Source organism: Etheostoma spectabile, chromosome 12 (genome assembly GCF_008692095.1).
Source record: "Etheostoma spectabile isolate EspeVRDwgs_2016 chromosome 12, UIUC_Espe_1.0, whole genome shotgun sequence".
Classification (NCBI taxonomy): Eukaryota; Metazoa; Chordata; class Actinopteri; order Perciformes; family Percidae; genus Etheostoma; species Etheostoma spectabile.
In genome coordinates this window covers 10,445,731-10,734,088 of record NC_045744.1, presented here as the reverse complement: position 1 = coordinate 10,734,088, position 288,358 = coordinate 10,445,731, and the positions used below count along the sequence as shown (strand labels likewise).

The 288,358-nt window shown below is 39.5% G+C and overlaps 12 protein-coding genes and 1 long non-coding RNA gene across 21 annotated transcripts; 6 read left to right on the top strand and 7 right to left on the bottom strand.

Moving 5' to 3' along the window:
• Window positions 1-8,776: 8,776 nt before the first annotated feature.
• On the bottom strand, window positions 8,777-10,973 carry LOC116699447 (aquaporin FA-CHIP). The gene is made up of 4 exons (XM_032532005.1): window positions 10,526-10,973; window positions 9,643-9,804; window positions 9,334-9,414; window positions 8,777-9,013 (listed from the first exon to the last, which is right to left on the bottom strand). Exons 1-4 carry the CDS (start codon window positions 10,886-10,888, stop codon window positions 8,834-8,836), a joined length of 786 nt encoding a protein of 261 aa, XP_032387896.1. The 5' UTR covers window positions 10,889-10,973; the 3' UTR covers window positions 8,777-8,833.
• A 59,205-nt stretch (window positions 10,974-70,178) lies between these two features.
• On the top strand, window positions 70,179-98,381 carry LOC116699502 (corticotropin-releasing factor receptor 2). Of its 2 annotated transcripts, XM_032532124.1 has the most exons (12): window positions 70,179-70,585; window positions 70,686-70,805; window positions 86,008-86,093; window positions 86,670-86,776; window positions 87,478-87,595; window positions 87,748-87,901; window positions 92,791-92,851; window positions 92,950-93,022; window positions 93,564-93,649; window positions 95,002-95,137; window positions 96,111-96,152; window positions 97,657-98,381. In XM_032532124.1, the coding sequence occupies exons 1-12, from the start codon at window positions 70,288-70,290 to the stop codon at window positions 97,795-97,797; spliced, it is 1,422 nt and encodes a 473-aa protein (XP_032388015.1). In that variant the 5' UTR covers window positions 70,179-70,287; the 3' UTR covers window positions 97,798-98,381. The 2 variants fall into 2 exon arrangements, with proteins under 2 accessions (XP_032388015.1, XP_032388016.1); XM_032532125.1 differs by lacking the exons at window positions 70,179-70,585; window positions 70,686-70,805 and adding an exon at window positions 85,792-85,919.
• A 7,353-nt stretch (window positions 98,382-105,734) lies between these two features.
• On the bottom strand, window positions 105,735-108,671 carry myl13 (myosin, light chain 13). 2 transcript variants are annotated; one of them, XM_032532208.1, is made up of 6 exons: window positions 108,400-108,671; window positions 106,966-106,993; window positions 106,475-106,624; window positions 106,123-106,296; window positions 105,915-106,026; window positions 105,735-105,834 (listed from the first exon to the last, which is right to left on the bottom strand). In XM_032532208.1, the coding sequence occupies exons 1-5, from the start codon at window positions 108,505-108,507 to the stop codon at window positions 105,920-105,922; spliced, it is 567 nt and encodes a 188-aa protein (XP_032388099.1). In that variant the 5' UTR covers window positions 108,508-108,671; the 3' UTR covers window positions 105,735-105,834; window positions 105,915-105,919. The 2 variants fall into 2 exon arrangements, with proteins under 2 accessions (XP_032388099.1, XP_032388098.1); XM_032532207.1 differs by having other exon boundaries at window positions 105,783-106,026.
• Window positions 108,672-121,571: 12,900 nt separating this feature from the next.
• On the top strand, window positions 121,572-170,605 carry pth1r (parathyroid hormone 1 receptor). Its single transcript, XM_032532485.1, has 13 exons — window positions 121,572-122,726; window positions 148,212-148,314; window positions 156,799-156,909; window positions 157,143-157,264; window positions 161,159-161,253; window positions 163,193-163,379; window positions 166,451-166,604; window positions 167,015-167,075; window positions 168,182-168,248; window positions 168,390-168,484; window positions 169,062-169,203; window positions 169,571-169,612; window positions 169,705-170,605. The coding sequence occupies exons 1-13, from the start codon at window positions 122,658-122,660 to the stop codon at window positions 170,065-170,067; spliced, it is 1,611 nt and encodes a 536-aa protein (XP_032388376.1). The 5' UTR covers window positions 121,572-122,657; the 3' UTR covers window positions 170,068-170,605.
• LOC116699764 (uncharacterized) lies at window positions 137,451-152,390 on the bottom strand. The gene is made up of 4 exons (XR_004334498.1): window positions 152,320-152,390; window positions 148,059-148,061; window positions 138,755-138,763; window positions 137,451-137,464 (listed from the first exon to the last, which is right to left on the bottom strand). It is a non-coding gene; the product is annotated as an uncharacterized LOC116699764 (long non-coding RNA).
• A 2,311-nt stretch (window positions 170,606-172,916) lies between the features above and the next one.
• tmie (transmembrane inner ear) lies at window positions 172,917-194,779 on the bottom strand. The gene is made up of 4 exons (XM_032532490.1): window positions 194,308-194,779; window positions 189,480-189,597; window positions 188,587-188,736; window positions 172,917-173,805 (listed from the first exon to the last, which is right to left on the bottom strand). The coding sequence occupies exons 1-4, from the start codon at window positions 194,416-194,418 to the stop codon at window positions 173,501-173,503; spliced, it is 684 nt and encodes a 227-aa protein (XP_032388381.1). The 5' UTR covers window positions 194,419-194,779; the 3' UTR covers window positions 172,917-173,500.
• Window positions 194,780-203,431: 8,652 nt separating this feature from the next.
• ccdc13 (coiled-coil domain containing 13) lies at window positions 203,432-207,645 on the bottom strand. 3 transcript variants are annotated; one of them, XM_032532489.1, is made up of 12 exons: window positions 207,453-207,645; window positions 206,737-206,921; window positions 206,286-206,440; window positions 206,063-206,205; window positions 205,772-205,858; window positions 205,572-205,685; window positions 205,338-205,442; window positions 205,020-205,187; window positions 204,763-204,939; window positions 204,137-204,346; window positions 203,830-203,930; window positions 203,432-203,616 (listed from the first exon to the last, which is right to left on the bottom strand). In XM_032532489.1, exons 2-12 carry the CDS (start codon window positions 206,916-206,918, stop codon window positions 203,550-203,552), a joined length of 1,509 nt encoding a protein of 502 aa, XP_032388380.1. In that variant the 5' UTR covers window positions 206,919-206,921; window positions 207,453-207,645; the 3' UTR covers window positions 203,432-203,549. The 3 variants fall into 3 exon arrangements, with proteins under 3 accessions (XP_032388380.1, XP_032388379.1, XP_032388378.1); XM_032532488.1 differs by having other exon boundaries at window positions 205,572-205,688; window positions 207,453-207,644; XM_032532487.1 differs by lacking the exon at window positions 203,432-203,616 and having other exon boundaries at window positions 203,623-203,930; window positions 205,572-205,688.
• Window positions 207,646-210,499: 2,854 nt separating this feature from the next.
• Window positions 210,500-213,001, bottom strand: higd1a (HIG1 hypoxia inducible domain family, member 1A). The gene is made up of 4 exons (XM_032532492.1): window positions 212,791-213,001; window positions 212,187-212,261; window positions 211,854-211,988; window positions 210,500-211,597 (listed from the first exon to the last, which is right to left on the bottom strand). Exons 2-4 carry the CDS (start codon window positions 212,254-212,256, stop codon window positions 211,524-211,526), a joined length of 279 nt encoding a protein of 92 aa, XP_032388383.1. The 5' UTR covers window positions 212,257-212,261; window positions 212,791-213,001; the 3' UTR covers window positions 210,500-211,523.
• Window positions 213,002-220,186: 7,185 nt separating this feature from the next.
• LOC116699759 (5-beta-cholestane-3-alpha,7-alpha-diol 12-alpha-hydroxylase) lies at window positions 220,187-221,790 on the top strand. Its single transcript, XM_032532486.1, has one exon. The coding sequence runs from the start codon at window positions 220,231-220,233 to the stop codon at window positions 221,752-221,754; it is 1,524 nt and encodes a 507-aa protein (XP_032388377.1). The 5' UTR covers window positions 220,187-220,230; the 3' UTR covers window positions 221,755-221,790.
• A 7,180-nt stretch (window positions 221,791-228,970) lies between these two features.
• Window positions 228,971-239,725, top strand: gjc2 (gap junction protein gamma 2). Of its 2 annotated transcripts, none has more exons than XM_032532482.1 (2): window positions 228,971-229,292; window positions 238,059-239,725. In XM_032532482.1, exon 2 carries the CDS (start codon window positions 238,088-238,090, stop codon window positions 239,339-239,341), a length of 1,254 nt encoding a protein of 417 aa, XP_032388373.1. In that variant the 5' UTR covers window positions 228,971-229,292; window positions 238,059-238,087; the 3' UTR covers window positions 239,342-239,725. The 2 variants fall into 2 exon arrangements, with proteins under 2 accessions (XP_032388373.1, XP_032388372.1); XM_032532481.1 differs by lacking the exon at window positions 228,971-229,292 and adding an exon at window positions 235,082-235,548.
• Window positions 239,726-243,101: 3,376 nt separating this feature from the next.
• iba57 (iron-sulfur cluster assembly factor IBA57) lies at window positions 243,102-245,990 on the top strand. Its single transcript, XM_032532484.1, has 3 exons — window positions 243,102-243,565; window positions 244,817-245,166; window positions 245,302-245,990. Exons 1-3 carry the CDS (start codon window positions 243,225-243,227, stop codon window positions 245,691-245,693), a joined length of 1,083 nt encoding a protein of 360 aa, XP_032388375.1. The 5' UTR covers window positions 243,102-243,224; the 3' UTR covers window positions 245,694-245,990.
• Window positions 245,991-245,992: 2 nt separating this feature from the next.
• On the bottom strand, window positions 245,993-248,117 carry jmjd4 (jumonji domain containing 4). The gene is made up of 6 exons (XM_032532476.1): window positions 247,805-248,117; window positions 247,527-247,692; window positions 247,303-247,428; window positions 246,888-247,155; window positions 246,614-246,760; window positions 245,993-246,509 (listed from the first exon to the last, which is right to left on the bottom strand). The coding sequence occupies exons 1-6, from the start codon at window positions 248,055-248,057 to the stop codon at window positions 246,180-246,182; spliced, it is 1,290 nt and encodes a 429-aa protein (XP_032388367.1). The 5' UTR covers window positions 248,058-248,117; the 3' UTR covers window positions 245,993-246,179.
• On the top strand, window positions 248,065-255,654 carry snap47 (synaptosome associated protein 47). Of its 4 annotated transcripts, none has more exons than XM_032532478.1 (5): window positions 248,065-248,147; window positions 248,874-249,395; window positions 249,592-250,100; window positions 250,400-250,524; window positions 252,811-255,654. In XM_032532478.1, the coding sequence occupies exons 2-5, from the start codon at window positions 248,899-248,901 to the stop codon at window positions 252,955-252,957; spliced, it is 1,278 nt and encodes a 425-aa protein (XP_032388369.1). In that variant the 5' UTR covers window positions 248,065-248,147; window positions 248,874-248,898; the 3' UTR covers window positions 252,958-255,654. The 4 variants fall into 4 exon arrangements, with proteins under 4 accessions (XP_032388369.1, XP_032388368.1, XP_032388371.1 ...); XM_032532477.1 differs by lacking the exon at window positions 248,065-248,147 and adding an exon at window positions 248,398-248,574; XM_032532480.1 differs by lacking the exon at window positions 248,065-248,147 and adding an exon at window positions 248,398-248,574 and having other exon boundaries at window positions 250,396-250,524.
• Window positions 255,655-288,358: the final 32,704 nt, after the last annotated feature.

Genomic DNA, 288,358 nt, shown 5'->3' with positions numbered 1-288,358 from the left:
GCCACAAAATATCATCCCGCGGGCCGCAATTGGCCCCCGGGCCGCGAGTTTGAGACCCATGCTCTAGACCATTCGCCACCTGACCAGTTTATGGTTTCCATCTATATGCCTGTTGAAAGGTAATTTGATAATTAATGTTTTACTATGTGATGAAGAGATCCTAACAGTTTGTTTAGTGTAGTATTTTTTAAATAAAGAAAAAAGTAAAAAGACAGCAATGTTTTCCTCATTACCATTTACTTCCACAAACAAAAATTGACTTTGAAAAAGAAAGTAAATAAGAAGAAACACACCTGACATTTTTTATCCAACAAGGTTGTTTTTGTCCTTAGTTTCTGCTGCTTGATTAAATGTTACTTGTTCCACTGAGTTAGTGTTAGCTGTACTTTCAAAGCAGCAAGCCCACCGGATTATGATTACTCAAAATAGTCCCTTTAGCCAATGAGGAAGGGAGAATTTAAACTGTCTTCCTGATTGATCAAACAAACTTCCTTTTCAACTATACTCTCTCATACACACTTCTATACTCTCTCAAACACAACTATACAATCACTCACACACAACTATATTTTCTCTCTCACACACACTGCTATACTTTCTCACATACAGTCCCTGACAAAAGTCTTGTCGCTTGTGTACAAATTGACCTGAAGTGCTGCTGAAATATATTTACTGATCAAGATTATTTAAAAGAAATGGCTCATTTTAATCCCAACAGCTTTGTAATAATGTTTCAGTGCAAAAAGAAACTGTCAAAAAGTATTCTAATATTCACAGCTTGGTAAGCCCATTGAGCCCAATTTTTGCAAAGACATAAGTGTTGTCGCCTTGTCATATGAGCTTCCCCGTGGACTAACAATGGATCAATTAGGTCTCAGGTGTGTATAAAAAACAACCCCAGTACACTAGACCTTCACATCAACTGCAACTAGACATCTGCAAACATGCTAAGATTCAACCCTGAGACTAAAGTTTTGATATCAAGAGGGTGAAGACCAGATCCACTGTGATGTGGAAAACACCTTCAATGTGTTCAGCGTCAAATACAGAGGATTAAAAAAACATTTGAAGACATGGAGATGTTTTTGACAAGCCAGGTCAGGCAGACCCCGCAAGACAACTGCTCGAGAGGACCCTTTGTTTTGGGTCGAAAATCCAAGGCCCGCCCATTTTCCACTGCAGCGGAGCTCCATCAGACGGGGCCCCTGAAGTCCCTGTGTCAAAACCCGAATGTTTGTTGGATTCTGTCTCAAATGGCCTCCATGGTCGAATCAGTGCCCAGAAGCCAGCACTAAACAAAAGACAATTGAAAAAACCGTTTTGGCATTTTCCAAGGCCCCCAGCCTGCCCAAAAGGATGGACGCTGGGAAGTGGAAAAAAAAGTGGATTTTTCAGATGAATTTCTGTTGAATTACACCACAGTTGCCGCAAATATTGCAGGAGACCTACTGGAGCCCGCATGGATCCAAGATTCACCCAGAAAACAGTGAAGTTTGGTGGCGGGGAAAAAACTGGTCTGGGGTTACATCAAGTATGGGGGTGTGCGAGAGATCTGCAGGGTGGAAGGCAACATCAAAAGTCTCAAATACCAGAAATCTTAGCTACCTCTTATATTCCCCAAACCATAAAAGAGGCCAAATTCTCCAGCAGGATGGTGCTCCATCGCATACTTCCATCTCCACTTCAAAGTTCCTCAAGGCGAAGAAGATCAAGATGCTCCAGGATTGGCCAGCCCAGTCACCAGACATGAACATCTTTGAGCAAAATGTGGGGTTGGATGAAAGAGGAAGCGTGGAAGACCAAACCAAAGAATATTGATGAACTCTGGAGGCATGCAAGACTGCTTTCCTAGCTATTCCTGATGACTTCATCAATACATTGTATGAACCCTTTTTCCAAACCCATGGATGAAACCCTTCAAGCTCAGGGAAAGTCATACAGATTTTAAAATTTGAATCTCACAGCACCACTATTTATTTGCTGACATATTTTAGTATTTGTAGTAAATTTGTTCAATTTAGTAAGGCGACAAACGTTTGTCTTGCCAAATTTAAACCTTTCTGTCTTGTTTAAATAATAAATCTTTTTTAGTGAAACTAATTTTTTTCAGTGCATTGAACATCATTTGGGAGGTTTTGGGCTTTTCATATGAGCTATTTCTACCCCAAATTTTATTAATTAAAAGTCAGGTTAATGGCAGGTTTTTCTACAAAATAGATAAGCGACAAGATTTTTTGTCAGGGAGGTACACTACTATACAGCTCCTGCTCCTGCCACCCCCCCATTAAAAAAATGCTGTCTCACCCCCAAACCCCCACTACTTCCCCCTCCCCCCTCACTGTCCCTTGGTCCCCCTTTCCAGGAGAGCCCTACCCCCCCCTCCTCTAGCCTCCGGTTAACACTCTCTCCGCCTGACTCCCTCCCCCTCCCCCACCTGTGACCTCTGTGTCCCTCACTGCTGACCAGGTGAGAAGCCCAGCTGACCAGACCCCCACTCTAATAAGGCTGCAGGCCTGAGTATCCATCCTGGGGTGCTCAAGCCTGTGCCTCTCGCTATGTGGAGTCTTTCACCATGTCTTCAACCTGAGCCTTAGTCTCAAAGGGTCCCCATGCTGTGGAAGACATCTGCCCGTTCCTGTGCCAAAGACCCACGTCCCAGTGGAGCCCAAAGGGCTACAGACCCGTGGCAAGACCTCCCAATTTTGAAGACCCTGGAAGACTGGTTCTGGAACAGCGGGGGCCCATGGTGAGACCTCTCCTGGACCCCCTCCAGTTCGCCTACCAGCCCCGTTGGGAGTTGAGGACGCCATAAACTTCCCGCTCAACCGCCATACGCCCACCTGGACAGGCCGGGAAACAAAGGTGAGGGTCATGTTTTTTGACTTCTCCAGTGCTTTCAAAAACCTCCGCCGGCCCTGCTGGTGAGAAGCTGACAGCGATGAAGGTGGATCCCCCCCTCGTGTCCCGGATTGTTGACTACCTGACTGGCAGACCACAGTATGTGCGCCTGCAACACCCGTGTATCAGACAGAGTGGTCAGCAACACCGGGGCCCCGCAGGGGACTGTCCTCTTCTCCCTTCCTCTTCACCATCTACACCACAGACTTCAACCCACACAGAGTCCTGCCATCTTCAGAATTTCTGATGACTCTGCTGTGTTGGATGTATCACGAGGGGGATGAGGCTGAGTACAGAGCGTGGTGGGGACTTTGTACATGGAGGTGAGCAGAACCACTCCAGCTCAATTTACAAAGACAGGAGCTGGTGGTGGATCTAGGGGAGCCAAGGCAGCAGTGAAACCCTGTTTCCCTCCAGGGGGTCAGTGTGGACATCGTGGAGGACTACAAAATACCTGGGAGTGCACTTGGGCAATAACTGGACTGGGCCAAGAAAACTCAAGCCCTCTACAGGAAGGGCCAAAGCCGTCTCTATTTTCTGAGGAGGCTGAGGTCTTCAACCCCCTTTCAGGACGTGCTGAAGTTTTATGAGTCTTGGTGGCCAGTGCTATCCTCTTTGCTGTTGCATGCTGGGGCAGCAGGCTGGGGTTAGCGGACGCCAACAGACCCCCAACAAACTGATTCGCAAGGCCAGTGACGTCGTGGGGGTGGATCTGGACTCTCTGTCGGGGGTATCAGATAGGAGGATGCTGTCCAAACTACATGCCATCTTGGACAATGTCTCGCACCACTCCACGGCTTGTTGCTCAATCACAGGAGCACTTTCAGTGACAGACTCATTCTCCCAAAATGCACTACAGAGCGCCACAGGAAGTCATTCCTGCCTGTGGCCATCAAACTTTTAACTCCTCCCTCTAAGTGTCTGACCACCACACACACACACACACACACACACACACACACACACACACACACACACACACACACACACACACACCACACACACACTTAGAGAGGTTGAAACTGGACAATATTATCTGTATTATCTGTTTTGTGCAATAACACTGGCCTGACATGTGTGCAATCTCAAATACCACAATTATTATATTATTATTATTATTATTATTATAACTTTTCACCATTCCAAATCCTTAATTATGTGAATTATGTAAATAATGTAATAATAACATTCCTTTATGTAAATACCGTACGTATCCAATTCCTTATATTTCTTTATTCTGTATTTCTACTCTATTTATAATATTGTGCAACTACACAACAGAGTTTCCCTTCGGGGATCAATAAAGTATTTCTGATTCTGATTCTGATTCTGATATACTCTCACATACACTACTATATTCTCACATACACAACTATAACTCAGTCACACTACACTACCATACTCTCTCACATAACTACTGTACTGTACTCTCACATACATGCTATACTCTCTCTCTCTCACACACACACACACAACACACCACACACACACACACACACACACACACACACCACACACACACACACAACACACACACACACACACACACACACTACTATACTCTCTCACATGCACTACTCTACCTCACATACACCACTATACCCTCTCAAACATACATGTGAAAGGATGATAATAGTGTGTGTATGACTGTAGTGGTGAATGTGCAAGATCATTATAGTGTGTGTAAGACAATATGAATTATTTCCTAGGTGGCCTCTCATAGTCCTGTTCAGTACTTAAAGTGATTAAAGACCGCACCAAAGATATGTTAACTGAATGATGATAAGCTAAATCATCGAAATGTTTTTTTTTAATAATGCATAGTAGTACAAATTTTAACACATGCTACAGTCAGCAGTTTTCAGGCATAATTCAATCCCTGCTTAAACCAATTGATAATTTTCCTTTTTACTACTATTACTGTAACATAAAATTTAAAAAAGGCTATCCTTTCATATGATCCAGGAATCCAGACATCTTATTATTTGGCTTAAATCCAGGTAAATGAGATATCAAATGTGTGAAGGATATTCATCAGATGTGTGAAGGACACTCACTGCCCTTTACTTTTTTCACGTTTTTGTAAATATTTTCCCCCTCTCTTTCAATGTACTTATTCTATTCTGGGCATGTGTCATGCAGGCCTGGCTCCATTGAAGTTAAAATCAGGCATATGCCGCTGTTAAGGAATTGGGACCTTTTCATTTCACAACAAGGAAACCACCCTCCAATTCTGCTTTTTTTGTGGAAACAGATAGACCTAAAAAGGGTCACACTGCTTCTTGTCTTCTTGTCAGTAGAATGAAAGAAAAACCTGTCAAAGCATGACCTTTGACTTGGGCAACACTGAGAAAAAGAGAGTTCATCTACATTTTTTTTTACAAAAGAAACGTAGCTTTACTTGCAATTTTCTTGATTTTCATTATTCTGTTAAATTCTTTCTATTTTCAAATTGAACCATCATTTCCATCTTCATTTTTAAACATACTACAGATATGTTACAGTTGTGATATGGGATATGCAGCCAAGATACCTGAGATGAGTGATGATAACATCATTGAGATGATGATAGATGTATTACTTCAGAAGAGCAGGATGGAAGAGGTGTTTAGTAATATACTGCAGATAATAAAGTAAATGTGGCAGGAGAGTGGGGAGATAATCGTGGCGATCTGACAGGCAGGATGAAGGTTATGCTTTTTAACCCTATGAGCAGGAGCAGCTGTATGGGCCTGCCAACTCTCCTGTCAACCAACATTTCATTTGCTGAAATATTTTTTTTCTTTTTGGTTTGTGCATATCTGTTACTTTATTACGCTACAGTTTCCTACCGGGGAGGGAAGAGGTCAGAGCCTAGACGCAAAACATCAACTCGTATTGTACATATTCCATATTCACATGACAATCTAGTCCATAAGAGTTGGCTGACTGAACTTAAGCTAACTTAAGTTCATTTGTCGCATCAGCCACCGAATCAAGTCAAAGTAGCCGTTGCCCCTTTCTCACCAGTAACTACAACAGCCTCAGCAACACATCCTTTTTTGCCATGCAATGTCAAAATAACATAATTTTAAACAATATCACTGAAGCTGACAAAATAATTTAAGTAACATTCAGGCTACCGATTCAACTAAAGTAGCAAAAGATATTAAGGCTATTGACAAAAGCCAAATGTTCACTTGTTTAGGGCTAAGATGTGATACAAATACATAATGATCTCATGCAGATAACATTTGGGCATTTGACCAGTTTGTCAATAATCCTGACCACCCACTTCAGATAGTCAGTTAAGAATGTGCTTAAAATGAAATTGCATAAAGTAGAATTATCATCACAATGGCTGAAACAGGCGGTGGTATTCATTTATTAATTAAAACCAACTTCATTCTGACCAGTTGGTTAGTCAGAGAGGACGTCTTTCAATTGACCAATGTCTTCTCTAGATGAAGACATAATTAGAGCCCCAAAACCTGTTTTGGTCTTGTGTCAGTGGGAACACCTCATCACGTGTAACTTCTACTCATCCATGACGTTCACACTCCTGGCTTTCAGATGTAAAAAAAACACAAATATCCCCCATCCCCCCAAATCTAGTCTTCCAGATGCATAAGTACAGTAATATAATCAGATGCAGGTGTTCCTGACAAACACTGAGAGGAATTATTATTGTGGTCTGTCATGAGAGTTGGACCTCACCCTAAATCAGAGATTATAGAATGGACACATAAGATTTAATCATGCAGAAATGGAAGCAAGTCAAGTATATAATCAATATGCATGCTGGTCTGTTAAGCAGAGTAAATGGTACTAACAACTTCAAAGGTTTTCCCTGCCAGTTGCTAAAGATAAGTGGAAACGCGAAAGTATAATCATAGTGAATATAAAAAATAAAAAAAAAAGTCTTCATTTTGATAGGACAACAGATGTAAGGGGAGAGAGAGGGGGAATGACACACAGCAAAGGGCCGCAGGTCAGTGTCAAACCCTGACCCACTGCGTCGAGGAGTAGATCTCTATATATGGGCGCCCACTGTAGCCTACCAACTGAGCTATCCGGGCGCCTCAATATGAATTGTTTTTCTCAAAAAACTGTGTGGTGTGTGTTGTTAACTGTTCAGTGAGTCCAGTTTCAAAACTTAAATTGAGATCCCAGTCCCAGGTGCAGTTGTACATCAAGTCTGTTGGGAAAAAGACTCCTACTGAGCCCTGGAGGTTTTGTTTAAATAAGGGTTTTATTTACATACTATTTCTTCTCTATCACACATCACCCACTCGCCGTAAAGTCATTTGGTTAATTTTGCACACCATGGTGCTCTTTTGCATCTGCATCTCAAGCCTTCTTCTTGCCCAAAAGAAGGAGGTTTTGGCTTAATATCTGTAAGCAAGGCCCATCTCTAAAAATTCTCAATGGCCTTTACGTCTTAGATGGACCTGAGACCTTATGACGTGCCCTTCCAGTAGAGAAAACGTGATAAAATGCCATCTAGGCACTCTGCCCTGCCGGTAAAGAAAACATGCTGCAGTGCCATAAAGGTGGTCCAACAATTTAATATACCTTCTGCGTGCTGGTGCCCTTTTTTATTTTTTTCCGCCGTGCCCCTAAGAGTCCGCCACTGACCACGTATTTGATGATCCACCTTGCCGGTGACGTCTTGTTGCAGTCCACCAGGTTCAACTTTTTAAGAGAAATGGAAACTCAGAGAATTCTACTGTATGTGGTGTTTCTTGGCTGCTGAGCAGAAGCTCTCACCACCCTGGCAACCTGCCATCAGATCTATTGAAAACATGAGTGAGAGAAGCTATCCAGCAATCAGCAACAACTCACTTGTCTGACTTTCCTGTGAGGAAGTCTGCTCTCTCACTTTTCTCTCTTTTGCAAAGCTTTAGGTCAACTGTCCTTGGGTTTCTATTTTTCTCCTCTATCATTTAATGCATCATGTATCCTATGATTAGCAAATATCTTTCATAGGATCCACCAAATATCAGACCCATTTATTGATTACAACTTTCATTCCATTATTTTGTTGAAGTGTCCTGGTACTGACAAATACAAAAGCTGAAATATGTCGGCCAATGAATAAGAAATTAGATGATATGGCTTAAATTCCTATAAAATAAATCAAAGACTGGATTATCAACTGGGCATACCTCAGGGGCCTCAGACCTCTAGGAGGTCCAACAACCCCAGATTCACAGGAAGAGGACCAACAGCAAATGTCTGCCCTGGGGCCCCTAAAAGGTTACTCTAATCTGGCTATGGATGAATGGTTTTCATCTGGAAATATTTTGGTAAAAAAACACTAACAAGTATCTGAATTCCAATGTATTGTACTCTGATTACATTTATGATGTAATTAGATTTTTCTCTTTTTAACAAGATAATACTTATACAATACATAAGAATGATTTTTTTGTTCACTGTGTTCAATCATTTTAAGGGTTCATATGCCTGATGGGTTAGGGCTGCAGAGAGAAAGAAAAATGTAATCTTTAACATCACATACCAATTTTATTCATAAATGGTATCTTTATAACATATATGGTATCTGTATAACATCTTTATAACAAGAATACGTGTTTTATTTAATTAAAAAAGTGAGATACATTTCAAGAGTGTACAGGCAATACATTATCCATCAGAAATAAAAAGTAATACAGGCACATAGAGTTAAAAAAATGGCTCATCGTAGAACACTGATATGGGAAAACATTTCAGCACACTGCTCTGTCAAGATTGTCACACCCTCGACTTGTATGTTTTTATGTGGGGTCAAACAAAGGAGTGAATTCGAAAGAGACTAAGTGACCCGTTACCACAACGTTCCTCATTGGTTTTGCAAAAATAGCACATAAACACTGACATCCTATACTAAATTCAATTTTTTACAGGAGCATAAACATGTACAATGAAACTAAGTGGCTGTGATTGTGTGGAACTATTTTGACGTCATCTCCACAGTTGCAGCGTCGTTGCCTCCGTTTATGTCATAGTCCCCGACGGGGCCGCTGACCAGGACCTTCATGCGGTCAGGAAAGTCATCAAATTTGGGGGACAGCAGAAAATCGTACATGAGAGCTGCTGCTACTCCACCGCACATTGGCCCCACCCAGTACACCTGCAATGGATAACTCTGATCAATCTCTGGAATCGACATTGGTTAACACCTGTCATGTGTAATGCCACTATTATCACAGAAAGATATAACACAAACATTCCAGTCAAGTTCAAAGATTTACTTCTGTCGATATCTCAGCCGGAAAATTGTAAAAACAATAGGAACGCTGTAACTGATTAACTCGTGTAACAATGTGGAGGATGTACGTAGTCATCTGTCTGTTCTGGAGTTATTGAATTATTTACGCTTGATATGTACTATGCATGCAGAAAAACTCGAGGCACTTTGGAAGAGCACGTGTGCTTCCGTCTCTGACATACCCAGTGGTTCGTGAAATCGTTTAGGATCAAAGCCGGACCAAAGGAGCGAGCAGGATTGATGCCACAGCCTGTGTAGCTGATCTGTAAACAATAACAAAGAAACAGTATAATAGGATATCTTCAGCTACACGGTCTGGTGGAATGATCGATTAAGGGGTGACTGGTATTAAATAAACAATAAGAATACATGAATTATTTCACTCCTTCAATCATATTCGTTGCTTGTTTACGTTCCTCAAATGCACTGTGCCAAATCCTAAATAAACATTTTACAGCTTTGGAGATAGTCGAAGGGTACCACCAACTTACAGCTGCCAAGTGTCCCAGGCAGACTGAGAGGCCAATGGCCAGTGGTGCAGAGCCGGTGACATCACGCCGTCTTTTATCAGTGACTGCAATGACACACAGCACCAGCTGGAAGGTTGCCAGGAGCTCTATGCCTACGCCTTGGCTGGGAGTGACACCGTTGAGCTGCGAGAGTTAGAGAGAAATCCAAAACAACAACAGTTTGTCGGTCTATGTAGTTTTTTATCAAGACCACTTCCCATTTTGCAGCCGCTGGCATCGCCCCTGCTTATCAGACAGAAATTTGGCAGCGGTTCCAAAGTGCCACATTGCACATTTATTTCTCAAAAACCTGAGCATGGTTATTCCGTGTAATTTAGCTGTGGTACATCAAGAATAAGGGCATTACAGTTTCTCCACAGTGAGCAGATATCATGCTTTGACTCCAACACACTTTTTGGTAAGAAGGCAGCTGATGTTACACTTTACAGATAGGTCAAAGAGAAGTGTAGCATTTAATTATTTTAATTATTTTGCAAAACCCCACATTTACCAAACATGCTGGGGAGAAATGTCAAAGTGTTGACATTGCATATTTTCATTTGCAGATTATTTCAGCTGTTGCAGTGGGGTGTGCTTTAATCATGTGTCATCACTCTTCAATAATAAGCAATGACAGAATGTTCAAAGAACAACACAAACAGTCCCAAATGAAGGGCCTACATCCTTACTATTGTCTCAGTTTTCATTGGGAGGTCAACTTTAGACTACAAAGGCACTTTAAATGCACACTGTTACATCAGTGCATCCCACTTGTCATTGGTGTGTGGGATGTTTTAAAGCTCCCAATCTGAAATCACATTTTATCACAAGTTCTGTCAACAGAAGTAATATGAAATTTACTTACAGAGTTAAGGCCCAGTGCATCATTGGTACTTGGCCGTGCTCCATATACAATGCCACTGGCCAGGGCTGAACCCAGCATCTGGGCCACAATGTACATGACCGCCTTGAACACGCTGATCTGGCAGCTGGCAAGCATCCCGAGAGTAACTGCAGGATTGAGGTGGGCTCCACTGATGTGGCCTAAACTCTGGGCCAGCGTGGCGATGGCCAGGCCGAAGGCTAGCGACACCTTCACCTCCTGGTCTGGGTTGCCATTGTTTTTGTTTCCAATAGCTGTGGAGATGCTGAGGAAAATAAAAAGGGTCATGCCAACCAGTTCGGCCAGAACAGCCCTCCAGAAGTCCTTGCTCTTGAACTCTCTCATGGTGGGGGCAGTGTGGCTGTCCGGCTGTGGGTTTGAGCTCTGTAAAGCGTATGTACTCACAAACAACAGCACCAGGCTGCATATATAAGGCCTGATAATGGTCAGTGGGCGGGCTTAAAAAAACTGAAAGAGAGGGCCACACTGAATTAATGAGAAATCCAAAAGACTGGTCATTCCCTTCCCTCCCTCTGCTCCCCCACCCTCCCTCCTATTCTCCCTGTCCTCCAGCCCCTGTCCCAGTTCCTCTCTGTGCACCACTTTCTGGTCTTTGGACTTCTGTGAGTAATATAACTGGGTATCCAAAAGGAAAACATTTAAGTCAAAGTTGTCCCATTTATGTTTGTGCTTCATCTGTAAAAAGTTGAAACTTTACATAATTGTGTCATAGAATACTGACAGCACATTAGGGAGAGCCAGAGAAAAGTCAGATAACTCACAAATAGTCATTTCAAGTTAAACCCTTCCCTCCACAGATCGGGTTTTCAGCCTTTTACAAGACCATCCAAAGGACATCTCACATGAAAGCTCCCAGACACACTTTGAGACAAAGAAAGAGAATCAAAAGAAAAGTTTAGAAAAAGAAACAATAAAAAAACAAATAAAATGAATGCCTCTGCTGTTGTTGTTGTTGTTGTTGTTTTTAGCTCAAATTGGAATACATTAGCATTTGTAACTCTTTAAAAGAGGTGAAGTGAAGGAGACAGATTTTTTTTAGCAACCTAAGCAAAAAAAATTAAAACATGAAGTATGTCACTAAAAGCTTGTTTACTAAATATATAATACAAATTATGAGATCCATTTAGAGGGGAGAAGTGCGAGCAGGGTAAAACAATGACTTTGAGAAAAGACCTGCCAGTAGCACCTGGCCACAAGGGAAGGGGGGGGGGGGCAGGCACTACACTGACAGGCACTACACTGTGAAATCTGTCATGGAATTCTCTTTGCTACTACTCTGGGTGTTTGCTTTCTTCTGTCAGATGAGCAGAGCAATGTTCATGACTTGTGTAACTTGTGTGTGTCAGGGGTGTAATCCTTACCCTCGTCAGCGCCGCAGATTCCTTCAACCCTTTTAATCCAAAATCATATTTTTGGAATATTATTTATCATGGATAAAACTTTAACAAGCATTTTAATGCATCTGGACAAGGTGAAGCTGATTTATCTTATTTTATACACTTTTCCTATACCTTTCATGAGCTAATGTTAAAAAAGAGATAAAGAAGCAGAAATGAATACAGTAGTTGAGTGCTGCCCTAATGTTTTAAGCAGTTTTTAAGATTTAGTTTATCAGGCTGTACTTTGGAATAGTGTCAATATTATATTAATGCAAGAAATGTTTGTGCTAACAGTAGCATGCTAATGATGGCACTGAGCCAACACAGCGACAGGGTTGACTAGACTGCTTATGCAGTTTTCTGTGGTTCCCTAGTGACCGGAGTTGTCCTACCTTTATGGTTTCATAATTGAGGTACTGTCCGGAAGATTGTGTGGTAGCCAACAGGAAGTATTTTATTACTGCAACCAAATAGAAAGAGGAAAATGGAACTTTATTTTTGGCATTCCTTCATTGCCAAACCATTATGCAAAAATGTAGTAAATATCAAACAAACTGACTGTTGTTTGACCTTACTGGAGAGTGCCCAGAATTAAAAGAACGTTAGAAATTAGATCAAGGTACACAATCATTTGAAATATTGACAAATAATCCAGATGTTTGGTTATGGTGACCCTGTTTTTGACTAACTAGACTCATTTATGAGTGAGGGCTGAGGACCAACTGCCTCTTATCTGTTATGTGCACACAAAATGAAGACACCGGCATTAATCTTAAAGTGAAATCTTGAACTAAAGAGATTGATGTGGTTGGATAGAGGGACATTTCTCAGACCACTTCTCAATCTAGATTTGTTCTGTGTGCATTTAGTTCCAGGTCTGCCTTTACATACCTGATGCAATTAAGTTCTACTCTTGCACTGGAGCAAAAAACAAAAGTGTGGCCTGAGGACTATGTTGAGAGATTATTGTTATGATGTTATGATAGGTACGGTGGTGAAAATTTTTTGTATGTTGATGAGAGGGGTGTAGTGCACAAGCAGCACAGTCAAAATGAGATGGGATTGGGAGCCCTATCACATGTTGTCAGGATGCACCAATTTAACATCTGCATTGACTGCCATTGACCTATCTTACCTACTAAGATGGCATTCCTCGATGGCAATGACCCATGTTCATGTGTTGTTTTTTGCAGTCGGACTCTTACAGCAGTCCGCTATACGGTTTGATGCTACTGCAGCTGCTGATTTGGAGAAGAAGCGAGGACGCTGGCGTGTCATGTGATGTAAGAGGTCAAATGGTGCTGTGCCCATGTATGGTTTGGTTACAGTAAAAGAAAATGTCGGCAGTGTGGGAGCATTACACTGTGTGGGAAAAAGATCAGTGACATAAATCACCAGCAAAACTTAGTCCTTGATAACCACAACATTTGAGAAAGGGAGAATGTTACCCACTGACAGCACCCTATCTGAGGGGATTACTAACAAGGAATGGAGTTCATCATATTAGTTGACCACATGTTCATGAGCTACTGGCTCGGGTGAGTATGCTTAGCCTCACAGTACAGTGGATTGACAAAGTATTTTAAATTGATTAAAGCTGTCTTTTACACTCCAAGGATAATATTTTCATATTTCATTGCTTTTGTTAGGTAAAACAGCTGGGTTATTTTTATAAAGACGATATCTTGATATCTTGTTATCTTTTTCTAGATATTCTTGGTTTCAATGTACTCTGCTTCTGTAGCAATGAGTGACAGCGGCAGGTAAATAAACTTGATTGACATGTGAACCGGCTTTCTCGGTTGCCTAGGTGATATCACTCCGCTGCTGCTGTAGCCTGTGCTACCAACTACAGGGAATAAAGTATAACTATTGCAATACAATGCAAGAGTGGTTTTATTTCTAACATTATTCTATCAACAGACATTTACACCGACAGTCTGGCATCATAATTTCTTTACCTTTGGTGTACTGCGGAGTGGGTAAGACTGTTTTTAATGGCAGGCTAGCATACTGTTGACTTGCGCTAGCCTAGCAACAGCAAACTCTGCAACTGGAAGGACTTGATGAAAAGTGTTCATACTGTCTCAACTGATAAAAAACACATTGGCTTGAACTTGAAAATAAGGTCTTGTGTACAAAATTCTGAACCACCCCTTTAAGGAAGTGCCAAACTTCCCTAAACCCCCTAGATATCTCTGTATCTTATCAGACTTTTGGAGCACTCAGCTTTGCCTGTGCTTACATCTTCTCTAAACCTCCGCTGGAGCTTGTGGAGGGAGGGGATTGTGATATGCTAACACCACGAGTATAGGAATGTGGAGAATGCTTAAAGCACACATATTGTAAACACAGTGATAAGCTCTGTGTGAGAAATTTATGTAAGAAGTGAAAGCACATGATGGATAAATTGTGGTTTGGGAAATGCTATTCCAAATATTAGATTTGCTTTACGCCATTTTTCAAGGGTTGCAATTGTCAGGCCACAATGAATACCAATTTAGTAAATGCTCGACAGGAAAGAGTCATCATGGTTTGGCTCACTTTATCACTTTCAGACGTCAATCTCCCTTTCCTGCCTCACTGTTTTTCCCAAAGCAGTACAAAGTGTTTCAATGCACTTAAAGGGTGGAAGATGAAATCAAACCATACCCAAGCTCCGAGTGTGTCTCAGGGTTAGTAGTTTAACAAACAGACCGATAGATTAAAGGTTGAGGAGAATGGACAACACAGAAATCCACTGACCCCAAAAACTAATTTTGCTCATTTTTTTTTTTTTATTGTTTATTAGAATGATCAGAAAAGGATACGTAAACATACATTTTCTGCAGATTCTCAGGCATGTTGCATTCATGGACTAGTTTTAAGATCTTAAGCATGTTTACTTTATGACTGATCAGTTTTGCCCAATAACACCAATGCCGTGATGTAAGCTTTCGTCCAGCTATTATCAGATGATATATGACATCCCAGTAATTTCCTGCTTTTTATTTGTTTGTAAAATATCCAAGGTGTAATGTTTGGTGTGGTTGCTCAGGATAGGAAGCATTAGCAAGTCTAATGTCGCTTTAATGGTTTTTGGCTTATCTGACTTCCACAGTGGGACTGTAATTAGCAAGTTTTAAGGTGACTGTTTATTTTTGCAACAACCATCATAGGATATCCTCTTATTCTCCATGTGTCTGTGACAGAAGAACAGCAGTACATTAGCATGCCCCTCCACACCATTGATCAGCGATTTTGGAAGGACGTCAGCATGTGAATTCATCTGGGCAAACTGTGGAGATCTGCTGCTTTTTCATGATATGGGTTTTGTTGTACTAGCTGTGTAAATAAAAACACATCAACCACTTTATCTCTGTAAAAGTTGTTTTATCCTCTTCAGTGCAATGCATTCTTTTTGCAAGACTGATTTACAATAGTTGCAACAGCATCAAAGTGTCTAATCCATGGTGGGTTCATCAACTTAAAAAAAATTAACCGCTAAGTCTTAGAAGGGATTTTGTACTTGCTAGATGAAATTGAGCTTCCACGGGTCTTTACATGAGGCAACTGTGGTGAGTTGTCAAGATTTATTTCAGTTGTAATCAAACTCTTTTTGTTTGGTTACAAGTTTCTTTAAGATCTTTAAGTGCTCCAAGCAGCCTCTGAATTTTGGTCCGATGCTTGTGTCTATCTCCGAAGAGATTTATATTTCCATCCTGTTTGTTCTCTTGAGACCGGCAGACTCACAAACACATAGGGGGCCTTTTATTAGGGGGATCAGTTCTGCTCAAGTGTTGCGTGTGGCTCCTGGCTCTTTGCCTATTTATAACCATTGTAAAAGGCCCTTGCCTTTGTCTTCCCCCATCTCTACAGAACCCATACAAAAACATTTTTGTAAGGCTTAGTCAGGGGTCTGTGATGCCATGACAACAGCTCCAACATTATAGACTTCTTCCCGCTTCTGGGACCATATCATGTTTTACACATCTCTATGGCAAGATCACCAAGGAGACCTTTATGACAAATCACATTAGGGTTTCAATATTGATCGCTGTGAACAGTAAAACAGTTTTAGAGTTTTAGAGTTTTACAGATTTGTAAATTGAAAACTGTCATAATTAATAAGTTAATGGTACAAATGACACAGTATTTGCTCTCACTTATGGATATAACACAAGATTATTTTACAATTGCTTTACACATATGTCCTGTCTAGTGTAGCTGTTTCCCAATAAAACCTTAGACTTTATTAGGACTTCATGGCGAGCAGCCATCCTGGATGCTCTGGGATAACATTAACTTCTCTTTCATGTAAACTAGTTTGTAAAATAGTAAAATGTAGGCATGCCAACTGACAAGGCTGGACTTTAAACTGTTGGTGAGCTCATCTCTGCCTTTAATTTAATAGGCATAAAGGTAAAGTATTACCACTAAACTCCCTCAGGAGGTGAATTTGAATTGATGTGCTTTTAAATTCCTTGTTGAGTAAAAGCTGGAACAGTTCTCAAAGAAAGAAGAAACTGTTTTCATTTCTTTATGAGGCACGGCATATCTGTCTGCACATCTCTGCAGTCCAGAGATACACAGTACATAAGCAAATTTCATTTAAATCAGTATTGATCACATTTTTCATAAAACTCATTTCCAAATTGTGTTGATAAAATAAATAACAAAAGCAATTTCAATTATTAATCTGCCTGTTGACTGTTTTTGTGCGTGGCGCCTAATGATTTGATGATGGATTTTCCTTTTGCATGCAATGCAAAGTTTTGAATGCAATGTATATAATTGATTGGTAAATTGTGTGATTTCTTTTTTTGGACCCTCAAAGGCTAGCTGACAGCATGGCTTTAGATAAGAGGGGTCCTTGTAGACAAAACTATAATTATTTATGACAACCTGCATATACATATGTGTACTGTACATAGATAAATTGTGGAAAATCCTCCCTCTGGTAAATGTGGGATTCTCCATATACCATGTGCTGTAAGTCTTAGTGATATATCATTACATAACACATTCTTTCTTTATTTAAGTCATCTCGACAACTCTAAAGTGATTGAGATAAGACACAGGAGTAGAACCAGTGGTACCAATGTCTCGGCAGAGTTATTTAACACTATTAAGGCAGAACTAATCAAATAAAAATCATCTTTTACACATCAGCATGAATTTTACAGGCACACCCACTAAGATTAAAATGTCCTGTAACAACTGAATATCCTGGCTGTGAGCTTTCTTATAAAAACTAAATGGAAATACACACTGAAAGACCAAATCTCAGGAAAATACAACATGATTTAATCTATCTATCTATCTATCTATCTATCTATCTATCTATCTATCTATCTATCTATCTATCTATCTATCTATCTATCTATCTATCTATCTATCTATCTATCTATCCATCTATCAACAAATTGGAAACACATTTCACCAAATGTCTAAGCAAGAAGTAAAATAACACTGTTACGCTAAACAAAGCAACCAATGATGTAACAGAGGCACATCTGATACCAGAAACATTATCAGTATTATCTTATCTCTTATGCAAAGGAAAGGTGTCCAATCTTCAGTGCAATAAATTATTTTTGAGCACCCTCAACTTGTTTAACAATTGTTGCAACAGCATTGAATTGTCTTATCTGTGGTGGGTTTATATAACTTTAAACATTAACTGATCGGTCTAGCTTGCCTGGGTTGGTGCACAGACATCCCCCCCTTCAGTAGAGGAATGTGAAAACACCTCTCTAGGGACCGACTTTGCACAGACACAAGTCAGTATAGTCAAGGTCAGACATTTTAGGGGACACAAACATAAGAAAAACACAATTTTAGTGGAGAGGATCGTTAGTTACTTTGGTAACTCCAGATTCTATTAGTATAGGCGTAGCCCTCTAAGGGCTACGCTATTGGGTTTATCCCTTCGCGCATGCGCAGTCGTGAAGATTTTCTTTCCCGCCCTAGCGTCCAGCGCAGGCCTCAACTACGTCCGCATTTACTGCATATATACAGAGCGGACCCGTTGTTCGACTCCCAAAACATCAGCTTTTTCTTCAACTAATGTTCTAGGAGCAGGTGGCCCGGACCTTAGAGGGCTACGCCTATACTAATAGAATCTGGAGTTACCAAAGTAACTAACGTTCTATTTCGTATAGGCTTCGCCCTCTAAGGGCTACGCTATTGGGTTAGGGCGAAGCTGATGTAGTCAATGCCACCTGCGGCACAAGGTCCACAAGCCGAACATACACCACATTGCCCCAGCAACAATGTACCGAGGCTAGTCAGAGTCATTCTTCTGACAAAGCCTGCCCTGCCAATGGCGTGGCCGGAAAGGTTCATGTGGCCCGCAATATGATGCAGTAGTACAATGATTAATGGGGGTTAAGCGTGATTGATCCTGTCGCGCATGCAACGAAGAGACATGATTACCTCCGTGCATGCAACATGATTATGACAATGTATGAGATAAAAACTGTGTCTCAAAAGAAATACCCCAGGTACAGGAGAGGGGAGACAGCAGAGCAGGGTCATTCAGCACTAGGTGTGAAGGAAATTGGCAACAATCAAGGCATTGTTATTTTTTTTTTTTGCACTTTCAGCGGGGGCATTACGGTCACTGACTGTGGACAAAAAACCGCATGGGGACATGGAAGTTTTCAGACATATCTCGCAGATAAAAGGGATGAAGGGGCACGGGGAAGCCGGGAGGCTGCCGCGCAAATGTCGGCTATGCCATGCCTTTAAATAGAGCCGCAGACGCCGACAGAGCCCTCGTAGAGGGGACCCGAATGTCTTGGGGGGGCTCTTTCCCTTCCGAGCTATAAACCTGGGTAATAGCCTCGCACAGCCAGTGAGACAGACGCTTTTTTAGAGGGCTGATCCTTGGGAGTGTTCTCTATAATGCACAAACAGGGGCTGAGTTTTCGAATTTGCCGTGCTTTAAAATGTTTTGGGGACAGAGCGCGCACCGGACACAAACCGGTGGGAAGCCTCCTCCGCACCGTTAGCGTGAGGGGGGGGGGAAAAAACCCTCGAGGGAAAAACCCCCTTGACCGAAAAGAACTAGTTAAGTCTTGGGTGTAAAGGGAGGGTTTTGGCTGAAGGTGGCTGCGCTCCCGTCCCCTCTAATGGAGAGGCGGGAAACGGAGAAACTGACAGTGCACATAAATCACTCACTCTTTTGGCCGACGTTAGGGCAAGGAGAAGTGCTGTCTTAGCGACAGCATTCTGAGCGAAGCCGTGCCAAGGGCTCAAAGGGGGCTTCCCCAGAGCCCGGGCACCAGAGCTAGGTCCCATTGGGGGGCGAGGGGGCGAACAGCCGGTTTTTGACGCCTAACCCCCTTCAGGAAACGCTTCACCAGGGGATGCGCAAAAACTGTCCTCTCACTGAAACCTTGTGACAGGATGAGATGGCTGCTGCGTATGCTTTGGCGGTAGACGGAGCCAAATCATTATCCACCAGAGTTTGTAGGTACGTCAGCACGAGAGGTAGGGGACACGATGGGGGATCTGCGTCCCTCTCTGTGCACCACGCTGGAAGGCAGACCAGCGCCCTGCGTACCCTGCTATGGTAGAGGGGGCTTGGAGCCCTGGATAGTGCGTACCACGGCGGGGGGCAAGCTGATCTCTGTAAGCGTTCCCGTCAGCAACCAGCCCCACAGCCTTGATTTATCACTGTGGGATGACAGATCCCCACCGTTCAGCTGCGATAGGCGGCTCTCCCCCAAACGGAATCTGCCAGGGGGGAGCCACCGCAGCTGAACGAGGGTTGGGAACCAGGACGCGCTCGTGCGCTCCGGTGCCCCCAGAGCAATTAACAGATCCTCCTCCTGGATGCCTCCAGGAGGCGAGGGATCAGGGGCCCGGGGGAAAAAGCATATAGGAGGGTTTTGGGCCAGGGTTTGTGGGAGAAGGCTCTCACGCCGAGGGGAGGGTTGTCCCGCGCGTCAAGGAAAACCACAGTGTGCATTGGGGTTTTCTCTCGTGAAGCGAACAGATCCACCCCCGCTTCCCCGAAACCTGCTCCATAACGTTGAACGATAGTGGGATTCAATCTCCACTCGATGTGGGAGGGCCCCCCCTCGACATCAAGTGGGGCTGCCCGGTTCAAAATCCCGGGGATATATACTGCTTTGAGAGACAGCAGGTGGCTGTGCGCCCACGCAGGAGACGCGTCTGGCGATTTTTTAACAGCCGGGCGAGCGTATGCCGCCTGGCGGTTTAGAATGCCGCCGCCGTGATGTTGTCCGTCCTTACTACAACATGCCTCCCCGTCACCACTGGTGTAAAGTGTTTCAACACCTTCAACCCCGGGACAGCTCCAGGCAGTTTATGTGAGGGAGAGGGGGAGGGGGCCCAGGCCCCTCCCACACCTGTGACTCGCACTTTCCCCCCCCAGCAGTGAGGGACGCGTCTGTGTACACCGTCACATATGACGTCACTCTGCCCAGGGGAACCCCGGAAGACAGGGTTTGGGGCCCCCCCCCAAATTATGCCAGGTCTGATTGGAGGGAATGAGGGATGGACAGCATTCGCCTTTTTGTGGCGAAGGGGATCGAGCCGCTGGCGGTGAAACCACCTCTGGACTTTCCTCATGTGGAGGGAGACCCAGGGGGACCACCGTGTGTGCCGCGGACATCATGTCCAAGACCCGCATAATGACAGCGGGGACACTGTCGCGCGCGGCCTAAAGCGGGACAACAGAAAGTCAGGGCTTCCTGCCTCGGTGCGGGACAGCCTGGCTCTCATAATGATCGAGTTCATGTCTACGCCCAGATAAACTATTGATTGTGCGGGGACAAGGGCGCTCTTCTTCCAATTTATGGCAAAACCCAGCGTTTGGAGGTGCTGCAGAACCTCCATAGTGTGCAGCGCCGCCCGCTCCCGAGAGGGGGCTAGAATGAGCAGATCGTCCAAGTAAAAAGGACTTGATGCCCCTCTCCCGTAGAGGCTGGAGCGCCGTTTCCATGCACTGGAAAAGGTGCGGGGGGGCTAGTGAGTATCCAAACCCGGCAGCCGGTTGAACTGGACATGGCAAGCGGGGAGCGCAGGGGCCCACCCCGCCGCTGGGCGAGAACGAGTGATCGCGTCGCCCAGCCCATGGTAGGGCTTTTTCGAAAGGGCAGTGGCCGGTCGCCGCCGTGTGGGAGGGAGCCCGGGCATGGGTTAACCCGACCCCCGCCCGCCGGCTCGCCGTGGGGAGGTGGGTGGACAAGCGTCGTCGTCCACCGTGGGAGGACGTCATTTCCGCTGCCTGTGCAGCGGGGACGCAATGGCGCCCGCTCGCGGCGACGGCCTGGTGTGTGCTTGTGTGGGGAACAACTGTCATAACAGTGCCCTGTTTAGAGCAAAAAAGGGACTGTTCGGCTGAGGGGAAACAGCTCTTTAGATGTGAGGGAGTGGCCCTTAAAAAGTGCCGTTGTGTTTTCCCAAATCTCAGCTGAAGAGGGACAGTCGATCCCCACGTCCCGTCATTGCCACCGCCGCTGCTGCTTTCTGGTGGCTCGGGAGGCGGGTTGGAACCAGGTGGGGGCCGCTCTCATGGTCCCCGGCCTCGTGCAGGTTGACGGGCGTGTGGCATCGTTGTCGCTGCGGAGGGGGACCGGGTGGGGGGGGCCCCCACGTCGAAGCTTGGGAAGACGCAGCCGCAGCCGATGCTGCGGGGCGCTTCCCCTTGTGACGGTTGTCATGGCGACGGTGGTGCTGTTGAGGAGGAGCCTTCCACGAGCCGAGCCTCCGAAAACCGTCGGCATCCTCCGCCGCTTGATGGGAGATGAGACGTGGCAGTCGTAGGGGCGGCCCAAATAGTCCCTCGGGGGCTATGGGACCGTACAGAAGCTGCGTCTAATTCCCCTGGCAGCTGAGACATGTGGAGCCAGATGTTTCGCTGGGCCACAGTCTGCCAAGCCATCACCCTGGACAGCGCCACGTGGACGCCGTGGTCAGGGTAAGGATGGCGGTCATAGCCTTACCAATCTCCGTGGCAAGTCCAGGGGGGGAGGGCGCCGGGAGTAGTGCCATCGCGGGAGACGGCGGAGGCCAGTAAGGCGATGTTGTTTGTGACGCCAGCCCTGGGCGGCACATTGGGGGCCCGGTCAGTGACTTGAGCGCACACTTGATCCTGGGAGAGGGAGGCGTGGGCTTCCGGTGGCAGAAGAAAGTAGCTTCGGAAGCAAAATGGAAAGCCAGGTCCCCCCCAGGGGAGGGACTGAAGGAAAAAACCCGCATCCGTATCGCCCTGAACCCGAGTAAACGGGGCATAGCGAGAGACGGGAGCCTTCAGTTTCCCCCGGGTGGGAGGAAAGCCTCCTCCACAAATGGGCCCAAGCTCGCGAAGCGCGGCAGAGTGGGGCCCGTGAAGAGGCGGCGTCCTGGGCATAAACATCACCCCTCAAAAGCCCGCGGCGGGTGGCTGGCAGCTCCGCCGGGAGCGCTATGCCTCTCAGTCCGCCGCCTTCCTTATGATCTCCGGCAGGTCGGCGAAGAGAGCCTTAGCGGTGGAGGCTGGAGCCAGGGGGGGCAAAGGGGAAGGCCGCTCGGGCGGTGCCCCAGGCCGTTTGGGAGACGGAGGGGAGCCCCACGGGAAGCATCAATCGCCGTCTCGAGGCCCAATCCCCCCAAAGGGGAGGAGGGGGGACCCTCCCAAGAGGGGAGGAGGGGAAACCGGTGATGGGGCGCTGTCAGAGAGAGCGGAGTCGCGGACTCAGCTCGTCGAAAACGCCGTCCGCCAGCGGCCCAAGGTGCCGCCGGATTCCTGTCTGTCTGCCCAGCTGCCGTCTCCGTCCCGCTAGCCTGGCAAACCAGAAAAGCTTCCGCCACGTCGAGTTAGCTCTTTAGACGACAGGCGGGCGCAAAACTGGCAAGAGGCGTGGGGGTAAGAGCCTGGCCGGCGTGAACGGCACCCAGGCAGCGCCCCCGCAACCCGGGGGTGGAGGTCCGGCGGAAGGATGGGAGCCGGTCCGGCAGGAGGGGCAGACCCCGGGCACCGGCGGAAGGTCTTTAGCTTTACTTCATACTGCGAAGTTGAAGAAAAAGTGGGAGTCGAACAAGGGTCCGTCTGTATATGTGCAGTAAATGCGGACGTAGTTGAGGCCTGCGCTGGACCCCTAGGGCGGGAAAGAAAAACTTCACGACTGCGCATGCGCGAAGGGATAAAACCAATAGCGTAGCCTTATAGGGCGAAGCCTTACAAATAGAACGTAAGTATCCCACTGCCCGCAGTGTTACCCATTAAAACATCATCACTCATCATGAGGTCAATTTAAGGTTACTGACAACACATACAGTAATTTCCCTATTGGGGATTGATAATGTATCTTAAACAAATCTTTAACATCTGTGGTGCTGCATGGGTAATTTTTTCCATCTTTTTCTAGATGTAACCCATCTTACTGGTGTCCTTCTCAAAGGTTTCTTCTCCAGGTGTTTGCGGGTCTTCTCTCGCTTTTTCTCTTTTCTCTCTGAGCTCAATATTATGGCCCGTCTGGTGATGTCGGTGGCTGGTATTTCTTAATTCTTTGTCCTTCTCTATCTAAACTCCCATTCAGATTCCACTAAATTCCTTCAAAAGGTCAACATCTCTAATGATGTCTGGCAGATGGATATGTAAAATAATTTAAAGAAGACTTTTACAAAGTTTTAATTTTCTTAAAGGCTGGTATCTCCAAGTCTCAGCCTTGTATGCTCTGTCTGTTTGTGCATGCACACGTATGTTTTATCAGTTTGCTTCTTGTTGATTTTACTAATTTATATACATCAGTTAAACAAGGGTGGTTGGACTGTATGATCCTCATACACAGTATATGACTGCCCCAATGTAGTAAGCCAGGTATATCTTTGTTTGCAGCCTGATCTTATTGGACTTTCTAATGTTTTGATGTTTTACCTCATGTCTGAATCATCTTGATTTGTTATCACAAATTCAAATCTGATAAATGTGTATCGTCTCTAACATGACCGGTTCCATACAGGCGGTATTGACAGATTATCTGCATCTGTTGGTGTCTGTGAGAAACTACAGACAAGTCATTATCATCTACACATAAATGCAGGTCATTGAACTGCATTCACAAGGTTGTCTGAATTCCTCTTCTCTTTTCTTTTGGTTAATGTCTACGTTAGCCTAACTAGCCTGACCAAGAGTCAACAATATTAATATAGAGAAGAATTGTACTCCAGTGATTGTTAAATGATAATGTGTAGATGAAGAATATAGTCTATTCAGGAGTGTCCTTACAAAACCATGCCTGTTAGTATCTCCTCTTCTGGAATACTAATGTCTTATCCTTCCAAAAAAATCCTGTGAATGACCTTACCTCGGACCGACAGTGGTAAGTCACCTTTAACTGATACCTTGATAAGACATATTGTTATCCAATCCTCTGGAGTCTATTATTTCTCCACTACGCACACACATATAGAGGCAAGGGAAAAGTACAGCTTTGTACTGAAAGATAAATATTTCACAACACACAGAAACCTGGGTTGACTCCACAACAGTGGAACACGTGGGATGCTGGTGAGGGATCATGTACTGCCAGCATGTACAGCTCTCTGTGTTGTTCTTTCCACCATTGATAATGGGTGAATGTTTGATTAGTAAAATTTAACGGCAAGAAAGGTTACTCGTAAAAGGTACTAATGAGAAGCTTTTGAGTGGTACCTTTTTCTCTATACACTAAGAGGGAACAGGGTGTAAGTCAAAGGCCCAATGGCTGCTGCATTCTAAACTAATAAGAGGAAAATGTGGAAAATGTGGAAGCAAAATACATATTCTACTGTTCAGTCCAGGATTCTTGGACAAGCTCATGTATAGTGTATATGAGCCTTCCCCATGTGTACATACTGAAATATACAGATGGGGAACCAGAATTCAGTAATGATTCAAAAAGATCATTGGATACCATGAGCATTTAAAAAGAAGAACAAGAACAAGGCCTGAACTCGATCATTGAAATGTGCACTTTTCCAGGTTTCCCGGATCAGTTCACAAAGAACCAGATTGAGTATTTTTGAATGTCCAAGATTTAAGACTCATTAGGATGTGCAGATAAAGACAGGGATGGATGCTGAAACAGATCACAATCTACTAACTGCAAGACGATGCATTAAACAGTGAGAAAACCTCCCAATAAAGTATTACAAAAGGCAGAAGTGTAATGTATAGCTCCTGAAAGACCCAGAGATCCAAACAGATTACAGGTTGGCACTCAGCCTCATGTTCCAACTACATCAAGAGCTATATGACAAGGAGAACCACCCTGATACCCTCTGGCAGGATGTAAAGCAGGTTTCACCTATCAACAAGTGCTGGGTACAAGGAAACAACAACAGAAGGAATGGCTATCAGCAGTGACCACACAGAAGATCGAGATACGACAAAAGAAAAAGGAAACAGTGAACAAACGGCTGCGCAAGATCAGTGACAGAGTCAGCACAAGCAGTATTTGAAAGCCCACGGGGAGGCAGAATTCTGAAAACATGTCACTGAGAGTTTGGAACTAATAGCAGAGGAAGCTACAGTCTGTGGAAACATGAAAGAGAAATAAAACATGACCAGAGCGCTTGCAGGAAATAATTGTAAACCAGGGAGACTGGTCAAAGATTGATACACCTAGATCATTACACTGATAGAGCAGCAACTAGCCAGATAGTGGTATACAATAAACTACTGAATTTAATTATTAATACATCTTTATGACAATACCATCAACATGCCTCAGTAAATGACCTAGTTGAATTCCCCTCTCCAAATCGATGGCTTTCTCTATGTGATAAAAAGGTTGTAGAACTACAGTATATACATTTTTTTACATTCTTATTGGTGTAAGTGTTCTGGTGGGACACATGCATCTACTGTACCATGATCTAAAGTGATATTCCACCCAAAATCGTTTTAGAATCAAAACACGGATTCCCTGAACTTGAGACAACCTGGTTTGGATCAGGGATGTACTTCAAGTATACAATGCTTAAGTGTTGTCCCTGAGTTTGTACATATTGGGCGGAAAAAAGCACCAACTCAATGGTTTCCAACTGCTCCTGCAAGTCAATCCATTTTTCACTGGCAATCTGCACATGTTGATTCAAACTACTAATCTTTTACTGTAAGCTTCCATTCAAGCCGGTGGACCAGGGAGTGAATGTTTCATATTCAAACGTTGGAGAGCATCCTTATATAGCAGGAGTGTCCACATTTTTTTTTAAAAGTGCCAGATTTGATCATGTGAAGATGCCCAGGGGGGGGTAATGGTCCCTTCTGACATTTTTTTAACAATAAAAGTGACATACAAATGCAGTGATCCATAACCAAATTAAACACCACTCAAGCATGGACAAATTCAAACTAAAAAAAATTCTGCTTTACTTTTGCATCTGTGGTCAGATAACCAAACATACTGTATGGAATAGCTTAAAGTTAAGTAAACTTAAGGTTGATAAAAATCTTAACCTCATGTTATTTTAAACAAGACTCATTATGCGTAATGCAAAGTTTGTCAACATATAAGCTTACAACACATGACTCTTGCTCATCTTTCACAACCTTTGGTGTGTATGAAAACTGACCGCGGGCCGTGATTGGCCCCTGAGCCAGACTTTAGACATGCTTGTTATACAATATATTTGTATAAGTCTTTCAGGAAAAATGTATCTGACATAAACCACCAGGCACTGGTCTTGCAGTAACAATAGCTGCTACTCAGCGATGCTTTCTTGCTTGTTTTCATTTTGTTCATTGTTTGATGTCCTTGTTTAGATGGTGTTTATTTGTTATGTAGTAATAAAAAAAAAACTGATGCATTTGTCATTTTTCTCATAAACGCAACATGCCATATGTCTGCTTTTATGGACAAAGTACTCAGGGACACATGCGTGTCTGAATCCTAATGCTTTTTTGCGCTAGAAGAGGAATTTGAAACAGGCAGCTTTAAGTTCTCTTACCCTTATTGACTTGAGCCTTCGGACTAAAAGACAATACAAGGAATTGGGATGCAGATGTTCACAATCTGCCACAAGATCTTTGTAGCAGCGAGAGATCAGATAATACAATAGAAAGTTACGTCAGAAGTTTATCCCATGATCGGTTTCTCTTTTTCCTATGAGTGGAAATGAATCCGAATTTTCCTCTTTTGTTAAAGGAAAGAGTTGGAAGAGACTATTTGTCTTGGGTGAGGCTGAACAAGACAAAAGAATGCTATTTGGAGGAAAGAGGAATTGAAAAGTCAGCCAGGATGCAGATTAAATTTAGCTGACTGCTGATGTTTGGACAGGGCTGCGGTTTCCCTTTGGACTTACAAATGTGTCAGTCACTTCTAGAAAATGTTCAATGACTACGATGATTTATGGTAATGTCTGAGGAGTAATGACAATAAAAAACTGAGGCTGACCACAGGTTGACACTTGTGGCTGCTGGTTTCACAACATTAAGAAAAAAAAATTTATTTTGTGCATTAGGAGAGAGAATGAGTGGTTTTAGAATATACACTTTTGTATGATTTAAATAAGGTTGTACCTTTTTTACATCCACGCTAAATGACATACAATCCTTTGTCTGCATACCTCTACTCAGTTCTTCCTACACAGAGACAATTCTGCCTGCTGGGAAGTGAGAAAGCACCCCTCTTTCCCTTCCCATGTCTACCAGCTCCTCCAAGAAATCCTGTCTCTGTGAGAGTCGTTGGTGATGCACGTCAAGGTCTTTGATGTGGTAAAAACCCGTGGTCAGAACAATGTGGGGGGATGCTAGGCGACTGGTGTCTTGGACACTGTTCCATCCTGTGTGCCAGTTTTGTGGTAATGATCCACGACAGTATTGTGAGTTTAAGCTCCTGGGAGAGGAAGAGCGTCACGTTAGGGATTCAGGTTCCTCTCACTGGCCTTGAGGTCAGAGAAGCTGTCCTTGAACTACATGGGGAAAGTGGCGGGAGCATGTCTGTTAATAAGCTCAAGTGGCTTTAAACAAGGCACCACATCCCTGCCAGCTGCTGGCCTGACGTAAGTGCAAACAAAAGTTCCCTAAAGGGATTGAAAAATATAACTGGCTATTATGTACAGTGACTCTATTGTATTTTATGATTGTAAAAACACTAGCACGTGTTGAGCCGTACTCCTCCCTGCTGCGCTTATGATCCGGCGGAAGAAGCATATTTAGCCTTTTTTTGTGTGGAAGCGCATGCAACAACAGAAGTGGTTTGAGAAGATTGTATGGACCTCTGCAATGAGAAAATGTTTTAGATTTTGGGTGCAGTATCTCTTTAGATTCATACTGAGTAATTTTTGCAGTATCTTTGAGGATGGATGGATTCCCGGCTTTGAAAATCATAAAATGTATGGACCAATGTTTCTTTAAAAAAGTGTGACGAGGTAAACAAGTGTTGTTTATTTATTTTTTTATTATGAAACCTGGGTGCGCACCAAATGACGCTTCTTGTTGGGGTAAAAAAAAAAAAAAAAAAGCTATTATGTTCTATGTGCACTCATACCAAAACCAGACAGACAGTTATTTACATCGCAAGCATTTCCTAGATGCCTGAGTGTCCGCAGTAAATCTTAGATGGAAACACTGTGTGGAAGTGAGCTGATTGTGTGTTGATAATCTGTGGGAGGTCAACTGGGAATTGAAGCATGGGTGGCAACAGGACAGGTGTTGGCTCCAAAGGCACAGGATCTTCTCACACAGTGCTAGTCCCTAGGGGGCAAAATTGACTCTCCTGTCTCCTGTAGTAGCCACTGCCTTGTTAAGGGAAGGAAATAATCTGGGAGCTGCTTCCCTGCATTGTATGTCATTGTTTCCCCTAGTGAGAGAAAGCTGCATTAGTCAGCAGGAGGAAGATGATGTTTAGGGTGGCTCAAGGTAAGTTTGTTTGTGCTTTCGAGGAATATTATTGTTTTTACTGATGGGAAACAAACAGAGGAACCTAAGAGATCATAATGTAGCTTATATGGAAGTATAAACCATAGGTGAAAACAGTAATTGTGAATACACAAGACAGCATTATTAGGAAAGGCATAAGAATCTCAGTCCTGTTGTCTCCCTTTCAATTTAATTCATTTCATTTGTGTTTAAAGTAGATCGTAACAAGAGTTATCTCAAGACATTTTACAGACACACAAATCTTCTGACACATTCATCAAAACAATGTTGCCACATATATTGCTCTTAGAAATCCCTGGGTGAATGTTTATCCTCTCACCACAAGTGACGGTCCCTCCACCTGAAATCCATTTAACAGCTGAGGTGTGCAGCTGCATAGTAAGAGGCCTGTCCATTCACTTCCACTGGCAAACAACCCTGCCAAAAAGCACACGTTGCCAACTCGGCAGAAAAACAGAGGATGTCCTTTTTTCATTTCTTGGACGCATAGATGCAACCATACGCATCCACAGCATCACAACACTGACACTTTTAACCTAACACTTTTCTCTCAAGATATCCACCAAGCTCTACCTTGCTGCTCTGTCACCCAATTAATTTCTAAAAGCAAGAGTGAGAACAGATTAGTGACTCAGTTTCCAATCATGCGGAGCAATACATGGAGCTTAGCTAAGATGTTAGGAGGGCAATTGACGGGATGAACAGTAAAAGCATTATTAATGTTCTCTGCTTAAGGGCTTTAGGGACTCCTCTCTTGGGTGAACCTTCTGTTGAAAGACTCCAAACCTTCCTCATACCTCTAGGTTGTTAAATTAGTAGTGCTTGTTTAAAACCATTCCTTCATTTTCTTCAGCTAGTGGCATGTGTTCTTCAGGTGGAAGGTACCTTCTCGTCCCATCGCAATCATCCCACGCGCCTGTGACTGTCGACGTTAAAACAGCACACAACCACTACCTCTCATATTACATCAGTCTGACCCTGCCCACTACCAAGACCAATATAAATATTAATATCATAACGCAACATATTAAAACGATGTGCATGGGACAGTAGTAAGAGAAATATTTTGTACACAGCTACAGAGTTCGGTGGGTGGTTAATTAGCTCAAAATTAGAAGCCTGATTTTGTTTAGTCAAAGTGTAATTTAAGACCCATCTTTTCAAATTCCATTATTTTTGTTAGCTGCCCTACCAAATAATTGGCAAACATGTCAGCAAAACCACCTCATGCATACAGAGACACAAAATACAACCACATCTTTGTCTCTGCCCACCTGCTTAATGGGATTAGAGGTATGCAGTTTTTAAGCCATTACTTCGGGTGTCACATCATTAGATGCAGATCAATCCCCTCAGATGTAAAGCCTCTCATGTAATCACAACACTACTCATTTGGTAAATGATATTTGGTAATTTTAAGATGCAAAGAACGAGGTTACAAAACTGCAATTTGCATGGACCTGAAGAATACTTTGCTTCAGCACAACCTTTGCGCCTTACCTCTTAGGATGAGTGCAGGTCAGAATATTAATTTCTCAAGTGTAATTACAAAATCCCTGGTATTTAAAAAGGTCACCCCTATTGTTTTATTGAACTCACTGATGGGATGCTGTTTCTTTCTCTTGAGCTACACAACATTGAACGGATCTGCTTTTTTAAATGCTGTCCCCTCCACCCCCCCACCCCTCCCACCCCCATAGTGAGGAATAAAAAGCTATTGAGGCGAGTCGGGTGTTAAAAAGGGATCAAAATGTGTGAGCAGCAGGCTGTTTCAGACCTATATGTTAATGAGAGAGCACTGCCAAGAGGCTGTTCTTAAAGCCGCTCCAACTCAGGATGAGAACCCAACTGAAGACTAAACCAAGCACATAAACATTTATCTCTAAGCTCAGAGAAAAAGACAGTTGTTTGTTGGCAGTTGTTTTGTCCATTCCTGGATTGCAGCTTCACACGGCACAGGAATGGGCACAGCAGTATTGCTGAAAGAAATGATGATTAGCTGTTGAGTTGAAGTCCTATTAGTCACCAGACATGAAAAGCTCGGAAAAGACCCTGGGCAGTTTAATTATTTTGTAATTTCCTTGTCATGTTTCAATGATGAGCTTCTCTGCCAAAATGAAAAGTCACCAAGAAGAAAACGTTTAGCGTTTACCCTATGTACACAGAATAAATTAAACAGCTTTGATTAGAACAACCTCCTAGTCAATCAGTTCACTAAAGGGTGGCTGGCTTACTTCCTGTTATACAAAAGGCCAGTAGACCACAAAGTAGGTTCTTAGAATTTTGCCAAATGGCAAAACTTGACTCCACAAATCTCTTGATAAATTATACATAAGTTTTGAAGGTGTGTACTTGCATGTGCAGTGGTATTCTTAAACATGTTATTTTCCATGGAGCATTTTGGGCAATGGAATAAGGCAGCAACAGAGCAGCTGTTGTCTATAAATCCTGGCCTATCAGGCATAGGGCCAGTCATTGTGACAGACCTTTGCCAAGCTGAAAACATGCCTTCTAAGCTGGACTGGTTGGATTTTCTTTTGTAAAGTTTGATATGTTTGATGCATCCTGTCTCAGTGGGTAGCTGATGAGCTCCATCCGCCAGCACCCATGTTTGTTTGTAACTTGCATATTTTACAAAAAAAGCTTTCATTTCATTGCAGAATCCACAAATTGCATTTAGCTATTTCTGCCAGAAAAAAAATCTGCTAATGTGGTCTCACTAAATCTATCAAAAATTTGGTGAGAGTTTGAATGCTGAACACATTATGGTCTGTAATACAAATGCCATATGCTATCCAAACTTTTCTCACAAACTATAGGACTAATGGAACCGATTTCATTCTTTAGTATCCAGGCAATAGATAAAACATTATCATGTTTTCTTAGACAACATTTTTGCACCGTGCCAACCATAACAAACTCAAAACAATCCCTTCACATCAGATGATACCAGCATTTTCACAGAGACACAGAATTGCTGGCTACCCATAGTGCCTGGTCCTGAGTACTCAGGGTAGTCAGGGTCCTGAGGGTTCATTTTAGGCCGCAAAAAACATTTTTGTTGTCTTTTATCAAGTGCTTTAAATTGCTGGTCAATGAATCCACACCCTTCCTTGTCTCATATGTTGTCCTGTCCCTCTTAACTAGTTTTCCCTCCTCCTTCCCTAATTAAAATGCTTCCCTCAGAGTGGCTCTGAATGGAACAGTGTGGTTCAGATTTGGATACAAATTTCTCATGATGAAGATTATTTGGGGAAAGTAAAATGGGAGGATAGAAACATCACTATTTATAAAGCACTCGTACAAATATTAGGTTAACACTCTGTTGAACTCAAAATAAGGACGGTATGGGCTGCATGTTATTTCAACTCAGTATCCGGCCATTGTGAGACAGGAAAGGATGGTAAATAATCTTGATTCAAACACTCTCTGATTCAATAATACTTTATTACTGGATTTCTCTCTTTTAGATCAGAAAAACTGGGGTTTTGCAAACTTTGATAAACCTGTGTTCATTTGTGGGGGAAAAAAATCCTTGGGATGATTGAGAGCTTCATACAGATCTGGGCTTTAGCCCCCAGTATCAGCTGTAATGATCTCTATAGTCATTATGTGTAAATGTATACCATTACACATCAACTATGACATTCTGCAGAGCCTTTACAGGTTGCCTCAAAGGTCAGGAGAACCATATAGATATTACTTTATCTTGGCTGGTATCAGGGCATACCTTGCATTCACCTGAGGCCCATCAGGCCACCCATGAAGTTTAACATGAATGGAATTTTTTGGTTTGTCAATGCGCAAGATGTTGTATCGCATGAATGATGTTTTCTATTTACCATCTGCATAAGGTGAAATGGGAATGATCAATCATCACTTTCTTGTTATTTTCCATCCATGATAAGCTTGGATGTTGCATCTATGAGGAGAGAACAGGTTCAGTGTTTAAAAAAAACAAAAAAACAAAGAGGATGTCCTTTTAGGTATCCACTTCTGTTTGTTAAATGACAAGGCTCTTAACTTGTTTTCAGTCAGATGGAATATAACGTGTCAGCTGAAAACAGCTGAAAACTAGCAACACATTTTATCATCCCAAGTGCAGATAAAATTTAGACCTCACTGAAAAAGGTTGTGAAATAAAAAATCACAGATAATTAAATAGAAAAGGATTATGCAAGAAAATTTGAAATTGAAAGCTTGCACAACACATTCTGACTTATTGTAACACGTCATTGAATGAATGAGGTTTTAAGAATTTACAATGTTGTTAAAACTTAATAGACCTTCTAAATTCCACACATTGCTGGGCATGGTCCATCAAACACGGCTTGATAGGTCTATTGGTAGTTAGCCACTAGTCAATCACACACTAATGAAACAAGTCTATGTTGGTAATGTATGTCCCCATGTAGTCAGACATGAAATTTGTTTTCCCAACTCTGAATAGCCCATCTCTCTATGGTCGTCAGACCAACCTGACAAAATGGTCTGGTTTCTGAATACAGCTTGGGGAATGTTAAATTTATATCTGGTGGTATGAATTGCTTAAGCTGACATGTTGGTACAAAAGACCTTTCTCATGCTTTGAGTTGGCAGTGTCGTCATCATCATCTGCCAATGCAAAAGAAAAAGACGCGACAAAGACTCACTCTATGCTGTACTGTAATTTTGTGGGATCCACTGTGGGCTGTATATTCCATCCTGACTTTCATCTCCCTCTGCCCACATATCTGTCTTTGGTTTTAGTAAAAACAAAAAAGCAAACTGCGTCAAATTATTAGGGAGTGATGCTTAAAATACTTTAATTTGTTTCTTTTCTTAGCCAAAGGGAAACGTACAGTTCCTTCACATACTGAAATGCTACGTTGGGGAATAAGCGGTTACCCCCACACCAGATGGTGTAGCCATTGATGTGCATGAAAGCATTTGTAGCAACAAGGTGCGGTTCAACATGCAACCGAGGCGGTAGAGGGTTCAGATACAATACTCAAGTCACATACTTTCTCCACGTGACACAGGTCGGACTTACTCCCATCACTACTGAAATCAACAATATGCCCCAAACTATTTCCTCTGAATAGATCTCATTGTTTACTGTGGTGTAAATACTTTAAATAGCAGAGTGCTTGAACTTCCTCTGCATTATGTTTTGTGATTACAGCCGACTTCAAAACACGTCCGTGGATAATTCCCAATAGGCTTTTCTTCAATGTAGAGGACATAGCAATCCAAAGACTCCTCGATTTCCATCTGAATTCCACTCATTTCAAATACAGTCCGACATGCAAAATATGCACGCTGTTCCTGCAACATGAGATAAAGGATCAGCACTTGAACTTGACCTTCTAACCTCACCATTGTGAGGTGTGATTCCCTTTAGTGAACAAAATTGTGAGGTATTTAGTTTTCTTGTTTTGTTCTTATTTAATTTAAAATAGACTAAATCCATCAGGAAACAAGCAAAACACTTCAGCTGGTTAAATTGATAATTAATAAAAAATCTAGAACAGCCAGTGTTGCTGTGTAAATCACAATTCCAACATTTCAAATAACCGATGTATTCCCCTTTTTGGTTTCTTAGCATCAATGCTTAATTATGTGACGACCATAGTTGTGCCTTCAACTTAAAGCTGCAATCCCAGTAAAATCCTGATATAACTTTTGATAGAAAAAAGAAGACACATAGGTCTACTTCTTCTTACAAATGGAAAGCTAAATTTATAAGCAATAAAAACACACACACCACACACACACACACACACACACACACACACACACACACACACACACACACTTCTTTAATTTGGTGTTCTTAGCGGTTTTGCTGCCTTATTTTGACTGGTATGACCATTAGTTTATGGTAGCAAAAGTTAGCAAATGCTAGCCAAATTTATGAGATTCATACAAATTATAGCAGTTGGTATAATGAACAGTAGCAATTATAGCACCAATTAAGATTATAGAACTATGACAAGAAATAATAGAAGAATCAGTGCAGGGTGTAAGGGCGTCAAGTAAGACCATGGTAGCAGGTGCAAAAGAAATTTAGGTGCCACTCCAATCCAAAGAAAACTGTGAGGTGAGAAAACATAAGGACTCCGGGGAATATGCTCCTTGGAGCTAAGTTAGAAACAAGCATTACTGGAACAAGAACAGTCTAAGACTATAGCACTTACAAATAAAGTAAGAGTGCTGCTGGATGTGGCTTAATTGTCAGCTGTTGCAGTGCTGTACTGAGCTGATGTGGCAATACATCAACCACAAATATCACCCATTGAGCTTGTGTGGCTAATGTTGGCTAATAATGTACGACACAAATGGTTTGTCCAACGAATAATGACAACTCATCTGTAAACAAGCATGCTTCCAATGACTTCCCTACTAACATGCCCTGCACTTGAATCCCTTGTCTGTGCACTTCCTCTCCTATAAAGCACTTTGCACCACTTCTACTTGTGACGCTGGCGATGGTTGGACACATTAAGTTGAATGCAACTGCTGTTATGTTTTAGGCATGTACTGTACATTTAATGTATTCAACATTGTTCTCAAAAATACCATAAATAACCAGAGCAGCAGGGGAACATTGATAATCTAATTACTTATCTCTTCACAGCACTCTTTTTGAGTTTATTTCACTGCCTCAAGTTGAGCCAAATCATCAACATCATTGTTTTGTATTGGCTCATTGTGAAATTGATTTTGCTTGACTTCAGGCCATTTGCATAGATTCTTGGGACAGGGCTTTCAAGTCACTGAGAGTTGTAATGAGACAGAAGTTTGTTTAAAAATTCAAAACAGAGGAAAGAACATCCTCTGATTGTGATTACATTCTTTTTTACATGCATAGTATATCAAACTCACTAACTATTCAGTCACTTCCAACCATTTTAAAAATGTTTATGCAATATAGTAGGGCTGGGCAATATATCGATATTGTATCGATATTGTGATATGAGACTAGATATTGTCTTAGATTGTAGATATCGTAATATTGTAATATGGCATAAGTGTATTCGTTTCCTGGTTTTAAGGCTGCATTACAGTAAAGTTGTTTCATTTTCTGAACTCACTAGATTGTTGTAACTGTTCTATTACTTGTCTTCACCCACTTAGTCATTATATAACATTTTTGTCTGTTTTATTATTAATGTTGCGTCATATTTTTAATTCATAAAGTACTGCATTCTTTAGCATTTTCCATACACTATTCCACAAAATTTTCTAGGACACAATATATTTTAGGGCCAATGCATGACATGATACAGCACAAGGATACAGCATACGACAAGTCACAAAACAAGAGTTTGAGATGTTACTATTTGACTGCAATTTCTGCCTCGCAAAGACAAGCAACAAGGCTGAATTCTCACATTAAAGAGTATATTTAATCAAAGGGTTCAATGCAATATTAATAGTAGGCTACATTACAAAGTAACATTGAGTACATGGGGAATAATGAAGAATGTAAAATATATACAGTATAAATCAATATATCAAAGGAATGAAGTCATACATACAAAAAAAAGAAAACACTCAACTAGGATTCAAATATGGCAACAAGGTCAGATTGTTTGATTGAAAAAAATCGGTTCATTTTCAGGGAAAGACCAGTGGCCAGCAGAGGGCAATAAGGGATCAACATTTTCCTTTTAAGATTTTTCTCTACATTTAAAATGTTGCTTATGCCCTTTGCATGGTCTTTAAACAAATGTGTTTGAATATTTTTTAACTTTTTTGTTATTACTCTAAGTCTAAGTTTATTGCCATACTTTTGTACATATTGTCTATTTTTTTTTATTTAAAGTACTGTGGACCTTTCACTGTGTCCTGAATAAAGTCATTACTATTATTATAAGTCCTGTGATTTGTACATTGTTTGTTTCACTATGTCTCCTACTTTATTATCTGTCTTCTTTGCTGATTTTATTTTTGGTTGCCTCCTGCTAGCTCCAAACATGCTTGTCTTATCCGTATGCTTTCATAATAATTATAAATAATACATTTAACAAGTTGGTGATGCTTCAACTTTTGCTATGGGCCTAAACTATTTCAAATAAAAATAATGTTTATTCCACAAACTGTCTGACATCAGAGTTGGGTAAACTCACTTACAGCAACACAGTGTGTGCTGAAAACTAAAACCAATATAATATTAATATTGTGAAAATGAAGGACTTATCACCTGTTACCTAAAACCTTTAAGTGTCTGTGAGTGTGAATTACGATATAATAGCCAAAAGAACAAACAACCATCCATTCATCTTTTTGTTGATATCCAGCAAACTCCAGCAATCCAAGTAAAAAAGTGTCATAACTCCTGCAACGGTATACAGTATGTGTTGTTGTAATTAAGACGTTTCTAGAGTTATAATATACTTATATGTATAAAATGTCATGTCTGCATCAGGTTAATTACAAAATGTTTGGTGTGTGCAGTGTCTGAATTAGAGTATCACAGATCCAAACCCTGTTTGACACAGGCATACATCATGAAACACGTCTATTGCGATGACAAGATAATCTCCAGAATTTGGTAATCCTACCTCTTATACACTCTCAGTTTCCCTAGATCTTAGCTAAGCTTTAAAATTCAATCTCACAATGAGCATGCAGTTTATTGCAGTTCAGCTCTGGTTTGTTGCACTTCTAATCAGTTTGAAATATGTCTGACTCCATCAAAACCCCAGCTCAGACTATTTTCACGCCAATCTGCCTTTAGTGATGACTGGATAATCTGCATCATGTGCTATTCCAATTAGCTGCCATAAGAGAATTGTACAGGACAGCCAGATTCATTTCTTCCACGCTTCTACAATTAGGCACCCACATGAACAAAATACACACACAAAACTCCCAATTCCTTTGATGAGCAGAAGGGATGTACTCTATAGTGTCTGCAGGATGTGGAGGAGAAATACAGCAATTTCTTTGATGAAATTACAGGGGATCATTCACATTTATTTGGAATGATCCCACTGAGGACCCTGATTCACCATCCAGCAATTTGCTAAGAGCACAAATTAAAAACAAATCAGATACTTATACAAACCAAAACATCACAGTCTTTTTCAGCAGGTCTGGCTGGATACTTTACTTTTTGATCCAGTATATGGTGTTGGCACAGAACATGTAAAATAATGGTTTCTGCTTACACAAAAAACACAATGTAATGTAATGTGTTTACCTGGCAACATTTCTAAAATAGTGCTAAGGCAAAGGTTTCTGCCCTTGTGAAGAGGTCTTATTAACTACTAAATATATATAGATATTAGGGGTTTCACAATTCTCAAAATCCATGACTTTGAATAAATCAATGTGATTTATTTCACATTTTTTCAGCAGTTTACGGAGTACACCTGAATGCATCATGAGTTTATGAGGTGCACATACATGCATCACGAAGTTTTGTTGAGCCAAGCTGAAACATCTGGTGCTGAAAAATAAAACCAAAGTGGAAGTGCCAAAAACTGCAGTTCATCAAGTATCCACTTTAGGTTGGCTCCAAAAGAGTGTTAATCCCCGTAGAAACCCATGTTAAAATGGCCAACTTTACGTGACAGCTAGAGCTAACAGGAGCTGCCTATTTTAAGCTTTGGATGAAGTTTACATGACTCACAGGGAAGGTAAAATGTTGCCAGAGAACTGGGAGGATTTTAAAGTCTGTTGTTTCTCTGTCATCTCCAGCAGTAGCCATGATCTCCTGAAATGTAAAGCAGCAGGCTACAGGTAACATAACGTTATGTTGTGTCTTAAGCTGCATGCTACTGGACCTATTTTGGATTCACGCAAGTAGGCAGGGATGAAAAGAGAAAAAAAAAACTGGGGTAATCGTCAATCGGTTTTATGATCGATATCAAAAGCTCGATTTGATCTATTTAGAATCAAAATCATCACACCCCTAATAGATAGCCTATCTTTTATGAGGCTGAAAATCCAGAATACCGTGCTGTTAGTATGTCTTTATTAGTCTGCAGTTATACTAACACTGTGTGTCCTTACATAGGCACAGTCAGGCTTTGAATTAATTACAAACATCATCTTGCTAACCACTTGCTTCATGTGACATCATACTACAGGGTTTTATAATTGCCATCTCTTTTTGGACGTTATAATACAAGGGCTCTAAAAGGTACTTCACAGACACAGAGGACGGATCCAGCGGCGTTAAACAGATGCATGAGAGGTTCTTAACTTACAACATCAGGGAAATGGCATCAAAAAACACAAGTGGCAAGCATGAAAATGGAAATGCCACACATTTAATAATGACTCAATGTTTGTTTACAATGTGGTTGGAAAGATAATGTTATTGTTCGGTAAAAGTACAGCTGTTGAGTCACGTCAGGACCTTGGTTCGGTAATTGGGCTTGTTTATAATACTTAAAAAAGATCAAATGACATGCATGGAAATGACTTGGAGTGTTATTTGATCACATTGATTTTCTTTTATGTCTGTGCAGTTCATCTTTACAGCTGAAATTAGGTAGTATTGACATTTGGTAGTATTGACATATGTATATGTATGTATTGGATGTAACTACAATTCCACCTGAACTCAAGTGGCTCTGCTAAAGTAGTTATCTATTCCAAAGAAGGCCTAACATCAACATCAACAACTATCAGGGCTAACACACAGGAGAGCTAATACATCTCAAATACAAATACAAATCAAAATATAGAGTTTAAATGAAAGGAGGCTGATCCTGTTCATATGGTTGTTCCAGAGCCTACAAGGGGCCTTCACTTAAAGGTGCTCTAAGTGATGTTGGGTGACGTTACTTCTTGTTGACGTTCAAAGTATTTTCGAAAAAAACAAGACTAGCTCGCCCCTCCCTCCTCCTCATCCCGTCCCCTCCCCCTCTCTTACATGCTTCAGCGCACTAACCCTCACCCCCAAACCTTTCTTGTCGGTTATTGGCTTGAACGCTGGAACACTGTTTGTGTTTGCTTTGTGGTGCAGGTGGGCACAGGTTAATTCTGTTGCAGTTTGTAGGCCATGGGCTGTCTACAGAGACCGCGTTTTTTGCAATGTTTTCTAAGGACAGGAAGCTCGCAGAAAATGAAGAGCTGTTTGCTGTATGTGACAATAAATGTTCTAGCTTAACACTTTAATTTTTAACCGTCGAACAGCACACAGACCAAATATGATATAATACTGCTTTAACATAACTGGTTTCACAGTATTCACTTCTGGACTGGATTGATCTGCAGAGCACTGTCCAATGTTTTTATAAGGCAACTTGCTCATTTAAGCATTGAACTGCAGTGATATAGCAGGATACGGGTTTAAAGTGTGTAACAAAAGTCTACAGCCCTGCTAGCAGCTCTGTGAGGCTGCTTTGAGGTACACGGAGACTGTCTTTCCCCAAAAAAGCCTTTTCTTTTGTGGATACAGTCAGAATATTGACTACAGGTACTCAAGTAGAAGCTGACCTGCAGGTGGTGCATTTGCTATTAAACATTGCTATGTAATAAACAAGGCAGCAGTACATGAAAGATGAAACACATTAACAGGGACGTTTGAGAGTTAGAGGCTCGGCCGTATCAGAAGACCTCAGCCATGATGGGTAGGGTAAACAGTAAGCAGTCTTCAGCTGATTGGTTGAATAGTTTATTGCTCGAGTTCTGAATATCACAGAATGGAAACATGCAAAATGATTATATGTGGTCACAGGTGATTGCTCCCCCGGTGATCTCATTTAAAAAGGAAGATAACAAAATGGATCGTAAACCGGCCTCTAATAAAAGACGCATTCTCTCCATGGATTATGATGGCAAAGGACAATGCTTGACACCAGCCAATCTTTCATTTGTGAATCCACCAATGTCCTTTCAGCAACTGCACATTTTAAACAGAACAAAAAGGTTATCACTATCAATATATATATACGTGGATTAATTGCAAGGACAGAAACAGGTAAAAGAATGAAAATAAATTGAAAACTGCATTTATTGCAGACATGACCAATTTGGTGTATCTCTCAAACTGGGATACTCAGCTTTATTCTTTATCCGACTCCAGGGATTTTGAAGAGCAGCTACTATGAAGGATTAGAGCATTATGCATACATTTGTCACCAACCGTGATGACAAATTTGTAAACAAATTAGGTGTAGCAGTCCTAAAGTGTTTGTCCGCCCTAATCCCAAAATCAAATCTCAGGTTTATCACTACAAACCACCCCTTTCACTTTGTCACAATGTTATTATAAAATAAATACTAACTTGAGTTGTGTTTAGGTAAATTATCTTTTCCATCCATCCATCCATCCATCCATCCATCCATCCATCCATCCATCCATCCATCCATCCATCCATCCATCCATCCATCCATCTTCATCCGCTTATCCGGTATTGGATTGCAGGGGCAGCAGCTACAGCAGGGGAGCCCAAGCTTCCCTTTCCCGAGCCACATCAACCAGCTCCGACTGGGGGATCCCGAGGTGTTACCAGGCCAGGTTGGAGATGTAATCCCTCCACCTTGTCCTGGGTCTTCCCCGAGGCCTCCACCCAGCTGGACGTGCTGGAACACCTCCCTAAGCAGGTGCCCAGGAGGCATCCTGACCAGATGTCCGAACCACTTCAACTGGGTCCTTTCAACGGGAAGGAGCAGCTGCTCTACTCCAAGCTCCTCACGGATGACTGAGCTTCTCACCCTATCGCTAAGGGAGATGCCAACCAACGCTCCTGAGGAAACCCATTTCGGCCGCTTGTACTCTTCTTTTATGTACGTTAATTAAGATGACAAGATATTAAGATTATAAGGATATGCTTGTTTGTTTTGTGTATGGTAAATTTGTGTTTTTTGTTGTTGTTTTTTTTGTTGGTCATTGGTAGGGTTCTTCATTTTTGTTGTCTTGATATTTAAGGTGTATATGATGATGACAAGTACATGTTGGGAAATTAGAAATAATGTCTATCAGAAGTATTTTTAGTCATGCATAGTAAGTAGGATAGTGACAAACACATCGTCCTCCAGTGTCCTCGTACTGGCCTAATCCGGAGCTTTCCACCTTATTTGTCTTCATGAGTGGATGGATAGATTAGACGACTACATGGGTTTTGTTTTTTTATATTCCTAGTAGTTCTCTTGCACTTGGGTTACAAAGTGGATATCGGAGACTACTTATCATCCCATTATTGCTGCCCCTGTGGAGCCGTGCATTGTTAGAGCTTAAATTATCTTAAATGTCCTTATTCTGGATCATTTCCTTATCACTGCAACCCATAAAGTGATCATATAGTCTTACAACTCGTATCAAGGCTTGTTAGCATATTAATTAGAGATGAAGCTGACGGTGCGAGGGAAAGTTTTTGAAATATTTCCTCCAGGGTTTGAATGCACTTGTGTAACTTTCCCTGTAGATAACACATCTAACTATCTCTGTAGATGTCTACTATCTCTCCTCTGTTTTTTCCTCAGTCGAGTGGTAGGACCAAATACCTTCCCCAAGATGTTTGAAAATGTGAGTCTGTGAGTCTGTTAGTCCTCACACTCCTGAAGTGTTTTTGACTGGGATACAATGAGAAAGATTTGCCACTGATCTCTCAAACCTGCCAAAATGACAAGTTACCATGGTCAAGTAGATCTACCTGTAAGTCCATGTGGTTACTGCTAGGCTTGAAACTGTGAATGTGAACTTAAACCTAATGCAAATAAGAAGTAGGAACTTTAATTTACATTTTATTTTCTGTGATTCAGATCAAAGAAAAAGAGCTGCAGATGTAATCACATCCACTTTCCGACAGTATGAAGCAGATTTTAAGAAAATATATTCATATGTTCCATATGTAAAAAGAACAGTCAGCTTCTGAAAGTTTTTACTTGGCTTTAATTTTGTTTACCGTATATTACAGATTAATAAAACAAATTTTGGCAGATACTCAATGTATACTGCACAAAATGAGTGCTAAACTTATCTCTTGTGTTAGCCTCAGGTTCACACCAAACAACTAACCTCTGTATGATTTGATTCAGAAAAAGAACCTGATTGACAGGTTTTCTCTTGAAGGCATAAAAGATGATTAGCAAGTCACTAGTGACTGCTGTATGCCGCAATTATAGATTAAGCATATACAATATGCTCGTAATTGAATTGCCGATGTAAGGTGCATCTCTGCATACAAAATATGGTCTGGAGATTTCAAGGGCAATGCTCAGAAATGCACAAATTGAATACAAATTATCTATATTCTTGCACACATGACAAAATATAAATCTATTCTAAAATGTCAAATGAGGCACATGGGCCAAACAATGATACTGTTAAAGCTGCGCAGTGCAAAATGTCATAGAAGATGTCTTTACAGTAACACAGCCAATCAGTCCTTCATGCAGGCAATGGACACAATCATTACAACATCAGATGGGCTTGTTGGTTCCTGCCTCCCGCTCAACAGGGTACACATTGCAGCTGTGTCTACAGTGGAACCCTGAACAAAAGGCTGCTTTCCAAGCTGAATGATAAGTATGGCCTATGCAAATCAAGCAGCATGTCTATTATATAAAGAAGTCACACACAAAGCACTCTCCATTCACCAACAGAAAAAGCAGTCAATTTTTTCAGAATAATTCATTAAGGTGGACCCAATATGTTTTGCTTGGTACGTTAGAGTTCATGGACATACTGTACTCTCACTATGCAACTAAGAATACTTTAAGTAATGGTATGGTTTGATTAAAGGTTCCAGGACGCCGCTTTTCCCATTAAGCTGATTAATGGGATCCTGGATAATGTTCAGAAGGATGTACAGTGACCCAAAGAAAACATTATAGAATTTTAGGTCACAAAAATAATACACAACATATTGTTTTTGTGTTGGTTATCTTTTGTTTTGTTTAAAATTAAATGATTGCAGAATTATTTTTCTTTTCGGATTAGTAGGAGCAGACAGTAGGTGACCACATTGCTCCTGCAGTGTGATCTCCTGCTTGTTTTTCCCCCACTTGTCTCCTGTCAGGAAATCACTGAAAAGATAAAGTAAATGAAAGAGGGAGACAGATTTAAACAGAACTGGGACAGTTGTTCACTTACATCTTGATAAAAGTCCCCATCCATTGCAGATGAAATGTTTCTACTACAAACTTAACTCAAATAGAAAATGTTGCTCAAATTGGCTCCTTTGCTGCTAGAAATGTGCAAATTTAGACTGTAAAGTACGGTGGCCTGACCAGGGCAAGCACTCCCTACACTTCATCAGGAGAAGCATGCTGCAAATACAGAAACAACAGTGATGGTATACAGTATATATAAATAAAAATGTATGTATGGGCGGTCCTCTTCCTTCAAGCTTGGGTCCTCTACCAGAGCTCCTGGAGTTCTGCGCAGTATGTTAGCTGTTTCTAGAACTGAGGTCTTCTGGACAGAGATCTCAGATGTTGCTCCTGTAATTTGCTTAAGGCATTGTCCCAGTTTGAGGGTTAGAGCCCCTGGTGCTCTAGCCCCTAGTTGCCTTCACTTTCCACATATTCTCTAGGTCCTCAATAAGTGCTTCGTATTTTTCAAGCTTCTCCTGTTCACTTCTTCTTGATGTTGCTGTCCCTTGGCGTTCATGGAGTGCAGACAGCTTCTTTAGCCAGTAGGTGTGGATCATATCTGGCCCTGGTACCGTCCAGCTTTTCTTGTTCTTGGACGTCTGCCAATGTGATAATTACTGGGTCTTGTTGTGGGAGGTTGATGTGGTCTTCTTTTAGATCATCTGTTGCCTTCTTCTCACATATGTTGTTCCAGTATTGTTCAGTCTCAGTATTTCTCAGAATTGCTGTGGTATTGCCACCCTGCCACTGAGAGTACACTTAAGATGGTTCAGTGGAGTACATCCTGTTTATTCTACTGGCTTCTACTTCTGTAGTACACCTCTTCAGGTGTGTCGCCAGAGCTATCGGTCTTTGTTTATCAGTCTCTAGTGCCTCTGGTCTGGTTGGTGTACCTCTTAGGTATCGCTTTCCTCATCAACCTCTCTGTATCTCTGATAGTTGGCTGACTTCCCACCGTGTTGCCTTGATCTTAGCTTTTAGCCGCAATCTCAAAGGAGGGTACTGCTCCTTATGGTCTATGTTCATCTTGTAGCAAAGCATCTCTAGGATTATCATTGCTGTAGTTTGCATCAGCTTGTTGGTTTCAGTGATGGTTTCCCCAATTCTGTAGCATCTTTATTGTACATCATCAGGTTTACCTGGTTCCCTAACGACTGACGCGACCTTGTTGACCCGGGCAACATCTGAGCTGGTATAACGCTACCGTTTGGTTCCACAGTGGATTCGATGCTATGCCCTGACCACGCCCCAGCCAGGATTCAAACCGCACTTCAAGAGTTCTACTGACCCACTGGTAGCCCAACCCTGATTGGGATTCATACATAGTTATAAAGTGGCCTCTTTTCTTCCATATGTTGCTGTGGATACTGTACCATCTATTATCAGGGCGTCCATTATTCTGCCCACAGAAACAAAGGAACATAGATGTATGTGATACAAATAACAAAATGCAATATTTAAGATGCAATATGTAGGACGAGGGGAACTGATTGGACGAAAGAACAAAAGAGAATCAGAATGAACAATCTCCCCCATTGTGTGTGTGTATGTGTGTGTGTGTGTGTGTGTATATATGTGTGTTATGTGTGTTGCACGTTGTGTGTGTTTGTATAGTGAGTTGCAAGGGCTAGGATTTTTAGTGAGACAAATGGTAATATCCACATTAACGTCAGCACCTCTGAGGCATCTGTTGCCAAAGCTTCATGCCAGGGATTTATTCTGGCTATTGGCAGAGGAGGACTGGTAATGCTGAAAACAGTCTGTGAAAAATGACGAATGAATGTGGCAGTTTTACGGGACGAATAACATAAATTAGGGATTTAGAATAAAGCAGATCAGTGGGCTGCAGACAAAAAGGAATAAGAAAGCCTGCACGATAAAATTCTAATTAAAACTTTCCTAGTGGAGATTTCATTTTTCTCTGGAGGAAAGCTGCAGAAGTCATTGTAAGGAAAAGTCCTGCTAAAGCACAAAACTATTGCCGATCCCTCAAAGTGTTTTCATGAATAATCAGACTGCTGTTGGACTGTTAAATTGGTAAGTGACATTCAATTGTTTGATTGACCCTTTTGCATTTCTTCTTCAAGTTTACTCAAAGTAGCATCTGAAACAAGAGCGATGATGGGTCAGTGTTAATGGACCGGGGCTCTGTCTTATGTCAAACAAGGAAGGGGAGAAGACCAGAAAATTGACAGTTTTAGAAATGAGAGTGACTTCCATAGATGACAAAGCCATGTTGTGGTGTTGCAACAGGAGATGGGAGACATTGAGTGGTCATCCTCATTTAAGCCATGGTGTATACATCTAATATTTGCAGATAGGATAGTGGAGGTAAATAAAGAATTACTTGTTTATAGACTGCAGTAGGTGACCCCTATAAAGTGAACAACCATGAGAAAATACAGTGAAAAATAAGTTAGTTACCCTTTAAAATCATGTATAATTAATTTCAGCCTGAGAAGCCTTTAGAGTAATCTCTGTGTGACTCTAACTGAACTGGCAGGGGCCATTTAGTTTATATGGCATCTGGCATATGGCGGATTTACAGAGCACTTTGAGGTCCATGATATGATAGAGATTAATCTGTTGAAAAATGAGAATTAGAGCCCATTTGCCCAAATTAAACATGCCAATAATAATAACAACATAGTATTTATATGCACAGGCTTTCAAACTTCTTTATTGCCAAAAACCATTACACAAATTTGAATTTGCACAACAGCCATTGACAGTTTTTCGTGTTCACTGAATGTGAAGAGAGTCAGATAACAGATTAGGAGTCTAGATATTTTAATTCACAGTGGAAAAAGGTCTACAACTGCAGGTTAATGGAGGATTTGCTGCTAATAACCATTAAAATGTGACAGGTCATAGGTTTGGTGAAGGCCTGGGACATAACCCACTTACTGTATGCAGGAGGGAGAATGATTGTGAAATGATTTGTACATGCATCTTTTCAAACAGAATTATATTCTAATTAAACTAAACTGTATAGCCTTGATTATCAATGGCCCCGTCTATCTTTGATAACAATGATTTTAGGATTTTAGGATGTACTGTACACTACTACATATAAACACTAGCTTTTAGCTTTGAGTTTGATGGACTAGCTTCGTTATTTCATTACAACAGGAAATGAAAGCATACATTCATCCCGCTGATTCATATCTGAAAAACGGCTGAGATTGTAAAAACTTCTCATCTGCATTTATAAGAAATGACATCTACCATGTTACAACTCAAGAGATGCACTTATGACTGGAATCTCCTGAGTTCACTTGAAATGTGGCTGCCCAAAAATGCAACAAACCCTATTACCATTTGGCTGCACTGGCTACTTACAAGTGCAAAAACAAGTTGCTAAATTGATTAATTACAAATCAGAGCAGTGGGCCAAAGGTGTCTCTCCTGTCTTGGAGATAAATCAATAACCGCATTGCAGGGAGAGGTAGAGGGGGATGATGAATAGACGGAAGACAACGAGCATCCTGGGTTGTATCAATCATGCCAGGCAATATTGCCACTGCTCTTTAGCCGGAGAGAGCACTGCCTGTAATGTGGAAGAAAACAATCTAGCATAATCTTGATGTTGAAAAGAAATTGTGAAAAAGTGTAAGCCTCTTATCACATTTTTCTTTTAACAGATCAGCCTTTAAAACTGCTTATAAAGGTTTATTAATAGAATGTCATGTCCTGATTTAAACACGCTTTTAAGAGAGTACTGGTCTTTTGCATTTTGTCTGCATTGTCTTTGTTGTAAAGAAGTATAACTCAGATTAGTAAGCAGAGAAAAAATCACTCAAGCTAGTCTCTTTAAACTACCCTGTTCACATTTACGTAAATTCGACATAATGCTTATGTTGTTAGATATTGTCAATTTGTTTTTACATTGTAAAGTGTGCTTCCATCTGTTACAACAATCTATTTTTTTCTTTACTTTACTGATTAGGTGTTGTGGATTGGCAGGACAAATTAATAGACACAGCTTTCTGCTGTCAGTCAAATGGAAAGGTAAATTGATGGTTAGGCATTGGCAGGTAAACAACCTGGTTATGGTAAAGGTTGAAGGCAGACATACAGTATTGCGGCTAAATTTCCACCAGTGTGGCCAAGACATTACAGAACAGTCTTGAGATTTCTCTGAGGTGTTAGTGTTTGCAAAAATATATATTTTTGTCTTTACATCTTTTCTAATGTGTGTGGCAATTTAAAAATAGTCTAACGTAAAATATGTTAAAGGTTTGGCATTTGGGGAACTTGGCTCATTTACTTTTTTGTTGAGAGTTAGGTAAGAAGTTTGATAGCACTGTCAAATATGTCAGTAAAATATGAAGCCGGATCCAGAATGGTTAGTTTACCTTAGATTAGCATTACAACTGGAAACAGCCTGGCTCTGTCAGAAGCTAACAAAATCCCAGTTTCCAGTCATTTTGTTTGACTAAAGCTAAGTTCACACCAGTCAAATGACCACGGCAAACAGTTCAATGTCTATTTTACTCTCATTCTATGTCTGTAGTTTCACTAGAGTCTGGTGTACGGCCATCACCATGGACCACCTGCTTCTAGTCATCTGCGCATCGGAGTGTGAATGTGTGTGAGTGTTTATCTGATGAGCAGGTGGCACCTTGTACGGCAGCCCCGGCCACAGTGTGAATGAATGTGTATGAATGGTGAATGTTTCCTGTAGATGTGAAAGCGCTTTGAGCAATTGTTAAGACTGGAAAAGCGCTATATAAATACAGCACATTTACATTTACAAAGTGTTCATGCAGAACACTCTACTTTACCTGCAGAATAGACGCTCCCAGACGTCATTTGATCAAGCAGCAATATGCGACCTGTAATTACATTTAGAGTGGTGGTGCCCTCTAGTGGCCGTAGTAATTATGACTGGATCAAAGCAGAAAGCACGATGACGAAATATTTAAGATTACCAAATTTCCACATAAGGAGGTAGGTTAGGGTGGTGGATGGGTCAACAAACACAGGACTCTCATCTAGGGGAGTAGGGTTCAGTTCTATTTGAAACTAAAATTTAATGGAAAGTTATTTTTAAAAATTTAACGATCTTCACGTTCAGCGTCTCTGAAGGTTTAGCGTAACCTTCAGGAAGTGAAATAACGTCTGATTATAACCCAAACCACAAGCTTTTTCTAAACTTAACAAAGTTGTTTTGGTGCCTTAACACAACCAAGTACCGACATTCTCTGGTTTAGATAGGAGGTCATATTTCCGCCACTGCTAGGACATTTTATGATACATGGTTTGTATCAGAGGGATAGGAACAAACAATCCATATCGTCATATGGTTTGAAGGACTTGTTGTAGGCTATGTATTGTATTGTTGTGAAATCCCAACTGTACGGAAGTCCTGATGGCTTGTTCAAAGGCACCGTTTTTGAATATAGGCTGTCACATTTCTCTGTAGATTGAGCATTTTTATATTTTTACAGTTTTTATACAGCACCTTGACCTGTTTTATTATGTAAAAAAACATGGAAATCTCTTTTACAATTTTTAGCCCACAGAAGCTAACGTGAGCTTAATTATTTGGGATCCCGCTCTAAATTTGTACTGAACAATGAAATTAAACATTACATAAATCTTTAATCATAATTTTAGGTATGGTTTGTGAATGGATGAGTATGTGAACGTTTTTTGCAATAGATCTGGTTCCCTCCATCATCTATGCAGGGTCGCAGAAGTCTCTAATGTGCCTCTACTGGGCTTAAAGAAAATCCTGATAGAAATTCCTCATGCTTTTCTTTCCTACAGCAGAACATATTAGGGGTGTTGGTAGTTCACATGTATTACATAAAGCTATTTTTAAAACACCATCATCATCATCCTTTAACTATGGATGGACGTACAGTTCCTCTGTGACACCAATCTGACCATAGTCATGTGTTACTGTTATCTTCAAGGCACTATAATTGGATTGGAAATTGTCTTACACATTTTCTTATCAGATTTACAACTGAGACAGCTGTTTTAATAAATAGAAAATAAAGTCAAACAAATAAAAGCTACCTTTTAAATCTCTAAAGTTACTTGAGCACTATTGATTCAGACAGCTTCATTTTTTGATTTGATCATATTTATTCATTCCTTATGTAACCAAGAGATATCAAACGCACAGATGCAGAATTAACAGGAACCAGAGCCAGGTATACAAAAAATATAGGTTTTATTAACATACGTATGTGTGTGTGTGTGTGTGTGTGTGTGTAATGGTAAGGTCTGAGATTTGGATTGCATAGCTTTGTTGGGAAGGAGTGTGGGGACCGGGTTTGGGATGTGGGAATGATTTAGCCCATGATAATTTTATTATAATGCAACTTTGCACATTTATATTATTGTAAATTAGGTGCAAATGTGTATATTGGATGTTTTGTACTTTACTTGAATTGTATTGAAAATTTCTTCTACCGACCTGCGTAGGGACCACGGGCTGAGTAGCAATTGTGCAACAACCTGGTACAACGCTTCTCTCCTTCTAAATGTTAATTGTGCATTGTCCCTGTTTCAATAAAATTACATTACATTACATAAACCCTACACAGAACACAAACCAATGCAAGCAGTTTTACACGGTCAAATAGCCTTTTCACACACTAAGGTAGCCTAAGCCACACAGGAAACACAAACGCAGAATGGCTCCTCTACCAGTCGGTCCCCCCTCTAACACAGAAACTCAACATAAAAAAAAACAAAAAAAAATGGCCTGTTCAGTAGCTTAGTTAAAAGTTAAATCTTAAAAACAGGGAAAAACAATGAGTGGCTCATTCAGCAGTGTCATTGTTTAGACGTTCAGTGCTAGAATAGTCCCTTTTCTGGGGGTGCAGATGATTATAATCTACATTTATTAAACAGCAATGTCAAAATTATATAAAAGATTGCCTACTAAAAGCCCACTTAAAAAATTCAACAATCACATACATTATTTCATGTTTCCTTCCCACCCACCCTGCAGAATCACATATTTTATAAATATCTGAGGAGAAAGAAGAAGAGCCTGCTCCTTTGCTGCTGTATAAGTCACATCTTGTTATACTATTATGCATTCAAAGGACGGTGCAGTTCAGTGACACAACATGACATATGGAAGTGCATATGTAGAAGCCTTTAAATGTAAAAATCTTTGCATATCTACATCTTGGGAAATTGGAAAGACTGCTGTCTCTGGCTTGTGCCATTCACAAACTAATGATGCATACTAATACAAATTATGCTTTCACAGTTACATTTGAGTTTGATGCATTATTTCACTTGAAATGACACAAAAATATTAACTACTGCGTATGCAATTAGGAAATAATGATTATTTTTGCATTTTGTTGCTTGTCATGCATTAATTCAATTCAATTCAATTTTGTTTATAGTATCAATTCATGGGGGAGAGAAGGGGGCTGAACCTTGTGTTTGAGTTTTTTATAAGCAATTAATTAATCAGCCGTAGGTGTTACTAGTTTGCTAACAGACTGGCAACAAGCTTGTTAGCGCTGAGAGATTTGTTTTCCCTCCTCAAAGTGTTTTATTGGACAAAATGCTAGGGGACAGTAAACAGAACAGTAGAAATAGAGAAAATAAAGAGAAGCTCCATGAAGCTATTATGACTCACCCTACGTTTAGCTTGCCAGCAGCAGTAGTACATATGTTGGTCCGCTGCTGTGGTCATACAACATCTCAAAGTCAAACATCTCATCAACAATCAGATGAATTGCTATGAAATTTGGTTCACACATTGATGATGTTCAGAGAATAAATCCTACTTACTTTGGGGATTTGTCCTCGAGTGTCACCATGAGGTTGAAATTTATGGTTCACAGTGAAATATCTTGACAACCATTATATGAATTTATGTGAAGTTTGTCTCACGGGACCCTTGGTGATCCCATGACTTTTCCTATAGCGCCACCAGAAAGTCAAAATGTAGACGTATTCAACAAATTATTTTAACAACACTAGATGGATTGGTACAAAATTTTATACATACATTCACGGTGCCAAGAGGGTATATTCTAATGACATTGGTAAACTGCTGAGACATAATTGTTGTCTTCTGCATGTGACAACAGTGCACACACGAAAGGCATGTTGTTGATGCAATTGTTTTTTTCAAAATAAATCTAGCAAAAGACAGTTGAAATACTATTTAAATCTGGGGCGACAATTAAAGATCCTAACCCTACTCTCCCAAAAATAATAAACCACCCTTCCTTTAGCAAAAAGAAAAATGTATATAACCTACCCTGTTTTGTCAGACCCTGCTCCCACTAATAATTTTGTACAGTGCCTTAGTTTAGTCTCTTTTTCTTTTCCTTTGGTAACTACTTTTGAATACCTTATGATACCTTATTATGAAAAGCTGTTTTTTTTTGCATTTTGCCCTCAAACCACAAACTCACTTATTTACCATGACAGAATTCTATTAATAGTACATGTTTATGTCAAACAAATTTCAAACAAAGTTGGAAACCACATTGGAGACCCATGGTTAACTGTAGAAAATTGAGCATCCGACTGTACACTTCCTTAGGGAAGCAGTTCAGCAGGCCTACTATGTGTCCTTCGCTGCATTCTGTTCACATAGCTTTTTTTCCCAACATGAGCCTGACATCTCTGGGGAAGCGGAAGCCTGAAGGCAGTGAGTGTTTGTTCTTGTAGTAACTACAGCACATTCATAACAGCAAAGGGCACACGGCAAGGGATCACAATTTACAATACAGCATATCCGAGTTTAAATTGTATTTGGGCTTCTTTTCATGAGATGTTAAAACTGAACTGATGAGTAAAATGTTTTACAACTGTAGAATAGAGCCATACTATTTAGAACCTGAATGTATGCTTGTGGGTAAAAGTGTAAAAAACATTTTTGGGGCTTAAAATCGCAAAAAAAGTGAATCCACCCTCCAGAGTGGAAATCTTAAAAATGCTCCATTGTTGCATTCCCGTCTAAAGGGTAAAAACGCAAACGTCTGAAGACAGTGGTGAGGAGAGAGATGAGAAAAAGGTGTTTAGGTAGGCTGTTGTTACAAAGTAGCCTACAGAAATTATAGGCTCCTGTCATCTAAAAGATTTTCAATGTAATGGCTCATTATTTAAAGGAGTTCGACAATGTGGACAAGGTTGTCATAATTTGATGACCATATGCAGGCTAATCATTTGAGCCAGAGTAGGCTACAACGTTACCGATGAAGAGAAAGAGAGAGAGCGAGAGCTGCTTCTCCCTCTCTAGCAGCAGCTGAAGGGCTGCGAGGCTCAGTATATTGGTAGTGCTACTGCGGGGGCTGTGCTGTGGCTTATCACGGTCGTCATCAGCCAAACATGCAACGCCACCAAAAAAATTGTTAGCTTTTGTTATTCGCTTCGCCATGTTTTGGTTTTGCGCTACTAGGTAGAGAAGTAGAAGGAAAGTTCCACTCAGGCGCGAGAACTTGGTGGTGTTTTGTGGCATACTGCATCAAATTTCACATACCTTTGCGTCATCATATGCACACAGATTTACCCAAAACTCTTGTCTAATCACGGAATAAAAAGTGAGAATGCAACGCCACTTTTGTGTTTTCTTTTCAGATCGTTTCCATCTAAAATTACCTTAGTGACCCTCCGCCCACTTTCATGGCAGACTCAAACATTCTCACCTGACTTAATTCCTTTGCAATCATGATCCAAACTCACTTGACATCGCTCACTATTAATCATGGCCTACTCTATAAGTCCCATCCATTTCCTTTGTCCTGGGTGTCAGCCACATGAGGCAGCATGTGAGGGCCCTCTGTCCCTGTGTTTCTTCTGTCGTTGTGTGGGAAAAGTGAGTGCTTTCTGCTTTCTTCATATGTTGCGTTACTCTAATGGCTATTTGCAAGAGGATGTGATATAACGCTTGACCAGTATATGGTAAATGCTAAATTGTCGTCTTTCCTGTTTGCCTTGAGACTATAGGAGAATTTTGTGGAAGGGTGCAGTACACATGATTTATTAATTGTAGCCTTTAGGAAATGCCAGTATCCTTATAACCTGACTTAGTTACATTTCTTATGTAACTGTCAAATGAATGTTTTTCTGTCATGTAGTACCCTGCAATTTAAGCAGTGGTAGGCCTCCCCCTCACTACAGTGGGTTGGAGCACTATTTTTTGCTAGGTATCTAATTGTTAGTTTTGTTGTTATATGTTAACTGTAATATTTGTATATTTTTCTGTTAATCATTTATAGAAAAAAACATAAACGTCAAGCCTCACCATCGGCCTTTGCCCTGAATGTGTGCAGAGTAAATAAATGCCTTAAACGGAAACACCGGTTGTCCTTCATACATTCTTGCCGATAAACCATGGCGATGCTCAACTCCTAAAAACCAATCCAAGATAGAATCTAAAACAACCAAAGATGGAGAAATATCTACACATGTTCTGGGAGTGTTCTCTCTGTCAGTTTTGGAACAATACTACATCCAAAATGTCCGCCTTGATTAATGTTACTGTGCCTGTTATTCTCAAGTTGATTCTGAATGATCTTTCAGAAGGCGTGCTGTACATGCTGGACTTACAGCTGCAAAGAAAATGATTGCAATCCATTGGGAATCACCTCATGAACTTTCTAACCGGTTATCGACCCTTTCTTCCTTGGATGTAGTCGATATGGAACTCTCTACGGCACGCATCCATGGAGCACCAGGAAAGACCATGGACACTTGGCGCAATATCGTTGACTCCTTGACAAGGCTACAGCCAAGACATAAACCTGTGCATGTGATTGGTCCTTTGTCTTTTGTCTGTCTGTGTTTGTGTATGGAGCACCTTGGAGCCGCTGGCGGACGGCGTTTTCGACGAGCATGAGTCCGCTGACTCCGCTCTCTCTGACAGCGCCTCCATCACCGTTTTCCCCTCCCTCACCGTTTTCCCCTCCCTCCCCTCTGGGAGGGTCCCCCTCCTCCCCCTTGGGGGGATTGGGCCTCGAGACGGCGATTGACGCTTTCCCGCTGGAGCTCTCTCCGTCTCCCGAACGGCCTGGGGCACCGCCTGAGCGGCCTTCCCCTTTGCCCCACCCGGCTCCGGCCTCCAGCCCTAAGGCTCTCTTCGCCGACCTGCCGGAGATCATCAAGAAGGCGGCGGAGCTGGGAGGCATAGCGCTCCCGGCGGAGCTGCCAGCCCCCGCTCGCGGCCTTTTGAGCGGTGATGTTTATGCCCAGGAGCCGCCCTCTTCACAGGCCCCACTCTGGCCGCGCTTCGCGGAGCTTCGGCCATTTGTGGAGGAGGCTTTCTCCCAGCCGGGGAAACTGAAGGCTCCCGTCTCTCGCTATGCCAGTTTACTCGGGTTTAGGGCGATACGGACGCAGGTTTTACTTCAGTCCCCCCCCGGAGGGGAGCCTGGCGTCCATTTTGCTTCCGAAAGCTACTTTCTTCGGCCACCGGAAGCCCACGCCTCCCTCTCCCCAGGATCAAGTGTGCGCTCAAGTCACTGACCGGGCCCACCAGGGGCTGGCGGCACAAAACAACATCGCCTTACTGGCCTCCGCCGTCTCCGCGATGGCCACTACTCCCGGCGCCCTCCGCCCGGGATGGGCTCTGCGCTCCCTGCTTGCCATGTCGGTGAACAACACTCAAACATGTGCTCGCCCGTTGTCAGAGTGCAGCGCAGCATGGATTGGCTTGACACACATGGACTCGTGGATGTCAAAGCTGATAACATGGGCTTACACACTCCAGTTCGCCTCCCCCCCGCCCCCTTTCGCGGGTGTGTTGGAGACAACGGTGTCATCCCTGGCAGAGTCAGACGCAATGACGTCAGAGCTAGAAGGTTTGCTGAAAAGCGGAGCTATTTCCCGCGTCCCTCCAGGGGAGGAAAACAAATGTTTTTACTCTCGCTATTTTCTCACCCCGAAGAAGTCAGGAGGACTGCGCCCCCCCCTTCCCCTGTAAAAATTCCCCATATGTCATGGGGGCGCCCCTTCCACATGCTCACCCACCCAGGCCTTTTTGGGAATGTTGCGCCCCAAACAAGGGAAACATCCGGGGAAATTTTAAAGACGCTTATTTTACCCCCAAATCTTTCCCCGGGCCAAAAGGAAATTTCCCTGCGCTTTTTCCGCCCAAGGGGCCCTTTTTTCCCATTTCCCCCCGGGCGGGCCTTTCATACTCATTTTGGGCCCCCCCCCCCCACCTTTTCCAGTGCTGGAAATGGCCTCCAGCCTCTACGGGAGAGGGGCCCCCCAAAAGCCCCTCTTTTTTTCGACGATGTCCCTCAGTCTGCCCCCTCTGGGAAGCAGGCGGCGCTGCCCCCAGGGGAGGTTCTGCGGCCCTACCTCGCGGGGTTTTTTCCCAAAAAAAAGAGCGCCCTTTCCCCGCAAAAATCATATTTTATTTTGGCCGAAAAGAACTCGATCAAAATGAACCCTGCCCAGTACTGAGCGGGAACCCTGACTTTCTTTTTTCCCCTTTCCGGGGCCGGCACGCCCGGGGCCAGCGCGTCAGTTTTGGGGCCCTTTTGGGGCATGTGCCCCGCGGCACACCCTTTTGGCCCCCGGGGTCTCCTCCACAAAAAGTCCAATTTGGGTTTCCCCCAGGGGCCCCATCCCTTCGCCAAAAAGGGCAAGGGCCTGTCCCTCCCCTTTCCCTTCCAATCAGCCCCGGGCATACGGGGAACCCCCAAACCCTTTTTTCCCGGGGGTTTCCCCGGGCCCAGGGGGAGGGTCATATGTAAACGGTGTACCCAACCCGCCCTCACTGGCGGGGGGGGAAAGGGTGCAGTCACAGGTGGTGAGGGGGGCCCTTTGGCCTCCTCCCCCCTCTCCCCTCACAAAAACTGCCGGGCCCTGCCCCCGTTTTTGGGGGGGTTTGAAACACTTTAAAACCAGTGGTGAGGGGGAGGCAGGGTTTGTATTACGGAGGGAAAACCATCACGGCGGGGGCCTCTAACCGCCAGGGGGCAATCCTCAGCCCCGGTTAGAAATTCCGGGACCCTCCTGCTTGGGCGCCAGCCCCCCTTCGGCCCTCTAAAACCCGTATTTTCCCGGGGTTTTTTTAAACCCGGGGGGGGCCGACTTAGGTCAGGGGGGGCCCCCCACAACGGTGAGATTGACCCACATGTTCAAACTTTTATGGACAGGTTCGGGAAAAGGCGAGTGGATCGGGTTCCTTAAACGAGAGAACCCCCATTTCACCTGGGGTTTTTTCCTTGAGCGCACGGGAAAAAACCCTCCTCTGGGCCGTAGACCCTTTTCCCCCAAAAACCCCCGGGCCCAAAACCCTACTATATCCCCTTTTTTCCCCCGGCCCCTCTGCCCCCCTCGCCTCCTGGACGCGTCCAGGAAGGATCTTTAAATTTGTTCTTTTGGGGGAAAAAAACAAAAAAGGGTTAAAAAAAAAAAAAAGGGGGGGGTCCCTTGGTTTCCCCAAACCCCTTTCGTTAACTGTTTTGGGGGCCCCCCCCTGGCAGTTTCCCTGGCGGGAAAACCACTATCGCTCTGACTGGAAAATCTGTCACCCCCGGGATAAATTAAGGCTGTGGGGCGGGTTTTGCGAGGGGGGAAACCGCTTACAGAGATTGGGCTTGCCCCCCCCCCTTTGGTCCCCCATCCGGGCCCCGACCCCCCCCTCCCTAAGGAAACAAAGGGGCGCGGTCTGCCTTCCAGCGCGGGTGCACGAAGGACCAGATCCCAACTTTCCCCCCTCCCTCCGTTCTGCGTACCACAAACTCTGGGGGTAATTTTTTGGGCTCCACTACAGAAAAGCATACCCCACACCTCTGATTCTGTCACAAGGGTTTTTGGTTAAGGAAAATTTTTGCGCTTTCCCCTGGGGGGGAAGCCTTTCCTAAAGGGGGTTGGGCAAAAAAACCCGGGCTTTTTCGCCCCCCCCGCCTCCCAAGGGAACCTAGCCGGGTTCCCCGGGGGCCCTCGGGGAAACCCCCCCTTTGACCCTTTTGGGCCGGGTTTTTGCTCAAATTTCGGGCCCCTTTAAGACAGCACTTTCCCTTCCCCCAAAAACGTCGCCAAAGATTGAGTAAATTTATGTGCACGGGCAGTTTCCCCTTTCCTCCTCTCCTTAGAGGGAGGGGAGGCCCCCCCTTCACCCAAAAATCCCCCCTTCACACCGAAGATTTTCCCTATTTTTTTTCGGCGAGGGTTTTTCCCTCGGGGGTTTTTTTTTCCCCCCACCTCAGGGCAAACCCGGGGGGGGAGGGGGTTTTTCCCCCCGGGGGTTGTGTCCGGGGCCCCCAACATACATTTTACAGGGAAAAATATCAAAAAAACCAGCAGCTGTTTTGCATTTAGAGACCCCCCCAAGGATACCCTCTAAAAAAAAAAGCGTCTGTCTAAACTGGCGGGCGGGGCTATTACCCGGGGCTTATGGGCTCGAAGGGAAAGAGCCCCCCCAAGACATTTGGGGTCACTCTACGAGGGCTCTGTCGGCGTCTGCGGCTCTATTTAAAGGCATGGCAGTAGCCGACATTTGCGCGGCAGCCTCCTGGGCTTCTCCGTGCCCCTTCATCCGCTTTTATCTGCAGATATGTCTGAATCTTCTGAGTCTCATGCGGTTCTGTCCACAGTCAGTGACGCGTTATGCTGAATGTGCATAAAATAAAAAAAAAAGCGGATGCCTTGATTGTTGCCAATCTCCTTCACACCTAGTGCTGCAATGACCCTGCTCTGCTGTCTCACCTCTCCTGTATCTGGGGTATTTCTTGTGAGACACAGCTCTTATCTCATACATTGTCATAATCAAGTTGCATGCATGGAGGTAATCATGTCTCTCCGTTGCATCCGCAACAGGGTCAATCACGCTTAACCCCCATTAATCATTGTACTACTGCATCATATTGCGGGCCACATGAACCTTTCGGGCCACGCCATTGGCAGGGCAGGCTTTGTCAGAAGAATGACTCTGACTAGCCTCTGTACATTGTTGCTGGGGCAATGTGATCTATGTTCGGCTTGTGGACCTTGTGCCGCAGGTGGCATTGACTACATCAGCTTCGCCCTAACCCAATAGCGTAGCCCTTAGAGGGAAAAGCCTATACGAAATAGAACGTTAGTTACTTTAGTAACTCCAGATTCTATTAGTATAGGCGTAGCCCTCTAAGGTCCCGGCCACCTGCTCCTAGAACATTAGTTGAAGAAAAAGCTGATGTCTTGGGAGTCAAACAACGGGTCCGCTCTGTGTATATGCAGTAAATGCGGAAGTAGTTGAGGCCCGTGCTGGACGCTAGGGCGGGAAAGAAAATCTTCACGACTGCGCATGCGCGAAGGGATAAGGGCTACGCCTATACTAATAGAATCTGGAGTTACCAAAGTAACTAACATTTCTGCATGTGTTTTGTCTACCTCCCAGCTTTCCTCTTTTTGTTTATCATTGTCACAAAATGTGATCACAAAAAAACAGCCAACAATGGCGCCAGGTTAGATTGTGTCACTGTTTCATTGTCCTCTTGGATGCCAATTATTTTAGAACAAGGTGGAAGTGAGCAACATGAACTGCAGCACTCAAAACTTTTATGGATTAAAGACGTCAGACGTTCCATCCGCATCCTGCTAAGAACCACACCACAGATTAAAATTACATCTGTGATGTGAAACTTGCTTTGTTAACTTAAAGAAAATCTTTAAACTGGTTTCAGTCAAGACTTGAAGATTTGGGAGACTTTGAAGACTTGCGTACGTAGACTCATTTATTAACACTTAATCAAGTAGAATCAGGATTAAGCAGGACAAGTCAACCACTGTAGCGTTTTGTAATGCCACCCCAACTCCAAACTGGACTATTTAGTTAATGCGTAAGTTTAGGCATAACTAAATATGGTCCTGTATACATCCTCCATATGGATGTTACAATATTACTGGAGAAGAAACAAGTTATGGCTACCTAAATCCCACTGCAGATGTCCCAGGACACATTCAGCACATGCTAAGGTCAGAATGTCAGTCTGACCATTTGCTCAGGCAAAGTTTGCATTAGCTACTGCATGTGTGTGGATGTTTGTGTGTGGATACTGTATGATCCAGATAATTGCAATCATAGGGTGCCCTTAATTTTTTATTTATAACAGACACAAATTTTGGGATCTATTTAGAAAAATAGAACACATTTGTCAGGGACATTCTGATTAAATTTCTGGCAACAAAATAAAAACCAGCTTCATCATAGTGTTTACTAAAATATATAATAGAACATTTTGAACTGTGAACAAACAGTACAGGAAGGGATCAAGGGCAGTGCACACTGGTTATTGAGCTGACAGGTAAAGTCTCATATAGTCTCAGAATGGAAGAAATAAGTAATCAGTTCATTAAAGCTTCCTTCTGCTGTTGTACTGCACGTCAATCTAGAGAATGCTCTGTAAATTGAAGACTTAAAAAGGAAAACCCAAAGGTCTAACAGTGTCAACAGGAAGAAATTAGGAACAATTGCACAATGCGAATCACTTGCACGCAGATCAATTTGGATTTCATAGTTCAGGTGATGAAATAAATAGCTGGGGTATGTAGCATCTTAAACTCTGATCGGATAGCACTGCTTTGTATTTAACATTCCTTCCGCTTGTTCATTTTCTCATCACCCAGAAGAGCTTCTATCAGAAATCCATTTTAAGACTTCCTCTGCACTCTGGCCTGCATGTCTTCAATTCTGAGACAAGCAAAGGGAGAAATCTCCTGAATTATGACATCTGGTCAAAGGTATGCAGAAGACAGAATTGCTTTGCCCATCATGAAATGGCTCATGGCAAAAGAATCACCTCTATTATCGTGATTTAGATGGTGAGGCTCTCAGCTTCATGCAGGCAGTTCTACATTAACGTCCTGTATAAATCCAGATGATGCAGAAATATAATACTACTCATGGAGGACTGTGTGATTGGATCTCAGAACTTGTAGTTATTTATTTACTTGTGGGATACACTTAAACACTGTTTTAACCAAATACCCTCAAAAAGGACAAAACATTACTGTGGAAATCTCAAGTCATCCAGGGTAACACACTGTTTAGCAAACTGGAGAAAGCAGCTCAGCTTATGACATTTAGTTCATATTCTCAGATTTATCTCTGTCCCTATTATGCTGTTTGTGGAGAGTATCCGGTATGAACTCATGCTCACATTGCTTATGCGTTTGCAGTGCCTTCACTCACACCTGGGAACACCACATGGCCCGGGTCTCCAGGATACAGAGATGAACTTTAATGACATTTTTTACATTTGACATGATCACTTCAAACTAAGTAAATGTATTTACATAGGCTGTATTTATATAGCACTTTTCTAGTCTCAACGACTACATGGCACAGGAAAAATTCACACACTAAGGCCGAGGCTGCCGTACAAGGTGCCACCTGCTCATCAGATAAACACACACAGCATTGGGGCCACCTCGGTGTGCCCAAGGACACTGGACCATGGACCGAACCACCAACCTTCCAATTGGCAGGCAACCGCTCTCCCACTGAGCCACAGCCACCCCTGAGGGATGAGGAGCAGCAGATGTCTCAAGCCTCTAAAGGTTTGAAATAGAGCTCTTACAGCATTATGGCACAGCTTGAGCTTTTCAGCTTCTTGGACCAAGAGGCAGAATGTGGCATCATTACAGCTGAACTGAATCTTGTAATATATGGCTTTTCTATAACACTGCTGAAAACACCCAAGAAGTGTCTTTAACAGACATCTCATGCAACACCTCAGAACAATTTCTAAAATTTTTACCCAAGGTTAATTGGAGTCAGTTGGAGTGACATCCTGTCAGGCGATTTCACAAAGGCACCCAGGGTGCATCAGCCTAGCAAGCTATATTATGATAATGGACTCAAAAGGATTCAGCCTCTGGGCAATAAGGTGGCTGCTATCAACATATTTCTACATTTTCAGTGAGATGCAATGGCTGACATGCCAGCTCACTTAAGCAGCCGGAGTGGCATTTTTCTTATTATTGTATGAGCGTTTCTGCACACAACATCAACTCCAGCCTGGGAAGTTGTGTTTACTGAGTTACAGACCTTTAGATTATTAGAGTATATTTGTGACTTCCCTGGCAGCGCACTGCACCTCCTCTCCACTTTAAAAAGACAAATTGAGAAGTCTATGAAATAAAACCAAATTGGTGATCACAATGTAATTAGAAAGCAATGAGTAGCACTCTGTGAATCAAATAAAGCTTTATTGGTGCTGCCAGCAATGCTTTTAAACTGCTTGTGAACAATATTTTCATGCATAAAATGAAACTTGGTTTTTCCTCCAGGGAAGCGCAATCTCCAAAACATTGTTTTTATTTCAGTGTTCTGTTTTATTGGCTACTGCCTTGAAGTTGCAGAAAGCCTCAACAAAGCAGTGATCTCGACTCATTTAAACCACAAGGACCAGAGGGCAGCTGTACTTTTAAATTAAACAGTTAAATTAACCCTGAAACTAAGCAAGCTCATTTTAGCAACGTTGTGGTGAACTGTGGGAAGAATTTGTGAGCAGGTGAAGTCAGATAGGTCCTCGGAAAATAGGTCTCTTCACATTCTAAAGTGCTGTAAATCGTATTGCCAACTTGGATTCCACTCAATGGCAGAATACAGCAAAGCATGTAATAATGGTGCACAGATAACATTTAAAGGCCAGTGTTTATAGCACAAACGTTTCAAATACATGACATACAGTTTACCTCAGGGGGGTCAGATGTGTCAGATGTGTCAGATCAATTTGACCTACCTCCACCCCATTTACCGTTTTATTAGAACCAGCTTTCCATTGACTTCCACATAACAAACCACCCACATCTACAGCTAGCTTTGATCTTCACTCTTTCAACCCCATCCAGACTCCCAGGGCATATTCCTGTATGGCTTCCCTCGTAAAAACGACAACCTCACTATGGTGTTTAATTTCTAAGACTTCTCACATATCCATTCAACTTCTTTTATGTGCACACTATGTCAAGTACATTCATTAAAATCTATTTCATTCTTTCTTAGTCTTTCCTGAGTGTGAATGTTGGACTTCCTTTTCTCACCACTTACCAACCGAGCAGTTTTTTTTATGTGAGGAGTTGAAAGATCCTTCTGGGCTTCCTTTGATTCATTGCTAATATCAAAAACAATGCTTTTAAAAGAACCTAGAATATGAATAAGATTTCATGTCACAATGCCAAATTTTACTCTGCAAATCCTCCTTCAAACACGTTTGAAATATCTCGCTTCATGCTAATCTGCGTTCTCAGAACAGATGTAAAGTCGTGACAATATGCAGCATGTGCTTGCATACAACTGCTGTTGTCTGAGACAAGAGCATGTTCAAATAGCAATCTGTGTTGTCTGCACTTACACGTTTCATAGCAGTGGTGTTGGAGGATTTATTCCAAAAAAGAATAAAACAGACAAAATAGATTTATTCAGGTAGCACAGTTCTTGGAAGGTGTGTTTTGTAAGAGAAAACAAAAGTACACTCCGAGACAAAGGCTTAAGAAAAGCAAAGACTGCAGCTGACAAGTCCTTTCTCATTTTCACCATAATAACTCACACTTCAGAGCCCCAAGAGTCGCGGTAATAACACAAACTACTAAAAGTCATTCCAGATCATCCACTTGAGCTCCACATTGCAAAGAACAACCACTTGGATTAACCTCACAGCAGCAGAGAAAGACCTGCAAATACGTACACACAAACTCATATGGGTATGCATGCACACATGAATATAGCCTGGGGAAGCGGGCAAATATTCACTCTTCATCTGCAGTTGGAGGATGAAGTTGCTTCCTATACGCCAGACACTGTTTCCTTCTTAAATTCATTCTCTTGAGCATATGTCTTTCTTTTCTTTTTTATCTTCCTACTCCGTTTATATACTCAGGCTGGTTTCTTTTCAACACAATGGGAGAATTTCACAAGACCACAAGAGTATCTACAGTATAGAACAACTTGGTAAGACCCAATAAATTATGCAAAGACACATTTTTTCTTGTACATTCCAGGTGGTCAACATATACATATACAGTTGCGGGGCAGCGGCTCCAGTAGGGGACCCCAAACTTCCTTTTCCCAAGCCACATTAACCAACTCCAACTGGGGATCCTAAATTGTTCCCAGGCCAGGTTAGAGATATAAGATATAATCCCTCCACCTAGTCCTTATATATATATATATATATATATATATATATATATATATATATATATATATATATATATATATACATACATAGATATATACTGTGTATATAAATGTTATGTACTGTATGTACTATAACAAGATTCAAGATATAACAAGCATTTAAAGTTGTGTTGCTTCTCACAGCGTGGCCAGGGGGGAATTCAAAGTAATAAGCAAGACAGAAAGCCAGCATCAATAGTACAAAGCTGTATGTTTATCTGATGTGCAACAGCAGGGTTTTCAGCGTCTCTATTTGAGCTCAGCCCACTATAATGATCTGCTCTGGCAAACAATGATTAGAAGCTATGGGATTTCCGTTCACCCTTCTTAATACAGGGACAATGATAACACACTGCATCCGTCTTTGCTGAGCGTGGAAGCAGAGGTTGCACTGTGATGTGGGCAGATATTTGCAAAGATACCAGTGACAACAGTTCATTTAGTTTACCATATTAATTGCAGCCCCCAGAGGTCATTTACAGTCTTTTAACATGAAGGTGTTTCTAAAACGTGCAATGAACGGGAGGGTTTAACCACTGCTGTTTGTAGGCAGTGCCATTCAGTTCAGAGAGAGAAAGTGGTCAAAGGCTTTCCTCTATGAGGCATGTGTTCAAAATGTCATCCTAGCGTTTTCTCGCACAATGACTCAGAGGAGTAGATTACGTCTGGCAGCAGCAGGGCATAGACTGGACTCAACTGCTCACATCCACTGCCAAATGAACTAGGAGTCAAACGACATGCTTCAATGAGCAGGGCTTATCACTTGTGCCACCTGAGAAGGGTTCAGTCTGTGACTGCTGTGCCACACTCAAACAGCTCTTTCATTACGTCACCTTGAGGCCTGTACCATTGGGCAAGAGGATGTTTCTTCGGCAGCTGTCATTTCATTGAGTACATTAAGTAGCTTATACTAAACCCTTCAGTCATGCCAAGCTTCTTTGGCTGACTCATGAGATCATTTCGCCCTTCTTTACTGTGGGGAGTTAAAGCTTTTCAAAATCCTGACACTGTGCTGTATGATGTTCAACTGGTATTTCCTTTGTTTTCAATGTGACCTTTGGTTGTATTTAGCCAAAGGTAATGTAGTGTCTCACTTAGCCTTTTGTTCTGTAGATTTTTAAGAGGCTCATAGGTGGGTTTCTCCATGTCTTACCTTTGCACTCTCTCCTTCTTTGGAGCTTTGCTCTGCCTTTGCCACCCAAAAAAGAAAAAGTGCCTTTTTTATTGTGGAAAAAGGCTCACTTGCAGAAATGACATTCATTAAAATTAGGTCCACTAGACTCAATGGGTAAAGGATTTCCTTTAAAGGGGTTTCAACATGCCACTGACAACAAAACAGAAAACAACAGGAATGTCCCATTCATTTCTAGTGATTTTTGTGATTTGTTATTCGAATAATAATCACAAGTCGCATCTCTGTGATGATTAGTCATCCCCACATAGATGAAATCTGCTTCTTATCTGCAGCCTGCACTTGCATTATCTAATTAATCAAGCACCCCAAGGCTCAGAATCGCTAGAGAAATCCCACATAAAATAAAATAAAAATAAAATAAAAACACTTTTTTTTTTAAAATCTGCACACAATCCATGGTGAAATTGAGATATGTGGGATTAGCCTTGAATGCCTTTGGGTCTCGAGATACACGAGAAACAGGCTCCCACATCGATGTTTATAGATGTCCCTCAAAAATGTCCCTCATAGTGAATGCTCAAACAAAGAGTAAAGGTGATTAAAAGCATGAAATGCAATGTATGCAAAGGGTAAAAGTAACTTGTTATTCCCTTAATCCTGAAGATAAACATTTTTATTGAGCTGAAATTCATAGACAACACACATAATGACAAAGAATTTAAGCAGTTCCTCATTATTGTTATTTAGGATTCCCTGACCTTGAGCAATAATTAGACTAGATTGCAATTTTGAGCTCAAAACAAATATACATTATTATTATGTAGGATGTTGTATATCAGATTAGTCAGTACGAGACTCTTTTTATGTGCAAATTAAGTTAGTAACAAAGTTTGGAGCCCTGAAAGGATCACAGTGAGATTTTTTGAGGGGACTTTTGTGTTACCTCGCAATGGGTTTTGTGTTCCCTTGCAATATTTTTTGCATTTCCTCACAATAAGTTTTGCGTTACCTCGCAATACTTTTCTTCTTCCATTCCTTCAGAGCCCTGTCTCTATTTCCACTCAGCTGCCCAGCACAGTGAATCAGCTTGTTGAATTTTAATTGAGCTGGGAATTTTGCCTAAATACTGTCTCTTATAGGCTATAATCAATAGCCTCTTTCTTAAATGTATAAAAAAGATAATGTGTGGTGTCAGAGGTTTGCATGATGTAGCTTGAACCGACAGACCAGAGAATCTGTGGGACAAATCAATTTTATCACATCAGATTTAAATCATGGTCTGGTGTCTGCATATGTGCTGTGAGAGACATGTGAACAACCAGATGTGACCTGCTGTGACCTACTGTGATTTGACTTAGTTTACAGCAGTTTTCTTCTAATGAGCCACACATTACGAATAAGAAAGTGAAACTTAGATAAAAGCAAAATAAATGTATTGTCTTTTGAGCTCTCAGGGTTTTGTCTGACTAAGGCTATGCACAATATGGCATTACATTCTTCTAATAGCAGCCTGCTGTCTAATTAAGCTGTATGTCCAGGTTGGCAAACGTGGTGTCTACAATTTGTTAGCATGATGTTAACACATTTGGGATCTGATAGCCTTGTATTTGATTTCAAATGGTGTTTAACAATAATGTATTAGGATCTCCGATATGATTCCAATTTTGGTATTATAGTGTCTATTATCCCATATTCTGGGTCTATCGCGGCCTATTGTGCGGTTTCTTATTTAGGTTTAGGGTGTCTAAACAGGTCATATCTGAAGCCTACGTGTTTGTTTACTGTCTAAAAAAGAACACATTAGTTTTTTCTGGTTTGATACAACCATAGAAATAAAATTGATACAAGCTACAATCCATTAACAAAACTTCAGCGGAGCCTCTATAAATCTCCATTAAGCAAAGAGGAGCAGAAGATTACCTGATAATTCCATGTTGGTTCATCACCACATGCCACACCTCTGACATTGCACTTTACCTTTTCGTTCATTTAAGCAATATTGATTATAGAACAGATATGAATTTGCCCATTGAGCAGTATACCAGGATTCCCAGCTCAAAGTAAAACTCAACGAGCTGATCCAGATGGGCAGCTACGTGGAAATATGTCTCGGGAATGGAAGAAGAAAAGTATTGCAAGGTAACGCAAAAAGTAGTCCCCTTAAAAATGTTGCCGTGACCCTTTATATAAAATTTATCACAAATTTAAATTTGTAGTGTCTGTGGTTCAAAACACATATGTGATAACAATCATTGACATGATAATTAAATAATGCGTATAAGATTTTGAAATGCATTTTTTCCCTTGATTTTTGTTTGGCTTGATATATGTAATTTATTGGACATGTTTTACTGTATTTAAAATATTAGTGGGGAAGGTGGGAAAGGAAAGGCGGGTACTCAGCCTTTGATTCATTGATTCTTGGTGGCTGATGCATTTTTACCATGTTTTATGTTGGCCCTGAATACATTATCTTAAGATATTGGGGGGAAGGTGTTGCAGACTTTTCAAGAAGTCAAGAAGAAAGTCCAAAGATTTTGCCCCCCTTCCCAGACCAACACTTTTAAACTACCACTTAGACAAACACATTCCATTCTTTTTAGCAACTATCTTTAAGTGAAGAATGAAACCGGTTTGTATTCTGCTCAAAAAGACAATATAAGAATATTCCTTTAATGTAAGAATATGTTTTTTCCAGTATCTGAATAATCAGATTCAAACAATCATGATACCAACTTTTGTTTCTCCTCCCATAGCTGTAGTAATTCAGAGGAGCTGCATTGGGACTTTTAAAAGCGAGTGCAATTATAATATTTTTCATCACATGGTCAAGTCAAGAGTTTAGATGCTGGACTTAGCCCTGGTGTGTTACAGATCTTTGAGTACGTGATCTGACAGCACAGCGGTGAAATGAGATGGGAGTGCTGTATGTGGAAAGCTTAGAGACAGCTCAGAGAGAAAGCCTCACGCTAGTGAAAAGGTCATGTCTCAAATCTTACAGGTAAACAGCCGAGATATTAGACTCAGTTATGAGGCATGTATATATATATATATATTAGTGTATTAGTATATATATATATATATATATATATATATATAATATATATATATGTTTATATACACAGATATACAGTATATTGTTTTTGTCTTTTTAACAAAATATAAGCAAAATGTTCTTTTGTCAGCTTGATACATATACTTGAATTTCAATAAAGTTATCTCTCTATCTACAAAAATTAAAATGTCTGGCTACGTTGACAAGCATCATGCCTGAGAAACTGTATACCCAGCTAAATCTGCACTCAACTGAACACAGCAGTTCATTGTTAGCGAGGAGGGTCACTCAACCTTTGTGTTGGAAGTGGCCTACTTACTGCATGCTAATTTTCATTGGGGTGATGATTGTTTTCATATTGCACAAATAGGCCAATCATTTCAAAGGTGAACACAAATTATCTGACTTATTTTTTTCTTAAGCTATTGTCACTGAAGAGCACTATCCATTGAAAAGGAATGGAGGACGATGACGGATGAAAGTCATTGTTAAAATGCTTAAAATTAGTTTTATTTAAGTTTTCCTTTACTTTTGTGGCTGTGGAAATTATGGCTGTCCTGTCTCCAATGCAAATGTGAAAATAACGTTACGCTGTTTCCTATTTATTTATTTTTTACTTATATGTATTTATTGTTTGTTTATCTCTAGAGTGTCATGTCCTTTTTCCCTTATCCCTGGCTGCTTCAACAGTGTGGATTTCCCCATTGCAGGATTCATAAAATATTTTTAATCTTGAATCTTTTAATGTCACAAAACCAGGAAAGTCAATATGATTATTTTAACAATGGCCAACCACAGCTTGCCTTAATCTAACCTTACAAACAGAGGTTAAGGACTGAGTAATTTCAAAATGCAATGACAACAACCCACAGTATTTTGTCATCAAGTTACATTATGATGGCTTGTTGCATCAAAGCCAGAGCCACACTTTTGGTCTGAGGTCCAATGATTATCTGCATGTCACATTAAACAGTCAGCTTGTCAGCTTTTGGCTTTAGAAAACAAGAAGATCAATATAATAACAAGACAATTCTGATTCTGAATGCTTATGACACTTTTGTCATGCTGGTTAAGATGAGTCGACTGAAACATGTGATTAAGGTTAGGGAAATATTGTAGCTACGGTTGAAATGGAATTAATTACAGGTTTGTGGTGGGATACTAGCACCAGTCTCAAGCATCAGATGAATGTGTTAACACCTCCATCCACCGCCCTGGCATCCACACCGCTATTTCCTGCTATGCCGCATTAATAGAACAAGACTTCCTGTGATGGCACTGGATGTAAATTGTGAGGTGTAGATTTGTCAAATATGAATTGAATTCCAAAGGATACTTTTCTGCATGTCGTGTTCATAAACATTACCTGGAAATAGGCACATTTACGGATAGGACATGCACACACACGAGCACACGCATGCGCACACACGCACATCACACACATTGCAGATATTAATCAGCCATGATATGGGCTTCTCAATGAAAATATTGATTTCTTTATGTTACTGTCCAAAAAAGTCAATACATGTTTTGAAATCTAAACCACTGCTAAATCAAAGGCAATGTATTGAAGAAAAGCTTGAATCAACTCTTTTAAACATTTGTTTGTGATTCAGAACTTGCAGATATTCCATAACTTGGTTTACTTAGTATCTTCACAGACATATTCATTATGTAACTTTAACCGCAAATATGTGGTCTTTGAAAGTGCTGGATGTTATTTCGTACAGTAAACCACTTCTGTATTTGACTTTGGTGAAAACTGGTCTCATGTAGCTTGATCTACTTCCACAACTCAGTGTCATGCTAATGCATGAAACTGAAAGATAAAATGCAAATATTGTAAAAGATAAATGATTGCAATGTAGTGGCTTATCATATGTTTGCACAGGAGCTGATTCATTTCTTTCTCATATCTTAGGCTTCAACTGGTCCCGGCTATGCACACTCACTCACTCACTCACTCACTCACTCACTCACTCACTCACTCACTCACTCACTAAAAGCATCGCCTTTCCCTCCATAAATAACACGACATGTGAGTGGCAGGTGGGATTTGTCAGACAGAGTGATTAAGATTTGGTCAGCCTGGTGGGTCGGCTGTATTTCACCGGTTTCCTGCTGAACATTGATGGATGCGCGATTGCGCGGCTCTGATTGGCCCGGCACGCGGCTCACAGCTGGAGCACTGGGCTCCCTTCTTGTCATTACTGTTGTTCCGATTCACAAGCCCACGAACACCGCTGGGCTCAGTGTGTCCATCTTCTCTTGTTCTTGGAACTAACCTTCCATTATTTAAAGCGGCTCGCACCATGGACGCTACCCTTTATCCGATCATATTTGGGGAGCTCGGGGACCTTAATTGTAGTTTGATAGATGCTCTCCAAGACACTTTTTTGGAGAACGCTCCATTGTCATTGCTGGGCACTGATGGTAAGATGGCATTGCTTTCTATTTTCTTCATAATAAGAGGTGTTACGTATTGGATACCGTACAGTGAAGCGTCCGTCTTTGTTGCTCTACTTCCCCCAAGGTTTATATTGCAATGCCACCACCGATGAGATTGGAACCTGCTGGCCGCGGAGCAGCACCGGGAGGATTGTAGAGAGACCCTGCCCTGAGTACATCAACGGAGTGAAGTACAACACAACCAGTGAGATATTTAGCTGTCATGTAAAAAGTTTTTTTCTAAAATTATAAAAATTGGCTTGCACGCACAACAGATTTGATTTTGTAAAATTCGCACAACGCATGTGCTGGCTGTAAAAGTAAGTACAATATTATTTGTGGTGAAAATGCAAGGTCTGGTCATAAAGGAAGCCTTATAGGCAAACACACTGCAAACCAATCGTAACGTGATTCGTAAGTGCACTGTAGATGATTTTGCATGTTAAATTGATCTTTTGAATCCCCATCTGCTCTGATGTAGAGTAGTTGTGAGAGGGAATCTTAGTTATAGTCAGCTAGTGTGACTGCAACAGCTGCTTCAGGACAAATTAAAAATCATTTTGTTTACACATCATTGAAATGTGATGTGTTTACAATGATTGGTAATAATGGTCAGAATAATGACTAATGAATAGGATAATGGTCCACAATCAAAGACAGAAAGGATAATTCAATCATAAAAAAGAAGCAATCCATCACATGTCAGTTAACAGCTTAAACCAAAACACACTTTCCTTGGTTATTTTGTCGGTTAATCAGTCAATAAGCATTTATTGATGTAGAACTTCGAAGCAACCAGGAGGTTTCCAAAGTGCTTTGCATCAAGAACCAAGAATAAAAAAAACATAACAATAAAAATAATGAAACCAAGAAAACAGTCAAATCAGAAAAGGTTAGCCTACATAGAAACAGGAGGAGGAGAGGGGAATTGTTACACCACTACTATGTACTAAAAGCCATTCTAAATAAACAGGTTTTGAGTTTAATCTGAAAAGAGCTAAATCTGTAATAGTGAAAAATGTCAGGGGGTAACTTGCTCCAGGGTCTCGGGGAAGCAACTGCAAAAGCCCGATCCTCCCACTGTTTATACCTTGACATTGGGACTTCTAAAACCAGTTGATTTGAAGAAGACCGCAAGGCTTAAAATCTCAGTCTGCTCACGCTCAGTTAAAATGTATGGCTACTATAACCACACAGGTCATCAGCCTGCAGCCCAGGGGCGATTCAAGGATCAGACCTTTAGGGGGGCTCAGCCACTAATGAGAATGTGACACGGATACAGTGCCTTGCAAAAGTGATAACTCCCTCCGCTAAATCAGTAATTTAATTTGCCGTTAATCTCTGAGCCAGCTACTGAACAACGTCAGCTAACGTTTTTATTAAACCAGTCTCAGTAAAAACGACTAATTTGACACAATGTTGTAACATTCAGCAATTTTAGTTGCTTACGTTTATATTTGGGTTCTAGTCTGCACCATGAAATTACCAACTTCTTCTCTGGTGACTACCAACATTACACTTCACAAACCGTCTCCTGCTCTCCCACTCACAGTTTAGATGGCAACTCAGCCAAAGGCGGGAGTCTGACACAGACACCTCCGATTGGCCAAAACAAGGTTTCTGTTAACCCTTTCCTTGACTGGGTTACAGGTGCACAGCATCAGTGACAGCCACACAGGATATAAACCTGTTTCAATCCCTTTGAACCTGTGATTGTGTGTCCTCTGTTACTAACAGACAAGTTCACAAACTCTAATTCAAAGCACTAAAATTGATTTAAAAACAAATGTTTTTTTATTATTATAATTTTTAGGGAGGCTGAGATGAAATTTAGGAGGACTTGAGCCTCCCTATAAAGGGTCATAAATCATTCATGCTACAGCCTATTGGTTGTGACTAAGGCCATGATGAAGATCTGATTCTTGTGTATTCAAATAGCCTATAGTAAATATGTTGTTTGGATTACTGACTCTGTTTTGGAGTAAGTGTGCAGCTGTTTCTCTTTTACTGTAATCAGCTTTACACCAAGTCACTGTCGTTCTCAACAATAGTAACATTTTTAAACTTGCTGGGTTGTTGTTTTGTCAATTGTAAGCTGAAGGGATGGTTTTTGTCCGCTGGTTTAAAAGACTGAGCAATTCTAAACCCAGTCTGTATCAGCTGTTTTTCTAAATGCTGAGAACCAAATTTCACACCTCTCCACCACACCAGCAGTGTCACATTATGTAACTTGTGTATTATCATAAGACTGATGATGTTTGTTGACACACTCAGAAAAGTAAATTGCAGCATTCAGTTTATAAATTAACACATGAAAATATCTCCTTTAATGCACTGAGCGTAAGGATTCTGGGTCTCTTGTTCAAGACTGGATTTTTCATTTAACACAGCTGTTATCTCTGTAATAGGCTCAGGTTCAGTAGCATTGTCCGCTAACCCGCCACACATACACCGGCAGGGTGCTCAGCAAATTGCTGCGAGAGAAAATGGTTGTGTAAGCTTACTTTTGCTGATATACTAGATTGCGTTGTATTGCATGGTCACACAGTAGTAGGATAGGTCACTACTGCTGTCAAAGCTTTGACGTAGATGGATGGAGGCAGACAGACAGTAACAGAGATGCAGGGACAGACAAACGTATAGATGCTATCTGTCCTCCAAAAGTAATTTAGTCCACTGCACTGCACACACACACACACACACACACACACACACACACACACACACACACACACATTTACACACACACACCCTACTGTGTGCCTAGACCTCCTACTGCAGTAATTCACCCTTAGCTCTGCTGGTGCTCAGTATTAGTTGGGCATGCCTGGTGGTTTGATTCGCTTGGTGTGAAAAGCTCTAAATTTGAAATTTAAGTTGCAGGCCCCTGATTGGGAAGAGAGAACAGACCCTAGTTCAAGACGTGACAGCCTGCACAAACCCGCCATTTTTAAAATTCCAAACTACCGTCACTAGAAACCTCAATTTCTTTATTCACTCGCACCAGATTTTTTTTTAGATGCCCGTCACAAAACTACGCCTTACACTGAATGCAGTGTCTGGGGACTTTCAGCTGTTTCAGCTGAAGATAATAGACTTTTGCATCAATGAATTTTGTTACAGAGCCACTGAGGTAGAGTTGATCGGTTTAGCTAGCTGTGATCGACTTGTCATATATGAAAGAAACACAGGAATCACACAGGAATCTGTGTGGAATATTTTTAATAGACACTTAATCATGCAAGAGAGCGTTAGAGTCTTTAGATTTTGGCAGCGATGCATTACAAGCATGAGGTTATTAAAATGATGTATCTGAATTGTTTGCCTCTAATTTTTACCCTTCAAATTTTCTAACATAATTTTTTATAAAAAAACAATGTACCAAATTCAGGTGCAAAATACAATGTTTAAAATTCAGTGTTAACATACCCCCCCCCCCCTTGTTAAATCAGTAATTTCATCAGCCAATAATCTCTGAGCTACCTACTGAACAACAACGTCACCTAATGTTTCTGACAGTATTAACAATATGATGGAAATAAACCGGACACTTTATAAGTCACAGTAATAACAACCAATTTGACACAATGTTCAGCAATTTTAGTTGCTTACGTATCAATTTGGGTTCTAATCTGCATCATGAAATAACCAACTTCTTCTCTGGGGACTTCCAACTTTAAAGGGGAACTATGCAGTTTTTTTAGCTTAATTCACCTTAACTGAACAGCTTTGGAGTCATTGGAATGGTTATATTACTTTTTTCAAGTCTAATGGTGGTTGTTTCGCTCCCCCCCTAGCACCTGTGAGCGGAAAAACAACACCCTTTCAACTAATAACAGCAGTAAGCAGACCTTTTTTAAATAAAACATTTTTTGGAGGCCCCTCTGCATTGACTCTGATGACCGCCTAGGTGTCCTGAACCCCCTGTTGAAGATCCCTGTATTATTGGACAGTTCCACATATTCATACTCTACAATAGCGTAGCTTTACCAAAACTCTGATTTGCATATTTTTTAACTCTCAAGATCCTGCATGTTTTACAACAAGGTCACTTGTGTCCTGAGACAATGGAGTTGAGTGTCTTAAAGTCTAAGCGAATAAATACAAAATTTTAAATCACAGAATAAGTCAGACTAAGAATAGAAGACAGCTTTAACATCACACAAGCAGGTGTTAAATAAAATGGTGAAGTCTGAAAAACAACCATTTGATATGAAGCTACAGCCCGCTGTTGTGCCAACTACAACCTAATCGGTGTGTTTTCATAAGTCTCACTTTGGCCACAGTCAGTATATGACCATTGGGACTAACAACAGCATCTTTTTCATTTGCCTCCTTGGACTGTGTCAGAGCTTAACATTTTATGCTATGGGATTGCATATGTGTGTATATTGTGAGTAATTTCAAAGTTTTTTTGTAGTACATTCAAAATGAACAGCGGAGTAAGTTTGACGGCAGCACATGTTACAATTCTCTTACAAAATCCTGAGGGTTTACAGACTTCAAAGGCCTGTTCAGGTAAGGGGATGCAATTCCTTCCAATTTCGTGGAGCATATATAAATATTAATATGTGTGAAGTGGTCTAAAAGGTTTATGCATTTTTAAACCTTTCTGTGTCCTATTTCATTTGGTGCGTTTATTCAGCTCTCCGGATTGCTAGAAAAGCACATCACTGAAGTTGAATCAGAGTTGTTAGATGTGGTTTGAGGTCATTCATTGTCTCTACTTTGTCACTATCATGAGATGTGTTTTCTGTCAAGCCTTAGGCAAGACAAGATGTTGACAGTAGTAAGAGATGAATGCTACCTCTGTGTTTGAGTTCAATGTCACTGAGGCGACATGCTGTCAGCACAGAAAAGTAAACAGAGTTTGAATTCAGGATCACTGTTTCTATGAAAAAACATTGTTGATTCTCTTATCAGGATTAATACAGTCCGAGACATATCAGCGCCAAGGTGTGTATCAGATTCAGAGAGAGGAGTGGAGCTGCTGCAGGGTTGCTTGTTGGGGTTACAGCTTGATGCTTTATTTAAAATCAGAGGTGAGTCTGTGCAACATTACCTTGTCATTCGGAGGTAAACATAAAACTGAACTAAATCAATGAATAAACAAAGACCTGGGAAATCATCAGACATGGAATTGCGAATTGTTTTTTATCATATGTGAGAAAGCACCAAACATCTGAAGCGATCCTTCTGCTTGTTAAAGGCTTACTCTTGTGTATCATCAGCATAACCTAATGACCAATAACGTTTTTGATGACAGGCTAAATAAGTGCAATAATGCTTTGCATGTTCTTGTCATTGGGAGCTGTCCTGTCCACATATTTCCCTTGTGGAGGAATAATATAAAACCTGTATTTCTACCTTAAATGACATGCACTGACGCCAATGTACAAAGTGCACATTTAAAGATGGTTACAAATGGTTTAAAATTTCCAAACCACACAACATCTTATTTTTCCATGCATGGTTTATCATGCAGCAAATCACTCATTTCTGGCTGCTACAACTGGGGCAATTTTTCTTTGCAGTGATTGCACAAAAAAACCCTCTGTAAAGCTCTAAAGAATGTACCTCGCTTTAAATTGTTGATCTACTTCTCCACAGTGAGACTGGGTAAGAGGTTAGTCAGTCAATAAATTTAGGTCAGCATGTGTGTGGCAAACATTTCACCAGCCATTGCACACCAAGTTCCCCAGGGGGTCCACTCAGTATAAGACTCCCATGGCAGCACACACCACAGGCTCAGCATCCACACAAACACTACAGTACAAGACTTAAACTGACATTTTTTAAGCATCTGCAATACTCACAACCATGGTTACTTTTAATGAGAATAGAGCTCTAAGCTTTACATTTTAGGAATTGTATTTGTATGTTTTTTAAATAATAGTCAAGTCCCACTCTTATTCCCTTACTTTCCCTTGATAAAAAATACTTATTCAATGTATTGTCTATCATTGATCAATGATAGTGATATTCTACAAATGATTACCAAACTTGTTACACATATTCCATTGTTTTTCATAACAGGGAATCCCTTCCGGATTAGCTTTTTCACACATCAAAACTCAATGGATCGACCATTGCTTGTTAAGATCTAAAATCTCAGCATTTGTTAACAGAGGTAAGGGTGGATCAATGGTACTAATTGACGACAGTTGTTTAGTCCTCTTTTTCCATTTTGTCCCCTTGGAGATGCTTCTTCCTTTAGTTTGTGACTGTCACTGGCAAATGTGCTTATGTGTGTTACTTCATATTTGTAGTTGTGGAGGTTTGCTAGTAACTGGGGCTTTCAAATAAATTACTTTGTGCAGAATGAAGATGTATCAATTCCTGAATTAAAACAAAAATAGGTGTAATCCAGCGCAGCAACAATGTGAGTAAAATTACACATTTTTGACAATAAAAAATGACACTTGGGACTTCTGTCTTATGTATATGAAAATACTCAACTGATACAAATTAATTGCTTGATTTTAATTTTTATATAACAGTGGGCTGCTATAAATGACTTGGATAAAAGCCTTATGGAATGTGACAGAATATGCTTGCTTTTAAGCTGTGTAATGTGATATAATATGGTCTCATTATCCAGACATGCTATCTTCCATGTTTGGCTTGGTAGTTACCTTCAGGGCCACATACTCGTTTCCCACATCCTTTAGCTAATTTTCTCTCACCAGCTGACTTCAGTACAGCTGTGAAGTTTGAGAGGAAGAACAGGGCAAGCATTTGAACAATTATATTGTAATTATTCCTAATGTGTCATGAGGAGAAACAGGAAAGCTTGAAAGACACAGCTCTGAGTAAAACGTTACCCAGCAACACATCCTCAGGTTCTGTTGGCCTGTCTGATACACTGGTCATCACTCAAGGCACAAGGCTGTTGGAGAGAGTTGCAGTGTTCACTGCTGAACAAGAGGCAATAGGCTGACAGTAACCTATACTCCCTTCCATTGTAATTATTCATGTTGTGATTTTTAGACAATGTGCAGTGAAGCTACTTGTCAAGCTTATATCCAAACCTTTAGTTGTTCATCCATCCAAATGATCACACTGGATGTTGAAATTGGCCTAGTTTATCTGCCCCAAACAGTTGGTGGAAACACGCTAAATCTCTTTTTGCAACATTTTAAAAGTTTGCTTTGAATTTGCTTGATAATTAAATAGTTCTTAATACGAGTACGTATCCTCACCTTGCACTGTGCGTCATGCCTCTGACATGTTGTCCAGCTGGGGGCATACATGCAATTTTATGCCAAGACCCTCACAACCTTTCAAAATCAGCAAATTCTTAAATCAAACAATCTTTACTGAGAGGAATAACAATTGTATTAGGTAAGTCTTCTCTAACTCTTTCTCTCTCACTGGGCTTGCATATTCCAGCCGACTGACTCTGAAACCCAAATAAAACCTGCTCCCTTCCTATGAATTCAACCGAGAAAAGCTGCTGTCTTTTCACTTTCAATTCTCTTCTAGAAAATAATCCCCCCATTAGACAACTGAGGATGTTCAGATCCACCCATGTCTGTAATGGCTACACAACCTCAGGGCAGAAGCAAGTAAGACAATAAACCTATGTCGTGTATGTACACCATGCTCCTTCCTGTTAGTTAATTTATAAAATTCAGTAAACCATGTCAAGTGTAATGGTCGTGCCAGCCATAGTTCTTTCCTCTTTTCCCTCACAGGGAAAATAATTATTTAGGCCAAACTCTACGATTGACATTTTATGAGACATAAATATCATCAAACCCCGGATTAGACAAAAAACAGAAATCTCACAAACGTGTTCCGTAACCTCAAATTGTCTGCTGACGTCCTACTCCAAGATGTGTTAAAATTTGGCCCCAAAACTGAACAAGGTATTTTTTGTGAATTGGTATATGTTTTAAGGTTGCTCAGTCTCTATTTTGCCACAGGAAATTGCCTCTGCAACACATCAGAACAGAAACGTTCCCTGATCCAGGTCACCAAGTCACAGACTGCTGTTTTTTTCCAAGTCCTTCAGAAAATATCAAACATCACTCCCTACATGGCAATCTGTGGCATATCACGAGGCCAAAATAAGTGTTGTGCAGTTGTTTAATTAATTTCTTAATAATAATAATTTAAAAAAAGACACGATTATGACTCTTCAGAAGAGGTAATTATCTTCACTTGAGTTTCTGTGCGGGAAAGTCACCGGACATCACAATCTTCTGGACACAGCCATACTGAGAAATACAGAATTTTTGTGGAGCTCACAGTCTTTTTTAGCGGCGGTCAATGGGGAAACTGTGTTTGGGCCACAGGGGTATTTTTTCTTGCAACACCACATGTGGCCACTGAAAATAAATTGGCAGCATGGCTGAGTGGCAGCTCCCTATCCAGTTTAATAATACATCCATAGGCTGTAATTAAGCACAGCAGTGCTTTCAGCTTAATGTTAATATCGACATGCTAACACGCTCAAAAAGCAATGTTAATATGCTAATGTGAAAATGGTAATATTTACCATGTTCATTCTTGCTAACATCCAATTATTAACTTCTCTCTGTTTTAGATCATTGGAAAGTGGATATCTTTGGCTTTTGGACAATTGGTCTGCCAAAACAAGCAAGCAATTGACAGACATCCCTAGATGTTGAGATATTTCAGTATGTATGCATGTACGCTAATATATGTTAAATAATGGATCATTATACAAATAGTTGTATACTTGGCTTTGAGAACATTGCTAGAGTACAGCAATCAATATGTATTGCATGCACAGTTCATTTGAGACCAATCTTTTTACTTTGACACTGATCATTTATAATGGAGCCGTCAGTTATTAACATATTCTATACCTGAATGATTTTTTGAGTATTTGCTTAATTTGCTAAATACTATGGATGATAGAATAAACCCATATTGGGTGAGTAAAAAGGTTTTGACATATTTTCAAAGATGTGTTTAGGTATAAGTTTAGTATACAGATAAGCACAGAAGTAATAACATGAAGCTATGACTTTGCAGGTGACTTATTATTATAATATCTGCCTTTTGGGAAACTTGAAACAGCAAGAGTATGATTACACTGATAAGAATGTGTGTGAAATTTAGCTGTTTCTTTTTACATGTTGTCAGCTGGCTTTACTGGCAGTGTTCTTTGTTCTGCTTGCTCCATATATTCATGACTTGACAAAAAAAGAAAATGAGGGTTATACATTAGCATCAGATTGTTCCCATGGTTTCTTGGCCTTTTAAAAACAGTGTATTAATATCAAGAACTGCAGCATTATGTGGATGGGAAACTATAGAGCTGAAGTCAGGAATCATTCCAAACGTGAAGGCAAAATAGCCAAGGGAGCATGTCAGTTTTTGTCAGTAGCTTTCTCTTTCTTTATCATTCAAACCAACTATTTACATCTAGACCGCTTCCAATTGAGTGTACAACCACCTTAAAAATATATTGCCTAGTAAGCCCAATAGCTTTTCTGTCTCATTACAAAAACATTTAAGATCAACTCAATCAATGATGAAAAGGATTTCTCATATGTTTCCCCCCTCCTTGTTTGAACGACAAGTGAGTTGCAAAAGCCACTGGGAGAAATTTAAACATCCAAAAGCAGAGAAGTGAATTTCCCTGCTGACCCAGCTGCACACTTGCTCCATCCTGAAGACAAACTGCATGAAAAAAAACAGTGTGGTCTGGTACAGAAAATATATTTTTCTTTTGAGGATTTAGAATTTAGTTTTTTAAACTTTTGTTTATTTTGCTTATTTGCTAATAACTTTCCAACGAATATATCCCTGCACTCTCTATGCAGCATGGGTTTAGGACAAAGGCATCATTGCCACTGTACAGAACTATATGTCCCTGCAAAGGATGGCAGCAGCTGGTTGGCCGGGCAAGCAGCCAAAGCATTTAGACTAACCCCACATGTTTTTTGTTGATTGGCTCAGTGGAGGTTGACCTGAGCTTGTGAGGTTGGATGGTCCGTGCCGGTGCTCCACATTCTCAGACACCCTAAGAAATGTCTTTCTTTAAAGACGAGCATGACTCAGAGGCGTGCAGTCCCTATGAGAAAACAGATTTTTCATACTGTACTCTGGCAGTTTCCTTGCACTATTCTGCCTCGTCTTCTTGGCTCTAATACAAATGAGCACTTTTTCTGTCAGATTCAAAGATGACAAAAATGTTAGTTATGCCTCCAAGATGTATATTAAACTACAAGAAGACGTTACATTCTGAGCAAATTGTCAGTAACATTTCTGCACAAGCCACAGATGTGCTAGACACAGAAAAATGTTGAACCTCTTTCCTTACTCCCCTTCTGCAGTTCCCGTTATAGAAGCCATGAGTGCGCTTCAACATTTCTTTTCAGGGAAAAGATGACAAAACAAAGATATTCAGCACAGTTTGATTTATACACTTTAACATTTATTTGAAATGCAGCTTAATGCGACAGCTTACCCTTCCTGGAGTAGTTCAAATGACATAATTAGATGCATAAACAATCCCTGAAAACAAACTATTTTTATTAAGAGGCATATCAATTTAGCTTTGTAAGCAATGATGTACTACTGGTAGATGTCAGAAGAAATGCATATGTTTAAAAAAATAAAAAATGCACAGATCAGAGTTTAATGTAGAGTATACCTTTTGATGTACTGGATGTGTTACTTTATGGCTATATTCTGGGATTTCACTACCTTCTCAGGATAAACCTCCCAGAGCTGAATTTTAGGTAATCCAGTCATGTTTGGAGCATGTGCTGATAATGCCAGAAAGCCAGGGACTTGCAGGGGACTTTGATGTGAAAAGGATCAGCACCTCTGACAAAATGTATCACAGAAAATGTGAGAAGGATGGGACATAATTTTTTTGTGAAGTGGTTTAGCTGCCATGTTCTGTTTGATCAAACTTGTGTCAATCAAGGGCTTGGGAACAGTTTCATTTTAACGTTTGGATGTTGGCATGTTTGTGCTGACAAGTTAGACTTACTAATACTTTACGATCTGAACCCCAGGTCATTTGAGCAATTAATATGTGATATTTGGAAACTAGAGGCAGTCTGAAAATTTCTCTCAAGATAAAGAACAGTTTTAGTTTTCCATTAAACTGCTCTCAGAGAGAGTGCCTTCTTCCTCCTTTTATATGTGATTTAATTCTCTATAAATAGTAATAAACAGTTGGAACAACACCAAGACTTTTAAAAAAGGACACTTTTGCATCCAAGACAAAAAAGGCAGTGGAGGTTACGATGACCCACAAGCAAAAACAACAGACTAGGAGTTGAGATGCAAGCCCCGAGTTGATAAGAACTACACTGACAATTTAAAAGAATCGCGACCTAGAAACTTCTTTTAAAACAGTTCCAGACAGTTACCAAAAATTTAGTTCTTTCTGTGAGTGGCTCCCCAGAAAACCATCTTAATGAAAAAAGATGATAAGGAAAGATCAGGGGCAGCTTTTCTGATAATGATGGATTTTAGAAGTTAAAAGTGTTTTCTAATAGCATTTTTATAGCTTTCATAAATGTCAACACACATTTCCCAAACCAGCTCTTAAGAGTGAATGCATTCACTTGCCATTAAAAGCTTCTGAATATGGCTATCTGGGGTGCTGAAGGATACTGAACAATCTTTGAAGTGTAGCCGTGCTGTGTTAACAGTACATAAAACGTAAATGTTTCTACTTAGAATTATTTAGCGGTAGTTTTTAAAGACAGGTTTTTATAGACTGATCATACTATTTTAATGAATATGCTATTTATTCCTTCATCATGCTCTTTTCTAAATACAAAATGTGTTTGTAGTCTTTTCACGGCTTAATGTCCTTACTTGCCCGGTGAGGTCTGTGTATGTGACATGGCAGTTTTCCTCCAGTTTCTGCTGCCTAAATGAAATATCAAACTGCAATGAGCTGTTTGATTCCCATGCCTACTTTACTCTGTCTCCAGCTCATAAAATTACATTTCAAATGGCTAGAAGGACATGCCGCTGAAACTGGCTCACATGTGCTGTCGCTGAACTTCAAGAAATTCTAGCCTTTCATTTTTTTGTGTAATTTGAAACTTACCAGAATAGAAGGATCACAATTTTACTGACTATTTCAAGTGGGTAACTGTGATCAGCAGCTTGGTGCTTTGAGGAGGCGTGTAGTAGCAGCCATGTTATATTTTGTGTTTTATCCATCCATCAGGAAACCGACCTCCTGTCTCAAAAGAAACATAAAACTTAAGAGAAAAATAACAAACTAAATCACAGAGCAATCAAATGACAGACAAAGAAGACAGGCTTACACAACCTTTAAGTGAAAAATATTGTACTGTATTATTCCTAAGTCCCATGGTTGATGGTTCAGCAACAATCCAAAGAAAGAAACAGGTCAAGCTCTGCAGCTGTGAAGACACAGACCATTTGGTTTGCCTTTCAGATTAGTTCTGAGGAATCTGTCACACATGTATAACTCAATAAATAACTCAATGATTTTAATCCCCCAATTGAAGTGCCACTTATGCAACAATCAATTCATGCTAAAGTTATGTAATAAGACAAACATTTCCCCCTTCATCTCAACAAACAAGCTTTCAGTCTTTATATGGTGTTGGTTTGCATGTATGTATTCATGCATCTGAGAAAAGGAAGGATTTGGCTGGGTGGTTGGCAGAGGCAGAGGAGGTGGACAATGTTGGCACAGAGTAAGCCAGTCATTTGAGAATGTGTTGAAATGACACATTTCTTTTGTTTCCGTATACATCTGTGTGCATAAGGAAGTGGGGTTGGTGCTGCGTTGCTTCCAGCATTGTTAACACCTTTGAATGGCAGCCCCATCTCCTTACCCAAACCCCAGAGAAAACTGAGTCACTTAGTGATTTTTATTTTTTAAATATAAAGCACTGTAAAATAAATAAATGCAGAGACAAAAGCTTTATCATGCGTAATTCACAGATGGTTAGTCAGCTGCATTGAATTAGTCCTGCGCCTGAGGAATAATTCACAGGGATAAAACATACAACCTGCTCCCCTTTCTCTGTTTTCTGCAACATCACTGCTTGTTTCACAAACACTGTCTGCTATTTGGCTGAAGAGAGGAGAAAACGTCATCTTGAAAGCACCTTGTGCTACTACAATAACATTAGCTCAGTCAACTTCAAGTTGCTATATTATATTTTCCATGATTTCATTTGCAGATACAATATGTTTCAAGATGAGAATAGTGTTCTCCATCATCACCTGTCTTCTTTTAGGAAAACTCAGTAACACTCTAATAGGTCACATTCCAAGGTATTATACGTTGTAAATAATGGCTTTATTAATAGTGGATGAAGGATTTTGCTAATATAAATATGCATGATGTATTAATAAGAACAACATTTGGGTTGTTAGGTTGTGAAAAATGTGTTTGGGCTGATTTTGTATCCAGGCTACTCTAATAAATGTTGGTAATCCAGGAGTAAATAGGTTTCTCACTTCACCATCAGCCATCAAGTCTGCAGATATGTCAAAGGGCGGGTTACTTGTCTTGGATAGGGTTTTACAAAATCTATCAAGTCTTTAGTTGTTCATGATAAAATATACTGTAGTTTAGAATGCTCTCTCTAGAATGCTTTCTGAAAATATAAAGTGATATGCTGGTTAAACATGCCAAACATTAAGCGCCTGGGTAGCCCACCTGGTAGAGCAGGCGCACATGTGTAGAGGTTTACTCCTTGACGCAATGAAGTTAAAAAAAAGTAAGTTTGGCATTTAGGGAACTAGCTAATTAAGTAAAAACATCATAACAGTGCCATCTGAAGACTGATTAACAGCAATTGGGGCATACAGCCTCATAGGCCCACGAGGAACAACTGTGTTAAGTTTTGTGTCCATCACAATATGCATATCAAATCTGGTGAAGATCAGAGTAACTATGTCCGAGTTAAGGACTTCCACATATTGGGGGGAGCTATGGAGTACATAGAATACAAATGTCACATTACGTAGCATTAATTTGAATGCTAAGAATCTGACTTTGCTGCTGCCACTATTGAAAATTCGCTGTCTGCCAGGGATGTCAAATACACAGCCCGTAGTTCAGAACCGGTCTAACAAGGGTCCAATCCACTGGATGACTTTGCAAGTGTGTCAAATGTAGTAATTAATTCAATTTTTTTTTTAAATAAAATGCATTACTACTCCTACTGGTTCCCTGGGGGTTGTGCTATTCTCATAAGAGTAGCAGACCCTAAATTAACATACTGTTATAGACCCACGTGCCTACGTACAGCAGGCTACGTAAGACAACACTGTCAAGCTGAGGGTAAGTTTGTAAAGCCATTCTGAAGGCTGCGCAAAACGTGTGCTCCTGGCTTTTGGCCACATCAGCCTGACAAGGAACTCTGTGGCAAATAAGATTTTAGATCTTGATGGTATGGTTTAAGTGTTGTAGTACTCGTACTTGTGATTGGTCTCAAAAACACTCTTTGAAGGGCTCGTCTCGAAATCGATCGCATTTTTACTCTGTCTCGCCTTGGTCTTGTGTAAAGTGGACTTGGGATTTTATTTCAAGATGGTCAATGCCAAAACTGCAGGGATATCACTACATTAGCTCTGCACGGTCTAATTATATGTGGTAACATAATTACTGTGATTGAATGTAAACCTTCCTGCTTCAAATGTAATCAATAACTTAACCCATTTCTAATTTGCAAAGCATTTATTTGGAGTTCAATATCCCCGGTAAAAATAATTTGTAATCTTTTATTTTTAATAGTATAAATCACAGTTGAAGCTTTTGACAGTAAACTCATAATTGATGTGAGTTTTCATACACAATATTACAGTAACCTAGTACATGCAGTAAATGATGTGTATCTTGGAAGCACAGTGGTTTAAATGATCACTTTAAGTGTCTGGTCATAATAGAATAGAAGAAAATAACTTTTACACATTTATTGCTGCTTTTTCTCCACATAACTCTGTAGACTGTACATTTCTCAGTGTTACAGAGATAAAGGGCCTCCTGAATGTGTGGCGCGGAACTGCAAAATGACAAATTCAGTTCAAAGTTAATTATTGAAAGTGGGCTTAACAAGATATGCAAATGAACTGACAAAGGCTTTGCATTTCCAAACCATGAATACAAATTGCATCGCTGAGTTGTTTTTCTGTAACTTAGACAGATAGTAGTGCTCAACTTTAAAATACGCTCGAAGGAATTACAGGGATGTTATTGCTTACCCAATTGGCAAACACTTTACTATAACCTTGCCCTGCTCCAGCACAGACTCAACTGAATGGTGTCTGGTGGTGAATATCGATGGGAGATTTGAACAGACCAGCTAATCTTACAAATTAACAAGTACTTTAAAACAAGATCAATGTTTGCAAAATTGCTAGACTTACTACTCATTGATTTCTCATCTGTCCTTCTCACTCTTTTCTTGCAGGGAGTGCTTACAGGGAATGCATGGATAATGGAACATGGGCATTGAAAAGCAATTACTCCAATTGTGAACCCATTTTGGAGGAGAAGGTTAGTGTGATGTCACAATCCTGTTGTCCCTTACTCTGTAAGTAATCGGTTATCCATCTTAAATAAATGCTCGTCACAGCTTCTCATCATCACAGGAATGTCACACAGGGAATACCAATCAGATCTAGCCAAAGTAATGTGGTGTTTTGATTACTTAACACTTACTGAATTGAATTTTGTTTTTCTACAAACTGAAGTGCAGTTAAACTGTTTAAACGTTTATTTCCATATGACTTAACAAATACATAAGTACGGTCTTGCCTGTGTCTGTATAAGCAAAGCCCGGGGCCAAACCGTAAAACTGATGTATTACATGTAATGAGTTTTGGCCTGATTACCTCACATCATGTCTCCTAATTATGTGTATTTCTGGGCCTTGCTCTATTTTCTCAGATCATTTTAAGCCATGACATCTGAAGTGCTTTCTCTCACTTTAGTTACACCTCAAAACAAAGAAGCCTAGATAGATAAATACACCTTGGTTATAATAATGTCTTTTAGTATTGCCAACCATTTCTCTTTGTGTTATTATCCAGTAGTTGCATTCAAAAAGTAATTCACGTCTTGTTTTTACAGAGAAAATATCCAATGCATTATAAAATAGCCCTGATCATCAACTACCTAGGTCACTGTATCTCTGTGGGAGCTCTGGTCGTGGCCTTCATTCTCTTCTTGTGCTTAAGGCAAGTACAGAAATAGTCCCTATCTAAATGTGTCCTGTATGCATGAGACCGCATAGAGGACAATCAGGGAAATTCACATAATGAGCTCGGACTGCTTATCATTTGCTCACTCATGTCACATGCACATGCACCACACACACACACACACACACACACATACACACACACACACACACACACACACACACACACACACACACACACACACACACACACACACACACACACACATTGCAGATATTAAACAGCAGATATTAAACAGCTGCTGTGTTGTGCAGATGGATGTGGGCTTCTCAAATTAAATATTAAGTTCTTTCAATTACTTTTAAGACCAAAATAGTCAACATATGTTTTGAAATTAAATCTCTTAGGATTTCATAGAACAATCTAAAACTACTTAGTGATTCCCCACATTTGTTTATTCTTGGCACTTCAATGAATCTGTATTGAAATCATATGAATACACGTTACACCTTAAAGTTCCAGAAGCCTATTGAAACATGTGCATCCATGGCTACAGTGGAAGGAAGGAAGTAAATTACTGTTTGCATGTAATATTGTAGCCTCTATCTGTTATATGAATGGCCAATAACTTACAGACAGTATAATCAAAGGCCAACATTATTCAGCCCTAATCTTACTTCAAACAAGTTGTATCGACTCTATGAAAGCATGATAATAAGACATTCCTTTTATTATAGGAGTATACGATGTCTTCGAAACATCATCCACTGGAACTTGATCACCACGTTCATACTGAGAAATGTTATGTGGTTTTTGCTTCAGTTGATTGACCACAATATTCATGAGAGCAATGAGGTAACAGCATTGTTTTACAATATTGTGTACTGCATGCACTAATTGTATAAAGCCATTAGACATTCTTAAAAGGTTAAGCTACACACAACTTTATATCAAGTATTTCTGTTGCAATTTACTGAGTCTTGTGTTGTTGTTGTTGTTGTTTTCAGCCTTGGTGTCGATTAATTACAACAATATACAACTACTTTGTGGTGACAAACTTCTTCTGGATGTTTGTTGAAGGATGTTACCTACACACAGCCATCGTGATGACTTATTCAACTGATAAGCTCAGAAAGTGGGTCTTCCTTTTCATCGGCTGGTGTGAGTATGTCTATGTTGAAAGTGCATTATTAGCACTTCACTCGGTTTTTGTCTCTGCGAGATTCAGTTAGGTACACTTACAAAAATTTTAATTTTGAATGAACATAGTAAATGGCTGTAGAAGTGTTATCTTAAGCATGGGTATGTGCTTTTTGGTATAACATATTTCAAGTTTATATAATATTTTTTCTTTTGGAATAAAATGTCACATGGCATGAAAACTTCACTTTATGAGGTTTTTTTTAACATTAATTATGCATTCGCCCCAGCCTGCCTGATGGTCCCCCAGTGGCTAGAAATGATGAGAGGTGTAAACCGAGCCCTGGGTATCCTGGCTCTAGTGGCTATAATTCTGCACCAAGGCTGAATTTCAGGAAAAAGACTTCAGATTCAGTATTAGGGGACCACTAAGCTTCCAAAAGCATCCAAAAATCACCATGTCATGGGACATTTAAAATTACAGATACAGTATTAGAAGCTGAGTTGGCCAGGCCAAAAAGCCCAATTTCAAGTCCAGTCCATACTTGATACTTTCTGGCCTCAAATGCATTGATTTTGTAAATTGATATGTATTTGGTGTTTAATGACTCCAAATCAATATAATTAATTGTGTTTCAAAGCTTATTCTTTATCTTGAACACAGTCAAAGTCCATTTATTGGTTTTTAATCTTGATCTTCCTCAGCCGATTTGCACAATTGTCGTGTTCAAATTTCCATATTTACTGGTATACTGTATATGTTTTGGATTAACTGTGTATTTTTGACATAGTAATAGATGCTTACATACTCTAGATTGAAGATATTTGTAAATATCTGCTCAAAATGACCACTTTTAGAATTTGAAATAGTGTACAGATTTAAATTAAAGCCATATTGTGAAACAACTGAACCTCAGTTTCCTTTCTCTCCGATTCAAAGTAAACCTTTGCTTGACTGAAAGGACTTAATGTAAAGTCTTGAAGCAGAGGGAGACCTTTTAACGCTGCAGACTCAAGATAAGGCTTCAAGTTCATAAGAGAACAGAGCTGCAGTGATGTGTGAAAAATGACATTTTTTTGTGCTTGACTTGCAGTGATAGAATGAACATGTAGCAGATGCCCCATCACAACCACATAAATTATCCATGCTCACCTTGATTTCAACTACAGTATTAGAAAAAGTATGGTGTCAGAATATTCCATCTTGAGGCAGAAAAACATGCGCGTATGGTTTCCTGAGCCAGTCTGACATTTCCTTTCAGTCTATTTATGTAATGTACTTTGTGTGTTCTTACAGGATGAAACATATACACATACTTATACTTTAATGCATCTAGGTCATCCTAAAATGACTCAACAGAGATTTATGAAGATAAGAATGAAGTAGATTACCAGCAGATGACATATGATTGATAATGACACATCAATGACATGATTTGGGGTTTCATATTGGCTTTAAAATAGAAATGACCAAAGGCAGAAATCAATCGTATCAATCTAGTTTTAATGACTTGTTTAAAGTATGAAGTTACTGACAGCTTGTCATGATTATATTGTTTGTGCAGCTTCCTCTGTCAGTAAATTCAACAGATCAATACAAGGAAATTTACTTAGCACTCCTGCAGCAGGTGTAGGTTAAACTTGGTTTTAATCCATAATATCTGTGCACACACCATCAAGGGTACATCAAATACTGTACAGTTTTAGAATGTAATACATAAAATAGAAAAAATGACTTGTTAAAGGTCCCATATTATGCTCAAATTCAGGTTCATATTTTTTTTATATTTGGCTTTCTACTAAAACATGTTCACATGCTTCATGTTCAAATAACACATTATTTTTTCAATGGCTGCTTTTCTCATACTGTCTGTCTGAATAAACCTGTATTCAACCTCTGAAACACTTCTGTTTTGCCCAGTCTGTTCTAACTGGTCAGCCTTTTTGGGTCTTCTGCATCTGTACTTTCGAAGTCTCTGCACCATCATTGCAGCCAGGGAATCACTGTAATGGGACTGTAGCAGCATTTTTTACCAAGATACATATAATATAGTTGTGACACCACAACCATACAGACAAAGTCCTGACGATTCACTTAAAGGCACAGTTTCTAAAAACACAGTGTGCATTTCTTTGTGGATTAAGGGTTTTGATATTTTCACGGTATTTACCACCTCAACCAGCTTTATAATCATAAAACACATGGAAATCTAACTATTTACAATATAGGACAGTTAAAGCTGCAGTAGGGAGATCTGAGAAAACGTGGACTTAGCCTAAAAATTTGAACGAGCACACCTTACAGGTCCCTCCCCTTGCTCTCTGCTGCGCTACAGCCCCCCCTCCACAGCTCCTCCCCACAGCGGGGCCTGCCGTGAACGCGCAGGCTAGTAAGCAGGGCCACCGATGCTTTCCACATCCTCATGGACAATACAGGGGATTTACTCTGAGTAGGGTATAGCTTATAAAAAAATTGCTTATTTAAAATATTTCTATTAAAAGTTTTGTAAATATTTTCAATGAAAGGGTTTAAAATGATTTTTTATGTAATCGCTCATTTGTGACAACAAAGTAGCACTTTACACAATACATTACTGAATTACCTTTTGGATCTAAACTTTCAGTAGGAGTGATGAATCAGTGAGGAAGCTCAATAAGCCAAGGAATAACATCTTAGAAATATGTCTTTGGTTTTATTTTGCATATGGGTAAAATAAATCAGCTTTTTCAGAAAAGTACTCCTGCACAAGGAAATACTGAACATTTTGATTTGGACTGAAGACGATTCCTTCACGTGCCTCTGTGTCCGGGGCCATGTCTGACCTGTTGAAGGAGCACAAAGAATTTGTGTCAGACATTTGATTTACAAATTACATCCTGAGGGGGAAGAAAACGTGTTTAAAAATAATCAAAAGTAGAAGTCTGCATTGCCAAACTTCGACAGGGACAGCGCACAATTAAAGTTGTTTAACCATAGCTACATTTGTTGTGATTGACAAAAAAACATTTTGGCTTACTAATTGTAGGTATCGAAACAATATTGCTTATACGGAGGGTGAAGGAGTTAGCAAGTAAAGTTAATCTTCACCTGCTACAACATTCCTGCTGTGCCACAAGCTAACAAGCTAACTGTTAGACTTAGCAACAAGCTACAGAGTAAACTGAGATTTGCGCTATCACCAGTGTACTGAAAGTGTACTGTAACCATCGATATCTTAGTTGTGTAGTTCTTAAAAAATGAAATAAATCAAGCAGGGATACTTACATGTCAAGCAGAAATGTGGCTAACGCTAGCTCTGAATCCGTGTTGAATCCTTCTAGGAGGCGTAGCTCCCTCCACCTCTGAAAAGCCGCTTCGATGTTGACCCTCGCTTTATTTCGGGCTCGGTTTAATTCTTAAGCTCGCTTTTTGTCATCGGTCTTCTTCTGTTTGCCCGTCTTTGTTTTCTGAGCAGGTGTCACTCGAGAAATTGGCAGTTTTCCTGAAAAGTTATTTCTCCGCGATTAGCACAACTGCAGCACACTGGCAATCTTGAGCTTGAACACGGCACGCGCTGTGCGGGGGAGGGGTATGAGCGGCGCGTACACGAGAGTGATTGACACTGCTAAGACAGTCCTCCTTGCTCTGATTGGCTGTTTCTGACCGGGAGCGGTGTATTTCTGCTAGTGGCAGTAAGAGGACAGAGAGGAGCCACAGGAGCTTGATTTTTTTCACAGATTATCTGTCTCATATTCTACTGTCAGGACATAGTGACAGTTTTAACAAATATGTAAAAAATACATTTTTACAAAAGTTACCTACTGAAGCTTTAAGAGTAATCTTGAAGTAGAAACAGGAACTGTAGCGTATGGACTATATATACATATATATATATATATATATATATATATATATATATATATATATATATATATATATATATATATATATAAATACAGGTATATACATGAAGTATAATCTGTACAATTTACTTAGTTTTTATGCTTAAAACTGCTGCATTGTGGAAACCACATGCTAGTAAAGAGATTAGATTCCTCGTTGCATCCCTGATATAAGTCTTGAGAGATTGTTCATTAGAATTCATTAATGAAATGATGGAAGTGGAGCAAATTAAATCTGTCTTCCATCAGAGGCCTGATGATAGCTGGGATCCAAATAGGTTAAGACCTGTACTTGTTCAGCTCCATTAAAATGGATATTACTCATCATTTTACCTTTACAAACATTTTGTTAACTTTGTCTATAAAACATGCCGGATGTGATAAGCTTTCTGTCACCTGATTTGTACACTCACTAACAATATTTGGCTTGAAGCTAAATTAGCTTGCCAGTTCACAGGCAGAGTGAAAAGTTAAGAATGAACTGTTTGTTAAAAGAATCAGTCTCCTTGAACTACAGTTCTGTGGGGGAACAGTGAGCTATCCCAAAGGGCATTATTGCTTTTATTTTAGTACAATCTTACTGTGCAGAAAAAAGGTTCTCGTGCATCACAGTTTGTAATATGCAGACCACAGAAAAGATTAGGTTGTAGTAGACACAAGTGTTCTTGCGTAATTAAAATTAAAAGCCGTGTGAATTATCCCTATCCTATCCCTCTTAAGTCTGTTTTAAAAAGAGGATGACAGCTCAACGATTCAAGCATACTTGGTCTTTTTTTAAATAAGACTCAATAAAATAAAACCCCTTGTGCCAAGTATATGGCACTCCATCTCCTGAAATCCGAACACTGCCGTGACAGGCGCCTAATTTTTGGTGTGCAATGCCTGCTGATTTTACAGATTGGTGTTGAAATGTAATCCATGTTCAGATAGAGCCGGAATGGGCCCACGTGAATGATGGAGAAGTTACCATGCACTGTTCTTTTTCTGTTTTCTTACTAATATAAATCCTTTGGATGTCTTTACTCCAGGTATTCCATTCCCTATAATAGTAGCTTGGGCCATAGGAAAGTTTTATTATGAAAATGAACAGTAAGTATCCAATAAATAGGTATTTGTATTTGCCAATACTGTTTTCTTAAATATGTTCTTCATGTATGTATTGATTATTTGTTTCCTCCTGTCAACAGATGTTGGTTTGGTAAAGAGCCTGGAAAATATATGGACTATATTTACCAGGGACCAGTTATTCTTGTGCTACTGGTGAGTAACAACCCAGAAAGGCATTGCACTGTGCATCCTCTGCCATTATTTTTCACCTTAATTGTTAATCCATTTATCATATAACACACAATTTAAACTAACATGAGATGTATCACTAATGCCTACTTGAAGGTGTAAACTGATGAAAAAATATTGCCCTAAATGAAAATGGTTTCATAATGAAAGTCATTTACATCATGCATTTATCTTGTTAGAAAAGTGGAATTAATTTAGTTGATGGGTTCAGGCATTCCAACACATAATAATAATAAGATCTTGTGTTCATAGGAATGTATCTGATAATGATTTTGTATAAGCTGTTACCAGCATGTAGTTTGGCAACCAGTTCTGATTTATGTTCTTCTCTTACACATTGTTGTTAAGACAGGAGATGGCATTGACTTGTGTTGCCCTCTACTACTATACTCAGGATTTAATGAGCAGATTATGTTCGCTGCAGAAAATGGCTCTCGGTTTATTTCAGTGTAAGCCATTAGCATGGGGTCCAAACTAATTATTTTGTTTTTTGTTGTTTGTCTAGATAAACTTTGTTTTCCTCTTCAACATAGTACGAATACTTATGACCAAACTAAGAGCTTCAACCACATCTGAAACAATACAGTACAGGTGAGTTGATAGTTTGGATGATGTTAAAATTGTAGAAATGACATGACACGCTTTTTCTCTTCTGATTGCTCCTTACAATGACAACATGTAGTCTTTTGAGACTGAATAAACACATTTTAGCCTCAAATTAGCTGATTAGAAAGCCGACTAGAATTACATTTGTATAAATACTGTCACTGACTGGCCGCAATACAGTTTTGCCAATTTCTTCACTTTTTGCTAGCAGGATTTTTTTACAAAGCTCCCTCTACAGCTTCAAAATAGATATTTGGCAGTTCCAGTTCCTCTTTCACCGTTCCTCAATGCTTTCTCAGCTTTCTGTTTCTTCTTTGCCTGCTCAACCATGACGATAGTGTGAAAAAGTCCATTGCGACCTTGTTGCCGGTTCCTGAAGGGGCGTGTATGTGCGTGAAGCAATTTTTTACATCGCGAGACGTGATATCATTTTTTCCTACTCTAGATGTTAAATTAAAGGTAGACACTATATCATATTAAGTTGCTGTCAGCTGTACATTCACCACTTCTAAGCACACAGCAGAAGATAACTTCATCCTGAAGCGGGGCCCCTCTGTGTCTTACCCTGGGTCCAGTTGTTTAAGTGTGCTGCTAACTTATAACAGGCAACTAATAACATCATGTTGGCAAAATACCTCCGCTAATTAAATCCATACTTTAACATTAATTTATAACTGTCAAGCCACTAAGCCTGTTTGGAAATGAACGCCTCTATTGACATGTAAAACAACTTTGGGGTACAATGGTTCAGGAGAAAGCTTTAAGCAGATACCACAGGCCAAGAAATTGGCTCGTTCCAAACAGGCACTTTTTGAATGGGCACTGTACTAGTATAAAGTTAAAAATGTAAAGATTTAGAAATGCGTTGTTACCAAATAAATCATCACAAAATCATATCATTTTAAAACTGGCAACCCACCCTTTGTTTTGATTGATGGCAAAAACTTAATCTCTTGAGCATTAGTAAATTACTCATTAAGCATTTGCCTCTAGTTACATCTTATAACGTCTTAAGTGCCTAAATAAAATGTTGTACTGTATCTTGGAAGGCAAGCATCATTTCTATGTTAAAATGTATTTATTTGATAAGGACATTGCACAATTTAGTCAACATTTCTGTAAATGCGCCAGTGTTAACCAAACGGTTAATTTTTAATTGTAGTCCTTGTTGATAACATTATTATTTATATGGTGAGAGGAAACCAGAGCACCAGGAGGAAACTCACTCCAACACAGGGAGAACTTGCAAAATCCAAACACAAAGGTCCTGAAATCCAAGTTTTTATTGTAATATTTTGTATAAAGGAGGCTGCTGATTTCCCTCCCTGTCTTCACAGAAAAGCTGTGAAAGCAACACTGGTCTTGTTACCTCTGCTAGGCATCACCTACATGCTCTTCTTCGTGAATCCGGGGGAGGACGACATCTCACAAATTGTTTTCATCTATTTCAACTCCTTTTTACAGTCTTTTCAGGTAAGCCTAAGGATTATGATGCAGTATAACACTGGGCAAACTTTAAAAAAAAATCTAAATGAACAATGGGAGTTATACTGATTTCTTAATGTTTTGTTCTTTTATCACAGAGTTGTAATACTTCTTCTCAGTTATAAGTCTTATTGTGGGAAGATGATTTGTAGCATGCTGGCTGTGCTTACAGTACACACAGTGGCTTTTTGTGTTTAGCTTAACAACTTTTGGGTTTAAATGTAAGACTGAGTGGGTGGAAAAAAAACAAGCAGAGCTTATTTTCAGTGAAACATATTTGGCATGACAAGATTTTCTCCCAATATCTCTTTTAATTTATTTAGCTTTTTCTTTTTACCACTGCATCTGAATTATCTGATCTTTAATTAATGGGATACTTAACTGATAAGCATTAAGCTTTGCATCAGGAGAAACCCGGTAGTATTTTTGAATGACCGTGCTTCCCTCTCTCATGTCCCCCTGAGACTAGATGTCTTTGTATTGTGGGTCTGGAAAAAAGCCTCTGATGATGCAAAAATCGTCATTTAGGGTCATCGAAGGCATTTTTGCGCAGCGGCTGTGGACTATAAGCCAGCTAGTTGCGCATGTTTTTACCTGCCCGTAGGGCGTTGGGCACTTTGCCGAAGCAAGTTGATTGTCAGCCATCTTGGAGCTAAGCTACAGCTCTCTCTTTTCAGCAGCAAACTTTTACAACAATTTTTTTAAACTTTATGGAACCTATATTACCTGTGCACTAAATGTAGCCTGTTTCGTATGTGGTTTTATATATTTCAAATGCGTAACACCACTGGAGCTATGGTGAAACGTTGTTTCGTGTATATGGTTGAAATGACAATAAAACACACTTGTGTTGAGTTGAATGCCTCACTGTCTGTCTTTGTCTGTAAATGGTAGCCGTGGCCTGGGAGTTAGAGCAGCGTATCATTAACTTATTTTAATAGTGATGTGTCTTTTTCTGCAGGGGTTCTTTGTGTCAGTGTTTTACTGCTTTCTAAATGGAGAGGTGAGTCACTGAAGTTTTGCATCAGGCTCAGTATTTATGAAATTAATTACGTTGTGGTAATGTGTTTCTTGATCTATGATTTTAATAAAGCCCCACATGGATGCCCTTTGATTAGTTTAGTGTTTTTTTCCAACAATCCTCCTAGTTACAATTTTTGCTAAGTTCAAGCAGGGGGTAGAATCAGGAAGGAAAATAGAAGCACTTTTCCGGTGATGGCTATGCGTTTCTGCGCAGCCTCCAACTGAGCTAGACGACGTAGTTAAATGTGTCTTTAAGTTGTAAGTCTTCTGGTAGCTTTTCCAAGAGAAATTTCAATCAGTCCCAATCAGCAGAGACAGAGAGTGTAGGTATATGTTAGGAGATAACATAGAAACAGGCTAATTACTGCTAACTAACATACTAGTTAACGTTAGTAATTAAACCTAAACAGCTGATGGAAGTCCAAACTGTCTGCGAGCTTCTCCTGACAATACACTGATTTGTCAACTATGCGACGGTAAGTTGCGTGGGTATGATGCAATCGTTAGCCTAGTTTTACTTAAGAGTCTGCTCCGGAGCCATAACGTGAGGTACAACGTAATGGAGCCTTTTATACATTATCGTGTTTCTTTAGAAATAAACAACGGACAAATAGAGTCTTCAAACGCTTCAGATGTAAAGTTATTCATTGTCAAAGTGGCGCCGAAATGAATGGCAGTCAATGGGATGCTAACTGCAGGTGATGGATTTGTAGCATTAAAATGGCGCCATGGGAGCTACGCTTAGAAAGGAGAGGCTTACACCCCCTTGGCAGTATCTTCTAGTCTTGTCCATTTAAAAAATGTCAAAAAGGGTACAAAAAAGGGGTTGGGCATACCTCTCAATCCCCGTCGTTCTCCTTTTTTCAGTCCATTGGATAGTTCAACACAGTCAATACATAATCCTAACATTTCTTTTCACAATATTGTTTAAATGCCCCTAAACATATCATTTCTGTAAATTCATTTTTTTTACTCAAACAGGATTTTATATCATAGGCTTATCTGTAGGATTTAACACTGACATAATAGTTTGACATATCTGCTGAGTATTGGCTTACAGCCAGAAGACACTTCAGTTAGCATAGCATAAAGACTAGAAAAGGGAAAAACAGCTAGCCTAGCTCTGTTACAACCTTTAGCATAGATTAAACAAACAAGATGGAACATATCAACTCGTGAGCTTTCGAGATGCTGATAGACTATTTTCTTCAAATGTTAGATAGAGCAAGACTAGTGTAGCTTCTTTCCAGTCTTTTTGCTATACTATCCCAACTGTCTCTTGGCTGTTGCTTCCTATTTAATGAACATATACAAGAGTGGTATCGATCTTCTCATTAAGCACACGCATTTCCAAAAATGTCAAATTATAAATGTGTAAATAAATTTAACAAAAAGAAAAAGTTCAAAGTTTTGTTAAAACCTTTATATCACATTATTAAGTATTCATAAGTAGAATAATATCATATTCCTGTTCAACATTATAGGTACGTTCTGCAGTAAGGAAACGGTGGCACCGCTGGCAGGACAACCACGCCCTTCGAGTGCGAGTGGCTCGAGCCATGTCCATCCCCACGTCTCCAACCAGGATTAGCTTCCACAGCATCAAACAGACCACAGCTGTGTGAAAAGAAAATACTCTCCACTACAACATCTAAGGGAACAGACGTAATCGGTTTGTCTAGTACAGACGATGAAGTGTTTCACAGAACGGACTGATTCCTCCAACAAGGCCGTGATGTGTCCAGTGTGAATGAAGAGCCAGGCAATTTCTTGTGTCTGGTGAGAACAATTTATTACGTCTAAAAGAAAACTTTGACCATAAACGAAGTCCAGTGGGCACATGATTCTGGAAAATTAATGTCCGTGACATATTGTACATGTGTCAGAGTGTTTGATGTTTTCTGGTGTGTATTTAACAGCCTTAAATGGCATTATCACCAAACTGTCACATCACACAGAGTCTTATCTATCTTCTTTCCTCTTACTGCTTAGTGCTTGTTAGTGGAAGAAGATAATCCTACAGGATTTTCAGCAGGATACTTCAACAGCTCACGTACATGTAGATATCTGCTCCATTGTTACTTAGTGAGAGACATTGACCGAGCTGCACTTGAAATGCTGTCGACTTTATATTTAGTGCATTAAAGGATGAAAGAAAGAAAGGATAATTAAACATCAAAAAACTATTTGGTTTAAAAGACATAAGATTTAAAAGATGCACTGATTTATCTTGTGACAAGAAAAAACACTTTTCAACACATCATCTCAACACGTGGTGATCCATGTATGATACATATGAGATATGATATATGATACAAATGAGATGGTTTTATACAAACAAGCCATTCTAATGAAGCCTCTATAATTTGTCTTCAGAGCAGTCTAAGTCTTCACCTAAAGTCTGTGTTCTTTTACACTGTGTTTTATCTCATACTTTACTGTGAACGTTGTGAAAATACTTGTTCAGCTTCCTCTCTTTTTCAACAAATTGATGTCACCTCTATTTTTTTGCTTCCCCTTTGCTAGGTTTTGCTTTTTTTCCTTTCTCCTTGGAGGTGGGTGTTAACAGTTTAATGTAATGTGTTGTGTTGAAAGCTGATAGATGATTAGTCATCTAACAGCAAATTACATCTCTCTTACAAACAAGTGAAGATAAGATTATATATTACATAGACTTGGAGTAAATGTGGATGGAGTGATTCTGAGTCATTATGTAATGTATATGTATGGATTCTCCATGCAGGCACAGTGGATGCAGATTCAATTCTTTTGGCTCTCTGAAATCCTTGTGGCTTTCTATTAATCTGTGATACAACTAAGCTGCTGGTTTAAGAGAAGATACGCTTGATGAAGTGAGCACCAAACACTTGCCTATAAAGCCTACTCTTACATCAGCTCAGGTTGTTCACATTTTAGTGAGAACAACCATCTATCTGCAAAATGTTTTTTGTTTTCTGTAAAAGGATGAAGAGGGGAGGGGAAATTTCAGCTTTGAAAAGGATTACAAACGATCAAAAAAGTCTGAATTATGTTGCAAGCTTAGGTTTTGATGCAGATGCTCCTTTGTGTGTCCCTAACATTTACATAACATCAGAAGAGGATTACTGTCAGGCGGTACAATTAAGAATGTTTAAAGGAATACTTTTTATGGTCTTGCGGAGCGTTAGATGACAAGATTGTTACCACATATCTGTTCGATATCTGCCAGTTAGCTTAGCTTAGCTTAGCATAAAGACTGGAAACGGGGAAACAGATAGCTTGGCTCTGTTCAAAGGAGTTTCCAGTGGTTGTCTGGCAACCTTATGGAACATCAGAAACTATGGTAACAAGCTGCTGGCTATAGTTTCATATTAAACCAACAGTCACGAAATATATTGATCTCAGCAAGAAAACAAACAATTTTCAAAACAAATAATCTTGGGTGTACTTCAGTTGGTTTGGTTTATTTATTTGCATTTTCTGTAGTCATTTGCAATGTTATTTTATATTTAATTTAATGTGTCTTTTATCAGGACTAAATCCACTGGATCTAATGTAGATTTGGATTTTAAAAACAAAAAAAATACTTATAATAATTTCTGTGGTCAATTTAGTTTGAGGGTGTTAAATATATCATAATTTCTTGTAGTAAATTGTACATTTTATAATACATTTTTTTTGTTACATTACAGCAGACATTTTGTTGTTGTTGCTGCTCGACTGGCCTGATATCAAATGTTGATCGTCCAAAGCGATTTTGATGTAAATATTGTAGTGTAATTGTTTGTGCAGCAGTAACACTATCTTTCCATGACCTCATCATATTATGTAAACATGAAAAGTACATTATCTAGCCTATTTCCATACAGAAAAAGAAAACAATTTGTTTAAACTCACCAAAGAGACAAACCATGTTTACCAGCATTTTCTATTGTCTACATATTTTTATTGTTACCATTGCACTTTGTGGACCCAATCTTGACTTTATTTTGTACACCATTTATTGTACATGATGTGATGTCAAATTTGTTAACTTAATGTTGTACATTTGACTTATAGAAAACCTTGTTTGTTGAACCACCCATGTTGCCTTACAAACAAAAGAAAATGTAGCTAATGTCTCTGTGAATGATGTTTCATTGCGCTCCTGACATTTGTATGCACATGTGAAAAGGAAAACAAGTGATTTGAATAAAATTCAAACAATTTTGCTCTTTGGCTTTTCATGTTAATGGTCTCATATGTCCAAGGGAACTTGTAAACAAGTGATTTAAGTTGACAGAGTACATGAAGCATAACAGTTATAATTCAGTTATACTAAACAATCATCAGCTGCAGAATGCACTAATGGAATTGGTTCAGTTGATTCATTTCCTATTTATCCCTCTCTCTTGTGTATTAAAAATAAATGCTGCAGTCCTGTAATGACTCAGTCTTATAATTATTCTTATGAGACTAGACTACGGCAGCTTCACTGGCACATTGCATGTTACTTATAAATATAGTGTTCAGTGAGATAAAGTGTCCTGAGAGAGTGCCTGGTACATTATGAATGTTGATACAGTTTCTTACATTTCAGGCTGGGCAGGAGTGAAGTAGAGCAGAAATTACTGCCTGTGCCAGAACCCCCAGGACTCAATACAATGAGATGAAGACTCTGATGCAGCCTAATAAAGGCTTGTTTAGACAATTAATGCTTTTCATGGTTGACAACAGCATTAAAGGCGGGCAGTGGATATGATGTACTGGAGTGTAGCAGCGCCAGAGGCAAGCAGCACATCTGCACTGTATTTTGGATTGTTTGCTCTGAGCACTTTTGTGTGGATACTAAACTGCATTTCATAAGTCATTACCTTGGCTAAAAATAAATTAATGGCATGACAGCCTGAGGCCTCCAATAGTCTTAACAATGCATCATTTAACATTCCATGATCAGGTCTCTCCCATTACACTATGCCCCCCTTTGAAACAATAATAATAATAACTAAGTTCAGGTTGATAAGCTAACATTTCTAAAGACTTAATGGATTGTTTTCAGAAAGGATGATCTCATCCAGAATACATGTGCTAAGTGGCATTACTTTTTTTAAGCGTGTTGATTTTACAAAGGGTCCTTTTTCATTGGCATTTGGCAGTACCACTCAGACTGTGAAAACAGGTTTTCTGCGGCTCTTGAGTTTTGTTTGACAAAAATTAGACTAGCTCAAAACCTAGAATATGGCTTATTAATTAATTAAACTTAGGTTCCACTGGCATTGTTTTATTGAGCTATTTGTACATGGATTTATTTTAGAGATACAATCACCTTTCTTAAAAATGTGTCAGCCTATCCTCCTTTTTGTTATTTGAGTAGTTGAGTTGTAGTTGCCTGCCGCCTGCTTCCTTTCAGCAATGTTGAGCTTCGCTCGCAATCTGAAGTGATTGTTTTGTGTAATTTTCTGCAAGTCATGAGCTAATCTTGCAAGAACACACACACTGACAATCTATTATGAACAAAACATAAAACATAACAAATATGATTGAAAAAAATATGCATCCTTGGCTGCCAACCCATTTTCCTGCCCCCGTCTCCTGGAGTTTAAGTTCCCCTTCTTTTTACATGGTAAAATATCAAAACTGGCCCATTAATTGAACTTATTTAAAATGTGTGTCACAGCTGTTTGTGACTGTTTATTATTATTTCCCCATTCATTTAAAATGGGAGGCATTAGCAACAACAGTCTGTTGAAGAAGTTGTTCAGCTGAATGATGTGTGATAGTGAAGGTAAAAGCATGTGTCCCGCCAATACATTTTGAAAGTGCAACAGATTCACACATTCTCACTCCCATTTGGTAAAATAAGGACACTTGGCCAGGTGGCTTTGGCGTTGTTATTGGCACTAAACGTCTACTTTAGCATCATGTCTAAACACGCTTTATCAAAACACGCTTGGTCAGGACTTTTGGTGTCACGTTTGATGCAGTTAAGGAAAATTTCATGGGTTGGGCTTATGAAAAGGTACGTTTCCGTGACACGCGGGACAAGAACGGGCCAGTTGGCTTTAGGAAAAGAAGAAAGCAACAGTTGGGTTTAGAAAAAATGACACGCACCATGAATCTCAGTCTCTGGGGTGATAGTCCTGTGTTGTTTAACCAATCCACCACTTGAACCAACGTCCCTATGTGGAATTTTGGGCTTTCACTTTTCACTCTTAATACTACCTCATCTTCAAGCACTGCATGAAACTTCAAAAACAAGTGAGGTGAGATCCAAAAAACACCTGCAATTAATTAGGATAATTTTACCAAAAGCAAAGTTCTGACCATTTGCACTTAGCTTAGCAAACGCTCTGGTTATGTTAAGTTTGAAGTATGAACATTCTTCAAATTTAACATAACCAGCAATTAAAATCTATTCTTATCTGCAACATTCACAACAATTCTTTACTTTTTTTTTCTTATCACTCTTCAACAATTGCAAAATAAACTCTTTTAGTCTTTTTTGACTAAAAGAGACGCTGTACAGAAAAAAAACATTAGGCTCACATAATTTTCCTCTGCGCTCTGAAAACAAGTCTTTCGGAAAACTCCAGCCAGAGTAGAGAATTTGGAAATCTTCGTTTACACGTTTGCATGTAAACGGAGGTTCAAGCAGCCGAGGAAGTGAGGAAGAGAAGAGAGAGGAAGTGATTTGTTGCTGTTGCTATTTTCTGGATTCTGATTGACTAACGTTGGCTTGAGCTTCTTGTAACACTGCCACCTACAAGTCTGGCATGCTCTTGACGCCACATGACGGGTATGTGTTAATGAACACTTTTCTGAAAACTGACAAGTGGGCAATATGTTATTTTTGAAACTGGAGAGGTCAAAATGCTTATATATATTGTATATATTATATATATATATATATATATATATATATAAAATGCAAAGGAAATTAAAATCCTTTTTTCGTTTTGTTATTATAATGGGTGTAGATTGATGAAGGAATGATTTTCATACAATGTTAGCACAAGGCCTCTGACATTGAACCTTTTGCTTGTGAAATGTAGAGCGAATGCTGAACACTAATGCATAACAGTAATCCAAAATGCCAAATAGCAATGGTTTAGCTGAGGTTGAATACAGTTCAAATGCACTTCAACAAGAAGAGCATTGCTCACATTGAATAAATTATTCCATAGATAAAGCCAGTTTACTAAAACACTCTAGTGTGCAGTTGGGTCGTAATTTCCCAGCAATGGTGCTATCCTAGAGGTCGAGTTGCCCGTGCACAAAGAATGGCTAAATATAACTCATGCTAAAGAGGAGTGCTGGCTGACAAAGATTATCTTTCTCCAAAGACTACGAGGAGTGAAGGTATGATGCATCTTTAAAAGCATTTCTTTGAAGATTTCACTCTATTTTCACATTTTACAGTGTAAACATCATATCTTCAAGCTAAAATAATATTGTTAAACTTTTTTTTTTCAAACTAAGGCTTGAGGGAAAACAAAGGTGTCTAATTGTGTTTAGCTTCTAGTAAAACACTTTCTATTAGTCAGGACTGGTTCTACTGGCACAGAGAGTCTCAGTGGACTGGATATAGTAAGCTTGCCTATTGCAAAGAAACTAATATTCCATCTTGCAAATCATGCATGAAACACCAAACTTATGTTAACACAAAACATTCAAGCAGCAGTGCAACAGCACAAAATTCCAATCTGATTCCATTTGTGATTAGGTTGTGCTGTTTAACTTAAATAATTGTACAGCAAATGTGGGGTTGAGATAAGGAGAGAAAGAAAGAGCGGTTACACGACCAGAAGAAATTGAACGCAGGTTTTGCATTTTGTGAGGGGAAACACATCTAGCAGTTTGGTTAATTTTGGTTTATTATAAGTCTGTATGTGTGTTCATAGAGTTATATTCATAAGCAATGAATATGGCGCTGATTGGATCAAATGGAAATTTAAATTTAAATGGCATTCACTTTTGTGGCACCAGTGGGATGGATGGGTTGTGCCAGGTGAACTTTAGAGATGTATTATGCTTTCAAATGATGAAAGCAGGACTGGTGCTTTAATGGAGTGAAAACCCACAATCAAGGGTTCTTCATTCATTTAGTAAAGTAATGGCATGCATTTAGTTCTCCCACAGTGTGTACTGAATCCATTAGTTGCAATAGAAGTTGTTTGAACAACAGTTCCCCCTGCTGCCTATAGAATGTGATTACCACTGCACAGTTTATATTCTGCATACACAGAAAGTTGACACTGATTCAATTCTAATGTTTTGTCTCAGGCCTACTTATAGTTCACAAGTGGTTTTCTTTTGGTAAAATGGCATAGAGCAATAATAAACAAAATAACAAAATATGAGTCCTTGAAGGCAATGTTGTAGCCTTTTCTTTCATTTGCATGTGTGATTGGTCCCTCGTCTTGTGTGTGTGTGTGTGCGTGTGTGTGTGTGTGTGTGTGTGTGTGTGTGTGTGTGTGTGTGTGTGTGTCTGTTTGTGTGTATCTGTTTCTGCATGTGTTGTTTTGTCTCCCTCCGTCCCGTTTTTCCTCTCTGTGATTTTGTGGTCCTGGGATGCATTCCTGTCCCAGTGTGTTGTTTGTAACGGTTCGTAAATGTTATGATTACATTTTTTTTCTAAATACAAAAATATAAAAATGGAAATTTGATCACAAAAAAATCATATAAAATTTCTGTCTACTGTAGTATATATAATATTATATATATAATATAGTTATTAGGTACACCTTGCTTGAACTACAGTCTTATATAATAAAACTGAATTTCATGATTTCATTTCTTTTAATAATACAATTGTACAATTGACTTTATCTTTGTTGAAATTGTATGCACTGCTGTTTCTTTTATTCAGTTCTGTCCCAAAAATGAATGTGTCTAAATAAAAAGTAATTTCTGTGGGATGGCCTTCTTTTCTTTCTTGTTTCCCTTTTATAATTATTGTTCCCTTTATTTTTCATGTGCCTACTCTTTATTTAGCCTATAATCTTCTTCTCTTCCAGTGACATGAAACTCATTTTTTATTATATACCTGTTGGATATCTCTGGGATAAGATGCAATTATACAATATATTATTATATATTTTAGATTCTGCACACTGGCAGCACTGTGTTTATTAGCACCAATAGGCTTTTTCACAGAACACATACACACACGTCACCGTAGAAGAAGCACAGGTGTGAAACATAGAATTAGCGATGGCTTAATTCTATTTAGCTGCTTTGATTTCATTATTCTGGGTATCGTGCATGCTGACTTGCTGTCATCCTGTCGCTTTCACTGGAACACTTGAATAGAGCAGAGGCACCATTAGTGTTATTATTTGCACCTGTGCCTTTCCTCTTATAACAAGTAAAACATGTCTGCCTTGAAAAGCCCTTCATGCCAGACTGAGTCCAAGTTGGAAAAGTGTTTTTTTCTAATGAACTCAGTACTGTGTGCCAGAGTTAAACTTATCCTAGTGAGATACAGTGTGTATAATTCTCTCTTCAATAAGTTGTAAATAAACACTATTTCAATAATAGTTGAAAAAGAAAACACCATCAATATGATTATATTTATTTACCATAATCTACAATATCAACGCAAGTGGTTCTAGATCCATCTGAGATGCATGGCAATGAAAAATATACAAGATTGGATTTATGGAGACATAGATCTGCTGTCAAGAATTCAGGGTATTGCTTTCCTATATAAAGACGAAACAACTCATTACTTACTCGTGTGGATCTCATAATGCACGACAATCAGGCTGAAATGCATTTTTGCCAATTTTAAGTTGCCATAATGTATTTTACAAAAGCTTCATAATTGATGCACCCATTAGCATCCTCCTGGTTTTGCATCAGCTGCTCCACCTCACCCTCATTCATCTTTTCACCTGTGGTCCACAAGGAAGAAATCAGGACTGTCAGCTCAGTACTCATCGTTACAATGACGGCTTTATAAAAAGGTGTGAAAAGTCTGTTCATCTCACCCAGTGTTGCAAGAACATGCCTGAGCTCAGCTCCCATGACTGTGCCATTCCCTTCCTTGTCAAAGACCCTCAAACCCTCCACAAAGTCCTCATATGTTCCACGGTCCTTGGCCTTGCAAATGTGTTGGAGCATGGGCAGAAACTGGTCAAAGTCAAGCATCTTGGTCTGCATGTCTGTGGGGGGAAAGTTTTTTTACCAAAAAAAAGGAAAACTCGACAGGCTATGACCGATGTCGAACAATTTTAACCTTTCTCTGTATTCGACAAAAGTTGCCTTTTAACCAGATTTATTGCAGTATGATTACCAATCTGTCAACAATAGAATCATTCAGGTGCATGCAGTACAACCCACCTTCAGGCTTGGGCTTTCCAAGGACATTCATGATCTCTGTGTTGGTAGGATTCTGCCCCAAAGCCCTAATCAGGTCACCACACTGGGCGTAAGTGATTTTCATCTCATTGGCTGGTGTCCTGTCAAACAGCTGGAAGGAATCTTTGAAGTCTGTCAACAACAAGAAAAACAGGTTTTTCCTTCTGATTTAAATTCAGGGGATTGGGATTTAAGAGTGCATGCAGAATCTCAAGGAAATGCTTAAAAGTAATAATGGAAAATGGTATCCCTCGGATAAAATGGTCCTCTTCCAGAGACGAAACCAGAAAATTTCAATTGTTCCACTCTAACTTTGCCTTCATCTCCTTTCAAATGGATTGACTTAGATTAAAAAAATATCCACGAACAGCTGTTGCTTGGGTAGCATGATCACACAAACCACTCCATCCCTCTATAAATAGCTTACACTCCCAGTGCACAAATGGCAACTATAACAACAACTTTGACCTTACCCTCAATTTGCTCGGGGGTGAATTCCAGCTAAAAAGAGACAAAGAAAATAAGGTGGTTAGATGCTGCTAAACATTCAGGAATTAAAGCAGTTCATCAGTACAAGTCAAGTGAATGGAATTTACAGTAGAGGAAATCCATTTTGAAAGACACCCCCTTCTTACAGTCTGTCTGCTACTGTCCACTTCATTTGAGTTTATTTTTAGATGCTATGTGTGGCAAGAAATAGTTGATACTGAACCAGGATATAAAATGCCATTTTAACAAGGTCAAGAAATCTAAACCGGATAATTATGTCCTGTACCGTTTTGATGCACTGAATTTAAACGTGCGCTGCTTATTCATCACCAACCACTTGTTAGAAACATGAATGTGGTTTGAAACTTTAAGAGGAACTCTGTTGATAACTTTATTTTCACTTAAGGTTAATATACTTTCCAGTATGATTGACTAACACATTTTTAAGTGAATGTTAGCGGATGTCTTGTCAGAATGTAGGGTTAAATCAAGTATAAAATTATATTTTGGTGTTTTAGCAGAGCAGATAAATGTCAAACCTACTATACGTATAACAGTTTAGTTATACTTCAAAAAATATTATTGTTCTGAATACCCCTGACAAACGATACAATGTTTATTTTGTGTCCTTTAGTGTCTGTCTGATGTCTGGATATCTACCAACCCCCAGCCCCTCCATTAAGCTTTGTAAACACATTATCCAAACACTTATCTAAGCATGTTTAAAAATGGATTGAGATGGATGTAATTATCTATATTTTTCCTTCTCCCTGTTTTTCCACCCTTTTGCCCTCAGAGGAATAGTACGGGTGGTCGGCTATTCAGAGACATAATGAAAATCATATTTTGTGGCTCTAACCACGCTCCATTGTAACATGGCAGCTCACTTAACCAGGAAAACATTTTATCCATTGAGAAGGGGCCAAGTCAGCAGAAGATCTTTCCACAATGTCTGGTATCAGCTAGTTTAGCTCTCAACCTCCCACAAAGAAGTAGTCACAGCTTCTTTAACTGTATAACATTTCATTTTGCATGGTTGAAGGTTAATAAAGAGCTGAAATAACTATAATTATTATAGAAATATCCAGCATCACCATAACCCATTCAAATGGCTGTACAGTCCTGTTTTGCTTGCACTGCCAAGTTCTGTTCACATGGGGTCTCTGAAGCTCTTTCAAAACCAGCTTGGCTGGTTACCATTTTGTATGAAATCTCCTTGGAAGTAATAATCCTATAGTAAGTATAGTAAATAATAAATAGACATTATACCATGGTAACAATAAAAAATCTTTGTATTTCAAGTTTAACTTCCAGTTTGAGTAACCATTAGTCATTTCAAATATTACAACACTCTAATCTGTCTAACTAAGCAGGTGTACAGTTTCATTGCGTAATGTTGTTTTTTTGTGTTGTTTTACCGTAACTGTTGCGGGGTCAAACTCCGGTGTCTTAGGGCGCTCTGGCTCTGGCGGATTAGGTGCTGGTGCTGCTGCAGGTTTCGGCTCTTCCTTCTTCTTCGGGGCCATCGCCAGAAGCTGTCAGTAGACAAAATATAAGACTGACACAGACACAAAGAGATCCAGCACACTGCGGTTGGATGTGGCCCAGTAGAGGTTAGGCCCCTTTATCCACTGGCCACAAATGTCATGTCCTCCACCCCCTGCAATGCCCAACCACACTGCCAACAATAGGGGAGGACTATAAAAGGATATGCCTTTGTGCTTCTATTTAAGACAAAGGTTGTTGTTGTTGTGGGTGTACATCACCAGGATATGAATGAAGAAAAACTATATTGGCTGAAATCCCAGGCCTGGGAGCTTCTTTTAATCAGGATGTGTCCATCAACACAAGTGAGACATTGTGTTACCTCCCTTATCTTGGGCTATTGACCATGCTTAGGGAGTTCTGGTGGATATTAGTGAGGAGGGGATAAAAACAATGATTACTGGACAAGATGGGGGGAAGTTGTTTAAATTACAATGCCATAATGTTGTCTGATTGCAATTTCCAGCAATTAACCTTGATTATTATTTCAAAATTGCAACCAATGACATGGCAGTATTTACTGTGCAAATGCTGTGCAAGGACATGATGGTCATTTATCTGGTCTGAGCAGAGAGATTTGCAGAGCATTAAACTCAAATCCACCGACCTAAACAGGATTCACAGAATGTTGTGTCTGTCTGGTCTCAGCCTTTTGAGTGTAGTTACATATGAACAAGCCTGTCTAAAAGCTAAGTGTGAACAACATAGAAGCCAGGAAAGTAATCTAGGATGACACTAAGTGCCACTTTGTGAAGCTGCCAGTCACACTTGAACGGACACAAGCTTTGTGGACAGAGCCACAAGATATGTTTGGCATTTGAAACGTTACAAAATAAAGATTTATAAAAGGCCTTTAAAATAACCTTTTCTTTCCAATAACAGTTGTTACACTACATCCACACTGTGACATGTGTATCCACATAGCGTATAGAACAGTGGTTCTTAACCTTGTTGGAGGTACTGACCCCCACCAGTTTCACATGCGCGTTCACCGAACCCTTCTGATGATGGCCAAGCGGGGCGTGTCATCACGAATCATATGAGTCGAGAGTGTCTTGACCTACGCCGAACCCCTGAGACTGACTCACCGAACCCCTGGGGTTCGATCAAACCCAGGTTAAGAACCACTGGTATAGAAGTACACTACACACTAGCGGTCATGCCTCCAGCAACAGATTTCTTTGTTCACAGGACAATTGAGGCAACACAACATTTTTTTATGCTTTTTAAGTATGAATTTGCTGTCCTAAATCTGTGTTTGCACCTATACCTTTTTTTTTTTTTAAGTATGTCAACACATTTTTTACGTTTATCGTGAATGGCTTCTATATGAGGCTGTGCTTCAAGATCCATCTTGAAATTAATGTTTTTGCAATTAATCAAAGAAATACCTCACATGTTAAGTGCTTAGAAGGGTGTGAGAAATACTATAACAATAGAATATGTTTTTTTGACGTTTGACTAATGACTGCCATGTGAAACTAACAAACCGTCATACTGTGAATCAAAGAACTACCAAGGATAATTGCTTAAAGAATGTTTCATTTCTTTGGGGAACAGTTGGACAGCTCATTGGGTTTCACAACAGCTGAAGTCATGAATACAAATCAAAATACCATAATTATTAGGGCCGGTTTATTTTGTTAAATTCACTCAGTGAAATATTGTTCAGTGTAGCTGAAGGTTACAAGGTTTTGAGTATTTTTCTACTATTCACTATTTGGAGGGTTGGTGGGGTAGGTACAGTATGGGTGAGAAAATTACTTTTAGTTTCTACGCGGGAGTTTCTATTTGTTTCATTGTGTATCTGTTCATGTGGAAAATGAAATATGACTCATCCATTAATAAACAAGAGTGAACGCTAAAAAGAAAGAGTAAACTGATTATTCTGCAGCTTCAAAGGCTTGATCAAGCTGAGCAATGTCTGAGATCCAAAATCCATTAACAAGGATGATTATCAGTGATGCAAATTCATTCTTGCACTTCTTTGTGCTTTGTTTCAGTAAATGATTTTTCAACTTCTACAGGTTGATCACCTACAGCATGAGTGTACAGATTTCACTGCATCCCTTTGTCTTTGCACCACAAATATGTTACACCACACACAGCTGCTTTGGGCCTGTATGTAATGCATGGGCTCCCAACCATCTCATGTGACAAAAGTGGCAACTAATCAATTTAATAGTGACAAACGGTAAGTTATGGCCTTGGTGCAGAATTATAGCCACTACAGCCAGTCCAACAATGAGCCATCCTTAGTAAGCGCCATTTCTGAGTCTGTAGCTTTTGAAGAGGAGAGGGGGGGCAAGGTAGAGGCTGGGGGGTGGCCTTGACGAACTGCCACTTTGCTTGTTTGCAAGCCACAATATCTCTCTCTCTCATGGGTGGGCCAAATTCTCTGTACAGGCAAAGCAGAGAAAGGGGAGTTAACCCAATCTGGAACATTGCCCCTTGTAGGGGCAATATTCCAGATTGGGTTAACTCCCCTTTCCAGATTGGCCCATCTGAGCTTTAATTTTCTGAAAGGCAGAGCATGATACCCATTTCTAGCCCCTGGGGGACCATAGGCAGGCTGGGGGAACACATTTTAAAGTCAAAAAACCTCATCAAGTAAAATGTTCATGCCATGGAACCTTTAATAGCCAGTTTGTTTAAAAGAAATGAATGAGTTTTGAAATGTTCTATTCATAATGAAAATCACTTTATTGACAAAGTTAATATAAATTTGGCTCTGTGACAACAGGTTGGAAACAGAATAATTTCACAGTGGTGGTGATGATGATGATTATGATGATGATTTAAACAAAACCTACCCATGTCAACCAAACACAAATTGTTTTGAACTAACTGGCTGGAGGAATACATTCAAATTATTGAGGATGAGGGTCACGGACAATATTGGCTTTGGACCAAGATGGTAACTCACATTAGCATGACCTGTTAACAGCAATTTGTGCATGGATTATTTTGTGACTCATTGATACATCATTGCAGGCGGATGTTCTTGATGCATGAGAAGTCACTCATAATATAAAATTCTATCTAAGATCCTTTAAATACAATTAAGAGAATCACATACAGAAAAACATCCCGGCATCCTTTCTTGCTCGCACTCACTGTGGCCTGGTCTGCTGTGGAAGAGATGGTACATCAGAGCATAAAATAATCACCAGATTAGTGTGTGCTGGAGAAATAATGAGTCATGGCTGCAGTTTGTTCCTCATTATTTCTAAACAGCACATGACAGAAGTGGTCAGTGTCTGGCTGGAACTAACCTACATAAAGACACAGACAGAAACATTATAAAAGGATTCAGCCCTACGTACTGTAGCTCAGCGCCAACCCACCTTCAAATCGCACCAGGTGATTGCCATGGACAGGAGGTGGCAACAATTCATGACATGATCAACCGCATGGAGTCAAGCTCTTAAAACATCTAAGACCTGTCCAATTTGCTATTTGCGACTTAGTCTGTAATCTGGCTGGTATGTACCCTGGAAAAGTGCCATACTTTGTACAATTCCAATTGTTACTTGGACCCTTCAAATGACCTTCAAAGCAGTTGTAGTCTTTGTGGTTTTAACAGCCTGGATAAAAGCAGGCCTGTTATATAATTAACCCAGTACATTTGGATTGCAATTCAGATATGTATATATAAAAAGACACCAAACTACAAGCAAGCTAAAATTATCACTCAATTGTCCAAAAGTGTTACTGACATTTAGTCTGATTCTGCCCGTATGTGCTGCAATGGTGCCCAAATGTGAAATTCAATTAGGGAAGATAAAGAGAACATTGTTTTCAAAAGGAGGAGGTGAATAGTGAAAAGCTTTTTTCCTGGTATTTGCAATAAATTCTGACCAAAAAAGCATTAACAGTATTAGAAAACATTAATATGTTTGTTTTCCTTTTTAATGTTTATATGGAATTAAAAGACCTGTCAATCAATTTGACCCCTTTTATTCACATTTAGTTTGCTTTAAACTGCGGTATTAAGTGCACGGAGTGCTGTGTAGTTTATATTGACAGATATATGGCTCTGTTTTACCTCTCTGTGGAGCTATGGTGACACTGTTCCACTGTGATCATTTACCAGCCCTCAGGATTCAGTTTGTCCCAGCCAATGCTAAAACTAATAAGGTGGTTAATACACCAGCTGGATTCCTGGTAGATGTGACGTGTTCATTACCAACTCCACAAGGCGGTCAGTGAAGTGCGAGAGCACGTAATTAAACTGTCCCCTGTCCAGCTAGGACCCAATGTGGTATCCAGTTTAGAGTGCAGTGCCAGCCTGTGGAGGCTTCACTCCAACATAGACTCTGTTGCCATGTTGTTTGGCAGAAAGTCTTATTTTGTAAAGATAATATAAACACTGTTTTTGGGGACTCACAGCAGGATTCCGTAACATTTTTCATAGCAAACATTTTAGCCTTGATGAACAACATTTATGTTGTTCCACTGTGTGCGTGTGTGTGTGTGTGTGTGTGTGTGTGTGTGTGTGTGTGTGTGTGTGTGTGTGTGTGTGTGTGTGTCACAAAGAGTCAAAATACGATTTACTGAAGTTTGAACTGTTCTTGGTTCTTTCACAATAAAACCCCTTTAACATCAGTGTATATTCTCAGTTTTGGAAAGTGGAAAATACTCAAAGATTGCACTCTGACAAGTAATTAGGAAGAGCTATTTTTTATTCAGGGGCAGGGGCCTAAATTATAAATTGTCAACATCTGTGTTGTCAAACAAAAAGCCACAGCGCCCTCTTTTGGTCACAGGGTAACTACCCGTCACTAAAAAGTAAACCTTTTGAATCCCCAGTTTAATAGATTTTTGTTTTCTTATCTCACCTTTTCCACATTTCCTTTCATCCTGGATGTTGTTACCTAAATTAACACAAGTTTACACACAGAAACAACAAGAGTCATTTTGGACATTTGGATGCTGAGGCCTGCCGAGCAGCATCACTGAATTATTCTGACATTCCCAAGGTAACCTTGTGGAAAAGCATTCTCACCTTATTTCTGTTCGTTTGATTAATTACCTACACGCGCTGTCCTCTGTTATCACCTGCCAGTATCTGCCATGTCCCGGCTCTTTATTCATGAGTCAATGAGAAGATTTACTGAGTTGTGTTACATGTATTGATCATCATTGAGACATTACATTTGACTCAGCAGAGCAGGGTGAACTCCAGCACACAGTGACACACACCAGAACGTCCTTGCTGCAAGCGCCAGCGCTAACCGCCAAGTGACTGTGACAAGCACTTGTTTATCTAAAATTGAATTCTATGTTGGGATCTGTGCAGAGTGCATATTATCGTGTGAGCCCCCTTGGGGGTTGTGATCCCCAGCTTGAGATCACCGAGTTAAATGACCCTCTCTGCTCTGTCTACATCATATTTGTTTACCAGCTTCTTATAAAGACACATTTTCTCTTTTTGTTGCACTGTGTGGTGCAATGTAATGATGATGGTGTTTTTTTCTGACCAATACCTACAAATTGGCTTGGATTGGCTGGACTCACGCCAATGGATCAAAGCACAAAAACAATTTTGGGATTTAATTTCACCATTGCTTTATAGTGCAAAAAGCATAAAAAAATGTTAGCCAACATGGAAGATAATCCCTCAAAGAGTTTGTGATAAATTGAGCAAAATCCATCAACTGATGGAGATTGTGCAACACAGCAACAGATTGAAAGTTCAAGAAGAGCTAATGGATCTTGTGTAGAGATTCTATCGTCAAACATTCTGTTGGACCTTTGACATTTGTAACCACTCTCTCCCCCAGCTCTGTTTTTGTGTTTAGTTAAATCAGTAATTATTTTTTACCACTACTGTCTTGCATGTATTGCAAAACACTTTGGTTACTTAGGAATTTGTTGACAGTGTTGGACATTGTTGACAGTCCAACATTACTACACATTTTGTTCTTAAAATGTGTGTTTGGCTGGTTGCTTTTGCATGTCCTGTGTTTGTGTTTTATTGAAATTGTGAATTTAAAACCAAATTGTTCAACATCTGCAACGTTTTTTTCAGGTTGATGATAACAAAATGTGACATTTAATGGCATGATCTCATTAGTTTTTTGTGTCAATACCAGGTCGGAGCACATTGTGTCTCAATTGATTTCTCAATTGTGTGTAGCGGTTTGTCAAAGTCATTGGTTACCTCATGCTGTCTTTTAGTTCTAAGCTGTACTGCTCAAAGTGGCCTCAATAGCTGAAGATGTGAAGGTGGAAGAATGAGGGTTGTGATGATAATACCTCAGCAGCATGGATGTGTAACCTATGTTCCCAGGTGTCGATGACAGAGTTTCTTTGACCAAATTTGTTCCTTTTCTCTATTTCTGTGCTATACTGATGGGAGGCCCGAGTGGGTGAGCTGTCAAGACAATAAGAGTAGTGTCAGAGAAGATGGAAATAGCTTTCTCTGGAGGATTTCACCAATTGTTTTGAGACAAAGGAAGAGAATTGGTTGTATACAGTATATGTGATGAGTACATTTTTCAGACAAATATTCTTCTTACAGTCTTCAAACAACAACTAAAGTAAATGGAAATGATTAAATTTGGGGCTCAGTGATGGTCATGTGAAATTACCAAGGATAATATTTTTCACCAATGAATAGTATTTATAAAGCTCCCACAATTGAACTTGAAGTGGAAAAGTGAACATGTGGGTGGAAAAGTTAAATATATGTCCATATGGAAAAGATCATTCTGAAGGTATAAATAAAACTCTCCATACGCGCTATGTGAAACTTCAAGTATAGTAAAAAAAAAATTCACACATGAAAACCATCATGTGTCCAAATCATACATATGCTTTGAATTTATATGTTGGTTTTTACACAGTTTTAAGGGAAATACGTCACACAGATATAGAATTTCAGTGTCCCCATTCCTATATTTGTGTAGACATTTAGGATACGTTATATTGCTTCCTTCTTTGGAAGTGAAAATATCAAGCAAATTGTTAATCTGATTTTGTATTAATAAAAAAACAAAAAAATGACAATGAAAAGCCAGTTACTGTAATGTGTTTTAAGAAGAAATCTGTGTTAGGAAAAAATGAACCAGTATAATGATAAGAAGAAGTGGTAAAAGCCCAATGATATGTCAATGGAATATTTGATACTGTAGATGTGCAGTCTCATGTGTCCAACTTACTGCATGATTGCAAATCTCTCACTTCTCTCTCTTACATGTTGACATCTAACCCTTTTCATTTAACATACATTCACTTACAAATTGACTTGACTTCATTGACTCAGGTTACAATGGCAGCTTGCCAAGCTTTTTCCAAGGAAATTACATATACTTAGCTGCCTCTTACACCCCGAACATGTTTAGAATTTGTCTCACGTTAATACTTTCTTATCTGTTTTGTTGTCTGAAATTGATGTCATTTGCCAAGCAATTTGAATACATTTGGATAGATCATTCCAGATGGCTGGCAAGATGGTGAGGATACATAATGGTGGTGGTGGCTGCAGGAAGGGATCACAGAGTGAAAAATTAACATTTCCATTACCAGTCATTATGTACCATAACCAGGGATAGTGGTCTGGAGACAAGTAACAGGCTTAAAGGCACATTTAACCTTTGTAAAAGAAAATTTCAAAAGAAAAGCTTCTCCTGCTTTTTTTAGAGAACAGATAGAGAAAGAGAGACCTTGCCAGATTACAAATAGAGTGGAGATTATGCTTCTCTTCTGAAGTTTTTTTTTGAGTTTCCCATGGAGAAGCAGTAGGATGCAATCTTTCTGTATGGTGGATGAGAAAATGTATGATTCTACAGGTTTGTTTATGACAGCTTTCATGTTGTTCATTGTCTCTCACCCCATGCATACCGTATTCCTGGTGGGAAAGAAGCCTGAGCTGATTAAGGTTGATATTATGACATTTTATTTATTGTTACCGTAATAACATGACCTCGGAAAGATGAATGCACAGAATTTAAAAAAGGAAGGAAGAAGGGGAAGTGGAAAAAGGCAAATAATATTTGGAGTACCGTCCAAATATATGTTCATACACAAGTTTGTGACACGTTGGCATGTTTGATTTACTAAGCAAAACAACACAGCAACAGATTGACATCAAGTACACATTAAGGTGCCATGCACCCCAGGTTTCTCCCACTCCGTCTTTATGTTGCAAGCACACATTTTTTTAGTAAAATTAATCATAGGCACAATGTAAACCTTAAAACCAGATTTTAACTCTAGGGTCCCTCCATTATATACTGTAGTTCTTCAAGATTAGGTATTGATGCTGGGATTTAAAAAACTTGTGTCAAAGGTCAATGTATTCTTTCTTTCTTTTTTTTCTAAAGCTTTCAAACTACACCTCATGGTCTTCCACAACACAAGGAATGTGCTCAGCAATCTCTATTCACTGAGGAAGACCATGAGGAAAAATGCTGGAGAATGGATCTTGTGTTGAGATTTTGTGTTTGTTTTTTTGTTTTGTCGAACTATTGTTTCCAAGGTCAAGGTAACACTTCACTTTAAGTCCCTGGTTAGTGTTTTTTAGCAGTATATGGGCATTGTAATAATTACAAGATGTTTATAACGCACTATGAGGAAGTTGAAAACAGCCGTGTGTTACTTGATTCATTATTTCTTTGTACACTGGCCTCTATTTGGGTAAGGATTTAGTTGTTGACAAATACATTGATATTCACTCACATCTGCTTCCAGCTGCAGTGTGAGCCAAAGTCACACCCCTTCCGGTGGACTTTGTGGGACCTGTCTTTCGTAAAAAAAACGGTGGCGGCAGAGATGGGAAGTAACGAAGTACAAATACTTACTGTACTCAAGTAGATTTTTCAGATACTTTTACTTTACTGTTTATTTTTTTACATTTTAACAAGAATATTGGTACTTTCTACTCCTTGCATCTTACAAAACTTGTTTACTCGTTACTTTAGTTTTGTACAAAAGGTCGTCTATCAGGTGTGATTGTGACTGCATGTCGGAGAACAGCGCGGACACGCACCCCACACCGGGCCCTCATCATACACGGAGAAAAAAGTGAGAGAAAAGAGAGACTAGCTGTCCGGCAGATAATCAGCTGAGATTGTGTGTGTGAGTCCTTTAGAACTGTAAGTTGTATAACTTACAGCTACTCAGTTAATTTAAGCATGTTGTTTTATTGGTCTATAGTTCTGGCAAATTTAAAGTTAGCAAATGATGTTGTTGTTTGTGTTCTTCACCTGTTACCTAGGTTACACCTAATGGTGATTGTTGGACGTCCTTGCTCACGTTTGTATTTTAGGTGCATTATTTACATGCTACAGTTACACTGTATAAGATAATGTAATTAATAGTGGGTTTATTGTTATTATTTACTAGCATATATGATTCCTTTGCACTGTGTATGGTAGCCTTTACAACGTTATGAACTTCTTTTATTACCACACACAAACACACAGCCATAGCAGAGCCATGCCCATGTTTGTACTGATGCTTGGTTGTAATAAAGCATCAAAAGAGAGAAGTTGTCTCCGTCCGTGGTTTAACAGACACACCTGGGGCCAAGTCGGAAACCAGAATCAGCTTTAAATACAGTCCCAATCTAGTCCTCACTAACAAGTTTATCAAAGTTTAATACCAAATTTAATCTAATTGGATGGTAATACACAGACTTCTCACACAATCACAATTGAATTCATATCTTGCTACTCGGTTAGAATCTCATTAAGCTGGAGTCCTGGTCCCTGTCACATTAAATAAGCTATATGTTTTAGGCCCATTGCAGAAAGCCATTTAAAATGTAGCCAATGGCATATAAAGGAATTTAGTAATTGAACTACATCTCTCGTCTCCCACAATTTACGTTACCTAGTTTGATGCTCGCTAGCTAGCTAGATTGGCTCTGTTCCACAACACATGTGACGTTATCTTACCCGATGGGTTTTATTCAGCAAATTGTTTTCAGCAGATAAGCAAAAGAACAGGCAGGATCCTCAGCTCATTTGAGTAACATTACATCCCGGTATGATACACACAGACATCGTAGCTCCAGCGAGACGTCATCATTACGTATACGTTACATATTCTCATAGTCTTATACTTGAACAGTTTAACAATAAACTGAGACTTTCTTTGGTTGAAAAACCATCTTTTAAATTGACAAACATCAAATTTGTAATCCATGGCTCTATTCAAACGGGATCAAAAAATAATTTGCCTCTCCCTTTTCATATTTTCATATTTTTTCAAAAGATAGGTCCCATGGACCGGAAGTAGAAGGACGTGACTTTGGCTCTTTCTATAGTGTCTTATGAAACATTTATTCAATGTTCATATAAGCCCTACTGCTGGTGAATGTTAAATTGGGATACTTTGCTATTAATATTTAAGTACACAATGGATGGACATAAGGCCACACAGCTGCACAATGAGTGCAGTCGAGTTAAAATTTTATTTGGTGACACTGTCAACAACATGATATTCCACATGACTATAACTGACAGTACAGTTGCTTTGTGCCAAATTGGCGCTGCATGTGTGTGTCAGTGACATATGGCAGGGAATGACTTTACTGCTGAAACATCTTTCTCTCCGCTGGATAATGCATATGTTCTATGTTCTCTCAGACCTGTTGCTCAGATCACAACAACAGTCCATCACTACGTGTTAACGGTGAAAGCTTTTACACCAAACCTATTTTCAGTGTGTCTTTGTTTTCTGCTCGGTGTGTGCTGTGTTACACACAGCAGAGCCTGTGAGGTAATAATTGAATTGTGCAGTTATTCTGCTATTATAGCTGTGTCCTTGCATGGTTTAATAGATGGAACATTTCACTCACTTGGCCACAGTTAAGTGCTTGTTCACTATTGAGATCACACATGCATAAAACTGCATGTGAGCTGTTGGAGTATTATGAAGCTAGTGTAGCCACTGGTCTTACACAATGGTATTTTAGCATTGTATTGTCATTATCTGCAGAATTCATAAAGAGCATGTTTCTGTGTTCTCGTTTGAGAAAAAGGCATTTTATACTCAAACAGCCAGACGTCTTCACACTTGAGTTGGCCTGAAGAGGACATCACACTGACTGGCCTCGGAGCAGCAGGTAGTAAAACCTTTGGAATCAGAAAGGCCACATGTTCAATGGAAGCGTTAACACTATATGAAGGGGAAACATTTACCACTGGAGAAGGTCAGATCAGCTTAAAGAAACAAAACAAACAAACAAACAAACAAACAACATTCTTTAATCAAGTTGATACTTTTAGAATTTGGAGAAAAAGTACCAAAACAACAATGTGAAAATACATAAATACAAGTACAAACATAAGCCCAAACATAAGTAACATCCCTGTGTATGATGACAACTTTTTTTGTCAGTGACTTATTGGCAAGAACACACACACATATATATATATACAGTATAGGCCAAAAGTTTGGACACAATTTCTCATTCAAAAAAACATGTCTTATATTCTAGTTTCTTCAAAGTAGCCACCCTTTGCTCTGATTACTGCTTTGCACACTCTTGGCGTTTGCTTGATGAGCTTCAAGAGGTAGTCACCTGAAATGGTTTCCCAACAGTCTTGAAGGAGTTCCCAGAGATGCTTAGCACCTTTTGCCTTCGCTCTGCGGTCCAGCTCTCCCCAAACCATCTTGATTGGGTTCAGGTCCGGTGACTGTGGAGGTGCAGCATTCCATCACTCTCCTTCTTGGTCAAATAGCCCTTACACAGCCTGGAGGTGTGTTTGGCGTCATTGTCTTGTTGAAAAATAAATGATGGTCCAACTAAATGCAAACCGGATGCGATGGCATGTTGCTGCAGGATGCTGTGGTAGCCATGCTGGTTCAGTATGCCTTGAATTTGGAATAAATCCCCAACAGTGTCACCAGCAAAGCACCCCCACACCATCACCCCTTCTCCTCCATGCTTCACGGTGGAAACCTTTTCTCCGTCGCACAAAGACATGAGGGTTGGAACCAAAGTTCTCAAACTTGGACTCACCAGACCAAAGCATAGATTTCCACTGGTCTAATGTCCATTCCTTGTTGCTTGATGGTTTTTGTGACTGCACTTGGGGACCCATTTCAAGTTTTCGCATTTTTCTGGACTGACTGACTTTCATTTCTTAAAGTAATGATGGCCACTCGATACTCTTTACTTAGCTGGTTGGTTCTTGCCATAATATGAATTCCAATAGTTGTCTAATAGGGCTGTTGGCTGTGTATCAACCTGACTTCTGCACAACACACTGATGGTCCCAACTCCATTAATAAGGCAAGAAATTCCACTAATTAACCCTGACAAGGCACACCTGTGAAGTGAAAACTATTTCGGGTGACTACCTCATGAAGCTAATTGAGAGAACACCAAGGGTTTGCAGCACCATTAAAAAAGCAAAGGATGGCTACTTTGAAGAAACTAGATCATAAGACAACACTTTTTAACATACTGCAATAAAGTCCGGAAAGACAATATGGTTTGAGTAAAAAAAAAAAAAAAGATTGCTTTTACAATTATTATTAGCGTACACCTATGGTGGACTTGAAACAATATAATAAGTAAAGCCAACGTCATCATGACAGGAGTTCAATAAAAAACAGGTCATCATCAGAAGTGTTAAACATGAAAAAAGCATGCAGTAAATTGCTTTTATTGCCCAGAGACGTGTATGAACACTCAACACTGCATGCCAAACCATCCACTGTTCAATTTCCAACCTTGAGAAATGATTTAGATGCTCTTGAAGGTTTAATGCAAATCACAGTAAAGCAGCATGGTGCCTGAGATAAAAAAAAAAAAAATGAAATTTTTTTTCTGCATTATGTCTCGGTAATCCAATCCTACTAGATGCAACTTTTGAGAGACTGCAGGGGGAAAAAGTGGTTTGGCAAAGGCCCTGCGATCTGTTGAATGTAGAGTTTGTTTGAGGGGTGAGAAAATATGTCATTTCGGAGTCGTGGTTTATTCCAACGTAAGAGAGTGCGCACCAATGAGAGTCTGTTACGCTCCACCCTACCTGCCTCCTTTCCGCCCCCCCCCCCTTTTCCATCCACATACTCACTACTGAACACGACCAGCCGCCTGCCACATCTGGAGAGGCTTCCCAACACGAGAAACTTCAACTTTTGCGTTTACTCTGAGCAGAAACACTCAGGCGTTTGCGAACTGTCAATCCGTCAGGGATAATTTGGCTTTCTCGTGATAGTAAGTAGATTCTTGAAGCCAAGTTGGCGTTTCTCTCTTTCTCTGAGCTTTTTTACATCCCCATTGCTAATGTCCGTATGGGAGTTTCATACATTGAGTGTGATGCTGAGTTAACTGCCACGCTAGATTGTGTTATAATTGGAACGTGATTTCTGTGAATAACACAAAAAGACACATGTTGTGCTTTCATGAGTAAAAAAGAAGGAAACAGAACCGCAGCGTTAAGTTGATTCACGCAAACAAATATATGAAGGGTATGTAATTTCACGTTTGCTCTGTCACGAGATTATTTTTTTCATCGTTAAATGTTTAAAGTAGCTTAAACCCTGTCTGAGAGCACAGCTGCTGCTCTACTGCCGCCTCACACGAGCCTACACGACTGCGTTGAAGGTGACATAAGTCAGAGGGAATCAAATTGTGAAATTCAACAGCGACTTGTGAGAGAGTGATACCTTTCTGGCTTATTTGTGTCCCACACTGATCTAACATTTTGGAAGAGAGAACTGGAATAAGCCATAAGGCGCACAGCTCCATACTGAAGTGTTTAAGTTAGTCTGAAGGGAAATTTAAAAGACCTAAAAATACAGCGTTGGTTTCTTCCCTACAAAGAATCATTTGAACTTCCCACCGCAGAGCGAGAGCGACATAAATAGTTCTGACATGTGGATGTAATTTCAGAAGAGGAAAAAAGACAGATGCAGAGAAATAAAGAGAGCGGGCTGAGCTTGAGCATATAGATTTTAGGAAATTAAATCGAGGGCAGAGCGTGGCGATTACAGAGTTATGATTTCACAAGCCGCCGTAAGCATTGATAGGCCAGATGGAGTGAAAAAACACAACGCGTTCCACTTTGAAGAGAGTTAAGTAGATTACATTATTTTATCTGAGCATCATCAGTGCCTGTTTGAGCCCAGCAAGGACTTTTAGAGGTAGAGTTGCCTCAAGTCAGGGATGGGATCCGCTCTGCTGCTCCACAATCTGGACTTTCTTCTTATCTCACTACTCAGCGGTGTATGCCTGGTAAGTCCTTTTGTATGTAGCCTCTCATGTGATAACCCAAATGTTATTTTAATGTTTCGTTTGTGGACTGTGGAGCTCCAGTGGTGCACACATCACTGGCAAGATTTTAGAGAGCAGGTAGAAGAACAGCTGTCATTTAAAACATACAGCATGTAAGTGTTTAGCATTATATTGGGAAAAATGTAATGCCAAATTAATTTTTAATCAGAATGCATGTTGATCATATCTGCAAAATCTTTGCACTTCTACAAAATCTGCATCTCTTGCAAATCATGGTTAAGGTAAGGTGTTCGTGGGAAAGATGTTGACTTTCAGAATAAAAAACAGACAGAAGTGAAAAGCTCTGTACACACATCACCTCCTCACCTCTGATGTTCTCTGTGCATCACACTTCTTCTGAAATTGTTGCCAGGGAATACAAGCTAAATTATATGTGAGCTTAAACTATTGGAGACACCTGTGTATTGACACAGATATTGACATATTGGATTGGTCTGAAAGGTTCGATAGGGCTCTATACATATAGATTGATAGGGTGATTACACACTTGTTCCATTAAAGGCATCTTCCCACAGTTACAGCAGCACTTTGTTTGTGTAAAGTAGTGCCTGGTAACCTAGCTCTTGTAATTGTGTTTACCACAGAGTGTTTCAAGGTCTCACCTGACTGAATTAAAGCCATTCTTGCAGTCACAATGGGAGTACATTTTTTATTCACCACTCCAGTAGCACCTGAACAATTTCACCTCTTGGGTTCACAGCTGCAAGGATTTACTTTTTTCCCCCAACAATGTGATTTACAATTGTGCTCTCAAATATTGCCATAGCTGTATCCAGAGGGTCTGCTGCACACACACACACACACACACACACCACCGCACACGCACACGCACACGCACACGCACACGCACACGCACACACATACACACTGTGCAGGCAGAGCAGCGCACCAAGTTGGTTCTGTGTGTTTTGGCCAAGGCTGCTGTGCATTTAACAGGCAGTTCGCCCAGGCTCTGAGGTACAGTGCATTTTCCCAGTGATGTGGTCCATCACTGTACCGCAGTGGACCTCTAGGCTCATTGGTTTAGATGGCAGAGGAAAACAATTATAACATTGCTATGTATTTATAGCTGATTCAACATTCAGTCATCAAAAGGCTCTGTCTGTGCATGATGTTTACCCGTTTAAAAGTTTAGTGTTTGCTTAGTCTTCCTCCCCACAAAAAGTTTTCTTTTTCCAAACTGTGACCAAACGGTACATAGATTTCACTGAAAGCCAAAGATGAGAGTGGAAAATCTGTGTCTCTGTTTAAAGAAAGAATACATTTAAAATTAGGACATACATTTGTCGGACTACAGGCTTGTGACACTTTCCAGAGAATCAGCATATCAATGATGATATCCTAGTATCATAAGTCCGCATATTCACCAATACAACACTATGAACTGGTTGGGTCCATATGTTTTATCCAACATTTTTTTCTGAAGGAAATTGACTGATACAAGAACAGATAAGGTATCTCTGCATTGTGTTTTAGTCCTCAGCAGACATGCCTGCAGTGACAGCTCACAGACAAGCACTAACTCACTAAGTCTTTGTTCACTGTGACTGGCTGCCTTGCTTTCACAGTTATTGCATTTATTAAGGTAGAGCGCTGCTTTCTGGAACCTTAGTGAGCATTTAATTTTTCCCCCATGACTGTGTTTTCCTCCATTATGACTTGCTTGTGTCTGACGGATTAGAGCTATCTGTATCTGTATCTTCCTGCCATAGCCGGGCATTATAGCATCACTGTGAAGCCTGTCATTTTTTGTAGTGCACAAGGCAGTTTTGACTAGTTTGACTAGATATGGAAAATATATCTTGTTGAAGACTTAAGCCCAGAACTCTTTTTGCAGGAAAAAAAGAGAGATGCTTGGTTCTTGAATGTGGCTGAAATTTCTTTATTAGGTAGTTTAATCCAAGTTCTGTCAACCTGAATACTTTAAATCACAGGATCACTGTAGTCCACAGTTTCTTCAAAATACATGTAAACGGAGAAAAATGTGCCATTTTGTGAAAAGGCTTTTAAATAAAAGCCTTTATAGTTGATGGTCCTGAAAAAACACATATTGCCCCTTGAAATAACTTTTCAGAAAAGCTTTATCCATTTCAAATTACCCTCAATGGAACTTCACAACACAGATTAGAGTGTGGGATAATCTCATCTCAGTCTGTCTCTGGTAATTAGGGCAGCAGATTACTTCTCACTAATTCATGTGAACTGCTGGTACATTTGTGAAACAGGCTTAATATTCAAATGAATTTTTGCACGCCCCTTTAACTGATCTCTAGAATGACTTATGACATTTTTTCCACTTTCGTCTGGGTTTGTAAGTGTGTGTCTGAAGGAGCATGCAAGGAAGTATCTCTTTGAATCTAGTCTCTTTTAATTTTTCTTAATCTGCAGTGTCATGCAGAGTTATTTAACATAATGTTCCTGAAAAAGAGATGATGCAGCTGACCCTACTCTGTAAGGTGATAATTTATCATTTTAGTATTTTCCGTTATTGTCTAGGGTAAACATGTTGCTGCAACATTCATATATTAATTTCATACATTTTACAAACTCAAATAATTATAAAATTTTGTAAAAAAATATTTGACTCAGCGGGACACATGTAATGTAAATTATTCTTTTTTGCTTTCATTTTGCATATTGCAGTGGTTTGATAATACTGTTATAAATATTGTAATACAATTTTTCCACATTGCCTCATCCTTAACTGCAATATGTCATAATCTTTCAAGCATTCAAAAAATTAGTTGAATTGATTTCCAATTTACTGTAAAACACAGATTTATTACCATTTGAAAAAAACAGTCGACGCCTCTTCACAAAATTACTACAGTTGCCTCTTTGGTTGTAAAGGGAACCTATCATGCTTTTCAGTATTTTCTGTCATATCTATAATGTTAAAATATTGGATTTTCATGTTAAATATAGCCAAAGCTTCAAATAATGAATAATGAGGTAAATGTATAAAGAGAAATCCCTGTGAGCAAAAACCTCAGATTTCCCCATGCTATGAACGTTCCGCTTTCAAGCGTTTTTTTCTACTCTCGGTTCTGTATCACGTAACACGGAGACGGTTTGCTATGATTGGTCATCTCCTCCATGAAGGCTACTAAAGCGTTTTTTTAGGCTAACGTTACTGCAGTGTTTATTGCCACAAGTACTGTTGCTACATGTCAACGCCATAGAAGCTGTAGCCTAAGCAACCAATGTTGTTCATTTCTCCCCGATTTTGGATCACATTACTTTTGAAACATATTAGTTTGGGTTTTATTTGGTTTAAAATAATTTATCAGCGATTTTTGATGGCAGAAAGTGCGCCTGTGTTTTATTTCTGTCCACTGCTAAGTCCATATGTAGGCCTATATCCATCCTCGATTCAATGAATGGCTTTTATTTGAAGGTGCTGCATTGATTCTTGTGTCTGTTTGACCTGATTGGTTTATGAGCCTTTATTGGCGTTTTTCATGACACAAAGTACTAATGTATACTCTTTAGAAGCCACCGACTCTACGGAGACCTTTAAAAGCAATTGCTTTCAATTTTGTCTATGAATTTTTCTCTTGTGATACCCTATCTGACACCAGCTGTTGACCATACACTGTAACAAATTTGACTGTAGATTTTACAGTAAACACCTGGCAAAAAAGTTGCCAGCAAAATCTTGTAAAATTACTGTTAGTTACTGTTAATAACTGTAAAAATAATTACAGTATAAGACGTATTCTTTTACAGGTTTTTGTTGTACATAAATTACAGCAATGTTTGTTTTTTTAAAGGAAAACAATTTTTTATTGTAATTTAGTTTAAAACATTATCTTGTATTCTATTCAAATTACAGCTATTACCTGGCAACTCGAGTTGCCAGGAAATAGCTGTAAATACTTCACAATACAATATGTTGTTGTAAATTGTTTTTTACAACAACATATTGTATTGTGAAATTTTTACAGCTTTTTGCTGGCAACTCAAGTATCCAGCAAAAAGATGTAAATATTTCACAATATAATACGTTGTTGAAAAAAGAATATACAGTTAATTTAGTTTTTTACATTCGCAGCTTTGCTGATGCTTTTGTAAAGTGTTTTAAATAAGACCAAGCTTGCTTTTAATTCAAAAACCATTGCATTAGATTCTCTTCAACTGTAAAATAAAACCAGAGTCAGAGAGCAACATCATGACATTTTATTATTAAAATGCAACACAGTGTAACAATACTGTATGTTTCAGAAGGTAACTTCTATTTTTCTTAAGAGCTCATAATGACCATGATAAAACCCAACCCGATAATCGTCCGACAGTCCGGCGAGGTCGGTGACTCAAGTCTGTTCGGTGTGCTCCGTGTTTTAATTAGTGAACTGATTCTTGGAGAGCATTTCGAGGAACCATCTGTGTTACTTTTTGTCATTTGTTGACGTCTACCTCTCTCCTACCTTCCGTTGAGTAGAGAGGAGACGCAAGGGTTCATGCAGTTCCTCTCTTTCTCCTGTATGTTCTCACGTTTTTGGCTCAACACTTTTGTTGTTTTGGTTCCACTTGAAGGGTTCAGTACGATGAAGCATCTGAAATCACAAAATCCCATGCAAATACACTTCATGAAAAAGTGCCTTAACTGCTCTACAGATGCAAAATACATCCGGCTGTGCAAATCTGTATGTGGGTGTGTATATGTGTATATGCATGCGGGTGTGTATGCATAAAGATCCTTTTTTGTATGTTTGCTTTGAGCCATAGTGGGGAAGGTCGGGGAGGGTGGGCATAGAAAGTATGCGTAACTGTAAAATGAACTTTCATCTAGGATTTCTTGTGAATGCAACAGATAAAAAAGAACAAGTTATAGTTTATTCGCCTAAATTCCCCAGTTTAAGTCAATGCAGAACTACTTTTCAAAATGTATAATCAAATAGGTCTTTATTCAATGTTTGAAAAACAACAAAACAGTTTAACAGCTCTCAGAATGAATGTAATTAGTATAAAATGAATTGGTTCTGCAATGATTAAAGCATTTAGGTAAATAACTGCTACTTACCCTTTTATAAACTCAAAATCATTTAATTAAGGGATTTACTGTAAGTACACTTAAAGCAAATAAAATCTCTGTTACTCATAATACTAACTCTACAAATAATGATCAACTGCATTCTACTACTAATTCTACAAGCACATAGTTACCTTTGAATGATTTTAGTGTGCAAGATGCTCGCTCTGGTAACACCAGATTAAAGATGTAGTAGCTCGAAAACAAAGCTGCCACCCCAGCCACGAAGTTAGGATTGGAGGCCCAACCACCTGACCCCCGATGCTCAGCATCCAAACGGTTTCTGTGAGAAATTCACCTAAACATAAAAAAACAAAGAAACACCAAACAGAAACACACACAGCTTAATTAACTAACCATTAATGTGCCATTAATTATATAAAGAACCCTGAAGACTAGTGCTTCACTACCAACACCCAAACTGTCACATTTAGAAATGCCACAGAACATTCACATTCAGGCATATTCGCATTAATGTTTTTACCTGAAAAGATTCTTCAGCCATGTATGTTGATCACTGTGCAGCGATGGCGCTCTGTTCAGGATGTTTCTCCTCCCTGTGGCTAGGCTAAACAATACAAAAGTTGAAAAACACGCGTTTATGTTGGAATATAACATAACATCTGTATAAACAGTGTGTTAGGCGCCTTTGAGAGTGTATAAGCCCTTATACACCCACATGGCCATCATATTTGCCATGGCCGTTTTCTTCTAAATAATAAATTGTTACAACTATGTTTGGGTTGATATAATTTCTTACACAGATTTGATGTTAAATTTAGCCATTATTGACCACTCAAGAATTGATAAAAAAGATTGTCAAGTTAGCACCAAAATACCACATGAGCCACCAAGACTTAAGATACACTGTAGAAAAGAAATTATTCATTGTTGCCAAAAACGTTTGACAAGATTTAAGCATTCATCACACATTTAAGAGTCCACAACAGTCTCAGTTTTCTAGTTTGACTAAATTCATGCACCCCCAAGGCTGTTTGGGGACCCCACTCTGCTGAAATATTTAAATACACCCTTTTATTACAGGTGAAAATAACGTGTGCACTGCATGAATAAACTGCATCGGGATTATCCAAAGTGGCCATGTCTGTTAAGGAAGACTCATGGGTGCCTCACATCCCGTTTTCATTCAATTTCTTTTGTTAAGAGGTCAAGGGTCCCCTTAAAAATAGCCGAGCCTTTTTCACACAGCTATCATTAACAATAATGATGAATGTTTTTAAACGGGGCCATCCTAATGTCGGACTCTAACTTAGTCATAGAAGAGTTGTTAAAGTTAAATATCAACCGAAATTAAAAGGTCTATTTCAGGGGTCGTGCAAAGTCAAACGTTATTATAATTTATACATTACCTGTTAAATCGAACAATATATTAATATGGCTTTTCGCTTCAATAAGGCAATTTTGTATCAACGTTAATGGGCCGTCTGCAGCCTGATCTGAGGCGATGTGGCTAATGCATACGGTTAAGCTAGCTAGTTTTTTTTTCCACTAACGTTGACTTCAGTTTGCTAGTGTAAACTATAAGGGTGAAGAAATGTACAGTCAGACAGTCAAATAAAGCTAAATAAAACACTGTGACGTTAGGCTACGTTACTTACCCAAAGACCCGACTCCGGGGCGCCTGACCTTCCAGTAGCGTTAGCTACTTCTGTTGCATGCCTGCGTGACGTTAACATTGACGTTACAACACAGACTACTACGCTTAGTTAGTTAAAATAAATATAAAAAGGGTTAACCGTTAACGCTAACATTACACCCACTATACTTTCCTTAACCTTAGCATTAAACTGCTTCGCCTGGGATTGCTTGTTCAAAATCAATCTGAAAAGTCTCCAGCTAATGTTAGCTAGCTATAAGAACATTATTGTAGGGCCTGCACTAGACTGAAACACGGTCAACTTAGGTTATTTCAACAAACTTAACAATTTAAACCACAATGTAATTATGTAGGCTATTCTAATAGTATAGGCCTACTTACGTATTGTGGCTGAATGGAGTGGCAATGTGGCTCCTCAGCAATCCGCCATCAATGGTCTTGTGTAAAGCACTGCCTCGTGCAACGCATTCAACAGTAAATAACTGTACCTGTACTGCATCATTTACAGTCAAGCGCAAATTGCCTGTAATTTCTTATGGAAAAAAGCTGTCAACTACTGTAATAGTGTTTTCCCCCCATAATGCATTGCAATATACAGCTAAACATTGGAAAATGACAAAACAAGAAGTTACTGTAAAATTTTTGCTGTAGAAATTACAGAAATTTGTTACAGTGTATACCTTAGATGTTTTCATTAATTTACAAGAGAGTTCAAACAGTTTAGACGTGTCCTTGATCTTGAGTCCTTCTCTTATCAGTCTCCTTTTGGACACAAAGTGACAACAAAGCCCTGCTAGGACCAATTTTCTCATCTCAGTGTACATTTATGTAACTGGGTCATTTCTTATTCCTTTTCTGATTGGAAAAACAGACCTCCAGATATACAATATGGTGTTTTCTGCATTCTAAGGGTAATTTAATGATGATAATTATTGGGTCCAAGCCCGAGGGGGCTGGGAACCGGCATATGCAAGGCAACGCAGTTTCCAATACCAGCAGAGATGGACACCCTATTGATGGGTGGTGATGGTGCGGTGGATATGACACCTGCCTTTGGTGTGGGAGACCTGGGTTTAATTCCCACTGAAATACATCAATCAATGTGTCCCTGAGCAAGACATCTAACCACTAGTTACTCCGGTGGCGTGTGACCTCTGACATACATAGCAATTGTAAGTCGCTTTGGATAAAAGCGTCAGCTAAATGACTTGCAATAAAGCTGCTCAGATTTTTATGTTTTTAAATTCTTCCTTCAGTTAAAGTTGGACTGCAGCCCATGCAAGGTATGCAAAGGAAACTTTCAGTAATATTTATACAGTTCCGATATATTGTAGTAAGCTTTGCCTCATTGTTTGTACTGAATTCTTGCCTGTTGCCTAAAATTCTTTGGTTTGATAGCTGTCACACTGGTCAGCTTCACAGACAAAACAGTAGTGAGCTTGTAATTAGCCCGAAGGTAGTTGTGGCTAATCTGACTCTTTATACTAATCCTTCAGGCGGGAAAAAAAAAGAAAAGCTTTGATAAGGCAAGGAGTTTATGATTTTCATTCAACAGGAATCTCCCACTGTCTTTCTAAAATGCATGCCCTGTTACTGATGAGAATATCTGGTTGTTTGGAGAAATGTAATAGTGTTTATTGCGTGCGCTTCATTGTCTGGGCTCATTTCAGAATGTATGATACTCTGGCTAAATGAAGGTTAAACAAAAGAAAAGTTGAATTAAATAAAAAACAATTGGGCTGGTGGGGGGGGGGAGGTAGCAGAGCATTCTCATGAACGAGTTTGAAGATATCAGAAAATGCAAAGTGGCAGTTTGTTTAGTCCTTACTGATGCTGTCCTTACCGATCATTATCTTTTACCACGTTTTCAGCTGTGCAACATATGTGTTGCAAGCCCCTAGCCATGAAAACACCAAACATGAGTCACCCTGTGTGCCCTCACTTCCCTGATTTCTAAAAAAACTGAGCCTTAAGTGCCATAATCCACCAGGTTACTATACTTCCATCTCTACTTTTATTTACGTTTCACACATTTCACACATGTGAATTTGACAGTACAGACAACTGAAATTACTACATTAGTGGCCGTACAGCAATATGATGTATTATAGTTAGCTAGTAAGGCTTAAGGCAAAAATTTCATTTTCATTCTTAATTGACCTTTAGCCCAATTACATGTTGTCATGTTACGATCTTTTCATATTATCATTCTATACATTTCTGTTGTCTTAAGAGTTTTTTGAAGTCTGAGTGCAGTGAGACTGAATAAAAAATATTATTTGTGAGTTGCCCTTGCAAAATAGATAGCAGAGAAAGTGGAAGGGGAGGGACATCCTGTGCCTTAGGCTTTATCCAAGCTATGTACATCCGTTGAGCCAGACTACATCTCAGGTAATATAGAACAGTTGCTTTAAACATTACTTTGATTATTTTGTATGTGATTTTACAGATTGCCATATTGTGACAGTTTGTCTGTGTGTACACTGACCTAATAAGCATTGGTTTGCTTTCTCATAGAAACTTTGATAATGTATTTTTTACTTTTTCCCTACATTACGAAAAAGGCTTAAAATGTAAGTTAGTAATCATAAATCCCTGATGATTGTCTCATCGGTACCATTTGATGGCAATTCTTATTCCCGCTCTCATGCAAAAGTCGACAGTATGCCAGTTGCTTGTGTTAATTCCAGTTTGGACTGGCGATAGTAAAAACTGTAAGTTATTGCCCCGTTGGATTGTTGGAATGTGGAATTGTTGTTGAATTATTTGGTGTCCGTCCTGCATGCTGCTTTTATCTGTATGCTCTGTTCTTATTGTCATGTAGAAAAAGACTACAACACACTGTTATATCAGGGAGTGGCAGTCTACTGATGTCTACTGTCTACTGATGAAGGATATTAAAGTGATTAATACCCTGGTGATTAAAGTATCACATCAACCAAACACTTCCCTCAACAACAAACACAACCCTGTTAAAAATGCTGACAGCAATTACAATACTTCTTGTAGGCCGCCACATGTGTTTTAACTCTTACAAAGCACTACTTGTGATGAGATGATTTATCCTACTATCCTGGGGTTTGTGTTCTTGGTATATATAAAAGCTTTTATTCACTGAATTGTCATACTTGGTGTGTAAAATGACCCTGAAACAATATGTATTTAACACCCCTAAAAACTGAATGTAAATGAACAGTTAATGTTAGGGGTGAAAGGAAAGCCTTTGAAGTTGTGTTTGAGGTATAGTTAATGATGCCACAGAGCTTGCAGCTCCATGGAGACAGTCCACAGACACTTGCACTCACTTCTCTTGTAAAAAAATGTCACATTTTTGAGTCCCTGAAACACTAAAAATAACCTGTTTTGAGAGTATCATGTAATTCCTTGTGATGGACTATGGCAAAATGGATATCAGCAGTAGTTCATAAAGCTGAAGGATTTGAGAGGGAGTGTTCTGTAAAGTGCACAGATGGTATTTATACCCACGTTGGTTAAAATGTAATTTCTCCATCCAAATGAGATTATGTGGTTGGCAGATTCGGGACATCCTGTTTTGCAATTTAGTTTTACAGCACGTAATGTGGATTTAAGCAGCATGGAGGTGTAAACTCTGTATCAGCTGCTGTACATGGCTTGTCGCTGTAGATTGTGAGTCACTTGCTGTCGTCACTGGTCAGTTAACATGTTTGCCTGAATTTTCCTGGGATCAGCATGGGATTCAGCTCACAGAGGTAACTTGTAGTGGGAAAATAGTCTTCACACACATATCATTATGCTCTGTTTTTCACTGCAGAGTTTTACAGTAGCCGAGAGGATTCCTGAGATAACTGCAGAATAATCTAATTTCTTGAACTTTTCTCTTAGAAACATACACGTTATCTTTTTTGTATTGACTGACACATTGCTCTGTTTTTAGAGGGTCTGTGAGTCAGGCTCATAAAGTGTGTGTTAATAGGAGAGTCTTCAGTTTCCCCAGCATGGTAAGGTTACACCGTGGCTGTGTTTGACTCAGGAAAGGGCTTGTTTTCTTGACTTACCGTGACCTCTGCTTTTTTTTCTTAGCTTTCCACTTGAAAAAGGGTTGAGTATGTGTAACTCAATGCCACTTTTACACCTCACTGAAAAAGTTACACTTCTAACAGATATTTTAATGATGTGCCCTATGAACCTCAGCATTCATGCAGATCTGCAATTTGTCTATTGAATTTGAGTTACTAGCAACATAATATTTTTTTTGTATGCCTTTTTTAACCTTGATTTAATGATGCATTTAAATTGTCTTCTTAGTACTTAGTGATCCTGTAAGTTATCATCTTCAAAAGCTGTTAGTTTAACAAAGACCAGTGAAGGCAAAGGAGGCAATATTTAATGAGGCAATGCATGCTTTACTAAATTCTTCTGACATTTTCACCCCTCTCTCTATTTATTTTTCTCACTGTGAACTAGATCCAACTTTGTCAGTCTCGATACCTGGGTTTTGAGCATCCGAGTACTAATCCGATACCAGTGTTTAATTTGTGAGCTGTATAACTCACTGTGTGGTAGTGACTAGGATCATTTTTTGTCTAAGAAAACATCCTTACAAGGTGCACCTGAATGCACCCAGAGTTTACGAGCAGCACTTGAATGTACCATGAGTTTACAAACAGCACCTGAACGCGCCATGAAGTCCAGTCAGAACCCACATGCTCTATCTTTGGTTGTTTGTTTACATAACTCAGGGGAAAAGCAAAATGATGGTACACCGATGACTTCAGTGAAGCGGGAGGATTTTCCAGATCTGTTGTTTTCTCCGTCATCTCCGCCGTGGTGTCTGGAGAGGTGCATTTCCAGGCTACCAGTTAGCTAATATTGCCTTGTCTGCTATGCTGTGTCTTCTGTGTGTGTTTTTTTTTCTTCTGATTCGGGCAAGTAGGCAGGGATGGAGAGGAAAAAAAAAACAAAATATTAACTGATATCAATTGCAACTAATACCTGATCTAGAGCTCTATTTATGTCAGTATGGCCTAATCTCAAAGTTATCAGATCAGTGCATCCCTACTGTGTTTTTGATAAGGTTGTGTGGCTTCTTTCTTCTTTACTCACTCAGTGTTAATGCCCAACATGTGAATATGGCTTTCACTTAAGCATTGTACTAAGAACTTGTTGGAATAGCCTTTTCTAATAGTCAGGGTCACACTGATTGATTGCTAGATCTATGAGTTTGTATCCTACAGTATGTGGTCCCTTTTCATAATTTACCTGCTGTCTCCTTATTGTGGTGCAGACTTCCTTGCAGCCAATATGCTTGGAATCCCAAAGTACCTCAGTTGAGTTTACATGTGAAAGTTCTCAGCTATGTAGAGGCTTTTGCCATTGAACCGCGATTCTACTCAGCCGTTCCCCCACTGTTGGTAAAGCGATTGAGTTTCAAATATACAGAAGCTCCTAGACTCATGCTACTCTCCTAAATGCAACACAAATTTAGTTTGTAGACAAATTCAAGTCAATTCCCCCAATTATCAAGAGCAGGAAGAGTAGGTTTTCACACATCTGATCAAGTTGTTTACGTGAGTTGGAAGCTGCTCATATCTTGGACAGGAATACTCACCTGGCACATGGCTCATGGCTGAAAGGAGGCCAGATTTCTTAAAGGACCTTTATTATTTTCATTGCAAAACTCTGGGGCTTATGGCTTTGTAAGTATGCCGTTTACTGCTCAAGATATTCCAGCAATAAGTAAGAAATCCTCACATGGCAGCACAGGGTAAATTTCAGCCAATTTAAATTCAAATAACATTGCCAAGTTTGGCTGAACCTTTCTGCGTTAGCTCCATTGCATTTAACACATGAGCCAATGAGAGTACAAGCTCAGAATGCAGTTGCAAAGTCAGAGTTAGAATCATCGCAGATCTGAAGGTAAAGAGCTGCGTATGAATATACTTGTATATAGATGGAGGAATTAAATTAATCTGTGGGATTGACATTTGCAAGTGTAATGTTAATTGTGCATCAAATGCCAGACAGATGATTAAGTGTTATTGCAAATGTTTATGCATGAGTTCTTCCTCCAACATTAAAAGATATTGCTCATTGGTCAAACCCCAACCAACCCTGTGGCCCTAAATGTTAAGTGGTGATAAGAAATGAATGAATGGGTCTGTATAAGCCGTCTGTAACGTTTTTTGGAGCGTTAAGTTCATGTTTTATCACTTAAAATCAATGTTTTAAACTCAAACAACAATAGCATTTAGTGCATTGCACAAATCATACAGTGCATGGTGTTGGTCAGCCAATTTATACTTAAACGTGCACTATGTCTACATTTATGTGTGTTTACATGTGCACCAAATAGAGGCATTGTTTGTACTGTTACCTGTGACATGATTTATAATTATAATTTAATTTACACTGTTTATTGATCCCCAGTGGGGAAATTACAATTTACAGTTTGTTACTAATCGCTACACAAACACATATACAGCACCTATTCATGCACAAATGGAGAGATGTCAGAGTGAGTGGGCTGCCAACATTTGCTGGACCAGAACCCTGAGCAGTTGTGGGGTATGGTGCCTTGCTCAAGAGCACTTGGCAATGCCCAGGAGTGAACTGGCATCTCTCCAGCAACCAGACCACACTCCGTACGGGGACTTGAACCAGCGACCCTCCGGTCCCAACTCCTACGGCCTGAGCTACTGCCAGCCTTGCTGTATGTACTGTGTAGTAACCAAGCAGTGTTTTGGTATTTCATAGTTTATCAAAATTACCATGTGACTCTAAAACTGGAACATCCCTTAGAGTTTGTGGGTTATTTCTGCAATAATTTTTTTTGCTGATGTAATGATGCATTGTAGTTTTTGGAAGAAACAGACCTTTGTATGGAAAAAGGTTTATTTCACGTGTTATTATGTTATGTTTACAAGGATAATTCAATATAACTAACTAAGTCACACTAAAGAGCTGAAAGTACATGGGAATGTCTGAATGTCAATTCCATGTCAAGTCACTTAAATGGGAATGTCACTGCTCTTACATATCAAAGTCTGTTTATAAGTCTTGGGGAGCACAACCGCGTATGTGAAAAAAAACTGCATTAAGCCTTTTGTGGCTCCAGAGGGAGCTGCGCAAAATCTGTACATTGCCTCAAGTAATGTCCCTTAATTGTGCCTCAAGTGACATCACTTGAGGCAGTGTCCGTTGAGGCCGGTGACTACAACTTTGAAAATGAAAGGCATCTGTGTGTCTGAAGTTAGAAAGAAGTGAGCTTACCAGACCTCTGTATCCCACTGCTTCACTCTGCTTCAGGCTAGCAGTTTGAGGCTACCTTAGCTGCATAACAAACCAAGAGTTAAACCAGTAGAGTTGGTTTTGACAAGGAAGAAGAATATAAAGGAAAAAAAAAGAGGATATATCTGGTTTTGCTACAATGATTTTCAAAGAATTGAAATTGTGGAATAATGATCTCTTTTTGGTCTACAAAATAGGGTAGTTAGGTTTCAGTTTATGTGACAAGGTGGGATGTTATGTTCTCTGGGGTGAATTTCAAAGGGATTAGCATTATGGAGATGAGGACAATATTAAAAACCCTGGTTCTTTATGAGCCTTTGATGTGCCAAGGATCAAATGCACTTCAATTTACTAAGGCTATCAAAATTGACCAAAAATGGCGTATCTATTTTTTGCATTATGTCCATAATAGGGCAAACCAATAAAACAGAAAACAAACCTGAACCCTTTTTCTCACAATGTCATATTTAAGTTTTTTTTTTTTTTTTGCAATTTGATTATACATTTAAATACAGAATAATTGTTGACAACCCTACAGTTCATTGTGGTAAAAAACCAAACAAGCAAACCCATTTTTTAAATTGAGTCCATAAAGATGGTTTTGTGTTTTTGTGCTCCATTTTACAGTAATGGCTGATGTGCAAAGTTAATTTACTTAAACGGTGTTACTGCTGTGTTTACAGTGAGCTAAATGTGCAATAACAACTGTTCTCATCCATGTACACTGTTTGCCTTTTGCAACAGACTCTGCCTTTTTACCTACATGTAGTTCAAGCCATTGTCAGTGAAATAAAAGCATGGCTCAAAGATCTCAGCACCAGTGACACTGTAGTAAGTGGATAGTGGAACGCTCATGCTGACAGGCCAGTTGCAGGCCTCTTAGGTGAAGCACACCATATACAGTGTAGGTCATGTGTGTTTACATTTTCTTCACTCACTAGACAGTCTGAGCATCTTTATCCTCAGATGGGTGCATTAACATATCTGTCTCTGATATGCATTAAATATTTTAAATGCATTTATAATTTGATGTATATTTGTATCTCTGTAGTTAATCCATTAATGGCTCAGCACATCATTTAGTGACTTTATAGAAACAGATTTGTGGAACAGCAGCTTTTTACAGAGTCAGGAGGCCTGTGAAGAGCATTTGAGAGGTATTATGAAAAAATGACAATATATTGGTCAGAGACACAGTAATAGTAAATAAGTAAAATAATAGTTAATATATATCAGTATACATATAATATATATATATATATATATATATATATATATATATATGTATATAGCTATTACAATTATGTAAAGTGTTGTACAGTGCACAACAATGTCTACAATGTACATTTTATTTAATTGTCCTTTGTAGCTTGTGTTAAATGGACTTACTGTATGTCGTGTGTCAAATGCTTTTTCCTGGAAGTCATGCTGGAAATAATTATGGTGCGTGTTATTTATGTTAACCCTTACAGCATTGCTTTAGGGAAAGAGGCCTATGAAAATTTTAAATATAATTTTGAAGGTCATAGTAGTATTGTGACAATTAATTTATTCATTTCTATTCATTTCTATGATTTCTATTCATTTCTATAACTAACTTGATCATTATGAATGACTCTTAATAATCATAATGGTTGTCAGTACAGTAATTACGTTGTAATTGCCATTCTTTGCTGTTCTGTTGAATTACCGTAGAGAGCTTCAATATGACTGTGACCTTGCTTCCTGATTTTTAAATTGCCTTTCTTCTAAAAGGGCTCTTCTGAAAAGCACCTTAAACAAGGTGACCAATTGCACAAGGTTCCATCTCAGCAGCCTCTTCCATAGCAAATCTAAAGGGTGAAATAATAGTCGGCAATAGGGTAATTAAAGGATGCCTAATTTATCTACAATTTAGAGGCTTTATTTGGAAGGCAGTCACAATTAGGCGTCTTGTACAAACAGTGTCTTTATCCTAGTTCTTAGCAGGCGGCAGACTGCCTGGTCTCCCTTTGGTTAACAGTGGCTAAGGGGCTGATTGCTTGGAGTGTTGCCCTCTACATTTGTCACCTTTTTATTCTCAACTTCTTCACTCAAATGTCAAACTACGTCCACAGCCCTGATTGCTGTGCTGTGCCCTGCTCTTGTCGGTAATGGCACATAACATTCTTGCTGCAGAAATTATTTTCATCTGGTTCCTAAGGTCAGAAGGACAGAAGGTTGTCGCATTGGTTTCTGGCTTCAAAGTGTGCTTCATTGTGCTCAATTATACTTTTCAAACAGGACGTTCTTTGCACACGAGCACACACTGTGTAACCAATTTTGTGTGTAGGTGTGTTAACTGTTGACAGGCTTTTCCACATACTTTTCTGGTTCATTGACTTTAGTTGTACCAGTATGTGGTATTTAGGCCCCTGACTCAAAATACATATAAAAAAACGTTTTGAAGTTTTTATTGTAATATTTGTTTTTTGCTCCTCTATAGTTGTAAAAATGATGCTAAAGTGTCATCATTGTGGACATAGTGTCTGGACTCATGGGCATACAGGAACAAGCTTGAGCAAGATGAGTGATCTGCATACCATGAATACTGATGGTTTCTCTGTAATGACACTTTGACATGCAATTTTGAACAAGGTTGAATGAATTGGAAAAACTCCTTGCCTGAAACTGATAATAATAACCGTTAGATCAAGTGCTCCAATATTGAATTTAATTAGAGGAAAAGAAACATGTGTGGCTGCCGCGAAGCCGCTTGCACACAGGCTGGATACACCACCTGAACCACTAAGCCCACCTGCCCTGACAGTCAATTTACTGTCATCATTTATTTATGAAACCTGTTGTGTAAAAAAAAAGAAGCTTTCAGACATTTTAAGCCTCATCCTATGTTTTTCTTGCATCAGTGTGTATTTTTGTGAAAGTCTCATTTAAAAATAGATGACTCCATTAGAAGGTACCTGCTGTCAATCCTAATAAATATTGTAGAGCCCTACTTTCCGCGACCTCACCTATTTCGTTTTCTCAAGTACTATAGGTCGATTTGCATGTAAGTAGTTAGATTTACCCACAAATGTGACACACAGCTGATACTTACACATGAAAAACCTAAATAAACAATCATAATGAATGTCTATTTTGTTACATATATTGTGTGAATGTATTGTTTCTAAGGTGGTCAAATGTAATGGACAGTTTTTCATTTGAGTTAATGTTCCTCTCATGATGAAAATTAACGTGAATGAGTGCTGTTTTTTGAATGCTAAAATGAACACTTACATTATCTCATGTTTTCTCCTCAGCTGCTGACATTAGGGTGTGAGGTTGTCAAGCTGGGACTGAGAGGGTTTCATATGCCATTAATGCTATGCAGCGTGTGTAGTGAAACTGCACAATGTTTTACATCAGAGGGTAATAAAAGCTCTTAAGGATTAAAAATCCTCTTATAAAATAAAAATTAACCTTTAATCCTCATAATCTCTTTCTAAATATGCATATACATATATGAACATGACTAGATTTACACATTTTGGAACCCATTGTCCTGCTAGCTGTCTGCCACGAGTATTATGCGACACTTTTGTGACATCCATTAAGATGTTATTAAATGTCCAGTGCATTTGACTGTTTGATTGCATGAGCATTAGTATTCTTTAAGCTTTTGATGAAAATCAAAATGTATCATTTGCATTTGCATTGGAGGAATGATTCATACTTTATGTACAAAATCACTTATGTAATGCAAAAATAGTTGTTTTTGATTTGAGAGACGAACATGATCACAGCTATCTGGGCTCCATGAGATGTATGCTGCCTCTCAGAGCACACACAATGTTTCCATCAAGGACAAAAGTGCTGTTCTTCAGACTTACGACCAGAGCAGGGTATAATTAGGAACTAAATGCTGCTTTAAGTCAGAATGTGGTCTGCAAGCATTTCCAAAGGACAACCAGTCTTGTGGTTTGTGGTTTTTATCATCAAATGCAAATTGCACAGCTGAAGAGGAGTGGCACTGACTCATAGAGTTTATAATATCCAGGAACCTCATCCGTTAAACATTCATGCGGTGCAATATGTCAAAAGTAACATATTCATGTTTTTTCCAGATAGTGGACATGCAGGCCATTAAAAACAAGATTCAGCAGAGTTATAATTTTCAAGACCCTCCTATTTTGTGGAGAAAAAACCCATGGGATCAAGTTTTGAATATATGCCAACAACAAGGAAGTGAATGTTAGCCTATGGTGTAAAGAATGGCAAATGACCAAAACAAGTACATAAAACAAACATTTGACTGTATTCCTATAATAGAGGTGCTTTACAGTTACCTGAGTAAATATTATCTGTATATTATTTATCATCTATGTGACGAAGTGTGATCTGGAGAGGAAAATCTCACTTTATACAACCATTTACCTAAAAATCTCATCTTCAGCCGACGGATCAGTTAACAGAGAGAAGCATTATTGGGCAACTATGAAGTGCGAGAGAAAATGAATATGGTTTGTGTTTACAGATAAAATAGTAACACGGAGGTCAAATGTATGAACAGTTTCATAGTTGGTTGAGTTCAGGCTTTTAAAATCATGACATCTGCAGACACATTCCCAGATACTGTGAATCACACATATGATTGTAAAATAACACCCACATATTAATAAATATCAAGAAATTCGTGATGATCCATTCAGCACAATAATGTATATGTGACATGATCAGACTATTTTAAAACTAGAGGGTGCAGACCTACGCCAAGACCATGCTGTATCTTGCAATGTTAGTGAAAGTGAAAAATTGCGTCCTGTTAGTCGATCCACTCTAAAATGTAATTGATTCTTCCATGGTTCATGCTTCACCCTTTCACCAAGTGACGTGAAAATTGTCCAGAAATAATTTTTTCGTAATCCTGCTGACGACAGACAGACAAACAACAACAACAACAAACCAAAACATAACCTCCTTGACAGAGGTGAGTAATGCATTGTCATTGTGCAAACTTGGTTTGTACCCAATAGGGATTTGATATGCATGATTGGTGTAGGGTGACAGTCAACGTACTGGAGCATCCAAATCTGTCTTTGATATTGAGACATATTAATTGTCAGTTTTTATCTTTATTACTGTTCAGTGACATCGTTCACACCTAGGAATTTCTGCTCTTAGTTCCAATACACATTTAATCCATGTTGGAGATGAAGGTAAAAAGGCAGTCTAAATCCCAACTGTTGTTTTGGCTCTCCCACCGACTAAGAGAGAAAGCTATTTGACTTTTAGTGGTCCTCTAGTGCCTCCATTAAGCTTACATTTTAGTTTTCAAATAAAATGATCTTCTGTTCCCTTGTTCCAAACATAAAGAAAGAATTTTAATTATTGTTTAATCCTAAAACATAGTGGACCATTAGGGCCATTAGGGCCTCACTGCTCTAAAACTAAAAACAAAACACTTAAACACTATACTAGTTCTGTCATTTGCTAATAGGTCTTGTATTGCGTATTTTATTTGAGGGATTCAAGGATATTCCCTTGAATAACCACAGTATTTGTTTATATTTGTTGCATACTCTATTGCTTACTAAATAATGTATACATGCCTGAGTAATATTTAGAAATAGCCTACTGAAAAAAAGTAATTGACTTATTGCACAGTTATGTTGATAATGATATCATGTAATGGTGAACAAAAAAAAAAAACGTAATTGATATTGCCAGTCCTTACATTTCTTTATCTTTATCTTTTCAAGTACGCTTTTGCAAATATACTTGTAAGTAATCTACTGTAACAACAAGTTATTGTTAATCAGAACGCTTTTTGTCTTTGTAGAAACATGATTTTAAAGATCTGCACCACCACAATAACATCTTAATCTTGATAAAGACATTTTCTTTCAACTTGACTCTTACCAAGCTCTGTGCAAAAGTCACAAAGGTAGTTTGCTCAGAAATACATTAATCTCTGCATTGAGTCTCATGGTTTTTTGAACGTGTGGCTAAATATGAGTTTTGTTCGTTGGACGTTTTGTTCTGTCAAATAACTTTTTTGTATTTAGATCACTTTCTCATCAGCTGTGTTACCGCTGGCTGTATTTTGACTACAAATTCATTATTGATGTACTAGATAATCACACGCTTCTGAACTCAGTGGCACTTTTGCGGCTCATTTAAACTTTTTGAATACTCAACTTTTTTGCTTTGTGCTTTCTAATGAAAGTCTACCTCAGAAGCTCCCGCATTTCACTCTCTTTTTCACAGTAGGGCATTTCAGGAAATGACTTTGGTCAACCACTACTTTCTTGAAAAAAGAAAAAGTGCAAGGCTGTCCACAATCAAGACTGTTGGTAATGTACCGGAAACCCAGTGTCTCCACTTAATGCATGCATGGTGTCTTTCCATATGACTCCATTTTTACTTTTTTTGTACTTTTTTAAAAAACTTTGTATCCTTCTGCTACAAAATATTAAAAAATCCACAAATGAACACTGAAGACATCTGTTGTACCAGACAAGTTAAACCTTTGTAACTAAATATGACTTAGCATTGAGTTACTAAAATAATATGGAATCCAAATGCTGGAATAAGAAATAAAACTGTGATTGTAGGCCTACCTTCACTCACATTCTATATAGTGTCAGTATTTAGGCGTAGTGGTTCAACACTGTCTTGACACACCAGCCTAAAAACAGTTCTCTCAATATTGGTCTTATATCCTTGCAGAGAGCTGCAGTTTAAGTCATCAAGCCGCAGTTTGCGAAGACAAATATAAACTTGTGGTTTATTCAAGTGGAGTTTGTATTCTAGAGACCAGTGATGAAAACACACATATTTATATGGTGTGTATTTTTCTAATTTTCATTTTGGCACACACCAGAAAAAAGTGTTTAACAAAAAGATTACTGTGTTTTGAATGAAATGCAGTAAATAAGAATGTCCATGTTTCTCCCTGTGCAAGTTGTGTTTACTTTGGAGGTTTGGACTCTGGCCAGTGGAAGAGGAATAGTTTTCAGAAATAATCAGGGGGCACACTTATTACCCAGAATTCTCTTCTCAAAATGGTAAATGATACTCTTCTATGTCCCTGCGAGCTGGCGTCTGCAGATGAAGGAAGAAATTTCCTTAGATTTTGAAAAATAAAACCCCAAAGGTCCATGCCTCGTTTTAGTTTAATGTGTCACAGGGGCTCAAACTGCGCTGTAAAGGTTAAGATATTTGTTCTTGATGTGTTGGAGCAGCAGCCTCACTTTCCAGGTTTGTAGAAAAAAGCCAAAAGAACAAGGGATAAAAGCTAATTCTAACTGTGTATTAGTGTAAAACGTAGTAACTGGCTGACATTTTATTCCACTTTGAAGTGTTTGACTGAGGAGAAAATACAAAAATGTAACACATAGAAAAAAGTAGATTCATAACGTATAATAAGAGCTTGTTTATTTCCATTCAAACTGTGAAAATACACAAATACAAAACGGCAGAACCACTATACTTTGCAATGCTGGGATGATAATGACACTTGTCCTTTCATAACAGTTACCATTCAGATTTCCTGTTTCTGGTTTCCTGTTGGTTCAGCTTTCACCTTAAGTAACACTAGTTATTCAGATGAAAATAGTGTCAACGGCCCAGGAACATTCAGTGGAATATTCTACATTGGCATAGTTAGTACAGTAAACAGGTAGTATCTATCCTTGTTCGCCATCGGTCAAATGTTCCAACTGTGGTTGTTTACTGTGCAAAGCCATAAACGTCTTCATTCTATAACCTTATTCATCTCTCAGACTGGACATGCTTCTTTTAGGGCTGCCAGTAGTAAAATATTGATGGATTGAGGTATTATGGTTTTGTGTGTTGCAACTCCACGACAGCTTGGTATTTACAGTTTTATTTTAAGGTTGTAAAATTAAGCATGCACATCACAGACAATGTATATAAGTCTTTGTTCCCAAATTACTTTTTCCTCTCAACATGCAGATTTAGAAGATTCATAGCTGCTTATTTTAGATTATAAACATGCAGCAGAGAAGGCTTAAACAGTCTACTTTTCTAATAGATGATTTTCATGTTATTGGCAGCAGACACCTGCAGAAGTAACTGTACCGTAGAAGCATTCCAGTGTTGGAACATTAACTACAGGTTCTGTACTTACATCAAGTGCAAATGATATTTTTCTTGATGGTTTTCTTTTTTTTACTACTTTATATGTCTACTTCCAAGTTATCTGACAGCTCCACATCAACAAGCTATGAATAGGCCATGTTCACAAAAGCCATTTAACATGTCTCTGCAGGGCCAACACATGTGAACTTGATCAAATTAATTATGGTCCTGTTCTATTTCGTGTGTCCCAGCCATCCCAGGTCCTGGCCTGTATGCTAGCTCATCCCATCCACCTGAATGGACCAGGGCCATTATTAATGTTGTTAATTACGCCTGTGTTTGCTCTGCAATGCCATGTCAAAATGGCTGCCGTGACATAGGCCAATTAAAATGCTGCTTACAGTAACATTTGCACAATAATATAACTCTAATAATCTCACTCCAAAAAGGGCATTTCTGTCGCTTGATGTGTACTTTTACTTTTAAATTTCCTGATACTCTTTTTTTTTGTACTCTTTTGTAAAAGCTATCTTTACATACTTGCATGACTATTTTTTACATAGGTGTAAGATCAGAATACTTCATGCACCACTGCATTTTCATAGTGAGAAACAGAAAGCAGCATCTAGTTCAGGTGCTAACAATGATGTAGTGTTGGATGTAGCACATTTATTATAGCTTGTTATATGCCCAAACACAAATACTAGTATGCAAGCATTCACCTTTTATAACATTTCCTTAGTTTATTGTCACTTAGAAATACTAGTTTTTCTCTAGTGAACAACATCTGCAATGCACATATGTTACAAATGAATCGTGTTTGACAGATTAAGATGCTACTTACAAGGGAGACATGAACAAATCATTGGCAAATCATTGAACTTCTTCACTCTCTCTGTCTTTTTATGTTTCTTTTTTCTCTGCATGTTGAATTAATTTTTTCACAAATTGTTTTCCCATTACCATGTAAACTTGAAAGCAGAATATGATTTCTTTTCATCCAGACGTAGGCTAATTTGTGTCTGCAGCTGATAAATACAACTGCAGCCAGGGAGTCAGCTGCTCTGAGCAAACGTCTGTCTTTAATTTGGACTGTTTGCTCTGCATCACTGAACCAAAAAAACAAGACAGGGAGTTTTTTAGCCGCACCTCAAGGCACAGTGTATGACATACATGTTGGTTTGTGTTTCATTGTGCATAGATATTACATTTTGCTCAGTATTGGCTCAAAGCACCATGAAATGCCTTTAATGCCAGCGTAGAAAATCCCGATGATTTGTGTGCTGATCTATGCTTTAGTTTTAGCGCTGAGCGCTTTTATTTCCACTTCTATTGTCACGCTCTGTTAAAAATGAATGTGGTCATTTTCATTACAGTCACATTTGTCATTGCCCAAAAGTGATCCACAGGCAAAAAGTGAGCAAGTCAGTGTGACCTATTAGAATGGAAAATGTTTCCATGACTGGAAAACCACACCTGAAGTTTAACGCCACTCGCAAACACAATGTTAAAAAGCTGAGAACATGTAATGTGTGAGAAAATGTTCAGAACGAAATGTCATTTGTCCCATTTGATTAGTGACCACACAGTGGATATAACCACAGGAATACAAGCTGGGACTACAAACAACAAGTGGAACATGAGACTGTTTATTCAAGCTAAGCATCCTTTTACAACCTTTTTGCTTTTTAAAAACTAATGTCTGAAAATACTCTCAGATCCCAGAGGGTCAAGACAGAAATGACCATACAGTTTTTCTCTTGAACATTTTGACGGACGGTCAAAGTACAATCTGATCTGACCTTCCAGATTCAGACCAGGCTGTATAGCACCCAGGCGACCCTGTTGCTTTCCATTCAAGAAATTGACAGCAGTGCACATTTTCAGGAATATTTCACAGAAGGAAAACGGATTTAAACGTGCTGCCTGCAGCACTATGACCAGGGATGGAGAAAGCAGTCATTAGAGGGTTTTGAAGCAGCTGTGAATAGAGGAAATCATGTGTGGAGATAGCAAAAGTCATCAATCCAACATTGAGTTACTGTATGTTCTGAAAGGTTGAAAAATCTAATTTCAATTAATATCAACGATTCCACAGCAGTCACAGTTAACGTGTTGGGAAAAATGTAATTGAATCAACACTGGATTTGGGTCAGGTTTTCAATATGCAAGGCAATGCAACTTAATTTATATATTTATTATATTTTTATACAGTATAGCACATTTTAGCAACAAGAAACGATTGAAAACATTCATTGAAGAGTATGAAAGAAAATTAAGCTTAAAACGGAATAAGACAAGTACGAAATACAAGAATGGATAAGTCACAGTACAGTGTAAGAAATCAACAATTACAGAACAGAACATTTTTCAGCCTTGATTTACAAGAACAGAGTTGCAGAAGCCCTGCAGTTGTCTGGGAGTTTGTTTAAAGACATCTGTAGTGCCTAAGCACAGCTTCTCCATGTTTGGTTCTGACTCTGGGGACAGAAAGCAGACCGGTCTGTCCCAGTCGAACTCAGTCCTTTATAAACAAACAGTGGCATTTTGAAATACATTCTTCGAGAGACAGGACGCCAGTGAAAAGACTACAGGTGTGAATGTAAATTAGAGGCTCTTCAAAGAGACAGTAATGAAAGACTGTGTGAGAGTGAGTGACTTTTTACCACAATAAACTAAAGATAACATGGATTTAATTATTCAGAAAACCTCAATGATGCGCTGTGTTGACCTGTGTTTTTTTCTGATGAATTGTGTGGAATACTGATACCATTTATCAGGCCTTAAAGGTATTTAAAATGTAAATATTTCCCTTATAATATGTCACTTTTTCATTTGCAAGACATGCTGTTCGATTATATTTCACTTGATACATTTGTTCTGTAACTATGGATTTATAAATATTCTACATTTGATCGTTTTGTTGAAAAGGTTATGTACATTAGATTGACCCTGCTGTCATTTACTTTTTAGAAATGTTAATGAGTTAGCTAATTCACTTAACTGTTGTCTTGAACTTTATTTACATGTACAGTAGAGACCATCATGGTCATGGAAAAGGTCTGGTTTCTCGTAGTTAATTATTGTATATTATGTATTGTAAAATGTTTTCAACGTATCAAAATAAACTAATATTCAGTCCCAGGTACCCTTTTACATAATGGGTGAATAAGTGTGGATTTAGTCATCTGGGAGTGCTATCTGGGAGCCAACTGATGCATTTCTTGCTCCTTTTATAAGAGAAAGGTCAAAAAATTTGATTCAGACCCCAAATGTTCAGTTAAAAAACACCCTGTCATGTAAACAATAGCTTCTTTGAATGGCTCAAAATGGTTATGTTACTACATTATGTTGTTTATTGATGGATTTTGGTGTTAACAACATGCATTTTGCATACCGTCATTTCCCTTCATTAACTCCATGTCACTTTCTAACTTTGCAGGCTTTCGCAGATGATGTGCTTACGAAAGATGAACAGATAGGCCTGTTGGTCAGAGCCAAACGGAAGTGTGAGGGGAACATCAAGTCAAGGCACAAGGTTCATGGTGAGAAGAGATGTTAATGTCAAAGTGGTAACATACTGACAGTGCCAACATTCTGATTTAGTTATAATGTTTCCAATGTTCATCATCTTTTAAGATTAGCATGTTAACATTCAAAAAATAGCTCATTAGCACCGAACACAAGTATTAATGTCATTACTTTTGCAGGTATTTGGTTATAAACCAACATATTAAACAAAATAAAAATGTGACCTGATGTTGCTAAAGGTCAGGGGATCACCAACGGTATTGCAATTAATCTTGATAGGTGCTTAAATGTAGGTACCAGATTTTCCAACAATCCAGTCAATAAATCACTAACCTCACAACGCAAGAGGAAAGTCAGAGGATCACCAGAGTCAGTAGGATCCATCCTCAAGGGAACATTGACATATGTACTGACACAGCAAACCATGGTATAATTGTTTAGATATTTCAATCTGGAACAACATAGTGGGCCTGCTGCAGCCACGCTGCTAGCATGTTTAAACAATAGTAAGAATGTGAGAAAATATCTCTTTAATATTTCTTTTTGCTGCTGATCAGAATTTCTGGTGTTGCGAATCTGTAATCACTCAATGCTCGTAGATTTTAGTCCATCGTTTGCTCCTTTAACCAGATTAGGATTTTTTTTCCATAGTAGAATGATAAAAGGCTTACAGTGTTGATGTTTGATTTTTGGATAGATAAGAAAATCCATGAGCCTGTCTATTATGGTTTGCATATACAGGATCAACCAAAATGCCTTGCTTAACATCAATTAAAGGACCTAATTACGTTTAGCATTGATTAGTTCTCCAATAGTTCTCAGAGTCAAAGATTGCTAAAGGAGGTCCTAGCCAGTAGTCGCAGCAAAATGTTTTTATTTTTCGGAATGGGGTGAGCTATTAATTAATTACAGCTAGAGCAAGAGGGTTAAATGGGGTGCAAAAAATTCCCCAGGGTTTAAACAGAGCAGAACCCATACACATGATGTACAAGGCAGTCAATGCTTATAATAAAAAAGAAAAGCTGGAGTGATGGTGGAAGAAATCAATAATACACAAAAGGTAAAGTTTACAGCGTAACCAGCAGCAAAACAATGATGATCACGAGAGTGAAAGTGAGAGAGACTGTAAAGACCGCCTTGTTGATTAAACGTGATCAGTGATTTGTTTGAATAGGATTGCTGATGATAAGTGCTTCTACTAATCAACAGAAGATGTGCACACTTCAGCGCACTACAAAAATCACCTTGATCAGGGACACAGAAAGTCAGTCAGCGTGCTGAGAGAAAGTCTGTTCATTTAATAACGTCACGCTAAATGCTATGCAACATATATGTTTTTGCAATCATTTGAATGGCCACGATCATAGTTTAATAGTTATTAACATCATTTTACACACATTTAAAAAAAAATGTTTTACATCACAACAGACAGCCATCTCAAACACCAACATACTGTATGTAAAAGCAGCCACAGCAACTACACCGACCCGGTTATCATAGTTATAAATAATGCAGGAGAGTGCAGCCTTATCATACAGGAGACAAGCTCAGACCCGTGGAGGATCATATGAGAAAGCTTTTTTTACTGTTAAAAGAAAGTCCAGTCTGCAGCGTAGTTCATACACTCAACTTGAGAAACTGACTATTGTCTACTTTTCTCTTTTGCTAGATTTTGAAATTCACTAGCTACAGCGTAGCTACATGCGTGCATGTTGCTTGTGTAACAGAAATGACGCTCCTTTGTGGGTGCCTTATCCCAGTCGTCAAAGACAAATCTGATTAAGTAATGGACATTTTGAAAATAAGTAAATGGAACATAGTAGTCATTGTCTAGACTAAAAAAAATATAAAATAAAATATCGGAGTATAAAAAAATACTGGAACAGACTTTCCAGATTTCCAGAACAGATTTACTTTTTCTTTAATTTCCATTGCGGTTAAACAAGGCCTACAGAACAAGGTTCTGTAGGCACAAGGCACGTTCAGCACCCCAACCCCCCCCCCCGTTGGCGTTCATTAGTACAAAAGTTTAAGATAGACACATTTCTTGCCTACTTTTTGCTGATACGTTCTTATCAAATACCTTGAGCAGTGTACAGTATTTGTGTATTTAGGGGTGTTTTTAAGCAAGATTTTCCAGCAGACCCTAGCATCTACTGTATCTCATTGTGGTTACTGTCATTTTCCCAGTTGATTGTTCGGAGGAGGATTTTGGATTCCACAGCCAAACCAATCATATTATTTTCTCTTTAACCCCAGTGCATTGTGGTCGCATTGAATTCTTCAACCCTCAAAACGGTACCCCCTTATAAATGAAACACATAATTAAAAATGTTTTCTTTTAGGCTGGGAACACAAAAGCTTTTGTTGACCATTCCCACTAGTTACAGTACATTGCCCCGCGTGGGATTTCCCAACTTTTCATGGTTTTGATAAATGTCCAAAGCCCAAATTGGATTTTAAAAACTATGACAGAATTGCTACTATTGAGAGCTGGAGGCGCCGAGCATCAGCTTGTTTAAGATGTCAAGGGCTTTTATAAAAACGCTGCCTTTCCTCAAAGCGTCTGGAACAAGATGGCCAGAGATGCTAATGCAGAGCAGAGTCAAACATTAGGCCTCTCTCTCTGACCACCGTCATGCTTAATCCATGCTGACACGTCGAAGTGACTGGCAAGCCTGGTGTCGCACTTCACCAACGGCCCCCAAGCACATTTATTCTCATTTGCAGCTGTCATTTACATAATGTTTGTAAATTGAAATTAAACCAAATTATAGAATGTTCACGCAACTGAAAGAAAGTGATTAAGCGTCCCCCCCCCCAAAATGCCAAATTATACCGTAACTGTAGATGAGTGCAATTGATGCCAGTTCTCCATGCATAGTAGTTAATAATTAGTCATTTAGTTAATTGATTTTTAGTGATTGACTAATTGTTTCAGCTTTAATAAATAGTATGTTTTCAGCTTCTCAAGGCAAGGCAGCTTTATTTGTATAGCACATTTCAGCAACAAGGCAATTCAAAGTGCTTTACATAAAAACAGTCCAAAAAAACAGATGAAACACAAGAATAAAAGTTGTGGTGCAGTATAAGAAATGAAACATTAAAGAAGTGAACAACCTCAAAGTGAGTATGTGCTCCTTTTCTGTTTCACATGATTAATAAATGTAATGACACTGAATAAATCGGGGGTTTGAACTGTTGGTCAGACAAACCAAGCATTGAATAATAAATAATATTGATGGATTAATCTGTAATATAAATAATAGTTATTGGCAGCCCTATATGCACTTTATACTCATCTATGGGCATGTTTCTCGGTCTGTAGATAGTGGGGTTGTTCACATGGAATGTGGACTCTAACAAGCTTATCAGGGAGGTCTGATTCTGTGAAATGCTCAAGTTTCTGTCTTGGGGGTACATGAGCACATCAGCGCTGATCTGCATACCTGATGCTGCTGGCACAAACCGGATGTGACTCATTCTGTATGTGGTGTCTGTTCTTTGACCTCTTTTGGAACATTGCACATGTGCTTTCAATCAAATAATGGTTGAGGTGATTAAGATAAACATATTACCTTAATAAAGAAAAAAAAGAGTCACTGATGTGGTTCGTTTTATGGCTGGATAAGCAAAATATGTGCTCAGTTAACGTGCTTGATTTCAGATTTTGTCTTACTTAATGGCATATGTACGGTGGCCGTCAGGGGAAACTGCAACTTTATGAAACACATGCAAACAGACAAAACACAAGCGTATTAAGAAAACCCCTTCACTAATTTGACGACACATGCGCTTCATTTAGCAAACACACTGCCAATACACACAACGCAACCAAATACACAAACGATGCAAAAAGAAAAGCACACAATCCCTGAAAACAAATGCACCAAAAAAACGATGGAACCAGTTTACACAACAGACATTTTCCAGGCCTCTAGGGGCAGCGCTAAGTGGAACAGTTTGATTTTCAAACCCACAAGGAGTGAGCGATCTGCTTTTTAATTACCACAAAATACAGACACATCTCTGCTGATTGGGTATCCCCTGTGACCTGAGCCAATAAACTAGAGCCACACCCACTCAAACATAGACTTAATAGGCTCGTTCGAGATGAGCCAGGTCTGCGCTGAATCAATCAAAAAATGCATGGCGGTTAGATTTGTGTCCGATGTGATCCGACTTGCTCTGACGTCATGCACACGTAGGCAATGATGACCTCACAAGATCAAGGCAGCCGCAGTTCTGAGACTCAGGCAGCGCAGTTGCTTTTCACTGACTGCAAGACCCAGGTGGACCCAGAGCATTCTGGGAAATGCCGGCCTCTCAGCTGATTTAACAACTGATTGGTTAAGAATCGACTCAACATGATGACGTTTAATGTAAACTTTTGAATGTTTTTGGATTGTGGGGATTTTAACTGGTAACTTTGGCTTATTCTGTTCATAACACATGTTGTGTGGCTCATAGCAACATCTAGAAGTTAGAGAGACTAAATCTGTTCAGATTACGGATCATATACAGTCTGTTGTTAATTAAAGTCAGCAACAGATCGCATGCAGAGCATTTTGAGAGCTACTCTGTCATAATTAAAACAACTGGAGACTGTGTATAAGCTGATGTATGGGTCCGATAACATTTAATTAATTCAGAATCGGACCACAGGGGTTATGTCACTTCCTGTTCAGCCTGAAGGCTGCAGGAATCGGCTGTAAACTGTCCAACTTTACAGCTGCCTATTATTAGGCTCGTTTGAGATGAACTGTGCCTCGCCTGTGAAGTGGATAAGAGCAGGCGGCAGCGGCCGGGGTCGGTGACAAAAATCTGTGGTAAAGTCGGGACAGTTTCCATCCGATTCCTGCAGCCTTCAGGCTGAACAGAGTAGCCCTCAAAATGCTCTGCATGCGATCTGTTGCTGACTTTAATTAACAGACTGTACATGATCCGTAATCTGAACAGATTTAGTCTCTCTGACTTCTAAACGTCACTATCAGCCACACAACATGTGTTATGAACAGAATAAACCGAAGTTAGCAGTTGAAATCCCTCTGATTTAAAAACATTAAAAAGTTTATATAAACAGTCATCATGTTGAGTTGTTTCTGAACCAATCTGCTGTTAAATCAGCTGAAAGGCCAGTAATTTCCCAGCATGCTCTGGGTCTACCTGGGTCTTGCAGTCGGGAAAAAGCAACTGCGCTGCTGGCGTCTCAGAACCGTTTTATAAAGAACGCTTTATCGTTGCCTACGTGTGCATGACATCAGAGCAAGTTTGGATCAAGTCAGACTCAAATCTAACCGCCATGCATTGGTCGGCGATTGCCGATGATTGATTATGCGAAGACCTGGCTCATCTCCAACTAGCCTATTTACAGTCTATGATCTCAAAGTAGTTGCACACCCTTTCCCAACGGTGCCCATTGTTATGAGATTGAACGTGCCCTGGCTCTCACTGTCTCTCTCTCTCTCTCTCTCTCTCTCTCTCTCACTGGGGTCAAAAATCAAGCTGTTCCACTAACTGCTCCCCCTTGAAGCCTGGAGAATTTCCGTTGTGTAAACTGAATTCCAGCGTTTTTTTTGTTGCATTTGTTTTCGTGGTTTCTGTGCTTTTCGTTTTGCATCATTTCTATATTTGTGTATTTGGTTCTGTTGTGTGTATTTGCTAAATGATGCACATGTGTTGGCAAATAAATTAAGATGTTTTCTAAATTTGCTCGAGTTTTGTCTATTTGCTTGTGTTTCATTAAGTTGCAGTGCGTTTGCCCCTGTTGGCCACCATACACATGAATTGCTTCGACTTCCCTTTATTTTACCCTTATTGAACTTAAGTGTCTCATCTGGTTGTTTGTTTGACATGTGGAAATCATTTCAAATCTTGGTAGTGGTTTGTCTGTGATGCTGTAAAATTTAGAGGCTGTCAAGATTTGAGATAAAGTTCATGGAAAGCATTATGCTTTCTGGTGACCCTTGTAAGTGTTTTCCCTGGAGTGGTCATTTGGACTTGGACCACATTCCCTCTTGCAATTTTTTAAAATATTCTTTTTTTCCGTCTTCTTGTATTGTGGTGTGACCTTGAATCTGTGGGCTGAGGTAAACGGAGAGAATAGCAGTTAGCGTGCATTTTTAGGACTTTTAGGATTTACATCTGTATTTGTCTTGCGTGTGTCCTGCCTGACCACCTCCAGAGTTTGTAAACTCATGGTTTTCTAAACTATTATAGGAGATGGAGTGATGTCTATTTTTAAAACGCTAGTGTGAAATGTAGGATTTGCTCAGAGTAATGAATTGATCTTCAAATTCGAGCTTCATTGAGAAAGGATTAGCTCCTCCATGAGGCTAAAACCTCGGTTTTGGTTGAATTTCAACATTTTATCTATTTGGTTTTATTTCTCATTTGTGCTTTAAGTACACACGTCTCCATTTCGTGGCTAAGACAAGGTTTTCATTGAGGGAAACACTGAGGTTTGCCTGGGGAGGACAGTGGAGGGATGTGGGTTCAATGCCCCAGACCTTGCAGTGTGAAAATAGCTCAGCCTTCTAGCTTGTGGTCTGGGTGTAGAATAACTTCAGCAATCATCATAAAAGGTTGCATGTATGAGGAGAAAATGCAATATGTATTTTGACATCTGCAGGTCAGAATCAAATGAAATGGGTGGAAAGAAAACAGTATTAAAAACCCCAGTGACATCACTAACATCAAAGTCCCCCCATAGACACATTTATATTTTAATTGCGTGTGTGTGTGTGTGTGTGTGTGTCCCGTGTTTAATTTAAGCCTAACTTAGTAGGTGGTCCTATGCTAATAAAAGCTTTGGTAAAAGCAATTTTACTCCTAGGATGTGTGGTCAATGTGATTTTCAAAACTAAACGCTGTATTTCTCCCACCAGAGATCTGCAGGAATCAGTCAGCTCCACTCAGTCTGCTCTTTAATTTTGCGCTCCAAGTGACAGGCAAATAAAAAGAATGCCGTCATTGCTTCAGATGTTTGTTCGTAAGTTTGATTACAGGAATGAGAATATAATGGATCGACTGCAAAGAGAGGATAGTTTTAGTTTTATCCTTAGCTACTTATTAGTGGTCAAAGTGGGGCAGATGTTTTCAATAATACAACATAAATGCCAAGCCATAAGGAGGGCTTTTGCCAGGAATCTGTGGGGAAAGTGACTTTTCTTTGCTCCCACTATCGGAGGGATTATGTCTACGGTTTAGCTGACAATTAAGGTGCTCTACGCTATTAAATTACATTTTTTCCCCCACCTATAGATGTATTATTATGAAGTCTCATGTCATGCATTTTTCATGAAGATAGATGACAAAGTTGTCTGTGTGATCTTCAGGTAAAGCACACAGTCAGCAATCTTGTAGGAAAGTTTTGAAACAGATTCCTGGAAAACGTTTTACATGCTAAAAGTTCCTCTCCAAATCTCAAAATTGTGAAACCTGAACTGAAAAAAGGTTATTCTGAATCCTGTAAATGTGAAGTGTAATTACAGGATGTAATTGTATTATCTTATCAAGTAATGCAACGATGAAAAAAGATGAGATTTTTCTAATTACAAATTCATTATTTTTCTACAATTCATATTATAATAATGTTTTATTGTTAGATTGTGACAGTAAATAATTCAGTTATAAGTAAAAAAAAATGAAGAAGTGTTCATGTAACAATTAGTTGTTAAGAAATGTCAATTAAGTTATTTGTTTCCATCTCCTAAAAAAATGAAATGAAGCGCTCAACTCACATTGAAACTGCAGCTTCTTAAATGTGAGGATTTGCAGAGATTTTCTGTGTTTTATATTATTTTAGTTGTTATATCTTAGGGTTTTGGTTAGACAAAATATTACAGTTTGTGGACATAGACATTTTATGAGTGTGAGATGGGCAATTTTCATATTGTTTTATGATTGTTTTACAGATTAATTGAAAAAAAGATCAATCAATGATGAAATTAATAATTGTTTCACACTCACACCCCTAATTAATGCAGGTCAAAAGCAAACGTGTGACACAAAGAAGAAAATAAGCTATTGAACTAAGCTATAAGCACTTTTGTTTTGAATAAATAGGCTACTAAGAACACAAGAATGTAGCCAGTGTTGTGTTTGAACCGAATTCCACACAACATAACCCAATATGATCAACAATGAAGCAGTTATGAAAATCTGCTGCAGCTAACAAGCAAAACTTAATGAACACACTTGATTCAGTGGAGAACTTGTTATCAGCATTCCATGATTGCAAGTCTTAATTACATAACAACGGATTGTTCTCTGGGTGACCCATGTTTTCCTTAGAAGGCTGCTCTACGATGCTGACTTACATACAGTGTAAAGTTCACATACTTGGCCTAATTTTTCAGAATCCAGAACAGAATCCTTGAAAACATACAGCACTATTTCTCTCTTAAATGCATATGGCCTTGTAATGCAGCAGTTCTTTGAGAACGGCACTCTGTGGCTTCTATTTTTAAAAGTCAGCACTGCTTTTGTCTCCGCAGATGGTTACTGCTCACCAGAGTGGGACGGCATTGTTTGTTGGCCTGAAGGGCCCCCAGGAAAGCTTGTATCCACCTCCTGTCCAGAGTACATCCATGACTTCAACCATAAAGGTAAGACTAGCCCTGGATACAGTCAGCATTTGAAATCCTGAAGCTCACTTTCTGCTGGTGAAAAAGCACTAGGCCTTGGGTGCTGCTGTATACTGTAAAATCATAACTTGGGCTCTTTTGCAATTTCTGCAATTATGCAGGTTCAATTAAGAAGCAAGCTCAGGTTGCGTAATTGATTGTGTTGGAAAACAACTAGCTGTAATTAAAGGTAGTCTTTTCTGTTTGATGTCTAGGACTAGCATACCGTCGGTGTGACAACAACGGAACGTGGGAACTGGCCACAACCAACAAGACATGGGCCAATTATAACGAATGTACAAAATTCCTCTACCATTACAACCACAGCCATGAAAAGGTGGGATTTGCCTCATTTGCCTCCTATTTACATGTTCATTGTCACAGATACAGTGTCTTCCTCCACTAGGTTTGTAAATGCATAGAGTCAATTGTCAGGCTATAATGATTGCAGCCATTTAGGCAAAGGTTAAACCTATTTAACCCTTCAATTGCAACTCCTTTTGAAATGTGAAACACACTGTTGACATGCCTTTTTAGTAATATACAGTGCAAATGTAAATATAATCATATTAAATTATATTTCGAGGTAATGTTGGGGAGAGAATGACAGGATGGCAATGTGGTGTCTTTGTGATAAGATGAGGCTGCCATTAACTAAATGTCTGGTCAAAAAAAAATTAAAGGCAGTGTCACATTAGTCTTAATTGCTAATTGCAAACTTTCTAGAAACTATCCTATTCGGAGAAATCTAAGAACTCAGCAATCATCCTTTCTTATGTTGCACCGGAATTGCCCTACGCGTACAAGAAAGATTTGTTGAATTGAATTGAATTGACTTAGCTTAGGCGCCTTTATAGCAAGAGAGGGATACAAAGAAATTTAGACCCAACGACACCATGTACGTCCTGATGTCATGTTGCTTTAATTATATATTCAAACTACAAAAAGTGTCTCCCTACTATTTGAGGTCGTATTCTGTCAAACACCTTTAAATATTTTTTTTTCTCTTTCTTTACACATTTAAATCTTGTAAATGTGTTCAATTAATAAGCACTACATTGTCAAAATTATACGGACAATGAATGCGGAGCTGAACATAACAACCATATGTGACTGATTTTAAAACCCGGCTGAATGAGAGCAGGAAGAATGGGAGACAGATGATTGGTGATAAGACCTGGCTCACAGTTGGCGGCCAACTCATTCCAGCTGTCCTCAAGGTGTTTGATGGGGGTGAGGTCAGCGCTCTGTGCAGGCCAATCCAGAACTTTTCGGTCAAACTCAGATAGTCATTTCTTTATGGACCTTGCTTTGACCCCATTATCACATTAAAACATACTGTGGCCATAAAGATGGAAGTGCACTGTCATTGGAATATCATTATACGCTGCAGCATTTTGAGTACCCTTCAGAACCAAAGTGATTTAATTGTATTTCATTTTGGTTGTTATGATGTAAAAATGATGAAAAAAACAGTTTTTGCATAATTACAGTAGTAGAGCTAATACGGGGATGATCCTTGTATGATCCCTATCCCTAAAGTAGCCATTGTTCCCTTGTTGTGTATTTGTAACATTTTGTAATACAATGGCTGTACATTTCACACAAGCAGTCATTTGCTAAACAAACAACTTCAACACACCAGAATAATAGTGTCTAACCATTCTCCCAGGTTCTTGACACTCCTTACAGTTTCAATATCTCTAACTTTAACATAACTCTTGTGTTTAAAAAAAGAATCTTAAGCCACAAACGTTGAATACAACCTAAACATTATAATTGAGCTTCCATGACATAAAATCCAAACACAACCAGCGTGTAAGAGTCAAAACTCGGATCATAAAAACCATAAGCACTGACATCACTATCACATCACAGCGCATGTTGAGAAAATAGTTTTGTAAACCAAGCACAGCAACCTTTTACTGCTGTCATCCCCATGTGACTGACAAAGATGTGACCATGATTGCAGTTGTTCCTATTGTTTCTTTCTCAATCCCTGCATAAGTGTTGGATGTTAGAGCATAAAAAAGGCAGTGAATACTGGGTATTGTATAAGGATGGAAAACAGCTACAACATGGATATAAATGGAATAATAGCTATTCTCACTCATTGTTGTGTGTATCTGCAAGTTTTTCTTATATAAATAAAATGGCATTATGCGCCATAATGATGCTGACGTGATGTTTTAAGGAATTTCTATGGTACATTTTTTTGAATATAAAAGACTATGGTCTTAAAGCATTTTAATAACCACATATAAAACACTCTATTGCCTTTAAATGAATGAGATGTTTTAGTATATTAGAAGTTTGTGTTAAAAGGCTATGCAGTTTGTAGATTTTGCGCTTTTCCCTTAGGAAAGAAAATAGAGCAATCAGTCAGCAAAAAACAGCGATTTAATTTTTACACTTCAAACATTAGATGTCACACATACAGTACATTTTCCTCTCCCCTGCTTGAATGTGGTGTAGAGGATGTGGGCAAAACCTCATCGTGGTGCCCTTCAGTTTCTTTCTGACTTCAGATGCTTATGTTGACGGGCTCCCGAGGGAGCAGCAACAGATAATTACAAATACATATGCACAAATGAAAGCCCCACATAACACAACTGCCAGACCACCACCACAACTTAGAAACCCATTTTTCTTTTGGCACACAATCCTGATGCTAAATGATAACAGCATTAGAGTTTCTGCTTACATCACTGGGGGCTTTTGGCCCCTTCAGCATGTTGACGCACAGTAGGTCTGGCTATGGCTCTCCTTACAGTGTCCTCTGGCTGCCAGATCACTGCTGGAAGATCAAACTGCCCCACCCAGCCTTTCTCAGCTCCGCCAACCATGTCAAATGCTGTTTCCATCAGTAACTTCTGGGTGCTTGAGACATTTCTGTCACCAGGTGGCAATGCATTTCTAAACACACTGAAGTTAACAAATTTTGAAGTTAAGTTTTTTGGGGGGGAACCTGGTAATACAGTGTGAATGTTGTGAAAACATGCTCTTTGTAATAAAATCACTTGCCTTAAGTAATGTTGTCACTTAAAATTGAACTTGAGTTAATGTTACTAAGCTCTAAGAAAAACCCAGATGCTTAAGTGTAGCAAACCAGATCTCGTAACATCTATCAAAAAATTATGTTATTGTGTGTTTTTCAACTATTTGGTGTTCACAGCTATCCTGTTATATAATATCTCTAGCCATGTATTCACATAAATATGGAAACCTGTGATCTATAACCAATAGTTATTGTTTTACTGTTAACAAACCATTAAATGAAGATGTATAATGTTTACTAATATTTAGCAATGCTATACATTATTTTATTTCATTATTAGTTTAGTGTATTGTAAAATAGTTAGTGTATACATAGGTAGTTAACATTATGTAAATGTTAATCATTGTTTTGTAATGTATGAGTATTATTTGGATGGCTACACATGCAGTTGCAAGTAATGCTTATAATAATTAGTTTATGACTAATAAGTGGTTAATAAAGCATCAAGTAACATGATTTTGCTCTAATTAATTTTTTTGGGTGATCTATAAATGATGATTATTTGATTACTTTTGGACTGATAATAACTAGCTAATAATGTGTATAGACCCTTTACAAAGTATTTGTTAACCATTAACAAGGTATTATATTCTTCAGTTGCAGCTTTATAAAAGCCATCCAAATAATGGTTAGAGACAAAAATGATTTCATTAATTATTTTACAAATAATTTGTTAATACACAATAAATACTTAATATAAAATATAAATTAGTATCTGTGCCACAATAAATGGTAAAACATATATAAACATAAATAATAGCATTACTAATTATTAGTAAACATGATTTATTGTCATTTAATTGTTTGTAAAAAGTCAAATAACTCGATTTGCCATGTATTACTGATGGATATAATCGTGTCATTGTTTTTTGTATAAATCTCAGCAATTTGTGATTCATTTATGTACAAGAATACGAACCAAGTTATCTTTACCATGACTATTTTTTGATATTTGGTTTTTGTAGTTGACACATTCTGTAGTCCCCCTGTCCTGCTTACTGATGCTATTGGTGCTATTATTTTTCTAGTTTGTTTTACACTAAAATGCAGAAATCTAACTGAAATGGGCAGTACATCTAGCAATCCAGTAAATGAAGGATGCTCTTCTCCATTTTAGCCTTTATGCATTTTGATGCCCTTTGGATTATCTAACAGATTACACTCTTCCTACAGGACGTCTTTCACCGTCTCTATCTCATCTACACAGTCGGGTATTCCATCTCTCTGGGATCACTCATGGTGGCCGTGGTCATCTTGGGATATTTCCGGTGAGTCGATGCTGTTCGTCCAGTCAATCTTCTCAACTACTGATGTTCCCAAAAGAGGGATTTAGACAGAGGGATAGAAATTTAGGTTAGAAGAGATCAAAACTGAGTGTTGGCATGATGCCACAATAAAGATCAATTTCATACTATGTAATCAGTGGCAAACATACTGTACAGTGTAGCAGAAAGCATTTTAATTTCATGATGGCTCAATGGCTTTATCATGAAATCATGCAAGCATGCAATGCAAGATATTCTGTGTCACGGCAACAACATGAAGCATGCAAACTGAATCAAACTTTACCTTTGACTTTTATTTTGACTTTTAACAGATTATGATATGTCTACCTTTGAGGAGGAGTGTGCCTCCAGGCTGGCAGTATTGCATGCTCCATTATCTGACATTTAGGTTCTTTGTTATTTTCATGCTGATTTCAGGTTTAGATCATAGACTGTACTTTATATGAAGATGACAAACAACCAAAGCTTGGAGATTGATTTTGGTATTCTACAAAGCTAACAAAGATTACAGTTCTTAAATCACAAAGTGTGTGCTTCTTTCCCCTTACCCCATGAAACATATAAAGATAATAAAAGAAGTTGATAAAAGATCTGAAGAATTGTAAAAGTTATTGTATTTGAACAGCTTTGCTCCTCACTGTAGGACTGTAAGAGATAAAAAGGATTAACCACAGATGCTGTATTAATATCACCATAACCTTACCTCCCTTGCCTTAGTGGCAACCATGCTGCACTGAAGAAAAACACTAAACAAGGTTGAATTCTTTTTTGTACGGCAACAGCTTTTTTTCCACAGCCAATTAATGCAGCGCACATTTGTCATTATTTGCTTATTTTTTTGGCATGGATAGTATCAGGAATCGATGTGAAGGTTGTGTTTACCAATGTTCCCAACAGTGTGACCAAACAGGCCGGCAGTCAGGCAGGTTTAGGAACGCTCCCAACTGGCAGCAGGAAATCTATGGACCAAATGAGTTTAATAAGTTATCCCAGGGGCCCATCTGACATTCTGGCTCTGCACTCCGGAGCACTCCATCCATGTCTTCCCTTCAACATGGCAGCTTTTAGACAGGAGAGCTTGTAAATGTTTTCCAGGGAGAGAAAAGGGATATTTCACATTAGCAGTTGTGTTCAGAATGTTTCACCAGGGACACGTACGCTAGATTAGTTTTCCACTTACTGTAAATCAATAGATCTCTTTGGGTAGCTTGTCAAATATTCAGCTTATTAATGAGGCTCTGGAAGAAACATTGTTAATAATAGATAGCGGTAGCATCATTTCAAGTAATCAGATTGTTTTTACTTTGGACTTCAGAATATTGTGGTTCAAGTTGGCTCTTGGAAATAAAAATAAAAATAAAAAATAATGAACATTCAGTTAAATTCTCATTGGCAATTAGTATTTGACTTTGTAATGTTACGGCTATTGATCCAGCAACCTTATTTTAATACTGGAGCATCACCTCAAAGGCTGACTTTACAGTAAATGCTCAGACAGGATGTTTTGTATGAAACTTTTGACAGATAAACTTGTGCTTGTCTGAAAGTAAATTTGCATGCTTTTCTCCACACATGCTTGCAATTTTGTTTTTACAGCTCACTTTGAGCCAAGCAATTCAATATTTGTGCTTTTCAAGCCCTTAAATCTCAAGAATGTGTTATAGTCAGCGTAGAATTCAGCTGGCTCTAATTCTAATGAGTTCTAATGAGTTTTATTTGTGTGTGTGTGTGTGTGTGTATGTGTCTGTTTGTGTGAGAAAGTACTTACACACACTTAAATGAAGGATTGCGAGACCACACACACACACACACACACACACACACACACACACACACACACACACACCACACTTATGTAAATGGACACAATTTTCGACAGATATATCTTTTGACCATGCCGCTCTGTTTGTTTTCTCCATAGACGATTGCACTGCACCAGGAACTACATCCACATGCACCTATTTGTGTCCTACATGCTAAGAGCTATCAGTATTTTTGTCAAAGATGTTGTGCTCTACTCTGGATCGGCCTTAGAGAACATGGAAAGAGCCACAGTGGAAGACCTCAAGTCCATCACTGAGGCTCCGCCAGCCAACAAAACACAGTTTGTAAGTACACCAACTTACTGTAACACACAAATTTGTCTTGAAAATGATTAACTTGCTTTAACAAGTAATAGTATTTATGGTAGGATTCTGATATAGGCTACAGTATAATAACCAATATAACCATAAAAGATGTTCTGTTTTTTTTTCTAAACAATGCCACAACATCCTTGTTTGATTGTCTTTCATGTGCAGATAAGTTGTCTTGTATGTACTGTAGATGGGTGTTTTGCTTCCAAAGACAAAGTGACATTTTGCAAAGTCTTTCCTGCTTTTCCAGTGCTGGAGCATATAAACTGCACTGTTTGTAACCATGCCAAGCTTTTACTAGGCCAGTACTTGGCTTTCCCGTTCAGAGTCAAGTTTAAAAAAGGGGTAAAGACTGGGTACTTTTCATGCATGCTTTAATATGCAAACAAACAATTTGCGCAATAAATTTAATGGACACATACCCTGTGGCTCTCCAAATTGAGTTATACTGGATTAAAACTGCTTCATTAAAATAGGTGGCATACTCCTTGACACAATGACGGACACAGATGTTTTGGGCTAAATCCTAAAAGTACTGTACATATGTCAATACAAATGTGAAGTGTAAATGTAAATCTACATCAAAATTACCAGGTAAGAGCTGGCTTTTTCAAAGATTTTAATCAGTGTTTGGTGCTAAGATTAGGTTTTCATTATTTACTTCTCAATTGCACATTTCATTTAATGTGCTGACTTCGACTGCATACTCCTAATTATTTGATCAACCTTCCTACGCATCTGTCTTTTAGGTTGCGGTTTATTATAGCTGGTCCACAGCACAGGGTTTGCAACAAAGCTTCACTGGCAAGATCTCAATAATCAGTAGCTTTATAAATCACAGACCTGTGTCTCCCCATGGCAAAAAAGCCCTGCTGTGGCCCAGCAGAGCTTGTTAGAATTCAGCTGATGAGAAAAGATAGAGATGACAATTATAAGACTGGTAATCAGTACAGAGGAATTGGCTTCTAATAATCTTGACGTGACAATACAATAGCAACCACTGAAGCTGGACAACAGTCTGGAGGTTGACTTTAACTGGAGCTGAATTGATCGCTGACTAGATCAGCATGTGCTCCTGTGACGTGTGTACGTCACAGTGTGTCATTTGTTTTGGTGGGGGGGGTTTCCTTATTCGAATCCAGGTGCTAAGGGCAGAGGGATTGTGGATATAGGACTATATACACATTTACATGACTTAACCTCTGTTCAAACCGAAATAATCTTTAATGAGGTCAAAATGCCACTTGTAATCTGTATAAAAGGCAGAGTTCCAGGATATCAAACCTGGGCATTAATTAATTAATTAATTATCAATTAATGTATTTATGTGTTGTTGTTTGTTTAATGACTTGTATGATGTGTCCCCCAATTTTCATTGATCTTCATAGTATATCAGCTTGTTTCAAGGGAAATTTAAATGGTCCAAAAAACTTTCACACACAAAGAGCTGCAGCTCTGTTTTTCAATAACATCTGCCCTAATTACTGAGTTCACTTGGCCTATACATGGTGGTTATATCTATTGTCTTACCCTTATTACATATTTATAATGTTGAAGGTTGACACATTCATATCATATCACTTATGACAGAAAGCATCCAATTGTTATTATAATTTTTCTTTTCTTTTTCTTTTCTTTTTAAACGCACTAACTGACAGCTGGAAATAATTGTGTCCATGTGTTACACCAAGAAAACTCCCATGGTTTCAACAACTGCATATTGTGGATTTAAAAACCGAAAAAGTTCTATTACTTTCAATTTCAGTAATTATACTTTCAAACAAAAAGCTTAGAATAAATCTTGGCCTTACACAAGTGTAGATAATGAGTCAATATGTCTAGGATCAAGACACTATCAGAGAGAAATACCCAAATGTGAATAACAAAGGCGCCAATGCCGTTTAATGTGTAAATCTTTGGGTGTGTATGCTGATGGCTGATGGCTGATGGCTGACTGTCAAGTGAGCCAAGATAAATGTTTTATCTCAAAGCAAATGCATTATGTCCATTCACTATATGTTCTGGCTTCATTTGTGGACTATATGCAATAAAAGCACTTTTATTAAAGATATTCACAGTTTTTTTCTTTCTTTAAAATAAATAGGCTGTATCAGCCCCCTCAAATGTTGTAATTGTTTATTTTTAAAAATTGGAATTTAACTTACTTGCTACATGACTTAATAAAAAAGAACATTTTTAAATTACATTCTTTAAATGCATTTTTCCATATACAAGCACATGCAAGTCAGTACAATAAAAGCTAGTCCTTACACTGGCTTTGTTTACGCACAGCAAAAAAATGCTTCTTTATAATTCTGATTATGGAAATACTTAATTTCCCTAATTTATACATGTTGCAGCCCTGGCTGAAATCTGGCTCCTTTTAAAGTGCCAGAGTCTCTCTGTTGGTCACACTTGAGACCATTTCACACATGTACTGCAACCCTGAACTTATCCAGACATTACCTGGAGGCGCTGTATGTGAGAATGCAAATGTCCAGCAAAAGTTGGACCGGACATTAAATGGTCTTTACCCTGCCATCTCCCGAGTACAAAGTCTTTCCTCCCTGAAATATGATTGCTCCCCCCCTTTCAAATCAATTTTTTTCCAATCAAAGTGATTTTTTCTCTCATTCAGTCATGACTTTGTGCCGACTGTCTCTAGCAAACATAACGTTCAGTATCAGAACTGAGGTTTTCAGTGGGGAAGAAGTGGAGTGCTGTAACATGAATTAATACATCACTACAAGCAGCAGCACTCCAAAGTTTGTAGATCCTGTTTTGTCATCCCCTTCAATCTGAAGTTTTGGTCTTTTTTCCTCTTCCTCTCAATAGTATTTTGAAAAATAAATTATTTAACACGCAGGAAGCCAGTACAAAGTAATATATGTAATCTTCTTTCATGTTATGTTTCTAGCAGCAGCACCTGCAGCTGCAGCTGTCTGCAGACTGTATTATATTTAAAAAAGTATTAAGAAAGTGTAACTTTTTGTCAGTGTGAGTAGTAATTTAATCTGTTCTCATTGCATGTTGTTTGTGAATAGATCGGCTGCAAGGTGGTTGTGACCTTGTTCTTGTACTTTCTGGCGACCAACTACTACTGGATCCTTGTTGAGGGTCTGTACCTCCACAGCCTCATCTTCATGACCTTCTTCTCAGACAGAAAGTATTTATGGGGATTTACTCTGATTGGATGGGGTGAGTTCTGCTTCATTTACATTTTACGTGCACAAACTGTGATTGCAATATAATTAGTGGGCTTGGCATGCAAATTAAATTAAATATGTGAAGTTTCTTTTTTTTTTTGATGGTCTAATTAGTCATTTTCAAAACAAAAACCAAGGGGGGCCGCTGTCAAATCCCAGAGATCCTGATATTGTATTAATAGGTAGGTAAGGACAATAAAACCGCATGAATATGGGCTTTACAGTTCCTGCATTGTACACACTGTGCGTATAAGTTACATAAGCACAGCGCATACAATGTGGATGCTGTGCTACCCAGGTTCGGCCCATATGTGTAACCTTCTTATGGAACCTTTTTCATTTTCTTATACTGATGCCAATTTTATCACCACATTTGAATGTGTTATTCTGGTTTTTTTTCAGGAGTACCAGCTATGGTTGTGACAGTTTGGGCAACTATGAGAGCCACGTTTGCAGACACAGAGTAAGTGATTTGCATAAATAAAATACACATTAGTCTTGGTGAACTTGAATATAGATAAAGTACATTTAGCGTCAGTATATTTATTTGCTGACCAGATGTTGTATCTTTTTTTTGTTGTCTCCTTCATCAAATATACAGTACATATCCAAACTAGGCTACAGCAGCATTTCAAACAGACTGAATTTTCAAGGTAACAAGTCGAAAAAATATCAGACCAAATATGCCACAACCTTCTTTAGTAAAAGGCTTGAGGACAGGTATGAAAGTCAAGAAGAATTAAAGTGGATTCACCATCAGAGAAAACTGCCTCTTACCAACTAGGCTGGCCTTCAACTCCATCTTACTGGCCCTATTTGTAGTCACAGTCAAACATTGAGGACTCTGGAGCTGAGAGCTTATGGCTAAGCTGCTATCCAATAGCTGTCCAGTGAAACTAAACCACATATTCCACTTCTCAGTCAGCAGGAGAGCAGCTTCAAGAATGATAGTAACTACAGCTCGGGAATGTACATGCAGCAGTTAGAAGTAATGGTAGGCATTCTGCCCAAAAATCAAATATATAACATATATAATATATTTAACGTAAATGCCACACTGGTTAATACGGACCCACTATCAATGCTTTTTGTCAACAAATCTATGAATTTTGCCCCTAACGTCCACTTAAATATGGAGAGAGAAAAAACAGTGAAGATAACCTCAGTGTCATAATTGGTAGCTAAAGCCCTAGTTAATGAAACGTGACGGTGTGGCCAAGTGAACTGTTTTGATACCAACTAAAAAAAAGGCACAGTATTTGGATTTCAATGCCTTGGCTCAAACTAAACAAGTATTTTCAGAACTGTGAAGATGTTAAGCCAAGGAGTAATGGATCAATTCAGTAGGTTGGAAATATATCTCTCTATCTTATAATTCATATCTCAATGGTTTTGTTACCTGTCAGTTCAACATGAGAGAGTCTTGTCTAAATCTCTATCTTTATCTTAAAAGATTTTGTGAAATGGTGTTAGGGATACACCCTAGGGATCCTGGATCATCACACCTTGCAGTTTGATCCCTACTTATCCCTTGCTGATCCCTGCTATGTTGTTGTTTATCTTTTGCAGGTGTTGGGACTTAAGTGCGGGCAATTTGAAATGGATATATCAAGTGCCTATCCTCGCAGCTATAGTGGTGAGTACATGCTCACTGCTTTCACTTTCCCCCTGCTGAGTAAGAGTGTTTCACTGCACCTGTGGCATTACAGTTTTTGGAGAACAGCTTATTATGTTGGCAATTACATTTCTTGATTCCATGTTTCTATTTTGTCTTCAGGTTAATTTTATGTTATTTCTGAACATCATCAGAGTCTTGGCAACTAAACTACGAGAAACAAATGCTGGAAGGTGTGACACAAGACAACAGTACAGGTACTGAGTTACTAGCATTTAGCAAAGTTCTTATCTATATAATTAATTTCTGAACCTCACAAGACCATCTGCTCTTATTGATCTATTCCTCAGTGGTCTTCAAATCAACTGGTTTTAGAAGTCCCAAAGTCAAGATATGAACAGTGGGGTGATCAGGCTTTTGCAATTGCTGCCCAGGGACTCTAGAACAAGTTACCCAACAGACAACAGTTTTGTTGTCATTACTTAAAATTCCTCGTGGTGGCAACAGAAACTATACACTATAGATTTAATAGATTGTTTAGTCTCTAACATTTTGAAAAAATTGTGAAAAATGCTCATCACCATATCCAAGATAACTTTTTCGAGTAGCTATTTCCCTCCAACTAACAGACGGAAACTAAGATGTTCATTTTAGAATGATTAGAAAAACACTTTTAAGAATCTGGAAACAGACCATGTTTTACAGTTTTTACTTAAACCTTCTTTTGAATGACTACAAAGTATTGTTTTCAGTCACTGCTTTAGCTCTATAATGTGCAGACAGTATAGGAAACTAGTATTTGTTAATTTATGAATATTATGGTTTCCATTACAGAAAACTGTTGAAGTCCACATTGGTGCTGATGCCACTCTTTGGTGTTCACTACATCATATTCCATGCCATGCCGTATACAGAGGTGTCTGGAGTTCCATGGCTGATACAGATGCACTATGAGATGCTGTTCAACTCTTTCCAGGTAAAGCTGCTGTGGTACAAATGTCAGAAATGCTAATTACTCTCTAAAGGTCCCAATAAATATTAATGTATGCTTTCAATTTGAACAAATCTGATTATATTTCTTGATCAATCAAGTCTTAAAGTGAATGTGTCATTATCACCAAAAAGAAATTTCGGAAAATACTGAAAGAGATCAGTTACATAACGTCCAATAGTTGCTTAGTGTCTGGGTATTTGGTTGTGGTTAGATCATAATTAAGATAAAGAGGAAGGGAGGGGTGGCTGATGATTTAAAATACTAAATATCAAATTATGCAGCTAAAAGTTTATATTAAGTGCACACGTAAAAGACAGCTGGTCTGAATTTGTTCTATATTCTTTTCCAGGGATTCTTAGTTGCAATAATATACTGCTTTTGCAATGGGGAGGTAAGTACTCATTTTTTTTTCTTCATTTTACACCACAAATCCTGCATGGTATTTAAGCTCTTACATGGCTAAATTACTTCTTCACCTCAAAGGTCCAAGCTGAGATTAAAAAGTCCTGGAGCAGGAGGACTCTGGCCCTGGACTTCAAAAGAAAAGCTCGGAGCGGCAGCAACACTTACAGCTATGGGCCTATGGTATCAAACACCAGTGTTACCAATGTCACTGCCAGAGGGCCGCTGGCCCTCCACCTCACCACAAGGCTGGGACCAGTGCCTGTGAACGGACACAGGAACCTCCCCGGGTACGTGAAGAACGGCTCTGTCTCTGAGAACTCTATACCCTCCTCGGGACAGGAGCTTCACATTCCTGATGAGGACCATTCAGCTCATTCACGGCCCTGCGAGAAGGAGAAACCCTCACCTGTGGTGGAGGAGGAGAGGGAGACAGTCATGTGACCTCCAGGCCGCTGTGTTTAGGGATGAAAACTGAAAAACAAAACCAATCATGAAACAATCTCAGGGCCGTCTGAAGGGAACGGCTGCATGCATTAACACTGCCAGTTTTTTTCTCCTGTGAATCAAGCCAGAATATTGCCGACAGATGAGGCTCACGGCAAAAGGGTGTGTCACTTTTGTGAGCTGGGCCACCTTTATTTGAGAAATGATGACCCTCATTGTTGTGGAAAAACACTCTCTCTTTCACCAAACACCTGCCACAGTGAATGTGTAAAAGGATAAAAACAGACTGCCGTTTTTTTGTATTTCTTTTCCACTGCCATAACTGTTACGTTGTTTTCTGTTTGCTTCTTTTTTATGCACCGCTTTTGTGCATAAATCATGGGGTTAGGTACAGTAGTTGCAAGGAACAGCCTTAATTATCTCCTATGTAAAGCCAGGTGGATTCTGAGTGCACTTAGTCACACATGTGTGGGCAATGTAATCAGCAAGTATTTGGATTAAGTCAGCGTGAGTAGACTAATTCTAGGCTCATGTTTAAAAAAAATGTAATGCTACTATTTTGGGGCATCTGTTCATGCTTTCTGGCATGGCATCTCATTTGTTCTACATTGACTTAAATCCACTTCAGTGTAAAAGGGAAGGTACTCAGGTAATTGAAGTCCTCATTTGTTGCACACCAGGTTTTTTATTATACTTTTAAAGTGGTGTTTTAGCATGGTCAGCATTTCTCTGAGGGTGTTGATATGTAATATAAGTCTATGTTAAATATTCTTTTTTCAAAATGTTGTACAGTTTCTGCTTTAGAAAAAAAAACAGTATCCATCTCTCAAATTACTACAGATTTCAAAGAGTTCAAATGAATGTTTCCTTTTCAAATTTTCTCAAAAAATATCCCCTCTCTCTCTCTCTCTCTCTCTCTCTCTCTATCTCTCTTGCACGCACGCACACATACACACACAAATGCTGCCAAAAGTAAGAATATCTTTTGGAGACTGTCTCTTTCTTTGGGTTCAGTGTTAGTTGAGCTTAAGAAGAAATGTATGGAAATCTGACAAAACCTGTATCATATGTTCCCACAGTCAAGTTTATAAAGTATGAGAACCCAGTTAAAAACACAGGGTGCAGGAAATGGTCATATATTCCAGTGGAATGTTAATTAAATGAGGATTCCAAGAAAATCTCATATTCCATTGAAACTCCAAGGGTGACATTTGTGGAAGATATGAAGAAAAACCCAGACATGAACAACACAGTAATTCTTTCAGATGGTTATGCTGCTTTTTGATGTGTATATACAAGTCATAATGTTTACAAAGATCAGAAATACATTCTAATCAAGAGCTAATAGTGTTCATTTGTACGAATATGTTATAATGCTGTTTCAATGTTTTGTTTTTTTCATGTAATTGTGTATGGAATATTTGGTAATGTATATAGTCCAAAATAAAACTGGTGAATATATTTACAGATGACAGAGGGCTTTCAAACTAGCATTTAATGAAGCCTTCCACAACATATTTTAAAGTATCATCTGATATATCAAAGAGAAAATGCTTAAAATCCTGCCAGAGAAAATGTTATTGCAGCATTTTTTTTATATTTTCATCTACCATCTTGTTTACAGTGACCAAAAATTCTTAAAGTTGCAGTAAAACTCTCTTACCAAACAAAAAAGTATTTGCTACTGGTGTAGTTAGTGTAGGGAAATGTCAAGATAAAAGTGTTGAAATAGTGCACCGACACATATCAAAGTTTCTTTAGAAATGCAGCAGTGAGGCAAATGAGAAAACTATTCACACACTCAATGGAGACCATTCATATCAAAGGCACTTTTGTTGCTCTACTTGGATTTCTGATCTGAAGTGCTAAAATAGTAGCTATTTGGTTTGGACTAATATTTCTGATAGAATTGTGATTTAGATCCAAGTCAGCTAAATGTAGATTTACCTCACATTAATTTCAATAAGTGACCAAAGTGAATAATTGTAGTGTGGTGTAGCAGTGTTATCCCCCATTCATTTGCTCTCTTATCCCATCTGCTGTTGTGTTCCTTTGGGGACTTCACTCTGACCAAATTATGCTCCCAATACCCTGATAGCCAGTTCTTCTCCATCTGATGCTAGATCCATTGAGGTGTATGCTTTGACTCAGTTTTGAAAGGTTAAAGCCTGGTCTGTTCCAGTTTGTACTGCCTACAAGTCCAGCAAATGTATACAGATAGCACTAACGTTTCTGTCTTTATATATATAGATGTAGACAACTTTACAAACTCTCCACAGCTTTTCCATTTAGTAGATGTTTAAAGGATAATGCTGGTAACGTCCTCTTTGTTTCTTATCGTCAACAAATCCCATGATCCCAAATACCAAAACAAACAATAAACTGACTTGTGTGCCATATGCCTCTATTGTGGCGCAAAAACTATTAAATACAATTTAATACAATAAGAAGTGGGCACTGTAGTTTATTTTGAATCAATCTTACAAACACCTGGGTCCTGGGTGCCAAACGGGTAATAATCAGCAGCTGCAAATAGTCCCCAACAGATGTGCAGTTCATGTTTGAGTGACGTTTGCTAAATGCTACAGTGCTCTGGTGTTTATTCAAAATATGTAGGCTTTAAAAAAAAATGAACATATTAACAATAACATATTTGAACTTGTTTTTTAAGATTTGGAAAAAAATGAGTTTTCAAATAAGAGAAAAAGGCAGTTGACTGATACGGTTGTTAAAATTCAATCTGGCTTTCCACTAATTCACACTGGTCAGGTAAACGTGTCACGTTTGTGTAAGACAGTTTTTTTTTTTTTTTCTAAAAAGGTGACTGGTAACAGAACATCAAAAACTTTTTTTAATTACATGGAAAATTGTATTTGAGCACTTTACTACTCTATAATACAGTATTTTGTTCTGATTGTAATGTAAAATGATTGTGTTTTGAAATCAAGTGTACAAAAGGCCAATAATCATAGAGCTAATATTGTAATTCATTGTTTTGAAATACCTCTCATAGAAGTATACAATGTGTGTGGTTGTCGTTTATTATTTATCTAGTGCCGAAATGTACTCAGTGGAGTCAGCATTGGTCTTCATGCTTTAGACATAGTATGTGGGCAGTGTTTGCCTTCTCATCACTCTATAGTGATTTAGGCACGTTGTAGATAGCAGTGTAAACCTGGAATAACATGGAATATGTGTTTGGTCTCTAGTGTTCATCAGTGAATTGTGAATAAGACAATAAATCTGTAATTTTACTGTACTGTGATTGTCTTGCAACTTTCATGATCCTGAAGTAGACAAATGCATGTTCTTATATATAAGCTTTTTGTTTATTTCAAATATAATTTACAAATTCATTTTAGAAAAAAAAGGTGCTTGCAGTGAAAAATATGAAATTATCTTTTTCAGTGTTTGTCCATGAAGGCAGAGTTCACTTCTGGGCTTTCTTTGCTCCCCCTTTAGCTCCTCCTTTGCCTCCTTTGTCTCCTTTGCCTCCTCTTTCCACTTGCTCTCCCTTTGCTCCAGATTTCTTCCCTTTTCCGTCACCAGCATCTTTCTTGGATGCTCCCTTTTCACCTTTTTCACCCTTCTTTGTTGACGCATTCTTTTCATCTCCTTTTCCTTCTTTGGCATCCTTGCTCACTTTCTTGCCCTCTTTGGTCTTCTTCTCTCCTTTATCAGCATCCACTTTCCCAGAGACTGTTGTCACCTCTTCTTTAACTTCTGCTTTTGCAGCTGCAAGACAAAAAGAAAAAAAAGGTTAAAGGCTTCATTGCAGCATGAAGTATCATCAGGGTCCTGTCTGTATTGCTAATTGGAAGGGAGAATTTAAATCCAACAGAATGTTGGACGAAGCATGTAACTGTAGTGGATGGCTTCGAATGACGACCGAAACGCTTGTCTTTTACTAAGAACATTTATTGTTCTCTATGCTGCAGTTTATACAAGAAACGAACAGTTTAGGCCTGGCGGACACGGATCACATCTAGCATCTCACGTTCATTTTCAAAAACTAGCAGAATCCACACACAAATTCCGTGTAGGCTACTTCAAATAAAAGCATTTCCGTGACGTTCTTCAGTATAAACACATAAGTTTTGTACCTTTTTAAGTATCAGCTGTACTATATTTTAACATTTCCTTTTCCGTTTAAACTAACATTTCACAAAATCCTCCCGCCCCAAAGAACTGTTGTTCATTACTATTCAGCCTATCACCTAATTAATCTCTAAAAGGGGAAATCAAAATGAAAAGGGCTCTTTAAAAAACTTCCGGTAGAAGTACGAACAGTGCAGGAACGAACAAGCCCATCTTTTCCCCGGGAAAATAGTTTGTTACCCTTTCCCTTTTTTCCCAGGTCTGCCTGGGGCGTTTTTCCCTCCCGATCAAATGACCTCCCCCCCCTTTAAAGCACGGGGGGTTGGGGGGTTTTTGGGTCCCCCCCCCCACTTGTGAGTTTGATTTCAAGTTCAAAAGTAGTCCTTTCCCCAATCTTTTCCCAAAAAGGGGGGGGTTTTAGTCTCTGTCTGTATCTCCATCTTTTAAAAAAAGGTCTTCTCGGACTAACTTTGGTTGCTTGAGTGGGGAAGCATATTTTTTGGGTGGTAATGAAGTCAGGGTTTTTCCCCCCAACTAAAAATGAGAAGGGGGGGAGTGGCGGGGGCTTGATGCATCCCTGTCCACATAAAAGAGGCCGGGAAATTCAGCACAGCCCTAAACTCTGCAAGCATGGTTTTTGGCTCCCCCAAAGTTTAATGAAGCCCTCCCCGGGAACCCTTTTTAGAAATTTTTTTACAGTCTTACAAGCCTCTCCCAGAAGGCCCCCCCAAAGCAGCTCGCCCCGGCAATACTTCCGGGGATCCCCTTTTTCGTAAACACTCTGTAAGCTCTGATTTTCCCTTTAAAGACCTTCATAGTTGTTTTTGGCCCGTTTTTGCTTCTTGAAGTTTAGCATTTTCTATAAATAACTTTACATAGCCTCTTTTTGCAATAAAACTCTTTAACCCCAGGGGTTTTCCCGGGGGGAAATTTCCCGTTTTTCCTTTCATGTTCTTTTTTTTACCCAAAATAAATTATTTTTCCACCCAACGCTCTTTTCCAAGTACAAATCTCTACTTTCATTTAAATTTTGGGGGGGTTTTTTTCAAATTTTTTTAGCATTTGGAGAAAAACTTGAAAATGGTTTTTTAAAAATTTTGAGTAAAAATTTTACATATTCCATCTTGGGGTTATCCATCACAGCATTTCCCTTAAATTTTTGTCTAAATGATTCCTAATTTCTGCTTTTCAAAATCCAAAAATTTGGTAAATTTTCCCCAAAAATTTGGTTTTTTTGATAAAAATTTAAAAAAAAACTAAAAAAGTTAAGTAAAAAAAACAACAACTGAAAAAACGTTTTAAAAAAGCACAAAAGTTTTTTAAAAAAAAGGGACAAAAGCGAAAAAAGTTTAAAAAAATCGAAAAAAAAAGCATCAAAAGGCTTTATTTTATTTTTTATGGGAAACAACCAAAGGGGGGAAAAATTAAAAAAAACTTCAGTAATCTGATCTGAACTAATTAAAATGACTGCCCCTATCACGCAAAAAGTGGGAAAAGGGGGATGTTTCCTTTTAGGGTGACCACTTGATCTGGGCATAAAGGGGCCTGCAAAAACTACCCCGTAACCCTTTAAATGGGGGGGCTCTGACCTTTTCTCTGGGGAAAGGAGCTGTTAAAATTTCTGGGCTGGCCACTTTTTGTCTCCGGCAAAAGTTACCAAATTGTAACACCACCCGCTTGACTAGCTGTCTACCCCTTAAAACCCAGAATCTCTCCTCATTGCACTAGAGTATCTCTGACACCGGAATGCATCACTCTCTCATGACAGGACTGAACTGTTAACTCAGAGTATCTGTGCTTTGTAGGCAGTACCCATGGGTGTTGTTCCCTGTAACTAATATTAGAATGCTGCAACCTGCCTCCCACACAAATGAGACCATTTTCATCCAAAAAAGGTTTCAGGTCTTTGATTTTTGAATCTCTTCTCAGGTTTTGTCCCTCTTTTAGCTGACAGATTTCCTGGCTAAAACTATGCCCTTGTGTCATCTTCACCCAATACACTTCTGCTGCAGTAAGCTCCTCAGAAGTGAGTTCTCCCTGAATCCTTTGACCAGAACGTGCATTAGCTAAAAACCTTTTCACCATGCAGTTATTCTCAACACTGTTTTTAACCTGCGTACTTCTCTAGGTCTAATAGTGGCTCTGCTTGTTCAGTGCTGGTAAGCTGCACTACAACCTGAAACTTAGACCTAAGCTCAGTGTTAACTTCATCTAAGCCACATTCCTCATCAATGTTCTTTGCTTCATCAGCCGATGACAGGGAAGTGGGTCCCTTCCACCACAGCTGCTCTTGGATGAGGTTCTCAACACTCTGGCCTCTTGTGGGTAAGTCAGCAGGATTAGTTTTGCCACTGCAGTGGGACCAAAGTTCTGGATTACTGAGACCTTGAATTTCAGTCACTCTGTTTGCCACAAATGGCTTCCACCTATGTGCTGTGCTACGTATCCAATGAAATACAATCTTGGAATCAGTCCACATATTAAGCTGATTTCTTTCCATGTTCAATGGCTTGAGAAGGTTGTTCCCTAATCTTGCTCCAATCAGGGCACCCATGAGCTCCAAGCGTGGCAAGGTCATTTTCTTTAGTGGGGCCACCTTTGACTTTGATGCCACAAAACTGGTGACAACTTGTCCTTCCTCGTTCTCTCCTTGCAGATAGGCAACTGCACTGTATGCCTTTTCACTGGCATCACAGTAGACATGCAACTTGGATGTCGGTGAGTTGGGCTGTATTTTAACTTGGTACCATCTTGGAATTGTAACCAAGTGGAGCTGAGGCAGCTCTGCACACCACTGATCCCATTTTTCAGCTAGGTCTGGGGGTAACTGTTCATCCCAATCAATTCCCCTTTCCCATAGTTCTTGAAAAAGGCATTTTACCCGTATGGTAAATGGGGTGAGAAACCCGATGGGGTCAAAGATGCGAGCTGATGTCTTTAATACACTTCTCTTTGTGTTTTCCTTGCCCTTTAAGATGTCCAGCAGTCCTTTCAGATCAAACACAAAGTCATCATTTTCAGATCTCCAGACTAATCCTAACACCTTCAGTACATTTCCACAAGTGCCGGTTTCTGGTGTGGGCTCTAGTCCACTTTCTGTCCACTTAGCCCTCAGTTCTGGCGAGTTTGTTACCCATTTGCACAAATTCATGCTGGCATGGGACAGAATCTCCTTTGCTGTTGTGGTGACTGAAAAGGCCTTTTCCACACTGTCTGAGCTGGAGATGAAATCATCTACATAGAGAGACTCATTTAGTGCCTTCACAGCTGTAGGTTGCTCAGTTTCGTACTGCTTGATATGTTGTCTTATGGTTGCCGCTATAGTCTAGTAGCCAGCCCATAGAGCCCATTGTGAACCCGGAAATGTTGAGTACACCAAGTTTTATTGCAGAAATGTGAAGTATGGGTCCCCAGTATACAGAAAATGACGGATGCAATTTGCATATGTTGAGCAATTTGCATAGTTAGCATAATTAGCATTAGTAGCTTAATCGTCCAGTTTGACCACATATTTTGCACTGTATGGCCATTTCTACAATATGTAAGTGGTTTTAGAGGATGCTGATTTCTTTTCTGGCATTTTGAGATTTCAAAGAACTAATTTAGGACTTATTGTGATTTATTTAGGTAAGTTCCAATTACTTTCAGGCGTAATTATAGGTTATTTTTATGTTAAACACAATCTTACATTTCAGAATTAGCAGAATTGGCCAGATCGACACTAGATTTTGCACTGTGCCATCAGTTTCTACAATATTGGAATGATTTAAGAGGTTTAAGAGGACGTTAAATTCAATTCTGGCACTTTCAGACTTCAAAATGGTAATTCTATAACAAATTTGGATTCATTTAGACACATTTTTTATTAACTCAGGACGTTTAGGTTATTTTCATGGTAAACACTATAACCTTACATTTCAACTCTTGCTCTTTGATGTGAATGTTGATGACCTAAATTTGTTGACATTTTTTGAGGTTAGGTCATGTTTTCCTGCAAATAAGATGTGGCAGCTAGCTGTTGTAGTTGTAATAAGTATGTAGTAAAGCAAGGGAGCATAGTCTAGTTTTAAAGTAGTTGAAACATTTTTTATTATGGAAAACGTAATCATTAAAGAAAGTAGTTTCACCAAATAGCATATCATCCTTAAACAGAACGCCGCCGTTATTAGCTCATAGCCATATCGAACAAGCTAATCACAAACCACCAAAACTTTAAGGAACAATAATTTTTGGTACAACATAACTTAAGTTGTGTGCTCTGCAACAGAGCTTGTTGGTAAACGATCTGTCCTGCGCATGTGCAAGATGTTCACGCATGCACAGATGATACCATGATGAACGTGGATTTATGACCTTACGATACTGCACAATCTGTTCCCGTAGATAGTTAAAGAAAGTCCGTTCACCGCCACTGGAAAGCTAACTGTAGTTTAGCTGACAGCTAATTCAGCTAACCACCAGCTGAGAAAGCATGTAAAAGACCCTCAAAACTGAAAATAACTGTTGAAATATATAACAGCTGTTACGTCAGTTCTACTTGTGCTCATTTAAGGAAGTTTTTCCTCGCCACTGTTGCACTGTTGCTTGCTCTGGAGGAAACTACTAGAACTGTTGGGACCTACTCTATCTGTAAAGTGTCTCGAGATAACTCGTTATGAATTGATACTATAAATAAAATTGAATTGAAATTTAAAATACAATCACTCGAAACATGGTCTTTATTATTACTGTAAAATCTTAGTTTAGCTGTAGCTGCTTTTCGTACTGTTTACTTTGAATAACGTTATTTTAGGCTGAATCAAACTGTCAGCTAGTGATTAGTCAAAATAGCTGTTAGCTAAATTAGCATCAGCTTGCCGGTGCAGGCTAACCGTTCTCTTAGCTAATTCATGGTTCCAGTCTGCCATACCCAGCCACCAGATGTTGTCATTGCGTCCCAGCTCATTTATCGTGGTTTGGCCATCGTCTGGGACAGTGGTGCATCTTGCAGCCAGCATAGGACGTCGGCTTAATTGTTACGACACCCAAACATTTGTTGTCTTTGACAGATATTTGCAGGTGTCTGCAAAGGACCATGAGAGACATAGAAGAGCAGGACAGAGCTCCACAGAGTACAAGCTCTCATTGACTACACCTCTACCTAGTCGAGACAAAGTCTTGAAAGACAAGCACAACAAACAAAGGCTGAGCAAACTCCTGTGTACTTTCAATGTAGGAAATAATATCATGATGGTCAGTAAAGCTGACAGCATTGCCACTCATGATGAGGCGGATATATCACTTATAACTTACATGTTGTCAGACATGGGGCTTCAACTGTTCACATTCTCAGTGATGACACAGATGTCTTTGTGCTTTATGCTTTATTTGTGTTAGAAGGCTGGTATAATAACTAACTACAGATAAAATGGCACAATTCAGCATAAATGCCATTGCAGAGAATCTGGGTGACCATGTGGTTCCATCTGGCCATGCATGCTCTTTCGGGATGTGATTCCACCTCATATCCTGTTGGGAAGGGGAAGGTGTCTGCACTCAATGCCATAAGAGTCGTTCTGGTAAGCTTCTCCACTGCATTGGAGAGGCAGAAGCCCCAAAGTTACAGATCACAAAAGCAACAAGGGCTTTCTTTCTGGCTCTGTACAATCAGAGGAACTTTGTAACCTTTGAATGCAGCCAGTATGGAATTTACCAAAAAGCGCCAAAGGTCCCCAGCACTGAAGTCACTAGCTTGCCTTCATGGAAGACGTGTCCCCCTACAGGCACTGCTATGGAAAGCAGCAGACCATCTTTACTATCCTCTTCTTTTCTGTCATCATCTTCTCCAGACCCTTCATCCCTCTCTTTGTGCTCTTGGTGTTGTATAAGTATGATGCAGCACACACCATCATTGCCTTTGCAGAAACACTAACTGGTAGGCCTACAGGCCAGACCTACAGCTGTACAAATGCACTTTGCTGATGTGCAAGGTTTCAACCCGGCTTTGCAACCACAGCTGACAAGTAACAAAACAGGAGGAACAACTGGACTTGAATCCTGGGTGGGCATAATCAGTTCCTCTCCTTCCTTTAGGCCCATAGTCTTATCCCATCCAAAATAAGGAGATATCCACAGCTGGTGGATCAGGCTGATGAGGCTGCCTTTTGTTAATTAATTGTGAGTCATAGCAGTATGCTTGAAGGTGGTAGCCAATGTGTGCTTTGTGTAGTGCGGAGGTAAGGCCCTCTTGGTTAGCCTTGCGTCTGGCGGGCTGACTCGGTTGGCCCAGACTCAGTTTTAAGCTTCAGCTTAAGTACACCCTGAAAACAATGCATCAACATTCACAAAAGCACTCATGATTCTGAAATGTAAGATTGTGTTTACCATAAAAATAACCTATAATTATGCCTGAAAGTAATTGGAACTTACCAAAATAAATCACAATAAGTACTAATATTAGCTCTTTGAAATCTGAAAAAGCCAGAAAAGAAATCAGCATCCTCTAAAACCCCTAAAACCACTCACATATTGTAGAAATTGGCCATACAGTGCAAAATATGTGGTCAAACTGGACGATTAAGCTAATAATGCTAATTATGCTAATTATGCAAATTGCTCAACATATGCAAATTAGCATCCGTCATTTTCCGTATACTGGGGACCCATACTTCACATTTCTGCAATAAAACTTTGGTGTACTCAACATTTCCGGGTTCACCTAGTTGGCTACTAGACTACTAGCAGGAATGGGCTGGGTGACACACCAAATACCACTCTATTCATCCTCATGATGCGCAGCTCATTTTTACAGTCACTGGTTGGAGGTCCATGCAGCCACAAAAACCTCACAGCATCTTTGTCCCTTTCTGTTAGAGCTATCTGCAAGAATGCCTTAGTAATGTCTGCAGTAAAGGCTATCTGGTGGAGCCTGAACTTGATTAGCACGTCTAACAGATTTGGGTTAAGGTTCGGCCCAGTCAGCAAACAGTCATTTAGCGAGGGGGAACCCTCTTTGTGTGACGATGCATCAAAAACTACTCTTAGTTTAGTTGTTACCTTGTCTTCTCTTAGAACAGCATGATGTGGCATGTAGTATCTCCTAGTCTCAGGTTGCTCTGCTGCTGAAGAGTTGTCTGGGACATCCTCACAGATGCCTTGCTGTAGATATTCCTGAATGACATCATTGTACCTTGTGTACAGGGTTGTGTCCGTTCTTAGTTTCTTCATGAGGCCTTCAAACCGTCTCCTTGCCACTGTGAAGTTATCTGGGAGATCTGGTTTGTCTGATCGCCAGGGCAACTCAACTTGGTAGCGACCATCCTTGTATGTTAAAGCATGTTTAAAGTTCTGAAGAGCCTCCATTTCATCTGGGTTCTGGGTTTTTTCACTGACAATGCCCAGTGACTCCACCTCCCAGAAGGCATGTAGTTGTTTTGACAGCTGAGCATCTTCCTGCAGGCTGATGTGCATACAAGTGGTGTCGGTTACACTAGATGCTGATACTGGTCCTTGCAAGGCCCATCCCAAGCTGCTTTCTATGGCTACTAGGGACTCTGTTATCCTCTGGACCTTGCCTGTCACTACTTTCCAGTAAAAATCTGCTCCTATTAACAATGCAAGTTCTGGATCCTTTGTGCCTTCTTGTGGGAAATCAGCAAGTTTCAGACCCCTTTTCCTTAATTCCGTTTGGATGGGTTCACCTGGCACTTTTATTACAGCACTGCACACTTGAGGAGTCTCCACTGCTTCAATGTCAATTCTTTGCTGCGTATTCCACACATTTTCCAGAGACACCTTTACGACGTTGCGCTGTGCAGTTACAGGAGTAGTAGAGCCAAAGGTGTGAAGGTTTAGCGTCTCCTGCCTTATTACTGGTAGCCCCAAGGCTTTAACCACGGCCTCATGAATGAAGCTTCTCTGGCTACCTCCATCCAGCAGACAGCGTACAATTTGTCTCCCTTCTGGGCCCTCTGTCCACGCCTTTACAGTTTGGAGCAGTACTGTGTTCGACATGTTAGCCTTTTGTTTCACTGCACTAGACACAGAGGATACAACGGCATCAGTGCTGCCATGGACTGCATCTGTCTGTGTTTCACTTTGCTCACAGACTGACTGGTGATGCCTGCGCCCACACAAGACACACAAAGCACCTTTAAACTCTGCAGTATTTTGCTATGTGTTTTGGTCCTAGACACACATAACATCTTCCCAACCTTTCAGTTTTCTTTGCGTGCAGACACAGACTTTTCTGGACAGTGTTCTGGTCTGTGGTTATCACTGTCACAATATACACAGTTCTGAGGGGCATTACTGGCGGTGTGCAGTGCAGTGGCTGAGGGCACACTCCATTTTTTAGGTTTGTTGTCACTGAAAGACTTGGGCTTAGCACTCAATCTGTTATCTGGTGGAATGTCCCTTTGAGTGTTACCTGGACGTGAAAGCTGAAGCGCTCTCTCTCTGCTTTGGACCTCGGTTTGCAGGAATTTGATGAGCTCAAGAACTTTCCATTCATCATTGAGGTCTGACTTGCGTGTGTAAGCCAGTGCTATGTCCTCCGGTACAAGCTGCAGAAGCACTGGGCATAGCAGGCATCCATATGTATCACTGTGTATCCCTAAGGATTCTAGACTGCGAATCTGAATTTCACATTCATCATAAAGATGTCTCAAAGCTGCAACGTCTGATGACTTCTTTACAGGGGTTAGGCTCAGCAGCTTGGACATATGTGCACTGATTACAATGTCTTTTCTTCCAAAACGGTTCTGAAGCAATTCCACTGCTGCATCATAATTGCTATCAGTCATGGTAAATCCCGCCACAGCTCTGGCTGCTGCCCCAGTCAGATATGACTTCAGGTAGGTGAACTTCTCTTTTACACAGAACATCGTTGTTGTGAATAGCGGTTTCATACTGAGACCAGAATTCTTGCCACTGGCTTATTTCTCCGCTGTATTTCTCTATCACCAACTTGGGCAGTTTAACAGTCTGTGCATTAAGAGATCTGACTGAACTTGCATCGCTTACCCGCGGGTTCTCTGACTCGGCTTTCTGAATCAGTCTTTTTGTGCGAGTCTTCCATGTGAGAATGCGGTCCTGGTAATCCTGAGTATTTGTAATCTCCGCCTCCAATTCGTCCATCGGCGTTTCGTCTTCAATTCCTTTGTCTAAATCTGTTAAACTTTCCTCCTTGGTCGACAGTACTGACAGCATTTCACGTAGTGTATCACAGTCGGGCACATCCTTTCTCACCTCCTCTTCTATACGAGTCAACAGCTTTGTTGTCGAGGCGCGGATTGTGCGCCGCTTCCTTTTCATCTGTTCAAAGCGCTCCGTCATCGCGTTAGCTACGCTAACCGCTAGCTTCCAACTTCGACAGTTCAAAGTCCTTCAAACTTGACTTCCCGGGTTTCGGCACCAAAATGTAGTGGAATGGCTTCGAATGACGACCGAAAACGCTTGTCTTTTACTAAGAACATTTATTGTTCTCTATGCTGCAGTTTATACAAGAAACGAACAGTTTAGGCCTGGCGGACACGGATCACATCTAGCATCTCACGTTCATCTTCAAAAACTAGCAAGAATCCACACACAACTTCCGTGTAGGCTACTTCAAAATAAAAGCATTTCCTGTGACGTTCTTCAGTATAAAACAAATAAAGTTGTGTACCTTTTTAAGTATCAGCTGTAAACTATATTTTAACATTTCCTTTTCCGTTTTAAACTAAACATTTCACAACAGTAACGAAGGCACATCTGTTTCTATTTAATAAGCATGGCCTATTTATTGTTTTAATGAGATTGTTTGATGCGCTTTCTGGGTGAGACATGGAGAAAAAAGGTTTACAGTGAGCTTTGTGTGGGTTCAAGTTTTTTCTCTTTATTATTCAGGAGGTGACACCCTGAGGACGTGCACAGCTAACAGAGGTAGTGAGGATGAATTTCTTAAAATTGCAGGGTACAAACTACGAGGGAGCTAGGGGGAGCTCACAAACGTGATTTGTGAAATTTTGGGGGCTCTCTAAAAATATTGCCAATGTGTTATTTTGAAGTGTAATTTCAGTTTCGTGTAATGTGATCATCGTGGATTATTATGAGTAAAATTGCAAAAAATATCATTCAAAGTGTATAGTTCAAACACTGGTTGGAAGGTTTACTTAAGCAGCAAATACAATTAACATAGTACTTACAATACATTTTCAGAAATACCTTTACTCTCTTTCTTGCTGAGAGTATGAGAAGATAGTGACCATGTCTGTGTAGTAAATATGTAGCTAGACTACAAAAAAGAGGAAACAGCTAACTTATCTCTTTCCAAACGTAACAAAAATCTGCAGAACAACACCTCTAAAACTTATTAACTTTTTATTATATGTTACATTTTAATTGTTTGATTTGTATTAAAGCCAATGTGTAAAATTTTAAATTGGCTTTATTGAGGGGATTATGGTGAACTAGTGGAAACGTAAAAGCGTTGTTGTTTTTAAATATTAAAACTAAAAGTGATCTTTGAGAATTAAATCAAAGGTAATGCTATACCTTCAGTTCGCATGAAAATGAAAAGTAAAAAACAAATTGCATTTCATTTCTTGGAACATTGGTGATATTTTACACTTAAACTGTGAAAATTGCTTAAAGCACAGACTCCAGTTGGGGCCAAATGGAGCTTCATAGTTTTTTACTAGGAGCTTAGCAAACATATTCCTGGTGCTCTGCAAATGCTGCAGTGACACTGGATACACAAACGAAACCAAGAAAAAAAACACGGCAAATGTCAAGTTGCCGGAGGGGGTCAGAGTAAACCTGAAAATATTTCGGTCCTGTGTTTTACCATTTTGGATGAATCTAGCTGACTTAAAATAGTCAACGAACCATCAGAATGTTTGTGAATAGATTTCTTTGTGTGCTGACTTAATACTATCTTCCCCTTTTACCCTCATGCATTTCTCTTCCACTCATCGGCTCCTTTGTGTTGTTTCTTTTTCTATACCTGATTTAAAGCCTGGGTTGATGATGGCTAAATGAAATGCTTTAATAAAATGTCAGTGTTTGAACCTCAAACATGCTCCACATTTTTTCCAGGTGGGTCAAACTTGCCATGAGTCCTGTTATTTACATACTGTGCATGGCAGTGGAACAATTAAAGGTTAACATTCCCCTCTACCATAGGCCTTGACCCTCACACCACCACTAAATGTCAAATTCATTTCAGATACAGCTGGTAGAATGGCTTTTTGACATGGTGACGTTTTAAAGAAACCCCAATTCCGTCAGACTGATACAATTGTAAATGTAATCTCAGATGTGTTGTCTCAGTGATATCACAAATGATGTTTACTATAATAAGTTATTCCTCTGGAGGAACAAAGCGGGACTTGTAACGAGACCAAATTCCTCTTTTTAAGTACATCACTCATCACCAGTTGTTGTGTTCAAATGACGTTTTCCTCGCTGCACATTCAGAACTGTTGTAGAGAACGTGTGAGAAATGTGTGAGAGTTGTTTACAACAACAGCTGTAATTGTTTGCTGACACTACACTGGTCTAGTGAGAGTTGATGGCCAAATGAAGGTGGCTTAAAAGGGATTGATTCACAGTTCTGTCTGTTCAGTCACTTTGTTGGTTTAGTGCTTGTGAGAGAGATGTGAGTGTGTGTGTGTGTGTGAGACAGAGAGAGAGAGAGCGAGAGAGAGAGAGAGAGGGATGATAGAGACTCTGTGACAGTGTGTTGCAACATATATTGGCTATTAAAGCTTTTGTTTCTTCTACTTTGTCTACTTTTAAGAGGTAAGAATGGGCAAATGGAGGCACCGATAATATCTTATTAAATACTGTCAGACATCTTAATAAAATGTATTCATGCACACATCCCAAAGATTTCTGAATCCTCATCTATATTTGGTGTGTACTGTTGCTTTGCATGATTCAACAACTAATATATATATATACATACTGTAAATATATATATATATATATATATATATATATATATATACATACACATACTGTACATATTTATATATGTAAGAAAGATTGTAAAAGTTTTGATTCTAAATTTAATTTTATATTAAAATGTGTACTAATTTACTCTATATGTGTGGTCATTTGGTTTGTCAGATATTATTGCATAATTCATTTCAGTGTACCCTTAGCATGACATTACCACTGGGGAAAAGCAGCAATTCGAAAGCCCTCCTCTTTAGTTAATTCAGAAGCAACCATTACAGTGTTGTTAGTTTGGAGTTCATGGTTGATGGCATCTTATAAATTTTGTATCTCATGGCTACAGTCAGTGTACCTCCCCTTCAGCCCCTCTCATGGAGCCACACGGTTGATTAGTTATATAACTGCTATAGCGGATTTGTGTTGCTTTAGTGGATCTGCATTCTAAAATTTCCTTCAGGATGAATGAAGCATCTATCTATCTATCTATCTATCTATCTATCTATCTATCTATCTATCTATCTATCTATCTATCTATCTATCTATCTATCTATCTATCTATCTATCTATCTATCTATCTATCCATCTATCTACAAGCGACAGTAGGTTTATCATGTGATTTCTTTCCTCCCTCTAATGCAGATCTTATTTGACAGTTTTCAAGAAAAACATATTGACAGCTCTAAGCTTTTTCTTTCATAGATAATTACACAAGAACCAATGAATATATTTGTGCACATGAATGCATAATATCTCATAGCGAGGAACGGGACAAGACAGATGTCAGTCCCTATTTGTTACATTTCTTAACCTGAGAAAGCCATGGCTAAGCAGCTAAGGTGGCTTGGATAAACACACAAGGCAAAACACCAAATTCCTGAGAGAGGGGAGGTGTAAAGACCAGAATATTTAATAACAGTATTGTTGATATCAATGATAATATTTAACTAACACTACTGGGAGATAGTGTGAATCATTAGCGTTACCTAGAGCTTACCTTAGGAGAGAAAAACAGGCAGGGGAAATGACAAACAGAGCACAAACAACATGCTGCATGCATTACCATTTTCACTGCTTACAGTAATAGCAATTTTATGTTTCATAATGTAATCAGAGTTATCAAAGTCACAGGCTCTTGACATTCTCATGCAAATATGCATGAAATAAATTTGAATCTATTAAAAAAACATCTAAAGAAAGAAGATAACCTGAAAAAATACAAAAAGTATAAACTACAAAAGTCTAGCTGCCTTAAAGTAATCAAATTTGAAACAGCATTACAATCTGCATTTTGTGGCCACAGTAAAAGTCTTATTTTCTACTGCACATTTACTGCTACACTATAACTTCACCACAAAGCAACATTGGATTAGTGTAATGTATTTTCTGGTTTTACATTTCAAAGCTGACGTGGTAAGCAATTGAATGAGATGTGCATTTGTATTTTCTTAAAGTTCTCTTTCATCAATAAGGAAGAACAGCTCGATGGGTGTTGAATGAAGAGGACTTTTAGAGTGGCTACCAGTGTATATACACTGTGTAGTTCAAAGTCTGAAAAACGTTGAGAGCAGAAGAGAAGAAAGAGTAAAAATCAGCCTGTCTCTGGCAAGGTGAGGGAGCTGGGTTGCTCCTCGCTGACCCTAACTACTGAAGGCTGTCTGTTGTTAGCACTTTGAGTTTGGACATGCTCGGAGACTGTCTGCACTGCAGAAGCATCTGGGACAGCTGGAAGAAAAGCAGTGAGAAAAAGAAAAAGAGAGGGGAGAAGGAAATGTTCAATAACAAAGCATAAAACAGAGCAGACAAATTGAAACAAGTGCAGCAAGTTTTGTGAGGTGAAGAGAAGAGACAGTAAAAATGTAAGAAGGTAAAGCTGTCCTAGGAGAGATTTAACGTAAAGACAGCTGTCCTCGTAGCCTTCATATTAAACAGCGAACAGTCTTGTAAGACCCTGTTGATTTGAAAACATTTACTTCCGGTATTAAATACACTTCTCTGTCCACATATTAATATCCTAATCCATAGTGAAGCTCTACCCACAGAGTAATTTCTCCTGCTTTTTCAGATCTCTAGGGTGTGCTTTTGTGCAATCACAGATTGTTCCGATGGGGTGCAATGCACTCTGTGTAATGTATTTATGTCACAGGACTTTTATGTATGACACGGTTTTCAAACATTCACCTCCCATTTTCTATAAGCTACCAGCATTTGAAGTTCCTTTGCGCAGCTTCAAAGTATTAAAACAAGCAAACGGCTCCAGGATAGTGTCGTGGCTTGTTCCCTTACGAGAGGTGGTGTGAGATAAGACACTGAGAGATGGATTTTAGGTTAAAATATAATATCCCTTTATTAATGAAAATGATATGAGACAGCTTTTGTTTCTGCAGTATCAACCCGAATGAATAAATGATGCATTTCCTTGTGTATCTCAGCTTATTAATATTACCAATTTAATAGAGTCACATTAATATTGATAAGATATTAGAGAGAGGTACTTACAGCCTGGGACCTCAGTCAGCTCATTCAGAGGTGGCACTGTCTCTAATGTGTTGGCGTATTTCTTGGCGGCCTGTCTTTGCATGTGCCGTGCCTCTATTTCCTTCTTGGTTCTCGGGATTCTACATTTGAATATACAACATAGAGCAATAACTGAGGGAGGGGGAAGGGGGGTGTTGGGTGGGGTTGGGGTGGGGGTGGGGGGATGACACAGGGTTATAATAATTACTTCAAGTTTTTACTTAAACAGTCAAGTTTTAAACAGAGTGTATGAATCTTAATGATTTTGGTGATTCCTTGATCCTTTGGTAATCTAGCGCCACCATGAACACACAGTTCACAGTTGTGTTTTTGAGTGAAATGTGTCAACAACTGTTGGGTGGTTTGCCATGACACTTGATACAGACATTGATTTCCCCCTCAAGGTTAATTTCAATATCTAATAATTTGACTTTTCATCCAGCACCATCATCAGATAAAATTATTAGCTAACAGCATTCCCTTCTCATTATTACCCAGTTATTACTTTGTGTTTACTGCTGATAAGCAAATGTAAGCATGCTCACGTGCTAATCTAAGATAGTGAACATGGTCAATGGTATACCTAATAAGACTCATTGTGTTCACAAATGCCATTGAGCATGTTGGCATTTCTCTCAAAGCACCACTGTGACTAAATACAGATGAACAGAGCCAGAAACAGGAGCCTGGGAACATTGACGTGATCCCCGCCTTTCTGGACACAATATCATAGTCATCATTACGAATCCCACTGTGCTTGATAATTACACTGTGGACGCATAATTGCATGCCTGCAGTTATTTCTCAAGATTGGAGAGTACTTGAAGAGTGGTTTGTGAAGGTGTCAACAAAGTGATTTCATTAGCTATACTGACCAATTGCTAAAATAAACACAGAAAAGATGGCGATGACCTGCCATAACCGCAGCCCCCAGAAAACAACAGACTCTGAGGTGATGGGGTCCGGCTTCTTTGGGGGATCTGTGGGCAAGAGCTGTGGAGAGAAAAAGAGACGTTGATTTTCTGAGTATCTGAACACCAAAAATAAATAAAACAGTTCAGAGCAAACCTCGAGGAGTAAACAGCATCTTAAAGTAACCCAAGATTCACATTCTCTTTTCATCATCTTTGGGCAATGTAATGTGTCAGAGGTGTAAGATTTTTCAGTCACTTTTCTTTCTTTCTGACTTCAAATAGAAATAAAGTAATAATCCACTCTGATTGAAACAAATTACAGACACAGATACACAGAGTACGTGTAGATAAACAAATGTAGATATACAGAAGGGTTTGAAGTCCTCTAAAGAGCACCATTTCCCCAATGACCTTAATGACATTATCACCAGTTAAGTTTCACATGACCAATAATAGTCTTCTTTCAGTGCAATCTATCCACACGCATGTAACCTCACCTTTCATCTTGAACTCTGTGAAGGTCTGTGTATGACATTTAACTGAACAGTTCCTAACAGAAATTATTTAAGGAAAAGTGTTGTTTTTTTCCCAAGGCATTGGAAAAAAGGTTACAGAACTAAAGGGTGGAAAGGTCTAGCATTTCTGCAGCCAAGAAAACAACAACACCTATATAACCTTTGGTTTTTTGCGGCTCTGTCTCCACCTCAATCTCCTCTTACTTGACACAAACAAGTGATGAGGTCTACAAACATGACTGGCATGAGACCAGGCAGCCAGAATAGGCTGATATCTTTTCATTGCAGACTTTTCTTGCATTTTCTCTGAACTTTTCCAATGGACTCACATGTCTTAACGCTCTTCTGCACAAAGTTAAAGGTTTAGAGGTTCAGCTTATCATTTGACATTTGTTACATTCAAGCCATAGCCAAATTTGTTGATAGATAAGCCTTCCAGTTCCACAAAACTTTTTGCATTCCTCAGTATGGCTATGTTTACAAATGGTGTAGCCCAGCAACATTCGCACACAGAAGCTTGAGTGTTGCATTTTACATCACCGCTGAGAAAAGACAACCGCAGCGTTCAGCTTTGGAGATGAAGAGGACAAAAAAATTACTAGATAATAACCTCCTCTGAAGAGTTCATCCTCTTTTTGTTTTTTTAATCTCACTTGTCCTCCTTGATTTGCGTGGAGGAGGTGTAGGGGAGGTGCGCCATCACTGCAGGTTTGCTTAATGTGGAAGCGCCGACAGTGTTTTGTCATTGTTTGGAATTCCTCATGGGGGGGGCGACAGAAACTGCAGTACGCACTATAGCTTTCAGTCACTAATGTTCAACATTTTCTTGCATTTCAAAACGCCTTTCTCCAGAGCTGAGAATTGGGGAGTGTTTTTGTGTTAATAAAAATGTTACTTTATTAATTACACAGGGGAAATTACAAGGTTTCCACTCTGGTATTGTTACAGACAGGCCTGAGTTACACATACATGCTCAGGACCTATCCAGCACTGATGGAGAGATGTCAGGGTGTCCATGGAAGTTGGGGGTTCATGGCTTGCTCAAGATCAAATTGGCAATAGTGTTGGAGGTAAACTGGCAGCTCTCAAGCTACCAATCCACCACCATACTTTGGCCTGTATGGGTACTTGAACAAGCAACTCTCCGGTTCCCAACCCAACTCCCTGCTGACTGAGCTAGTGCCAGCCCCAATCAATGGCTTCGATCACTTCTTACTGCCGGTGCCAGCAGAGCATCAGTTCCCTGATAGAATCATTGGGAGGATTTGTCCCGGTCTACTGTATCACTTGATTGGATGATACAAGGTTGTTTTGGAAACTCTATACTTTAATACATTAAACCAACAAGCCATGAATCAGAAAATGGACAGTTATTACATTTGCTGCCTTTATTGATAACACCATTATGTGGTGAAATTGAAAAATGTTCTAAGAATAAACCAAGGTTGCTCTAGGAAATGAAAGGGAATAATTTCGCTTTGGTAGAAATTAAATAAAATACTGCTAAAATTCATGACAAGTAACAATGGTTTACTTAATATTATCACATATTTCCAGATTCTGAATATAGGTTTGTTAGATTAGACTGTAATTTGTGAGCTAATTTAGATTTAAAAACTTAATTATTATTTGTTGAACTATAAAGCCAAAAAAAATAATGCGCTATACTGTTTGAGGTACTGTTAACCTGAACAAAGAAGTTGAAAAGAAAGAAATAGTCTCAATAAGTTTACACTCGTGTTTGTGCAACTCCCACAGAAGGATTAGCCTTGATGGGGATATTTAGCATGGCTCTTAAATAATAACAAGATCTGCTTCACGAGTGATTATATAATGGTTTAGTACTTTCCTCTGGGGGCATTTCATGGGGCAGGATTAGTGGCTATAAGCCTCAAGTTTTCTTCTGGTGGAACAAACAACACAAACTCAGAAGATTACTGACCTCAAGTTGTCTCTTTTTAATCATCATATACCCAAATTTATTACCTATTTTTGTTTATTGGATGGTTGATTGGTAAGTTTGATCATCAGATATTCAATGGCATATTTAGATATTCTTCCTCAAGTAAGTTTCTTGTTTTGTTTTTCTAAGAAGATCCTTTAGGGACTATTCAAGAAAGATTAGCATAATGGAATGGAGGATTAACATTAACAGAGGCGTTTAGGAATGGGGACAGGGACAGGTTTAAACAGGCAAAGTACAGGTTTAGCAAGGCGGTGAGATATGCTTAAAGACTATATTCTGAGAAACTCCAATATAAAACAGTTCTCGGCTAATGACTCTGCCTTTGTCTGGTGTGGCCTCAGAAAGATCAACCAGTTACAAACCTAAAGCACACCACTCAATCAATGGAGGTAAAGTTGCTGGTGTACTTCTCCTGTACACCACCAACTGAACCTCTTATCAGTCCCTCAAACTCCTGAAGTTTGCAGACGACACCACCTTCATTGGACTCATCTCTGGTGGGGAAGAGTCGGTCAACAGGTGGGAGATTGACCACCTGGTGACCTGGTGCAGTCAGACAAATTTGACAGAGGGTTGTGGTCTTTCTAAAGAACACAACCCAGCTGCCCCATCACCCTGGGTGACTCCCCAGTCAACACTATGGTGTCGTTCCATTTCCTGGGCTATATCATCTCGCAGGACCCCAAGTGGGAGCTAAAACTCAGCTGGACACCTCCAGGACCTTTTCGCCTCCAGGACCCTGAGGTGGGTAGGCAAGACTGTGGCCGACCCTCCCACCCTGGAAACAAACTTTTTGAATCAATCCGAATGTCAGGAGGCTGCAGTCCATCAGGACCAAAAGCCCTATTGACTATTATCCTTAACCACTGCTCATATTATAAATACTACACATTTTTGCACATTCCCTGATCAACATTCTTGCACATCCTGCACAAATCATACTCTTTCTTTTCTGTTATATTGCACATATTTGTTATAGTGTATTTTTTATTATATAATATTTCTTCTTTTTTTATTTTGTACTTTTTATTGTAATACTGTATTTCTATTCTGTATTTATGTTCTTGACGGTAGATGTTCTTTGCTTTAATTTCTTTGCTTTTTTACTTTTTTATATGTTCATTGTTTACACCATTTACACCAAGACAAATTCCTTGCAATAGTAAACTTGCTTGGTAATAAAATATTCTGATTCTGAATTCTGATTTAAACATCTACAAAAGGAAAATCAATATTGGGATACATGTTTAGTTATGCCTCATGTATTATCAACACTTTTTGCCTGTATAGATCTCAGCGACTGAAAAAAACAAATGCTAAAGTGGGATGTTCAAAAGCTTTCTTTTTAGTAAACTCTGTGTACACAAACAATGTTCTCAATGCTGGAGTTCATGTGTAGAGCCAAAGTTTCAAGTTGTGTTGAGCCTTATTAGTGTTTTAAAATAGCAATTTTGATGCGATCATGGTAGTCCCCCTAGCACTCCCCTAAACCAAGAACATGGTGAATCTTAAAAGTGATGTTTCCATCCTTATAATGCATTTAAACGAAAGTCAGGTCCATTCACAAAAACAAACTAGGTTGCATTTTGGTGACAGTTACGCTTCCTGTACTGAGGATATACGCAATTGTGTGTTGTGCTTGGTATTTAGATTATATATCTTGAACAAAGTTTTAAAATTGCGCCACATGTAAAACTGATATCACTCAAGCCTTCACTGTCTGACACCTGCAGAGGCAATGCTATTGAGTTAGCCTCAGTATAAACAAGATAAACATTACATTTATATATTAAGCATCTTCAGCTACTAACCGAATACATGGTATTTTGTCCTTTCAGTCATATTTCTACACAGTGTACTGTTCAGAAAGTAGGTGAATTGTTTTTCTTTTTTGAAGCAGAATAATTATATTACAAAACATAATGGATTTCAACTGTTTTTGTAGTCAGATCATTGGCTCATCACATGCTGCAAATTATCTGCAATGTTACCCTCTTCTCTCCAGCACAAAGGCACAAAACAACTTGTCGTACAAGGACTTGTCATATTCATTCTGCTGTTTGCGCCAATACAAGCATGTGTGGTTTAGCTATTTATGTAAGACCATATAATGTATCAGGTTTCTGCATATGTTCTCTCACTCCTCATCATGTTGTACAAGCAACAACTATGGTGCCCAATCAACGAGTGTGAATCACATAAAGCTACCTTTTAAATGGCAAAACACCTGCACCGGTCAGAGAGAATCCCTCAGGATATTCCTGAGAGGAACCTGTGGAGGACACATGGTGGTGTATTAAGCTCTTACCTCAGGATCCGGGACCTGGGAGAATACGGAGGACAAGCACAGAGACAGCAACACTGCTCCCCAGCCCCGCAGTAGGTGCTGAGGTGGACATACAGGCTGATCCCCAACCATTCTCTCCCCCTTTTCTCCCTGCAGCCACCCTGCCCCCTCTCTCCCTCTTCCTCTCTTCTTCTTTCTCTCTGTCTGCCTGCCTGACTGCACTGGCGCCGTATAGAGGACAGGACCACAATGGCCCTGGGTGATTAATGGTGACTATGGCTAACGGCTTCCTTCCATCCACTGTTGTCTGCTGCTCTGCTCCTTTATCTCTTGCCTTTCTCCCACAATGCTGCAAAAACACCCAAAAACACACTGCAGGCGGCTCAAAACTGCTCCACCACCGCACTGCCTGGGAGCAAACACTGCAGTCAGTGTACATTAATTAATTAATAGACCTGGTGTAGTTTACAGCTATCTCATCCTGCTGTGGACAGGGAGTTAACACAGTGTGGGGGGGATGGGCAGTACAGTTAACTATGAGGTTGGCCTGCGCAGGACAGTGAAGTAATTGGCTGTCAGCGTCATCATGTCTATTGCTTCAGAATCTGGAGTACAAAAATGTTCACAGGCTCGTTCCTTCAGTGTGGCAGAATGTAGTCTGACTTTGCCAGACCTTCCTCCACAGTAATGTGAAGGAGGGTCTTGTTAGTCTACACAAAATTCCAAGATATATAGGTGTTTATTGGCATTTCTTTAAACCAGTCACAATCGTCTAAGGACGCCGGACAGAGCCACGATGCCTTTGCAAAATAGCCTCAGAAAGCAACTTGTTTTGGGGGAACATTCAATATTCACGAGGGAGCATTTGTTTTATGTTTTAGCTGTGCAACGGAAAACTCAGATTGGACAGATAGTCTAGCTAGCTGTCTCGATTTACCCTGCAGAGATCTGAGGAGCAATTCAGTTTAGCAAGAAAGCGAATAAGTCTATTTCTTAAAATGTTAAACTATTCCTTTAATTAAAAAAATTTGATTAGGGCAGTTTTAAGTACTATACTTGGGTATACGTTATTACTTTTCATCCCTAGATGTTTCCAGTATCTGTTTTTACTCTGTTTTTTTTACTTGTATTTTCATTTTAACAGATATTGTCAATGTCTGTTCAGATAAAAAATATGTCTTTAGGGTCAGTTATCCAAACATATCTCATCTCTTGCTATTGTGACTGTAACATCCAATTATCACACCTATAACAGCCGGACATTTTAATGACTTGATGACTAGATTACATAAAGGGTTTCAGTTAAGGGACAGTAAAACAAACTGACTCAAGCATCCAGCAGAGAGATGCTTTTCACATTGATTCAAGCACCATCCTCATGTGTCAGGACCGGTCTTAAAGGCACATTAATAAAAAATGCTATAGTCAGAGTTGATTCGTTGTCATTATAGTTCAATTTGCTCAGTCTTTTCTTGGTCCTGGGTAAATCTTTCAGTGATAAATTGTTTTCAAATATTGTCTCTCCAGAAGACTATGACTCACCTATTTGTCACCATAGGAACTGGGGCACTATGCATTATTTGATCAAGGCAGATGCACTTTTGTACAGTATGTAGCACTGTTGAATCAGACTTTCCTGATAATGGTTAAGAAGAAACCCATCCTTAGGGTTTTTAGGTGATAAAAGGAACTCTTGGCAGCAGCTGTAGAAAATATCTCCCAGGGACAGGCTTTTGTCAGAAGTGTTGGATGCAATCACCAACCATACCAGCGCTCCATCAGCTAGTCAGACTGGTGGAAAATAAAATAGACCGTTTACTCATATACTTGCATAAAGCTTTGGGTTTTAACTTTTTGTCATTAAACCTCTTCTGCTCTTATCTATGGCTTGACTTTCTACTTTTTTGTTATAGTTAACAATGCAATAAAGAGGAGAGTCAGGAAATTCTTGCATTACATCATCAGGGGTCGTGTAAAGACCGTAAGCATCCAATTCATTAAATATTACCATCATCACCGACACTGACCTTATGATTCCTAGTGTGTGGGAAAATGTACAGTGGACAGCTCAACATACTGCAAATTAAGAAAACACACAATATAAAACACAAGAAGTTATGAAGACGTTTTCCTATTACTAATAAATATTGAATATTGAAAATACTGCAAATATATATATAATATATATATACGTATATACATATTTATGTATAAATATACATATATACAGTGGGGATAGAGAGTTTGGGCACCCTAGGTAAACATTTGTATTATTAAGTTATTAAGTTTGGGAACCCTGCAGAGTTTATAGCATGCACCGCCCCCTTTGGAAAGCTGAGACCTGACAGCGTCATGGATTGTTCTCAATCTTTGTCTGAAAAGACCAGGTGCTGTCAGTCTTAAGGCTTTAAATGCCCAGACTCATCTGACCTTGCCCCAACAATCAGCCCCATGGGTTCTTTTAAGCAGTTGTCTATAAAACTGAAACTGAAAATAGTTGACGCTCACAAAGCTGAAGAAGGCTATAAGATGATAGCAAAGCATTTTGAGATGCCAATATCCTATGTTTGGAATGTAATTAAGAAATGGCAGACATCAGGAACAGTGGAAGTTAAGGCAAGATCTGGAAGACCAAGAAAAATATCAGACAGAACAGCTCGCAGGAGTGTGAGAAAAGCAAGTCCAAACCCACGTTTGACTGCACAATCCATCCAGAAAGACCTGGCAGGCACTGGAGTTGTGGCACACCATTCCACTATAAAGAGATACTTGTACAAATATGGTCTTCATGGAAGAGTCATCAGAAGAAAACTTCTTCTACGTCCTCACCACAAAAATCTGCATTTGAAGTTTGCTAATGAACATATAGACTAGCCTGATGCATTGTGGAAACAAGTTCTGTGGGCCGATGAGGTAAAAATAGAACTTTTTGGCTGGAATGAGCAAAGGTACGTTTGGAGAAGAAAGGGCACAGAATTTAATGAAAAGAACCTCTGTCCAGCTGTTAAGCATGGGGGTGGATCAATCATGCTTTGGGGTTGTACTGCAGCCAGTGGCACAGGGAACTTTTCACAAGTAGAAGGCAAAATGGATTCAATAAAATGTCAGCAAATTATGGACGCTAACTTGATGCCATCTGTGAAAAAGCTGAAGTTAAAGAGAGGAAGTCTTCTACAAATGGATGATGATCCCTAACACACCTCAAAATCCATGGTGGAATATATCAAGAGATGTAAACTGAAGGTTTTGCCATGGCCTTCACAACGTCCTGACCTCAACATAATGGAAAATCTATGAATAGACCTTAAAAGAGCCATGCGTGACAGACAGCCCAGAAATCTCAAAGAACTGGGAGACTTTTGTAAGAAAGAATGGGCGAAGATACCTCAAACAAGAATTGAAAGACTCTTGGTTACAAGAAGTGTTTACAAACTGTGCTACTTGCCAAAGGGGGCAGCACAAGGTATTAACTCTGCAGGGTGCCCAAACGTTTGCAGACGCCATTTTTCTGTTTTACGTTATTTTGAAAGTGTAAATTATGGAAATAAAATCTAAAGTGTGTCTAATCTGCCATTTGATGCCTTTTGGAGATTTTTCCATCTTTTCTTGGCTTCTTTATGCACATTAATACAAATGTTTGTCTGGGGTGCCCAAACTTTCAAGCCCCACTGTATATATATATATATATATATATATATATATATATATATATATATGTATAAAAACACTGAAGGACAAATCAATAGTTTATAATACAGGGAGGAAAAAGACCTTCTCCAGTTAGACACACTGTGAGCGTTTTCCATTTTTGTCCTATATGGCTGACTGAGATGCACTCAGTGTGATAGAAGAAACACGCTTGAAGCCATTAATGCCTGGTATCAGTCGGTAGGAAAATGAAGGTGGTAGGGCTTAGGGCCTGGAAATGTGTGGTGTATTTTCAAATTGTCTTTTTTACAGAATTACAGACTATATTTACTGTGTGTTCAGGATGAAGCAGCACATTCCCATTTTTCAATTGAGTGGAAATCTGTTTTAATCATATATAACTCATATAGGATTGTCTGGAAACCTTCAAAACTTACATAGTGCACTACATGAAGACGTAATGATGATTAAGTATTATTAAGTATTAATCATCTGATGTGATTGTTGTGTCAAAACAAAGCTTCACACATTTATATTAATAAAGCATACACAGAGAGCATTTCTTTGTCAACCTCCTGGGGCGGCGAGATGGTTCAGCTGGCATGTCATCCCCTTTTGTTTCTCCCAATTATTTCTTTCTCTCTTTACTGTGAACTATCAGATAACAACCAAAATCCACTTTCTGTGATCAGCGGTGCTCATGCTCACATCTCCAGAAGTCAGCAGTTCCCACTGGCATTGATTGTATTTGTGAGGAAAATGTAAAAAAACATTGTGTCACAGCATAAAGGAATTAAACAACTGTGTTTGTCAAGGGACTTGCCATCAACATTCAGGATATCCACACTAGTGGTGATGGACACACATGACATATAGCCAATGACGTAGACCTCTGGTACAGTTTGGCTATAAATAAATACAGTATGTCTAAATGAACCTGCTTCTTTCTTCTTTGACAAAGGTAGTTTTCGAGTTATATAAAAACTCAACAATGCCAGTTGCTGAGCATATTGCATTAAATCAATGCAGCTGTTTTTTTATATGGCTGTCATCAGATGTAGGGTGAACTGTGTGAGTGTTTCCTGGAGAAATTAACTATTTCCATGTTTGACAAAACACAGAAAGCAATTCAATTTTACAGTCAACAGTGAAATACAGCTGGACAATTCTACAGTAATGTCACCACCACGATTTATTCCTGTATTGTTTTCTGTATGTCCAATTCAAATACACATTACTGTCTCTATAAGTACATTGCTACTCTAGCATTATTGTATTTATCAAATTTATTTATTTATTCACAACATTGATCCCAGAAGCAGGAAGATTTTTTTTTAACAGTCTATTGATTTATTACAACTAGGTCATCATAATGGCAATTAAAATGTACTGTATTAAGTAGATCCAGCACAGCATTGCGGTGTACAACAGATTAAGCATACTGCATGTTTAATTGGAACTTTGGCTTCAAACCACATTATTGCAGGACAATACCAGGTCACTGACCATCAGAAAAACACATCAGAAGTGGTTGATATGCAGTACATGACTAACCATACCGCCATCTTGTGATGCCATCTTGCTGAAATAAACAAAATTATTATAAAGGAGCATACAGTATTGACATGATCCTTCACCATACCAGACTATGTCTACTGGCAATCTGCAAGTAAAGCCAAAGTTTGAAAATATAAAGTTTGACATAAGAGAGCAAGAGGCACAGATCAAAATCAGGATCTGCTGACAGAACTTGTGTCGTGAATTGTGGAGGACTGTATAGAATGCCTCCATACTTTATTTTGGACATTAATGTCAGCAACAATTTTACTCATGCTGTAGACTTTCATCAACACATCCCAAAAAGTGCTTTTCACTGCTTCACCACTGTCTTAGCAGAGATAACGGCTCATTACTTTAGTTCTACTTACTGTAAATGAGCACATTAGGACACCACTGTTTATTTTCTTTCCATTACATGTAAATGAGAGGCAACAGGAGATGAATGGACTCATAGAGGCACAAACCGTTTCTGGCCTGAGAAAAGTTCACAGATCCCTCATATACTGATGGCTAACTTTAACCTCTGCGTTCACAGCTCCACTATTTACTTTAGTTTCTGGATGCAGTCAATGGTCTGCAGGAAGCATTGGTCCAGAACGAGGGAATACCTCGGAGGAGAAAGATGGAGAAAGGAGTCATTCAAACCTGGAATGACAAATAGGTGAGGCTGTTTACGTATGCTGTGTTTACATAAGTTTGTGTTTGGTTTGGTGGGTTATTGGGCATTTTGGAATAAATCTACATCTTTCTGCGTAATACAGCTACATAAAACAATATTAAAATTGTTTAGTGAAGTGTAATTTATTTGAAAGTGATGACACTCTTTAATGACTGAAGTCAACAAGAGAAGTCACATTAATAAATGACAACATTGGTTTTTAACTGAGATTGCGGTCAAATGAGTACTGAACAGCAATAAGCTTGATTGGAAGTCCAATACCTGGTAAAATTGGCCTTCTTCCTATCAACTACCACAAAATAAAAGCTTTAGATTACATGTTTGCAAAAATATTCGTCATGCTCACGAACACTGACTTCATTTTTAAATGGGGTTGTGTTTTTATATGGGGCAGATTAATAAAAAAAACAATCAAACAAAAATGTATTAAGTTAAACATTTTGCCTGGAATCAGATGCAGTTAGGGACCATGACACGTATTTGCTCCATCAACACGCTTTCTGACGCACATTGCTACATTTGATGCATTTTTTTGGGCAATCCTGCAGGGCATGTAGTCATGAAGCTTATGGTATCTCATCTTTTTCTCGAATGACACATCTCACTCTACTAAATTAAAGGGTGCCTCACCTTCTATCCAGTAGGTATTCAACACAAGCTGTTTTTTGTTACTCTGAGCATAAAGGCTTTCTTCATCACATCCAAACTCTGATATTTTTGTCTTGTGGCACTTTCTCGCTCAGTCCAATGGGGACCTGCCAATCTCCCACAAGGCCCTGGAAGAAATAGTGCGGTATTTGAAGCAACACACTAACTCAGCCATGGTTTTAAATTAAGCGTGATGTTGAGGGAGAGAAGAAGCAGGAGGGTTTCTGCTAAAAAAAATCATTTTAGCTACATGAAGAAAATAACTCGGATGTTAGCATGAATGTAGAGGGCACTCTACCAGGCTACGCATATCCAGACAAGCTTTGGATTAAGCAGCTAAGATCTCACACTGTAAGCTACATACGTTTTACATGCTCTAGGGAGTAGAGGACTACAGTGGGAGTTTGTGTAGCTTGAGCTTGCATTCATTTTCAACCACTATTCCCACACAGCTGGTTTCAAGTCAGAAATGATTAGCAGTAATATTTAAAAGGAATATTGAAGTTTTTAGGAACCTAACTGATGTGTTTACTATTTGGCTTGGCCTGTCAAACATTTATGTACCACCATCTGGAGCCAAAAAACCTCAAAACTTGAGGAAGGTCATGGCCATGAATGTAAACAATAAAACATTTGGTGAATATTTTGTTCCTTTCATTGATAAAATTGGATGTTCCCTTGGCTTACAAGAATACTTTAAAAACTAACATTTTGCTTTCTATATAGGTGCCTGTAACGCACTTAAGGTTACCAGCGGAGGAAAGGACACAGACAAAATGTGACAGTGACATTTATAAAACAGCAAGTAGACAAAATCAGCATCAAACCTTTCTGTAATCAGAAGGAACACTTGTCTGATGCCATCAGGGTTACTGAAAGCTCGGCTACTCAAGGGACTCATCCGGTTAAACTGAGGTCGCTGAATGCACAAAGGAACCAACAAAAACCCATCTATGAGGATTCAAACGGCAAAAGGGAGCTAGATCCTTATGATTTTTGTGTGGCAGAAGAGGACAGCCTGTTTCCTGCAGGCTGCTGTTTGTCACATGTGACAGGAGAAGGTAGGGCTCAGCTGGACATGAGGTTGAGCAGGGACCAGCCAGTTCCCCTGGTTAGTGTCTAGTCTGGGCTGTCACAGAGCCCGCAGGAAAACATGCTTGGCTTGTCTCATCATGTCACTGCAGAGCTGCAGGTCATGGTGGAGAGTGCTCTTTAGCGATGCCCTTAGCGCCTCTATTTCCTCCAGCTAAATGACCACCCAGGAGACAACATACAAGAGCAACATGAACATCTCTCTGGAGCCCAAACATTAAGGGGTTAGAATGAGCACTATCCATAGGCAGTGTGTCCATTGCCACGCTTCATTATTTCTGTCGCCTGGTGTAAATCTTGTAGTTGGAAAAGCAAAGACCTTGCATGTTTTTCACAGCCAGTTAAAGACATGTACAGTGTCATCAGAATTAGAAATAAAATGTTCACAAATGCCGACTGGTTTATTGGACAGTCCGATCATGTTGCTCCGCGACTCCTGCCACTCAGGTACTGAAGGACTCAGGAGTCGTGATAGCCAGAAGCAAGACAGATAAGAAATTGAGTCAAAAGATATGGAAATCTGGTTAACACTGTCACATCACAATGTCATTGATTTTGGAATATACCTGTTAAGTGGATATACCCCTAACCTTGCTACGTTGGATCTGATGTAGTGCTTTCTAGCTGCTCCAGGATCACTATGCTGCAGCACTCCTCCTGGTACTCCTGTTCTACCTCCAAAAACATTGGTTTCATCTCTTTCTCTCCGGAAGCAAGGTCTCTGTGAGTTAGACATTATATTCCTCTTGATGATGAGAACTGACTAATGAAACTTCAAATGGCTATACATAGATAATTGAATAATCTAGATGTACTTACTTAGTTAATAATTAAAGTAATTACCTACACTAAATAACTTTTATAATTATTTATTCATGACATAAAACGTTTTCAGATTTAATGTAAGGGGATTCTAGTGAAGGAAAGGGTAGTAAATTAAGTTATTTTGCTACATGAATATGGATAAATACATAGAATTTTAACAAAAAAGTTAATATTTTAAATACTAAGCCTGTCAAAGAAACTGCACAACTTTTGGTTTCACTTTACCCATCAGTCCTTTTTACTCACTACATCAATAAAAAAGATATCCAAGACCTAATTAAAACAACCCTGCAATATTTAGAAAGCAAAAGCAAGTGTCCACAGTCTTCAACTGGGCACGTACAATGGACTACAAATGAATTGAATATACCTTCCCAGCTTATCAGAAGAGGTCATTGTGTTGTTTGTGATGGTCAAAACCATCAAAATTGGCAAATTGAAAAATTGCATCTCAAAGGTTCCTCATGTCAATCACATATTCATGGTAACTGCCACCTGTGGAGCCAATTTGTATGTTGTTGTGCTTTTGTTATGGCAGACTTTAGTATTTCAGATAGACTGTCTAGCATTGGATACTTTTCACACATCAATATCTTTGATGAGGACAAGAGCCAGCAACAACATGGTGCTGCTCTTGTTTATTTAGCTGTAGAGCTGTTTGCTAAGAAATCTCAGACTCAGTAAGAAATGTAACAGAATGAAAACGTGACTGCTTTTGAAGATAATTTATTGTTTGTAAAGTTACTTATGAAGGGATATTGTGCATTTCAACAAACACCATGATGTCCAAATAGAGTAGCTTCAAGTCCACTTACTTAAATTCTATAGTACTTCCCACAGCAGGCAGCACCAGCTTATGACCAAATTTAGAAACTGAACTGGAAAGAAGATGACAGACAGTCATATAACATAAATCACTGTGGCAAAGCTGTGAGGCTTAAAACAAAATCAATAATCCAATACAGAAAGTTCCACATTAGCCAGAGTGAATTATTAACCCTTTTTTGCCAGACAAGAGTTCTTAGAAACTAGTCTTACTGTAACAGTCAGCAGAGGAGATTAGTTTGACATGTAAATTAGCACACACGTACCCTGAATGTGGTATTCTCTTGGTAATGTCTCCCTCTTCAGGGGAAGATCCTGAACTGCAAATTGTTGTCTTGATGCTGGGCTGTCTGTCCGTGGTTTCTTCCTGCAACAGCAGTACACACAATTTAATGGCTTGGCCAAGCATTGACTGTACATGAAAAAAGCATTAGGTAAAAAGTTTGAATGGACAGATAAGTTTTCATTTAAAATGTAGTGACGGTTGCTAAAAAGTCAAATGGAACATTTTGTTTTTGCTGAGGTGAGTTCATCTGTCTTTTCCATGATATTGGCTTATTTTATTCTTTTTACCTTGACAGAGAGGTGTTGGATTTCCTCCTCTAGTTCCTTGATCCTGGCCTCTTTGCCTGCAACCTTCTCTTTAAGATTCTGGATGAGAGTATTGGACTCTGAAGGCTCAGTGCTCAGCTGTTGTCTCAGGCTATGCTGGGTCTCCTTTCTTGTGGCGTTCTGTTGTTGGCCGAGCCGTCTCAGCACCTCCTGCATCTGAGTCTGCTGCTTCTGCCAGAGGTAGAGGAGGTTATCATTGTTGAGAACAATGAAGTAAAGCACGGGCTTATCGCAGAAGATCCTTCTTTCTGCAGCCTGTGGCTCATTTTAACTCGTATATTGTGATGTGAAATCCCTGGTTATCCCTGGTCTGTGTGAGAAAATATGAATTGTGAACATGTCATGCCTTTAATGGAGCATTTTCTGCTAAGCCACAAATTGTCAGATGGACTTTAACCACAATGCAGATTCAACTCCCTCCGAACAACGTCACATTGCACTGTGGTCAACCTGAAAACATGATTTACCTCTCACAACACATACTGAGAGATACACAACACAATTTGTGTGGGTGTGCACATACTGTAATAGAAGATACAAGTATTTAAATAGAAATAGACTTTTTTTTCTCTTATCTTGTGCCTTACCAGCAGAGCATCCACAAGCTCATCATCATGTTTACCCTTCTCCAGGAGAGTGGAGATCTGGACCTTCAGAGTTTTCATTTCAGCAGAAAGAGATTTGTTTCTAGCTTTGGAGGCTTCAAGCTTTTTCTTCACATCCCCGTGGTCTTTCAGGAGGGCCTCATAGTCCACTGAGATCCTCTGTACAGTGGTGGAAGGAGAGCAGGGCTTCTTTAACAAATCCATGTTTCAATTCATTTACAAGTATTGTATACACATACCTCAAATGCCTCCCTCTTCTCCTTCTCGATGGTGCGGATGAAGCTGAGGTTCCTCTCTTGAGGAGGAGTTTTCTGGACCCCCATGCCCAGAAACTCTTCCTCTAAGCTCAGGACACTTTGCTGTCTTCGCTGAGTTGACAGGTTCAGCTGCTGCTCAAGGTCCCGCACCTGTTGGACAATGCCCATGAATGTTGAATGTTGAATTCAGGTATTTGTTTTATGTGTCTGCGGTCTTGTATTAGTGACTTTGCAAATAATTTTCTTAACTCTGTAAAGAGTTTGATAAATTGGAGAAGCACGTTATGACTTTTAGCTTACCCTTGTCTGAAGAGCCAGTATCTGCTGAGAGCGACCTCTGAAGCTCCCGGGGCAGTTTAGTAATTGCTGAAAGTTGACGTCCTCTCCAATCTCACTGATCAAAACCTACAACAACAGTGGCAAATATCAAGATATTCTAAAATAGGGAATAGAAAAGTCACTGATAATAATACAGTATACATGTGATATTATTCTTGAGCATTTTAGATTCATGGCAGGACAAAAAGATACTACCTTCTGAGCTACTTTCAACTCCTGTTTGACGGATTGAACCTGGTTACGATACTCAGTCACTTTCAGCTGGGCAGCAGCTAATTTGTCCTGCAGAGATTTTACCACTGGATTGTCCTGCTTTTGTGAACATGATTTAAATTAGGTTGCAATTAAAGTTAGGAAAAAATCAAATAATCCTTTTGGTTCACATCAATAATTACCCCACAGTCTTCCGATGCCCTCTTGTCCTGTGACTTTGTATACATTTGTTGCCCAGATGGAGAGTGCGCCAGATGGATAGCCTGCAGCTATAGGAAGCAGCACAACAGTCACACAACATATTTGTTCATTTACTGCATTCCCTCTCCAACATATTCAAATCATTCAACAAATAGAATTATGAAAAACATATCTTTTTTTAAGCAAATATTTAGTATGATACAAATGTTGTGCGATGAAATGATGAACATCCATCCAAATTAAATGAAACAGCTAACACAGAACTTTGTTACCTCTTTCTCAAGCTCTTTGATTCTGTTGCTGTTTTGCTTGGATTTAAGCTTTTCTCGCTCAATTTCAGCAGTTAGCTCTCTATTTCTCTTGGACAGCTCAACAATCTTGGTGGCTGCGATATCCCCTGCCAAGCCTGATGTGCCTGAATGGATGAGTGGATGAGTCATGCAGAAGCTGTGAGATATCTTTAAGTGACTGTGTTGCAATGCTATGGTATTATACCTGCTAAAACCAGCCGTTCTTCTTCTCTTTTCTTCTTCAGGTGTTTGATTTCAAAGTCCTTTTCACTTAGAAGTTTGAAGAGCCGACCATTTTCATCCTCAAGCTCCCTCAGCTGGTCCAGTAAATTTTGATTTTGACTCTCATTCTGAAGCAGTCTATTGAGAGGGCATTAAAATGAACACTAAATAGGTGACAGTGATTCATTGCAAGTTAAAAACATGAGTCCATTCTGGAGTGTGGTCTATCTGTAAAGTGTCTTAAGATAACTCTTGTTATGAATTGATACTATAAATAAAATTGAATTGAATTGAATTGATTCCTCGCATCGATTCATTAATATTTACAATCAAGAATTGTAATGTGTGCTTATGCATATGTTGTGTTTAATTCATAAAGCATCAAAACAATTTGAGCTGAGAAAAACATTTATTTTAGCCTTTGTAAGACTCACCTGTGTTTGAGATCGTCTGCCTGAATACCTTGCTTACATAGATCCAAATCCTCCTGGGTAACACTGACATTAAGCTTATCTGCTTCTTTCTGCTTTTTCCTATCCAGTATTCTTTTCTCCTGCTGTTTTTGGAGCGCTTGGAACTGAAGCCGCAAGTCATTCAGTTCATTGTCATGCTCCATGACCTACGATTTATAGCATATAAGGAGAAAATGATCATAAGAAGAATTTTTTGTGACAAAGAATTGTGTGGGTAATTTGGTGATAGTAATATCATGGATACTTGATAAGCTATATTTCGCTTTGATAAGGCTGAAGTAAGCTGTTGTTTGTTTTAGCTAAATGAAAATAACCATTACCTTTACCAGATTGGCTTTTTAGCAGACCAAGTTTAAAAACTTGTTTAGCGTAAATAAATTATCATAATTTGCGTTCATCCTTGTGAACGTTAGTAGCAGAACAAGCTTAAGCTTGACATTAGTCCATGTCTGGCATGGGGTAATTATTAAAGCCAGACTCAGTCGGACTACTTTAGTCTCGTTAGCAAAAGAAAAAAAAAGAAAAGAAGACGCAATAGTTGCTAGATAACGTGAGAAGCAATTCGCTAACCATACAGTTAGCTAGCTAGTAATGGTAAATTGAGTGACTGTGAATACTTAACGTCAGCTCTCAGAACTCTAGTCTTCTTATGGTTGAATTAAGAGAAAATAGCTCACCAGTGATTTATCCAAGTACTGCGTTAGTTAACAAATCAAAGGCTCTTTTGCACTACATCATTTTGTACCATAGTCGAAAAAACTGCTCACTGATTGCGACGCGTCTGTATCCATAACAACAGCACTCCAGAGATTTAGGACAAGATCTCGCGGGAGCAAAAGTCATGGGAACAAGAGGGCGCTAATGGCTGCTAAACAGTTGACAGGTCTGTGAGTTAGCTAAATATGTTTCTGTTTTCTTAAGAGTTAGTCACTTAGCTACACTGAGGAATACAACCTGTGAGTGTGTAGTCTAATCTGTCAATTGTTTTCTAATTTGGTGGATATTGAGAGAATCAAATGAGGAGGAAAGTTAGCAGTTTACAGTAGTAAGGTTAAAAGGTGCAAAACCTCTTGACTGATTAAAAGGTTTTATGTCTAGTGAAGGGGATGTTTGTTTAAAGCAGGTCACCTCAAGGCAAAACAGTGTTCGGTAAGTTGCTAATACCCATTTGTAAAGTGTGAGTAGTATGTATCTTCTGGGGCCAGTTGTTTAAAATATTTAATCTGGATTAAAATGATCCGGATTTGGAAATCCCATTTTTTGCTATTCAGGATCAAGTAAACCGTTTTACTTTTATGCAGGTTTTCCAAAGCAACATTGGACTGGATCAACCTGATCCAGATACACAGTTTTCAAGATTGCCATATCCGGATTACCAGTGCTCTAAATGGGACAACATATCACAATGCGGGCTACCAGCTAGGTAAAGAACACCTAGAAGAGCCAACATGGGGTCACTCTAAGTGTTTCTTATTTTGAACATAAAAACACAAAAAAAACATCCACTTCCATTCATAATTTCTTTTATGACCCCTCATCTGAGCAACAACAAATAAAAACAAATATATATTAACAAAACATTGTGGATATTTTGAAAACATCTTAAGAAAAATAAGGGCTAAAAGTCCAATAGTTAATAAAATAAAGAATCTTCATCTGAGGAAAGACCAGAAATATATTTTTTGACAGGTTCATCTCTGATGATTGTTTCTTTAAAATGAATATACTGTGATGAATGATTTTTGTTTGTTATTGAAATCTGTTTGGGGGATTATTTTATGGGGACAAGATCATTTTTATTTTTATTTTATTTTTACTTTACTATACGGAATAGATTTGAGGTAGCCTATGTCTACTTTATCTACTTTATCACTGTTACAACGGTTACACAAGTCATGTGAAAAATGTAAATAAAAGTATATACACTAAATGATACAAATGTATTATTTGACCAATTTTAAAGTTTTACTAGATTTTCTTCCTGGAATCCACCTTGAAATCCTACCCCCTGTTGGGATCAGGATAATCCTGTTTTTTTGGATCAAAGTTATCCAAATCCTTTCAAACAACACAAACAGAAGGTTTGAACTAGAATTGGATTTCCTGATCTAATCTGATTTCAGATTCCTTCTTTCCCTTTTGAACAACCCATTTTCAAAATTTGATCCAATCCGATCAGTTTACCTTTGCACAACTTGTCCCTTGGAACAGAAAAAGTTCTTTATTTATTTCTTTATTATCAAGCAATGTCTTAACTACATGTCCACAAGAGGGCGAGATAACGTTACTCTACAAAACAGCTTTTGTCAAACTGCCAAAGGTAAATAGACTATGTGGCTCGGGTTCTCAGTCTCCTTGTCATATCATCCCAAATACACAATAGCACATTTAATTTGTTTGTGAGGTTGGAAGATACTAGCTGTATGTACTGTACATCTAATCCATGTTTTAAAACACACATTCACATACATTCTAGTTATAATTAAAAATAATCCCATCAATTTTTAACATTACTGTTATTGCTATTTTTTGTCTTTTCCTTATACTTTTATGTATATATATTTTGTATATATATATATATAATTTTTTCTTTAGGGATTTTATTGTATTGTTTTTGTGGTCGCCTGTTTTTTTTTTATACCAGTTATTGACTTATTTCTTTTATAAAGCACTTTGAGCTGCATTTTATGTTATGAAAGATGCTATATAAATAAAGTGTATTATTATAATACACTCTAGAAACAGAAAAGTGAAATACTATTTCTCATTTGACAGGGAATTCCATAGATGCTTCAGTACGTCATCCCTCGACCCAGGTTTGGAGGTAAGGAACAACTTTAAGAATGCTGCTTAGGTATGATTGTGTGAGTAATCTACGAGGCGTTATGAAAGCTACAAATTAGCCTAGTCATGCTAACACACTCTACTCAGATGTTATTGGGACAAACTAAACAAGTATGTGACAACTGTGCTCTTCACTTGAAATTGCATGTGGTTACCTGATAAATGGCAGTTGATATCTTATTTAATGGATCTCAGGTTGACTCAGTGTTTTTTATTGTAATAGGCTACTCGTCAGGCGGTCCAAAGTCACAATGACAAAGCATTTTTAGAGCATCTTGCCAACTTTTAAGGCATTTCCTGTTGAAATTGGATCTTAGGGTGGGACAACATACAGAGCCTAAAACATAAAACAACAAAGCAGAGCAGTTTTTATTTGATGGGAAAGGATAATGGTCAAAAATGTGTAATGCTTTTAATTGGTTGGAAGTTTGTACACCAACTGGTGCACAATGAAGTGATCACTTAACATGTTCCAATTACCAGGAGTTTTAAGTATGAATGTGTGACCTAACATACAAGAAAACAATTTGTAAGAAATGGTACACTATTAGGCCAGTATGTTAAGTACAGTATATCTAATTCACGAAATCCTACTTTAATTAATTTTAATGTTTACCTTTCTTTGCCACTGTTTTAGAGACTGTTGATGCTATTTTTGAGGCTGTAGTTTGTGCTGCTGTTTAATTGTATTGTGATATCTTGAGAGGTGTTTCTAACAGTCTAACTGTTGACTATTGGACTTTATTAGTCTAAGCTAGGTATACATAATGAACTGGTAACTGAATGAATGTTGGAATTTGTTATGAATAAGCTACAACAGTCAAGACATTTTTAGTACAACTTGGAGAGGTTTCAAAACATACACAACAAAATTTCTGAATTACAAGTCTGGTCATTTTTATTTCCAGAAAAAGAAACTTTAGAAAAAGAAACTGTATTTGTACACAACAAAAAACTCAACTCCAAAACTTAACTTTGTGTAAAACTGAAATAGGCAATCAATTTAAGCACAACACTGTCTGTAGGTGCACCTCAGTTACTTTAGTCTCATTAAGCTTCTGTAATGAAACAGGAGCCCTGTGTACAGTATGTAACCATGATTAAAATTAAATTACACAAAAATAAATGAAATCACACGCTATATTTCTACAATATACCTTTGTTTTTGTTTCATGTTTTTTTTTTTTCTTAATGTCCATGTGATTATTTTACATATTTGTTTTGTGAAATAACCTAACATTGTGGTGGGTCACAAACCCTTTGGGCCATTGTTGTTTAAATAATGTGACAGCACAGGCCTGGTCTTTAAACCACATGTTGCCAACGCCTTCCAAAACACACGCCTAATGCACTGGGATGCCCATGAAGAAGAAAAAAGTGGGCTAAGGTGCAAACATTGTCCATTTGGCAAAAATAAACTACATTAGTTCATCAAAAAATATAGCTGGTGTGAGACAATAAAATAAACACAATAAAAAGAAGAAATAAATTCAGTCTACCGGTGCTTGGTGGTTAATTTCTGAATCTAGGCTTAGCCTAGTCTCACTGTTTTTAAGTGATTTGCTAGAGGTTATAGTTTTTGATATTTCACTCACACACCTTTTAAATAAGAGGCAACAAAACTCTGTCAGTCACCAGTTGGCATAGATATCAAACCAGCTGGGTTCACAGACGCAAGCACAGAGAGTGCAACCAGTGTTAAAACAGCTGGAGCAATACACCTCCTCATCCTCAGTACAGAAGTGATAACTTGACCCTCTGGTACAGTACTCAGACGATAGGAAGTGTAATTAATAAGTTAACAGTAGATGTGTGCATACAATAATTATGACACATCTGTAAAAGATAAACCTCTACACCTTAATATGAGGTAATATTAAGAAGCATAAAATGTCAGCCCATGTTCACTTGTGTTGCACTGCTTTCTGTTCTTCTCTGGGTTTTACAATGTACTCTTTGTACATTGAATACAGGACCCCTAAAACAAAGAAACAGGGGTAAGGTTACGCAACAACCTTTACATCTCCTTAAAAACGTTTATTATTGGTAAATAAAAATGGCCATGATGTAACCTATATTTTTAATAGTAGTTTTAGCCCCAACCACTTCTGATAACCAGAATTAAAAACATGTCACAAAAGTTAAAAAAAAAAAAACACAACCTGTTAACTTTGCATGAACTGGAACAATGTTACTAAGATCTAATCAGAAACATGATGATCCAAGCTACATACCAACAGTCATGGCTCCAACCACAAAGCCTTGGGCAGCTACACGCATGTGAATCAAGTGAACTGACATTTTTGTGTCACCCCGGCTTTTCATTTTCAGTAGTCTGTACCCCACAATGGCAAAGAACCCAGCCATTCCTGCAAGGAGCATAAATTAGATGACTCACTAAAAACAAATTCAGAGTGTAACACAAATGTATTAACACTGGGATACACCTAACGCATACTTTTAGACAAAACAATTCCGTTTCTGCCAACTTAATTTTTTTAAATTTGATACAAGTTAGCTTAATTTCACTATTTTTTGAATTATGTAACGCAGAACAAGATACTCACCCACTGGGACAAATGGATTCTCCTTTGCCTTACGAAGGAACTTTGACTCATTCTCATCGTAAGAAGACATCTTGACTAATTAGAAAAGAGAAGAAAAGTTAGGTATTAACTTTAAGTAAGTTTGAGGCTATTCCTAAAATATAGCAAATAGCTCATTCAGTATATCGATTGTTAGATCTTTGTTAAATCCTCGCTGTCAACCTAAATTACAGTTACAGATAAACTTGAAGTTTCAGCCTACGTAATACAATACTATTTAAATTCGTAATCCAAGCTGGTTTTTAACACTGCTCAGATCAAACGATATTACCACATGCACTGCTCAGAGGTTACATATGAAGGGCAGAGGGAAGACACATCGGTATAGCCTAGCTAAATAGCTATCTAACGTTAACATTACCAATTATATATTTTGTAAGACACATAACGTTACAGTGCTAAGCTAAGTTATAATATTTGATGTGGTATTTAGATAAAATGTCACATAACAGAAAGACTCCAGATAAATACAACAATCGAGAGCGAGTACCAATGTTACAATTCTGACATCAGATAAACCTCTATTAGGCTACGCCATAGTTGGCTGAACTAACCTAAGTCTTACTTGTTTAGAGAGTGTGTCGCTATTTGAATCGCCAATCAAGAAATTATTCGGACGGGTTTAGGAGCCTTTACAACCTCAGGTCGCACGCAGCTAAAAAATGATGGAGGAAGTAGTTAGCCGGCCGGCTACGTAAACCACCACCCTGTACGTAGGGATGACGTCAGCAGGTTATCACGAGTGTGTTATGTTCAGGTCATAGGAGAAAGTGGTAAAAATGGCTTGCGCCTCGGAAATGCTTTTAAATTGTAAACTCCCATCTCTGTTCAAATTCGGATTAAATATTCTGTGTAGGGCTATGCATTTTTCAAGATGGCTAAACATGACATCACATATCCTAGTGTTCCCTCTGGCAGCTGTTATCTTTAGGGCCGCAGGTTACAGTGCAACATATTAAGAGTTATAGTAAATCTGATGTGTTGTGGAAGCAACATAGTCAAGTGGCACAATCCACTCGCAAAGACTCAACGAATGTGAGATATTTCGAGATAAAACAAAAAGCCATTCATCTTTAACGGCCAATAAGAAACAAACAGCTCTTTCTCCGTCTTTAAGTAAACCAAATAGCTTACAACGTTGTTTTGCGATTTTGACCTGTCCCTAAGCGATTCCCTGCCTTACCAGTTATTAAACGAAGGTGGAGGTAGGTGGAAGTGAACACTCTTGCTTCACGTGATGCTCTTTGGGAGGTTATATGACGGCTCGTTGCTGCACGTTTCTGCAACGTGCTGCATCCCCATTTCAGATCATTGGAAAAATAAACTATTACAGGACTTCTAATACTAGTCCGAGTTGATAGTTTACATTTTTATGTTCCATTACTTCATATCATATTCATAGTCATAGTCATATTAGTAACTGCTGGTTTTATCAGTATTGCAATAATAATGTACTGCAATAATAATAATATTAGTAATATACTTATTATTATTATTATTATTATTATTATTATTATAATTATTATTAACCTATACAATCAAGGAAATAGCCCTTAAGAGCAAAATATGGTAGTATTGTATGTTGCCATTATTGTTCACAAACTAAATAGCACTATATGACTAACACTTGAGCATTTGGAGCATTTCGCTCAAATATGTAATTTTAATGACAAAATGTTGTCTTTCTTAAATCTGACAACTTCTAGATCTAATTCTGCATTGAAATAGTTTAATAAACCACACAAGTGATATACTAAAAAGGTTTTGTTGACATAGAGACATTTGCAAGGGTAATTAATAGAATAATACATTATGCATAATAATTATTAGTTGTAGCTACTTATTCTTGCAAATAATTGCAAGACGGGCAACTGTAACTAATGTGGCCAATTTAAAACTAGTTTAAATATTTTGTAAAGATAAAGCAGCAGAATAAACCTTTGGTATCTTAATAATAGCAAGTTGCCATGTGTTTGTGAGAGCCTGTGTTCCTTCTTGACAATGGAAATCAGAAACAGCTTTGAAGCCCTTATGAGCCTGTGGATTTTTCTTTATGCAATTATAGATTATCTGGTCGCTCTGATCCTGCCCCAGGCCCTGATGTACACTGTAGATTAAAGAAGACATAAGGAAGGAGTGCTGCAAACAACTATCATTTATCTCCCAACCTTCTAAGAACATAATTGAATATACACATTTTTTACCCTGTTTGGCCCAAGATGGCTGCTAAATCATAATACACCAAAAAGGGCAGGTCTGACAAATAAATTATGAAAATGACTAAGTGGTTTTAACATAACATTTATTTCTTACTAATAGAGTTAGCTAAACATGTGCAAATTCCATCTTAGTTCATTGGCTATCAAAGTAACAAGTACCTGAACGACACAGTGGGGTTTGAAAGTGTGGGTACCCCAGATAAATGTAAATGGCCTATATTTATATAGCGCTTTTCTAGTCTTAACAACTACTCCAAGCACTTTTACATAGTACAGGAACCATTCACCATTCAAACACACATTCATACACTGTGACCGAGGCTGCCGTACAAGGTGCCACCTGCTCATCAGATAAACACTCACACACATTCACACTCCGATGGCGCAGCTTCGGGGGCAACTTGGGTTTGTATTAGTGTACATAAAGAAGCCAAGAAAAGATGAACAAATCTCCAAAAGGCATCAAATGACAGATCAGACATTCGTGTTATATGTCACAAAAAGTTGGATTTTATTTCCATCATTTACACTTTCAAAATAACAGAAACCAAAAAAAAGGCGTCTGCAAACGTTTGGGCACCCTGCAGAGTTACCTTGTACTGCCCCCTTTAGCAAGTAGCACAGCTTGGAAACGCTTCTTGTAGCCAGCCAAGAGTCTTTCAATTCTTGTTTGAGGTATCTTCGCCCATTCTTCCTTCCAAAAGTCGTCCAGTTCTTTGAGATTTCTGGGCTGTCTGTCATGCACTGCTCTTTTAAGGTCTATTCATAGATTTTCAATTATGTTGAGGTCAGGAGGTTGTGAAGGCCATGGCAAAACCTTCAGTTTACACCTCTTGATGTAATCCACCGTGGATGTTAAGGTGTGTTTAGGATCATTACCCATTTGTAGAAGCCATGCTCTCTTTAAATTCTGCTTTTTCACAGATTGCTTCAAGTTAGAATCCATTTTTCCTTCTACTTGTGAAATGTTCCTTGTGCCACTGGCTGCAGTACAACCCCAAAGCATGATTGATCCACCCCCATGCGTAACAGCTGGACAGAGGTTCTTTTCATTAAATTCTGTGCCCTTTCTTCTCCTAACGTAGCTTTGCTCATTCCGGACAAAAAATTCTATTTTAACCTCTCGGTCGACAGAACTTGTTTCAACAATGCATCAGGCTACATAATATATGTTAATTTGCAAACTTCAAATGCAGATTTTTGTGGTGAGGACGTAGAAGAAGTTTTCTTCTGATGACTCTTCCATGAAGACCATATCTGTACAAGTATCTCTTTATAGTGGAATGGTGTACCACAACTCCAGTGTCTGCCAGGTCTTTCTGGATGGATTGTGCAGTCAAACGTGGGTTTGGACTTGCTTTTCTCACACTCCTGCGAGCTGTTCTGTCTGATATTTTTCTTGGTCTTCCAGATCTTGCTTTAACTTCCACTGTTCCTGATGATTGCCATTTCTTAATTACATTCCAAACATAGGATATTGGCATCTCAAAAGGCTTTGCTATCATCTTTTAGCCTTCTTCAGCTTTGTGAACATCAACTATTTTCAGTTTCAGTTTTCTAGACAACTGCTTAGAAGAACCCATGGGGCTGATTGTTGGGGCAAGGTCAGATGAGTCTGGGCATTTAAAACCTTAAGACTGACAGCACCTGGTCTTTTCAGACGAAGATTGAGAACAATCCATGACGCTGTCAGGTCTCAGCTTTCCAAAGGGGGCGGTGCATGCTATAAACTCTGCAGGGTGCCCAAATATTTGCAGACGGCATTTTTTTGTTTTCTGTTATTTTGAGATAGTAAATGATGTAAATAAAATCTAACTTTTTGTGACATATTATACAAATGGCTAATCTTTCATTTGATGCCTTTTAGAGTTTTTTCCATATTTTCTCGGCTTCTTTATGCACATTTACACAAATTTTTACCTGGGGTGCCCAAACTTTTGAACCCCACTGTAAGTGATAAAGGTCCAGATAAGCAGTGGCAGCACAAACTGTCCTGTTAGTAGTGTCCTGAGGAGGACAGTCACGGGAGTCACAGGACAGTCAGACACTTTACACTATATAACTGATCTAACTGAGCCTTGGCTGAATGTCAGCTGTGCTTAAAAAGTACTTGAAAACAAGAACTACTAATCAAAACCACAAGTTATCTTTATTAACAATTCTAACAAACTTTTTTTACATGAATCATTTTATGTAAAACAATCTACATCTATTATGTAAAAAATAAATAAACATTTCAAAGATATACAATGATTCAATGACATAACTTATTTTTAAATAAACATAGTGTACAATGAGAAATATTCTCTCTCCAACTAAACTAAAACTTGACTAAAGTTCCATCTCAACCTGGGTGGACCAGACGGTATCAAATTTCCTGTTTTTTGACTTCTTCCGCCCTTTGCTGTCAGGGCCTTCTCTCGTCTTGGAGGTAAAAGGTGTCCCAATAAAATTTGATAGTCCAAGAAGTTTTTCGGATTTAAAATAATTTTGTTCATAAAGTGCAGCCTTCAAAAATGGATACTTTTACTTTCAATATACCTTTTTTTCTCTTCCGCTTATAAATCACAATTAAATCTACTCCTTTAGCTTAACATTGGAAAGCTGTTTAACTTAATACAGACAATAATTTATTATCTTGTATAAATAACGCTCTGTTGTAGGTTTCACACCTTCCGCTGCATTCCAGCAGGTGGTGCTACATGTCCACTTGTGTAGTCAAGGAGCCACATAGAGCAGATTTTGTGAACATAATATTTTGCATCTTTTTTTACTTTACAAAAAATAAAGGGGTGAATTCAGTATCGGAAATATTGGGCCTTTTATAAAAAAGATATCCACAAACAGGTCACATTATAACATAACTTTTACCTAATTTAACTGTAGCTTTTGACACAGTAAAGTTAGTACACCAGGCATTCCGAATAAGTAAAACATTTTGTCAATGATTCAGAAATCTTAAAATACAGTTTAGCTTTGTCAAACAATAGAGAAAACATTGCTGAGCGGAGAGGAATTGGAGTATAGCAATAAACATTATGTGAAACTTTTTGACACTCAATGTAACATGCAACTGAATTGAAATAACAAATTCCCTCTGCACTTTTTTGTGTTAAATGCTGTTCTAAGTCGTGTTCACTTATTTATACTTTGAAAACCTAATATTCTAATATTGCCAAGAAATCAAATGAACACCTAGGTGAACAATTTTCTGTCTGTTCAAAAAATGTATTGTAAAAAACATCTACTGTATGTTACAGATGTCAGAGAAATGTTGCATGTACTGCCTACAATCTGTGAAGAGATCAGTGGCAGCAGGAAGAAAACCTAGTAAAGCATTTCAAATACTATATGGAAATATAAGATCTTCTGTTCTCATGTATTATTTTCTCACATTTGCTGAAATAATGTCACAAATTATTGGAAATTTGTAATATTCAATTCAATTCAATTCAATTTTATTTATAGTATCAATTCATAACAAGAGTTATCTCAAGACACTTTACAGATAGACCACACTCCAGAATTTACAAGGACCCAACAGTTCTAATAGTTTCCTCCAGAGCAAGCAACAGTGCGACAGTGGCGAGGAAAAACTTCCTTTTAGGCAGAAACCTCGGTCAGACCCAGGCTCTTGGTAGGCGGTGTCTGACGGGCCGGTTGGGGTTAGAATGAAGAGTGGCAATAATAATATGTTAATCAAGGTTTACTTAACCCTCCTGTTGTCCTGGGGTCAAACTTCCCTTGTGTTTAAAAGTTTCTACATCAGAAATTTGCGATTCTTTCATCCAAATTTTCCAAATATTACATGGATGGTTCCATATAACGCTTCTTGCAAGTTAAACAGGATCAGTTCACTACTTTACTGAATTTTGGGTGTTTTATTTCCCCCCCGAAAAAACGTGATACAAAAATGCTATTATTTCATATAAATGAGGTTTCTTGACCATGATTTCAAAAAAGAAAATAGTGTAAAACTAGTGGTAATATATAGGTGTTAGTGATGTGTACAGTATACTGATGGTAGTGTTAATAAAAGGAAGAACATAAATGAACACAAAAATGAAAGCGTCAAAAAATTGTTCCTTTTCAGTTTTGACCTGAGAGGACAACACAAAAGGGTTCTTCCCCGTCGACCATGCATCAATTTTTTTTTTTTTTGCTTCAAAATTGAAAATGAAAACTTTTTCCCGACGTTTTTGAAGCTTTTTCCAACATATTTGTCACTTTTTTCAACGTCCTTTTACCATTTTCTTTTTTAAATACTATACAATTGAAACAACCAAATTCAATGAAAGTATCCACATTGTTTCTGTTGACAATTTGGTTGCAAGAAACCCAAATTTCTGAAAAGGAAACTTGTTGAAAGTGGGTCAAAATTGACCCGAGGAGAACAGGAGGCTTAAACACATATTTAAATCATAAAACCCTTTAGCTTGTTAATGTGTAAATGTGTCTGTATTACACGTTCCCGCTTAATAAAGCCTTCACTTGAACAAATGATCACATTTTATGAAGCCATGAGACAGGATTAAACAGACAGGATAAAATCTTTTTTTAATCTGGTAACCCCCATTGAGACCGAGATCTCGTATTTACAATAATGTGCAAAACTAACGGAACTTGCATAGGACCCTTCAGCACCAACCAATCCTGTGAGTGGGTGGTATATGTTCCAACTCTCCAGTCAAAGAGTGATGTCAAATATGTCAAATAATAACAGGTTCAAGGTCTTGAACATTCCAAGCGGCTGAAGTAAATAAGAGATTGCCACATCTAATCAACACAATGGGCAGTTGTCATGGTCAAGGTTATACTCATAATCATCTGGGTGTGGTGTGATCCATGTTATATCATTAAATTAACTATAAAATACAAATTTTGTTAGAGAAATTAAAATGTAGGCTATATACTAACATATGGCTGTATGCCTTTCCAATAATTTGTGACATTATTTCAGCAAATGTGAGAAAATAATACATGAGAACGGAAGATCTTATATTTCCATATAGTATTTGAAATGCTTTACTAGGTTTTCTTCCTGCTGCCACTGATCTCTTCACAGATTGTAGGCAGTACATGCAACATTTCTCTGACATCTGTAACATACAGTAGATGTTTTTTACAATACATTTTTGGAACATACAGAAATGTGTTCACCTAGGTGTTCATTTGATTTCTTACTGGCAATATTAGAATATTGGGTTTTCAAAGTAAGTGAACACGATTTAGAACAGCACTTAACTCAAAAAAGTGCAGGAGAAATTTGTTATTTCAATACAGTTGCATGTTACATTGAGTTTTAAAAAGTTTCACACAATGTTTATTGCTATACTTCAATTCCTTTCCGCTCAGCAATGTTTTCTCTATTGTTTGACAAAGCTAAACTGTATTTTAAGATTTCTGAATCATTAACAAAATGTTTCATTTATTTGGAATTTCTAGTGTACTAACTTTACTGTGTCAAAAGCTACAGTTAAATTAGATAAAAGTTATGTTATAATGTGACCTGTTTGTGGGTATCTTTTTTTTATAAAAGGCCCATGATTTGATTACATTTCATTTAGAAAACCTGCATGCTTGATTACACAGTGAAAGTATTGCTTAATGCTTCTTCTTTTCTCTGGAACCATTTTACCATTTTATGCTTGAAAGGATGTTATTGACTTAGCAGCTTGTGGAATGCGGAAACCGATCCGCCAAGCAAAGGGAGGAGCAAAAGTCTCTATATTAAGCATTATGGGAATCTGAATCTGAACCTTGTGTGGCTGACAGAGAAGCCTGCCATGGGACTGCTGCTGCCGATTCTCCTTGGCTTTCTTGCCGCTCTGATTGGAGGGCTGTACCTTCTTGGGGTGTTTCGACAGCAGCGACCAGGAGAACCCCCTTTGGATAAGGGACTCATCCCATGGCTGGGTCATGTCTTAGAGTTTCGCAGGAACACATTTAAGTTCCTAGAGAGGATGAAGCAAAAACACGGAGATGTGTTCACAATACAGCTAGGAGGGCACTACTTTACATTCCTTCAGGACCCTCTATCGTTTGGATCATTTGTTAAGGAGAGTCGAGAAAAACTGGACTTTAGGAAGTTTTCTGTGCAGCTGGTGCGCAGAGTGTTTGGTTACACTGCTGTAGAGAATGAACACACCATTCTCCAAATTAACAGCAACAGGCATTTACAGGGGAATGGACTGGAGGCAATGACACAATCCATGACGAGTAATTTGCAGAAGCTGATGTTGCACAACATTGGTTCACCTGCAGACCAAAGAACCTGGACGGAGGATGGACTGTTTATGTACAGCTACAATATTGTTTTTAGGGCCGGCTACTTATCTCTGTATGGCAATGAGCCACACAAGTCAGAAGAAAGCGAGGAGAAAGACAGAGCTGAATCAGAAGCCTTATTTCACGAGTTTCGTAAATATGACCAACTCTTCCCCAACTTTGCTTATGGGGTCCTGCCACCAAAGGAAAGGTTGGAAGCACAGAGGCTTCTGGGACTCTTCTGGAAAACTCTGTCATTTCAGAAGATGAAGACCAAGGACAACATCAGTCGCTGGGTGTGGGACATCCAGCAAGGCAAAATGGAGATGGGTATAAAGGAGTCAATGATAGACAGGTACATGTTTGTGCTTCTTTGGGCCTCTCAGGGCAACACAGGGCCTTCTTCATTCTGGCTGCTCCTCTTCCTCATGAAACACCCAGAAGCCATGGCAGCAGTAAAGGAAGAGGTAAATTCGGTTTTGAAGGAATTTGGGCAAGAAGTCCAACTTGGTGGCCCCCTAATCAACCTGACTCGTGAAATGCTGATGAAAACACCAATCCTGGACAGTGTTGTGGAAGAGACTCTCCGACTCACTGCTGCACCCCTCCTCACCAGAGCAGTGATTCAGGATATGACCCTCAAGATGGCTGATGGGCGGGAATACTTCATCCGCAAGGGTGACAGAATGGCAGTCTTTCCTTACATTGCCATTCAAGTTGACCCAGAGATCCACTCTGACCCACATTCATTTAAATATGACCGCTTTCTCAATCCAGACGGGAGCAAGAAAACACATTTTTACAAAGCAGGGCAGAAGGTGAAGTATTACACCATGCCCTGGGGGGCTGGGGTCTCCATGTGCCCTGGGCGTTTCTTTGCCACCAATGAGCTGAAGCAGTTTGTTTTCCTCATGTTGGTTTATTTTGAGTTTGAGTTGAAGAATCCTGATGAGAAGATACCTGAGATGGACTTCAGTCGATGGGGCTTTGGAACGATGCAACCTGACAGAGACATTCAGTTCCGATACAGACTAAAATATTAAACTAATGAATTGTTTTCTGGGTTAAAGAGAGAGACAGAGCAGAGCAGAGAGCAGTTTAATCTAGTCAACAATAAGTCAATAATCTTTTTATAAACAAATTATGTTGGTATAATAGAATATTGTGAATATTATGGCTGCTTCATTGCACAGCTTTTTCCAGCATGATATCATTTTTACCAGGTGTTGCACTATAAAGTGTTAATAATTACTTTGTCTTCATATTGGTTAGAAAGATAAAAAGAAATAGAAAAAGCTGAAATGCCATTGCTTTGTCATCATGATAGTTAATAATTTGTTTAACAATAATACTTTTCTGTTTATGTAACCTTAAGAGGACCAGCGTTAGGTATGGGAGGTGTATGCATTTGTAGCCATGGCTTGTTATTTAACATGATTATGCAAAAATGCTTGTGAGTTTTTAGATTTTTTTCAACCTCTAATAAAGCCTTCATTTGACCAAAATAACAAAAGATTATATTTTACTGTGGCCTCTGAACTTTATCGTTGTAAAATATATAATTGCTCAGTAACACATGACAGGCACTACATTTTAGCTGTCACCACATTTAAACCACATAACTAGTCATTGCTGATCTCACTATCATTCCGCAGCTGACTATGCAGTTTTTTGTTCTTTTTTTAGATACAGCAGCATTTAGCCAATTGCTATCAAAACTTACAGTAATTTTGTGATATGTTTTGAACATACGTTTAACAGTTTTACAATAGTATGTGAACATGTACAAAAATAACTGTAAATAAACAGCACATTGGTGATTTAGTTTGAGTAAGAAAACAGTTCATACATTTTTAAAGATGTTTTCATTGAATACATCATGTGTCAGATCAATGAAAAGTGAGCCACAGTTTAGTCCACATTGACTTCTGTTAGGCTGACTGTGAAGAGTTTGCTTAGATTTTGGGAAATATTTACTTTAAATGTAAATGTAAATGTGCTGTATTTATATAGCGCTTTTCCAGTCTTAACAACTGCTCAAAGCGCTTTTACATCTACAGGAAACATTCACCATTCACTCACATTCATACACTGTGGCCGGGGCTGCCGTACAAGGTGCCACCTGCTCATCAGATAAACATTCATACACATTCACACTCCGATGCGCAGCACCGGGGGCAACTCGGGGTTCAGTGTCTTGCCCAAGGACACTTCGACAATGACTGCAGGGGCGGGGATCGAACCACCAACCTTCCAATTGGCAGGCAACCGCTGACTTTACAGGTCAGTAGCTCTGTACCGTAGTTTATTGGAAGGCTTAAGGTCATGATTTGACCTCTGTGATTCTAAAAGCAGTTACTAGCTTGGGAAACAAAGTGACGTGAAGCAGAGTTCAGTGTACAATGTTTAATGGGAAAAAGGTTTAATGGGACACACAAGAGTAACTCAAGAGTAACATTTTCTAACAATCGCTCAATTCACTTTCATGACATGAGAGTAGATAAGATAAGGGCACCAGAATAAAGGACGATTAGTTCAAGGTAGGTTCACACAGTTAAATCATTAGAAGGGCCACAATACGTGTCAGAGGTCATGCATTCACAGTCTGTACATGCTGATTTTCACACAATTTTAATGAATAAGCGCAATATAGGCTAATCATCTGTAACTTTTCATCTGTAACTCTCTGTACAGACATCACAGATAGAAAGATTTCTGTTTTTATATCAGGAACAGATTGCACTCAAAAATGCCTAAAAATCTGACATTTTTGAGAAAGAAGATATTTACCCCACAGTCACACTGTTTCGTAAAACTGCTGCTTTGAAGTGGGTTGAACGTTCCATGCTGTGTATTGCTGGCACGCCACACACAGAAACAAACTCATGCACACATCTGGTACTAATGCATGCCATATGCTGTACTTCTCTGTCATCTCCAGCATCTGATAAAACATGGAGTAAACTTTAGAAAAGCAATCTAATGGGTTGCTTTATTTAGCCCTGTCCAGTTTATCCACTGTCCAATATTAGACTAAACCATCTTAAAACACAATAAATGGCCAGGTAAACTAAAACCTTGTGATTAGCCTGCAGTACCATCCATACCCTTTAATGACCATTGCCAATTTTTATTTTTTTTTCATCCCTATTGTCATTTTTTCAGGACTGTTGTGGACTTAAATTGGATTACGTTATTTTAAAATGTAGGCCTTCTATCTTTTCACCTCAATATGATATGCATTAATAAGGGGACAAAATGTTTGGAAGCACCTTTCAGTATACATACATACAGTGGTGTGAAAAAGTGTTTGCCCCCTTCCTCATTTCATGTTCCTTTGCATGTTTGTCACACTTAAGTGTTTCGGAACATCAAACCAATTTAAACAATAGTCAAGGACAACACCAAGTAACACAAAATGCAATTTGTAAATGAAGGTGTTTTATTATTAAAGGTGAAAAAAATCCAAACCATCATGGCCCTGTGTGAAAAAGTGATTGCCCCCCTTGTTAAAACATACTATAACTGTGGTTGTCCACACCTGAGTTCAATTTCTCTAGCCACACCCAGGCCTGATTATTGCCACAACCTGTTCACAATCAAGGCATCACTTAAATAGGAGCTGCTTGACACAGTAAGGTCCACCAGAAGATCCTTAAAAGCTACCATCATGCCGAGACCCAAAGAAATTCAGGAACAATTGAGAAAGAAAGTAATTGAGATATATCAGTCTGGAAAGGGTTATAAAGCCATTTCCAAAGCTTTGGGAATCCAGCGAACCACAGTGAGAGCCATTATCCACAAATGGCGAAGACATGGAACAGTGGTGAACCTTCCCAGAAGTGGCCGGCCGCCCAAAATTACCCCAAGAGCGCAGCGACGACTCATCCAAGAGGTCACAAAGACCCCACAACAACGTCCAAAGAACTGCAGGCCTCACTTGCCAGTTAAGGTCAGCGTTCTGCCTCCACCATCAGGAAAAGACTGGGCAAAATAGCCTGCATGGCAGAGTTCCAAGGAGAAAACCCTGCTGAGCAAAAGAACATCAAAGCTCGTCTCAATTTCTTCACAACACATCTTGATGATCCCCAAGACTTTTGGGACAACATTCTGTTGACCGATGAGACAAAAGTGGAACTCTTTGGAAGGTGTTGTGTCCAAGTATATCTGGCGTAGAAGGAACACTGCATTTCATAAAAAGAACATTATACCAACAGTAAAATATGGTGGTGGTAGTGTGATGGTCTGGGCTGTTTTGCTGCTTCAGGACCTGGAAGACTTGCCGTGTAAAAGGAACTATGAATTCTGCTGTCTACCAAGAGATCCTGAAGGAGAATGTCCGACCATCTGTTCGTGTACTCAAGCTGAAACGAACTTGGGTTCTGTAGCAGGACAATGATCCTAAACACACCAGCAAGTCCACCACCGATGGCTGAAGAAAACAAAATGAAGACTTTGGAGTGGCCTAGCCAAAGTCCTGACCTGAATCCTATTGATATGTTGTGGTATTACCTTAAAAAGGCCGTTCATGCTCGAAAACCCTCTAATGTAACTGAATTAGGACAATTCTGCAAAGATGAGTGGGCCAAAATTCCTCCAGGACGCTGTGAAAGCCTCATTGCACGTCGCAAACGCTTGGTTGCAGTTGTTGCTGCTAAGGGTGGCCCAACCAGTTATTAGGTTTAGGGGGCAATCACTTTTTCACACAGGGCCATGATGGTTTGGATTTTTTTTCACCTTTAATAATAAACACCTTCATTTACAAATTGCATTTTGGGTTTACTTGTGTTGTCCTTGACTATTTAAATTGGTTTGATGTTCCGAAACACTTAAGTGTGACAAACATGCAAAGGAACAGGAAATGAGGAAGGGGGCAAACACTTTTTCACACCACTGTATATTCCTTTCATATACATTCATTTTTGTGTGTACTTTCCATCTGTCAGACCAGCTCAATATATCACAGGACATTCATGCCAGGTTCATAAAACAGATATTAATGCATGTTTTGTATTCCTTTTTGTACAGATGATGTAGGTTTGTGTGCTACACCATAAGAAACAAGCATTAGTGGACAATTGGCTTTTATGAGCATAAGTCTATTGAAGTGGGCAGTGAGGATAAGCCCTGGATTATCCCAGGTAATTTTAAACAAACAATGCAAATGCATGATTGAGTGCCCTGTAAGGATGCAATAATTTTACTCACAGTGGTGTGGTGTGATTTCAGGTTGGACAAAAGGTGAAGAAGTTCTTAAACTCCAGTTAAGCATCTACAATCAAAATTGCATTTACCATATTTTAGCACTCAGGCATTTCTGTCTTGTCTTATTTTACGAGCGCAGAATGAAAGTAGATTCATGTGGTGACGAGTTCTTATTGTCTGTCCCAACTACACAGGACCACATCAGACACAGAGGCTTCCAGAACCACTTGTTAATTTATGCAGCAAAGCACATGTCATATACTCCCTTTGTCTACAAGACCCGGACTTTGCTTGGAGCTATCAAAAACACGACACGCAATCGGGAGGGACACAAAATGTAAGATGTTACGGTTATATTTTTGTCTAGTAAACATAGTTGTTACAGCCTGGCTTTGTTGTGTTCTGCCCCTGTTCTAGCAGCCCCCCAGATGGACCGGCCTTTTTCGCTGTATGTGGATGCTAGTAAGGTGGGGGCTGGTGCTGTGCTCATGCAGACAAATGGAAACAGTGTTGACTGTCCGGTGAGTTTCTTTTCGAAAAAGTTTAACTCACATCAGCTTAATTATTCCATCATTGAAAAGGAGGCTCTGGCACTCATTTGGGCTTTGCAGCACTTTGAGGTTTATGTGGGGGGAGGGGGGAGTCCAGTAGTGGTTTACACTGATCATAATCCTCTGACTTTTCTCCATTCACTCCAGAATCCGAATCAGTGACTTATGCGTTGGTGTCTTTTCCTCCAACCTTTTCATTTAGACATTCGACATGTCAAAGGAGCTGACAATACCGTGGCGGATGCCATGTCCAGAGCTGTGGCGGTATAAGCGTTTGTGGCAGTTGGGATGTGGTTGGGAGTGTGAGGACTCCCGTCTTGAGGGAGGGGGTGTGACGGCCCTTCCCAATATGCCGGCCTGTTATGTCTGCTCTTTTTTTTTTAGCTTTTTAGACAAATCCACGCCATAATAGTCAGCCACTCTAAAGAGCTGGTCTCTCTTATAAGAATCAAGCAATTCCACATCTGGACACTTAATAAACTCCTCAATTGAAGCCATTCCTCCAGGCAGAATGTCTAAGCAACAAATACAGGCAGAAAAGAACACCAACAGGGGCGACAAGCCGTAAGTATGGAACCTTATTCCTCTGGCTAACCACCCAACTACTACCTCTCTCACTCAACCCTAGTCTTCATGCAGGCTAGCGGCGGGATAAATTAAGCACAAGCCCAGTAACCCGGTTAACTTTCAGCATGCTGAAAATCACCTAGACAGTCATGGAGTGCACCCGAGCAGCTCCTAGAACCGCTCTAACCACCCGCTGCACAAAAATAACAAACTAAAACAAAAAAAAGGTCAATGGGGACAACGAGTGTCACACATTGCTTATGCCTACCAGGAATAAAGGTTCCAGACAACTCACCAGCCCTCAACCCCGATACCTGTAAGGTAAAGACACCAGAGCCGGTCAAAACAGTGTGAATCACTCCCTGAAAAAAGTGTATTTACCCTTACCAACTCAGATCTCCAGTTTTAATCAAGATCCCAGACGAGCCCCCATTTGTTACAGCCTGGCTCAAAGCCAGCAACAAAAAGGGAGGTTTCACACAGATAATGCAACAAAAATGAGATTTATTAAACTAAATACAACAATAACCTAACTGAACCCAAAACCAAACGAAGAACAAAATGGTGCTTGCTCCTGAAGGACCAGGTGAGAGAGTGAGACTCCCAGCAGGGCAGGCCCTTATGCCTTCTGTAGGCCACGCCCACCCGGCCAGGCAAGACGACCCGCCCACTCTCAGCACCTGCAACAAAAAAAAGAGCAGACATAACAGGCCGGCATATTGGGAAGGGCCGTCACAATAGTGAACACCATGGTTTTGTTGACAAGCTTTTAAAAAAAAATAATACCGATGGTTCTTCTTTTATTTCCAGGTAACGACGGTCATAAAACAAAAAATCAGAGACTTGGGGTGTGTTCACAGTGAAAGAAAAGAAACTGTACTCCTACATCCCAGATATTCTAGGGCCATTCTGTCCAGAAGGCTCAGAAGTGGGACCGGCCCAAGATTTCACTTAGGCCTGAAGACCCAAGACGGCTCAGTCTTCTTCCTGTACAACCACATCCAAACTTTTACAAGCACATGGTCCACTGCAATATCATACAATGAACTGTTGTCATATTGATGTTTCAAGCCTATTATTATGAACAAATAAATTATAGGTATACCCTACACCTATTTATGCCAAAGAAAAAAATGAAAATGAACTATCGGTGTGACACAAATCTATCGTTAGGAAGGACAACCCGCAGGAGGGCCTAAAGCTACTCCTGAGCATCTGAAAAACCTAATAAACCTGCTGAACCGGATAAACCTGCTGAACCTGATAAACCTGTTGACCTGATGAATGTCAACATGGATAAACCCGGTTGGTTGGAACCTGTAATAATTCTCCTAGGCTTTTTTTGACATGCCTGGTGTAAATATCTGTGCACCGCCTAATCTACATGTTCCTCTGATCAAACCACTTTCTGCACAAATATGTGATATAGGGCCCACCGCTTCTTCGGGGGGAAATTCAAACATTTGTTGTTCCTCATTTGTTATTGTGTTAGTCTTTGTTGTTCCTTAAATTATCATCATATAGTGCAAGCTTCTACTTTAACTACATGTAAGTTCAACTTCAACAGAACTGTATTTCTGATGCAAAAGAGAACAAGGTCAACCATAATGCCAAAAAAATAACATCAAATCTTTTGTAATCTTTATGGTTTTGGCATGCCATGGCACATCAGGAAAAGGAGTTGTCATGCCGTATTTCCATCACTTTACAAAAAAACAACAAACAGCCCTCTGCAACCAGCTGTGGAAAAGACTTCTTCAATCTTTCTTGGTCTTGATAAAAACTTTGAAAAATGGCAAAAAATTGACCAAAAAATGCACTGGAGGTTGAATAAACTGCTACAAAAAGATATGTTGGAAATATTGTGAATGTGAAGTCATGTACGCACACACACGTCTGCACACTCACACACAGCTAAATAAGGAAAAGCAAGGTTTTGGAGGTCCACAGCCATGCCCACTGTTTTCTGGGCAAATGAATGGGGTTGTAGTAGGAGTCATCCTGAATTAAATAAATAAGCAAGCAGTGGTCATGGCAATGGAGGCGGACGAGCTGGGAAACAATGGGGCCTTTGGCAGGATGCTGGTCTCCTAAGTGTCCTCCCTGTACTTGGTGGTGAGGGGTTTTGAAGAAAAATGACCCATTGTCTCTCTCATCCTGTTTCTGAGCCTGAGCAGTGAAACGATGCCTCTGTATGCCCGCCCAGGATGACCTACCAGAAAGCATAGAATAAGCTCCTGCATTATCCACATGGACAGGTAGGTAGAGCCTTCATTCTTATTCTTTTTCTGTGAATTATCCTGTTTTATAGTATGCAGTTGTTGGCTTTATTTACAGAATTGTTTAAATTGTTTTTGACCAGCATTTAATTTCAATTCAACTGGAGAATTAATTAATGCAACTTGAAGTGGCTTGTTACTTTTTTGCCTAAACATATTTTGGGCATTTTCTATTCAATTTTAATAGTGGGTATTTTAAGCGACACCATGCTGAGAGGTTTAGTTTCAATATCACTGTCTTGCATTGTGTGTTGTGTCACATGGCATTTGTTTAGTACTTTAACCTTGAAAATCTATCTGACTTTGTTATCTGATGGACGAATTGTACTTTGGAAACATTAGAAAATTATATGAGCCAATGAGTCTCAAATTGATGTAGTTCTAGTAAACCATTAAATACTAAAATAAGTTATTGCTTCATGTCCTTTAATTTTTTTATTAATTAATTATTTTAATTTTTAGATTTTATTTATTTATTATAATTTATTTATTTTGCCACTGTTTCTTTAAAGCAAAAACATATTAGGTAGAAGTTTTGCAAATGAAAAATAGAAAAATTATCTATATTAGTGATACAGAGGTGCAATCATTAACAGGAAAGCCATGGCCAAAGCCTGAAACAATGGGACCACAGCACATGAAACAACCCTTCCTATTTCAGTGTAGCCTCCATGTGAACTAGTTGATGGTATCTTAATGAGATGCTTTAAATGCCTTAAATACTGTAACTTAACCTTAAAGGCTTTTAAGGATTCAGCTCTCATGTTTGTGTAGTCGAAAGGATCTGACAGGTTGGTTTATCACCTAATGTTCCTCTGTGTCACATGGGTCATAGACCCCATAATGTGAACTGTTGACCACATGTGTGGAGGGGCAAAAACAGACTTTAGACCATGATTCATGAAAGTCATACAAATTCCAGAATGTTTGTTAACCATTGTTAACACATGATAGTGATTGTCCAAGAGTCCATGTAAAATGAATAATTGATTGCCATCTAGTGGAGGAAAACATCCATTGACAAAAGTAAAACTATTCCTAGAAGTAAGTGTTTTTTTTCTATTTACTGTAGTTAATGCAAAACATTCCCAATCACACATTAACACACAATTTGACTTTGTTACTTCTGTTAGCCAGTGACTTTAAATCAGCAGATTGCCTTTTCTTATCACTGGCTTAATAGCTGAGCTTTAAATGTGTTCACCAGTATACTATACAGTATGTGCTTATATACGTGTTTGATCCAAGCTTTCCTTGCATAAGTTTACGCCAGAGAGAGAGAAGGTGTATAATAGTGTAATCCTTCAGCGTTGCTAGTCCACTAAATTAGAGAAGGGCAAAGGCAATAAGGCATCTGGAAGGAAGGAGTTGCAGTAAACATATCTCTGGTAGTCCAAATGACCCTGACTAGGTCTACTGCACCTTTGGGCTTGCCCCAGAGCAGCTGCTGACATGGCCAGTTAAGACAAGATAATGTCAAAGATTAAGAACCTCCAGCTCTGAAAGCCAGGCGCTGTTATTTTGTTCATTTGGATGGGTAGTTGTGTGTTGGATTTCCTGCACTGAGGAAGTTTTCCTCAGCATGTGAGTGTAGAAATGATGACAGGGAATTAAACAATTAAGAAATGTGTTATGATCTGAAAACTATTTTATTGATTCACTTGTTTGGTTGAGTATTTAATTATGTATTGTGTCTTATCAAGTGTAGGACCCTGGTGTATACATTTTTAACAAATCACATTATCATCTCCATTTTCTAATAGGGACTCCTGTAGTCTGAGAGCTGTCAAACAAATCTAAATTAGTGGGCTCTGCTCATGATCTATTAAGAGGGCATGTATACATACTGTTGTTCTCAAACAATATTATCACTAGAGTATTCTAACCCTAACCCTAACCCAGTGTTTACAACTTTTCTGTGAAACTAGTCTATATCCAGGACGTTCCACCAATTGCGCCGGTGCAGGGCAAATTCCGCTGGATATTCCACCAATTCCGCCGGATCTCACTCTTTTCGGACGGATGTCCTGTGTACCTTCCGCTTTCTTTGTGTTGTACTTTTAAACTCTGGTCGATTTATGAGGACTATGGTTAAGAGCTCCTCAGATCTCTGCAGGGTAAATTGAGACAGCTAGTTCAATCGGAGTTTTCTGTTGCACGACTAAAACAACTTTTTAACGTACACATGTTCCACCCAAACAAGTTCCTTTCCAAGGCTATTTCGCAGTGGCAGCGCGGCTCTGCTCAGCACCCAGCACCGCCCAAGACGATTATCATTGGTTTAAAGAAATATCAATAAACCAGAGCTGTTTTTCTCCCATCCCAGATTGCTCTGTAGAGTATTTCAGGGAAGTAAAATAAACAGAACCTCCTTCTAAGGCAGGAAACAGGCATTTTTTCAGTGGAAGATAAACTATATTAAGACTATTAAAATGTTGCTATATGTCCTCATTTTCTCCAGGGCTTTAAATAGTTTGACATGCAATTTTAAGTGAGTCCAGATGTATAGTATGGAATGAAGATGACGGCTTTGTCTGTTATGTTAAATCATTTCAGGTGGAATACAATGTTTTTTTAATTTTATTTACACATCAAACATATTAACCAAATAAGTTGTGGTTGTTTAATTGTACAGTATTGGTGGGGCAAATTTTTAGATACAAGTTGCTTTGCTCATGTTGGAGATGCTGAGCCCGGGCTGAGGGTAGTTGTTGGCATCCACCTCAAGGCTTTTCATCTCAGTCGCTTCAGTGGAGTCCAGCCTTAGTGAAATGGCACGGGACGCACTCACCCTGGGGGTTGGATAAGCTCGGCTGAGAAACTGGGAGAAAAATGAACAAATGAGATGGGACTGCCACCACTCTCAGGCTGCCTATGGGATAGCCCCCCACAGCCTGGTAAGAACAGTTTAATGATAGTAGTAGGAGAGATGGGAGAGGAGGAGTCCAAGCACCAAGTTGCATGATTTTGGTCTGGTGTCTTGTGTCATTCTTTTCTCTGAGGGGGGGGGGGGGCATCCAAGTCACATGGTGGAGCTTGATCTGTTACATAAACACATACCCTTACAGCCCCCAGTCTGCTTGCATCAACTTTGTTCAGTAAATACATTTGGATAAAACTCTTGTAATGACATTGGTGGCGGCCAAGGAGAGTTGTCGAGATGTTCACTCCTCCATGTTACATCGCTTCAACACTTCAAACCCTCACAGCTCCCCGTGACCTCTTAAAGGTGAAACTGTCAGGGAATAACCAAATCATTCTGTTAAAATAAGTCTGTGTTAGTATACATTTAAAAACAATTGCCATAAATGCATTATATGATTCATATAGCCATTGCACCAAAGCAATTATGCTGATTATTTATCAATTTTGTCTTTAAAAGTAATTTTGAATCATGTAATTATGTAATCTGTCATATTAGATATTTTTGAAAGTTGTTTGCCTCTCACAAATGCTACCCCATCTGCTCTATTTTACATTTAATACTAAATATAACCATAACCTAATGAATATTAAGCATTCTCATTTGGCTACCACATGATGCCAGTCCTTGTGACAAGAGCAATGTCAAACCATATCTTACAGGGGAGAATTCTCCTGGCTCTGGGCAGTCCAATCAATATTTATCAACATGAACTGAAGTTACCCAAAGCTAGACTAGCCTGAATTGTCCAAGGACACAAGGACAGCACATTCAAAACTAGACAGTCATTGGTTTGACTGTGTGCGTTTGTTCACTTTTGTTTTTGCTTAACTGTGATTTATAATTGTGTATTTTTATAATTGTAATAAAGTAAGTAGGAATAGGTCTAAATCAGTTTGCTTCTTTTGTACATACAGTAAAAAGTAAAAACTACTTACTACTTATTTTTTAGAAGTTCTAAAGAGGGAGAATAACATTTAAAAAAGGAAAGTATTTATTTGAGATTTATCACCAAATATAATATTAAACATAACTGTATAAAATATAGATCTGGGAATAAAAACACAAGATTCATACATGTATGACATAATATCACTTAGAGTAGTAGAGCGTAGTGGCAACTCAGAGTGTTAATTCCAGCAAGTTGTTGAGGAACATAAACTCTAATTGACTTTTAGTTGAATGTTCACTCAACAACTGTCTTCAATGGACCATCTGTGTCTTTTGGATGAAAGATTTTGCATAGAGAGGAATGCACTGCAACTTAAAAACACGTGCTTATCCGTCCCTTAGGGATAGCACATGTCCAAAACCCCAAATGCTCTAGTCATTCCAGCAGCATCCCTCGTCTTCTTTTCTTCTCTGCTGCACCAGGGGTGCCGCTACGCCACATCTCCTCAGTCAGACGGAGAGGGGATCCCTGAAGGCGAGGCCTCGGGACGATAGGTCCTGCAGGCCCAGATGGCTGGCTCTTAGAGCTTTCTTTCAACCACAAACTATTCAAACAGAAGGAGATTTAAATGCAAAGTTGCCCATCACGTGCTTGTACTATCTCATTTTTGACATGCCTCGCAAAGTTGTCTTTGCTCTCTTAAGAAAGAAAGTCTGATATTGTTCAAATATATTATGATACAGGACATCAATAATTTTTTTATTATTAAAATGATAAAGAACTGAGATTGATGTGTGATCTGATTGATGGTGGCCTTGCGGGTGTTGTTGAACGTTATTCTTGGCTTTATAGCTGTATACAGGTCATAATTAAGGGTTATTGAGGGCCTTTTGAAAGTAACATTATAATAATAAGGTCACTGTGACAGTGACCAGACACATTTCATTAATAAAAGCCAGACACTAACCCGTTTATCTATTCTCTATTAAACGAAGTTGACTTTAGATCCTTTCCCCAACTTGACAGCAAGGTCTGGCACATACAATAAAGAGATGGAGAAATTCCTTTCCGATTTTAATCTAGCATGAATCACCTCCTCATCTGTACTTTGTTTTGTTATTTCAGACTTAAAAAATAAAAAGGAAGGAAGTGTGTGTGAGTGAGTGAGACAGGGAGAGACTGCTGTCCACATATAGCCCAGCTATGCCATCGTGAAAAAAATACATCCCATGCCTGAAGTAACAACGTGTGTTACTGCACTCCACAGGCAGAGGTGAAAGCTTAAAGTATAAACATCAACTTGGAAAAGACGTGTAGCAGGAGTGCAGAGTGCAACCTGTCCACTGCTCTGTTATCTGGCCATCTGCCTGGACGGAGGATCTAAATGTTATGACACTTGATATGACTGAGCGTACCTGCTGGTTACATTCTAGCGGATCTGCACTGAGGCAAGGTGGCTTATGTCTCGGTGACGTGTCTGTCCTCAAACTCCTTGTCTTTGTCTCCCCAAAGTTGTTTTTTCATAACTGTCACCCACTGTAAACTGGAATGTAATTGACAGATAATATAGAAGTTGCTAATTGCAGTTATTGTGGTTGATGTGTGTGTGTGTGTGAGACAAGAGAGGGATAGAAAAGGAAGAGGTGTGTGTGTGTGTGTGTGTGTTTGTGTGTGTGTGTGTGTGTGTGTGTTGTGTGTGTGTGTGGGTGTGGTGTGTGTGTGTGTGTGGTGTGTGTGGGGTGGTGTGTGTGTGTGTGTGAAATGTGTCACAACTCTATACATCACCTTTTTTTCAATGTAGCTACTGCTGTTGCTGTATAAATGGTGGAGGGCATCTACAGTAGACAGGACCTGCAAGAAGCCAAGCTACATAGATAGATGTAAAGAGAGGGAGAGAGAAAGAGAGAAAAAGAGAAACAGAAAGAGAGAGGGAGAAACCTTCATCATCTGTGTTACAAATGTTGCACATGAGCATTGGGGGGAGGTTGACTGTGTTGCGATTAACACGCTCCCTCAGCTGGGTGTTCATTTCAATCTGCAGTACGATATCCTCAAGTCTGAACCCTTGGATGGGGGTCACTTGCCAGAGGAGGATTTTTTTCTGCCTCTCTGTTTTTTATACTTCCTTCTTGGGCAGAAGGCTGGTGTAATAGAAACCAGACACAAGCCAGAATGTGAGGCATTCACAGCGGCGAGACCTCACTGCTTCATAGAGTGGGAAAACGGAATAAATAGAAAGTCCAGTCTGATAAGTTCCATTATTGTTTTTTCATTTTTGCCATTCTGGAAGTTATTAATAAGACGGAAAAGGCCAGGACATTAGGATGGAAGTGGAATTCAATGGATCAGACTGTGCAGGGAATATCTAGAGAGGGCACAGGAGACCTTCAGGATGGGAAATGCATATACAACTTTTCCAGGTGGGTTGTTTTAGTTATTGTCTTTCCCCTTAAGAAACTGGATTTTAGCTTCCGATCAATTATCAGTGAAACTGTGGACTTTGTAAGATCCTGTGTCTAAATCCACCCTCCTGAAATATTATGGCATGCCTTTGCAGTAGTCTTTCAAATATGGATATATCTGCCATAAAGACAAAGCAATTAAACTAATGTTACAAAACGCTATTCACCCAACACAATACATAATGATTCATGTTTAATAATGTAAAATATAATGGGCCTGCAATTGCATATATGATGAACCACTGCTCTTCCAATAAATATATTATTTATTTTTTTAAATAGTTCATAAATATACAGTATGTTCCTGACTATCTAATTTCTTAAATCATATTACTTTACATATTACTATATTATTTTTTTTAAGTGACTATTTTGTGGAATTTTAATATCAAAAGTGAATGTATTTATTCAATTTGGATATTTTCTGTAACTTTTATACCTCTTTAGCTAACATTGTAAGATGAGATAAGCTGTATTTCTGAAAAATGTAAATCCTGAATCCTGTTTTTCCCTGATTAAAAATATTATAAATATAAAAGTTGTTTTGCATGATGATCTCTGTTGCATAACATTGCTGCTTGACCTTTGAGTAAAAATTAAATTAGTACTGCTTAGAATATAAATCTCTTTTCAGGGTAAACTTTGTTACAATGGCAACTGCATTGAAACCCAAAGACAGACCAGGCAGAAAATAATCAACATCAACCAGCTGTAGAACAGTTTGCAAAACACATTAACACCAGGCGGATATCTCAAGATCACTTCAGTGTTAGGGTATGCTGTTGATGCTGTGATATACAACCGATTCGTTCGAACGTGTACAGTACATCCTCGGTGTAGCTGCTCTCCTGTCATGCCATCCTGGGGCATATGAGTCGCCAACCATAGGTGCCATCTGTCTCCTTTTGGCTGTACCCCTCCCCAGCATCAGCAGTGCTGGGTCTGGAGGGGAGGCCTCATCGCAGAGCAACAAGCCTCTCCTGTTCACTCAGATGGCAGGGGAGATGGCACATCGCACGCAAGGGAACACAGTGCCGCAGTCATGAGATGAACATGAACTCTGCAGCTCTGCCCCATGAATGAAGGGACAGAAGCATTACGCTATCTCCTTATCACAGCTTCATTCACCTCACAGAGTCAAGAGTATGACACTGTGAGGTTTCCTATCATCTGTTATTCTGTGTGTGTCCCATGGCATGATGTGTTGAAATGCATGAGTTCATTATGTTTCTGAAGTGGCTCTCTGAGTGGAGTACACTCTTGTACCAGAATGTTCTTAAATTCACAGCTCGGTCAGTTTCATTTTTGTGTTTTTAGCCTGTCAACCCTCTTGTGGTGTTCACTGTTCAGCGTTTTCTTTGGTCAAAGCTATAATCAAAATGGTTGTTTTTTCTGGTGGGTTTACGTGTGTGGCTGATGAAGTTTTTTTTTCTCTTTTGTTTTAATCTTTACTTTGCTATTTTTACCATTTCAACTCTTGTATAACCTATTTCAATCTGTCAGAAGGACATATTAGAAATACTGTGTGATGTGTGTTTAGAAAGAATGAATGAATGACATCAGCCTATCACTGACATGAATCAACACAAGTCATTGTCTTGTGTTTGGATGTGAAATCAATTGAAAATGAATGGCTCCTCTATATCTGTGCAGATGAGTTGATATCTGCGACATTTGCAATGTCCACGTTATACTGTAGGTTCACACTGGATTATCTGAAATGGCTGTAGTTGGATCAATGATTAATTAATTGACAAAAAATCAATCGGCAGCTATTTTAATAATCATAGTCTTTATTAATTAATAATTATTTTGAACAAAATTGCCATAAATTATCTAGTTCTATCTCTATCGATCTCAATCTCAAATGTGATTGTGTTATTTTTATTAGTCTTCTGTGGTAGTAAATATATTATCTTTGGGGTAATTGAGTGGTGGTTAGATAAAATGAGACATTTAAATATGTCACCTGGGACATTTTATAGCCAAGAAAATAATTGATAATGAAAATAATTGTTAGTTGCAGCCCTTGACTGGATTTGCTTTGGTTTGGCAACTGCACACAGACAGCTCAGGCATTTGTTATAAGGAACACAACTGAAAGAAGCAAATACAGTTACAACATTATACTACAAAGTAATTTATTTGTTTGTTTATTTAATAAAGGGACAGTGCATAATAACGAACATTTCTGTCAATACACCAGAGTTAGCCAAAAGGCTATTTTTTATCTGCAGTCCCTAGACAGATCGTAAAAAGTCACCCTAAAAAGTAAAATTACATATTTACATAACAACATAACAATTCCAATCTTCTTATCTTATTACAATATTAGCTGTGATTGCAAAATTACAATTTACTGACATTGAACATGAATTAATCTGCAACTCATAGCTTTTTCAAGCTCCAACCCAAATTCTTCTATAGGTATTTGGATTAATAATCAATGCTGCATTCTCTCTTCACAGATTCTAGTTGAAAAGCTTGTTAGAGCAACATGAGCTGGAGCTTTCTCACTCGTCTCCTGGAAGAGATCCACAACCACTCCACCTTTGTGGGGAAAGTGTGGCTGACTGTGCTCATCATCTTCCGCATTGTGCTCACAGCGGTTGGAGGCGAGTCCATCTACTCGGACGAGCAGACCAAGTTCACCTGCAACACCAAGCAGCCGGGTTGTGACAACGTATGCTACGATGCCTTTGCCCCGCTCTCGCACGTCCGCTTCTGGGTTTTCCAGATCATCATGATCTCCACTCCTTCTATTATGTACATGGGTTACGCCATCCACAAGATAGCCCGAAGTACAGAGTTGGATCGCAGGAAGCAACTCAGGCTCCGCAAAAAGCCTTCTCCTCACTCCAGATGGAGAGAAAGCCACCATCTAGAGGATGTCTTAGAAGAGGATGAAGATGATGATGCTGAGCCCATGATCTATGAGGATACACTGGAAGTGCAGGAGGCCAAGCCCGTGCCAGTCAGCAGCACTAGCAAAGACCCACCAAAACATGATGGCCGCCGAAGAATTATGCAAGAAGGCCTAATGAGAATCTATGTTCTTCAGCTCATGTCGAGAGCTATTTTTGAAATTGCGTTCCTTGCAGGACAATATCTCCTCTATGGTTTTCACGTTAGTCCTTCATATGTATGTAACAGGGTCCCCTGTCCACACCGAGTGGACTGTTTTATCTCCAGACCCACAGAGAAAACAATCTTCCTCCTCATCATGTATGTGGTAAGCTGTCTTTGTCTAGTGCTAAATGTGTGTGAGATGCTTCACTTGGGAATTGGCACTTTTCGGGACACCCTTCGCATGAAGAGGAACGGCCGCCGGACATCCTACGGCTACCCGTTTTCTCGAAACATCCCAGCCTCTCCTCCAGGGTACAACCTTGTGATGAAGACAGACAAACCTAGCAGGATCCCCAACAGCCTCATCACCCATGAGCAGAACATGGCCAATGTGGCCCAGGAGCAGCAGTGCACCAGCCCAGATGAGAACATCCCTTCTGATTTGGTAAGCCTACACCGGCACCTACGGGTTGCCCAAGAACAGCTCGATATGGCCTTTCAAACATATCAAACCAAAAACACCCAGCAAACCTCCAGAACCAGCAGTCCTGTATCTGGGGGTACAATGGCAGAGCAAAATCGCGTCAATACAGTCCAGGAGAAACAAGGAGCGAGGCCGAAATCCGCCACAGAGAAGGCAGCAACCATTATTAAAAATGGAAAGACCTCTGTCTGGATCTAGAGATAAATATAATTTAGTAAATTAACAGTAAAAACTGATGTCTCCAGAACTCCATTGTGACACAGCTGGAGGAAGTGTGCTTGTGCGTGTGAGTGAGAGATGCGACTTTGGACAATAACAATTGACAATTTCAATCAATCTAGCTGAAGAAGTACGGTACAAAGTTTTCAGAAATTTTAAAAAAAGACACACAAGGAAAATATCAAATCCAGTACATCAAGAATCTTCTTTGTTACTGTAGTGCATTTTGTGCTTGCCATATCTTCTGGACATGGTTAACATGTGCTTATTTAGTTTAACATCTCTAAAATGTCAAAGTATAAACATACTGCTTCAAGCTATTTATCTGATCTACCCTTGACTGCCGCTAAACTGAATTAATCTGATGAAATCTAACTCTGCAAGTGTGTGATTGTACCCTCGATCTAAATTAGAAAACAGTGAAAAACACTGTACAAATGCACAATGACTCATTTCTGAAGAATGATGATTATCGTCAGAAAGATGCATGTTTAATTTTTTGGGAAGTATGTTTGGATGTAGAGCGGATCAGTGTTGCTGAAAGCAGATTCAATGTGAAATATTTTGATAAAGATAATGCAACAGGGTTGTGTCCCTACAGGCTCTCCCAGTCAACATCTGATCAGTGTGATGATCTTCAGTCATTGCGTGCAAAGCCTTTATCTATTTTATATTTTCTAAAGCCTTTCAGTGTCACATTAGAAGGGAAAGGGGTAGGTGAAGAGAAAAGCCGATTTTTTCTAAACTAAATACTGATTTGCTGCAATCTGAAGCAGATGATGCATGCTTTACAAATGGGAACATACAGTATACACATAGACTGCAGTAGAAACCCCATCCTTAGCCATTCAATTAGCGCTAGATTTATCTTATGTTAAGGCATGTTAGGTCTTGAAAAACGACTGTTTCAGTTTTTCTGTCATTGAAGCATATGTTTCTAAAATTGGTTTCTGAGTATTATGTAATCCTGCCTTCACTGTTGTCATACTTCAAAGTGCCTCAAACATTTAAAGACTGTTCTCATATTTTATTCATGAAGAAATAAAATGATTTGAAAGGTCTGATTTCTTGTTTTAAAATGCATCTACCTCTTTGCCTTGTCACACTAAAAGCGATGGCGTGTTTTTGAAGCTGCAAAGTGAAACGTTTTTCTCAATATGTAATTCAAGGTTGCAATAAAGTTTTATTGTTACAACAAATGTGTCTCATATGTTGTAACAAGAAAACGATCCAATCAAAGCCTAAACAAAATACATAAACAATGAATAAAATTGTAAATGACTCATTCATACAAACTGATGTTGGGATGAGATATTGAGTTTCTTCTGTTACTAATCACAGCCAATGTGTCTTAAAAATATACTAGGTACAGGTTGGAACCCCTTTTGCCTTCACAGTACAGTGAACTCATCGTCATGTTCAAGAAACCAGTTTGAGATGATTTAAGTTTTGTAATATGTTGGGTTATCCTGCTGGAAGTAACCATTAGAAGAGTGGTAGACACTGTAATCATAGAGAGATAGACATGGTCAGCAACAATACTCAGGTAGGCTTTGCTCAATTATTACCAATGGGCCCAACGTTCGCTTCCCCGTTCTGATGCTTGGTTTGAACTCCAGCAGATTGCCTGCATATCTACATGTATAAATGCATTGAGTTTCTGCCAGGTGATGGGCTGATTACATATTTTCATTAACAATCCGTTAAACCAGTGTACCTAATGAACTGGCTGGAGAGTGTGTGTACTCTAAGAAGAATTTTTAAATGTATGGGGCAGCAAACTGCAATGAGAAGAATCATAGTTAGTTATATGGAAAATAATTGTTGCAAGAGGGGCTTATCATTTTATAACCTAGAGAATCACACAGCATTTTTTTCTCTTAAACTCCACACCTGCTCCATATTAAGAAAAAAAATCAGTGTTTGTGCAAACTTTAGCAAAAGACGTCATGTCAAATTACAATGAGCTTGTTTTCAAAAAATTAAAAAGTTGGAAAGCTGCTTCTTATACTTGTATACTATTTTTTTTCCAAGCATCTGTATCCTTGTAGAAACCATTTGGTGCACTTTCACATCAGAGGTTATGTTTTTTTTAATCTATTTTTCCATTAGTTTTCTTAGAAATAGCTTGTATGTTTTAATTCTTTTACCTGGTAATGAGTTACACATTTTGTTCCGTAACTACAGATGCATGTGCTCATTTTTTTGTTGTTGCATTTTTCCATCTGTTAAGGGGTTTTACTGAGCAGTGAATGTTTATAGAGCCTTTGTGGGAGCCACGTTAAACTGCATTTGTGGCCTGCTGTGCATTCAGTCATTATAATTAGCTGAGAATCAACATTTGGGTTTTAAATATTCATAATCAGCTGAGTGAAGTAGCTTAATTACATTCATAACTCTAGAGCTATAAAGAGATGATATTTCTTTGCCAATATGTCATGATTTGTTAGCAATACAATAGTCATCAGTTGTGTTGCTGCTTACTTAAACTTCCTGAATATAATTATCTGTAAAAATGACTGCTGATAATGTATGAATCTGAGAATAGGAATTGTATCTTTGTGGTAATTCAATCAAGAGATCTATTTAATTTGTCACATGCAATCATATAAAACAAAATTTCAGTGAAATGTAATAGCCTAATTCATTTAATTAGTTATTCAAGTTAATAACTAAGACATTGTGCCACCTCTAAAAGGTAGAACAGTTTTTTTCCATATGCATTTAAAAAATAACAGCTTGGTATCATCTTGGGATGCTGTATTTAACAAAAAGCCAAATCTAGTCATCCCTGTGTCATAAAATTGTGCAATTGTTTTCTCTCAAATCTTATGGGACCCCATTTTTCTAGTTAACATATGAAAGGTTCTTGTTATAATGACATTAAAATGTATCTTGCATAATGTTTTTATAAAAAAAGCATAAAGTTTAACTATAGAAAGAACAATTCCAACAGATGGGTTGTCAGAGAGAAACATTTTTTAACAGGAACGTATTGTGATATAACTGCACAATTTGCATTATAGCCTACCTGTTATTTGTTTCAGTGGGAGGGAAACATGCAGATAAATGTTGCTTATGTTTAAGCATGTCATACTCCAAAAAAACACATCTTAAAAGTAGTAGAAAAAGAAGTAGGACCTAACACACACTACACACACCTACCCAGCTAACAAGTTTTGGTTGCGGGAACGTTCCCTGAAAGTTAGGTTTGGGTTATGTTGTGTGTGCAAATATATATATATATATATTTTATATATATATATATATATAATATAACCATTTCAGGTGACTACCTCATGCTCATTGAGAGAACACCAAGGATTTGCAGCACTGTCAAAAAAGCAAAAGTTTTGAAGAAACTAGAATATAAGACATGTTTTCAGCTATTTCACATTTTTTGTTAAGTACATAATTCCATAAGTGTTCATTCATAGTTTTGATGCTTTCAGTGATAAGCTACAATGTAAACAGTCATGAAAATAAAGAAAACGCATTGAATGAGAAAGTGGTTCCAAACGTTTGGCCTGTACTGTAGGCTACGTTTGGCTATATATGTGTATATATATATATATATATATATATATATATATATATATATATATATATATATATATATTTCATCATGTATTTTATTAATATATGATGAAATATATGAAAATGTACATGGATGTAACCTGTAGGCTACGCATGCGAGAAAGGTGCAGAAGAGCGCCAGTTGTGTTCCGTTATTGTCGAGCAATGCATTGTGGGATTTCAAAATGGAGCCGTCCATGAATGTTATGTAGCCGTACACAGTTGTTAATAGGAGGAGAAGCCACTTTAAGTTTAGACTTAATATTCTTCTGTGACAGTGCACAACATGGGGCTGTTGTATGTCGCCAGGAGAGCGTACGCGTCCGCCACAAAATACCCCGGTCGGTATTTGTGCGTCACGTTTCTTTCCGGTGATTTAGCTCCAGCAGGTATCCGTGTCAAAAGGTACAGCCAGGAGACTGTCCAGAGACATGTCCCTGTACAGTTTGTGTGCCATCACCTACCTCACAGGACCTTACTTAAAATCCAGGGACAAGACACGAGCCCGTTTCTTCAGGGGATTATAACCAATGACATGGGGCTGCTGGAGGTGCCTGGACTCTCAGCCATGTACTCACATATGCTAAATGTACAAGGAAGAACGCTATATGATATCATGTTGTACAGGTACAGTAAAGTTCATTAATGCATACCGTGTAAACTACTTGCACACGTTTTCAGTAAACACGAGGGTGTGGCTACATATCTTCAAGTGCAGGTGCTGCCGTTGGCCCTAGATATAAATGCGGGCGTTTGTACTACGGGCCGAGTAACGTCAGCAGATTAGGGATGGAAAGCCAGGGGTGAAAAAAGACTTTCACCTTTCAAGCTGAACTTATTACTTACTAATGTGGACCGGTTTTACGTACACAACTTAAGAATGTTCTAGCTTTGTCTTAATTATTTTTTAATATTCTTTAAAAAAAGCGTGTGCTCAGACCCATGTTGCAAGACACAGCATCACTTTATTTTAAAGTAGGCTACTGATATTCCATGTGTCTAACATTTAATATCCCGAAAATTGAATTACCCTTCCTGTGTTGTATCTCAACCCGACATACTTTTCAAAAGGAAAAATACATTACTTCACCAAATACAGGAAGTAAGATGCTGTCTAAAAACTATTCCATTAAGGCTTTAAAACAGTTGTTTTGCATTGCTAGAGCACCTATTTGTGATTAAAGTTACCTAGCCTATGTCTGTGGTGTATCTTAGTCAAACTTAGATGACAAGTAATCACATGTTGAGATCATTCCAGTGTAGTAAAGTGACGTTTTTTTGTCACAATATGTAATATGACAAAGGAGTCATGCTAGGCGTATGTAATTAAGTGAAACCTTTTGGCTGAGAGATGGAAATACACAGAACATGACATGTTGTAACCCAGCCTGTCAGCTAATGCTAGGTGAACATTTGAAGGACACATGTATACATTTCAGTTGCCAGTGAAGTTTGTTCAACAGTTTCAGCAGATACTAGTTTATAGTAGCAACTCAGTAGATATACTAGTATGTGACTGATGCCAAATGTGTTAACTCTGCCTGGCAAGCCTGACCTCTTATCCAGCTACAGACTCAATTTAATCAATTTGTTGATGCACTTATCCAATTTGTATCACTTGGATACATCTCAAGCCAATTGTTGAACTTTGTAGAATAAGAGACATATGCAATTTTGCCACCGGTAAACTAAAAGGGTTACAAAATCAATGCCAATCTGCATGTCCTATGGAGCTACTCCTAAAGTCTCTTTGGTAAATACACAAAATCATTAATTTGGCTAGATCAGGCAGATTGAGAAAACCAATTGCTCACCATACACATATGTTGTAATTACTTGATTGTATAGTTTTTATAGCTTCTCTCTTTTACTTTTTAGTCTAAAAGAAAATGATGCAGAACAAGGTGTTTTCCTGGAGTGTGACAGCACAATTAAGGACTCAATCTTGAGACATTTGAAGATGTACAAGCTCCGCCGAAAGGTCAACATAAACCCCTGTCCAGAGCTCTCTGTGTGGACGGTTCTTTCCGAGAAAAAGAACGCAGATCATGAGGCCAGTAAACCCGAGCTCTCTTCCCCAGACAAAGTTCTGGTATGGGAGACTGATCCTCGAACTCAGGAAATGGGCTGGAGATTGGTATTGGAAAGTCAAATTGACCCCCTGGATATCATTGCATCATGTCAGAAAGGGGACACGGGGGAATATCACAGGCATCGCTATGCAATAGGTAAGACCAGTGAGTATATTGGAATCCTTGTTTGTTGTTTGTATTAAATGAAAAACTGGATGAGAAGTAAGGGTTTGTATGGCCATGTGCCTTTGACACAAATTGTTTATTTCCTCTGCTGTCATTGTTGCCTAGGACTTCCTGAGGGAGTGAAGGACCTCCCCCCTGGTGTGGCACTACCACTAGAGTCAAATCTTGCCTACATGCAGGGTATCAGCTTTAGCAAGGGCTGTTACATTGGCCAGGAGCTCACAGCTAGGACTCATCACACTGGGGTGGTTCGGAAACGCCTGATGCCAGTACGCTTTTCAGCACCAGTCCAAGGTCTCGAGGAAGGCGCTGCGCTGCAAACGCAGTCGGGCAAGCCAGCTGGGAAGCACCGAGCAGGGATTGGAGAGCTGGGTCTGTGCCTAATCCGCATGGCTCATGCCAAAGAAGAGTTGACAGTCAAATCTTCTGACAACACCACAGTGGCACTTGAGGTCTCTGTGCCAGACTGGTGGCCTAAAGATGTGAAAATCAACTGAAGAGGAGGATGTTTTATAGTTCCCTCAAATGTGACATACATCAGATCTGGCAGACTTCTCGTAAACAGAACCCCTAAGTACAGAATGTACTGTCATTGTTTAACAGCTGTGTGGCACCTACCCAGATGAGAGCATTTGTTTTATTTGAAATAAAATCCAACTTTTAGAGTGACTTTTCCCAAATTGTAATGTATTATTTTACCACAGAATCATGCTTATCTATTGCAGAACTTTACAACAGGTTATATCAACAGTGATATGTTATTGTTAGTTGTTGAATAAAGCACACAAATTCAATTAACTTTTGTATATATTTTTTTATTTTATTTTTCAGTGCAAAAGCTAATTCCAAACATTGGACATTTGAGACTGCAATTCATCTCAAATCAAAAGTGTAGTAAAACCTTTATCATCTTTTTTCAATTCAATTTTTCATTCAAGCCATTTCCGGGTGATGATAACATTGTTGAGACGCCACTGAACATCTTATTCCTGATAAAGGAGATGCTGCCCCCTTGTGGATTGTATTGTATCCCGAATTTGCTGCAACATGGTTTCTAGCTGCAAAGTTGAGTGATCAAGCCGCTTAAAGTCTTCATTGCAAAGCAGGCATTCAATTATGTGAGCCACTCTTTGTAGGTCAAAGGCAGCATGGTAAGGTCCAAGTGTGGTGAGGGTCTCTGAGAGATGCCGTGGACAATCGGAGGAATCCCCAGAGGAACAAGCATTCAGGAAAGCCATTCGGTTGTCAGCAATGATTTTCAGGAATGAGGCAAATTCTGCATAATTAATACCAGAGCAGGCCTTCATAATGACCTGAGAAGTAGAAAATAAATGGATTGATATCATATTACAAACATTCACAGCAGCAGCATGTTTCTAGAAAGCAGGAAGGGTGAACAGTCTTGTTGCTGAAGTACCTGGCAGTGCTGATGCCACGAGTCCATCGTGTTTCTCCACTCCTCGATTTCTTTTTGAACGGACAAAAGCTCATTCTGAAGGAACTGCCACATGATGTCAACGTTGCAGCCATTCAGCCAGTTATGATTAATAGAGATAGTGTCCTCCTGTCATACAAAGATTGAGAGAGAGAGTTCCTAGTAGGTCACAATTAGATAACACAACTTATAATGTACACAGTAGTATGCCATTTGGTAGGTATTTATACTCTTTTGTTACCTTTACAGTTCTTACCAGATTATAAACTTGGTGGTGCCAGCCACTGGGCACAAACATTATTTCACCTGCCTCTTGAATAATTTCAAGAGGTTGACAGGCTTTTTCGGAGTGTGGAAAAAGGCCTCTGTCTTGAAGCTCAGCTGACGTTACATCATATGGGAGGTTGCCGTGAGTGTCTCTTAAAAACTCTTCCTGACCTGGGGGATACAGGAGCCATTTTTTCCTGCCACAGATGTTTGCAGACCAACTGTAGGAGCGAAACACATCCGCGTGGAACGGGGTCCTGGTGATGAGAAAGTGCATCTGATTGATAGATGTCCCACATGTGTTGCCTCACAACTATAATAATATAATAATGAAATATTATGAGTTTTACCTGCCAAAAAAAACCTTTAACCTGGGTTTTGCCAAGATTATGTTAGTTACATACCATGAGCCTTTAGGTCCCATGTAGACAAATCGGTAGTCATCCACTTCAAGTGTATCCCAGTATTCATTAAGCCAGTCAGAAGAAAAGAAGACTGGTGTGGTGTAAACATTATGTTCTGGGAAGTCCCTGTAAAACAATATTATAATATTCATTATGGGTAGTTAGATATTTTGCATATTGTGCTTTATGATACAAAGTGTAGTTCAATCCGTATAACTTGCTACCTTGACATGTGCCAGTCTTTAAGATAGAGACATCCTTTAGGTGACGAGTGGCCATTCTGGATGTATTCCTTCCAGTAGTGTATAAATTCTTTAAAAGGCATAACTTGTTTAGGGTTTGCATTGTACTCCTTTGCATTACAATTTGCAACAGGAACAGGAATCTCATCTGTGATACAGAATGAACACATTAACATGTATGTATAGTACATGACCAGTCATTGCAGCAGCTGCATTGTGACATATGGCAGACTCAACGCATTAGTAATAGACTTATTTACCAAACTCTTGCAGCAGTTTCTGGAAATTAGGCTTCCCCTCCTCAGACACCCACTGTTTTCTACACTTCCAGTTCTCCGTAAACCTTCTTGAAAACATACATGGGTGATTGGGAAGCAAGTATTTCTTGAAAAACCTAGAATAGCCCAGCTCCTTGTCGATGTAGTCAACAAAATGCGATGACCAAAACTGTTCGTACGACTGTCTCGGTATTTTGACCAGGCTGCAGCAGTTACGGTACGCCTCCCTGTCCATAATGGTAAACAGACTGTATGGGTAAACAAGACATAGACTAGTCAGTTAGCGTTAGCAAGCTAGCTGTCATTGCTTTGACAGCAAGAAACGGTAGGGAAAGCGAGCGGGTCGATTGGTTTGACATTACATAACGCACGTCGTTTCACTTTTGCTGTCAGACTTAGGCTACAAAGCTAAACAACAAAGCATTATGCTAAAACGTATTTTTTCTATTTTGATAGCAGATGCCTGCACTCCATCCCGAAGATATAGCTAATGTTATTGGGTTATAGTTCCTGAACGCCGCACATGCTAAACTGGTGCTGATTATTAATGGTCACCACTGCTTATATTAACGTTTCAATGTATTTAATGCGAATAGTGCATGCTATTTTAGCTACTTCAGAAACCGCCGTCCTAGCTAACATGTTTCCAAAACCTTGAAGTCGGACAGTAAATACAGCCGTGCCACTGCGTGACGTCACTTCCGTAATAAACAAGCGATAGTGTCGTGTAACATAATGCTCAGCCCAACAAGGTAATATTGTAGATTGTGTTGTGGCACGGATAAAATTGTTGCTAGAGGAAGTGATACATGCTAAGAAGGTTTATAACGTTATAATACCGCACTCGTTATGCGGTCAGTTGGACAGAAAGGCTCCTCGCTAAAGCTACCAGTGTGAACGCCTCAGCTAAGCTCATCTAGATCCCTTATTACACTGAAGAAACTATGTAGTTATACTATCAGGACAGAGAGATCACCCAGTACGATGATAATTTTTAACAGCAACAATGTGTATGGTACATAACTGTAATATTGATGCTCATTTGTCCTAGGTGAATCAGTGTATCTATTTTCATAATGAGCCGGGACGTCCCAATCCACAGCTGGCCCGGTTCCTATTACATCAACAGTGAGAAGCGGTGGGAAAATGGCACTCTGTCCCTCACCAGGACCATGGTGCGCTTCGTCTCTAACCAGAGTAAGGAGAGTCTTGCCAGCTTCCGTCTCTCCAGGATCATGGAGATCAAGATGGAGTCATCTAGTTTTATCTTCAGCACTCTCACAGTGCTTGAAGAGGGCAATGTGAAACACTGGTTTGGCTCCCTTAAGCCCAACAGGGTGGTGGTTTATAATGTCTTAGAGCATTTCTGGAGAGAACGTCTTTTGTCCCCCAGCTCAGAGGCCCGGGGAGCAGAATGTAGACCCTCTAAAGGCAGAGAGCTGATCAGCCTGGTAGCAGGGGCCCAGAGAAGACTGGAGGACACCAGCAGTGTCCTCAGCCACCAAGGAGAACAGTTTGACAATATGATGCAGGGACTGGAGAAGATTGACTCAGATCTGGGCGTGGCTGATAAGTAATTATCTAAATAGTGTCTGACTCAATGATATTATGCACTTTTTTATTTGGAAGTCTTGTTCATGTTTTATTCTTATGCTGTTGACTGCTATAACTCAAGTAGTAGTTGCAAAACAAAAACTGGCATAAAATAATAGTGAAACAAGTCATACACTCTCATAAAATTCGTCCTTTCCCCTTTTACTCTGTTGCAGACTTTTGTTAGAGCTGGAGTCTCCCTCCTGGTGGCCTTTTGGTAAACTTCCTTGGAAGACTCAGCAGGAAGCCAAGGCTCAGGACGCTGCAAGAGCTGGAGCTGCTGCTGCTTCTGCTGCTGGCAAAGGGTCCAGTAGAAATAAGGTGATCGCAAGCATCCCAGCTGTAGTGACCAAAGGCGGGGACTCAGACTTAAAACCCGGATGCTTGTTGGTGCTGGTGTCTTCAGTGGAAGTGCGAGACACAAACTGTCAACTCCTTCACCGTTTTGAACGAAATGACATCGATGAAATCAGGGTGCACAGTCCGTATGAGATCACTGTTAGACAGCGGTTTATTGGGAAGCCAGATATCTGCTACAGGTTCCTGTCTGCCAAGATGCCAGAGGCAATGTCAGTGTTAGAGATGCAGTACAAAAAGAAAGTGGAGTTCACAAATGAATACAGTGCTTTCAAAGCAACTCCAGTTTCATCTCTGTGTGATGCAGAGGGGCCAAACTGGAATGAAGGTAAGGCATGGATAATATAATTAAAGGCTCTTTCACTGTTTCCATGTCTAATTTGAAATTGACCACTAAGTGGCAGTAAAGGTCTATGTTTCCACATCTGTTTATTTATAGGTGTGTAGCCACATGTAAAAACATTTAATCCACATGACTTTTGGAAACAGTTATTGGTGTCTTTCCTTGACAGAAATGTGTTTTGATGAGTCACTTCATCCTGATTGCCCCAGTTACTTTGAGTTTACTGTCCTCATAAACAACATATGCACTCTCCACTTTTTAACCATCTCCACCCATGGAGTCAGGTTTGCTGCAGAGCTGCCAAGACACAGAGCTCCCACTGGAGGTCCCAGCAGGAGAGCTGTCCCAGTTGCAGGTGCAGGTCCTCCAGCCATCTGTCAGTCAGGCTGAGGCCCAAGAACTCAAACAGGTGAGACCTGTGTGAATATATGACTTTCACCTTTGTGACATCTATATTTTTCACTGCTGTATACCTATGCGCATTATAGTAAACAACCCTACGGTTTAAGAGACATGTATTTTGATAGTTCCATTCTAACCGACAATTCACCATAATGATTTGTATTTTTTATCCTTTATGATTAAAATGTTATTTACTGAGACCACAAACCAAAGTCCATCCTGGTTTTAAGAAAAGGAAAGAGACTTGTTCTGTCATTTGGTCAGACTTTACAACGTCTTTCCATTCAGTCCCTCGCAACACTGAGAAATGTTACAGACATGGTCTGTGGTGACAAGACCTACACAGTGACGGAAATTCAGATGTGTGTGTGTGTGTGTGTGTGTGTGTGTGTGTGTGTGTGTGTGTGTGTGTGTGTGTGTGTTACATACCTGTCAATGTACAGCACTTTGGTCAACCTGGTTGTTTTTGAATGTGCTTTAGAAATAAAGTTTGATTGATTGATAAAGTTTGATTACATACTATTCTAGGTAGCTAATGTTTGTTTGTTACATCATGCTCATATACACATCACATAGGGTCATTTAGATGAATAAATGAATGAATGTAGACTTCATAGGATGACACCAAGGTCCTGCTACCTATAGTGCCAAGATTATATTAAAGCTAAAGTAAAAGTAGAGCAGAATACAGAAAAATGCAGACTATTGGGGATGACAACTAATAGGCATTTGCTTGCATCCTTATATGTTCCACCTTTGTTTCAGTGTTTTTCATCATATTTTATATCCTATTTCATGATACATTATTTTGTTTAACCTCTGCATGAGTGTTATCTTGAACAAGGCACTTTATACCTAATAATTTGTTAATTATTTTGCATCATAACTGCACAATGTATTACAGTTGTTTTTGTCTACATAATCATTTTTCAAACAAGTCATACAGGTTGGCTCGTCTGTTGTGTTCATAAATGGTGTATTGTCTACAGCTGATAATGGCTCAAACTTCAAAAGGTTGCCAGTTTTGACTTAATGCTATACTTCTGTACACACCCTACTCTTAATTAATGTCAAGATTAGAATCTACAGTGGGACAACTTGTACAGAGGGCCACTTAGTTTAATGTCCTGCAGTGAGTGCTTTAGCAACCATTCTCCCTTGTATGAGCATTTTCATACCATTATTATTGTTTGAGGTTGGAAATTCCTACCTGGCTAACACCACAAACTGGTTCACTCATTTGTAGATTTCACGCACTGAATTTTTCTATTAATTCACAGTCTTTAAGTTACCCCACTCATGCACAAGACTAGCATTTAGCTCATGTGTTTTTATATCAGTTCTAGCCAACATGTTTCATTTTAGGGCTTTCTACATGACTTAAGTCCTCTAACCATTGTATAAGCAACAGCTAAAAATATTCATTTTCTGTGTTTTTCTATGACACACCAAAACTCCAGTGAATGTTAACTGCAAGGTGCGATTCAGTCATAGACCTGAGTGAACGAATACAGTTGTGCCTTGGTGTGTATTGACATACTATCTGTTTTTCAAACTGCTGTCTGGAACTATTTCTGTACCCAGTTGCAATGTCCACATGTACCGGCCTGTGAAAATTGACATAACATCCATGGGTGTGTGAGAGCATGTGTAGTATAACATAATATTAGTTTAGAAACCATGGTAGTGGGGTTTGGAGTAGTGTTTATTAGGTTTTGCTTGGGACATCATCTTATATTTAAGTTGTTCCATCAACCATAACATACACAGTTGTTGGACGATGGAGACGTAGTCGCAGTATTCCTTAAAACCACTGAGAGCTGAAAACAAACACTATTGTTTGATATAAATGATCTCAATAGATAAGCCAAGACTTCTGTTTGAATATCTTCTCAAGCAGCTTCATATACAGTCCTTCATAAAATAAAATATCATATCTGCCACGTATGTAGCTCTTATTACATTCATGGTTGGTGTAAAGTTTTGCTCTCATTTGTAGACATTAAGCATCAGATTAATGTCTTTGTAGCCAATTTTAGAAGAAAAAAAAACCTCTGAAATAAATTAAAATTTCATTGTTATCTACTCCTCGTTCTCTGTTTCACTAACACACTCACTTTCAAACTCACTGAGCAAATCTTCAACATATCTTCCACATGTTTCACAATGCAACTGCTCAACAATTTTTTTATTTTTTTTTATTAGTGTCTTGCTCTGTTGTCCATGTTTACTGAAGGCTGGTTTGTAATTAAACAATGTGTGTGTGTGTGTGTGTGTGTGTGTGTGTGTGTAGATGCTGATGCAGCTGAAGAACCTTGCCCTGGAAGCAGAGACAGAGCTGGAACGACAGGATGATGTTCTGGATGAACTAACCAGCTCCACTGACCGAGCCACCATGCACATAGAGAAGCACACCTGCCGCATGAAAAGACTCCTGTAGTTCTGACAGTCCAGAAGACGCATGCAGTCACCATGTCCTTCCTGAGAAATGCGTTTTAAGCTTCCTCATTGCCCTCACAGGATTGGTACAATGTGAGAACAGCAGTTGGGACTTGCATTTACTCAAAATTTGATTTTTCTGCAATCACATAAGCACATGGGTTCAAGTGTCCGTGATTTCTGGGAAGTGCAGCAAAGTTTGCGTAATACTAAAGATGTCCCCCCAAATCTGTGACAGTTGGAAACTTTCCTCCCCTGAAAAACAATCCCATATGTCAATTGTACAAACAGCAATTACGACTCATATTTACATTTATTGTTTGGCAGTGCCCTAGTGGCCGCAGTAACTATGACGGGAGCAAAGCAGGAAGTAAGGTGACAAAGTATAAGAGTGGCAAACTCTGTAAGGAGGCAGGTTGGGGTGGTGGATGGGTGTGACAAGAGACTGGAGTTTGTGTCCCGATTGAAAACCCACACCATAATAGTTTTTTAATCCTAAGAAGTTTTGGTGCCTAAACCCAACAAAACTGCAACCGAATTCACAACATTAACGACCGTTAAGCTTAGGGATAAGGATGGAAAATGCTCCTGTGGGTTGTATTTTCTGCCACCATTAGGGGCGCTGATGTGTCTAACACTCCTGTAGGTCGTTTAAGATGGTGGTCCTATGGCTTAGAGGACTAGTTGTAAATTTGTCTTTCAGATTATGATCTAAAATGTCTTTATTGTTTTATTTTATTATTTTATTTCAATTACAATTACAAATACAATCATATGTGACTGAGATAAAAGCTGTCTCTATGAAGGGTAAGGTCTCCGCTGTGCCCGTGGCTAGCATTGTTAGCATTACATTTGGCTTAGATCAGGGGTCAGTGTTTTTTAAACCAAAGACCCTTTAACTGAAAGAGAGATGGAGCAGGGACCCCCAACTACAGTACATATATTGTACAAAATGAAGTCTAAAAGCCCTTATACATACCTTTTAGTTAGTGCTAAGTTAACTTAGTTAGTTAAGTTAAATAACTGCTGGTATGATTTTATGAATCAAGTTTGATGTTAAACATACATGTGGCACAGTGAATCCTTAGGATATGAATGGGTACCAGTGATTTCCTTGTCTCTGGTCAGTAAGCCTCAATGTGTTTTTTTCACAAATAGGCTGATTTATATTTGCTTATAATATGTTGTATTTATGTTGACATTTTAATTTTCGAAAAAACTTTCAAAAGTTGCAAAGAAACTCCCTTCATTTATTTTGCCTGATGAAGGTCTAGTACTGAAACATTGCTTACTATTAACAACTACTACTATGACCTACTATTTATTTTTGCAAGTTAGACAGTATGCAGAAGGTTCTTTGCAACGTTTGACTTACTAATTTCCCTCCAAAGCACCTCACATAGATGTGTAAATTACTTTTTTTAATTTGCTTACTTTTGGAGTTGCCGTATAGAAATAACTTACTTGATCCTGTGAAAAGGAAAGTGTGCTCTAAAAACTGACCAATAGGTATATAACCAAAATGGGCACTTGATTGTTCAACCAGCACTATGTTCAGTGCCTGTTACTGGTGCTTATGGCTTGGCTCAGTCTAATGAATCCCATTGGCAGGATTTGTGGTGGGAAGCCGGTAAGGGATCACATCCTCAACAGTGTACTGGTTACTCCTACTGATTGGTTGTGGAAACTGAGTTGGACATTTGGGGAAAAGCTTGAATCATTAAAGCTCTGCACGCCCTCCCAGTAAATCTGGTGACTCCATGTGTGTCACAGGTGATACACAGCAGTTTTACACCTTCCAAGCCCAGTGGGGGATAGCAATGGCACAACGACAGTGAAGGGAAAATTCCACATTCGAAAAGCTAAAAACGAAAATGAGTAGTCTATTTATTCTCTTTGCACAATTTTTTTTTAACAATCTGCATGTTGTTTCTATTGAAAGATGGATGTAGTGAAATTTTTGTAGAGTGAAGGATAACAGGGATTTAATAGCGTCAGTGATATCTGTGTTTCTGATGTACTGTCATTCTTCCTTTTTATAACTGTTTCTGTCCTCATGACCTGTCTTTCTCAGTCCCTTGGTGTCATGTATCCTCTATTGACACAGTTTCCCTATGGCCTAATGTTGCATGTTTCAATATTGCTGCTTTGTATTGCATCAATTGAAAATTTCCCATCATTACTAAAAAATATAAATATAATAAATGTGCCTCTAAGTTCCGGGAATCTTGAAAACAGAACAGATAACACTTCCAATGTTTGTTTTTAAATATTATATACAAAATACTAGGTCCACATCTACTGTATTTGTCTTGCTAAAGGTTAATAATATTGTACAGTACCAGTCAAAACTTTTGACACGCTTTTTAATTCATTTGAATGGGAAAGTGTGTCCAAACTTTTGACTGGTACTGTAAATATGCATTATATGTAAATTACATGACACTTGTATTGTAATTCTGTGATTTTATTGTGATCTGTTATCACTCATTGTATTAAGCAAGAAGTTGAACTTGAAATGCCTCCACCATGTTTAAAAATAATGATTCCATTGCTGTATAGAGGCTTCTTTTTGCATATGATACTAAATATATTCTGACACTGGACACAATTAATTGATTAGCTCTAAATATAAGGGTATAGGTACACCTTCATCTTCCTTATAAACAAATTAATAAATAAAGCAACAAAACTGGCATTGTAAGTATTGGAATCAATTCCTTTTTATGAATTCAGCTAAAAAATCCTTTTTGAAAGTAGGGCCGGGCAATATGTCAAAACATGTGATCACAATATATTTTCCCATTTTGATACCAGAGGTTTGACCAGATCAATACCAGAGGTTTAATTTCACTTAAGAACAGTGTTTATCAACACATAAAATAAACAATATGCCTTTACAATATTTAGCACACTGATTTTGTTGAGGACTCACATCACACATTTACCTTATGAAATGCCCCACTGGTCAACAGAGCAGTACTCCAGGTCTGTGCAACGGTTTAGCACCTTTGAGCTTATTGTTTTGGTCTACTCAGCACTTATCAGCATTTTTAGCTAAATAATATCCACTCTAGGCTACCTGCCCAGCACCATACAACATTAAGTTAGCAACTAGCTGGTGTATAAAGTGCAGCATTTAGCACCTAAAGAGCCAGATATTTCTCGCAGGAGTTGGAGGCAAGGTAAGGCAAAGCAATGCAGCTGTGTTTCTACAGCACATTTCAGCAACAGGGCAATTCAAAGTGCTTTACACAAAAACATAAACAAATAAAATAGATAAAACACAAGAATAAGCAGTTAAAAAATTAAACACATAGAACACAAGAATAAAAGTAACATTGCAGTATAATAAATGAACAGCCATTTAAAGAAAGGCAACATTAAAAAGAAAGATCTTCAGCCTTGATTTATAAGAACTGAGAGTATCAGCGGATCGGCAGTTTTCTGGAAGTTTGTTCTAGATATGAGGAGCATAGAAACTGAATGCTGCTTTCCCCTGTTTAGTTCTGACTCTGGGGACAGAAAGCAGACCTGTCAAAGATTACATAAAAGGTCTGGGTGGGTCATAGTGTAGTAGCAGATCAGAAATGTATTTTGGCCCTAAACCGTTTAGTGATTTATAAACTAGCAAAAGTACTTTGAAATCAATTCTTTGAGGCACAGGAAGCCAGCGTAAAGACTTCAGAACTGGAGTGATGTGATCCACTCTCTTGGTCTTAGTGAGGACTTGAGCAGCAGCGTTCTGAATCAGCCGCAGCTGTCTGATTGATTTTTTAGGGAGACCTGCAAAGATACTGTTACAGTAGTCAAGTCTTCTGAAGATGAAAGCATGGACAAGTTTTTCCAAATCCTGTTGACACATAAGTCCTTTAACCCTTTAGATATTCTTAAGGTGATAATTGGCTGACTTTGTAATTGTCTTAATGTGGCTGTAAAAATTCAAGTCTGAGTCCATGACTACACCGAGATTTCTGACTTTGTCTGTTGTTTTTAGCAATGTTGTTTGAAGCTGAGCGCAGACTTTTAATCATTCCTTTTTTGCTCAAAAAACAACCACCTCAGTTTTTCCTTCATTTAATTTCAGAAAGTTCTGGCACATCCAGTTGTTAATTTGTTTGATGCACTTAGTCAGTTTTTGTATTGGACTGTAGTCCCCTGGCGATAAGGTTATGTAAATTTGTGTGTCGTCCTCATAACTATGGTAACTTATTTAGTTGTTTTCCAAAATTTGAGCCAGTGGAAGCATATAGATGTTAAACAGAAGAGGCCCCAGAATGGAGCCTTGGGGAACTCCGCACGTCATTTTTGCATGCTCAGATGCATAATTACCTATTGACATAACGTAGTCCCTATTCTTTAAATAGGATTCAAACCAGTTTAGTACTGAGCCAGAAAGTCCAACCCAGTTTTCCAATTGGTCTAGTAATATGTCATGGTCAACCGTGTCAAATGCAGCACTGAGATCAAGTAATACTAAGACTGTTGTTTTGCCACTAGCTGTGTTGAGGTGGATGTCATTAAAGACTTTGACAAGAGCCATCTCAGTGCTGTGGTGTTGTCAGAAACCAGACTGAAAGGTATCAAAACTGTTGTTTAGTGACAAGAAATGGTTGAGTGGTTGAAAAAACGCTTTTTTAATGATTTCACTTAAAAACAGAAGGTTTGATATTGGCCTATAGTTGCTCATTAGTGATATGTCTAGATTGTTCTTTTTTCAGGGCCTGTGGAAAGATACCTGAAAGTAGAGACGTGTTCACAATCTGTAGAAGATCAGAAGCCAATTCATTTTTTTTTTTCAAACACCTGTTGGTTGAATATCAAGGCAACCAGAGGAGGTTTTCAGATGTTGTATAATGTCCTCCAGGTTTTTATGGTTGATCATATGAAATTCTGGCATATTGGAATTAGTTTTGCCTGAACACTGTGACAACACATATCCTGTACTTGATATGGAGGCACTGACTGTTTGTCTAATCTTCTGAATTTTGTCTTTGAAGAAGAAGGCAAAGTCATTGTTACGTAAAAGTTTAGATGCTACTGCTACTGGAGGGTTTGTTAACCTAGCGACAGTAGCAAACAAAGCACGTGAATTATTATTGTTTCAAGCGATAATGTCAGAGAAGAAGGACTGCCTTGTATTCCTCAGTTCCAAATTATAAATGCAAAGTCTCTCTTTATAGGTGTTTATAATGGACCATGAAATTCGTTTTTTGCCACCTTTGTTACGCTTTTCTACTCTCTCTTTTTTCTGTTCTCACCAGTAGGACATTTCTCCATGGGGATCTTTTCTTACCAGAGACAACTTTAACCTTAGTGGGAGCAAAGCAATCAATTTGTAATTTTTTACAGAAGAGCAAAACAGAGCTACAAATAAAGCAAATAATGAACTCCAAAATCAGTTGTGTCATTAACTGATTAGCCACAGCATTTTGGAAACATATCAAGTTTGTAACCCTTAATCTATTGTAAAGAAAATATTTATCCCCTAATCCTAACCACTAAGCAGTAAGCTGCATCAAATATATAATTTAAGCGTTGGCAACAGGCTTAAAAAGTGTTACAAACTACACTGTAAACAATGCATTCAGAAAATATACTCCTTCACATTTTTGCCCCCATTCATTTTATAAAATTGGTGCCTAATGCTAAAATTGTTAAAATTATTTTTTTCCCTAATTGATCTACCCTCAATACCCCATAATGACAAGGTGAAAACAGGATTTTAGACGTTTTTGTAAATGTAATAAAAAGAAAAACTTGACACAAGTATTAAGACCCATTGCAATGACATTTTATATTTGCCTCAGGTGCTGCCCATTTGTCTTAATCATCTGAGATGTTTTGATTGGAGTCCACCTGTGTTGAATTCAATTGATTGAACATAATTTGGAAAGGCACACACCTGTCTATTTAAGGTCAGACAGTTCTTGTCAGACCAAAAATAAGCCATGAGGTATAAAGAACTTCCTGAAGAGCTCAGAGATAGCGTTGTGTTGAGACACAGATCTCGGGAAGGTTGCAGAAACAGTTCTGCTGTATTGAAGATTTCTAAGAGCCAGTGGCCTCTATGATTCTTAAGTTTGAAACAACCAAGACATCCTAGAGCTGGCTGACCAGCCAAACTGAGCAATAGATGTGCCTTAAGTGGTCCAGAGATCACTCAGAAAGTGTTTAAATATGCCTCATCACATGAAAGCCATTTCGGAGTTTGCAAAAAACATTTGAAGCCCCCTCGAGACTGCTGAAGCTAAACAAAGCAATACACAGAGGTCTCCTTAATGAACAACTTGTCCAGGGCACTCAGGACCTCAGACTGAGCTGAAGATTCACCTTCCAACAGAAAAATGACCCTAAGCACACAAACAAACACAATAAAGCAGTAGTGGCTTAGGGACAACTATAAATGTCCTTGAATAGCCCAGCCAGTGCCCATATTTCAAATTGAAAATCACTGGAGAGACCTCAAAATGGCTGTACACTGCTGGTCCCCATCCAACCTGATAAAGCTTGAGAGAGAGCCATAGAGAAAGGCAGAAAATCCCAAAATGTGTGTGCAAAGCTTGTTTCGTCATACCCAAAATAGCAACTGCACTTCAACTAAGCATTGAGTTAAGGGCCCAGATACCTTTGTCAATGAGATGTGATTTATTTTTAACAAAGTTGCAAAAATGTCTAAAACAGTAGGCAACAGGCAACACCCCTTATCATTGGCTCCCATGTGACAAATTGCAACAGTGAATATCAAAACGTGCAAACTAGAAACGGATGTTAATTACTGTTTCAGCCACTGTGCATGCTGTTGTGTGGAAGTGGCTAACTTTACGCTGTACACTTTTATAACATCCTGTTGGCATCATCTGACCACTCCTGTTGGACTGCTTTCCCCAAAGGTGGGGACTGCTTCATGTCAACAGTGGACCAGATTTGATTTGGAAAGTGGCTGAGCACTCTATTAGGAATCAGGAAGACGCCTCACACAGTGGGGTTTGAAAGAAAATTGACAGTCTCACTCAACAGTCTGCTCCCAGTTAGCATGGATTTATCACTTCTATTAAACAAAGCCCACCATGGAAGATGTTGGACTGAAAACACATAACAACAAAGGGATGCCTAGTTATGACATTATAAAAAAAGTTCTTCCAGCATGGTTCAAATTACTTTCACTGTAGACTGTTGATTTGAGTGATAAACAATGAGATTCTGGAAGTCCCAAACTCCAGAAGCACACCACATGGTTATGTGAATTCCAACCCTTAAAAAAAAGGTTGGGGAAATAGAGCACACACTGACGTGGTTTTGAAGCAGCCTTGCAATACGAGGAAGTGGTGGCGGTCTTGTCTGACCACAGATACATGAGATCCGGCTTTGCCTTCCTAACGGATGGTATGGAGACACAAGGGATTTTGCTGGCCTTGACTTCCAAGTCTGTTTACGCGATAGTTTTGCGGCGAGCGCTCTCATTCTAGGAGCATGTCTCCATTGATGGCCAATCAATCAACTCTTGCTGGGAAAAAGCAGCCCTAAGTTTGTGGGCTATGAGGGCACATGTGGGTTGTGTGTTTCAAAATATGGAGCCATGTGACTGCAATACAAATAGACTGGAGTTTACATCCACAGGAATATGTTTTTCAGTGTCTTTTTGAAGATATTAGTAAAATTTGAGGCATCTCACTACTACTTCGTTTTATTTGGCATAATCCAGCAGCTATTTAGAGTCATATGCTTTCAATTACAAAATGTGTTTTAGCAATGCATAGTATTGTCACGAATTACACTTTTTAATATATGAATTATTGTTGATGTTGAGCAGACCTACAATATATTAAATTAATATAAGAGACATTTTCCTTCACTATGGACTATGTCTGTCTAATGGCCTGATTTTTGACTTGTGTCCTTGCCGGCCTCTCACTAGTGCAGGTGTTGCTGGGTTTCCTTTTGCTGAGGGAGTTTCTGGTTTCAGGAAATAAGGCCTGTTGGTTAATGTTAGAACTGGGAGAAAATGTTTCTGGAAGGAAGGTGCTTGAGTCCAACCAGGGGGTGTATATGTAGTCTCCAACAGAAAGCGATATAACCTCAAAATCCTCTTTGTGTCTCTGGCTATCACCGTGGTAATATTTTCTCATTGTTTTAATCAACGGCACACATTACCCTGTGGATTTACATTTGACTTTGTCTTGTGAATTTACATTCTTTTCACATACATTGTTTGGATTCAGATCTTTTGGTTTAGTCAAACCATAAACCGTGCTCTGCATGGCTGTTAAAATATGGTACTTTCCCAGATGCTGAGCTGCATGATGATATCATGTGCTCTTGCACTTATTGTTATGTTTTCCTTGGTCTATGAGGCGCACTTTGGTTTTCTGGCTTTTGTTTCACAAACTTTTCTCATTTCTGTGCGACAGAGTTAACAGCTAGGCAGCCAAACCAAACGTAGCTGTGGTTTTATACAGTAGTATCAGTCTCAAATCAACTCCAGGTGAAATCCCACATTACAACCTACCTGAAGTGCTTGTCTTTCTAGCATACACACACACTGTATTACTTGCTTCTTTATTCAGTGTTATTTTTTTAGTCTAAGGAACAGTTCAGCAGAAAAACGTATTCTTACCATGTAAACTATGTACTGTGTAGGGCGTTTCTAATGACTTAATGATACCCCATCACTCCCACTCACTCACTTGGTTGAACTTAATCATCCTGCTGGCCATGGGGTTGATAAAATATTCCATAAAAAAAAAAATCGTTTCATAAATGTAATTGTTTGTGTGCTCATTTAATTCAGTAGAGGGCAGCAGTAAGTTGATCATGGTGAGTTTCAAGTCATTAACCACAAAACAAATCAGTGCGTTGTGACCTTTCCACTTTGTTTGAGGACAGTATTATTGTATTTATATTGTGTGGTCAGGTTCTGTACTGCACTTTCTACTGGGTATGCAATATGCATGTAAATGCACAAGTACAGTGACAGTAACCAACAACAGACTTTTCTTTGCAGGTCTTGTTTGTTTTTCTTTGGGGAAACCTCTTTCAAAAAATGCATCCCAACTTCCTGCACAAGGTGAATAAGAACACAATGGTCCAGAGTTGCAACTTTGGCAAGTGTAAAGAGTCCTTTTTGTAATAACAGGATTATGTATTTATTAAAACCCCATCTACACAGCTCCCCAAACAGGTTTTCAGGCCATGAGCCAACTCACACTGCATCAGTACTTTTACAAGCGGGCCCCCCAGAAACCTTCAGCAAGTCTGTTTTTAGTGGCTCTTACTGCAAATGGAAACACTTAGCTCCCACAATAAATTACCCACCTGACTGATGCCACACTGCATAGACCCCCAGACAGTCGCATACAGACTACGGATTAATATTTTAACATTAAATCCTCTTGGACTCTACTATGTTGTAGTGACTTTGAGTCACATGAGCTAACAAGAGAACAGGAAAAATAATTAATCATACAAAGGTTGTTGCACTAGCGTGCAGCCTGCAGGCCTGGCGGTTTGATTAAAGTTAAGGATGTGTTAACCCCCCCCTTCACCTCAGTGGGGTTGGCACTGGGGTCATTTCAGGATAAAAATAGACTTTCTTGGTTACTTATTTTCTCTTGAAAGTAAATAGCCATTAGTGCAGCAAGCCAGTGATCTCAAGGGCAACACTACTGTTCATTTGAATCTGTTGTTTATACTGAAGCAGGATAATTAAAAGACACAACAAGGATAGCATGGCCTTCTGTTAAATAGAGCATCTCCAGCAAAAACAGTAATGATGGTGCTCCTGTGAACACAGTCCAGTGGGGTCAAGTTCAGACATTGTGAAAACATACTTAAAAGCACTTGACTTAAACTTCCGTATTAAATGTCAAGGTGTGTTAGGAATTAAGAGCAGCGTCTAGGACCCTTGCTAAGACTGCCGGTGAAATAATCCTAATTATCATTCCAGCAAACTAATGTGCTTGACCACCTAGTGATGTAATTGCAGCTGACCAAATAGATTGTTGTTGAAATATTGCCCTGCTGTTATAGCTACGTTGTGACAGCGTTGTGTGTTCACTGAGGGCCGGTGCAACCATGACAAACACAGCTGAATCTGGGGTTTACATTTCAGCAGGATGACGGCGCACGCAGCGTCTGGGTGGAACTTGGGAAAAAGAGCCTGGGCCAGCAGCCTTGTCTGGCTCACTTCCAGCATGGTAAGAGTAAGAGTAAGTGCAACCTGTGAAATCATTGTCAGATGCACCCGTTTCCAAATGCAAATGAATGAATGGACAGAATTAGTTATGTCTTTGCTTCAGCGCTAGGCAAAGAGCATGTTTGATAAAGTAGGTAAAGCCATGCCAGGACAGTAGTTTGGGCCTTTAATAAAATGTGTGGAACATCAAATTCCGGTTGGAATTGTGTGACGTGCCGTTTAAAAAAACTTCCCAAATGGAAGCCGCCAGCTGGCTGTGACTTTTGAAGTCAATACAACCACAAACGGAAAGAATAATTTTTTACCATCTTTGGTCTGAGAATGGGTTTAATTTAGACGTGGTCCAGCAATTCATGCACTCATGTTTAGCGCAACTACAAAAAAAACAAGCCTTCAAAATGCTTGTCTGTTTTTACTTATTTTGCCACTTAAATTATTTCACTTCATTGCAGATTTTGAAGATGAAAAGTTAAAAACAAAAGAAAAAATTGAATCCAAAGGCATGCCCAGAAGATCACGCTCCTTACTTTTCTGAGTCTCTATGTCGCTTTTTTTCTGTGTGGGTTTATTTCCATAACTGCAAGGAATTTTTGGACAACACCTATTTTGTGGAAACTCCTTCCGCAATCCCAAATGGTTTGTCCACGTAACCTCAGGGGAGCCGCCAGCAACTATGTAATTGGAGAAGATTGAGTACACACAGAGAGACCATAGCCTGGTGAGCTATTGAGAAGCTGAAACAAAGATTGCCAGATGTTTAACCAGACCTGCCATATGTGAGGTGGTTTCTGAACTTATGTGCAAAATGTGTGAGTGGCAGACAGAAGGAATATGAACCTTTGACCCAGTGTCCATTGCAGGTACAGAAAAAAAATGTAATGCCGATTGACCAAGAAGCCAATGCAAAACAATGACGTGTTACCCTGTTTGGTTTTCCTCTAAAAGGAAATCTAGTGTTCCTCAGGATATCACTCAGGAATCCCCTTTTACTGATGGAAACCATGGAGCCGTCAAAACAGGACTGCCTGGTTTCAATTAAAGCATTGAATATCAAAGACAATCACTCCCATTTTAACGTGCATTTTTTTGTTCACAGTTTATTTTGATGGAAAATTTGTGGGTGGAGCACTTGCTAATTGGTATGGAAAACTTGCACCTGTGGTAGACCAATGTTTTGAGAGTCAGAAACGTTGAATATTTGCGTTCTTTTCTTGTGAGAAGGAGCCTGGCTTTATCCCAAAAACAATTCCAGACTGGGTCTGATGTGTATGATTGTCTGGAACAATACAGTCACACAGTGGTTGTGATATTTTCATGCTTTGCACTTCATAGTGCAGTATAATTTGTCACTCATCATGACCATTTACAAACCATTCAACCATTCACTTATCATACTGGCATTGAAAAACCAGCTTAACAAAACTCCAGATTTTGATTCCAGTTCATATCTTAGTAAATCTAAACAATCATATTGGTGATATTAAACTGGTGGTGGTAGTAATAGTTAATAGTGATGTCATGTACATGATTAGACCATCCCCTGTCATAATTGCGTGTTAACATATATTACAATATTGTATTCGCAGCACATGTCAACCCTTTTGACACATCTTGTATTATGTCATAGCGCTAATCGAGTGAAGTCTGTGTGATTTGCTCTGCTATGCTCACAAGATTCAACTTAATGCAACGTATGTCCGACACACCCTTCACATAAGGTGGACTATTTGCTGCCCTGGCTAACCGTCCAATCCTGTCGCTTCAGGATGGCTTTGTGTAGGAAATTATCATTTTTGCACTACGTTCCGTTGCTGCTACCAGCCTTTGGAGACTCATCTTCCATTCTTTATAATAGCTGTCAGTCCACTTTAAGCTTGAAGCCAGTTTCTCGTTTGTGCTGTCATATCTTTGGCGCATGACAATCCTGTCCAACTAGCTGCTAAATTGATGCGAATCACTGCAGTATTTTCTGCTTGTTCAGATATGTTTATTGAGTAAATGTCTTGGCTCTTTTAAATGTTTGTTGTTAGTAATATGGTAGAGGTAGAGTTTGTATCATTGTCACTCACTAATCTCTGTTATTCGGAAGTTGCTTTATGCTTGCAGGAAGTGACAAGGTCAGAGCCTAGAGCATCCATCAACTCCGTACACAGGCTGTTGTTTCACAGTTTAACTTAATAACTGTATTGTGACTGTTTTTAAAAGCATGTTTAATAAGCATTATATTTGCAAGAATGGCTGCGCATTAATTTCAGGCTTTTGTGTTGGCACTATGTTTTTGTATAAGTGTGTATGTGTGGGGTGGATATATCAAGACATTCCTTCCATTCTGGTGAGAGAGAGGTGGAATCACCATGTCTATATATGTGACCAAGTGCGTCACTCCCCGTCCTCCTCTCCTCCTCTGTGGTTTTCAAGACTCAAAGGAGATCTATAAGTTACTGCTGTGTTCTGTCATTAGTGGTGAGCTTTAATCTCCAAATTGGAGGGGTAAATCATTAAATATTGCTTACATCTGCAAACAAAACACGTATGATGAGAGTTTCCTCTTTAATAAAACAGCTGGCTGACATGTAGTTTATGGTACACTGGCTGCTAAGTAACTTATAACCATTCTGATATGAGCATGTTACTTTTGCAATGTGACTTCATTATTGTATAGAAAACAAAATGCCTGGGATTTACTCCATGATTGTGTATATCAAAAAAGGCATTTATTTAACTATTTTGATTATACACATCAGTTTAAAGTGTTCATCAGGGTGTGAATTTACATTGTCAAAGACATTCACTATGTTGTTGGGTACTTTGGTTTCAAAGAACAGTAAGCCAATTGTATAACCACGTTCTGTTTAACCATTCAACCCATGGGGCTATGTATGACCTGTTCTATAATCCATCCAGGAGATTATTAAAATAAAATGGTAATCTATAGTCAACCTTGTAAACTCAATTTTGACACACTCAAAATAGAAAAAAAGATTAAACACGGATTTTAAGATGCAGCATATGTGTAATGTGCTATCTAAGTGTGTTGGAATATTAAAATGTAGTTGCACAGCTCTAAAGAGATTAAGTATTTTAGCATGCTAAAATACAGTTTTTACAGTAATGGAGCATTGCTTGTAGATTAAGTAAGTAAAGCAATTTCACTATTTCATTCATCATTTAATTATGCTTTAATGGATTTTTAAAAGTAGATCAGAAACATAGGATTATCAATACAACAGAAAATATACAATCTTTTTAAAGTCCAATTTGTTTGCATTGCATTCCTGAGATATACTGTCTTCCATGCACTAGTGCTTTAATTAATTCTTGAGTGAAGGACCGGAGTTGTGGTATGTCATTAACTTGCTCACACCCATTGTTGTCAAGTTCCTTTACATTGTTGCTCAGTTTATTTTGTTTATGAAGGATCCCTGAGAGAAGACGAAAAGTAAATTTTGCGTTTGTAAGATCAGTTGCAGAGTCATGAAACAGCTAGGGTCATTGGGGAGCGCAGAAACATCACTTAATGACGACATGAGAACATTACGCCAAGGCGATACCAAAACCAACCCCCTAATCGCAATTACATCATGTCTCCCCAACGAGCAGCCAACATAGATGTCACAGCTTTGCGTAAGCAGTAAATTGGACCTGACCATCCTCAAGGAAATTACTTACTTTGTTGTAGGCTTGCACGAAATCTGAACTGCTTTGGACCGCTTTACAATAATATTTCTCTTCATGGCTATAGACCCCTATTACTCTTAAATGATTGTTTTAGTTTCATATGCCCACTGCGCAGTATTATTACCATTTTATTCCGGACGTGTCGAATAAAGTTATTTAATCTTTTCATTTTCAAGTCATATGCCATGATTTTGTTATGGGTTTTAAATGTGCACACCTGCTCTTGATGCATTCTCCTTGACGTCTTTGGGGATGTAAAAACCAGCATCAATAATGTAAATTCATATGACACATGCTGCATTTTTGCTAGGTACTGAGAACCAGAGAGGCAGTAAATGAGTGTTCAACTATGACACCATGTCTGGTTTTATTATGACCCTCCTATGTTAGTTCACACATGACTCCCTCATAACAAGTACTCTGCACTCATTGTATGGCAGATCATTTAAAGTAACTGCTATGCATCAGATTTACTCTTTGAATACATTGTTCTACTTCACTCAGAGCCAGCTTCTCTTTCATTCTCAAGGATCGAGGGATTCACTCCATTCTGTGCTCTTAAGGAGCTGAAGCAACAGCTCTTCCTCCGTAGAGTGTTTGGGGTGATCAAGTATCTTCTTTCAAACTCAAGATACATCTGGGAATATTTGTCTATAGTGAACAAGTCGTAATTTAAGACTTGCAACTGACCATTGGAGATGGTGACCTCTTGTGATTTGGGCTTACACAAGGCCGCCACACCAGAGTTAGGGAGGGACATTGGTTTTACAGGCCCACCCGCAAGGAGAACGCAACTATTTCCTCTCCATAAATCATAACGGACACGCTCTGTCTGGGGGCTTTCAATAGGAACAGAGCATGTTCATTTTTTAAATGAAAAGAGGCTCAAATTAACTATTTTTTTGTGCTACATTAACTTTGGCCTTACACACACACATACATTACATAATGAATGCTTACGTTACTTATGTTTGTACAAAACGTTTGTCAAATATTTCATTAAAAGATTAAGTACACCCGACAAAACAACAAGAGATCCGTTTGAAATACTGTTGAAAAATACCCTGATCCATGATCTTTAACAAAATTAGTGCTGTACAAATCTATACTAATTGATTTATTTTTGCCACTTGTGGGCTGTGCAACAAGCTCTAAACACAAAAATAACCTATTTTCACCTACTTTACTCTACCTTTATCTTTGTTTTTGTCTTCATCTCCTGAGGGAAATGTCAAGATCTTTTGCCTGTTTGCTAGTCACTATTTTTGTCTGTCTGTCATTTGGTGCTGGGAAGGTAGTGTACATTAGGTTTTTGAGGGCCTTTTCACTGAAAAATACAGATGAGACCAGTGAGAGTGAAACAAGATAGTAGCCTACATTTACCGACCATGAAACCAAAACAATAACTTAAAGATGCTAATATGCTTCATAGAGCTCTGCCGAGTTGAGTAATTTGTGGGTGTTTGTCACTCCAAGCAATCCCTTTCACATTGCACATAGTTGATTGATCTTGATAATCGTAGCTTTGAGATGTTTTCTGCATTCTTTCAAGAACAAATGTGTGCATACAAATGCATGTGTGAGCTTCATACATACTGATTTCAGATCTCTTGTGGTAAACAATGTTCTTCACCGCTCACAAGTACAGATGTCTCCTGCACTGCTGGCTTTCCTAATTTAAGTTATTGGAAGTTTTTTTTTACATGTCAGTGATCCTCAGTCATTTTTTGTTTGATGTGCATCAGACGCACCTTCTGATTGCTGAGCTGGATTGACGTTACCACTAACACAGCAATCTTTGTAGTCATGTCTGGTCATTAATATTACTTTCACTCCTCATACTTTTTGACGTCTGTGCTTTAACACATCAAGAATCCTCCTCCCATCACAAAAAAACAATCACTAAAATTTTCCTTGTAATGAGATTCTCTGCAGGGACAAGAGGTTATGGAACACATGCGGGGACTTGCCTCACCCTACCAAACAGTGTCTACAAATATGTGCCTGATGTCAATGACACTGTCTCGGATACTAAAAGCATTCACATTCCTGAGAAAATATTAGGGAATAATTCTACATTTCCTTCGAGAAACAAAAATTATTAAAAAGTGTTTTAGACGTGATACTTTACTTAAAGTCTTAAGTGATTAGAAAGGACAGAAAAGAATAAATATTTATCGCCCCAATGCAAATCTATATTTACCAAACTCCTACTGCAACTGGCATGTACAAAATCAATATCCTGTGTGCTCTGTGTATTGGTTAGTTTACGAAATAAAAAAAAAAAATGTTGGTTGATGTCAGCGCATTTTTCCTATGTAAACCCACAGGAGGATGTCCTGGAACAATTCAGCCAAAGTGTCTGTCTGAGACTCCGCAGAGCTGCGTGCATGGGTAATTGGTCGTGCAGCAGAGGAATGACCTTAAGTTTAGACTCAGGCAGTTAGGAGACCTTGGAGACGGCCTTGATCCCCAAGCTGTCCCTCATGTGCTTGTACTTTGAGACTCTGCTTATACTTTGCCACTGGGGAAGTGCAAATAGACATTATAGTGCCTGTGCAATGACAGCACATATATCATATAAGTGCTGTAATAATTCCTTTTTAATGAATTATGAGTACTTACTGAATGAAGGTGGAAAAGTACAGTTTTCATTTCTCATGCTATGGAGCATGCACTCACTTTACGGGCTCCCATGGTGTCTATATGAGGTGTCCGTACTGTATGAGCCCAGTTTCAACAGAAGGATAGAGTAACTTCCATCAAAGAAGGAGGAGCACCCAGTCCTCCCTGTGAATAATGTTCGTATGTTGGGGAAACTGTATCTTCTGGATGACCATCAGTGTGAGGCGCTTATAGATGCAAAAGCCATGTTTTATACATGGAAACCTGGCTTTCTCTCTGCTAAGAGCCTGATTAAAAGGCCCCAGCGCCCCTCCTCATATTCGATTCGGTCAATATACAGCACCACTGGTGGCTGTAAGTGCAGGGAGCTCCCTATTGATCAGTTATCGAACAGAATCCAGATCCAGCCAGCTGGGGCTGTTAGCAGGGGAAGCCGTGTTCTTTTAGTGAGGTAATACTTCAGACATCTGCATCAGGTTCTAATTATGCCAGAACAACTCAGTGCTGCGTTTGGCGAAAGGAATAGCCAACACAAGCCATTCTACTCTTCTCTGTGCGTAAGACATAAAAGCCAAGGGGATGCCTCATACCACCCAGGATTATCATTGGCTGTGTGTTGTATTCTCAAGAGCAAAAGTTGCAGTGATCAATCATGAGATTATGTGATGCATTTCTGGTCTTTATTCTGGCTTTTTAATCTTTAATGTTATAATGTTGGTCTTTAATGGCTCCAATTCTAGTGACTATTCTAAAATTAAGTTTCCCTGTTACTGTAAATGTTAAGTTTGATAAAGATCTTTAAAAGGGTGAATTTTTGGAGACCTTTTAACCTTTGACTGTGCCGCAACACAAGGTGGTGCTACTGTATCTTCCTGTTCTCTTGCTATGCAGTAGCACGATTGCGACACTGCCAAACAGGCGAGCAGGGTAAAGGCCACGTGTTTAAAGGTCAGGACTGTTTTATAATCTCAGCATCCAAATTGACTTCCCGTAAGTGAGGAATGATCAAGTCATCCTGTACTCAGACTACATTGCCTGAGGGGTGATGCATTCCCAATAGTTACAGCTACATCATTTCTTTAATAGTTGACTCAATTATCTTTGATCCGCACCCACCTCAAAGGTTTCTCTTATAAAAGCACAGCATGGAAAATTTCTCATTTTCATAATTAAACTGATATTTCCTTCCATGAGACAAAATTAAAGGTTAGTCAACAACACCCCACTTATAAAACAAGATGGTAATAAGAGCATAACTGCACTTTGCAGTGAAAACCCTTGATTTAAGTAAGCTGTAAACTGTAAGTTGACTGTGATTAACACAAAAAACATGTGCTGCTATAGTAACCGATCAGCACACTGTGTAACAGAGGCCTGTGTTATGGGGAAAATATACCTGGCAATTATGTTTAAACAGTTTTAATTGTTCTTGGTGAATGACTATAATTCTGCTTTATTAAAGAGTTGCAGCTAAGTTGGTCTGGTTAACTTTAGCAGGTCTGTTACATTACTGTATGTGCCATGCTTTTACAGTCTTTGACCTCATCCAGCACACTCGAATACATATGAATATGTGCCCGCAACACCTCCACATGTGCCTACTTGCTGCAGCTCAACAGTAGCTGCAAATGCAATCTTGAGTTTTGATTACACACACAGCAAAGTGGCTGACTAACCTCAAATCTCATCATTACCGGTGCTACAGGGGACGGGAGAAATCCTTCTGTAGTCCCACCACAGAAATAGAGTGGTGACAGTTTAATGGTCTCCGAGCTCAGAGCACCACACCCTTGCCACTTTACATTAAAGACCCTACTCCCACCCCAGCACGTGACGTCAGGTGCTTGAAACTACTTTGCAAAGCTTTCTGGGATTGTTAATCTACAGGGGGGTAAAAATTCCGATGACATTATTGTGCGTGACTGCATCAATGTCAAGGCTCCTAATGCTAACATTTACTTCTAATATATTTATGCTAATCAGTAACAACTGGAGTTTTTCTTTTTTTTAACTTAAAAAATGTGCAATGTGATATGTCTAAATGAGCTGAAAGCTGAAAGGACACGTACGATTTAATCATGCTTTGGAAATTATTTCTCTGCCGAGATTAGCAGCTCATTCCATTGTAATGAATTATCTACGCCTGCCTCTGTCCTCTACATCCACTCTGAATATTCATTAATTTTTCCCTTCAAGGCTTTTCCAAATAATATGACCACTTTTTCCTGTGCACTGAGTGAGCCATCCGTATGGAGAATTACAATCCACAGACTTCATGTCTCTCTAAGAGCCTATATTCCACAACATGGGGACCTGGTTGAGACAACTGTTGAAAGTTTGCTGGAGCCTCAGCTGCCCCTGTGGTCTGACAGTGTTTTGTGTGAGACACTCCAGATGGGATCCCACACTTTGAGCTGTCCTAATGACCGGCAGTATCACCAGAACCATAAGTGAAAACCTCTGATGTGACAGAGAGGAAAGGAACATCATAAATAAAGATAATGAAGCAGATGGGTGCTCTAATGGGTGGCTGGAGTAAAAGCTGAGAAGTCAGTCAGGGGTGAAGGCATGGGGTGTGCTTGTTGAGAGACACTCGGATATAGAAACCGGATGCTTAGTTACAACTGCAAGGTTTTGACCTTGAATAACCATAGTAAAACATCAGCCAGCTTCCTCAAAGATGAGTCAATGAATATTAATGGAATTGTCTTGATGGCCAAACATAACCGTTTTCTCTCTCTGATGTGATTAGATTGGCTCTGGGGGAGGGGAGACTTTGTTTGAAATGAGAAAAGTATCCAATCAAATGACTGAATTGGCTCACTGGATCCAGGGTAAGGAGCCCAAGAGGTCAGAGGGCCCAAAGACAGAACATCTGTATGACGTGATTTTAACATTTATTGCTGGAGAGTCAAAGCATTTCATCAGAAGTCCTTCTGAAATGTAGATCCTAACTTTTAGGATCAAAGATGAACAAGGTCATGGAGTGTTCCAAGTGGGATGAGGGGCTTTTTAGGCATCTGCATCTAGGGGCCCATTAAGTCTTAATCCATCAATGCTTGAATCTTTTTTTTAAAGTTGCTCTTTGGAGTTTTTTTTTTTTTTTTTTTTTTTTTTTTTTTTAACAGTACCAGAGTAGAAGAGCAGTATAGCTATGGAGCAATTTTCTTTAGCGTGGGTTCCCTTTTGTTTGCACACATGCAATTCACTTTCTGGCCACTATTAGTTATTGACAGGTAGTGCCATGAAACGCAGCAATGTGCCAGCAAAGGCAGGAAAGAAGAAGCTGCTTAACAAGTAACCATGGATGTAAACAATGCAGCTTTCCAAAATCAGCTTTGCAGATGTTTTACGAGGAAGGAAATGCACTCAACACATTTGTTTGACCTCAAGGATACACAGCGTGTTTTGGGGAGTAATATTGGATGTAAACAGAAACCTTGAACAGTATGTTTACAAGAAAACTCTGCTGTGCACCTCTAAGTTGTCTCTTAAGTCGAATTCAATACATGTACTTTGGATCATGGCTCTACTCCAGACTGAAATATCAAATCTAAAGGACATGTGTAGTTTTTGCAGCACACTTACATTAGCTGATTGGCATAAGCTATTCAATTAATACTTTGCAATCACTCGTTAACAGCTATGTGGTTATCAGCTGACAAGTTAAATCCAATCATATTCATTCAGGAATACATCACAGCCACCAGACACTTCACAATATTACCGTACTGATACGCTCGTACGAACTGAGAGATATTTCAGAGTGTGATCAATTCCTTGATGTACATTTTTCTAACTAAATTTGTAATTATTTGTTGGGATTCCACAATGCAACGATAGAATCATAATTTGAATAACTCGTGAAAACACATTTCATCTGTTAATTCACCTTTTATAAGCATTCACTTATAAGCCATGTCTATCTTTTGAGTCTTGTATACAGTATGCCTCTACATTTTTAGCCCTGAAGCCGAGCGATAGAGCCCTCTGAGAAGGGAAGCAGTGTGTTGATGGAAAAAAAGGCCTGTGTGAACTGTCAGCACCAGATAGACACAGGAGCAGCTAATCTGCTCCCAGGCCACTATTCACTACCATGTGCCACTTGCACTCTCACTGACCGACTTCCTCCAAATGCACACACACATAGAAGTGGAGAGGGTCGGGGTGTACCCGCAGCTGGAAATCCTGAGTATAGATATACTGTACATGCAGGATGAGACGATTACCACTCATCAAATTTTTAATGCAGATTTAAGTGTGGTTTGCCTACAGATTGATGACACAATGGCATGTGAACACAACTGTATTATTTCATTCTGTACACTGGGGGAGGTGTTGACGTGCAGCTTGTGCTTTAGTTAAATATACCATCTTCCAGACAATGGAAAATGGATCATTTAATCAGTCCCTTCTGGCTGAATGAGAGAAGCAAATAAAGAATTGTTTGCTCAGTGACTAAGATTTGGAGATGGATTAAAGATGGATAGTTCTGAAGGAGACCAAACCCCATGATATCATATCCTTTACTGTAAATCTCCATTAAAGTTACTTCACAATTCATTAGTTCTGAACAGAGTCTGTCTTGTCATTAAGCATGTTTAAATCCTTTGATTGCTGTTGAGTGATCAACAATAAATAATACTTGATTTGGATAAAAGTAGGGAAGTTGTCATGACACTGAACAACATAATATCATATATGTTTTGAGATGACAAGTGTAACAAAAGGTCAATAAGTCTTGACTGCACCTGATGTTATTCCACTGGATGCTGGAGCGTTTTTGTCTTTTCATCCAGACAGGTGCAGTCCAAGCATCACGCTAGACCCTTTGTGACTGACACAGTAACCTCATGGCTTTTGCTGTCTTCAAGGCGGTCCAGGAGCTGGCCTGGAGACGGATCAAAGTGGGAATCATGCCCCACCAACAGAGATAAATACACACTTCCTCCCTTCCCTTTCACGCTGGTTTTTCCCACACTCCTTGAACCCCCATGCTGTAGCAAGGCCAGCTCAGAGGAAATGACAGACCACATCAAGAGGCTCGCCAGTGCTTTGACAGGAGTGCTTGCACCAGCCTTCAGGACTGAGGGAGAAGCTTTCGCATTCATCAGGGGGTTGCAAGTTCTATTTGCGTCATTTGTGTCATGTTGCACATGCAACTGGCATGTGTTCCTCAATGCGGCTGCAAACTCGATGATCCAGTGCATGGCGTGGCTATTGGCAGCAGATGATTCCAGAGGTGGGTTATTTCTGAGGACAGAGATTAGTCATGTCAGGAAACAGGGCAGACGGGTAAGTAAAGAGACGAGAAACTAGACTATGTAAAACAATCGAAGGCTGGCGAATGAGCATTCTCAGTGGTAAGTAACAATCAAGGAGGGAGAGGAAAGTCAGACTGGTATTTGAAGGCAGATGGAGCAGGATGATTAGCAGGTGCGTTGATTGGGATTGGTGCCAGGTGTGGGAAGAGTCAGCGGGGGGGGGGGGGCTGTCCACACTCTGTGGAGCATGCAGGAGGAAACCAAAACATAAGCAGACTCAAAATCCAAAAACAGTCAAAGCCCACGGCAGGCATCACAAAATGAAGAAATAAACTAAAATCCATTCACACACCAGACTGACTGTTATGGCAGGGGAGGGCGTGACAGATTTAACTCAAGGTTAAAGGAATAGTTTGACATTTTGGGACATACGCTTGTTTCCTTTCTTTCCATGAGTTAGATGAGAAAATTGACACCAATCTTCCTCATGAAAGTGGTATCAATCTTCTGATCTAACTCTATACAAGAAGTGTAGTTCCTTAAATGTTGAATTATGACTTTTTAAGCTGCAAGCTTATTAGTAATGAGACACTTTATTTTTACTATTGATTGATGTTCTTCCCATTGAGTGGCATGTCACAGGCAAATATCCTTCTAATGGTTTAGTTTTACTGCCTATTAAGCTGCTGGCTGTTCCTGGGCATTGCATGAAGCACACCATAATGCATTTAAATAGCATGTAAATCCTACACATCTGATCTCATCTGAGCCCTTTAGACTTGACTAGGCTTTACTTGAAATATGAATCTTGGAAAACTTAATCTTGAAAAAAAAAAAAAAATCCTCAAATTAATCATGATCAATTTCCTTCTTCCTAGGTCTCCAGTCATTTTATTACCCATCATGTCCTTACTTTCTCAAACTGTCTGTCACAAACTACTGCACTGTAGATATGCCTCTGTCAATAAACATTAGCTCAAAAATAAGTTGTTTTTCTGGGTTTGGCCTTGATACTTACCTGTTTCCTCAATCTGTGTCGAGCAACCAAAGCCCTTTTCATTTTGAGCAACGCATGAAGTAAATCAACTTCACTTTGAGCCAACGTTTGTCATGATCCTTCTAAGACATGTACTTGTCATGGCAAAATATGGCAGCTGCAAGGAAAAAGCTCTCCTCAAGCAGTGAATTATGTTTGAGCGTTTCCTGGACAGTGGCTGTTTTCATTTTCTTGGGGGGATATGCAAGGCCACCCAAAACAAAATTGTGTAATGTTATATTATTCCACTGCTTTGCTACAAACAGGATAAAATGCCAGATCCTTCTAAAAGGGCTGTGCTGCTTTTCCAGTTTTCTGCTCTATTTTATGCTTCTTCTCAGGAAATCCACCCATGCTCATAAGTTTCTCCACCTGTTTGGAAATATCTTTGAATGGTTTTTGGTCCCTGCGAAGGATCATAAGCAAGGCCCTTAATGAGCAAATTAAGTTTGGCAAAGCTTTGCAACCAAAATTGGAGAGAATGAATCATTCTGCAGAATCATCTTCTGCAACACCTAATGTTGTTGATTCATGTAGACATGTCAAAAGGAATGTGTAGGAGAATGGGAGAACTGAGCCTTGATGTCCCATAGCTGAGTCCAGCTCCATTAAACTGAACTAAACAACCAAGTCTAGCTTCATCAAATCTGGTAACTTAAATCTAACTGAACATTTGATATTTGTACACACAAATCCACACTGCTTACGGCGAGTAGATGTGTTCTGTATTCACTAAAGCTAAAAAAAAGTTTTAACACAGATTTAAGCGCACATAGAATCCAAAACACAACATCACCATTTTGGACTTGAAAAACTAATGTCATTAAGGTGCCCTGACACACAAGACCATGTGACTTGCATTTTTTGAAATATGTTTGTCTATATGTGTTTGTTTTATGTGGTGAATGTGAAAATGAACTGCTACCTCCTCTGTCAGCTCTAGCCACTGACGTGAAATAAGAGGAGAAACCAGGCCAATTACAAAAGCTGGTCAGTCTGATGTCATGTTGCCTGAGCTCATTACTATTCATGAGCTTGCCAAGTTGTACTGGGTAAAGGATGCTGATAGCCAAGCTCTCATTGGCTAGCTGTTAGCCAATCAGAGTCAAGCACCTTAGCTTGTTGTATATTAATGAGAACTGGCACAAATCGAGCTGAGTCTTCCTGCAGGCTTTCTATACCACACTAGAATGGCTGGAAACAAGGTAACCAAGGCATTTTTTTCACAAGGAATATTGCAGAGTCCATAGTAGAACTTCAGCCATTACCACAAAGTAATGAAATAAGTGTGGCAAGGCACCTTTAATCAAATTTAGGGGGGAAACCGTAACTGACTTAACAGTCAAGTCCATGTCAAGTCTCATTTTTGTGACTTAAGTCTAACTTGAGCTCAAGTCTAAAGTTTCTATAACACCTTATATTTAGACACACTTGCATAGAGTGATTGGTATAACAGATCGTAGAAGACTGTTCTGAATGCAGATAGGTATAATTTATTTTGATTCCTACACAGTGCAAGAAAAGGCCTTTTAAAAACCACTGGGAGCTGCACTTCTGCCATCCATGTTTAAGCCATTCAAGCAGAGCGGCTGCCTCAGCTAAGGAGATGTAGATGGATACCAGAAGTATGTCTGACCAATGAAAAACAGGTGGCTAGACAGAAGTAAATGAGTTGTAAGGACAAGTGTATATTGCTGTTGGCAGTAATTGAAGGAGTTTAAGGTTGGGTGGGAGACCAAAGAGACAAGATAGGACGATTGGCCTTGTAGATACATTGATGCTGATTGTTTAGCTTCTTCATCATTCTCTCTGCTCACAGCCTACTGACCGAATGGGTCTTATGTTATGTCACTGTTCATCATCAAAGAGCATCAAGAACCCCGACGTGAACTACCTCTCCTTTTGACTGTCAGTGTCAAGGGAATGTCAGAGAAAAAAACGTGCCAGAGCTTTTTAGCAATCTGTTTGTTTATTTTTCTTTTAGTTCTTTTGTGGCTCTTTTAAAGCCTTTGGCTCGGGATGATTCCGCCTGGCAGCCCCCCTCCTCTCTACCGCACACCTTCCCTCTTGCCGTCCGTAATTACCACACTGTTCGAGTCCTAGCCTGTCCAAAAGCCACTGCAGGTCTGATTTTTTTTGGCTTGGCTCCTCTCTGACATGCCTGGGAAGGGCAAGGAAAGGAAATGGGTGGACCAGCCGCTCTCCGTTCCCCCAGAGCAGGCCTGGGAGAAGCCAGCCCAGTGTTTTTTGACTCGGTTGAGCTTGTGAGAGTGAGCACAGCCCATCTGGTTCTAATAAATCTTCCTTGCGGCTTCGCAACTGGAATTGCCTGACCTGTTCGGGGACGTGATCACTGATACAGTAATTTTTCGCAAAACAACAGGGAAGAGCTTGAGAGCAGTTGTGAACATCATCAGACTTGTGGTCCCCAAACATGTTTGTATTTTGAAGAGAACAAAGCTCACACTAAGCAGACCCCCAGAATCCTACAGGGCTAGGTGATGGATGTGTGCTGTAACGTTAACCATATTGTAAATATGCATTCCTACCAACGGTGGGCAGTCTATCACTGTTTCTTCTGTCACGACTCTTGATAATTTATCAAACACAGACTAAGGGGTCATGGTCAGATCAACACTAATTTTTATAATGAGTCTTAAGTGCTCAATTAGCCAATTTGCAATTCAGTTGCTATCATGCAAGTGTTAGGTCAAGGACATCTTATTGGCATGATACCTGTAATGAGCACAACATATAAAAACAGTTTCCTGCTGCAAAGTGGAGAGTGCAAATATCAAATTAAAAAATATTCAATATACATATGTCTGTCTTTAAAATTAAATTAGAAGAGCACCCTCTTTGATAAGTATTGCCTTTACATATACTACACCAGAACAGTCAATCTATTTTGTTGTGTGAATGAATGGTAGTACAGGCACACCAAAACAACACACTACGCCGCCTATAGCTTGCCAGATCATTAGGTCATACACCGCTATGTTGGTAATGTCTGCCTCCCTATCCCAGGCATATATTTATGACCTGTGCTACGAGTCCGGCTGACCGAGCCTTAGATGTCAAGCTCAAAGGGAGCGTCACCATCAGAGACAACCAACACTGTCCTCTCTTTCACCCCTTTGTGGCTGGGGTATACCTCAGACCCCCTGACTCACCCGCACCACTTGTCCTTCTGAAAAGCCACAGTTGATGAGCACTCGAACAAGGTAGATAAATTACAGATTCCAGCCTATTAGCTCAACAGGGAAAAATTTACAGCAGCTTGTTTTACAGATCAGCGTAATGAATTTGAAATAACACTCTACATTTAGCAACAGACAGAATAGACTGCATCACATGTTATCTTCCAATATAAGCTTGTCCATTCCGTCTGCCGACATTTGACTGCCAAAGCTTGTGTGGAATGTGTTGGACTGAATGACAGCACCTATTTCCCATTTAAAACACGTCCACTGTATTAACAGTAGCAGGCTGTCTGCATATTTGTCTGCTCGGGGGTGAAATGGTATCTCAAAAGCAAAGCATGTGATGTAAGTGTCAATCACTTGTATATTAATAATATTAGCAACAATAATGATACAATATCCCACAGGTATAATCCTGTAATTAAAATGGGTAATAATAGGATTTGGGTGGGGAATTAGGGCTGGAGACCACACATTGGGTAAGCTTGTATTGTACATGCTTAATCTCATTAAAACTTGAAATGTGATTATGAAAAAGAGTAACACAGACTTCACAAGAGTATTGACATCCACTGGGTTAGTTCTTACAGTCCCTCCTGATAGGGCAGGACTATTCAGTTTACTATATTGCACCTCGCTGCAGCTTTAAGAGACATTTTTTAGAGGATTCACACTCCAATGTGGGCTGACAGAAAGTTAGCAAGCTGCTGGTATGGATTTGCACATCTGGTACTGGATCACTTGGGTTCAGTAAAACTAAATGTACTAGCACTTGCGCTTTGAGGCAATTGAGTCCACCTATATGTTTCATCTGTGTCTGATGAGGACAGGCCATTGTTATTGCTGAATTTTTGGGGTGAATCATACTGGGTTGGTGTTTGGTGTTACCTATACTAATTAATGTGACATGGGCCTGTCCTGGAAACTTTATCTACTGGTAAACATGACCATTACCTCACTTGAAGAAGTCATGCATCTCCTTGTCTACCACCGTCTGATCTACAGGGGCTTGAAATAGCTGAGCTTTTCCCCTCTGCCTAAACCCACAGTTATGAGGGTATCACTGTGATAACTTCACAACACCAGAATTTCACGCCACATTTCTATGCATTTTTGTGTGAAGCATGTTATATTGACGACCTCTTGACTTTTAAAGGAGACACCCATCAGCACAACCTGACAGGCAATGAACAAAGCCTCTCATTCCTTCCTTATCTATTCATTATCTTTGCACTGAATTCTTTCTTGTGGCCGTTTTTGACTCAATCTTAGACAAAGAAATTAGAAATTAATTTCTGCCACAGGATAGCAGAAATCACAATATACATTTTGCAAAAGGCCGCCTCTTCACTGTAGCAAACCAATATGTATCTTTCTTTTCTTTCAGGAAAGAAAATAAAAGACATTTCTTGAGAAGGCGACATGAAAACTATAACACCTGGTATGTATCAGTAAATTGAAGGGAGGAAAGGGAAAGCCATATGTCCACCTTCAATCTTCAAAGCGGCCAGAATGTGTATCTAAGTGCATTCGAAGATTGAAACAATCCAAAAAGGAAATTTATCACTGAGCTGAAATTTCTGGGCTCTTAAGGATTTAGTTTCATAAACATTGCATGCTGAATGTTTTTCAGCTCAGACTGATGCCATTTGATCTCAGGCATCTGCAACTGTCAGGATATTTTCTGTCTATTTGCCATTCCTAAATTTCTCTGATATTTTTTTGCCCCGATAATGATACTTTCCTGTCTTACAACATGCACCTCAGACAAGATTCTTTTACGATTATGACTAGATTTTACGGGGCCTCAGACCTAGGGGAATCTGGGCAGGTACAAACACAGGCTGGATAGCACTGTTGATTGAAAAGAGGTGGAGATACAAAAGTTTGTCTTTTCTCAAGCGCCGGCTGTTTTATTTCGGCCAAATACTTTTATGACTATAGACAACAGATAGCCTAACAAACACTAGGACACCTTGGACATTAACACGCACAATTTATAACTTACACTATAAGTATATAATATATAATAGATAAAATGGTCTTAATATATTGTACCCTTATACTATTATTTATAACAACCAAAGATTGTAAACACATGAAACAGATCAAAGGCTAACATTTGATTACTTCTATGGAATATGTTACAATCAAACAACCTTGTCAGAAATCTAATACAAAGAGTACTATATCAGATTGGAAACTGTTCCCAGTCTAATTTGATAATTCATCACAGACGCAGGTCCCCCGTTTTGTGTTAAGTTTAACCGCACGCGCATATCAACTTACGCGGCTTAGCCTTCACGACGTTACAGGCTAACTCACCTAGCTCGCTATCTCAAACTGCTAGTAATACAAACCATATAACAACATATACATATACACTTTCTACACAGAACTACAACATATTTCACTGAGAAAACATACTAGGGATACTCTTTGGTACCTACCATAAATTACGCAAAGGTTTAAAATATCCCTGTGGATTGCAAAGAGTTGGAGAACAAAGTTGTGTCTTTCTCAAGCGCCGCTGTTTATTTCGGGCGCTTGAGCTACCGTCTCCACGGCACCCCCTACGGTGAACTATTCATAGCGCCATCTACTGGCATGAAGTAAATACTGGTCATGAATCCCTACATGTCATGAAATAATAAAAAATAGGAGAGGGGTTCAACTTTTTTTTTAATTAACCCTCTCTAACCCATTCCACTCTCCCTACTTTAACTAGGTGGCTCCCTGACATCCCAGAACTAACTGGACTAATTGCTACAGTGGTATTCACAGACTATTTGGTCAGAATGTCAAGTAAGTACGTCTTCACAAGGCCTCAGTCCTGAACAGGAAGGAAGCCTGCAGTATTTCAATCACAGGTAAGTAGTTAAGAATTTAAGATGTATTCAATGTCTTTTATATCCTGGTCATTATGTCAGTTCTATTGTACCTCCATACAGTTCGGTAAGGAAGCCGCATCTTTCAGGAACACTGGTTAGGCAGCCATGGACAAGGGGTACAGTACAAGGCATTAGTTCCCATTCTCCCAAGCGTTGGTAAGGGTTCTCCTGGCTGGTCATACATGAATGTTTCTGTGTTTGACTGCCGGTGGTCCTCCGCAGTTGTTATGTACCATCGCCTACTGCTGGGGAAAAGGCCCAAGCATCTATCACAACATCTTTAGACGCTCCCCCTCCTCCACAAATCATCTGTTTTGCTCCAGTCCTTCACCGCTGTGATGGATTTGACTCTTCTTGGTACGAGGACTTGCTGTGCTGGTCCACCAAAGGATCAGAGGCCTGCTTCTACACCCCAGACTCAGGTGTTTGGCTCAACGGTTTGATATTCCGGAGCCTCCTCCCCAGCTCACTGTGTTGCTTGGTTCAGGTGGGTGGTTCCTTACACCCCCTCCTCTCTATACAGCAAGGGTCTGCTGTGTATGCACTCCCTCCATCATCTGAGGTTTTCGCAGGAGACTTGGTTGCTTCTCTGGTTGGCATTGACGTCTCTGTCCCTGGGGCTTTCGCTTCAAGCACCAGTGTCACAATCCTTCCATGACTGACTGGTATCACTGACCGTGCAATCAGGAGGTTGCGGTGGAGCACCCGTGAGGGTTTTGTCACCTGATTCAGTTGGATCGATATACATGTCCGCTCCCGCTCTCCGACCGTTTAATATTCTGTTCCCAGTAAGATCGTGTTTGCGGGCCACCTCTCTCCACACTTTCTTGACAAGCACCATCCACCGGGTGCAGCAGCTCCTCTGGCCCCTTGTCGTAGTGCCTTTTTGCCCTTTATCCGAAGACTTCTTGTTGTTCCATAAGCAATCCGTTGCATCCTGCATCCGGGAAGCCCAGTCTGTGCATACTCCTGCCGTGTTCTGTACAGTCGAATCTGGGTCTGATTGAATACAGGTCAATGGTCAGCTGTGGATTCCTTCCAAAGGAGGAAGAATGGGAGTGCCCGTAATGCCATGTTTTGTGCAATTGTAGCATGGACTATGCCGGGAGATAGTCTTTCACTCTGCGTCTTTTTCCTCATGGAGCGTTCTGAGCTCTGGAGAATGTTCTTGTTCAGCGTTTCAACAGGGTTCCCCTGTGGTGGTAAGGATATTTCGGGAGCAAGAATTCCTGCCATCTGCTGCAGTCGATGGAACATAGTGTTCTCCAATTCCCGACCCTGGTCATGGTGGAGCGTTTTGAGGGTACCCACTCGTGGGCAATGGACGTCGTAGAATATCTTTTCGGCTGGCTGTTGCCAGACTTCTTTCGCGTTGGGTAGCCTGTGCAAAACGGGTGAAGGATCTACACCACCATGATGTTACTCGTCGCCTCCTTTACTGGATCAAGGTGAAGGTAATCAATAGCGAGCCGCCAAAAGGTGCACCGTTGTGATGGAGCCATTGGGTGCTTTCTCATGAACAGCAGGCCGTTTTTGTTGTGCTTAGCACTGGCGGATGACATAAGTTTCATTTCGCGGCTGCATAAAAGGCCAGTAAACCGCTCCTTTGCAAGGTGGATGCTTTTAATCAGCGCCAACGTTCCCGCTGGTCATCGTGCGTTGTTTTGAGCCCAGTTGACTTGATGCTTTGGAGGAATCCTTGTTTATTCTGTCCCCCTGGCCTTAACAAATACCTTATCACAGTTTTACTTGTTTCCACGCAATTCATAAGTCTTCTGGTTTCTGGTGCGGTGGCCCCGTTCTTTGTCTCTCGGATTACATCCACACCACTTTCAACCGGATCACCTCGGCATGGACTCATCTCCTTCTGGGGCGGCTCTGAGGTCTCTTTGTGATCCGGGGGTGTACTAACCAAGAGGGTCCCTACATCACGGCGGAGATCTGAAGGGCGGCAGCCCAGGACACATCCGCATCGTCCTTTGAGCTTTATTCCCCTGCCAGATAGAGCTACAACTTCTGGTGGCATTAATCTCAGTGTACTCCTTCATTTGTCTTGGAGGTTACCACTGAACCTTGTATAGTGTAATCCGCATCAACATTCACCTTGCCTGGCCTGTAACTTTATGGTTGAAGTGGAAGTCGTCTAATTCGCCAAACCCAGCGATGTCCAAGCTGCGTTCCGTTTGGCCGTGCTCAGAACTTAGTTAGGGATTGTTATCTGTATACACAGTGAATGTTGTTGCATATAGGGATATAATCCGGAATTTATCACATATGCCCACTTCAGAGCAGAAACTCGCTTACTGGAATGGGGGGTAATTCTTTTCACAGGCGTGAAGTGACCTTGCCCATAATCAATACCCGAGTTTGTCTGTTCTGGTTCCTGGTAGAGCACTGCCACCCCAACCGTCATTGGATGCATCAGTATGTATGTGAATGGCACATCGAATCGGGGTAGGCCAAGATGGGGGTTTTGATCAACATGTCCCCAGGCGGGACACAACCACTGTGTTCGGGGTCCATTGAACTTGTGTCACTGGATGGTAACTGACCATTGCTCTTTGCCTTTTGGTGGGTCTTTGGCTGCAACCCACTCCCCTTTATTGTTGGATGGAGCGAATGTTCTTGAAGCTTACAGTGGTCGGCTATTCTGGAAAAAGGACTGGATAAAAAAAAATGAGCGATAGTAGCCCCAAGAACCAAGTAACGCTCGGACCTCGCCACCCTTCTTTGGCTCTCTCTCTTCATCTCCACACCGCTTCCAGGTCTTTGGTATCTCCCTCACAACCTCACTTGTGACCAGGGCGGCCAACTAGCTCACGTGCCGTTTGAACAGCTCACACTTTTTCGGACGCAGGCTTCACACCATGCTCGCTTAAGCAACACAGAACTTGCTTAAGTCCTCAACATGGCCCTTGAAAGTCTTGGAAAGCAAGCACATCATCCAGGTGGAAAACATCATTTATCCTTAGACCGGCGCATGCCCTCCATGCAACGTGGAGATGCGCCGGTGCGTTGTGAGCAAGGGGAAGGCTCTCCACTCGTAGCCCCCCAAGGTGTGCTAAAACTGTCAGGTGCCGGCAGGTGCTCTTCAACAACGCCTGGGGTAAGCACTGCCCTGGTCCGAGTATGGACAACCATGAGTTGGCCTCCTAAATTGTCAGCAGGTCCTTGGATGCGTGAAGCGGGTTGCGGTCAGGGATGGTTTTAGGTTCAGAGCCCCCGGAAGTCCACACAGAGACGTAGGCTCATAAGCCTTTTTTCTCCCACAGACCACAGGAGAGAGTATGATGAGTGATTTCCTGATTCCAGCCATGTCCCAAGCAAGTTATGAACCTAGTCTTTTACTTCTTGATACAAGGGCTTTGGGATTGGAATTTTAAGACTTTGACTGGTGTGTGGAGTTGTAAGTTGACTCGAGTTTGAGGTCGGGAATACACAATGTCTTATCGTCTCTGGCAAAACCCATCCGACTGCTCAATACATTTCCTTACTAGCCTCTTTCTCTCAGCTAGGTGTGCTCGTCAACAGGGGTGCCACTTGGTCTTAGCTTAGGGCCGTGTTTGTCTGTCTTGCTCTTCCTTTAGAGGTTAATCATTACATCCGTACTATAACTGTGCGAAAAGGTTTTGGCAATGTCTGCGGCATGTGCTCAAGACTCGGGTCAGATTTCACGTCATCACTTCCTCAGAGTGCCGAGAGTGATTCTTTGGGGCAAATAAATGGCATGTTGGGTTGCATTTTGGATTGGAATTTAATGCATTTTGAAGCCCACAAGGATGTCAACTAATTCTGAAACATTTCTATACCCGAGACAGGTGTTTTTCTATTTTATTAGCGCTCGAACAGCAGGTATGGTTTCCCGGGCACACCCCCTAACCCGGCACATGAATTTCCTCGCTTCCATCTGGGTAGTGACACCTTTTTTTGCCTGTGTGTACTTGTACACAGGGCTGTCTCGTCAGTGGTTGTTATCTGAAGGGCTAGTAACTAAGCCCAACTGTGTCCAGAGGCGCTTAAAGCGTCAGCCAGGATAGCATTCACATTCACAGTGTTGTCATTCGCTTGATGATCTCAGCTATGACATTACTTCCTAACCGGGGACGTGACAAGTCCTGACTGAGCCAGTAGGGGCCCTCCAATGGTCACCGATCCATGGCGCTCACTACAAATCTGCATGTATCACCTCTGCCCATCCATCAGGGGAACTTGTGTATACCAGTTGCTGCTGATATGTCAAAAGACTGATTCAAAGAGGGACTGAATTATTGATTTGACGTGGGGTAAGCTCTGTCTATCCAGGCTTTGCTGACCCAGTTGTCCCCTGAGCCCCTGAGTCTAAAAGCATTTCAATTGGCACCCATTTGATTTTGCCAGAGACAAACACGTTCCTATGAGCGTTGGCTATGCGTTTTGTTTTATCTGTTTTGCATGGGATGGGTAGCGTTCGATCTACATGGCTTAATGCTATTCACAGTCCTGGCTGCCCTGCTCCAGCGACCTCCTCCCGTTGTTTCCCGAAGGGCCCCTTCCTGTATACAGCCAATAGCTCGGTTCCTGCCTGCCCATACAAAACAATGGTGACGCTCAAGGTTCCGCTCCCTACGCAGGTCGTGGCTCTCCCTTTTTGTCAGTTGGACAGTGACTGCAGACGATAACACTGTGCCACAGGGCTCAGAACGGTACATTCTGCAAGCCGTCACGTTGCATGTGTCTGGTCAGTGCGGATCCTTGGACTCCAGCTCTCTGATTGCATCACGTTAGCCTGTAACTCGCGTCAACTTGAATATGTTTTGTCGCATCAGTCTGTCCGTCTGGTCATATCTGGCATCTGCTTCAGTCCCAGAGGCCTAGACTTCGGCTATTGCCCCATGCTTTACTCCCCTCTTCCTCAGTCCATGACTTGGTCCTACTGCTCTAACAGAACTCGTCACTAACCTGCATGTCAGAAATAAAAGGTTTTTGATGTCATGTCTAACATAGGTGTCCTCTCATTTTAGACCTGGTAAGTGTGTGTAGAAAAAGTACCCGTACAAGCTTCTGTCATAGTCTAAACTCTACACCCGGTTCGGTGATGCAAAAATAACTCTCTGCTTAACCCCTAAAGCCTGTAGAGAACGCTGTGGATCTCCCTGTCATGTTGTCTTAGCCTTACGGCGCTTTGAAAGGAGCTCGGTTACACTTTTATCTCTGATGTGCAGCGGAGAAACCTTTTAAAAAAAACCCTTTGTCACTGTTATCTCATCATGGTTAGTGACAGTTCAAACGGGAATGTACCGGGTTTAGTTTCTTCAGAACAGCTCTAATAATGTCCGTCTCGCAAACCCCGTTGTAACGCAGCTTCAATCGGCTTACAAAGACCATTAAAGAAATGTCCAGACCCTTTGTCATCTATCTGACCACCGTGTTCTTACACTCTCACTTGGGAGCAGTGCCGTAACATCAGACAGTCTTACACCGGTCTGTATTGTTGAGGCCAAGCTTGTCCTAACGCGGTGACACCACGTACCAGTGAATCTCGGCCGGGCTGGTCTCCCCGTAGTAACAGTGCCAGAGTATCTCTGTCCATGGGTGACGGGGGTTTGGGGGGGGGTTGTGTATACCTGTCCATAGATGCATGTGTTGCTGTCCTTTGTGAGGGAGGGAAGAATTGATGTGTGGGTGTCACTTGCCGTCCACGGGAACATTGGACACACCGACCTCACCCATACCCTAGTCGGTCGATGTCATTTCCATAGCAGAATCCTGGAGAGAGAGAAGCTGAGCCATGCCTCATCTTCCATCGCTTTCAAAAACCCTCTCACTCCTTGAGTCATTCAATGATGAAGTCATAGAGCTCTTGCTCACTAAGGCCCTCATTGCTTTCAAACCGCCATCTCAATTTCCTGGCAACCGACTGCAATTGCTCGAACCTCAGCGCTGGCAGCAGTTTGGTTGACTGGAAGATCACATTCTCCGGGGGTTTACGTAGTCATCGTGACGTCTCACCGGACCCGTGCTCTCTGGATGACGCCACACATCAGCCTTCCCCGGCACTTGGACACTGGTACACCGTCGCCGTGACTGCGCCACTATACCTCGCTTTTGGGTTTCTGGATTAATCCGGACGGCCCCCAAATTGTTACCGGCCTCAGACTATGGGGAATCTGTGCAGGTACAAACCACAGGCGGAGCACTGTGGATTGGAAAGAGTTGGAAGATACAAAGTTTTGTCTTTCTCAAGCGCCGGCTGTTTATTTTCTGCAAAATACTTTGATTACTTATTTGGGGAAAACAGATAGGCCTAACAAACCACTAGGACACGGACGATTAACCCCACACAATTATAACTTACACTATCATTATTAAAGTTTTTTTAAATAAAAATTGTTTAAATAGCAATGTTCTTATAAATATCTTAAGACTATCCATTATACATTAATTTCTAACAACACAGATGTTGACACATTAAACAGATCAAGCTACATTTGATTACTTCTTGGATAGTTACAATACAAACACCTTGGTCAG

Coding starts and splice junctions, on each gene's coding strand:
- LOC116699447 (XM_032532005.1), bottom strand. CDS start 10,888: ATGAGAGAGTTCAAGAGCAAGGACTTCTGGAGGGCTGTTCTGGCCGAA. Junction 9,805..10,525: donor ATGCACTGGGCCTTAACTCT/GTAAGTAAATTT, acceptor TAACTCTCGCAG/CTCAACGGTGTCACTCCCAG. Junction 9,415..9,642: donor GCCTGGGACACTTGGCAGCT/GTAAGTTGGTGG, acceptor TATTGTTTACAG/ATCAGCTACACAGGCTGTGG.
- LOC116699502 (XM_032532124.1), top strand. CDS start 70,288: ATGCGCGATTGCGCGGCTCTGATTGGCCCGGCACGCGGCTCACAGCTG. Junction 70,586..70,685: donor GTCATTGCTGGGCACTGATG/GTAAGATGGCAT, acceptor ACTTCCCCCAAG/GTTTATATTGCAATGCCACC. Junction 93,650..95,001: donor TCTGAAACAATACAGTACAG/GTGAGTTGATAG, acceptor CTGTCTTCACAG/AAAAGCTGTGAAAGCAACAC.
- myl13 (XM_032532208.1), bottom strand. CDS start 108,507: ATGGCCCCGAAGAAGAAGGAAGAGCCGAAACCTGCAGCAGCACCAGCA. Junction 106,297..106,474: donor TGGAAAGCCCAAGCCTGAAG/GTGGGTTGTACT, acceptor TTCCCCCCACAG/ACATGCAGACCAAGATGCTT. Junction 106,027..106,122: donor GCATGTTCTTGCAACACTGG/GTGAGATGAACA, acceptor TGTGGACCACAG/GTGAAAAGATGAATGAGGGT.
- pth1r (XM_032532485.1), top strand. CDS start 122,658: ATGGGATCCGCTCTGCTGCTCCACAATCTGGACTTTCTTCTTATCTCA. Junction 166,605..167,014: donor ATTTACTCTGATTGGATGGG/GTGAGTTCTGCT, acceptor GTTTTTTTTCAG/GAGTACCAGCTATGGTTGTG. Junction 169,613..169,704: donor ACTGCTTTTGCAATGGGGAG/GTAAGTACTCAT, acceptor TTCACCTCAAAG/GTCCAAGCTGAGATTAAAAA.
- tmie (XM_032532490.1), bottom strand. CDS start 194,418: ATGGTTGGGGATCAGCCTGTATGTCCACCTCAGCACCTACTGCGGGGC. Junction 188,737..189,479: donor TGTGTTTATTTTAGCAATTG/GTCAGTATAGCT, acceptor CCCCTCCCTCAG/TTATTGCTCTATGTTGTATA. Junction 173,806..188,586: donor GCTGACTGAGGTCCCAGGCT/GTAAGTACCTCT, acceptor TTTGTCTTGCAG/CTGCAAAAGCAGAAGTTAAA.
- ccdc13 (XM_032532487.1), bottom strand. CDS start 206,918: ATGGAGCATGACAATGAACTGAATGACTTGCGGCTTCAGTTCCAAGCG. Junction 205,859..206,062: donor TCAAAGAGCTTGAGAAAGAG/GTAACAAAGTTC, acceptor TGCTTCCTATAG/CTGCAGGCTATCCATCTGGC. Junction 204,940..205,019: donor AGAAGAGGGAGGCATTTGAG/GTATGTGTATAC, acceptor ACCACTGTACAG/AGGATCTCAGTGGACTATGA.
- higd1a (XM_032532492.1), bottom strand. CDS start 212,256: ATGTCTTCTTACGATGAGAATGAGTCAAAGTTCCTTCGTAAGGCAAAG. Junction 211,989..212,186: donor GAATCCATTTGTCCCAGTGG/GTGAGTATCTTG, acceptor TGCTCCTTGCAG/GAATGGCTGGGTTCTTTGCC. Junction 211,598..211,853: donor GGTTGGAGCCATGACTGTTG/GTATGTAGCTTG, acceptor TCTTTGTTTTAG/GGGTCCTGTATTCAATGTAC.
- LOC116699759 (XM_032532486.1), top strand. CDS start 220,231: ATGGGACTGCTGCTGCCGATTCTCCTTGGCTTTCTTGCCGCTCTGATT.
- gjc2 (XM_032532482.1), top strand. CDS start 238,088: ATGAGCTGGAGCTTTCTCACTCGTCTCCTGGAAGAGATCCACAACCAC.
- iba57 (XM_032532484.1), top strand. CDS start 243,225: ATGGGGCTGTTGTATGTCGCCAGGAGAGCGTACGCGTCCGCCACAAAA. Junction 243,566..244,816: donor TATGATATCATGTTGTACAG/GTACAGTAAAGT, acceptor TTTACTTTTTAG/TCTAAAAGAAAATGATGCAG. Junction 245,167..245,301: donor CAGGCATCGCTATGCAATAG/GTAAGACCAGTG, acceptor ATTGTTGCCTAG/GACTTCCTGAGGGAGTGAAG.
- jmjd4 (XM_032532476.1), bottom strand. CDS start 248,057: ATGGACAGGGAGGCGTACCGTAACTGCTGCAGCCTGGTCAAAATACCG. Junction 247,429..247,526: donor AAAGACTGGCACATGTCAAG/GTAGCAAGTTAT, acceptor ATTGTTTTACAG/GGACTTCCCAGAACATAATG. Junction 247,156..247,302: donor ATGGGACCTAAAGGCTCATG/GTATGTAACTAA, acceptor TCTCATCACCAG/GACCCCGTTCCACGCGGATG.
- snap47 (XM_032532478.1), top strand. CDS start 248,899: ATGAGCCGGGACGTCCCAATCCACAGCTGGCCCGGTTCCTATTACATC. Junction 249,396..249,591: donor GATCTGGGCGTGGCTGATAA/GTAATTATCTAA, acceptor ACTCTGTTGCAG/ACTTTTGTTAGAGCTGGAGT. Junction 250,525..252,810: donor AGGCCCAAGAACTCAAACAG/GTGAGACCTGTG, acceptor GTGTGTGTGTAG/ATGCTGATGCAGCTGAAGAA.